This window comes from Cetorhinus maximus, chromosome 7 (assembly GCF_964194155.1).
Source record: "Cetorhinus maximus chromosome 7, sCetMax3.hap1.1, whole genome shotgun sequence".
Classification (NCBI taxonomy): Eukaryota; Metazoa; Chordata; class Chondrichthyes; order Lamniformes; family Cetorhinidae; genus Cetorhinus; species Cetorhinus maximus.
In genome coordinates, this window is record NC_135885.1 from 2,162,182 (window position 1) to 2,450,539 (window position 288,358).

Below are 288,358 nucleotides of genomic sequence, written 5' to 3' on the forward strand. Positions count from 1 at the left end.
TGTCAATGTGCATGCCTGTCCCCGGATCAACATGTGCTCATCCTTCCATAATCAATGGGAAACCCATGTTGGAAGCTTAAATCACTAAACAGTCAACAGTGGAATGGCTGCTTGGACACACATGGTGACCTCAGTGCAGGGCAATCTTACCTCCCCCAGGCACCCCAGCCTCACTGCCAGCAGTGGACCTAGGCACATGGCACCTCTCCAGCTCCATCGCCTCCTGCTCGTATCTGGTTATTATGGCCAACTGGGCCTGGCCTCCACCAGTCCACATCCGCTCTGCGTTATTGTGTGTGATTTTCTCCTGAAAAGGAGAGAGGAGCATTGACTGGTCCACCCTGTACCTGGATTGCCATTGCAGCCCTGCCACCCCCACCTGAGTGAAACATTGCAAGGCTCCAGGCTCCAGTGAATGGTGACCCTGCAGCTGCCGCTCACTCACACCAATCAATGCAGTAACTACACTCAGAGTTGGGGGGTGGTGGGGGCTGGGCAGGGGGGGGAAGCCTACCTGCTGTGTTAAGTGACCTTAGCCAACATGGTACTTGCCCCTCCCCAGCGCAAGAGGTCGTTGAAACGCTTGTGGCTCTGAACCCAGGTGCGTCGCACCACGTCACGGGAGTTCACGATCTCTGCCACCTCCTCCCGGGCACGTTTGGTCCTGTGGGGGAGCCTCCTCCTCCCCTCCCTGGGAACAAGGATCTCACGCCACCTCCTCGAGGAGGGCAGCAAGGCACTTGTCGGAAAAGCAAGGGGCACAGTGAACCTGCCCTGCTCACCAGCAGCGCTCTGGGGAGCCGTTCTGCTGGCCACGGTTCACAGCCTTTGCAAGGCTGCAGGAGCGTTCTTCAAACAGGCCACCGGCTCGCCATTGGACGCGGTGGTCATTGCAGCCCCGCCGCCCGCCCACTCCCGCTGTCCTCGGGAGCAGCGTTTCACGATGGGCGGGCCTTAATTGGCCGTCCCATGTAAAATGGCGGCGCAGGGCCAATCGCGGATGCCGATCGGTTCCGCGCCCACCTGAGCCCACTCCCAACTGGCCCACCCAACGGGGAGAAAATTGTCCCCTATGACTGAGCATCCACAGCCACCTGGGATGCAGAATTCCAAAGGTTCACCACTCCTTGAGTGAAGAAATTTCTCCTTAGCTCTGGTGTAAATGACCAATTCTTATTCTGAAATTGTGATCCTGTGTTCTAGATTCCCAGCCGGAGAGGAGGGAGAACATTTTCTCAGCATTTAACCTGTTAAGTCCCTGAAGAATTTTATATATTTCTATTAGATCACCTCTCATTCTTCCAAACTACAGGGAATATAGGCCTGGTCTACTCAATCTCTGCCCATCGAACAATCTCTGCATCCCAGGAACTAGTCTATTGAAACAAAAGTAAATCATGTATTTGCTGGAAATCTGCAAAAACCTCAGGGAACTTCTCCTGCGCACACCCATGTACATGCGCAAACTTCAGCGCTCGCCCTCCTCCCGCCCCCATCCTGACAGCGCTGAGCACTGAAGTGTGTCCAGCCAGCGTGAAATCAATGTCGGGGCCCAATCACAGGCAGTGGTCGGCTTTACAACTGCTCCCAGGCCCGCCCACCACGCCTGCCGACAAGGTAAAAATCCCCTGGCCCTTGAGTATTGAGCTGGCAAGTGGCGTTCACACACAGTACCAATTGTTGTTTTCCCCCTGATATTGGTATTCTTGCCAGTGTCCTGATGAGTGCAAGATGAAAAGCTTCGACATGTCTCTTTTTTCAGCGATATTCAGGTTTTAAGCAAGTAAAGGATGGTGGGGGGGGTAGAGCAAAAGAGAAGGTCTATAGTAAGATATAAAGCAGGAGAGATTAAATTATAAAAGGATCGGTAATGCAAGGCCCAAAGGACCAGTTTAGTGAACTTTTGTTGCACTTCCTCCAGGGCAATATTGTCGTTCCTTAGATCAGGAGACTAAACAGCACACAGTACTCCAGTGTGGCCTCCCCATGCCCTGTATATTTGTAGTAAAACTTCTTTATACTTTACATAGGATTACATAGGATATATGGCACAGAAACAGGCCATTCGGCCAACCAGTCAGTCCATGCTGGTTTTTATGCTCCACTAGAGCCTCCTCCCATCTTTTCTTTTAAATCTAACATCATAACCCTTTATTCCCTTCTCCCTCAAATGTTTGCCTAGCTTCCCCTTAAAATGCATCTATACTATCCCTTACAACTATTCCCTGTGGTAGTGAGTTCCACATTCTCACTGCTGTCTGGGTAATAGTGCTTCTGAATTGCCTATTGGATTTCTTGGTGACTATCTTATATTGATGGCCTCTAGTTATGCTCTTCCCCACAAGAGGAAACATTCTCTCTGATCAAAAGCCTTCACAATTTTAAAGTCCTCTATTAGTTCTCACCTCAGTCTTTTTTCACCCCCCCCCACCAAGAGAAAAGAGAGCCAGCCTGTCAATCCTTTCCTGATATGTATACTCTCACATTTCTGGTATCACCTCTGTAAATCTTCTCTACATCTTCTCCAATGCCTCTACCTTCCCTCCTATAACATGGCGACCACAACAACAAGCAGTACTCTGGGCATGGTCCTCCTATACTCTAATCCCTTTGTAACAAAAGCTAACATACTATTTTCCTTCCTAATAGCTTGCTGTACCTCCATGTTAACTTTCTATGATTCATGTACATGTACACCCAGGTCCTTCTGAATGCAAACATTTCCCAGACTCTCACCATTTAAAATATATTCTGCTTTGTTATTTTTCCCACCACTTTGCTACATTGTACTGTCTATCTGCCATGTTCTTGCCCACTCACCCAAACTGTCGATATCACTCTGCAGCCTCTTTGTGTCTTCCTCACAACCTACTTTCCCACCTCACTTTGTAACATCAGCAAACTTGGATATGTTAACTCAGTCCCCTCATCGAAGTCATTAATATAAATTGTAAATAGCCGAGGCCCAAGTGCTGATCCTCGCAGTACCCGTATAGTTAGAACCTGCAAACCAGAAAATGTCCCGTTTTATTCCGACTCTGTTTTCTGTCCATTAACAGATCCTCAGTCCATGCTAATATACTACCCCAATCCCATGAGTTCTAATTTCGTGTAATAACCTCGTGTGTGGCACCTTATTGAATGTTTCTTGAAAATCCAAATACACTACATCCATTGGCTCTGACTTATCCATCTTACTGTTCACATCCTAAAAAAACTCAAAACAAATCTATCAAAAACTATTTCCCTTTCACAAATCTGTGTTCACTCTGCTTAATCTTTTGATTCTCCAAGTGCCCAGTTACCACCTCCCTTCAGAATAGATTCTCTCATTGTTCCTACTGCTGATGTTAGGCCAACTTTCCTGTCATTCCCCATTTTCTCTCTTCCTCTTTCTTAAATAGCAGGATTATGTTTGCTACCTTTCAATCCTTGGGAACTGTTCTAGAATCTAAGGAATTCAGGAAGATCAAAACTAATGCACCCACTATCTCTGCAGCTACCCCTTTTACAACCACAGGTCCAGGGGATTAGTCACCACTTAGTCCCATGAGTTTCTCTAGTACTATTTTATTTGTACTGATTTCTTCAAGTTCCTCATTCAGGTTCGATCCTTGGTTGCCCATTATTAATCAGGAATCACTTGGAGAGTGACCAGGGGAAAAAAACAGATGAAACTTGGCTACTCTGAAAGTCTCTGTTGCCTGATTATTCTCCATGTGACTATATCCTGGTGCCAGGATAAAGAATTGTCATGGAATGGAAGCAGAATATTGAGGGGGGAGGGGAAGAAGTCTATGATGAAACCATTGACGTAGGAATAAAAAGATCTGAGGCCCTGTAGGCAGAGTTTCAGGAGCTAGGGAAGAGGCTAAAGAACACAGCTTCAAAAGTGGCACCTCCAAATTACTTCCATTGCCAGGTGCAAGTGAATATAGGAGCAGCAATATAAAGCAGGTTAATGTGTTGAAGAAGGGTCTTTAAATTCTTGGGGCATTTGGACCAGCTCTGGAGCAGAGTTGACCTGTACAAAATATCAATTTAGATGCTTGTTTAAATTACTTAAGATAAGTGACCTGGTAGGGAGGCATTAAATATTTCTGCCAAATTGATGGACCCCTGCTGCCACCTCCCACTACTCTGGAGGGTTATCGATCACACAGGGTAGGAGGCAAGTTATAGATAGAATGATAACCAGGAAGAATTATACTCCCATCAAATTGACATGCACTGGTGTTAAAAATAGAAACTAAAATGAACTTTGAGAAACATTTTTTTAAAAAAATATTGTGACATTTACACACAGCAGAAATCTCTGCACTACATCATCCATAAAATGGGTGTGAGAATTTGTGTCTGTCTCTTTGGATCTGCAGCCTGATCCAATATTCCCGAGGATTGATCTCTCTCTCATTCTCCCGACATGCAGCTCAGTTCAGAGAGAGGATGTTTATAGGGTTGTTGATGTTTATAGGGTTGTTTTTTGCACAATGCCCAGTGTGAGACGTGTCTCAGCAATAAGTCAGAAAGCACTGGAGCGAACCACTATCAGCAGCACACTGTGGAGACCTGATGAAAATACTGAGGAATACATTCTGCTTCCAAATATCAATGAACAGCTCTTTGGAATGAAGTTCGGAACTTCTGCAACACCATGTGTCGGAGTGCTGGATGTGTTATTTACAGATTCCGGAACGCGTGGTGACCATTCAAGGAAGCCCATTGCCACACTCCTGGCCAGTGAGAGTGCTGTGTGGTGACTAGCTGCTCCTGTTCTCCACATTCTCCAGTTGTCATTCCTCCTTGTCATCAAGTAAGAAGGGAGATGTGACAGTGTGCTCCTGAGCAATGGCCGCTAGTTCTTTCAGGAACTCGGAGAAGATAAGTGAGCAGTAAACAGCGTTCTTCACCCGCAGTGCCTCATTCTGCTTTTCCGCTGAACTCTTGAAAATGGAGCTCCCGGTAAGTGCGTGCAGGACCTGCCCCTCTCGGACGTGCTGCAGAGCTAACTGTGCTGCCTGGCGTGCCCTTGTGGGACTGTTGGTGTGACGTAGGATCAGCTCACCGAGGGAGGGTTTCCGACTCTTCACTGAAAAATTTAACAAACAGGTCCAATCAAATGCCCAATCGTTCTAACCGTGCTGTTACACACAGGACTACACAGTTCACTTGCAGACTCGCCGACTGAACACACCCACACTCGCCCATTGAAAGCACTTCCCGGTTAAACACTCCCGCACACTCCCCGGTTAAACACTCCCGCACACTCCCCGGTTAAACACTCCCGCGCACTCCCCGCTTAAACACTCCCGCACAGTCCCCGGTTAAACACTCCCGCACACTCACTGACTGAAAGCGCCTCCCACACACTCACTGACTGAAAGCGCCTCCCACACTCACTGACTGAAAGCGCCTCCCACACACTCACTGACTGAAAGCGCCTCCCACACTCACTGACTGAAAGCGCCTCCCACACACTCACTGACTGAAAGCGCCTCCCGCACTCTCACTGACTGAAAGCGCCTCCCGCACTCTCACTGACTGAAAGCGCCTCCCGCACTCTCACTGACTGAAAGCGCCTCCCGCACTCTCACTGACTGAAAGCGCCTCCCGCACTCTCACTGACTGAAAGCGCCTCCCGCACTCTCACTGACTGAAAGCGCCTCCCGCACTCTCACTGACTGAAAGCGCCTCCCGCACACTCACTGACTGAAAGCGCCTCCCGCACACTCACTGACTGAAAGCGCCTCCCGCACACTCACTGACTGAAAGCGCCTCCCGCACACTCACTGACTGAAAGCGCCTCCCGCACACTCACTGACTGAAAGCGCCTCCCGCACACTCACTGACTGAAAGCGCCTCCCGCACACTCACTGACTGAAAGCGCCTCCCGCACACTCAATGACTGAACACTCCCGCACACTTGCCGATTAAACACACCTGCACACTTGCTGACTGGATCTGTGATTCTGATTCACTGCAAACGGAGAACCAAGATGGAGAACTACCAAACAAGATGATTCTGGACAATGACACACTGAATGGGATTCGATTTCAATGAACACTCTGAACTAGAATAGGGGTACAATGTACCGGATTATCCAGGATTGGGTTACACTGACCTGGAAAGTTTAGAGATTTACCAGGTCTGGGCTCGGGAACACTGAACAGGAAGATCTCAGATTGGGATACACTGACCCAGATTATCCTGGATTGGGAGAGACTGAACAGGATGATCAGGAGACAGGTACACGGAATAAAAATACACATACTCTGAACAGGAACAAATGATCTAACTGTTTAACTGTCTTGTAGGGTGGGAACCGATAGTGTCGAATCCCGAATCCTGTCCCACCAACCAGGCATTCTTGATCCAGTTAGACCTGGGCTTATGGCATTAAGGAACAGGAAAGGAAGCAAAGTGAAGAGTAAGGTTTACCCAGATTCTCGGAGCGTCGCAGTGGAGGAACAGAGTTAGGGGATTCCGACCAATCGAGTTTCCCTCTAGCGATTAAATATTTCCTGGCCTTGCACAGCATCATAGGAAAGTCTTCCTGAGTGGCTGCGAACATTTCAATCTTGCTCTTCACTGACCCAAGTACCTGAGAGGCGAGAGGTCAAAGGTTGTGTCATGAAAAAGGCTTCAAACAATGGAATTGAAGTTTGTGAGTACAGAAAGTGTAGAGATGCCCGGTTAGCCTGATAAACTGCTACAGAGACCTCAGCACTGATACCCAGTCCAGGTTCTGTCGGCAATGGGGATGGGGCTACAATTCGCCTCAGTCCTCACAGGAGAAACAAGGCAGAAAATGTCAGCCAGGATTTGCAGTTCTAATCACTATCTTATGGTACCAACTTTGCGTCGGGCATGGGTCAGTGAGTAGGACTCTCACCTCAGAGTCAGAAAGTCATGGGTTTTAATCCCATTCCAAAGACTGGATCACAAAATCTAGGCTGACATCCTACTGCAGTACTGAGGGAGTGCTGCACTGTCAGAGGGTCAGCACTGAGGGAGCGCTGCACTGTCGGAGGGTCAGTACTGAGGGAGTGCTGCACTGTCGGAGGGTCAGTACTGAGGGAGCGCTGCACTGTCGGAGGGTCAGCACTGATGGAGCGCTGCACTGTCGGAGGATCAATACTGAGGGAACGCTGCACTTCAGAAGGACTGTATTTAGAGAGTGTTGCACTATCAGACATACTGTTTTTTGATGAGATGTTAAACCAAGGCCCCATCTGTAAATAAAACTTGTGTTGTCATTCAACAAGTAAAAGAGAGTTTGCTGCTGTCTTAGCCATCGGTCTGTGACTGTACTTCTTTGGTTGCAAACGCTTTGGACGTTCTGACATTGTGAAAAATGTTACAGAAATGCAAGTCTATCCATTAACACTTTATCCCAACTTAGAAAAAAATCCTAACTGCTTATTGAACTTGTTACCATTTATGGGATCTTGCTGGTAATTAATTGCATGCAAACCTTTTCAGAAGATGAATGAGATATTGAAGGAGGGCTATGTAAATACAATTCCTCCCCACACCCCAGCTTTCTTTCTTCACTGCATTAATACTAGTTACTCGTTGTCATTTTGGACAGTGTGTGGGTGACACTCTGACCTTTCAACCTGTGGACCCGGAATCAAGTCCAGCCTCCTACAAAATGGCTGATGAGCTCATTTTGCTTCATTCAGTTTAGCAAAGGATTCAATCTATTCTTAAAACTTTGCATTGTAAAACCCCAAACTCCACATAAAACTGAACTTTTGACAACTCCTTCAGTCCCCTCCCCTACACCCAGCCCAATGTTTTAGTACTGTTAGGAGCTGGAGTTCAAGCCAGTGTATTACACTGCACAGCCTGAGACCAAAGTCCACCTCTGCCTCTTGCTCACGCTGCCTGGTTTAGTTGTGGTTCCTTGATCTGATTTAGGAGCTACAATATGAGCCAAGTTTCAGGGGAGTGGCTGGAAGACAGGAGGGATGAGCCTTCACATCTTTCTCTAATGTTTAATAGCACGGTGTCAGAGTCAGAGACTGTGGTATAATCACGGTGATCACAACACACACACAAGGTGAGGGGGCCTGTTGGCTGGAATCAATGCTGACATTAGGTTGATGCCCAGGTTTCTGAACAATGGTACTATGTATCATTGCTGGATGCACAGGCTGTGGATCTGTGCCCACTATAAACTAGACTGAGATGGACAAATTCATATCACATTGGCTCAGGGAGCCAGCAGACAGGGGGAATGTTCAAATCATCACGGTCAGCTCCTGAAGTGGAATGACATGGAACAAAAAGCACAGAAACAGTCCATTCGGCCCAGCTGGTCTCTGCTGGCTTTAATGTTCCACATGAACCTCCTCTTACCCCTTTTCACCCCCCCACCCCCCCCCATCACTATATCCTTCTATTCCTTTCTCCCTCATGCATTTATCCAGCTTTCCCTTTAAATACACCTTTACAGTTTACCTTACCACTCCCTGTAGTAGCGAGTTCCACATCCTCCCCACTCTCTGGGTAAAGAAGTTTTTCCTGAATTCCCGATTGGATTTATTAGTGACTCTCTTATATTGATGCTCCCCTGACGACTGGAAACAACTTCTCTACATCTACTCGATTGAATACTTTCAGGAACTTAAATTACAATTAAAACTACCAAACCACGTCTTGGATCTAATACACTCAGTTGACAGACGTGTTAATCGGCCGGTTTGAGGTAGCTTTATAAATGAATGCTCAGTGTAGTGGGATCGTACCTGAATGAGAGACTTGACACTGGGTTGGAATACCATGTTGGTGTTGAGCAGGAAGGAGCGGAGGAGGGGTTGGGGGTAACAAGCTAGCTGTGCAATAATTCCAGTTAGTAAGAAATTGACGTAGAGCGAGTTCTGTAACATATTTTCCAGCTTGGCAAACAGAACAGCGATAAACGAACCTGGAGGGGAGAGACAGAGGGCCGTCAACATCCGAGAGAACAGACTAACTCACCAGAGACAGACAGAGAGGGAGGTCTTCAACATCTGAGAGACAGCTCACAACCTAACTCACCAGAGACTGACAGAGAGGGAGGTCTTCAACATCTGAGAGACAGCTCACAACCTAACTCATCACAGAGACAAAAAGAGACAGAGTCAGGAAGAGAGTCTGAGAGCAAGAGAGAGAGTTGGAAGGAGAACGGAAAAGCTAGACAGAGAGAGAAGGAAAGTCACAGAAAGAAAGAACACACGCCAAAAGGACAAAGACAAAAAGACATAGAGGGAGTTAGGGAGAGAGAGAGAGAGAGACAGAAAGCAGGAGCCAGGGACACAAAGAGAGAAAGACAGAGAAAAACAGAGAGAGAGAGAGACAGAGACCATCAACATCTAAGAGAGAGTACAGAAATAACACCACAGAGAGTGGCAGTAAGAGAAAAAGACAAAAAGAGGGACAGAAATACAGAGCGAGAGAGGTAGAAAGAGAGTTAGAGAGACAGAGATCATCGACATCCGAGAGAGCACAGACTCAGTCAACACGCAGAGAGAGACAGAGCGAGAGAGCAAGCTGGATACGGTACAGAGACAGAAAGACAATTTAATCAATACCTGAGATCTAACTCTTCAGAAATCACAGCCTGAAATAGAGAACTCTCAGGGGCTGGGGGTGTAGAGAGAAAGAGAGATCCGTGTGAGAAATACATGAAACATCTAGTGGCAGAAATTGAAAGAGACATACAGAGACAGAAGAGGGAAACGAGAGAAAACGAGAGAGTATGAGGTGAGTGAACGAGTAAGGGCCTTCTTAACTAAGCAACTCTCAAGATCAGGACTTACAGAGACAGGCAAAGACAGGAAGAGTGAGAGAAGAGGTGAAGGAAAGTGAGAGAGTGAGTGAGAGAGACAGAGTTAGGTTTGAGAAGAGTGCACCGGTTGGAATAAGTAACTGACCCTGTGTTTTAATTTAAAAGCAAAATATTGCGGATGCTAGAAATCTGAAATAAAAACAGAAATTGCTCGAAAAACTCAGCAGGTCTGACAGCATCTGTGGGGAGAGAAATCGAGTTAATGTTTTGAGTCCGTATGACTCTTCTTCAGAGCTTGAAGAGTCAATGCAGACTTGAAACGTTAACTTTGTTTCTCTCTCCATAGAAGCTGTTACACCTGCTGAGTTTTTCCAACATTTCCTGTTTTTATTTCTGTGTTTTTATTTGTTCTGGTCTCACACACACATGAATCTTTCACATAAAAGGGTGCTCTGGCCAATTTTGTGGGAATGTACTGACCAGCACACGGGCCCTGGGGGGGTGGGTGACAGGGTAAAACCTCCATCAGAGTGTGATTGGTGGAGTTCTGTGATGAGATATAACCTAAGTTTCCAGAATTCACCCAGCAGTGTGTATGTTTACTGCACTAATCATCTCCTCGGTAACCGCACACTCTTGAGCAGTTTAACATTAGAACTGGTGAAGGAACAGGAGGAGTCCATTCAGTCCCTCAAACCTGGTCTGCTATTAAATTGGACCATGGCTGATTTGCATCTTAACTCCATCATTGCTCCAAATCTCTTGATACCCTTAGCCAATAAAAATCTATCAATATAAAAACAAAATACTGCGGATGCTGGCTCACTGAAATAAAAACAGAAAATGCTGGAAATACTCAGCAGTCTATTGATAGAGGGACCGGGGGAGCCTGGATCATTCTCCTGGGAATAGAGGAGGTTATGGGGAGGTTTAGTCAAAGCATTTCATTTCAGTGTTTTGATACAACAAGTAGGGAGAAAGTGTTTCCAGTGGTAGGAGGGTCGGTAACCAGAGGGACACAGATTGAAGGGAATCGGGAAAAGAACCAGAGAGAGAGAGAGAGATGAGGAGATTTTCTTTTGACCCCGCGAGTTGTTGTGATCTGGAAGGCGCTGCCTGAAAGGGCGATGGAAGCAAACTCATTAATAACTTTCTAAAAGGAATTGGGTAAATAGTTGAAAGGGAAAATTTTCAGGGCTATGCGGAAGGAGCCGGCAGGAATGGGGCTAAAATTATCACTCTTTCAAAGTACCAGCACGATCATGATGGGCAGAATGGTCTCTTCCTGTGTTGTAAGATTCTAGGCACTGTCCAGTCTTTCATGCAGTGGGTCAGGGGAAAGGCTGTCTGGGCCACAGCCTGGACAACACAGTGACAGCAGAACTGTCACACTGACTGGGTGCTCAGAGGGGATGAATGTAGGAAATGGTAGACTGCTGGTGCAGACGGGGGAGACGGTGGCGTTATGGTAATGGAAATGGTAGACTGCTGGGGGAGACGGGGGAGACGGTGGCGTTATGGTAATGGAAATGGTAGACTGCTGGTGCAGACAGGGGAGACGGTGGCGTTATGGTAATGGAAATGGTAGGCCGCTGGGGGAGACGGTGGCGTTATGGTAATGGAAATGGTAGACTGCTGGGGGAGACGGGGGAGATGGTGGCGTTATGGTAATGGAAATGGTAGACTGCTGGTGCAGACAGGGGAGACGGTGGAGTAATTGTAATGGAAATGGTAGACTGCTGGTGCAGACAGGGGAGACGGTGGAGTAATGGTAATGGAAATGGTACACTGCGGGTGCAGACAGAGGAGACGGTGGAGTAATGGTAATGGTAGACTGCTGGGGGAGACGGTGGAGTAATGGTAATGGAAATGGTAGACTGCTGGGGGAGACGGTGGAGTAATGGTAATGGAAATGGTAGACTGCTGGGGGAGACGGTGGAGTAATGGTAATGGAAATGGTAGACTGCTGGGGGAGACGGTGGAGTAATGGTAATGGAAATGGTAGACTGCTGGTGCAGACGGGGGAGACGGTGGCGTTATGGTAATGGAATGGTAGACTGCTGGGGGAGACGGGGGAGTAATCGTAATGGAAATGGTAGACTGCTGGGGGAGACAGTGGCGTTATGGTAATGGAAATGGTAGACTGCAGTTGCAGACAGGGGAGACGGTGGAGTAATGGTAATGGAAATGGTAGACTGCTGGTGCAGACAGGGGAGACGGTGGAGTAATGGTAATGTCACTGGACTGTTACTGTCACTTCTCCCTGTTTGCTGTATCAAAACACCTCTATTAAATCTCTCCTTATCCTTCTCTGCTCTAGGGAGAATAATCCCAATTTATCCAGTCTCTCCACATTAACTGAAGTCCCTCATCCCTGGTACTATTCTAGTAAATCTCCTCGACACCCTCTCTAAGGCCCTGACATCCTTCCTAAAGTGTGGGGCCCAGAATTGGACAATTCTAGCTGGGGTTGAGCCAGTGATTTAACAAGGTTTAGCAATAAATTGCTTGCCTTGTCCTTGGCCATCACACTCCTACCTGTGAAAGGCTGACCCTGTGTTTGCCCGGCTCGCTCAGGGCTGACCATTAGCTGGGGCTCGGCTCTCACTGAAGCCCGACTCCCACAGGCTGCTGGCCAATTGTTGTGATGCAAGGAGGGACTCTCGTTCTCCTCATCTTCCTCATCCTCAGACTGCAGATCCCCTCCGTCTCTCATCCTCTCCTCCACGCGGCACCGGCCTCCCATCCGAGCCTCCATCTCCCGCAGCTCTTCTGTGAATTTCTCCACATTGAGTCCCTTCCCATTGGCCTCTGTTGGCGCCCGGTCTAGCAGCTCGTCTATCAGACGGTCAATGGATTCAGAGCCTGCTAGGGGCTGATGACTGATGGATGCACCCTCAGGCTTACTCTCAGGCACTGTTCTGTCTTCCACCGCAGCTGATCCCGGGAGTCGGCAATCTTCCTTTCCCAGATTCTCCGGAGCCTCTCCTGATGCCGACATTCCTTTCCTGTCCTTAGTCACTCGCTCCTCCATCTTCAGGCAGTTTCCCTCAGGCATGTCCCTCCGAACTTTCTTGACCATCAGGCAATTCTCACTGCGCTCCAAGACTCCGGGCAGCTTCTGAGCCGCGTTTTCCTCTCGACACCCGTTCAGCAAGGAGTTGCCATATTTACTGTCAGTCCAGTCTTCAGCCACCCATAGCTCACTGCCACCTCGCTCACTGTGGTTAATGGAGGAGGAAGAGGTGACCAGCTGGAGCTCTGGGTTGGTTGGCCCTGCTTCTCTCTGCAGGCTCCGTTTCTTGGTCTGGGGAGTGACGATGATGTTGCGTTTGTTGTACTTCACATCCCAGTCACCATTTTCTAGCCCATCATTCTTGGCAGGGGTGTCTGCTTTGATCCGGACTTGATTTTGAACATGGAAACTTTCCCGATGCTGTTCTAGACCGAAATGATCCATGTGTGGGTTGATGGCATTGGCGTCAAATGGAATGGGCAGAACGTTGCGAGGATCGGGCTCCTGTCCATCATAGGGTGCTGACCACTTGCCGCAGGCTCTGACACAGCGGTCGATGTGACGGCGAGCATCTCGTAGGTATTCCAGATAGTTAGAGTCCAGCTCAGACACATCCTCCCACCTGCTGTGGGCAGGGCTGCAGGCGGGAGATTCTGTCACCGGCCCTCCTGGCGATCGGGGTGGGTTGACTACGTCGGAGCCCGTGCTCTGTTGCCTCATGAATAGTGCAATGCGGGCAGGGGTCGAGGGCTTGGGCATTGCAGCGGTCACAGATGAGGTGTCGACACTTGGACTCCCGTGAGCTGCAGACACACAAGAAGATAGTGAGTATACAAAGATCCATGAAGCCACAGCATCCGGCTTTCCCAGTGTCTCTCACATCTGGCAATAGCAGGAGAGTTTAACAATAAATATAGAATTAGTAAATTGAAAAGAAAGAATAACTCACATTTCTATAGCACCTTTCACAACTTTAGGACCTCCAGAAGAACTTTACAAACATGTTTCAGAAAAATTCAATCTTGGGGATCTGGGTGTCACTAGGAAGCTAAACCCCATCTGCAGCCCTCATCCTTCTGGGTGGTGGAGTTCACAAGTTTGGTGAATGGGCTTAATCCCCATCACCAACATCCTGGGGGTCACCATTGACCAGAAACTGAACTGGACCAGCCACATAAATACTGTGGCTACAACAGCAGGTCAGAGGCTAAGAATCCTGCGATGAGTAACTCACCTCCTGACTCCCCAATGCCTGTCCACCATTTACAAGGGCACAAGTCAGGAGTGTGATGGAATACCCCCCAATTGCCTGGATGAATGCAGCTCCCACAACCCTCAAGAAGCTTGACACCGTCCAGGACAAAGCAATCGGCTTGATTGGCACCATATCCACAAACATTCACTTCCTCCACCACCGATGCACAGTAGCAGCAGTGTGTACCATCTACAAGATGCACTGCAGGAATTCACCAAGGCTCCTTAGACAGCACCTTCCAAACCCACAACCACTACCATCTAGAAGGACAAGGGCAGCAGATAGATGGGAACACCACCACCTGGAAGTTCCCCTCCAAGTCACTCACCACCCTGACTTGGAAATATATCACCATTCCTTCACTGTCAAAACCCTGGAACTCCCTTCCTAACAGCACTGTGGGTGTACCTACACCACATGAACTGCAGCGGTTCAAGAAGGCAGCTCAACACCACCTTCTCAAGGGCAACTAGGGATGGGCAATAAATGCTGGCCCAGCCAGCGAAGCCCACATTATAGGAAGAATGTGATTGCACTGGAGGGGGTGCAGAGGAGATTCACCAGGATGTTGCCTGGGATGAAGCATTTAAGTTATGAAGAGAGGTTGAATAGACTTGGGGTTGTTTTCGTTGGAGCAGAGAAGACTGAGGGGCGACTTGATCGAGGTGTACAAGATTATGAGGGGCATGGATAGGGTGGATAGGGAGCAGTTGTTCCCCTTAGTTGAAGGGTCAGTCACAAGGGGACATAAGTTCATGGTGAGGGGTAAGAGGTTTAGTGGGGATATGAGGAAAAACCTTTTTACCCAGAGGGTGGTGATGGTCTGGAATGCACTGCCTGGGAGGGTGGTGGAGGCGGGTTGCCTCACATCCTTTAAAAAGTACCTGGATGAGCACTTGGCACGTCATAACATTCAAGGCTATGGGCCAAGTGCTGGTAAATGGGATTAGGTAGGTCAGGTGTTTCTCACGTGTTAGCGCAGACTCGATGGGCCGAAGGGCCTCTTCTGCACTGTGATTCTGTGACATCAAATGTAAAAATGGGTGCCCAATTTTCATCCACTGACAATAGCAATGCAACTCAGGTTAACAGAAACTGCTTTTAGTATCAGCCAAACAAAGAGCTGTGAAGAGCAATGTCACCAGAAGGTAACAAAGCAAAGGACAGTGATTGAGCATTCCATCAAAGAGTCCGGACGTGAGGAACTCAGAGATAAAAACAAAAAACTACTGCGGATGCTGGAAATCCAAAACAAAAACAGAATTACCTGTAAAAACTCAGCAGGTCTGGCAGCATCGGCGGAGAGGGCCAAGGGCCCAAACACTCCTTTCAAGTGAAGCAGCATTTCACTTGCATTTCCCCTAACTTAGTATACTGCATTCGTTGCTCCCAATGCGGTCTCCTCTACATTGGAGAGACCAAACGCAAACTGGGCGACCGCTTTGCAGAACACCTGTGGTCTGTCCGCAAGAAAGACCCAAACCTCCCTGTCGCTTGCCATTTTAACACTCCACTCTGCTCTCTTGCCCACATGTCTGTCCTTGACTTGCTGCATTGTTCCAGTGAAGCCCAACGCAAACTGGAGGAACAGCACCTCATCTTCCGACTAGGCACTTTACAGCCTTCCGGACTGAATATTGAATTCAACAACTTTAGATCTTGAACTCCCTCCTCCATCCCCACCCACTTTCCATTTCTTCCCCCTCCCTTTTGTTTTTTCCAATAATTTATATAGATTTTTCTTTTCCCACATATTTCCATTATTTTTAAATCTATACCTGTAATGCCCTGTCAGTCTTTCCACCCCACCCCCACTAGAGCTGTACCTTGCGTGTCCTGCCATCCATTCTTAATTAGCACATTCTCTTAGATAATATCACCACCTTTTACACCTCTTTGTTCCTTTATCTGTGACATCTTTTGATTATCTGCTCCTATCACTGCTTGCTTGTCCCTACAACCACCACCCCCCCGCACCAAACTTCTCTCCCCCCCCACCCGCCCCCCCACCTTAGTCCTGTTGAAGGGTCATGAGGACTCGAAATGTCAACTCTTTTCTTCTCCGCCGATGCTTCCAGACCTGCTGAGTTTTTCCAGGTAATTCTGTTTTTGATGAGGAACTCAGAGTTGTCCATGTTTTGAAATTCCTGTAATACCATGTTTTGGCCACAAGATGGAGGACGGACATTACCTCAGTCACTCGGTCACTCAGTAGTGGCTGATAGTCACAGAATAAGCTTAAGTCTCTTCAGTACATGGGATTCTGAGATCTATCAGGCCGGGGGAGTTTTCCCCAGTGGACAGGGCTGATATTTATCCCCATAACTAACATGAGTGAAACAGATATCTGGTCATTATCATATTACTGTTTGGGAGACTTTGTTGTGACATCCTGAGGTGGTGAAAGGTGCTATAGAAATGCAAGTCTTTCCTCACTTCTTTAGTATACAAACATTGAGATGGCACTTCAGAGGTCCTTGCCCTGCTAAAATCCATTATGTGGGTAAGGAAGCACAACAGACCCATCAGTATAGTTGGAAAACTGGGACATGGGTCAAAATCATTGGAATCATTTAAGAAATGGTTGGATATTATGATTGGAGAGCTGAGCTGAGCTGCTGTGTACAAGTATATAAAAAGGAAGAGAGTAGCTAAAGTAAATAGTAAAAACAGAAACTGCTGGAAAAACTCAGCTGGTCTGGCAGCATCTGTGGAGAGACAAACACTTAACGTTTCGCGTCCAATACAACCTTTCTTCAGAATGGTTCCAAACCTGTTTTGAAGAAGAGTCATCCGGACTGGAAATGTTAACTCTGTTCGCTCTCCTCAGATGCTATCAGACCTGCTGAGTCTCAACAGCACTTTCTGTTTTTATTTCAGGTTTCCAGCATCTGCAGTATTTTGCTTTTATTTTAGCTAAAGTGTTGGTCTCCTAGAGGGTAAGACTGGGCAATTAATAACCAAAAACAAGGAAATGGCAGAGAATTTGAACAAGTATTTTGTATGTCTTCACAATAGATGACACAAAAAAGTCCCAGGAGTAGGAGAAAATTGAGAGGCAAAGGGGAGGGAACTTAAAACAATCACAACCACTAGAGAAAAAGTACAGGGAAAACTAATGGGACTAAAGGCAGACATGTTCCCTGAACCTGATGGACTTCATCCAATGGTCCTAAAGGAAGTGGCAGAAATAACAGATGCATTGGTTATAATCTTTAAAAATTCCTTAGATTCTGGGAGGGCCCCAGCAGATTGGAAAATTGCAAATGTAACAACTCTATCTAAGAAAAGAGGGAGACAGAGCAGGAAACTATAGGCCAAATCTAGCACCCGTCATGTGGAAAAAAAGTAGAATCTATTATTAAGGAGATAATAGCAGAACATTTAGAGAATCATAATCAGGAAGTGTCAACATGGTTTTGTGGAAATGAAATTGTGTTTGACAAATTTATTAGAGTTCTTTGAGGATATAACAAGCAAGGTGGATAAAAGGGGAACCAGTAGATGTGGTGTATTTGGATCTCCACAAGGAATTCAATAAGGTGTCATATCAAAGGTTATTACGTAAGTTAAGAGCTCATGGTGTAACATATGAATATGGATAGAGGGTTGGTTGGCTAACAGAAAGCAAAGAATAGTGATAAATGGGTCATTTTTGGATAGCAAGATGTAACCAGTGGAGTGCCACGGCGATCAGTGCTGGGGCCTCAACTATTTACAATCTATGTTAATGACTTGGATGAAGAGACTGACTGCATTGTAGTCAAATTTGCTGATGATACAAAATAGGTAGGAAAGCAAGTTGGGAGAAGGATACAAAGAGTCTGCAAAAGGAACTAGACAGGTTAAGTGAGTGGGCAAAAATATGTCAGGTGGAGTATAATATGGGAAAATGAGAACTTGTCCACTTTGGTAGGAAGAATAGAAAAGCAGAATATTATTTAAATGGAGAGAGACTGCAGAATACTGTGGTACAGAGGGATCTGGGTGTCCTAGAACATAAATCACAAAAAGTCCACATACAGGTACAGCAAGTGATTAAGAAAGAAAGGGAATGTTGGCTTTTATTGTAAGTGATGGCAATCACAACTAAAAGGGTGCAGTTTTGGACTCCTTACTTAAGGAGGGATCTACTTGCATTGGAAGCAGTTCAGTGAAGGTTCACTAGACTCATTCCTGGGATGAAAGTATTTGTTGTTTATGAAGAAAGGTTGGACAGGCTAGTCCTATACTATTGGAGTTTAGAAGAACAAGAGGAGATCTTATTGAAACTAATAAGATTCTGAGGGGACAAAAGCAGAATTATCTGGAAAAACTCAGCAGGTCTGGCAGCATCGGCGGAGAAGAACAAAGTTGACGTTTCGAGTCCTCATGACCCTTCAACAGAACGGAGTAAAATTAGGAGAGGGGTGAAATATAAGCTGGTTTAAGGTGGCGGGGGGGGGTGGAGAGAGAGAGAGAGAGAGAAGTGGAGGGGGGGGGTGGTTGTAGGGACAAGCAAGCAGTGATAGGAGCAGATAATCAAAAGATGTCACAGACAAAAGAAAGAGGTGTTGAAGGTAGTGATATTATCTAAAAGAATGTGCTAATTAAGAATGGATGGCAGGACACACAAGGTACAGATAGCTCTAGTGGGGGTGGGGTGGAAAGACAGGGCATTACAGGTATAGATTTAAAAATAATGGAAATAGGTGGGAAAAGAAAAATCTATATAAACTATTGGAAAAAAACACAAGGGAGGGGGAAGAAACGGAAAGTGGGTGGGGATGGAGGAGGAAGTTCAAGATCTAAAGTTGTTGAATTCAAAATTCAGTCCGGAAGGCTGTAAAGTGCCTAGTCGGGAGATGAGGTGCTATTCCTCCAGTTTGCGTTGAGCTGAATGTTCAGTGCTCAGCAAAGGACTTAGTTTCATACCCTTACGCCCTCATCTCAATGAATTTTGGGCTCGGCATGATGCTGAACTCTTCTTCCGCCGTCTTCGTCTCCGTGCTCACTTCTTTGGGCAGGAGTCCTCTCCCCGTTCAACGGATCCTTTTAGCCACCTCCAATATTCTCCCTCTACCTGGACCCCTCCCTCTGGATTCTTACCTTCTCTTGATCTTTTCATTGAGAACTGTCGGCGTGACATCAGTCGTCTCAATTTCTCTGCTCCTCTCACCCATTCTAATCTGTCTCTCTCTGAACTTACTGCACTCCGTTCTCTCAGGTCCAACCCTAACATTGTCATCAAACCTGCTGACAAGGGTGGTGCTGTTGTTGTCTGGCGCACTGACCTCTACCTCGCGGAGGCTGAGCGTCAACCCGCAGACACTTCCTCCTACCTTCCCTGGACCATGACCCCACCACTGAACATCAAGCCATTGTTTCCAGGACTGTCACTGACCTCATCTCCTCTGGAGATCTTCCTCCCACAGCTTCCAACCTGATAGTCCCCCAACCTCGGATGGCCTGCTTCTACCTCTTACCCAAAATCCACAAACAGGACTGTCCCGGCAGACCAATCGTGTCAGCCTGTTCCTGCCCCACAGAACTCATTTCTCGTTATCTTGACTCCCTTCTCTCTCCCCTTGTCCAGTCCCTTCCCACCTACATCCATGATTCCTCTGACACCTTACATCACATCAACAATTTCCAGTTCCCTGGCCCCAACCGCCTCCTCTTCACCATGGACGTCCAATCCCTCTTTACACCTCCATCCCCCACCGGGATGGTCTGAGGGCTCTTAGCTTCTTCCTCGAACAGAGGCCCCAACAATCCCCATCCACCACTATACTCCTCTGTCTGGCTGAACTTGTTCTCCCACTGAACAATTTCTCCTTTAACTCCTCTCACTTCCTCCAAATAAAAGGTGTGGCTATGGGTACCTGCATGGGCCCCAGCTATGCCTGTCTCTTTATGGGGTATGTGGAACATTCCTTGTTCCAGTCCTACTCCAGCCCCCTCCCAGAACTCTTTCTCCGGTACATCGATGATTGCTTCGGTGGTGCTTCATGCTCTCGTCGGGACCTGGAAAAATTTATTAATTTTGCTTCCAATCTCCACCCCTCCATCATTTTCACATGGTCCATCTCTGACACTTCCCTTCCCTTCCTTGACCTCTCTGTCTCAATTTCTGGTGATAGACTGTCCACCAATATCCATTACAAGCCTACCGACTCCCACAGCTATCTCGACTACAGCTCCTCACACCCCGCTTCCTGTAAGGACTCCATCCCATTCTCTCAGTTCCTTCGCCTCCGTCGCATCTGTTCTGATGATGCTACCTTCAAAAACAGTTCCTCTGACATGTCCTCCTTCTTCCTTAACCGAGGTTTTCCACCCACAGTCGTTGACAGGGCCCTCAACCGTGTCCGGCCCATCTCCCGCGCATCTGCCCTCACACCTTCTCCTCCCCCCCAGAAACATGATAGGGTCCCCCTTGTCCTCACTTATCACCCCACCAGCCTCCGCATTCAAAGGATCATCCTCCGCCATTTCCGCCAACTCCAGCATGATGCCACCACCAAACACATCTTCCCTTCACCCCCCCCGGCAGCATTCCGCAGGGATCGTTCCCTCCGGGACACCCTGGCCAACTCCTCCATCACCCCCTACTCCTCAACCCCCACCTACGGCACCTCCCCATGCATACGCAAAAGATGCAACACCTGCCCCTTCACTTCCTCTCTCCTCACCGTCCAAGGGCCCAAACACTCCTTTCAAGTGAAGCAGCATTTCACTTGCATTTCCCCCAACTTAGTCTACTGCATTCGTTGCTCCCAATGCGGTCTCCTCTACATTGGAGAGACCAAACGCAAACTGGGTGACTGCTTTGCAGAACACCTGCGGTCTGTCTGCAAGAAAGACCCAAACCTCCCTGTCGCTTGCCATTTTAACACTCCACCCTGCTCTCTTGCCCACATGTCTATCCTTGGCTTGCTGCATTGTTCCAGTGAAGCTCAACGCAAACTGGAGGAACAGCACCTCATCTTCCGACTAGGCACTTTACAGCCTTCCGGACTGAATATTGAATTCAACAACTTTAGATCTTGAACTCCCTCCTCCATCCCCACCCCCTTTCCGTTTCTTCCCCCTGCCTTTTGTTTTTCCAATAGTTTATATAGATTTTTCTTTTCCCACCTACTTCCATTATTTTTAAATCTATACCTTTCATGCCCTGTTAGTCTTATTTCACCCCACCCCCACTAGAGCTGTACCTTGAGTGTCCTGCCATCCATTCTTAATTAGCACATTCGATTAGATATCACCACCTTCAACACCTCTTTGTTCCTTTGTCTGAGACATCTTTTGATTATCTGCTCCTATCACTGCTTGCTTGTCCCTACAATCACCCCCCACACTTCTCTCCTCCCCCACCCCCCCCACCTTAAACCAGCTTATATTTCACCCCTCTCCTAATTTTACTCAGTTCTGTTGAAGGGTCATGAGGACTCGAAACATCAACTTTGTTCTTCTCCACCGATGCTGCCAGTCCTGCTGAGTTTTTCCAGGTATTTCTGTTTTTGTTTTGGATTTCCAGCATCCGCAGTTTTTTGTTTTTATTAAGATTCTGAGGGGGCTTGACAGGGTATATGCTGAGGATGTTTCCATTTAAGATGGAGATAAAGAGGAATTTCTTCTCTTAGAGGGTCGTTAGTCTGGGGAATTCTCTTCCCCAGAGAGCAGTGAAGGCTGGGTCATTGAATTTATTCAAGGCTGCGTTAGACAAGGGAGTTGAAGGTTATGGAGGACAGACAGGAAAGTAGAGTTAAGGCCACAATCTGATCAGCCATGATCTTATTGAATGGCAGAGCTGGGATATCTCATGTTCTTATAAACATGATGAGATGGGTCAGATAAGTATTCATCAATATATATCTGCCTTGCACAGGGGAGAAGACGGTCATTCAGCCCATCGTGTCTGTGCTGACTCTTTGCTGCTCTTTCCACTAGCCCTGTAAAGTTCTCCTTCACAAATATTTATCCAATTATTTTTTGAAACTTATTAGTGAAGCTATTTATTCAGCCATTTCAGGGAGTTTATTCCAGATCAAAACAACTCACTGTGTAAAGTGATTTCTTTTTACCTCCCTCCAGTTCTCTTGCCAATTATTGTAAATTTATGTCCTCTGATCACCAAACCGCCTAGCAATACCTTTTGTCACAGCAGCCCCCTCAATCCTCTTGGCTCCTTAGCTCCTGCATAATTGGGAATTGCCCAGTTGGACCACCCCCCCCCCCCCCCCCCACCCTGCTCCCCCACTCTCCTCCTTGTTTGGACTCCCCCCACCCCCCTCAGCCCTACTCCTTGTTACCTGTTGGGAATGGAAGCTCACCTTTAGACCAGACAGCATGCTCCTCTTCTCGCTCCACACCACCCAGGTTCTCTGGCTTACAGCACTCCGGGATCAAGGACAGGAACTTGTCTGCTGTCTTCCCATAGAAATCCTGATCCTTGACAGCACGCCGCTGACTCAGCATCACATGATTGCAAGGGATCAGATACCTGCCAGAATTGTGGGGAGGGCAGGTGTTTAAATTTGAGATTAACAAATGGCTTCTGGGTCCTACAGACTCCATCAGAGAGTCATATGGCCACTGGCATCATCCCGATACCATTCACATATTAACAACTCCGGTACGTCCCTCCATGGGCATGACCTGAACCCGACTGAGTTTACAAAACTCAACAGAGAGCCGGTCACAATATTCGGGTGTATTGCATCCTCTGAATTAGAATCAGAGAAACTTGCACCATTGATGGAGGTCATTCAGCCAATTATGCCTGTGCTGGCTCTTTGAAAGAACGTTCCAATTAGACCCCTCACCACTCCAATCAAACCCCCAGACTTCCCCATAGCCCTGCAATTTCTTTCTCCTTCAAATATTGATCCAAATCTCCATTGAAAGTTACCAGTGCCCCTGCCTCCACCACACTCTCAGGCAGTGCATTCCAAATCCTAACTACTCACTACCTAAAAAAGGATTTTCCTCTGGATCTTTTGTAAATCACCTTAAATCTGTGCCCTCTGATTATCAACATTTCAGCCACTGGGAAACTGTTTCTCCTTGTTTGCTCTATCCTCTACGCTCACGATTTCAAACAGCTCTCTCAAATCTCCTCTGAACCTTCTCTGCTCCAAGGAGAACAATCCCAGCTTCTCCAGTCTCTCCAAGTAACTGAAGTCCCTCATTCCTGGAACCATTCTAGTAAGTCTCCCCTATACCCTCTCCAAAACCTCACTTCTTTCCTAAAGTGTGGTACTTAGAATCGGGCACAATACTTCAGCTGGGCCAATCCAGTGTTTTATATGGTTTAGCCTAATTTCCTGATTTGTGTTTTCTATATTGCTATTTACACAGCCCAGGATTGAATATGCTTTATTAGCTATGTTGTTAACCTGCCAGGCTCCTTTGAGATTTGTGCACAATCACTCCCAGGTCTGTCTGTTCCTGCACCCACTTTTAAAGTTGAATTATTCAACTTGTATTGTCTCTCTGCATTCTTCCTACTAAAATGCATCACTTTTCAGTGTTGAATTTCATCTGTAATGTTTCCACTCGCTGCACCAGCCTCTCTCTGTTCCTCTTAAAATCTGTCACTATCTTCCTCACTGCTTCCAACTCTTCCAGGTCTTGCGTCATCCATAAATTTTCAAATTGTGCCCTGCCCCAAGACCATGTTATTACTGTTTTCATAAACAGCAATGATCCTGCTCCAGAATTCTTGGGGAGTTCTACTATATACCTCCCTCCAGCCCAAAAAACAGCAATTCATCATTCCTCTCAGCATTCTATCCCATCAGCCCTTTTATATCCTTCCCGCTGCTGCTGTCTCTTTATATCCCACAGGCTTCAATTTAACAAACAAGCTTAAATATGTGGCATTTTATCAGCTCCTTTTGACAGCCCCTTTACCCAACATCAATCACACTGCTCTCATCTACCATCTCTGTTACCGCGTCAACAAAAACTCAACAAAATTAGTCAAAGACAATTTGCCCTTAACAAATCTGTGCTGGCTCTCCTTTATTAGCCCGTGCTTGTCCAAGCAGCTCTTAACTTTCTCCTGAATTATTGTTTCTAAAAGCTTCTAAGAAAACCCCAGCTTCTCCAGTCTCTCTGCATCACCCCGGAACCATTCTAGTAAATTGTGAAGAATGAATGGAAGATGAAATCTGCAGTGACATTAAGAGAGATGAATAGAAAAAAAACATTATTAGTTTTCAGGGAGATTTTAATGATCCACTTCGCGATTGTGACAGCAAGGGAGTAACTTAAGGTGAAGGAACCCTTAGGAGGAAGTGACCACAATATGATAGAATTTGAGAGGAAAAAGCTGGAATCAGATGTAACGGTATTACAGTTGAATAAAGACAAATACAGAGGCATGAGGGAGGAGCTGGCCAGAATTGACTGGGAGATGAGCCTAGCAGGAAAGACAGTGGAACAGCAATGGCAGGAGTTTCTGGGAGTAATTTGGGAGACACAGCAAAAATTCATCCCTAGGAAGAAGCATACCAAAGGGAGGATGAGGCAACCATGGCTGACAAGGGAAGTCAGGGACAGCATAAAAGCTAAAGAGAAAGCATACAATGCGGCAAAGAGCAGTGGGAAACCAGGGGATTGGGAAGCCTACAAAGACCAACAGATGACAACTAAAAAAGAAATAAGGAGGGAGAAGATTAAATATGAGGGCAAACTAGCCAGTAATATAAAAGAAGATTGCAAGAGTTTTTTTAGATATATAAAGGGTAAGAGAGAGGCAAAAGTGGACATTGAGCCGCTGGAAAATGACGCTGGAGAATTAGTAGTGGGGAACAAAGAAATGGTGGAGGAACTGAACAGATACTTTGCGTCAGTCTTCACGGTGGAAGACACGAGTAACATCCCCAAAGTTCAAGAGAGTCAGGAGGCAGAGGTGAGTATGGTGGCCATTACCAAGGAGAAGGTGCTAGGAAAACTGAAAGGTCTGAAGGTGGATAAATCACCTGGACCAGATGGATTACACCCCAGAGTTCTGAAGGAGATAGCTGAAGAGATAGTGGAGGCGTTAGTGGTGATCTTTCAGGAATCACTGGAGTCAGGGAGGGTCCCAGAGGACTGGAAAATCGCTAATGTAACCCCCCTGTTTAAGAAGGGAGTGAGGCAAAAGACGGGAAATTACAGGCCGATTAGCCTGACCTTGGTCATTGGTAAGATTTTAGAGTCCATTATTAAGGATGAGATTTCAGAATACTTGGAAGTGCATGGTAAAATAGGGCAAAGTCAGCATGGTTTCATCAAGGGGAGGTCATGCCTGACAAATCTGTTAGAATTCTTTGAGGAGGTAACGAGTAGGTTAGACAAAGGAGAGCCAATGGAGGTTATCTACTTGGACTTCCAGAAGGCCTTTGACAAGGTGCCGCACAGGAGGCTGCTCAGTAAGATAAGAGCCCGTGGTGTTAGAGGCAAGGTACTAGCATGGATAGAAGATTGGCTGTCTGCCAGGAGGCAGAGAGTGGGGATAAGGGGGTCCTTCTCAGGATGGCGGCCGGTGACTAGTGGAGTTCTGCAGGGGTCAGTGTTGGGACCACAACTTTTCACTTTATACATTAATGATCTAGATAAAGGAACTGAGGGCATCCTGGCTAAGTTTGCAGATGATACAAAGATAAGTGGAGGGACAGGTAGGATTGAGGAGGCGGGGAGGCTGCAGAAGGATTTGGACAGGTTAGGAGAATGGGCAAAGAAGTGGCAGATGGAATACTACGTGGGGAAGTGTGAGGTCATGCACTTTGGTAGGAAGAATAGAGGCATAGACTATTTTCTAAATGGGGAGAGAATTCAGAAATCTGGAGTGCAAAGGGACTTGGGAGTCCTAGTTCAGGATTCTCTTAAGGTTAACTTGCAGGTTGAGTCGGTAGTTAGGAAGGCAAATGCAATGTTGGCATTTATTTCGAGAGCGCTAGAATATAAAAGCAGGGATGTGCTGCTGAGGCTTTATAAGGCTCTGGTCAGACCACATTTAGAATATTGTGAGCAATTTTAGGCCCCATATCTCAGGAATGATGTTCTGGCCCTGGAGAGGGTCCAGAGGAGGTTCACGAGAATGATCCCAGGAATGAAAGGCTTAACATATGAGGAACGTTTGAGGACTCTGGGTCTATACTTGATGGAGTTTAGAAGGATGAGGAGGGATCTGATTGAAACTTACAGAATACTGAGGGGCCTGGATAGAGTGGACGTGGGAAGATGTTTCCATTAGTAGGAGAGACTAGGACCCGAGGGCACAGCCTCAGAGTAAAGGGAAGACCTTTCAGAACAGAGATGAGGAGAAGAAACTTCTTTAGCCAGAGAGTGGTGAATCTATGGAATTCATTGCCACAGAAGGCTATGGAAGCCAGATCATTGAGTGTATTTAAGACCGAGATAGATAGGTTCTTGATTGGTAAGGGGATCAAAGGTTACGGGGAGAAGGCGGGAGAATGGGGTTGAGAAACTTATCAGCCATGATTGAATGGCGGAGCAGACTCGATGGGCCAAATGGCCTAATTTCTGCTCCGATGTCTTATGGTCTTATGGTCAAAAAGGAATAGAATTTCAACAATTTGTACGGGCTTCGGCCTTCAAGTCTACAAGGGTGGAGGTGTTGTTGAATCTAAATATGAGGAATGAAATCAATCCGCACGATGAGCTTAATGTGGGTGGGTTCTTGGGAGTAGTGAGCACAGTATAAGGGTTAAGATCCAACTAGAAAGGAAAGAAGTACAAAAATTAGAAGAACAGGTTGTATTAGGATGGGGTGTAGAAAAAGGAAGAGAGTTGGTTGGGCTGACATGGAAAGTGACATTGGACTGCTTGACAACAGTGGGATGGTATTAAAGAGATTGCAATCTGGCGTCCCAACAGCGCCAGCATCGAGTGGTGACCACTGTTGGGACTACAGGCAGTCCTCCAAGAGAGTCCGGATTGAAGGTAAGTCTAGGATATCGGTCGAGGGGAGTGAGGGAGTTGGGGGATGAGTCTGAGATTCCGAGGGAGGAGGTTTAAAGGGGGGATATGAAAAGGTGGGGTTGGGGGGTGCCTCCGATGGGCACAGGAGACCCCTGAAGGAGTCTACTCTCGATCATCAGTAAAGTGATGGAAGGGGTAATCAACAGTGCTATCAAGCAGCACTTGCTTAGCAATAGCCTGCTCACTGACGCCCAGTTTGGGTTCCACTACGGCCACTCAGCTCCTGACCTCATTACAGCCTTGGTTTGAACATGGACAAAAGATCCGAACTCCTGAGGTGAGGTGAGAGTGACTGCCCTTGACATCAAGGCAGCATTTGACTGAGTGTGGCATCAAGGAGCACTAACAAAATTGGAGTTAATGGGAATCAGGGGGAAAACTCTTCGCTGGTTGGAGTCATACCTAGCACAAAGGAAGATGGTTGTGGTTGTTGGAGGTCAGTCATCTCAGTTCCAGGGCATCACTGCAGGAGTTCCACAGCGTAGTGTCCTCGGTCCAACCATCTTCAGCTGCTTCATCAATGACCTTCCTTCCATCATAAGGTCAGAAGTGGGGATGTTCGCTGATGATTGCACAATGTTCATCACCATTCACGACTCCTCAGATACTGAAGCAGTCCATGTGCAAATGCAGCAAGACCTGGGCAATATCCAAGCTTGGGCTGATAAATGGCAAGTAATATTCACGCCATGCAAGTGTCAGGCAATGACCATCTCCAATGAGAATCTAGCCATTGCCCCTTGATGTTCAATAGCATTACCATCAACGAATCCCCCACTATCAACATCCTGGGGGTTACAATTAACCAGAAACTGAACTGGACTAGCTGTATAAATACTGTGGCTACAAGAACAGGTCAAAGGCTTGGAATCCTGTGACGAGTAAATCACCTCCTGACTCCCCAAAGCCTGTCCACCATCTATAAGGTACAAATCAGGAGCGTGATGGAATACTCTCCACTTGTCTGGATGAGTGCAGCTCCCACAACACTCAAGAAGCTTGACACCGTCCAGGACAAAGCAGCCCACTTGATTGGCATCACATCCACAAACATTCACTCCCTCCACTACCGACGCACAGTAGCAGCAGTGTGTGTACCATCTACAAGATGCACTGCAGGGATTCACCAAGGCTCCTTAGAGAGCACCTACCAAATCCATGACTGGTACCATCCAGAAGGACAAGGGCAGCAGACACATGGGAACACCACCACCTGGAAATTCCCCTCCAAGACACTCACTATCCTGACTTGGAAATATATCGCCGTTCACTGTCGCTGGATCAAAATGCTGGAACTCCCTCTCTAACAGCACTGTGGGTGTACCTACACCACATGGACTGCAGTGGTTCAAGAAGGCAGCTCACCACCACTTTCCCAAGGGCAACTAGGGATGGGCAATAAATGCTGGCCCAGCCAGCGACGCCCATATCCCATGAGTGAATGAAGAGAAAGGCAGACCGTGCGCTACATTTTACAAGTCCCGCCACCTTAAAACATGCCAACGGGGGATCGTAAAATTCCGCCCATAGAATTTACAATACAGAAAGACTGGGCCAAGTGCTCAGAACCACAGCTTCGCTTTTGGAAGAATATTGAAAAAAGTAAAGGAGAAAAAGAAAAAACAAGCTAAGAGCAGGATAGACAATACCAAGAGAGTGTGTGAGGTCCTATATTCAAAAAACAAGGAACACAGATTTAAGGTTTTGAGCAAGGGATGTAGGGGGAATGTGAGGAAGGAGCTTTTAAACACAGAGTATTAATGTCCCAGAACTCGCTGCCAATGAGGGTGTTGATGATGAAGGATTTGAAAAGAAAATTGGATGGGCACTTGAGGGACATAAACGTGCAGGGCTATGGGGATAGAGCAGGGGCACTGACTGGATTGCTCTACTGAAAGCTAGCATGGATTCGCTGGACAAAATGACCTTCTATGCTGTAAAGACTCCATGGTGGAATTGTCCAATCCCTTTGGTGGCAGGATTCATGGTGGGTAGTGGGGGGTTGGGGTGGGGGGGGAACGACAATATGGCAAGAAGGCGAAAAATCAGTTTCACGCCGTCATGAAACCAGTTTGTGATCATTTGCTTGTCTGTCAATGGTGGGCCTCATTTCCTGGCACCACACTTTAGGAAGCTAATTTCAATACCTAAGCATCTCATTATCAGCCCTGCTTGCCAGAATCTTCCCTCCACGTCAAACTTATCGCCCATAGAAACATAGAAAATAGGAGCAGGAGATTCGGCCCTTCGAGCCTGCTCCGCCATTCATTATGATCATGGCTGATCATCCAACTCAATAACCTGCTCCCACTTTCTCCCCATACCCTTTGATCCCTTTCGCCCCAAGAGCTACATCTAACTCCTTCTTGAAAACATACAATGTTTTGGTCTCCACTACTTTCTCTGGTAGTGAATTCCACAGGTTCACCACTCTCTGGGTGAAGAAATTTCTCCTCATCTCAGTCCTAAATGGTCTACCCCGTATCCTCAGACTGTGACCCCAGGTTCTGGACTCCCCCACCATCGGGAACATCCTTCCTGCATCTACCCTGTCTAGTCCTGTTAGAATTTTATAGGTTTCTATGAGATTCCCCCTCATTCTTCTGAACTCCGGCGAATATAATCCTAATCGACTCAATCTCTCCTCATATGTCAGTCCCGCCATCCCAGGAATTAGTCTGGTAAACCTTCGCTGCATTCCCTCTATAGCAAGAACATCCTTCTTCAGATAAGGAGACCAAAACTGCACACAATATTCCAGGTGTGGTCTCACCAAGGCCCTGTATAATTGCAGCAAGACATCCCTGCTCCTGTACTCGAATCCTCTGGCTATGAAGGCCAACATACCATTTGCTTTCTTTACCGCCTGCTGCATCTGCATGCTTACCTTCAGCGACTGGTATACAAGGACACCCAGGTCTCGTTGCACATTCCCCTCCCTCAATTTATAGCCATTCAGATAATAATCTGCCTTCCTGTTTTTGCTACCAAAGTGGATAACCTCACATTTATCCACATTATACTGCATCAGCCATGCATTTGCCCACTCACTCAGCTTGTCCAAATCACACTGAAGCATCTCTGCATCCCCCTCACAGCTCACCCTCCCACCCAGCTTTGTGCCATCTGCAAATTTGGAGATATTACATTTAATTCCCTCATCTAAATCATTAATATATATTGTGAATAACTGGGGTCCCAAAACCGACCACTGTGGTACCCCACTAGTCACTGCCTGCCATTCGGAAAAAGACCCGTTTATTCCTACTCTTTGTTTCCTGTCTGCCAACCAGTTTTCTATCCATCTCAATACACTGCCCCCAATCCCATGCGCTTTAATTTTACACGCTAATCTCTTATGTGGGACTTTGTCGAAAGCCTTCTGAAAAGAGCTTTAAAAGGCATGCACCTGACCACCTGAACTTCGAGGTGGAATTTGGAGGTGAGGCAGCACAGGCTGAAGGAAGGACACCAGCACATGCCTGGGGAGGGGAGGAGGTTGGGGAGGAGGGATGAGGGAAGCAGCCACACACTTGGAAAAGCTTGTCAAAAGTGAGAATTCTTCCACAGCTGAGACCATTCAGCTGCAGTCGGGCCTCTGAAGCTTTTCTTTTTTTATATATTCATTCATGGGATGTGGGCGTCGCTGGCTAGGCCAGCATTTATTGCCCATCCTTAATTTTAAGGCATTGCTGTGGGTCTGGAGTCACATGTAGGCCAGACCAGGTAAGGACAGCAGATTTCCTTCTTAAAGGACATTAGTGAACCAGATGGGTTTTTATGACAATTGGCAATGGTTTCATGGTCACCATTAGATTTTTAATTCCAGATTTTTTTAAAATTGAATTCAAACTCCAACATCTGCTGTGGCCTGGGTCCCCAGAGCAATACCCTGGGTCTCTGGATTACTGGTCCAGTGACAATACCACTACACCATCGCCACCTACCCACTCAAGCAACGGAAAAGCATGAGAGGGCCACCAAATGCATGAGAACGTTTCACCCCTCGGGCACAGGCTGTAAATTAATGTGCGTTTTAGGGGGCAGCAGAATAATTGGCCAACTGGGTAAGTTGTACAATCCCCTTGTGAAAGGCGGCCATGGCGCAGTCACTGGTGGAGACGCTCACAGCTCCTGCAATGTCTTTATTCAGGTTTGGACCACTCTCCTTCATGGTTCAAGCTAACAGTGCAGCCTTGCAGTGCGGGTTAGGAGAATGTCTGTGCCTGAGCTGAGAGCACAGCGGGCAGTCCAGTGGGCAAAGCTGCTGCCAATTGGTCAGGTGGAGTGGGCCGGAGGTGGATGGGGTTTCAGACGGCCAATGAGTGCACTACACACTGGCCACCCGTGTGGTGACCAGCACTCTCCTGCATAGGTGAAGAGGCCTACAGTCTTATCCAAGACCTAAGCTTATCCCGTGTCTCTCTCTTTGATTCTGCAGGAGGAGAACATCAGGATCATGGAGTCTGGTGATTTATGATCTGCCTCATGGCTGACAGGGAGCAGAGAAGAAGAGGAAGAGATCGGCGGAGGCTCCTGGCTTGGCAAAGGGAGGAGAATCTCCCTCAAGATGAAGGGGCAGCAGGATCTGCTGTACACGCAGCTGGAGTTCCACAGAGAGCCATCGCCCGTAGACACTTCACTAGACCCGGGTCTATAGACGGTGCCTGTCATTCCTGCCGATGGCTGAGAACCACTGTTACTGAAACTGCACATGTCCCGGGAACGGGTCAGTCACATCTGCCACCTGCTTCAGGATTTGATGCCACAGGGACATGGAGGGCATCCACTGCCAGTGGCCATGAAAGTGACCGTGGCGCTCAATTTTTACATCAATGGCTCCGTCCAGAGCTCCACAGTGACCTGTGCAGGATCTCACAAGCCTCCACACACAAGTGTACCCAGGAAGTCACGGACGCCATCTTCGACCGGGAGCAGGGTGGGGGGCGTGTGTGGGTGGGGGGCGCGCGGTGGGTGGGTGTGGTGCGGGGGTTGGTGGCGGGTGGGTGTGGTGCGGGGGTTGGTGGTGGGGGGGGTTGGTGGTGGGGGGGTTGGTGGTCCGGGGGTTGGTGGTGTGGGGGGTTGGTGGTGTGGGGGTTGGTGGTGTGGGGGTTGGTGGTGTGGGGGTTGGTGGTGTGGGGGTTGGTGGTGGGGGGGGTTGGTGGTGTGGGGGTTGGTGGTGGGAGGGTTGGTGGTGTGGGGGTTGGTGCTGTGGGGGTTGGCGGTGTGGGGGTTGGTGGTGGGGGGGGTTGGTGGTGTGGGGGTTGGTGGTGCGGGGGTTGGTGGTGTGGGGGTTGGTGGTGGGGGGGTTGGTGGTCCAGGGGTTGGTGGTGTGGGGGTTGGTGGTGGGGGGGTTGGTGGTGTGGGGGTTGGTGGTGGGGGGGTTGGTGGTGCGGGGGTTGGTGGTGGGGGGGTTGGTGGTGTGGGGGTTGGTGGTGTGGGGGTTGGTGGGGGGGGTTGGTGGTGGGGGGGGGGTTGGTGGTGGGGGGGTTGGTGGTGGGGGGGTTGGTGGTCCGGTGGCTGGTGGTGGTGGGGGGGTTGGTGGTGCGGGGGTTGGTGGTGGGGGGGTTGGTGGTATGGGGGTTGGTGGTGGTGCGGGGGTTGGTGGTGGGGGGGGTTTCATGGTGGGGGGGGTTGGTGGTGGGGGGGTTGGTGGTGGTGCGGGGGTGGGTGGTGCGGGGATTGGGTGGAGGGGGTTGGCGGTGGGGGGGTTGGTGGTGCGGGGGTGGGTGGTGCGGGGATACGGGGGTAAGGGGGTTGGTGGTGCGGGGTGGGTGGTGCAGGGGTAAGGGGGTAAGGTATGCAGCGCTTGGCGGTCAGGAAGCAAGAGCGCTGGGATTTGCACAGATCTCGGGTTTCCCACAGGTGCAGGGTGCCATCGACTGCTCTCGCATGGCACTCAGATCTCCGTCACAACAAGCGGTCAACTACGTCAACTGCAAGTTCTTCCACTCGCTGAATGTTCAGCTGCTGTGTGACCACCACAAACGCATCCTACAGGTCTGCACATGATTCCCAGGGAGCGTCCATGTCTCCTAGATCCTTAGCAGGTCTCAGATCCCTGATACCTTCCAGCATCCAGAGGCTGCAGGGCTGGTTCCTCGGGGACAAGGGGACGTGGTTGATGATGCCTGTGTGGTGGCCCCAAACTGCAGCAGAGCGACAGTACAACGAGGCTCATGCTGCAACTGGGACTTTGGTGGAGCAAACGATAGGAATTTTGAAAATGAGGTTCCAGGTCTTCGCCAGGTCCAGCTGAGGGAGCACTGTAATACAGTCCCCAGTGGGTGTCACGCATCACCGTAGCTTTCTGCTCACTGCACAATCTGGCACTGCCACGGGGGTAGGACCTGGCTGAGGCGGAGATGGAAGAGCTGCACGTCTCCTCCGATGATGGGGACGTCGAAGGGGATGATGGTGATGAGGTCCTCGAAGGTGAGGATGCCGGCGATGAGGCCATCACTCTGGCCAGACGAGGCAGGCGCACTCGGAATCCTAGCTGGAAGATTCGTGGACAATGATGACGAGGTGCAGTGAGGACAGTCCTCACAACCTCACCTTGCATCTGTGAACGTTTGACTCCTGTGTGGCTGATGGCAGTGCACGTACCCTCAGTGCTCAGGCTCATGTCAAGGAGACACAGTGGAGGGCCTAATAGTCACTAGATTCCAGGAGGATGATGACGATATGCAGTGAGGACACTCCACAGGTCTTCACATAGCCTCTGTGAATGTTTGACTCCTGTCTGACTGAGGGCAGCTCACTTGCGCTCTGTGATCAGGGTCATGTCATGGAGATGCAGCCTTGAAACTTGAAATGCACCTGATCCTTTGTCAGCCTTCAGCACCTGACCCTTTCAGGAGCACAGCGTCACCGGTCACAGGCGCTAAAGAGATGGGGGCCAGCCCCACCTCAAAGGTGCTGAGAGCACCCAGAGAGAATGATGGAACTCTGTGCCACCTGCCCACTACATTCTGGCAGCAATGACCAGCATTAGCGAGGCGCAAGCATCCCTGATGCATCCAGTGTCTTCACTTTTGTCTGAAGGTTACAGGCTGCACAGGGAAGAGGCCCTGGACTGAGACACTTGCCTTTATCTTGTAAAGAAAGCAAGATTTCTCATCTGATTGATATGAACACTGCTCAACATAACAAAGAGCCATAGACAAGGAGACATTCTTGGGAGTGTATTTACAATGATCAACATTATGTACAAGTGATTCACACCTAAGCTTATGTTGTGCCATTAAATCTTCTTGACCTTTCTAACCCTGCTGCTATGTCTTGGTGCTCCCACAGAGGAGATGGAGGCAGCCTGCTGACTGCTACACCCTGTCTGCGATGGCCTTGGCCAGCGTCCTCTGGAGGGCCAAGACTTGGTGGGCCCCGGCCTGCTTTCAGGGTCCTGCTGTGTGGCAGTGGCTCCCTCCTTGGCCTGTGGAGCTGGAGCTGCTGGGATCACAGGAAGGGGGGAGTTGGATGGGCCGGACACTCCTGGAGTCACCTGGGTGGATGGCCCCATGTTGTGCACCTGCTGATCCTCCTCCCTATGGGTGCCCGAGGGCCCCAGGCTGGCTCCATGAGGAGAAGGGGCAGCTGGAGTGAGATTCAGATGCCCCCATCCCCCTCTCGCGTTGACACTGAGGGATGCCTGCAAGTGTCTCAGTGATGGAGTGCAGCTCCTGCAGCAGCGCAGGATCAATGTCCTGGGCCAAGGTCTCCATGGCGGTTGCCATCCTGCCAGTGTTGACCTCGATGTGTTGGCAATGCCAGCGCTATCACCTCAGCCTGATGGTGGATGGACTCCTCCATTGTGCCTCACAATCTGAGGAGTGCAGCGGACATCCCTTCCTGATGTTCCTGAGCTTGTCTTTGCAGCTCCAGCAACTGTGACATGACCGAGTCGAGAGGGTCGTCACCTGACTCGGACTCAGCAACGTTCTGGCCTCCAGCATCCTCCGAGTGCCGGGGACCTGGGAAGTCCCTGCCTCTGCCTGCTGTGGATCAGACAGTGTGATGTGCTCACCAGATTGTGACCCTGAGGCTACTCTAGAACTAGGTCCCACCGAGGTGTGTCTCTCAGCGCTGGCGGAGGGTGTGGGTGACGCTGTGATGGGTCTTTAATGAGGATGTCATCAGATTCTTCTCTGAGGTGTCTTCAGGGTTGGAGTTGAGGACCCGGTTCATGGACCCTCTCGGCTGTTTCCCAGATGTGCCTGTGAAAGCAAGGAGAGAGAATTAGTGCCTGGCAGGGGACTGTGCAACAGGGGAACTCACTCTCAGCATGGGGTGTCTGATGGATGCTTCACTGCTGGATCCTCACTTGGTTAAGCCCCGCTGACCTCACCATCAGCACAGGAACGGTCCAGATTGTCACCGGCCATCTGGATGGCTCTATTTTCAAAGTCTGTGAGGACCTTGATGTCGGACATTCCTCCACCAGTCTGCAACCTCTTCCTCTTGTTGTGAGCCAGCTTGTCCTGCATGAATACAGATGGAGTGTAAGCAGGACGCCTGCCAGGCCAGATAATAAGGATGCCTGGCATGTGTAGGTGGTGAGTGGTGCTGTGGATGGGATGAGGACAAGATCCACAGGGCAGATGAAGGTGTGTGAGAGAGAGTGAATGGTGATGTCTCTTTAACTGGCAGTGAGTGGGATCCCTGTGGATGTGTGATAGGTTTGTGAGTGTGTGAGTTGACAGTGATGAGAAGAGTGACTTACCCTGCTGGATCGGAGGAGATCATTCATCCTCTTTCAGCACTGGGTGGCTGTCCTCTTCTGCAGGGTGTTGGCACTGAGCACCACTGCCACTTCCTCCCATGCTGGATTGGTGAGCTTGTTTGCTGGTCTTTGCCCAGAGCAGGAGTAGAGAATTTCGCAGTGGGCCCCCCACTGCATCCAGTGGGCGCTGGAGGGAGGCGTCACTAAATATAGGGGCAGCATGTTTCCTCCCTTTGGCAGCCATGACTTTGCAGCAGCTTCTGATCCCTTAGAGAAAGCCGGCTCTGTGCAGGGGCCCCCTTTAAACACGGTGCCCGGATTACTGAGGGCCTGGGGTGATGGTGGGATGGGCAGATCAGAGGCTGCCCACCAGTGATCCGGAGTGTTTCCCAGGAATGCATTATTAATGAGGCGGGACGTGCCAGGAAGTGGACGATGTGGCACGCAAACCCGCTATTGCGGCCGGAGGGTGAAACGTCTTTTTCCTGCCTGTTACTGCACTTATTGCAAATATGGGACGATTCCACCCTGTGATTTTACTCTATGACTCATTAAACAAACGGTAATTGTCATATTTACAAATTTGCTGATGACACCAAACTGGGCGGGAACATTATATTGTGAAGAGGATGCAGGGAGGCTTCAAAAGGACTTGGACAAGCTAAGTGAATGGGCTAGAACATGGTAGATAGAATATAATGTGAATAAGTGTGAAGTTATTCACTTTGGTAGAAAAAAAACCAACAAGGCAGCGTATTTCTTAAATGGTGAGAGGTTGAGAAACACAGATGTCGGAAAGGACCTGGGTGTTCTTCATGAGTCAACAAAATGTCACTAATGTCCTTTAGGGAAGGAAATCTGCTGTCCTTACCTGGTCTGGCCTACATGTGGCTCCAGACGCACAGCAATGTGATTGACTCTTACATGCACTCAAGGGCAATTAGGAATGGGCAATAAATACCGGCCTAGTCAGCGACGCCCACATCCCAAGGACAAATAAATAAAAAAATAGCTAGCACGCAGGTGCAGCAAGCAATTAGGAAGGCAAATGGCACATTGGCCTTCATCACAAGGGGATTTGAGTCCAGGAGTAAAGGTGTCTTTGTAGAGAGCCTCGGTGAGACCGCACCCAGAGTACTGTGTACAGTTTTGGTCTCCTTGTCTAAGGAAGGATATACTTACCATAGAGGGAGTGCAACATAGGTTTACCAGATTAATCCCTGGGATGGCAGGATTGTTTTATGAGGAGAGATTGAGGAGACTGGGCCTGTATTCTGTAGAGTTTCGAAGAATGAAATGCAATCTCATTGAAACTTACAAAGCTCTAACAGGGCTTGACAGGGTAGATATGGATAGGATGTTTCCCCTGGCTGGTGAGTCTAGAACCAGGGGACATAGTCTCAGAATAAGACAGGCCATTTAAGACTAAGATGAGGAGGAATTTCTTCATTCAGAGGGAGGTGACTCTTTGGAATTCTTTATCCCAGAGGGCTGGAGAAGCTCACTGAGCATGTTCAAAACAGAAATCGATAGATTTCTAGATACAAGGGATATGGAGATAGTGCGGGAAAGTGGTGTTGAGTGGATGATCAACCATGATCTAACTGAATGGCAGAGCTGGCCAAATGGCCTACTCCTGCTCCTGTGTTCCTGTATCATTAAACAGAGGATTGTTAATTAAAGTGGAACCCAAGGGGAAAGAATTGTCAAATCTGTAGATGATAAATGAATAGTGAAGATATTTACTAATTCTTCACTTTGCATTGGTCTTTATCAAAGAGAAGGATATTGGAGGGCTAATGAATCCTGAATTGGTTCAGACCAAGGGGCCAATTTTGTGGTGAATAAAAGTAACTCAATTAGAGAAGTTAGTAGAAGTTAAATAAGAAAAATGTCTGAGGCCAGTGGGTTCCAGCCTAGTATCCGGAGTGAGGCGTGGCAGGAAATTATCAACAATTGGGAATAATAGTTCAGACTGTGTGAATGTGGATGTGAGTCAGAGAACTGCAGAATGACCAGTCCAGGACTCATTTTCCAAAAAAGGAAACAGAGATAGTGCAGGAATAGTTTCTCTGTAACTAACCTTACAAATCAAGTTATTATGTTCAATATCTCAATCAAATAACCCTGTGACCTTCTAGATTAAAGAGAATGGTTTATTCAGCCTGTCTTCATAATTTGACAATTTAAGCCCTTGTATCGCTCCAATGAATTTGCGCTGCCTTCAGCCCCTGAACCCACAAAGTCATTATAACCTTCCTAACGTTCCGCTGAGGCGAGAGTCAGTGTCCTACCTACCTCCTGTGTTCTGTGACTGCACACTCCCAGTTACCTGAGAACAAGCTGAAGCATGATGTCTTCACAGCTGAGGGTCAGTAGAGTCCTGAAGAGACTGAGGGACACCATACAAAGCTGAGGAAAGATCAAGGGCACAGATACAAATGTGAGAGTAAACAGGGAGCAAGAGGAAAGCAGGCACCCTAAAACCCAACCTCCTGCTCACCCCCGACCAGGCCCCACTCACCCAAAACCCGGCCCCGCTCACCCAAAACCCAACCTCCCACTCACCCAAAACCCGGCCCCGCTCACCCAAAACCCAACCTCCCGCTCACCCAAAACCCAACCTCCCGCTCACCCAAAACCCAACCTCCCGCTCACCCCTGACCAGGCCCCGCTCACCCAAAACCCGGCCCCGCTCACCCAAAATCCAACCTCCCGCTCACCCAAAACCCAACCTCCCGCTCACCCAAAACCCAACCTCCCGCTCACCCCTGACCAGGCCCCGCTCACCCAAAACCCGGCCCCGCTCACCCAAAATCCAACCTCCCGCTCACCCAAAACCCAACCTCCCGCTCACCCCCGACCAGGCCCCGCTCACCTAAAACCCGACCCTGCTCACCCAAAACCCAACCTCCCGCTCACCCAAAACCCAACCCCAGTCACCTAAAACCCGACCCCGCTCTCCCCCAACCCAACACTACTCACCCAAAACCCAACCTCCCGGTCACCCAAAACCCAACCTCCCGCTCACCCCCGACCAGGCCCCGCTCACCTAAAACCCGACCCCGCTCGCCCTAAAACCCAACCTCCCACTCACCCCCGATCAGGCCCCACTCACCCAAAACCTAACCTCCCACTCACCCCAAACCCAACCTCCTGCTCACCCCCGACCAGGCCCCGCTCACCCAAAACCCAATCCCGCTCACCCCCAACCCACTCACATCAACCACAGCCCCACTCTTACCCAATCAAACCCAGTTCAATCCAGCCTCACACCCAACATCTAAAATCAGACCCTCCTACCCCGACACCCAGCATCCAAACCAGCCTCCCTTGCTATGTAGTGCAGGTAAATGGTATTTAATGTAATGTACAAATTTGTACATAAGCACACAAGCAGCAGATGAAAAGAATTGCAATAATTAACCATCAATGATATTTGCAATTGCTTCCTATAACCAAAATGATATGCTTCAAAATAGTTAGGAGTCCTTTCAATCAGGGTGTGTTGAGTCTAAGATGGGAGCTGCTAATGTGAATTTGATATTCTGGCTCACCTCCATAAAACAGAACCCAGTTCAGTGAAAGTGAACCAACTGCAAGATGAGAGACTACTGCAAATATAAGTCAGCCTAATCATCATCTAAGGGCTTCACGCCAAAAGTCAGGCCTGTCACAACAAGCTGGTGGCTTTGCAGAAACCACAATCTCTTTCTCAACAGATTGTTGAAACGCAACAAGTTATTTCCAGCCACTGGCTAGATGGAGGTTGAAAGAGTTGTGTGAAGAAGTTGAGCTAGGAGTCAATTGGAATTTCAGGTTTGGGAGGCCACCTCCATCATCGAGCGAGATGGAACATGTCAGCAGGTGTGGCAAAAACCAGTAAGGATTTGTGTGTCATTATCAGACTTTACCTCCAGGAGATTCATGTATTTGTCCCACCTGCAGGCTCTTAAAAAAAAGGGAAATCTTATTGAGAACAACATAAATTAAAAAAATCATGGGATGGAATTTTGTGCCTTCCCCCATGGAAAGTTTGGTGGTGAGGGGCATTTAATCAGGCAGGAGGATGGTGAGTGGGGATTCTGTCAACTCCCTACCTCCACCTCAATTAAATCCATGGACGACCTTCTGGCCCCACTGTCAATTAATGCTCACTTAAGGGCTTCTTCACCACTGCTGGTATCAACTGACCTTTGCTGCTGAATCCCCTCGTTTGTCTGAGAAGTTGTCCCACATTGCATTTGTATAGCAGGGTTCACAACATCAGGACTTTCCAAACAGCAGTACAGCCAGTGGACTATTTGTAGTCACTGTTATAATACTAGAAACACAGCAGCCAGTTTGCGCATAGCAAACTGCAATCCTCCTCCTCCTTCAAGAACCACAACCTTAGAGGGCATTGGGAACCATGGACTTCCATTGGATTGCTCCATGATTATGCTTGGCAAAGCACTGCAGTGGTTTGCCATTACCTTCGACAGTTGGCTGGCTAAAAACTCTCCCGCTCTTACCACTTCTCATCAGGTGTACTGGAAGGGTTTACAGGCTGTTAATCAACATGTTTGGCCACGTTATGAAGCACATTCCATGATCGTCAAGTTCTGAAGTAGGATTTGAATCTGGAGCTTTTGGCTCCGAGGTAAGGACACTACGACTGTGCCACAAGATCTCCCCAGCAAACTGTGATAATGATCAGAGAATCTGTTGTAGTGATGTTGGTTGAGGGATAAATATTAATCAGGATGCTGGGGAGCACAGTGACCATGGGATCGATTACATCCACCTAAGAAGACAGACAGGGCCTCGGTTTAACATCTCAGCTGAAATACTACACTTCTGACAGTGCACACTCCTGCATTAGAGTGTCAGCCTAGATTTGGGCTCAAGTCTCTGGAGTAGGACTTGAGCCCACAACCTTCCAACTGAAAATGCAAGTGTGTAACCCACTGCGCCATGGCTGAGTCCTGTCATACATAGCTGACACTCACTTGCTCGGCCCTGCCTTGGACAATAAGTTTTGGGGTGAGACAACAAGGTGTGATCTGCAAGCCCCTTGCACATGAGGTGATAATAAACCATGCAAGAGTACAACCAACTGGAGACCTACCCTAGAGTTGCTGCTGATGCGGCTGATCAAAGTGTCGAGGATCGTGATGTTTTCGTGCCTATGCAGGACGATGAAACATAGAAAGGTCTTGAGAAGTGCCACCTCGGTGATGCTGCGAAGGAAGAGGTCCAGGTAGGCCGTGCTGGCTATCATTTCCTCAATGGAAGTCTTTCAGAGATCGGAGCGAGTACACAGTCAGCCCAGAAAAACTTATTGCAACTAAAAACTCACTCTACCCAGTACAAATACACTGACACAGACGCTGGGACACAGAATGTATCAGAACGAATAGCCTGGATGTTGGATGGTGTCCAAATCTGCCTGGTGATTCGGATGTAACAGCCTCGCAAAACTGATCCATTGGCCTCTTTTAAGAAAGAAAGGCTTGTATTTTTGCATCTCTCACATCCTCAGGACATCCCAAAGAGCTTTAGAGCCAATGAACTATTTGAGGTATGGTGACTGTTGTAATGTAGGAAATGCTGAAGGCTGAGTTTATTTGTGCCACAACACTAGGGGGAGCACTTTCTGCACATGCTCAGTTGTAGTCTCAGGGTCTGTGTCAGAGTGCCAGCTGGCTGCATGAAAACAAACAAGTTAGCTTGACGCAAACTAACAATAAAGTTCAAGTTACCCATTTTTAGATTTATGCAATCCTTAAGTAATTGCAGGTTCTTATCCTTCGTCCACCTATCATTTATTTAACAACTGTTCCCTTCAGGCAATTCAGTAAGCGATGAAGATATATAATCAGGATTTTCAGTAAATGAGATTCTCAGCTTCCAATGGGGAGAATTGATTGTAATATTTAGTTTAAGGAGACATTTTTACAATCAATAAAAAAAAGGAGTTTGACTAAAATATTGAAGAAAAAATTCATTTCCCAATGTGGAACTCAAAATGATGACTTTGGGATTAAGACTCGCAATATCTACAGGGTGAACTACCCAAGTTGTGTAGAAATTCCTTGTACAAAATTTTAACACACTGGACCTAGTTTAAGGAGGCCACACTCACAACATCTCGTTGAGATTGCAATCCCATCACATATCGGGATTGTGATTGTTGTCTTGCTATGAGCTACAGTGGGATTGAGCTGAAAATGCCAGTGTGGAATTCCCGTTATAATGCCACTTTGTGGTATTACTGGCAACATACACACATCTAAGTACTGAACTTTAACAGTTGAATTCCCGTAGGAAATGCTGACACTGCAGCTTCCAATGCAGCATGAGGCTACATTAGTATTTCTTTTTGACAGATCCAAACCCCTGTCGCCGAGTGGAAAGGCATCAGGAGCAGTTGCATATCTCAGCAGCATGTGTGTGGGCCGAATGAGCATGTGCAGCTGTTCCTGACATCTTCCTGATCACTGGAAGGGGTTAGAGTGAATGTGGAAAGTCAATTTGTGCCCAGCATGCTCCCACAAACAGAAATGTGACAATGACTGAATAATCTGGGTGGAATTTTATGGCCCTGTCACAGTAGGGACGGGGCCATAAAATGCAGCAAGTCATTCAAAAGTCCATTGATTTTGGCAGGACTGTAAAATTTCGCCTTCTGTTTTGAGTCATGTTGTTTGAGGGACAAATATTGGACCCAGGATACTGGGGAAGACTCCCCTGCTCTTCCTCAAAATCCTACCATGGGATATTTTAGATCCACCTAAGAGGGCAGATAGGGTCTCAGTTTGACATTCACAATGTCAATTCCTGAACTAACATTCTCCTGAAGCACCCCTCAGTACTGATCTTCTGACAGTGCAGCGCTCCCTCAGTACGAACCCTATAACAGTGCAGTACTCCCTTAGTTCTGACCCTCTGACAATGCAGCACTCCCTCAGTACTGACCCACTGACAATGCAGCACTCCCTCAGTACTGACCATCTGACAGTGCAGCACTCCCTCAGTACTGACCCTCTGACAATGCAGCACTCCCTCAGTACTGACCCTCTGACAATGCAGCACTCCCTCAGTACTGACCCTCTGACAATGCAGTGCTCCGTCAGTACTGGCGCCAATGAAGGAGTGAGTAGTGACACTGGTGAGAGGGGAGGGTGGCAAGGTCAGGGTTGGGGTGGAGGAGATGAACAGGAGGCTGTGGGCTGGATGAGCGGTGCAGAGGTAGGAGAGGGTGGCAAGGCTGTGAAAGATTTCTAAATATGGAGGAGAATTTCAAATTCAGTGAGGGGGGACAGAGAGGCAGTCCAGATAGTCAAGGACTGGACTGGGCACAGAGCAGGAGGCAGATCTCAGACTTACCTTGTGGAGTGCAGTCCCCATTACCGGCACCAAGAAGCCATTGTGAACATAATCCACCAGCTGCTTCTGGACGAGAGGATGAGCAACCTGGAAAAAGCAGAAACCAAAGTCTGGTAAACAAGACAAAAATCACAGGGTCTAGATACGGATGCATAAGGCTCGTCCCAAATGGATTCTGAATTAAACTGTGTCACTCAGAAACTCAGGACATCCAAAAATGCTCAGAGCCAACATCACTCAGCTCTGAAGAAGAGCCATATTGGACTCGAAACACTAACTGTTTCTCTCTCCACAGATGCTGCCAGACCTGCTGAGGCAACAGTGCACTCTTGAACATAAAAGCAAAATACTGAAGAGGCTGGTAACCTGAAATAAAAACAGAAAATGCTGGAAATACTCAGCAGATGTGGCAGGCAGCATCTGTGGAGAGATAAACAGAGTTAATGTTTCAAGTCAATGACCCTTCACACGAAACCATTTTGAAGTATGGCGGAAAGACAGGGAAACAGTTTCCTATATGGAACACAGCAGGATCCCAGAAACAGTAACTGGGATAAATGACTGGATAATCTTTAAACAAAAACTTAGCAAGGACAATCGGCCCATTTAGTGCAAGCCTTTGTAGGAAACTACAGTAGCCACCACCAGTCTCCAATTTCCCCTTCAATGATTAATGAGTTTGTGTCCACTTTCCTTAACCAGAGCCCAAGTATCTGTTTCTCTTTATATAAACCCACCCCCACGCTGTTAGATTACAGCCTGTAACTCACCCCCGGGTATCTGTTATTCTACATATAAACCACCCAAAGCCCCTCGATTTGACTCCAGCCACTGACACATTCCCAGGTATCTGCTATTCTATAAACCACCTCAAACTCTTCAATTGGTTTCCAGTCTGTAATTCATTCCTGGGAATCTGTTATTCCACATCTAAAATACCCCCGAACCCCTCGATTAGATTTCAGTATGTAACTCACTCCCAGGTATCAGTTATTTCATATGTAACCCACCCAGGATCACAGATTCACAGAATTGTTACAGGACAGAAGGAGGTTATTCGGCCCATCGTATCTTCACTGGTTCTCCAAATGAGCAATTCCCTTAGTGCCATTCTCCTCATAATCCTGCATATTCTTCCTTTTCAGATAACAGTCTAATTCCCTTTCGAATGCTTCGATTGAACCTGCCTCCACACACTCTCAGGCAGTGCATTCCGAACCTTAACCACTCGCTGTGTGAAAAAGTTTTTCCTCAAATCACTATTGTTTCTTTTGCCAATTCCTTTAAATCTGTGCCCTCTCATTCTTGATCCTTCCACCAATGGGAACAGTTTCTCCCTCTCTACTCTGTCCAGGCCCCTCATGATTTTGAATACCTCTTATCAAATCTCCTCTCAGCCTTCTCTTCTCTAAGGAAAACAGTCCCAATTTCTCCAATCTATCTTCATTACTGAAATTCCTCATCCCTGAACCATTCTCGTGACTCTTTTCTGCACTCTAATGCCTTCACATCTTCCATAAGTGCGGAGCCCAGAACTGGACGCAATACTCCAGCTGTGGCCGAACCAAAGTCTTATACAAGTTCAACATAAGCTCTTTGTTCTTGGACTGTATGCCCCCATTAATAAAACCCAGGTTATTGGATGCTTTATTAACCACTCTCTTAATCTGTCCTCCCACCTTCAATTACTTCTGCACAAATACATCAAGGTCCCTCTGCTCCTGCACCCCTTTTAGAATTGTACCCCCTATTTTATATTGTCTTTCCATGTTCTTGCTACCAAAATGAATCACTTCACATATCTCCATGTTGAACTTCATCTGCCATCTGTCGGCCCATTCCACCAGCTTGTCTATGTCCTTTTGAAGTTCTACACTGTCCTCCTCATAGTTCACAATGCTTTCAAGTTTCATACCATCTGCCCTGTGCACCAAGGTCTAGGTCTTTAAAATATATCAAGAAAAGCAAAGGTCTCAACATTGACCCCCAGGGAACTCCACTACAAACCTTCCTCCACCTTGAAACATAGAAACACTGGGCAGAATTTTGCCCTCGATGGGCGGGCGGGCCCCACTGGCTCGGCAGTGGGCAGGCGGCCGAACTCCGCCGCCGAAACGGGGCCGGCCACCATTTTGAGTGGGCGGGCAATTAAGGCCCAGCCAGCGGGCTGCCCGACAGGAAGGGCTATGCACTTCCTGTGCGGGGGAGGGAGGGAATCCCCATCTGTCAAAGTGCGTCTTTCACACATGCGCGCACTTCTCCCTGAGGCAAAGTCCTGTCTCAGGGAGTTTACTGACAGGTAAGAAAAGTCAAAAAATAGAGAAATATTAAAATTATTAACATGTCCCCCTCACGTGACAATGTCACACAAGATGGGACATGTTAATAAGAAACACATAAAGTTTATTAAATTTTTTAAAAACGGACATGAAACTTCATCCCGCCAGTGGATGAAGTTTCATTAATAATCTGGAGCCCGTTGGGGCTCCTGGCCTGCCCACCAGCCTTAAGGTTGGCCAGGCAGGGTCTTTAATAAGGTTAATTAGGTCAACAGGCGGACAGCTGATTTCGCTGTCCGTCTGCCTTCGTGAATATTTAAAGGGACCAGGATGACGTTGGGGGTTCCTCCCAACGTCATCCCGCGTCATTTTCCCATCGGCGAGCGGGCCCCGCCCCCAAATCGCCGAGGGGAAAATCCTGGCCATAGAAAATAGGAGCAGGAATAGGCCATTCGGCCCTTCGAGCCTGCTCCGCCATTCATTATGATCATGACTGATCATCCAACTCAATAGCCTGCTCCCGCTTTCTCCTCATATCCTTTGATCCCTTTCGCCCCAAGAGCTATATCTAACTCCTTCTTGAAAACATACAATGTTTCAGCCACAACTACTTTCTGTGGTAGTGAATTCCACAGGCTCACCACTCTCTGGGTGAAGAAATTTCTCCTCATCTCAGTCCTAAATGGTCTACCCCATATCCTCAGACTGAACTCCCCCACCATCGGGAACATCCTTCCTGCATCTACCCTGTCTAGTCCTGTTAGAATTTTATAGCTTTCTATGAGATCCCCCCTCATTCCTCTGAACTCCAGTGAATATAATCCTAGCCGACTCAATCTCTCCTCATATGTCAGTCCCGCCATCCCAGGAATCAGTCGGGTAAACCTTCGCTGCACTCCCTCTATAGCAAGAACATCCTTCCTCAGATAAGGAGACCAAAACTGCACACAATATTCCAAGTGTAGTCTCACCAAGGCCCTCGTATAATTGCAGCAAGACATCCCTGTTCCTGTACTCGAACCCTCTGGCTATGTAGGCCAACATACCATTTGCCTTCTTTACCGCCTGCTGCACCTGCATGCTTACCTTCAGCAACTGGTATACGAGGATACCCAGGTCTCGTTGCACATTCCCCTCTCTCAATTTATAGCCATTCAGATAATAATCTGCCTTCCTGTTTTTGCTACCAAAGTGGATAATCTCACATTTATCCACATTACACTGCTTCTGCCATACATTTGCCCACTCACTCAGCTTGTCCAAATTACACATTTAGTTCCCTCATCTAAATCATTAATATATATTGTGAATAGCTGGGGTCCCAGCACCGATCCCTGCGGTACCCCACTAGTCACTGCCTGCCATTCAGAAAAAGATCCGTTTATTCCTACTCTTTGTTTCCTGTCTGCCAACCAGTTTTCTATCCATCTCAACACACTATCCCGAATCCCATGCGCTTTAATTTTACACGCCAATCTCTTATGTGGGACTTTGTCGAAAGCCTTCTGAAAGTCCAAATAAACCACATCCACTGGTTCTCCCTCATCAACTACAGTAGATTTGTCAAGCATGATCTCCCCTTTTGTAAATCCATGCTGACTCTGTTCGATTCTGAAAAACATCTATTAACCGCTACTCTCTGGTTCCCGTCACTCAGCCAATTTTGTATCCATGGTGCTACTGTCCTTTTTATTCCATGAGCTATAACATTGTTCACAAGTCTGTTGTGCGGCACTGTATCAAACGCCTTTTCGAAGTCCATGTACACCATATCAACAGCATTGTCCTCATCAACCCCTCTGTTACCTCTGTCAAAAAACTCCAGCAAGTTAGTTAAACATAACTTTCCCTGAACAAATCCATGCTGGATTTCCTTAATTAACCTGCGTTTGTCCATGTGACTATTCATTTTGTGCCAGGATATTGTTTCTAGAAGTTTCCTCACCATCAAAGTTAAACTGACTGGCCTATAGTTGCTGGGTTTATCTTTACACCCTTTTTTGAACAAGAGCATAACGTTTGCAATTCTCCAGTCCTCTGGCGCCAGCCCTCAGTCTAAGGAAGACTGGAAAATTCAGGCCAGAGCCTCCGCATTTTCCACTCATTTCCCTCAGTATCCTCAGGTGCATCTGATCCAGTCCTGGTGCCTTACACCCTATCCAATACCTGCTTCTTTTCAACGTTAAACCCGTTTAGTGTCTGAATTACCTCTTCTTTCTCCATGGCCTGAGTAACATCTTCTTCCTTGGCAAAGTATTCATTTAATACCTTAGTCATGCCCCTGCCTCCATGTGTAAATCCCCTTTTTGGACCCTAATCGGCCCTGCTCCTTCTTTGCCAACCTTTTACTATTTATATCCCTAGAGAAGACTTTGGGATTTCCTTTTATGTTAGCTGCCTGTCTCTTTTCATACTCCCTTTTTGCTTCTCTTATTTTTTTTGATTCGTTCATGGGATGTTGGCATCGCTGGCTAAGCCAACATTTATTGCCAATCCCTAATTGCCCTTGAGAAGGTGGTGGGGCGCTGCCTTCTGCAGCCCATATCTACTTTTTCAGCTCCGCTCTGAACCTTCCATATGCAGCCTGTTCTCAATTGTAATTTCTACCTGACACCTGTTATCAGCACATTTTTTCACCTTTGTCTTAATTTCTATCTCTTCTGGCATCCAGGGAGCTTTGGATTTGTTTGGCCTATCTTTCTTTTTCGGGGGAATATACCTCGACTGTGCCCAACTCTCTCCTTTGAAGGTAGCCCATTATTCAGCTACCCTTTTTCCTGCCAATCTTTGACTCCAATTAATTCGGCCCTGATCAGTTATTACCCCATTGAAGTTGGCGAACCCCTCGATTAGATTCCAGTCTGTAATTCATTCCCGGGTTTCTGTTATTCTATATATAAACCACACCGAGCCCCTTGATTAGATTCCAGCCCGTAACTCGCCCCCAGGTATCTGTTATTCTATATATAAATCACCCGAACCCCTTGATTAGTTTCCAGTCTGTAACTCACTACCAGGTCTTCATTCTTCAAAATTTTACATAAAAGCATCCTGAACCTCTTGCTCAGACTGTAACTGATACTGGATGGTCTGTATGGTAAACTCCCTTTCTTGATGAATATCGATATTGTTAACAGCCTGGAAGGGGAGCTGTGTACCTGAATGACAGCATTACAGAATTCCAGGGAGTTCATGAACATGGTGAGTGAGGAGACACCCATCCAGTCTTCACGCCGCAATGCGTGCCAATCATCGCCACGCACTTCGATCTTTCGAGGTAAAGATGAATAAAGTGCACTGAGACCCGTGGCCAGCACCTGTAGGAGCAAAGATCAAATAGTCAGACGGACAGCCCACAACAACATGACTCAGACAAAGACCATAAACTTCTCATGCACCCACCCTTCAAACCACCAACAGTGAGGGGGCACAGGAGATGTGTTACATACGGATAATAGATGTGGTCACACAGGACAGGTGGAGAAAGTAGGTATTAGGAGGACATAATGGTTTGTATTACAGAGGCAGTTACACGAGACAAGACATCCAGCCACCTGAGCTCCACATCCCGCAATACACCCAACTAAAATCTATCAATCTCAGTCTTCAAAGGTTCAAGTGCCACCAAGAATTCAGTCTTAGGAGGCAGGATGTGGGGAAGAGAGTTCCAGGGATCCAGGGATGGAATTTAATGCCCTCCCCCAAGGTGGGTTTGTGGCGGGGTGGGGGGTGGGGGGGAGTGGCGGCATTTAATCCCATCTCTGCCCTGATTAAGTCCAGGACAAGGCAACCCATGAACAGCCTTCCCATCCTGACCACCAACTGATGGCCTTAAGTGGTCAATTAATGTCCACTCATTGCCTGATCAAGGGATCCAACATTGGTAAGGGCTGCCCGCAGAGAGAATCACAGAATCACACAGTGCAGAAGAGGCCCTTCGGCCCATCGAGTCTGCACCGACACGTGAGAAACACCTGACCGACCTACCTAATCCCATTTACCAGCACTTGGCCCACATCCTTGAATGTTATGATGTGCCAAGTGCTCATCCAGGTACTTTTTAAAGGATGTGAGGCAACCTGCCTCCACCACCCTCCCAGGCAGCGCATTCCAGACCGTCACCACCCTCTGGGTAAAAAAGTTTTTCCTCACATCCCACTAAACCTCCTGCCCCTCACCTTGAACTTATGCCCCCTCGTGACTAACCCTTCAACTAAGGGGAACAGCTGCTCCCTATCCACCCTGTCCATGCCCCTCATAATCTTATACACCTCGATAAGGTCAACCCTCAGTCTTCTCTGCTCCAACGAAAACAACCCGAGTCTATTCAACCTCTCTTCATAACTTAAATGTTTCATCCCAGGCAACATCCTGGTGAATCTCCTCTGTACCCCCTCCAGTGCAATCACATCCTTCCTAAAATATGGCAACCAGAACTGCACACAGTACTCCAGCTGTGGCCTCACCAAGGTTCTATACAACTCCAACATGACCTCCCTACTTTTGTAATCTATGCCTTGATTCATAAAGGCAAGTGTCCCATATGCCTTTTTCACTACCCCACTAACGTGCCCCTCTGCCTTCAGAGATCTATGGACACACACGCCAAGGTCCCTTTGTTCCTCAGAACTTCCTAGTGCCATACCGTTCATTGAATACTTCCTTGTCAAATTACTCCTTCCAAAGTGTATCACCTCACACTTTTCAGGGTTAAATACCACCTGCCACTTATCTGCCCATTTGACCATCCCGTCTATATCTTCCTGTAGCCCAAGACACTCAACCTCACTGTTAACCACCCAGCCAATCTTTGTGTCATCTGCAAACTCGCTAATCCTGCCCCCCACATAGTCATCTATGTCGTTTATATAAATTACAAATAATAGGGAACCCAGCACAGATCCCTGTGGTACGCCACTGGACACTGGCTTCCAGTCACTAAAGCATCCTTCTGTCATCACCCTTTGCCTCCTACAACTAAGCCAATTTTGAATCCACCTTATCAAATTACATTGTATCCCATGTGCATTTGCCTTCTTTATAAGTCTCCCATCTGGGACCTTGTCAAAGGCTTTGCTGAAATCCATATAAACTACATCAACTGCACTACCCTCATCTACACACCTGGTCACCTCCTCAAAAAATTCAATCAATTTTGTTAGGCATGACCTCCCTCTGACAAAGCCATGCTGACTATACCTGATCAAACCTTGCCTCTCCAAGTGGAGATAGATACTATCCTTCAGAAATTTCTCCAATAGTTTCCCAACCACTGACGTGAGACCCACTGGCCTGTAGTTCCCTGGCTTATCTCTACAACCCTTCTTAAATAGCGCAACCACATTAGCTGTTCTCCAGTCCTCTGGCACCTCCCCCATGGCCAGAGAGGAATTAAAAATTCGGGTCAGAGCCCCTGCGATTTCCTCTCTTGCCTCCCTCAGCAGTCTGGGACAAAAATCATCTGGTCCTGGAGATTTGTCCACTTTTAAGCCTGCCAAAACCTCCAATACCTTGTTACTCCCTATATCAATTTGCTCAAGAACCTCGCAGTCTCTCTCCCCAAGTTCGATACCTTCATCCTCATTCTCTTGGGTGAAGACGGACGTGAAGTATTCATTCAACACTCTAGCGATGTCCTCTGGCTCCACCCATAGATTGCCCCCTTGGTCCCTTACGGGCCCTACTCTTTCCCTGGTTATCCTCTTCCCATTGATATACTTATAGAATTTCTTGGGATTTTCCCTACTTTTACCAGCCAGAGCTTTCTCATATCCCCTCTTTGCTCTCAGAATTGCTTTCTTAAGCTCCACCCTGCACTGTCTGTACTCCACTAATGCCTCCGCTGATTTGCTTCCCTTGTATCTGCTAAAAGCCTCTCTTTTCCTTCTCATTGTAACCTGAATATCTCTGGTCATCCATGGTTCTCTGGGCTTGTTGCTCCTTCCTATCACCCTGGAGGGAACATGTTGAGTCTGTACCCTCCCCATTTCCTTTTTGAACACCCCCCACTGCTCCTCTGTAGATTTCCCCACCAGTAACTGTTCCCAGTCTACCTTGGCCAGATCCTGCCTTATTTTACTAAAATCCACTCTCCCCCAATCCAAAACATTTTTTTGCAACTTGTCGATTTCTTTGTCCATAACAAACTTAAGCTGTACCATGTTGTGGTCGCCGTCACTAAAATGCTCGCCCACCAACACCTCAGCCACTTGTCTGGCTTCATTCCCCAGAATTAGGTCCAGCAATGCACCGTCCCTTGTTGGACCCTCTACATATTGACCTAAAAAGAGCCACACCGGCCATTGCTGCCAACCCCCGTGGCCCCCTCCCCAGTGACCCCCACCTCATGACCCCCATCCTGTCATCACTCACCTGTGGCCAAGGTCCCTCGGGCGATCCTGGGCCTCAGATGGGTGCATTACCGACAGCTGCCAACACTCCCCCGCTGGTGGAGCCAAGCAATGAAGAGCTACCAGCCCCTGGGGCAGGTGGGTGGGGAGAATTTACTCACCTGGGGTCCTTGATCCCAGGGAAGTTCCGCCACAGGCCAGTCAGAGCCTAAGAGGCACCTAATTTGGCCAGCCTTCCCAAAAGGAGGTGACATGGGGCTCTCACCAGCTCTCTATTCAACACTACCCCTGATTTCCACTCCCCTTTGTGTGAAGAAGTGCTTCCTGGAATCCCCTAAACAGCCTGGATTTAATTTTAAGCTTTTGCTACCTTATTACTCCTCTTTCCTCCTTTAAAACACTGCTTAAGATTCATATCACTCATTGGCCCTAGTATCTCCTATGTGGCTTCGTGTCAATTTTTGTGTTATAAAGCTCCTCTGAAGCACCTTGGACATTCTACTATGTATAAATAAAAGTTATTTTTGTTACTGCCATTATGGACCCCACCCCCCCCCGCCCCACCAAACAGAGGAAACAGGTTCTCTGTCAAATCCTATCAAGACCCTTTATCTTGTTGGAATTATATCTACAAGAGCTATATTTTCTTTTAAAATTTGGAAGGACATTGCATTATTTGGACACTTGGGATCTGACCTGGATTTTTTTTTTAAAAAAGGTCATATGTTCATCTCGGACTGGAGCAAGCTTGCCTTGTCTAAGAAATCACATGACATCAGCTAAATGACCAGCATGGCAATTGTGGAGGAGAGCTATTTGTCTATTTGAATTGCAATCACTTTAATTGATGGGAAAAAGTTATTTTCAAGGCAAAGGCCTGGTGATTTACAGGAAATCACCTGATGGAGGAGCTTTATGTTTTGAACTAATTGCTTTGAACTAAGTTAGGAATGAACTGAAAAGGGGAAAAGCTTTTCAGCTCACGCTCTCCTTGCCTTGCTTGAAATACAGTGTGGTTATCAGTATCCAGCTAGGTATCCTCATCTCAGGAGAACTTGTCTGTTTTTGGAAATCCGAGAGGCTGAGATGAGAAGGATTGATTCGGTTCTATTCTCCCCACAGCTGAAGCTCCATTGGTGAGAACCTCCACATGTCTACTGGGATAGCGATCCATCCTCGCAGGAGGGAGCACCAGATGGACAGCGTCAAAGCCCTGCGAACTTTATCCTTTTTTACAAAGTTTTTCCTTCAACCACCCATCTCTGCAGAGACCCTATTGGTTTGCCCTTTGTTTTTGTGTGTGTGTGGACAGAATTTTCTGCCCTCCAGGCAGGCGGGCCCGACCCAATCTCTGGCGGGCGGGGAGCTATGCGCTTCCTGTGAGGGCAGGGGGGATTCCCCAAATGTGAGAGTGTGCTCTTCCGTGCATGCGCACATCTCCCTGAGGCTAAATGCTGCCTCAGGGAGATCGCTGACAGTTCTAAAAACACTAAAAATATTTTTTTAAATCCTTAACATGTCCCCCTCATGTGGCGTTGTCACATGAGATGGGACATGTTCATAGTTTACACTAAAATTTTATTAAACTTTTAAAACCCTACATGAAGCCTCATCCCGCCGCTGGATGAGGTTTCATGTTTTCTCTAGTTGCCGCCGGGGCTCCTGGTCGACCCACCAACCTTAAGGTTGGACGGGCAGGTCCTTTAATTGTTTCAACGATCCTGTCAATGGCCTCAATTGGCCATTGACAGGTCTGTGGGCCCACAGCTGATTTTGCTGCACCCCCGTCTTCCTGAAAATTTAAATGGGGCGGGATGACGTCGGGGGTTCCGCCTGACATCATCTCGCGTCATTTTACACGTCGGCGAGCGGGCCCCGCCCCCTGCTCGCTGATGGCAAAATTCAGCCCTGTGTGTTCATGTGTACACTGGGGAATTTTAAAAGCGATAGATAGTTACATTTCAAGATTACAAATTGTGCGTTAACCAGTTCTGTTTTAAAAAGCTTGTTTTATAATAAATCAATTATTCTGAGTTTATTGAAAGAAACCTGATTAAAGTCTCTTTTATTCTGGGTCTAACAATAGTGAAGGTAAACACTTGGTCATTTTGGCAAGCCAATTAAACATTTACACTAATGGTGGAATAGTGGGGCTGGATAAATTGCACACTCCTCTCATCTCAGCCGCAACAATCTAGATTTCTAGACTTTAACGGCCTCAAGGGGATGGGGAGAGAGTGGGCGGACAACGTTAAGATAGAGGATCAGCCATGAGCATATTGAATGGCATAGCAGGCTCAAAGGGCCGAATGAACTACTCCTACTTCTATTTTCCATGTTTCTAAATACCTCACTCAGAACACCCTTCAACTTCTAAACTCAAGAGAATACAAGAGCCTAGACCAATCGAGCTGAATGACCTTTATCTGCTGTAGATTCCATATAATTCTACTTATCCTATCCTCATAATTTTAATCGGTTTCGCCTTTTTGATTACTTCTTGTACCTGTGCATTTTTAAATTCTCACTCTCGATTTCAAATCCCTCCATGTCCTCTCCACTCCCTATCTCTATAATCTCCTCCAGCCCCACAATACTCGGAGATATCTGCGCTCCTCTAATTATGGCCTCTTGCTCATTTACAATTTTAACTGCTCCACCATTGGCGGCTGTGCCTTCAGCTGCCTGGGGCCTTGAGCTCTGGAATTCCCTCTCTAAACCTTTCCACCCCTCTGTTCCTTTAAGATGCTCCTTAAAACATAACTCCTTGAGCAAGCTGCTGGTCTTTTGTCGTATTATCTTATGTGGCTCATATCAGATTTAGTCTCAAAATGCTCCTGTGAAGCACCCTGGGATGTTTTACTATGTCAAAGGTGCTATATAAATACAGGTTGTTGTTGCACACTGGCTTAGCGATTTGTGTGTCTGGACATCAAAATCCCTTTGCTCCTTCACAATAGTGGGTTCTGTGGATTAGGTTTTAAGATCCATCAAAAAACATCCTGAGGAATGAGCTGAGTATCAGCTCAGTGTAAACTGATTGCGATAAAAGGGTGATGGGTCAACAACTAAAGAAAGACTTGCATTTCTGTAGCACCTTTCTGAATCCTTCAGGACTTGCAAAAGTATTTTAAAGCCAATTGTGATGTGGCAAATGCCTCGGTCAGTTTGAGCAGAACCAGATCCCACAAGATCTTTTACATCAAGCAGTGGGCAGAGGGAAATGGGTGAGATACTGGATGGTGCCAGGCTTGTGGCATATGGGGCACCAGCACACGTTGCAATCCAATTTAAAAGCAGCCTCAGTAAACTCTCCACTGAGTTATGATCAGGCTGGAACAGCTCTGCTATTGGGAAGTGGATGTGTTTGTCTCTCTCGAGAGAAGGGAACCCACTGTGTTGGCCTGTTTCAGTAGCCGCCCAGGAGATTCCAATCATTCCAATCCACTCCCAACAACAGAGACACAGGTCACTGCTCCGGTCAGCACCAGGATAAGCAGTGCCTGCACAGTCTATAATCAGACACTCAGCTAAAAGACATTAAAGACTCGGATCCGCCCCTCACCAGCAATAGGGTCATTACATTAAAGACTGTACAGAGCAGCAAGATTGTTGCCTCAACGTTTAAATAAATGTGTTCCACCACCGACCTACCCCCCACACCCCAAGAGGACAAAATGGGGTCAGAGAGGTCAAGAAAAACCCCAGGATGCATCCGACTTGGTTCTTATTTACTATTACTTCACTTTGATGACTCTGGGTTGAAAGGGCAGAGGGGGAAAGTGGCATGAGCCAAGCTCACTTTCCAGTAAATAGCTGGAAAGTATGTGTGCTTGTACATTGGGTAAAGACAGGTTGGGCTGGGCTGCTGTGCATCAGCTGGGCAAGTTGCAGAGTCCGATGGGAGCAGCAATTGCTGGACAGAGTGAAGAATCGGCAGTTCATGGGATAGCAAACGGAGAAGGAACCCAGAGTGCTAGCCTGAGAGCAGTAACCTCCCACCATTACCCCCAACTCCCACCCCAACAACACCCCAACCCTCACTCCACACAGGCAGTAGTGCCCCTCACCCCCTCCACCCCACTTTTAGCCCCAACTCCCACCCCAACACCCCCCCCCTTACCCCAACCCTCACTCCACACAGGCAGTAACGCCCCTCACCCCCTCCATCCCACCTTTAGCCCCAACTCCCACCCCAACCCCTCCCTCCACCACAGGTATGCACTCACTGGGCAGAAGTAGGAGTTTTCTGCAATATATCTCCCCACAGTGTCATTCTCCGCGGAGATGGCCATAATGAGGAGCAGTGCGTCTCGCGCTTGCTGTCCAATCAGACCATCGCGGTGGATAAAGGGAACGAGAATGGAGAAGATGAGGAGATTGGCAGGGCCCTGGTTGGTCTGGGTGTGAAAGAAGAGTTCCAGGATGGAGGGTTCCTTGGCCAGTGACACACAGATCTGGTTGAGTAGCAACACCAGGTTGTTTTCCACCACAGGGGAGCGAGGTTCAACACACATGCTCAGCAATCTCATCAATGGGTTGAGAATGGCCTTGTGACGCAGCAGAGGCTGATGGGACTGACTGACCAGCAGCTCGTACAGCTTCAGCTGCTCGATTTTTTTGTCATCGTTGAACTGCCAGCGCAGGTTCCAGCTCAGCAGCCTGTCCAGGATTCCCTCCAAGATCACCAGCTCCAGGATGGGACCGATCCCTGTATCCTCCTGGGGCCTCTCTTCTGCCAACAGGTACATCATTTGATCGGTGTAATTGCGGACTGCGCTTGCTTCATCCACTGTTCGTGAGTCCTGCCGCTCCAGAATCCGACTCACCTGTAACACAACCCAATACAAATCACTGCTTCAGCCTCAGCTAGAACAGGAGGCCATTCAGCCCCTTGAGCCTGCTCTCCCATTCAATTAGGCCATGGCTGATCTCTATCCTTCTTAGTTCTGGAACCCTTAATACCCTTACCCAACAAAAATCTTGAGATAAAGGCTAATGTTCCATTAGGCTTTTAATTATTTTTTACACCTATCCATTAGCTTTTAGTGGATCCTATATCTCTCTCCCACTCCCTAATTACTAGTTTTTCACCATTTGGAAAGTAATGTGTCCAATTCTGGGCACCACACTTTAGGAAGGATGTCGCGGGCACTGAGTATATTTACTAGAAAGGTACCGGGTGAGGGGCTTCAGTTAATGTGGAGAGAGTGGAAAGCTGGGATTGTTCTCCTTAGAGCAGAGAAGGTTAAGGGGGAGATTTAACAGAAGTGTTCAAAATAATGAGCAGTAAAAAAGGAGGAAGTGTTTCCAGTGGCAGGAGGGTCGGTAACCATAGGGATACAGGTTGAGGACGACTGGTAAAAGAACCAAAGGGGGAAGATGAATATCTTTTGAATGCAGTGAGTTACCTGGAAAGGGAAGGAAATTCAATAGCAACATTCAAAAGGGATTATCTGAAAACGAGAAATTTACATGACTATGGGGAAAGCACAGGGGAAGTGAGATATTTATAAAAATCTTCCCTCAGGAAATGAGCAAATAGAATCTATGATGAGGGAGAGTGTTCATGCACTGTAGGAGGTTAAATGGGTCCGTGGTGTGCCCAATAGGATAGAATGGGTTGGGTAGAGTATTTCCTTTTACTTATTCATGGGATGTGGCCATCACTGCCAAGGCCAGCATTTGTTGCCCATCCCTAATTGCCCTTGAGGGCAGTTAAGAGTCAATCACATTGCTATGGATCTGCCAGACCAAGTAAGGATGGCAGATTTCCTTCCCTAAAGGACATTAAGTATTGCTGAAAAAAGAGACATGTCGAAGCTTTTCATCTTGCACTCATCAGGACACTTTGCAAGAATACCAACCAATACAAGGGGAAAACAGCAATTTATACTGTGCATTTTCCATGGCAACGCCTCTACCAATCAGAGTCCACTTACCAACCAATCAACACCCCCCTCTCATACAGTATAAATTGTTGGTTTATATCCTTATCCTTATATTGGGATTCTTGTGAAATGTCCTGATGAGTGCTAGATGAAAAGCTTTAACATGTCTCTTTTTTCAGCAATACTCAAGTTCTGTACAACCAAATGACTATTTATAAAAGGACATTCGTGAACCAGATGGGCTTTTACAATTGATGATAGTTTCATGGTCACCATTACTAAGACTAGCTTTCAATTCCAGATTTATTAATGGAATTTAAATTCCACCAGCTACCGCGATGGGATTTGAACCCATGTCCACCAGAGCATTAGCCTGGCTCTCTGGATTACTAGTCCAATGACATTACCACCATGTCACCATCTCCCACCAGGCTACATCAGTGAAATGTCCTAGATCAGCACCTCTTATTCCAGCAATGAAATCACCAATAAGTGTCTGCCATGGGGTTGCTGTGAATTCCAAAACTCAGTTCACATGGGGACACCTGCAGACAGGTGGAGGTATTGGGCTACATGTGAACCCACCTCATTACACCCATCCAGTCCCAAAGTCTGTGGCCCTGAATAGTTTCCTGTACCTGCAGTAGGTACACTGTGGCCCTGAATACTTTCCAGTACTGCAGTAGGTACACTGTGACCCTGAATAGTTTCCTGTGCTGCAGTAGGTACACTGTGGCACTGAATAGTTTCCTGTACTGCAGTAGGTACACTGTGGCACTGAATAGTTTCCTGTACTGCAGCAGGTACACTGTGGCCCTGAATAGTTTCCTGTACTGCAGTAGGTACACTGTGGCCCTGAATAGTTTCCTGTACTGCAGTAGGTACACTGTGGCCCTGAATAGTTTCCTGTACTGCAGCAGGTACACTGTGGCACTGAATAGTTTCCTGTACTGCAGTAGGTACACTGAGGCACTGATAGTTTCCTATACTGCAGCAGGTACACTGTGGCCCTGAATAGTTTCCTGTACCTGCAGAAGGTACACTGTGGCACTGAATAGTTTCCTGTACTGCAGTAGGTACACTGTGGCCCTGAATAGTATCCTGTACTGCAGTAGGTACACTGTGGCCCTGAATAGTTTCCTGTACCGGCAGAAGGTACACTGTGGCCCTGAATAGTTTCCTGTACTGCAGTAGGTACACTGTGGCCCTGAATAGTTTCCGGTACTGCAGCAGGTACACTGTGGCACTGAATAGTTTCCTGTACTGCAGCAGGTACACTGTGGCCCTGAATAGTTTCCTGTACTGCAGTAGGTACACTGTGGCCCTGAATAGTTTCCTGTACCTGCAGAAGGTACACTGTGGCACTGAATAGTTTCCTGTACTGCAGCAGGTACACTGTGGCACTGAATAGTTTCCTGTACTGCAGCAGGTACACTGTGGCCCTGAATAGTTTCCTGTACCTGCAGTAGGTACACTGTGGCACTGAATAGTTTCCTGTACTGCAGCAGGTACACTGTGGCACTGAATAGTTTCCTGTACCTGCAGCAGGTACACTGTGGCCCTGAATAGTTTCCTGTACTGCAGCAGGTACACTGTGGCCCTGAATAGTTTCCTGTACTGCAGTAGGTACACTGTGGCACTGAATAGTTTCCTGTACTGCAGTAGGTACACTGTGGCCCTGAATACTTTCCAGTACTGCAGTAGGTACACTGTGACCCTGAATAGTTTCCTGTGCTGCAGTAGGTACACTGTGGCACTGAATAGTTTCCTGTACTGCAGTAGGTACACTGTGGCACTGAATAGTTTCCTGTACTGCAGCAGGTACACTGTGGCCCTGAATAGTTTCCTGTACTGCAGTAGGTACACTGTGGCCCTGAATAGTTTCCTGTACTGCAGTAGGTACACTGTGGCCCTGAATAGTTTCCTGTACTGCAGCAGGTACACTGTGGCCCTGAATAGTTTCCTGTACTGCAGTAGGTACACTGAGGCACTGATAGTTTCCTATACTGCAGCAGGTACACTGTGGCCCTGAATAGTTTCCTGTACCTGCAGAAGGTACACTGTGGCACTGAATAGTTTCCTGTACTGCAGCAGGTACACTGTGGCACTGAATAGTTTCCTGTACTGCAGTAGGTACACTGTGGCCCTGAATAGTATCCTGTACTGCAGTAGGTACACTGTGGCCCTGAATAGTTTCCTGTACCGGCAGAAGGTACACTGTGGCCCTGAATAGTTTCCTGTACTGCAGTAGGTACACTGTGGCCCTGAATAGTTTCCGGTACTGCAGCAGGTACACTGTGGCACTGAATAGTTTCCTGTACTGCAGCAGGTACACTGTGGCCCTGAATAGTTTCCTGTACTGCAGTAGGTACACTGTGGCCCTGAATAGTTTCCTGTACCTGCAGAAGGTACACTGTGGCACTGAATAGTTTCCTGTACTGCAGCAGGTACACTGTGGCACTGAATAGTTTCCTGTACTGCAGCAGGTACACTGTGGCCCTGAATAGTTTCCTGTACCTGCAGTAGGTACACTGTGGCACTGAATAGTTTCCTGTACTGCAGCAGGTACACTGTGGCACTGAATAGTTTCCTGTACCTGCAGCAGGTACACTGTGGCCCTGAATAGTTTCCTGTACTGCAGCAGGTACACTGTGGCCCTGAATAGTTTCCTGTACTGCAGTAGGTACACTGTGGCACTGAATAGTTTCCTGTACTGCAGTAGGTACACTGTGGCCCTGAATAGTTTCCTGTACTGCAGTAGGTACACTGTGGCCCTGAATAGTTTCCTGTACGGCAGTAGGTAGACTGTGGCACTGAATAGTTTCCTGTACTGCAGTAGGTACACTGTGGCCCTGAATAGTTTCCTGTACGGCAGTAGGTACACTGTGGCACTGAATAGTTTCCTGTACTGCAGCAGGTACACTGTGGCCCTGAATAGTTTCCTGTACCTGCAGTAGGTACACTGTGGCCCTGAATAGTTTCCTGTACTGCAGTAGGTACACTGTGGCACTGAATAGTTTCCTGTACTGCAGTAGGTACACTGTGACCCTGAATAGTTTCCTGTACCTGCAGCAGGTACACTGTGGCCCTGAATAGTTTCCTGTACTGCAGTAGGTACACTGTGGCACTGAATAGTTTCCTGTACTGCAGTAGGTACACTGTGACCCTGAACAGTTTCCTGTACCTGCAGCAGGTACACTGTGGCACTGAATAGTTTCCTGTACTGCAGCAGGTACACTGTGGCACTGAATAGTTTCCTGTACTGCAGCAGGTACACTGTGGCACTGAATAGTTTCCTGTACTGCAGCAGGTACACTGTGGCCCTGAATAGTTTCCTGTACTGCAGCAGGTACACTGTGGCACTGAATAGTTTCCTGTACTGCAGTAGGTACACTGTGGCCCTGAATAGTTTCCTGTACTGCAGTAGGTACACTGTGGCCCTGAATAGTTTCCTGTACTGCAGCAGGTACACTGTGGCACTGAATAGTTTCCTGTACTGCAGCAGGTACACTGTGGCCCTGAATAGTTTCCTGTACCTGCAGCAGGTACACTGTGGCACTGAATAGTTTCCTGTACTGCAGCAGGTACACTGTGGCACTGAATAGTTTCCTGTACTGCAGTAGGTACACTGTGGCACTGAATAGTTTCCTGTACCTGCAGCAGGTACACTGTGGCACTGAATAGTTTCCTGTACTGCAGCAGGTACACTGTGGCACTGAATAGTTTCCTGTACTGCAGCAGGTACACTGTGACCCTGAATAGTTTCCTGTACTGCAGCAGGTACACTGTGGCCCTGAATAGTTTCCTGTACTGCAGCAGGTACACTGTGGCACTGAATAGTTTCCTGTACTGCAGCAGGTACACTGTGGCCCTGAATAGTTTCCTGTACTGCAGCAGGTACACTGTGGCCCTGAATAGTTTCCTGTACCTGCAGCAGGTACACTGTGGCGCTGAATAGTTTCCTGTACCTGCAGCAGGTACACTGTGGCACTGAATAGTTTCCTGTACCTGCAGTAGGTACACTGTGGCCCTGAATAGTTTCCTGTACCTGCAGCAGGTACACTGTGGCACTGAATAGTTTCCTGTACCTGCAACAGGTACACTGTGGCACTGAATAGTTTCCTGTACCTGCAGCAGGTACACTGTGGCCCTGAATAGTTTCCTGTACCTGCAGCAGGCACACTGTGGCCCTGAATAGTTTCCTGTACCTGCAGCAGGTACACTGTGGCACTGAATAGTTTCCTGTACCTGCAGCAGGTACACTGTGATCCTGAATAGTTTCCTGTACTGCAGCAGGTACACTGTGGCCCTGAATAGTTTCCTGTACCTGCAGCAGGTACACTGTGGCACTGAATAGTTTCCTGTACCTGCAGTAGGTACACTGTGGCACTGAATAGTTTCCTGTACTGCAGTAGGTACACTGTGGCCCTGAATAGTTTCCTGTACCTGCAGCAGGTACACTGTGGCACTGAATAGTTTCCTGAACCTGCAGTAGGTACACTGTGGCACTGAATAGTTTCCTGTAGCTGCAGTAGGTACACTGTGGCCCTGAATAGTTTCCTGTACCTGCAGCAGGTACACTGTGGCACTGAATAGTTTCCTGTACCTGCAGCAGGTACACTGTGGCACTGAATAGTTTCCTGTACTGCAGCAGGTACACTGTGGCACTGAATAGTTTCCTGTACTGCAGCAGGTACACTGTGGCACTGAATAGTTTCCTGTACTGCAGCAGGTACACTGTGGCACTGAATAGTTTCCTGTACTGCAGTAGGTACACTGTGGCCCTGAATAGTTTCCTGTACTGCAGTAGGTACACTGTGGCCCTGAATAGTTTCCTGTACCTGCAGCAGGTACACTGTGATCCTGAATAGTTTCCTGTACTGCAGCAGGTACACTGTGGCCCTGAATAGTTTCCTGTACCTGCAGCAGGTACACTGTGGCACTGAATAGTTTCCTGTACCTGCAGTAGGTACACTGTGGCACTGAATAGTTTCCTGTACTGCAGTAGGTACACTGTGGCCCTGAATAGTTTCCTGTACCTGCAGCAGGTACACTGTGGCACTGAATAGTTTCCTGAACCTGCAGTAGGTACACTGTGGCACTGAATAGTTTCCTGTAGCTGCAGTAGGTACACTGTGGCCCTGAATAGTTTCCTGTACCTGCAGCAGGTACACTGTGGCCCTGAATAGTTTCCTGTACCTGCAGCAGGTACACTGTGGCACTGAATAGTTTCCTGTACCTGCAGCAGGTACACTGTGGCACTGAATAGTTTCCTGTACCTGCAGCAGGTACACTGTGGCACTGAATAGTTTCCTGTACCTGCAGCAGGTACACTGTGGCACTGAATAGTTTCCTGTACTGCAGCAGGTACACTGTGGCACTGAATAGTTTCCTGTACTGCAGCAGGTACACTGTGGCACTGAATAGTTTCCTGTACTGCAGCAGGTACACTGTGGCCCTGAATAGTTTCCTGTACTGCAGCAGGTACACTGTGGCACTGAATAGTTTCCTGTACTGCAGTAGGTAGACTGTGGCCCTGAATAGTTTCCTGTACTGCAGTAGGTACACTGTGGCCCTGAATAGTTTCCTGTACCTGCAGCAGGTACACTGTGGCACTGAATAGTTTCCTGTACTGTAGCAGGTACACTGTGGCCCTGAATAGTTTCCTGTACCTGCAGCAGGTACACTGTGGCACTGAATAGTTTCCTGTACTGCAGCAGGTACACTGTGGCACTGAATAGTTTCCTGTACTGCAGTAGGTACACTGTGGCACTGAATAGTTTCCTGTACCTGCAGCAGGTACACTGTGGCCCTGAATAGTTTCCTGTACTGCAGCAGGTACACTGTGGCACTGAATAGTTTCCTGTACTGCAGCAGGTACACTGTGACCCTGAATAGTTTCCTGTACTGCAGCAGGTACACTGTGGCCCTGAAGAGTTTCCTGTACTGCAGCAGGTACACTGTGGCACTGAATAGTTTCCTGTACTGCAGCAGGTACACTGTGGCCCTGAATAGTTTCCTGTACTGCAGCAGGTACACTGTGGCCCTGAATAGTTTCCTGTACTGCAGCAGGTACACTGTGGCCCTGAATAGTTTCCTGTACTGCAGCAGGTACACTGTGGCACTGAATAGTTTCCTGTACTGCAGCAGGTACACTGTGGCACTGAATAGTTTCCTGTACTGCAGCAGGTACACTGTGGCACTGAATATTTTCCTGTACCTGCAGCAGGTACACTGTGGCCCTGAATAGTTTCCTGTACTGCAGCAGGTACACTGTGGCACTGAATACTTTCCTGTACTGCAGCAGGTACACTGTGGCACTGAATAGTTTCCTGTACTGCAGCAGGTACACTGTGGCCCTGAATAGTTTCCTGTACTGCAGCAGGTACACTGTGGCCCTGAATAGTTTCCTGTACTGCAGCAGGTACACTGTGGCCCTGAATAGTTTCCTATACTGCAGCAGGTACACTGTGGCCCTGAATAGTTTCCTGTACTGCAGTAGGTACACTGTGGCCCTGAATAGTTTCCTGTACCTGCAGCAGGTACACTGTGGCACTGAATAGTTTCCTGTACCTGCAGCAGGTACACTGTGGCACTGAATAGTTTCCTGTACCTGCAGCAGGTACACTGTGGCACTGAATAGTTTCCTGTACCTGCAGCAGGTACACTGTGGCACTGAATAGTTTCCTGTACCTGCAGCAGGTACACTGTGGCCCTGAATAGTTTCCTGTACTGCAGCAGGTACACTGTGGCCCTGAATAGTTTCCTGTACTGCAGCAGGTACACTGTGGCCCTGAATAGTTTCCTGTACCTGCAGCAGGTACACTGTGGCCCTGAATAGTTTCCTGTACTGCAGCAGGTACACTGTGGCCGTGAATAGTTTCCTGTACCTGCAGCAGGTACACTGTGGCCCTGAATAGTTTCCTGTACTGCAGCAGGTACACTGTGACCCTGAATAGTTTCCTGTACTGCAGCAGGTACACTGTGGCACTGAATAGTTTCCTGTACCTGCAGCAGGTACACTGTGGCCCTGAATAGTTTCCTGTACTGCAGCAGGTACACTGTGGCCCTGAATAGTTTCCTGTACTGCAGCAGGTACACTGTGGCCCTGAATAGTTTCCTGTACTGCAGCAGGTACACTGTGACCCTGAATAGTTTCCTGTACCTGCAGTAGGTACACTGTGGCACTGAATAGTTTCCTGTACCTGCAGTAGGTACACTGTGGCCCTGAATAGTTTCCTGTACCTGCAGCAGGTACACTGTGGCCCTGAATAGTTTCCTGTACCTGCAGCAGGTACACTGTGGCGCTGAATAGTTTCCTGTACCTGCAGCAGGTACACTGTGGCACTGAATAGTTTCCTGTACCTGCAGTAGGTACACCGTGGCCCTGAATAGTTTCCTGTACCTGCAGTAGGTACACTGTGGCACTGAATAGTTTCCTGTACCTGCAGCAGGTACACTGTGGCACTGAATAGTTTCCTGTACCTGCAGCAGGTACACTGTGGCCCTGAATAGTTTCCTGTACCTGCAGCAGGTACACTGTGGCCCTGAATAGTTTCCTGTACCTGCAGCAGGTACACTGTGGCACTGAATAGTTTCCTGTACCTGCAGCAGGTACACTGTGATCCTGAATAGTTTCCTGTACTGCAGCAGGTACACTGTGGCCCTGAATAGTTTCCTGTACCTGCAGCAGGTACATTGTGGCACTGAATAGTTTCCTGTACTGCAGCAGGTACACTGTGGCACTGAATAGTTTCCTGTACCTGCAGTAGGTACACTGTGGCACTGAATAGTTTCCTGTACTGCAGTAGGTAAACTGTGGCCCTGAATAGTTTCCTGTACCTGCAGCAGGCACACTGTGGCACTGAATAGTTTCCTGTACCTGCAGTAGGTACACTGTGGCACTGAATAGTTTCCTGTACCTGCAGTAGGTACACTGTGGCCCTGAATAGTTTCCTGTACCTGCAGCAGGTACACTGTGGCCCTGAATAGTTTCCTGTACCTGCAGCAGGTACACTGTGGCACTGAATAGTTTCCTGTACCTGCAGCAGGTACACTGTGGCACTGAATAGTTTCCTGTACCTGCAGCAGGTACACTGTGGCACTGAATAGTTTCCTGTACCTGCAGCAGGTACACTGTGGCCCTGAATAGTTTCCTGTACCTGCAGCAGGTACACTGTGACCCTGAATAGTTTCCTGTACTGCAGCAGGTACACTGTGGCCCTGAATAGTTTCCTGTACTGCAGCAGGTACACTGTGGCCCTGAATAGTTTCCTGTACCTGCAGCAGGTACACTGTGGCACTGAATAGTTTCCTGTACCTGCAGTAGGTACACTGTGGCCCTGAATAGTTTCCTGTACCTGCAGCAGGTACACTGTGACCCTGAATAGTTTCCTGTACCTGCAGCAGGTACACTGTGACCCTGAATAGTTTCCTGTACCTGCAGCAGGTACACTGTGGCACTGAATAGTTTCCTGTACCTGCAGCAGGTACACTGTGGCCCTGAATAGTTTCCTGTACCTGCAGCAGGTACACTGTGACCCTGAATAGTTTCCTGTACCTGCAGCAGGTACACTGTGGCACTGAATAGTTTCCTGTACCTGCAGCAGGTACACTGTGGCCCTGAATAGTTTCCTGTACCTGCAGCAGGTACACTGTGACCCTGAATAGTTTCCTGTACCTGCAGCAGGTACACTGTGGCCCTGAATAGTTTCCTGTACTGCAGCAGGTACACTGTGGCCCTGAATAGTTTCCTGTACCTGCAGCAGGTACACTGTGGCCCTGAATAGTTTCCTGTACCTGCAGCAGGTACACTGTGGCCCTGAATAGTTTCCTGTACCTGCAGCAGGTACACTGTGGCCCTGAATAGTTTCCTGTACCTGCAGCAGGTACACTGTGGCCCTGAATAGTTTCCGGTACCTGCAGTAGGTACACTGTGGCCCTGAATAGTTTCCTGTACCTGCAGCAGGTACACTGTGGCCCTGAATAGTTTCCTGTACCTGCAGCAGGTGCACTGGCAGCTTTTTGCAGTGAAGGCCCAAAAGTTTTTTTTAAAGTGGAGTCAAGTATATCCAGTTCGAGTGCGACCCACTGACTCAAGATTGTACAAGTGCAATAAGGTGACACTGCTCATCGAGGACGGCAGCCGTGGAGGTTAAGGGGTATACAAAGTCCCCACCCTGCGCATTATCCTTCACTAAATATGTCCATGCAGATATCAGACTTGCATCAGCGTGCAATTCTCATTATCCAAATGAGCTGTGGTTGGGCTCTGCTATCTGGGATTACTCAATGAGTACTGAGTCACAGGAAGTCTCTCTGCTATAGAATCCCACTTCACAGGCGTGTCTTTGGAACAAATTTCAAGTCAGAAAGATCAGCACCATTCCTGATTTTAAAAAATTTGTTCAACTGTAAAGGGGGCCAGTGATTAGGAAAAATTCAAGGAGGAATAGATTTACAGGCTGGAGAGGTGCAAACTCAATGGCAACCTAGGTATCTAGTGCCTAATTAAAGAACCCATACACACCAAAGTGTTACAACTGCACAAACCCAATCTAACTGCTTCCTCACAGACCAACCAAATCCACCCAGGACACATGACACCAACCCGATGCACGCCAACACAATCTAAGATAAATGTGCAGTCTCAAAGGGCCGAATGACCTACTCTTGCTCCTATTTCCTATGTTTCCATGTGATGGAAAGAAAGTTGGAGCCTCTACCATCACTGTCCATAGCTCCAGATGACAATATGCATGTAATAGTGTTAGGTTGTCACAGCAACTGGCAGTCCAAGTGAACTATGCCACGTCTAGCATGGCCCTTGTGCTGCTCTTACCTGTGTCCAGTGATTTTTAAACACCATGAAGCAGGTTTCGGGGTCGGCGGTGACTGGGGACTGGGGGCCTGCAGCCCGACTTGCCCTGTTGCCGGCTCCTCGGGGGTTCAGCTTACTAAGCCAGCTCATCCTTTCCCGACACTCTGGAGGTTGGATGCTGAGGGAGGGGTAGGGGTGGGATGGGTGTGAAGGGTGGAAGAGGGTGGGTGGGTAGGGGGTGGGGGAGGATAAGGGGTTAGGCTGGGCAATGCACAGGGGGTTATAACTCTTTCTGGGGCGGTGTGTGTTCACACTATCTAGTCAGTTTTCTCCTAGCAGCCAGTATCATCCTGTCTGGAGGCGTTTCTCCTCCATGGTGCCTCAGTCAGAGTGATTTACTGTAAAAAACAGAAACGAAACCTTTAATTCACAAGCAGTCAGACATTCTGTGGTCATACAAATTCCGCAGAGCTCATGGAACTGCCCTACGATTACATCCCTCCAATGGATATATGTTCAAATCAACTGACATTAACACATTGATCCAAAGACTGATCAGGAAACTGACATTTCAATTGATTGTTTTGTACCCAGTATAGGTGAAGCAATTAATCCCCTGCAAATACTGACTCACTGCCCGGGGACCCCCTGTAAATACTCACTCACTGCCCAGGGACCCCCTGTAAATACTGACTCACTGCCCGGGGACCCCTTGTAAATACTGACTCACTGCCCGAGGACCCCCTGTAAATACTCACTCACTGCCCGGGGACCCCCTGTAAATACTCACTCACTGCCCGGGGACCCCTTGTAAATACTGACTCACTGCCCGAGGACCCCCTGTAAATACTCACTCACTGCCCGGGGACCCCCTGTAAATACTCACTCACTGCCCGGGGACCCCCTGTAAATACTCACTCACCGTCCGGGGACCCCCTGTAAATACTCACTCACTGCCCGGGGACCCCTGTAAATACTCACTCACTCCCCGGGGACCCCCTGTAAATACTGACTCACTGCCCGGGGACCCCTGTAAATACTGACACACTCCCCGGGGACCCCCTGTAAATACTGACACACTCCCCGGGGACCCCCTGTAAATACTCACTCACTGCCCGGGGACCCCCTGTAAATACTCACTCACTGCCCAGGGACCCCCTGTAAATACTCACTCACTGCCTGGGGACCCCCTGTAAATATTCACTCACTGCCTGGGGAGCCCCTGTAAATACTCACTCACTGCCTGGGGAGCCCCTGTAAATACTCACTGCCTGGGGACCCCCTGTAAATACTCACTCACTGCCTGGGGACCCCCTGTAAATACTCACTCACTGTCCGAGGACCCCCTGTAAATACTGACACACTCCCTGGGAACTCCCTGTAAATACTGACACACATATTCCCTGTGAACTCCCTGTAAATACTGACACACATATTCCCTGTGAACTCCCTGTAAATACTGACATGCACACTGACATACACAGATACACTCAGACACACACGTAGGTATATATCATACATGCACTCACCCACAGACATACACACTCACGCACAGACACACACACACACAGACACACATGGCAGTCACCCATACACACAGCAAGCACACATGCGCACACACACACACACTTCCCCACCCTCGCGATGTGTGCTGTAAACACTTAAGTCTCAGTGTCAGTATAGGCCCCAGGCACAGCTGAGGTGTTGCTTGAATGAAGATCAGATTACTTGCACAGTAATCTAATGTCACCCTGACAGGAAGCAGGCCAGCTCACGGCCCACTCCACACAATGCACCCTTTGGTGCTGTAAGACATTCGGCAAAGAAATAAAGAGAGCGATCTGCAACAGCAGCCAAGGCGAATGATCAGGAGCAGCAAACATCACCATCGCAGCCAGACAATCTGAATGGTGAGGCAGGCAGCTGGATTAATCAGCACACACAGCATTCCTCAGTCAAAGCTGGGGCTACACACACACACACTCCTCTCTTCTCCAGTCTGCTCTCTCCCTCCGTAACCATTTCCTCCTGAGATTACAGCAGCAATTATCCCACCTTCCCTTTCTTCTCAGCTCTGGTACCAATCAACGACCCCGGGACCGCAGGCATTCCACACACTACTCGAATCAGCGGAGAGCCTCCTCCTAATGCAGATAGAACCTGGATTCAATAAATAATTCCCCATTGTGCGAGAGCATTTCCTGAACATAATGTCTTTTCTAAACATATATATCTGTAAAAGCCCTACTTGCGTCCTACCTGAAAGAGATTTGATTTCATGCTATTTAGGGTGTGCCTTGAAGTGTTACACACTGTAATTTCACTCCTGAATCTTCCAATTCACTGACACACTTACAGTGAAGGGCATGCAGAATAAATCATATGTTTCTTGTCAGGAATTTCTGAATAGATGAATCGGGCGGTGGGGGAAAGGCAGATCTTTGAAGCTCATTTTCTACTACAACAGTTCTTTTTTACATCACAGAAACAGGCTATTTAGCCCAAACCACTCCAGCCGAGTGTTTACACTCCTCTCAGCCTATCAGCATATGCTTCTGTGCTCTCCTCTTTCAAGTGTTTATCTAGCTTCCCCTTAAATGCATCCATTCTATTCATGTCAATGACATTCTGTGAGAGCAAATTCCACTTTCTCACCGCTCTCTGGGTAAAGAACTTTCTCCTAAATTTCCAGTTGGGTTTATTAGTGATCATCTTATACTGATGGCCCTGGTTTTGGACTCCACACATAGAGTGCGCCCCACACTGAACAATGAAGCAAAGATCAATTAAAACTACAAAGTGCCTCATATCGCCGCTCCCTCCTCCCCTTCACTGGGGTACAGGTCCCACACACACTGACTCTCACTGGGGTACAGGTTCCACACACACTGACTCTCACTGGGGTACGGGTTCCACACACACTGACTCTCACTGGAGTACGGGTTCCACACACACTGACTCTCACTGGGGTACGGGTCCCACACACACTGACTCTCACTGGGGTACGGGTCCCACACACACTGACTCTCACTGGGGTACGGGTCCCACACACAGTGATTCTCACTGGGATATGGGTCCCACACACACTGACTCTCACTGGGGTACGGGTCCCACACACACTGACTCTCACTGGGGTACGGGTCCCACACACACTGACTCTCACTGGAGTACGGGTCCCACACACACTGACTCTCACTGGGGTACGGGTCCCACACGCAGTGATTCTCACTAGGATACGGGTCCCACACACACTGACTCTCACTGGGGTACGGGTCCCACACCCACTGACTCTCAATGGGGTACGGGTCCCACACACACTGACTCTCACTGGGGTACGGGTCCCACACACACTGACTCTCACTGGAGTACGGGTCCCACACACACTGATTCTCACTGGGGTACAGGTTCCACACACACTGACTCTCACTGGGATACGGGTCCCACACACACTGACTCTCACTGGGGCACGGGTCCCACACACACTGACTCTCACTGGGGTACGGGTTCCACACACACTGACTCTCACTGGGGTACGGGTCCCACACACACTGACTCTCACTGGGGTACGGGTCCCACACACACTGACTCTCACTGGGGTACGGGTCCCACGCACACTGACTCTCACTGGGATACGGGTCCCACACCCACTGACTCTCACTGGGGTACGGGTCCCACACACACTGACTCTCACTGGGGTACGGGTCCCACACACACTGACTCTCACTGGGTACGGGTCCCACACACACTGACTCTCACTGGGGTACGGGTCCCACACACACTGACTGTCACTAGCATTTCATGGGTAGTGCCTTGGCAAGTTGTGCTCTATTCTCCGTGTAACTCCACAGAGTCTCTGCTGTTTATTCAGGGTAAGGGTCATTCACTGTGTAATTGTTACTGTTTAATGTGCAGATTAAAGGCTGATGAGCGAAGATAGGAACAGTATAATTTGTAAGATGATGTGAGAATACCCTGGGGAAGCAGTGCGGCTGTTCAGCATCAGCCTGCTTCTGCAGATTGAAAGGAAGTGAGAGGGAATGATAGCTTTCCTTGCAAACCGAGCTGAGAATGTCTCGGAGGAAAACAGCAGGAAAACTCAGGCTGGAATAAAGGGCGGAGCACTTCAGGAACTGTAACAAGACAAACTCCGTATGACTCAATTCGTCCTCTAGGTTTGGGGGTTTAAGCAGGGACTCTGTAGCAGAGAAGAGGGGTTGGGGTACAATGGTGGGGGTTAATGGGGGTATCACAGTGGGGGGCACAGCAGGAGGGCCGTGGTGGTAACAGGGCAACAAGTGGAGGTATCGGCGGGCAGGCACTGGGCGGTACCGTGTGAAGGAACCACCATAGTTTCAGGTAGAGCTTTGGCCTCATGTACTAAGCAGGATCCACCCCACCCTGGCCACCCTACAATTCGCATTGCTGAATCTTGCAGGGGGTCTGAGGATGACTGACATAGATTTCCATTGAATCTATAGCACAGAAACAGGCCACTCGGCCCCACTGGTCTCTGCTGGCTTTCATGTTCCACATGAGCCTCGTCCCAACTCTTCTCCATCTCACCCTATCACCGTATCCTTCTACTCCTTTCTCCCTCATGTATCTATACCATTCACCTCAACCACTGCCTGTGGCAGTCAGTTCCACATTCTCAACGCTCACTGGGTAAAAAAGTTTCTCCTGAATTCCCAATTGGACTTATTTGCGATTGTCTTGTGTCTTATGTCCTCGATCCTGATCTCCCCAACAAGTAAAAGCATCTTCTCTGTGTCGACCCTATCAAACTCTTTCATACTTTGATAGGTCTCTATCTGGTCAGCCCTAAGCCTTCTCTTTTTCCAGAGAGAAAATCCCAGGCCTGTTCAATCTTTCCTGATTGGTATAATTCCTCAGTTCCAGTATCTTGGCATCTACAAAAGATTAACATAACTTCTCTGGTTGGCATGGGGGGGGCGGCATGGATAAGAGCCTTTGAAGTTATCTTTCAAAAGGATCCCGAATACAGACATTGGTCATGACGCCTCCGAAGTGTCCATGAGAAGCTGGCCCGACTCTTTGAAAGTTGCAGGGGGCTAGGGGAAGCCCACCCCCCGCAATGGAGCTGGTCAGTTAGTGTGTGCAGGGTGTGGCACACAGCTCGCATCCTTCTCCCATGCTAGGGAAAATTGGCGGGGGGGGCGCTGGGAGTGGGGATGAACATCCCAGAATCGAGTATTTTTAAAGGCCCATGGAGCCTCCCCAAATTCGCAAAAATCCGGCCCAACAGCCCTGACCAGCTGGGTCACCCAAACCTAAGCAAACCCAGCAGATCCAGAAGTTGTCTCTTCAATCATGGAGACAAGAGCCTTTCCACAGCTGTTGGGTCCATTGCACCATGCAGTGTAAACAGAGCAGGGACTGAACTGGCACCATGCAGTGTAAACAGAGCAGGGACTGAACTGGCACCATGCAGTGTAAACAGAGCAGGGACTGAACTGGCACCATGCAGTGTAAACAGAGCAGGGACTGAACTGGCACCATGCAGTGTAAACAGAGCAGGGACTGAACTGGCACCATGCAGTGTAAACAGAGCAGGGACTGAACTGGCACCATGCAGTGTTAACAGAGCACTGGCTGAACTGGCACCATGCAGTGTAAACAGAGCAGAGACTGAGCGGACACCATGCAGTGTAAACAGAGCACTGGCTGAACTAGCACCATGCAGTGTAAACAGAGCACTGACTTAACAGGCACCGTGCAGTGTAAACAGAGCAGGGACTGAACTGGCACCATGCAGTGTAAACAGAGCAGGGACTGAACTGGCACCAAGCAGTGTAAACAGAGCAGGGACTGAACTGGCACCATGCAGTGTAAACAGAGCAGGGACTGAACTGGCACCGTGCAGTGTAAACAGAGCAGGGACTAAACTGGCACCATGCAGTGTAAACAGAGCAGGGACTAAACTGGCACCATGCAGTGTAAACAGAGCAGGGACTAAACTGGCACCATGCAGTGTAAACAGAGCAGGGACTAAACTGGCACCATGCAGTGTAAACAGAGCAGGGAATAAACTGGCACCATGCAGTGTAAACAGAGGAGGGACAGAGCGGACACCATGCAGTGTAAACAGAGCAGGGACTGAACTGGCACCATGCAGTGTAAACAGAGCAGGGACTGAACTGGCACCATGCAGTGTAAACAGAGCACTGGCTGAACTGGCACCATGCAGTGTAAACAGAGCAGGGACTGAGCGGACACCATGCAGTGTAAACAGAGCAGGGACTGAACTGGCACCATGCAGTGTAAACAGAGCAAGGACTAAACTGGCACCATGCAGTGTAAACAGAGCAGGGGCTTAACTGGCACCATGCAGTGTAAACAGAGCAGGGACTGAACTGGCACCATGCAGTGTAAACAGAGCAGGTACTGAACTGGCACCATGCAGTGTAAACAGAGCACTGGCTGAACTGGCATCATGCAGTGTAAACAGAGCACTGGCTGAACTGGCACCATGCAGTGTAAACAGAGCACTGGCTGAACTGGCACCATGCAGTGTAAACAGAGCAGGGACTGAACTGGCACCATGCAGTGTAAACAGGGCAGGGACTGAGCGGACACCATGCAGTATAAACAGAGCACTGACTGAACTGGCACCATGCAGTGTAAACAGAGGAGGGACTGAGCGGACACCATGCAGTGTAAACAGAGCAGGGACTGAGCGGACACCATGCAGTGTAAACAGAGCAGGGACTGAACTGGCACCATGCAGTGTAAACAGAGCACTGACTGAACTGGCAGCATGCAGTGTTAACAGAGCAGGGACTGAACTGGCACCATGCAGTGTAAACAGAGCACTGGCTGAACTAGCACCATGCAGTGTAAACAGAGCAGGGACTGAACTGGCAGCATGCAGTGTAAACAGAGCACTGGCTGAACTGGCACCATGCAGTGTAAACAGAGCAGGGACTGAACTGGCACCATGCAGTGTAAACAGAGCAGGGACTGAACTGGCACCATGCAGTGTAAACAGAGCAGAGACTGAACTGGCACCATGCATTGTAAACAGAGCAGGGACTGAACTGGCACCATGCAGTGTAAACAGAGCACTGGCTGAACTGGCACCATGCAGTGTAAACAGAGCACTGGCTGAACTAGCACCATGCAGTGTAAACAGAGCACTGGCTGAACTGGCACCATGCAGTGTAAACAGAGCAGGGACTGAACTGGCACCATGCAGTGTAAACAGAGCAGGGACTGAGCGGACAGCATGCAGTGTAAACAGAGCAGGGACTGAACTGGCACCATGCAGTGTTAACAGAGCAGGGACTGAACTGGCACCATGCAGTGTAAACAGAGCAGGAGCTGAACTGGCACCATGCAGTGTAAACAGAGCAGGGACTGAACTGGCACCATGCAGTGTAAACAGAGCAAGAACTGAACTGGCACCATGCAGTGTAAACAGAGCAAGGACTGAACTAGCACCATGCAGTGTAAACAGAGCAGCGACTGAGCGGACAGCATGCAGTGTAAACAGAGCAGTAGCTGAACTGGCACCATGCAGTGTAAACAGAGCAGAGACTGAACTGGCACCATGCAGTGTAAACAGAGCACTGGCCGAACAGGCACCATGCAGTGTAAACAGAGCAGGGACTGAACTGGCACCATGCAGTGTAAACAGAGCACTGGCCGAACTGGCACCATGCAGTGTAAACAGAGCAGGGACTGAGCGGACACCATGCAGTGTAAACAGAGCACTGGCCGAACTGGCACCATGCAGTGTAAACAGAGCAGGGACTGAACTGGCACCATGCAGTGTAAACAGAGCAGGGACTGAGCGGACACCATGCAGTGTAAACAGAGCACTGACTGAACTGGCACCACGCAGTGTAAACAGAGCAGGGACTGAGCGGACACCATGCAGTGTAAACAGAGCACTGACTAAGCGGACACCATGCAGTGTAAACAGAGCACTCACTGAACTGGCACCATGCAGTGCAAACAGAGCAGGGACTGAACTGACCCTGGGCCATGTGGTAGATGACTGTTTAGCACTGGTGACTTGGAAGTCAAATGACTTCCTCTTCCTCCACTGCCCGTAAAGATGCATCTTCTGATAGGCTTTTCTTTGTTGTCGCGAACGTCGCCATGGGTCACTGGGTAGCTTTCTCTCGGAGTCAGAAAGTAGTGGCTCAAGCCTCACTCTCCAGAGCTTCAGCACAAAATCTAGGCTGGCATCCCAGTGCAACACTGAGGGAGTGCTGCACTGTCAGAGGGTCAGTACTGAGGGAGTGCTGCACTGTCAGAGGGTCAGTACTGAGGGAGCACTGCACTGTCAGGATCAGTACTGAGGGAATGCTGCACTGTCAGAGGGTCAGTACTGAGGGAGCACTGGACTGTCAGAGGGTCAGTATTGAGGGAGCGCTGCACTCAGAGGGTCAGTACTGAGGGAGTGCTGCACTGTCAGAGGGTCAGTACTGAGGGAGTGCTGCACTGTCAGAGGGTCAGTACTGAGGGAGTGCTGCACTGTCAGAGGGTCAGTACTGAGGGAGTGCTGCACTGTCAGAGGGTCAGTACTGAGGGAGTGCTGGACTATCAGGGGCACTGTCTTTCGGATGAGATTTTAAAACACGGCCACATTTGCCCTCCAAGGGAAGCATTTTCCTTAATATTCTGGACAATCTGGACTGACATGTAAAACACAGCTTAGTTAACTTTGAAAAAGAGTCATACGGACTCAAAACATTGTTTCTCTCTCCATAGATACTGCCAGGCCTGATGAGTTTTTCCAGGACTTTGTTTTTATTTCAGGTTTCCAGCATCCGCAGTATTTTGCTTATACTTAGACATTTATCTCATTTCTATTTCTGGGCTCACTGTGTGCAATTTAACTCCCACACTTCATATATTACAACAATGATTACACTTCAAAAAGTGTTTTACATTCTGTAAAACATTTCGGAACATTTTGAGATCAGGAAAGGGTGTTCTTACCTTCCCTGAACAGCATAAGTACACCAGTTGGATTTTTACAAAATGTTTTACATTTTTACATTTACATTTGCTTCTACTGACGCTAAAGCTATACAGTGGGGTTCCCCATGGGGTCAGTGCTAGAATCTCCATCCTAGATGAGACATGTTTGTGTAGGGCACAATTTCAAAATTTGCAGATCTCACAAAACTTGGAAGCAAAGCGAACTGTGAGGAGGGTAGTGATGGACTCAAATAACATAGACTGGTGGAATGGGCGGACATGTGGGAGGTGCAATTTAAAGCAGAAAGGTGTGAAGTGATCCATGTTGTTAGGAAGAATGAAGAGGTACAACATTAGATAAGAGATATAATTCTAAAGGGGATGCAGGAACAGTGTGTCCTGGGGCATGCAGCATGTGCACAAACCATCAAAGAGGTAAGTGGTTAAAAAGACATCTGGAATGCTGGGCTTTATAAATACAGACAGGAGTATAAAAGTAAGGGAGTTATGGTGGACCTTTTAAAAACATCAGTTTAGTCTCAGATGGAGTATTGTGTCCAAGTCTGGACACTACACTTTAGGGAGGATATAAAGGCTTTAGCGGCACTGCACTAAAGACTTATGAGAATGATTCAATGGGATGAGGGACTTCAGTTATGTGGATAGATTGGAGAAGCTGGGGCTACTCTCTTAAAGAGAAGGTTGAGAAGAGATTGGATGCAAGTGTTCAAAATCATGAGGGGTCTGGACAGAGTGGATAGGGAGAAACTGTTCCCATTGGGGGGAGGGTCAAAAGCAGAGGATGCCAATTTAAGGTGAATGGCAAAAGAACCAAAGATGACATTAGGTAAAACTTTTTTACACAGTGAATGGTTAGGAACTGGAAGGCATTGCCTGAGAGTGTGGTGGAGGAAGATTTAATCATGGCTTTCAAAAGGGGATTAGGAATTTTCTAAAGAAAAAATTTACAGGGCTACAGGAAAAAGCGGGAGAACAAGACTAGCTGATTTGCTTTTGTAGGGAGCCTGCATGGACACAATGGGTTGAATGGTCTCCTTTTAGGCTTTAACCATTCTATGATTCTATAATGGTCATGGTGGGATTTGAATTTCATGCTTTCTGGATTATTAGTTTAAGCCTCTATATTGCTAGACCAAAAATATATCCCCTGCGCTACTCCAGCCTACTCTGCCAGTTTTCCTGAAACATTGAAAATGTTACCATGTCAAAAACACATCAGCACAAAGCAAAGAAACTCTGCTAGACCTTTATAAGTCACTGGTTCGGCCTCAGCTGAAGTACTGCAGATGTAACATAGCTAGGTTTCAAAAATGCCTTCGACAAGGTTCCATGTAATAGAATATTGCTGAAAAAGAGATTAAAGTAAGATGAAAAACTTGGGCAACACTCATCAGGCCAAACACAAGAATATCAAATTTCAAAGACTCACAACAATTTATACTACAGGAGAAAAGAGTGCTGATTGATTGGCAAGTTGACTCTGTTTGGTTGAGGCATTGCCATGAAGAAAGCAACTGGGAGCTATAGGCACCCCAACTCCTGGGCAATTCAAAAAAGGCACAAGGCTTGAACATATTCCTTTTGTTTGCAGAGAACTGGTCCCTGTGTATGAATGTATGTTGCTTCTAGCAAGCGTAAATGAACCACGCTATGAACTCGACTGATTATCTTCAATTGGTCGCTAGTGTAGCTATTAGCGCACTCAGGATTGTTCAGCAAGTCCTGTCTAATCATGAAATCACATCTAACAGGAGACATTTTGGGTTTCGCAAGCTTGGGCTGGTTGAGTATGGTCTGTACCCTGCTTATTATGAACAAGCCTTGATTCAATCAGCAATCACTGGGGCATACGGCCTACGCACCTATCATCGCACCAGCACCGAAACTCATACACAACATTGCTCAATTGTGTATTAGCAGTACATCTCTTTGTATTGACAGCAGTATCCTGTTAGTGGAAAATACCAGTCGTGTTGTCACTGCATAGCAGCAGCATAAAGTGGCTAACTTAACCTGTTGTTGAAATTTTTGAGATACTTTGCCTTTCCAGGGTAATTTGAGGTAGACCATAAAATAATGAGTAAGATCCAAGCATGCAGTGTGGGAGGAGAGTGGCAGCATGAACTGCTAGCTGGATTCAATGCAGAGAGCAGACAGTGGGAGTACAGGTTAGTTATTCAGAGAGGCAGAAGGTGGGAAGTGGATTCCACAAGGATCAGTGCTGGGATCACTGCTATTCACAATTTACATTTAACAGTTTGGACTTTGGAAACAAAAACACAATTTCTAATTTGTGGATGACACCAGATTTAGGGGATAGTCAATATTGAGGAGGATGGCAACAAGAAGACATTACTAAACTTGCAGAATGAGCAGATAATTGATAAAAGAATTTCAACTTGTGAGGTATTACATTTTGGTCAGAACAATAAAGAGGTTACATACACCTTGGAAAATAAAAATCTAAATGGAGTACAGGAGCAAAAGGATCATAGAAACATAGAAAATAGGAGCAGGAGTAGGCCATTTGGCCCTTCGAGCCTGCTCCGCCATTCAATATGATCATGACTGATCCTCTGTCTCAACGCCGTACTCCCGCTCTCTCCCCAAACCCCTTGATGCCTTTAGAGTTCATAAATCTATTTCCTTCTTAAATATATTCAGTGACTTGGCCCCCACAGCCTCTGTGGTAGAGAATTCCACAGGTTCACCACCCTCTGAGTGAAGAAGTTTCTCCTCATCTCAGTCCTAAATGGTCTACCCCGTATCCTGAGACTGTGACCCCTTGTTCTAGACCCCCCCAGCCAGAGGAAACATCATCCCTGTATCCAGCCTGCCCAGCCCTGTCAGAATTTTATATGTTTCAATGTGATCCCCTCTCATGCTTCTAAACTCCAGTGAATACTGGCCTAGTCAGCCTAATCTCTCCTCATACGACAATCCTGCCATCCCAGGTTTGGTGAACCTTCGCTGCACTCCCTCTATGGCAGGTGTATTCTTTCTTAGGTAAGGAAACCAAAACTGCACACAATACTCCAGGTGTGGTCTCACCAAGGCCCTGTACAGCTGCAGTAAGACATCCTTGCTCCTGTACTCAGGTCCTCTCGTGATGAAGGCCAATACACTATTTGCCTTCTTAACTGCTTGATGCACCTGAATGTTTGCTTTCAGTGACTGGTGTACAAGGACACCCAGGTCCCTTTTTACACCAACATTTCCCAATCTATCACCATTTAAATAATACTCTGTCATTCTGTTTTTCCTACCAAAGTGGATAACTTCACACTTATCCACGTTATACTGCATTTGTCATGTATTTACCCACTAAGTCAGCCCAAATCACCTTGAAGGATCTGGTGCTACAAAGGCAAATCACTAAAAGCAGCGAGACAGGTTAATAAGGCTATAAAGAAAAAGCAAACCTAGCACTGGAGCTCATTTCTACTGGAATAGAATTGAAAAGCAGAGATGTTCTGTTAAACTTTTATGGAACCTTGATTAGACCACACCTGGAGGGCTCTGTACAGTTTTGGTTGCTGTATTAAAAAAAGATATAGAAGTATTGGAGAGGGTGCAAAATAGATTCACAAGGATGATAACAGAACTGAGGAATTATGACTCTCGGGATCAGGCTGGATCTCCTGTTCTTGAAAAGAGATCTTCAAAATTATGAGAAGATTTGATAGACACACAGAGATTGTTTCCAGCTGTGGGGAAAAGCAAAACTAGAGGACATCAAAATCAGATAATCACCAAAAAAATCTAGCAGGAGCTTCTCAACCTCCTCAGGTATGTTGTAACCTACAGAACGAGCTAGTGCCTTGAGGGCTGTACATGTAAATAGCCCACAGGATACTGGCTCAGGAACACAGCTAATACAGGTGTGATGCAAAACAGCACAACACAAAACAGTACGCAGCTCAGACAACAGCAATCGCACAGCAGGCTCTGGAAGATTCCAGCCAACAGGCTGTTTAGAGAGATACAACATCAAGTCATGTTCATGTACCACCTTGACTGTAGAAGAAAAAAGTCCCAAGGCACTCTACAGAGGTGCAATCGGACCAAAATAGACAAAAAGGATTATTTGTGACAAAAGTTGGTGAAAGAGGTAAGTTTTGAGAAACATCTAAAAAGAGGAGAGAGAGAGATAGAGAGGTGTACAGGGGTTTAAGGAAGAAGTTGCAGAGCCTAGAGCCCAGGCAGCCAAAGGCACAGCCGCCAATGGTGGACAATTAAAATCGGGACTACTCAAGAGGCTGGAATTAGAGAAACGCAGATAGTTCTGAGAGTTGCATCACTGGAGGAGATTACAGAGATAGGGAGGGACAAGAACATGGAAGGATTTGTACACAAGGATGAAAATTTTAAATTGGATTTGGTGTAGAGAGAGAGAGAGGTTTATAATGGGAGCTGGGAGAGTTAAGGAGATTTTAAGTGATAGAGTGAAGAGTAGAACACAGGGGGTGGAATCTCTGATCTCGGCAGGTGTCTCACGCACTGACTGAAAAGGTGACAAGACACCCACACTGACTCTGAGGAGGGTGGCCCCCAGTATCATAGAAACTAGGAGTAGCCATTTGGCCCTTCGAGCCTGCTCCGCCATTCAATGTGATCATGCCTAATCCTCTATTTCAAAGCCGTACTCCCGCTTTCTTTCCATACCCCCTGATGCCCCTAATACCCAAAAATTTATCAATTTGTCTTGAATTTACTCAGTGACCCGGCCTCCACAGCCTCTGTGGTAGAGAATTCCACTGGTTCACCACCCTCTGAGTGAAGAAATTTATCCTTATCTCAGTCCTAAATGGCCTCCCCGGTATCCTGAGACTGTGGCCCCTGGTTCCAGACCCCCCCAACCAGGGGAAACATCCTCCCTGCACCCAGTCTGTCTAGCCCTGTTAGAATTTTATACGTTTCAATCAAATCCTTCCTCATTCTTCTAAACTCTAGTGAATACAGGCCCAGTTGAATCAATCTCTCCTCATACGCCAGTCCTGCCATCCCTGATATCAGCCAGCCTAGTGAACCTTCACAGCACTCCCTCTATGGCAAGTATATCCTTCCTTAGGTAAGGAGACCAAAACTGCACACAATACTCCAGGTGTGGTCTCACCAAGGCTCTGTATAACTGCAGTAAGACATCCCTACTTCTGAACTCAAATCCTCTCGCAATGAAGGCCAACATACCATTTGCCTTCCTAATTGTTTGCTGCACCTGCCTATTTACTTTAATTAACTGGTGTACAAGGACACCCAGATCCCTTTGTACATCCACATTTCCCAATATATCACCATTTAAATAATACTCTGCCTTTCCGCATTTCATAATGAAGTGTATAACTTTGGCATTTATCCACGTTATACTGCATCTGCCATGTGTTTGCCCCCACACACAACTTGTCTAAATCACCCTGAAGCCTCCTTGCATCCTCCTCACAACCCCACCCAGTTTTGTGTCGTCAACAAATCTTCTGCCCATCAGGTGGTTAAGTGGACAGCAGCAGGCTCTCCTCCCAACTAAGGACCCCAGAAGATGACGTACTGCCTGCCAAGAGCTGCTGGCCATCAGAGGCCGGCAGCTCTTGCACTCAGAGAAGGCCGTTGCTGATACCGGAATAACACCGCTCCCCTCCCCCCAACCACTGGAGCTCCAGGGTCACAAAGCAACCCAGGATAAAGGTAACTGCTTTTGTGGGGGGTACTAATGGGGTGGGGGTCGTGGGAGGGGTGGAGGGGCCATAGGGATTGGAGGCAAGGACAGGGAGAAGCGGTGAGTGGCCACCTCTCTGCCCCATGTCCATGCCCTCAATCATACACAGGTTAGTGCAGATCGAGGGTTCCCCCTCCCTCTCCAGCTGGCATGCAGGCTGCACAGTTTTACCAGTCATGCAGCCTGCACAGTTTTACCAGTCATGCAGCCTGCACAGTTTTACCAGTCATGCAGCCTGCACAGTTTTACCAGTCATGCAGCCTGCACAGTTTTACCAGTCATGCAGCCTGCACAGTTTTACCAGTCATGCAGCCTGCACAGTTTTACCAGTCATGCAGCCTGCACAGTTTTACCAGTCATGCAGCCTGCACAGTTTTACCAGTCATGCAGGCTGCACAGTTTTACCAGACATGCAGGCTGCATGTCGACAGGCCTGCCTGGAGCTGAGAAGATTCCAACAGAGGCGGGAAGAGGCCCTTAACTGGTTGTTAACTGACCACTTGAGGGACTCAAACGGAGGTGGGTTGGGCAGGTCGACCAAGGGCCTACCCACCCCGAATTTACTTCTGGTGGAGATGGGAAGGCATCAAGTATTGGTCCCAATTCAACCCACCAAATTCTCAGGCCCTCCTGCCTCCTTACTTGCCTCCGGCGGGGGCAGCAGATTCTGGCCAGGGTCAGAGGGAAGGACCCCGTGCCTGGGTGGGGTTTATTCTGAATGTTACACAGGTTTTGTTATGCAGATTAAACCAAACTCACAAGCATTCAGCTGGAACAGTCAGTAAAAGCCACCCCGGAATTGGAATCTGACTGCAAAATCCCACAAAATGGAGCTTGAGAAAGACAACCAAATGCTGAGAATATATAGTAACTCAGTGAAATAGATTCTTCATTCCACCTGAACTAACAATCTGCCATTGTCATTTCAGATGTTTACAATCCAGCTGAGTATTTCACTAAATTATGTGCGTACATCACGTCTCCTGTAACACAGCACTGTGTGGAAAAGAAACAGACTGACCTTGAAAACAGTCCCAGCATTAGTGATAAGCAACACGGTGTCTCAGCAAATTCTTTACAAGTTCCCGTAGTTAATCAGGGAGCTCCATATATGCCTGACCTGTGCAATTACCGAGCCAAATGGCAGCAATTTACAGCACTTCCTGCATCAGGTAGCACACAGGTTGGTGTAAAAGTCCACTCCCTCTGATCACAAGACTTTGCTCACCAAGGTAAGGGCGGGAACACTTTCTGCTAAAGGGCTCAAGTGCCAGCATCAAACAAACCAGGGCAGGTACAGCACGGGGTTAGATACAGAGTAAAGCTCCCTCTACACCGACACCATCAAACACTCCCAGGGCAGGTACAGCACGGGGTTAGATACAGAGTAAAGCTCCCTCTACACTGTCCCCATCAAACACGCGAGGACAGTGTAGAGGGAGCTTTACAGTGTATCTAGCACTTGAGCCCTTTACCACGAGTGGCTCGGCTGTGCAGGTGAGGACGAAGAAGAGTGAGCAATAGTGATAGGGGATTCGTTGGTTCGGGGAGCAGACAGGCGTTTCTGTGGCTGTAGACATGGCTCCAGGATGGGATGTTGCCTCTCTGGTACCAGGGTCAAGGATGTCACAGAGCAGCTGCAGGACATTCTTCTGGGGGAGGGTAAACAGCCAGAGGTCGTGGTCCACATTGGTACCAATGACTTAGGTAGGAAGGGGGATGTGGTCCTGCAATCAGAATTTAGGGAGCTAGGTAGAAAACTAGCAAACAGGACCTTTAATGTAATAATCTCCAGATTACTCCCAGTGCCATGTGCCAGTGAGTACAGAAATAGGAGGATAAAGCAGATGAATGTATGGCTGGAAAGATGGTGCAGGAGGGAGGGCTTTAGATTCCTGGGACACTGGGACTGGCTCTGGGGGAGATGGCACCTGTACAAGCCGGATGGGTTGCACTTGAACAGAGCTGGGACTGAGTTCCTTATGGGGCTTTTGCTGGTGCTGTTGGGAGGACTTTAAACTAACACAGCAGGGGTGTGGGAACCAAGAGAAAATATTAGAGAATAATACCAAGGTGCACAAAATGCTGAGAGGGACAGATAGCACTAGTATAGAGAATAGTAAGATAATAGATGAATTCGGGGTAAGGGAGAAAGTAACAAATTCTAAATCAGGGTTACTGTGCATGTGTGTGAATACACGGAGTATAGTGAATAAGATTGGGGAGTTACAGGCGCAGATTGCCATGTGGAAATATGATGTTGTGTCGATAACAGAGACCTGGCTCAAGGAAGGACAGAACCGGGTGTTAAATATTCCCAGGTACAAGGTGTTCAGAAAAGATAGGAAAGGCGGGGTGGCGGTATTGGTTAAGGAGAGCATTGCAGTGCTGGAGAAAGAGAATGTCCCAGAGAGTTCAAGGACAGAATCAATTTGGCTCAAACTAAGGAACAAAAAGGGTGCAATTACATTGCTCAGTGTAGTCTATAGACCGGCAACTAGTGAGAAGGATGTTGAGGAACAAATCTTAGAGAATATTGGAGAAGCGAAGAGGGATTATGAGAAAAGACTGGCAGCCAACATAAAGGGGAATCCCAAAGTCTTCTATAGGCATATAAATAGTAAAAGGGTGGTAAAAGGAGGAGTAGGGCCGATTAGGGGCCTAAAAGGGAATTTACACATGGACGAAGGGGCCATGGCTGAGGTGTTAAATGACTACTTTGCCTCTGTCTTTACCAAGGAGTTAGATGCTACTCAGGCCATGGTGACAGACGAGGAAGCTCTGTCACTAGAAAGGTTCAAATTTGACAAGGAGAAAGTGTTGAATAGACTATTGGTACTTAAAGTCGACAAGGCACAGGGACCGGATGAGATGCTTCCAAGGATATTGAAGGAAGTGAGAGTGGCCATAATTTTTCAGTCTTCCCTAGACTCAGGGGTGGTGCCAGAGGACTGGAGAATTGCAAACATTATGCCCTTGTTCAAAATAGGTTGTAAGGATAAGCCCAGCAATTACAGACCAGTCAGTTTAACTTCAGTGGTGGGCAGGATTTTAGAAACAATAATTCAGGATAGAATTAGTAGTCACATGGAAAAATATGGGTTGATAAGGAAGAGCCAGCATGGATTTCTAAAGAGGAAATCATGTTTAACTAATTTGCTAGAGTTTTTGAAGAGGTAACAGAAAAGGTCGATGAGGGTAATGCTGTTGATGTGGTGCACATGGACTTTCAAAAGACATTTGACACAGTGCCACACAACAGACTTGTGAAAAAAGTTATTGCTCATGGAATAAAAGGGACAGTAGCAACATGGATACAAAATTAGCTGAAAAATAGGAAGCAGAGAGTAATGGTCAATGGATATTTTTCAGGTTGGAGGAAGGTTTGTGGTGGAGTTCCCCAGGGGTCGGTATTGGGACCCTTGCTTTTCCTCATATATATTAATGATCTAGATCTTGGTGTGCATGTTTGAGTATGATACAAAGCTTGGGAGTGTTGTGAACTGCGAGAAGGACGGTGTGGAACTTCAAGAGGACATGGAGAAGTTGGTGGAGTGGGCAGATAGGTGGCAGATGAAGTTCAATGTGGAGAAGTGTGAGGTGATCCATTTTGGTAGGAAGAACATGGACAGACAATATAAAATAAGGGGGGAAATTCTGAAGGGGGTGCAGGAGCAGAAAGACCTGGGGGTATATGTGTATAGATCATTGAAGGTGGCAGGACAGGTGGAGAGAGCAGTTAATAAAGCATATAATATCCTGGGCTTTATTAATAGGGGCAGAGAGTACAAGGGCAGGGAATTTATGCGGAATTCATTTATATAAGACACTCGTTAGATCTCAGCTGGAGTATTGTGTACAGTTCTGGGCACCATATTATAGGAAGGATATGAACACGTTGGAGAGAGTGCAGAAGAGGTTCACAAGAATAGTTCCAGGGATGAGAAACTTCAGTTACGAAGATAGATTGGAGAGGTTGGGACTGTTGTCCTTAGAGAGAAGGTGGCTAAGAGGAGATTTGATAGAGATGTTCAAAATCACAAGGGGGCTGGACAGAGTAGATAGGGAGAAGCTGTTCCCACTCGTAAATGGATCAAGAACAAGAGGGTACAGATTTAAAGTGATTTGCAAAAGAAGCAAATGTGACGTGAGAAAAAACTTTTTCACACAGCGAGTGGTTCGGGTCTGGAATGCACGGCCTGGAAGTGTGGTGGAGGCAGGTTCAATCGGAGCATTCAAGAGGGCATTACATGATTATTTGAAAAGAAACAACGTGCAGGGGTACAGGGTAATGGCACTCAGTAATAATGCTCATTTGGAGAGCATGTGCAAACATGATGGGCCGAATGGCCTCCTTCTGTTTGTTAAAATTCTGTGATTCTGTGACAGATACAGCACGGGGTTGGATAGCGTAAAAGCTCCCTCTACACCGTCCCCATCAAACATTCCCAGGACAGGTACAGCACAGGGTTAGATACAGAGTAAAGCTCCCTCAACACTGTCCCCATCAAACGCTCCCAGGACAGGTACAGCACGGGGTTAGATACAGAGTAAAGCTCCCTCTACACTGTCCCATCAAACATTCATATTCACAGTCACAGAATCACACAGTGCAGAAAAGACCCTTCGGCCCATCAACTCTGCACCGACACGGAAGAAACACCTGACATACCTACCTAATCCCATTTATCAGCACTTGGCCCATTGCCTTGAATGTTATAACGTGCCACATGCTCATCCAAGTACTTTTTCAAGGATGTGAGGCAACCCGCCTCCACTACCTTCCCAGGCAGTGCATTCCAGACCTTCACCACCCTCTGGGTAAAAAGGTTTTTTCCTCACATCCCCCCTAAACCTCCTGCCCCTCACCTTGAACTTGTGTCCCCTCGTGACTGACCCTTCAACTAAGGGGAACAGCTGTTCCCTATCCACCCTGTCCATGTCCCTCATAATCTTGTACACCTCGATCAGGTCGCCGCTCAGTCTTCTCTGCTCCAACAGAAACAACCCAAGTCTACCTAGCCTCTCTTCATAACTTAAATGTTTCATCCCAGGCAACATCCTGGTGAATCTCCTCTGCACCCCCTCCAGTGCAATCATATCTTTCCTATAATGTGGCGACCAGAACTGCACACAGTACTCCAGTTGTGGCCTCACCAAGGTTCTATACAACTCCAATATAACCTCCCTACTTTTGTAATCTATGCCTCGATTGATAAAGGCAAGTGTCCCATATGCTTTTTTCACTGTCCCACTAACATGCCCCTCCGCCTTCAGAGATCTATGGACACACACACCAAGGTCCCTTTGTTCCTCAGAACTTCCTAGTGCCATGCCATTCATTGAATACTTCCTTGTCAGATTACTCCTTCCAAAGTGTATCACCTCACACTTTTCAGGGTTAAATTCCATCTGCCACTTATCTGCCCATTTGACCATCCCGTCTATATTTTCCTGTAGCCCAAGACACTAAACCTCACTGTTAGCCACCCGGCCAATCTTTGTGTCATCCGCAAACTTACTAACCCTACCCCTAACATAGTCATCTATGTCATTTATATAAATTACAAATAATAGGGGACCCAGCACAGATCCCTGTGGTACGCCACTGGACACTGGCTTCCAGTCACTAAAGCAGCCTTCTGACATCACCCTCTGTCTTCTACAACTAAGCCAATTTTGAATCCATCTTATCAAATTACCCTGTATCCCATGTGCATTTGCCTTCTTTATAAGTCTCCCATGTGAGACTTTGTCAAAGGCTTTGCTGAAATCCATATAAACTGCGTCAACTGCACTACTCTCATCAACACACCTGGTCACCTCCTCAAAAAATTCAATCAAATTTGTTAGGCATGACCTCCCTCTGACAAAGCCATGCTGACTATACCTGATCAAACCTTGCCTCTCCAAGTGGAGATAGATACTATCCTTCAGAAATTTCTCCAATAGTTTCCCAACCACTGACGTGAGACTCACTGGTCTGTCGTTCCCTGGCTTATCTCTACAACCCTTCTTAAATAGCGCAACCACATTAGCTGCTCTCCAGTCCTTTGGCACCTCCCCCGTGGCCAGAGAGGAATTAAAAATTTGGGTCAGAGCCCCTGTGATCTCCTCCCTTGCCTCCCTCAGCAGTCTGGGACACAAATCATCCGGACCTGGTGATTTGTCCACTTTTAAGCCTGCCAACACCTCCAATACCTTGTCACTCCCTATATTAATTTGCTCAAGAACCTCGCAGTCTCTCTCCCTGAGTTCCATACCTTCATCCTCATTCTCTTGGGTGAAGACGGGTGTGAAGTATTCATTCAACACTCTAGCAATGTCCTCTGGATCCACCCATAGATTGCCCCCTTGGTCCCTAATGGGCCTTGCTCTTTCCCTGGTTATCCTCTTCCCATTTATATACTTATAGAATATCTTGGGATTTTCCCTACTTTTACCAGCCAGAGCTTTCTCATATCCCCTCTTTGCTCTCCTAATTGCTTTCTTAAGCTCCACCCTGCACTTTCTGTACTCCACTAATGCCTCCGCTGATTTGCTCCCCTATTACCTGCTAAAAGCCTCTCTTATCCTTCTCATCGTATCCTGAATATCTCTGGTCATCCATGGTTCTCTGGGCTTGTTACTCCTTCCTATCACCCTAGAGGGAACATGTTGAGTCTGTACCCTCCCCATTTCCTTTTTGAACAGCCTACACTGTTCCTCTGTAGATTTCCCCACCAGTAGCTGTTCCCTGTCTACCTTGGCCAGATCCTGCCTTATTTTACTAAAATCCACTCTCCCCCATTCCAAAACATTTTTCTGCAACTTGTCTGTTTCTTTGTCCATAACAAACTTAAACTGTACCATGATGTGGTCGCTGTCACTAAAATGCTCGCCCACCACCACCTCAGCCACCTGTCCAGCTTCATTCCCCAGAATTAGGTCCAGCAATGCACCGTCCCTTGTTGGACCCTCTATACATTAACCTAAAAATTTCTCCTGCACACATTTCAAGAAATCCACTCCATCCAAGCCCTTGACACTTTGTCTATCCCAATTAATGTTGGGAAAGTTGAAATCACCTAATATAATTACCCTATTGTTATTGATTTTACACACCTCTGCAAATTGTGCACATATTTGCTCCTCAATTTCCCGCTGACTATCTGGGGGTCTATAATAAACACCTAATAATGTGGCTGCCCCTTTTTTATTCCTAAGCCCTATCCACAAAGCTTCATTCGATGCCCCCTCCAAGATATCATCTCTCCTTACTGCAGTAACTGACTCTTAACTAATAATACAACGCCTCCTCCTCTTTTACCCCTCCCCTGTCTCGCCTGAAGATTCCATATCCCGGAATGTTGAGCTGCCAATCCTGCCCCTCCCTCAACCATGTCTCAGTGATGGCTACTATATCACAATTCCACGTGTCAATCCTCACCCTTAACTCATCCGTTTTACCTGTAATAATCCTGGCATTAAAGTACAGGCCATCCAGACTTGCCTTACTCCCTTGAAACATAATGCAGCTGTACTCCCTCTGACCTGATTGTTTTACTGTACTATGACATGTCCCTATTCTGCTAACATTCTGTGTCCCCTCCCCCTGCCGAATTAGTTTAAACTCCTCCCAGCAGCACTAGCAAACCTGCCCGCAAGGATATTAGTCCTCCTCTGGTTCAGATGTAGACCGTCCCGCTTGTACAGGTCCCACCTTCCCCAGAAACGATCCCAGTGATCCAAGAATCTAAAACACTCCCTCCTGCATCAACTCTTAAGCCATGTATTCCTCTGTGCCATCTTCCTATTTCTGAGCTCGCTAGCACGTGACACTGGCAGTAATCCAGAGATTACAACCCGAGAGGTCCTGCTTTTCAGTCTACTGCCTAACTCCCTGAATTCTTGATGCAAGACCTCATCCCTCTTTCTACCTATGTCGTTGGTACCAACATGTACCATGACCTCTGCCTAATCACCCTCCCCCTTCAGGATGCCCTGCAGCTGTTCAGTGACATCCTGTACCCTGGCACCAGGGAGGCAACATACCATCCTGGAGTCACATTGACGGCCACAGTAGCGCCTATCTGTTCCCCTGACTATAGAATCCCCTATTACTATTACTCTTCCTCCCTTCCTCCCCTCCTGTACAGACAGGCTGCTTATGGCGCCAGAAGCTTGGCTCTGTCGGCACTCCCTGAAGGAACCAGCGCCCTCATCATCCTCCAAAATGGAATACCGATTTGCGAGCGGGACCCCAGAGGACTCCTGAACTACCTGCCTGTTTCTCTTGGACTGCCTGGTGGTCACCCATTCCCTTCCTTCCTCAAGTCCCTTCAGCTGCAGTGTGACCACCTCTTTAAACGTGCTACCCACGATGCTCTCAGACTCGCGGATGCTCCACAGTGTCCCCAGCTGCCGTTCCAGCTCTGAAACCCGAGCTTCCAGGAGCTGCAGCTGGACACACTTCCTGCACACATGCTGGTCCCAGGCACTGGAAATGTTCCCGGCTTCCCACATGGAGCACGAGGAGCACACCATGGCTTTGAGTTCTCTTGCCATGACTTATCCCTTTAATTAAACCTTTTAATTCAACAGGTCATGAAACAGCTACTGCTCAAACAGTTCACTTGATGCGAATTTTAGGGCCTTGATGAGTACAAATGCAGTGTCACAGCTACTTGTGCAACTACATCCGCAGTGAGTACATTACAACAGTGACTGCACTTTAAAAGTATTTCAGTGGCTGGAAAGAAGTTGTGAAAGGTGCAACAGAAATGCAATTTTTAACTTAGTTTTGCAATTGCAAATCTAGGAGTTCTTTCGGCATGAATGTATTGTCACCTTCCAAATCTGTGCCCATTTTTCCCCACAATGAATCCCTTCAATCAGATTTCTGCTCCTGCTACAGGACAAAGTCACAACTAACATCCTATGTGACTGGTGCAGTATTCCGTCCTTTCTGCAGCTGTTGACACAGTTGACCACACCACCCTCCTCTAACACCCTTCTACTGTTGTCCAGCTGAATGGGTATGCCTCGCCTGGTTCCATTCCTATCTAGCCAATTGTAGCCAGAGAATGGCCTACAATGATCTCTCTTCCCATTCCCTCACCATTACCTCTGGTGTTCCCCAGAGATCTATCCTCGCGCCCCCCTCCTATTTCTCTTTACATGCAGCGTCTCAGCGACATCATCCGAAAGTATATCAGCTCCCACAGGTACAATGACGATATCCAACTCCACCTCATCATACCTGTCTCAACCCCTGCACTTTGTCTGATTTTGTCACACTGCTTGTCCAACCATCCAGTACTGGATGAACAGAAATTCTCTCTAATTAACGACTGGGAAGACTGCAGCCATTGTCCCTTCCACAAACTCTGTTCCCCAGCCACCAATTCCATCCCTCTCGCTGGCAACTATCTGAAGCTAAACCAGACCGTTCACAACCTCGGCAACCAATTTGACCCTGAGATGAGCTTCTGACCCTCTATCTGTTCCAGCACCAAAATCATCAATATCTACCTCCGTGACACTGCCTGTCTCCACCTCTATCTCAGTTCATCTATTGTTATGCCTTTGTTACCTCGAAATTCAACTATGTCAATACTCTTCTGTCCAATTCCCCTCTTGCACCCTCCATAAACTTCAGCTCATCAAAACTTTCCTGTCCGTTTCCGAACTCACATCAATTCTTGTTCATCCATCGCCTTCGCGTCTGCTCAAATACATTAGCTCTCAGTCCAGCAAAGCCTGAATTTAAAATTCTCATCCTTGTTTTCATATCTCTCCGTGGCCTCGCCCCATTCTCCATCTCTGGAACTTCCTCCAGCCTTACAACTCACCAAGATTTCTCCTACAATTCAGCACATCCCTCATGTTCATTGTGGCCGTACCTTCAGCTGCCTGGGCCCTAAGCTCTGAAAGTTCCCTTCCTAAACATCGTTTCTCTTTTAAGTTACTCCTTCAAACTTGCTCTTTGACCAAGTTTTGGTCACCTGCTATCTCTTTACATGGCTCGGTGTTAAATTTTGTCCTTTATACTCCGGTGAAGCACTTAGGGATGTTTTATTATATTAATGGTGCTATAAAAATGCAGATTGATGTTGTCTATCTAAAAATTAGGCAGGATAAAGAATACCACCATCTGAGGAAGATTTTTTCATCAGGGTGAATATGCAAATTGCTGCCACGTTGAAGGGAATGCTCAATGTTTGCAGTAGAGAGACAGATCAGGCCTCATGCTGCAGGCGGAGATGGAGTTGCTGTGAAAAAAAGGACATCAAAGCAATCTGGGCATAGGAGGTTTCGGAGCTAGGGTGGCTGGACAGAGAAAAAAAATAGTTGCCCGAGAGGACTGATAGCCCTGAATTTGAAACCTTCCTACTTGTCTTTGTGGAACCAGGTGAAATAACCATTTGATGCAGAGGAGGAAGTGGAGTGTGTGGACACAGCAGGAGAGGAGCGGAACTATAGTGTGTGGGTCTTGTACTCCAGCAGGAGAGATAGGGAACTGGAGTGTGTGGGCCTTGTACTCCAGCAGGAGAGATAGGGAACTGGAGTGTGTGGGCCTTGTACTCCAGCAGGAGAGATAGGGAACTGGAGTGTGTGGACACTACTCCAGCAGGAGAGATAGGGAACTGGAGTGTGTGGACATTGTACTCCAGCAGGAGAGATAGGGAACTATAGTGTGTGGACACTACTCCAGCAGGAGAGATAGGGAACTGGAGTGTGTGGGCCTTGTACTCCAGCAGGAGAGATAGGGAACTGGAGTGTGTGGACACTGCACTCCAGCAGGAGAGATAGGGAACTGGAGTGTGTGGACACTACTCCAGCAGGAGAGATAGGGAACTGGAGTGTGTGGGCCCTGTACTCCAGCAGGAGAGATAGGGAACTGGAGTGTGTGGACACTACTCCAGCAGGAGAGATAGGGAACTGGAGTGTGTGGACACTACTCCAGCAGGAGAGATAGGGAACTGGAGTGTGTGGACACTAGTCCAGCAGGAGAGATAGGGAACTGGAGTGTGTGGACATTGCACTCCAGCAGGAGAGATAGGGAACTGGAGTGTGTGGACACTGCACTCCAGCAGGAGAGATAGGGAACTGGAGTGTATGGACAGTACTCCAGCAGGAGAGATAGGGAACTGGAGTGTGTGGACACTACTCCAGCAGGAGAGATAGGGAACTGGAGTGTGTGGGCCCTGTACTCCAGCAGGAGAGATAGGGAACTGGAGTGTGTGGACACTACTCCAGCAGGAGATAGGGAACTGGAGTGTGTGGACACTACTCCAGCAGGAGAGATAGGGAACTGGAGTGTGTGGGCCCTGTACTCCAGCAGGAGAGATAGGGAACTGGAGTGTGTGGACACTACTCCAGCAGGAGAGATAGGGAACTGGAGTGTGTGGACATTGCACTCCAGCAGGAGAGATAGGGAACTATAGTGTGTGGACACTACTCCAGCAGGAGAGATAGGGAACTGGAGTGTGTGGGCCCTGTACTCCAGCAGGAGAGAGAGGGAACTGGAGTGTGTGGGCCCTGTACTCCAGCAGGAGAGATAGGGAACTGGAGTGTGTGGACCCTGTACTTCAGCAGGAAAGATAGGGAACTGGAGTGAGTGGACACTGCACTCCAGCAGGAGAGATAGGGGACTGGAGTGTGTGGGCCCTGTACTCCAACTCCTGCAGCAGTGGAGGGCAAGTGGGACAATTGAACCTGAATTCAGGCTGAAGAAATTAAGTCAGGACAAGTTACTGCGAGTCCATTTGGAACGCCACTGATAGGGGGCACGGGGTTAAAGCTTTAATGGAGTCATCCAACTCGCCTCATAATTTTCTCGGTCTAATCAGCAGTCTGTACATGCATCCAGATCCATTACACATACCCACTGAAACACATTTAAGAGAAAGCTGCACCCATCCTCCCCCACATAGTCAGCATGATAGATGTGGAGTAAATGAATTACCAGCACAAGCTCCAAGCTCAGCACATTGTAAAGCCACTCAAAGTACTCCAGTAAGTGAAGCAGCCACTGACAACCTTAAATTAAACACAGAGGCATCTGCTACCAATTGGCATTTCCTCCGGTAAGATGCAATCACAATATCATGGGGAATTCAAACCATCAATCTCAGGAGACACCTTGGTCTGAATAAAAAGGCTTCACTCTGTTCTGCATTACATTGGCCTGGTTGTTATAGTGTCCGCCATGGCTCAGATGTCCAGAGCCTTGGTCAGGCCACCCCGCTGGAGTAACTGTTCAGTTCTGGACATCACATCTCAAGGGGATATTGGCCTTGGAGGAAGTGCAGCAGAAATTCACCGAAGGGTTAAATTACGAGAACAGGTTTCATAGAATTTAAAACATTGAATCAGGCTATTCAGCCCAAATGGTCTATGCAAGTACTTAGACTCCACATTCTCACCACTCTGAGTAAAGAAGTTTCTCCTGAATTCCCTATTGGATTTATTAGTGACTGACTATCTTATATTGATTGTCTCTAGTTTTGTTTCCCCCCTACAAATGTCTACCCTATTGGACCCTTTCATAGAAGCTAAGGTAACACAACACGTGTCAGTTCCCTTGGGCACAGGTCAGGAATGGTGTCCGCAATGACTGCTCACAGTTTCTCCAGTGGCTGGGCTACTGTTAAGTTGCAGAGGTTCTGGGATTCATTGGGTGTTCATCATCCAAACATTGTCCTAACTGGCAGCTCACTGATAGCAACTCATTTGGTTGAAAAACGACTGGAGAATTGTGTCTAATGCCAGGCGCCACACATCAATAAGGATGTCCAGGTCTTGGAGAGGGTGCCGAGGGGATTTATTAGGACAGGACCAGGGATGAGGGACTTCAGGTAATGTGGAGAGACTGCAGAAGCTCTGAAGAAGAGTCATGTGGACTCGAAATGTTAACTCCATTTCTCTCTCCACAGATGCTGCCAGACCTGCTGAGTTTTTCCAGCATTTTCTATTTTTATTACTGCAGAAGCTGGGATTGTTCTCCTCAGAGCAGAGAAGGGGAGATTTAATAGAGGTGTTCAAAATCATGAAGGGTTTTGATAAAGTAAATAAAGAAAAACTGTTCCCAGTGGCAGGAGAGCCAGTAGCCAGAGGGACACAGATTTAAGATAATTGGCAAAAGAATTTATTTTTACATAGTGAGTTGTTGTGATCTGGAAGACACTGCCTGAAAGGCTGGTGGAAGCAGATTCAATAGGAACTTTCAAAATAGAAGGGGGTAAATACCTAAAGAGGAAACGTTTGCAGGGATACAGGGAAAGAGCAGGGAGAGTGGGATTAATCAGTTAGCTCTTTCAAAGAGTCAGAACAGACACAAGCAGCCGAATGACCTCCTTGTGGTGTATTATTCTATGATAATGTGGATAAGTATCCAAGTGGGAATGTGGTCGGGGGGGTGAGAGGGATAGGCAGACACCGGGATAAATAATTACATCAATGGACATGATCCTCAAGGTTATTGCTATGCAGTTTTATAGAGGAACAGAGGGAATTACCATATACAATCCCCAAGTGCCAGTAACAATCTTATTATCCCACATAATAACAGTGGAATTTGACTTATTAAGTTAGCAAGAGCCACCGCCTTTGATGGTTTTTGCACAGGCCGAATGTTTTCTATGAAGACAACTGTTCAGGGAGATGAGTGGAGGGAAGCATTTTAATTCCATGCTGTATGACTCTGGGATTGTAACTTTGAGGTTTCTTCAGTGGAGGAGAGTGGTGGGGGCGGAGAAGTATCAGGAACAGAGAGGAGTGAGGCGAGGTGGAGGTCATGGGGGGGAGCAGGGGGAAACAGGAAGAGATGGGGTAGCAGTGGGGAGGGGGGCAGCAGGGAGGGAGTAACGGAAATGGGGGAGTGTTGAGGCAGGTGGGGGCAGCAAGGGAAATGGGGGAGGCAGGTGGAGTGGCGAGTAGCAACTCAGGGTTTTAATGTGTGGTGGAGGGGGGAGAAAACAGGAAGTGTTGAATGGTTAATAACAGTTTTAAAGGGGAGGAGAGTGGGATGAGGGAGGTCAAATGGTGACCTACAGTTTTAATATGGAACTGGAGCAGCCACTCCTCCTCCTGTTTCTAGCCCCACAATAGTATGAACATTTCAAGCTTACCTGTTGGGGTTGGGGGGGGCTGGTGACAGCCTGCTGCAGCCCCTGCCCAAGAACACTGATCACAGCACACACAGCTCCTCAGGCAGTGGCCAACTGGGAACAAACATCCTGAAACTGGCATTCAGGGGCCCGCTCCTCACCATGGGACTAACCCCGTGGTTCAGGTATGGCAGGCAACCCCCTCCCAACAACATGGTGGGTCCTGCAGTACCTGCTCACATCTCTCAAAAACATCAGAAGTTACAACGGTAAATGCAGCAACCATTTTGTGCACAGTAAGATGCCACAGGAGCAAGGAGAATCTGTGTGTGGAGGAGTTGGATGCTGTCAAATGTGCCTGGCCAATTCCCTTCTCCTGGGATGTTCAACAGCCACCTGAACCAAGCTGGTCAAAGTGATTAAGAGGGAGAGCAGAAAGTTCCCTCTCATTGCAGCCCTGCTCCTATCAAACCAGCACCCAGCAAGCTTCAAACGTCTGGTTACAAACTAACAGCACATGGGAGATGGCTTAATGGAGTAGGTTAAACACACTGCTGCACACCACGAGTGACCATCCGTCCAGCCTGTCTGGAGGGGACCCACAATCTTCCTATTCCTCTTCATTGTTCCACTGCTCACATTGTGCTAACAAGGAGGGAGGTCTAGACTCAATCAATAGCCAGGATTACAGCCTCTCAAAATCTTTCAGCCGATCAGCACCAGAAGCAAAAGCAACTGAAATATGCAGAAAACACACAGAGGTTACAACCTGGAGACAGGCCATTAGGCCCAACTAGTCCATGTTGGTATTCACTGTCCATGCGAGCAAACATCCTGATCATTCTTTTGAACATTGACACAGTTTCTGTCACTAACCTGGAACAGAATTCCACTAGTCACAATGCTCTGTGTGAAGAGGTTTCACCTGCTCTCTGTTCTAAATCTCTTACATTTCATCTTGTATCTACAATCACTCGATCCTGACTGCCCAATTACTGGAAACTAATCTGCTTCTACCCTGTCCTGTCTTTTTGTGCTTTTAGAATAGTTAGTTCAAATCCACTTGGCATTTTAATTGATTCTCTATGGCACCATGAGGAATAGGAAGGGTTAACCCTTAGTCATAATTTCCTGTTAAACCAAGAGGAACATAGGGAGAAACTGGGAAAAGGTCAGTTCCGCACTGTGGCTGAACGGCCTATTTGAAGTGCAATGACTAAGGTAATGTATGAAATGCAGCAGCCACAGAGAGATCCCACAATGTGATCATGATCAAATAATCTGGTTTTAGTGATGGGGGATAAATATTAATCAGGATACTAGGAGGAACTCCCCACTGTTTTTGAAAATGGCTGCAGGATATGGTGAAAGGGGAGGTGACTGAAAAACTGGATGGGCAAAAAGTTGATAAAGAGGTATTAGAAAGGCACTCTGTACTTAAAGTTACGGAGTCACTGGGGCCTAGATGTATCCGAGGTCACAGACGGACGTGAGAGTGGAAATTGCGGAGACACTGGCCATAATTTTCCAACCCTCCTTAGACTCAGGGATGATGTCACGGCACTGGAGAATTGCAAATGTTACACTCTCGTTTTATAATGCGTGTAAAGATGAGCCCAGCAGACCAGTCAGTTTAACTGCGGTGATGGGAAGCTTTTAGAAACAATAATCTGGAACAAAATTAACAGTCACTTGGACAAGTGCGGATTAATTAAGGGAAGTTAGCAGAGATTTGTGTACAAGAATGGTTCCAGGGCTGAGGAACTTCAGTTATGTGGTATTGCTGGCTGGGCCAGCATTTATTGCCTATCCCTAATTGCCCTCGAGAAGGTGGTAGCGAGCCACCTTCTTGAACCACTGAATTCCCAAGGGGTTGGTAATAGAACAACTGCTTTTCCTGATCTATATCAATGACCTAGACTTGGGTATACAGGGCACAAATTCAAATTTGCAAATTACACAAAAATTGGAAATATTGCGAACTGCAGGGAGGATAGTGATAGACTTCAAGAGGACACAGACAAGCTGCTAGAATGGGTGGGACATGTGTCAGGTGTAACTTAATGCAGAGTGTGTGGAGTGATGTAATTTAGTAGGAAGAACGAAGCAATATAAAATAAAGGAAACAACTCTAATGGGGGAACAGGAGCAGAGGGATCCTGGGGGTAAAAATGCACAAATCATTGAAGGTGGTAGGACAGGTTGAGAAAGCGGTTAATAAAGCATACAGTATCCTGGGCTTTATAAATGGAGGCACAGGGTACAAAAACAAGGAGATTACAGTGAATATTTATAAAACACTGGTTCAGCCTCAGCTGGAGTATTGCGTCCAGTTCTGGGCACCGCACTTTAGGAAGGATGTGAAGGTGTTGAAGAGACTATAGAAAAGATTCACAAGAATGGTTCCAGCGATGAGGGACTTCAGTTATGTTTCTTAGATTGGAGAAGCTGAGATTGTTCTGCTTAGGGAAGACTGGGAGGGGATTTGATAGAGGTTTTCAAAATCATGAGGGGTCTGGACAGAGTAATAGTGAGAAACTGTTCAAATTGGCAAAAGGATCAAGAACCATAGGGCACAGATTTTAAAAAGTGATTAGCAAAAGATCCAGAGGTGACATAAGGAAAATCTTTCTTTACACAGTGAGTGGTTAGGATCTGGAATGCACTGCCTGAGGGAGTTGAGGCAGGTTAATCACAGCTTTTAAAAGGAAATTGGATAATTATCTGAAGAGCAGGGCTAGAGGAAAAAAATATAGGAGTGGCTCTAGGTCAGTTGGTCTTGCAGAGAGCGGGCACGGACACGTTGGGCTGAATAACCTCATTGTGTGCTGTAACTGTTCTATGATTTTATGATTATTTTACATCTGAGAGGGCTTAACATCTTATCCAATGAAGATACCTTTGACAGTGACACGGAGCCCTGAGTGCTGCACTGGGAGTGTCAGCCTGGATTCTGCGCTCAAGTCTCTGGAGTAGAACATGAACCAGCAGTCTTCTGACTCAGAGACAAGAATGTTTACTCACTGACACACAGCTAACAGTTTACATGTGGCAAGTTACAAATGACACACTGTAGAACAGGTCTGGACAAACAGGAGTTTTGACTGAAAGATGCAATAACATCAGCCCTCATGTGAGATTCGGGGCACTATTCCCAAGGAGCTATTTAAGTTTGGGATTTCCGAACGCAATCTGGTTGCTTGGAAACAAAAGGCAATAATAAAAACAATTTGCCCATCGCAGTTTGAATTTATTCCATGCTACCTGACACTGATGTGCTATCAGCTACACAAACTGTTCAATCATTTCCCAAAAGACAACAGTTGCCTGCAGAAGGCGGAGTCAGTGAGTGAGCAAATAGTCAGCAGGCACACTGATATAATGTTATACCGACTCCCTCTTCCACCTGCGTGAAATCATTCCAACCTGAGGCCATGAAAAGGTCTACACAACCCAATATCAAAAGCTCTCCAATTCATGGCTACAAACTACCCTTTTCCAAGATAGACATGCACGTTTCAGTACAGTACCCCAGTGTTATACAGTGACAGACCCGTCCTCAACAGTACGGTACCCCAGTGTTAAGCAGTGACAAACGCGTCCCCACCAGTACTGTGCCCCAATGTTATACAGTGACAGACGCGTCCCCACCAGTACGGTACCCCAGTGTTATACAGTGACAGACCCGTCCTCAACAGTGCCGTACCCCAGTGTTAAGCAGTGACAGACGCGTCCCCACCAGTACTGTAACCCAGTGTTATACAGTGACAGACCTGTTCCCACCAGTACTGTACCCCAGTGTTATACAGTGACAGACCCATCCCCACCAGTACTGTACCCCAGTGTTATACAGTGACAGACCTGTCCCCACCAGTACTGTACCCCAGTGTTATACAGTGACAGACCTGTCCCCACCAGTACAGTACCCCAGTGTTATACAGTGACAGATCTGTCCCCACCAGTACTGTAACCCAGTGTTATACAGTGACAGACCTGTCCCCACCAGTACAGTACCCCAGTGCTATACAGTGACAGACCCGTCCCCAACAGTACGGTGCCCCAGTGTTATGCAGTGACAGACGCGTCCCCACCAGTACTGTACCCCAGTGTTATACAGTGACAGACCCGTCCCCACCAGTGCTGTACCCCAGTGTTATACAGTGACAGACCTGTGCCCCAGTGTTATACAGTGACAGACCCGTCCCCACCAGTACTGTGCCCCAGTGTTATACAATGACAGACCCGACCCCACCAGTACTGTACCCCAGTGTTATACAGTGACAGACCCGTCCCCACCAGTACTGTACCCCAGTGTTATACAGTGACAGACCCGTCCTCACCAGTACTGTACCCCAGTGATATACAGTGACAGACCCGTCCTCACCAGTACTGTACCCCAGTGTTATACAGTGACAGACCCGTCCCCACCAGTACTGTACCCCAGTGTTATACAGTGACAGACCCGTCCCCACCAGTACTGTACCCCAGTGTTATACAGTGACAGACCTGTCCACACCAGTACGGTACCCCAGTGTTATACAGTGACAGACCTGTCCCCACCAGTACTGTACCCCAGTGTTATACAGTGACAGACCCGTCCTCACCAGTACTGTACCCCAGTGATATACAGTGACAGACCCGTCCTCACCAGTACTGTACCCCAGTGATATACAGTGACAGACCTGTCCCCACCAGTACTGTACCAGTGTTATACAGTGACAGACCCGTCCCCACCAGTACGGTACCCCAGTGTTATACAGTGACAGACCCGTCCCCACCAGTACGGTACCCCAGTGTTATACAGTGACAGACCCGTCCCCAACAGTACGGTACCCCAGTGTTATACAGTGACAGACCCGTCCCCACCAGTACTGTACCCCAGTGTTATACAGTGACAGATCTGTCCCCACCAGTACTGTAACCCAGTGTTATACAGTTAGAGACCTGTCCCCACCAGTACTGTAACCCAGTGTTATATAGTGACAGACCTGTCCCCACCAGTACGGTACCCCAGTGTTATACAGTGACAGACCTGTCCCCAACAGTACGGTACCCCAGTGTTATACAGTGACAGACCCGTCCCCACCAGTACTGTACCCCAGTGTTATACAGTGACAGACCTGTCCCCACCAGTACTGTAACCCAGTGTTATACAGTTAGAGACCTGTCCCCACCAGTACTGTAACCCAGTGTTATACAGTGACAGACCTGTCCCCACCAGTACTGTAACCCAGTGTTATACAGTGACAGACCTGTCCCCACCAGCACTGTAACCCAGTGTTATACAGTGATAGACCTGTTCCCACCAGTACGGTACCCCAGTGTTATACAGTGACAGACCCGTCCCCACCAATACTGTACCCCAGTGTTATACAGTGACAGACCTGTCCCCACCAGTACTGTACCCCAGTGTTATACAGTGACAGCCCTGTCCCCACCAGTACTGTACCCCAGTGTTATACAGTGACAGCCCTGTCCCCACCAGTACTGTAACCCAGTGTTATACAGTGACAGACCCGTCCCCATCAGTGCTGTACCCCAGTGTTATACAGTGACAGACCTGTGCCCCAGTGTTATACAGTGACAGACCCGTCCCCACCAGTACTGTACCCCAGTGTTATACAGTGACAGACCCGTCCCCACCAGTGCAGTACCCCAGTGTTATACAGTGACAGACCTGTGCCCCAGTGTTATACAGTGACAGACCCGTCCCCACCAGTACTGTGCCCCAGTGTCATACAATGACAGACCCGACCCCACCAGTACTGTACCCCAGTGTTATACAGTGACAGACCCGTCCCCACCAGTACTGTAACCCAGTGTTATACAGTGACAGACCCATCCCCACCAGTACTGTACCCCAGTGTTCTACAGTGACAGACCCGTCCCCACCAGTACTGTACCCCAGTGTTATACAGTGACAGACCTGTCCCCGCCAGTACTGTAACCCAGTGTTATACAGTGACAGACCTGTCCCCACCAGTACTGTAACCCAGTGTTATACAGTGATAGACCTGTCCCCACCAGTTCTGTAACCCAGTGTTATACAGTGACAGACCTGTCCCCACCAGTACTGTAACCCAGTGTTATACAGTGACAGACCTGTCCCCACCAGTACTGTAACCCAGTGTTATACAGTGACAGACCTGTCCCCACCAGTACGGTACCCCAGTGTTATACAGTGACAGACCCGTCCCCACCAATACTGTACCCCAGTGTTATACAGTGACAGACCCGTCCCCACCAGTACTGTACCCCAGTGTTGTACAGTGACAGCCCTGTCTCCACCAGTACTGTACCCCAGTGTTATACAGTGACAGACCTGTCCCCACCAGTACGGTACCCCAGTGTTATACAGTGACAGACCCGTCCCCACCAGTACTGTAACCCAGTGTTATACAGTGATAGACCTGTCCCCACCAGTACGGTACCCCAGTGTTATACAGTGACAGACCTGTCCCCACCAGTACTGTAACCCAGTGTTATACAGTGACTGACCTGTCCCCACCAGTACTGTACCCCAGTGTTATACAGTGACAGACCTGTCCCCACCAGTACTGTAACCCAGTGTGATACAGTGACAGACCTGTCCCCACCAGTACTGTACCCCAGTGTTATACAGTGACAGACCTGTCCCCACCAGTATGGTACCCCAGTGTTATACAGTGACAGACCTGTCCCCACCAGTACTGTACCCCAGTGTTATACAGTGACAGACCTGTCCCCACCAGTACGGTACCCCAGTGTTATACAGTGACAGACCTGTCCCCACCAGTACGGTACCCCAGTGTTATACAGTGACAGACCCGTCCCCACCAGTACGGTACCCCAGTGTTATACAGTGACAGACCTGTCCCCACCAGTACGGTACCTCTTGATGTAAACATTCTGTTGAGAGCCAGCCTGAGTTTGGAAGAACAGAATGTCTAATTGTGCTGCTGGCTGTGTTTCGCAGTCCAGTACGGAAATACCTCTCACCCACCAGTTCACATAACTGCAATACCAGTGCTGTACTCTTACACAAGTCAGCAGGATTCTTCTCCCAGTTCAGTATTTCAATCGCGAGCTTGAAATAGCCTCTATTTTAATATTGGAAATGTTGTTTATTCCTGATCCCATTCCCTTTTCCAACTTACTCCCTCTTCCCTTGCTAACATTTGCTAACAGGATCAGGTTATAGCAACTAAATGGATTTATATCATTCGTATTGCATTAACTCACAGAATCAGAGGGCATTCGGCCCATCCTGCATGTTCTGGCTCTTTGAAAAAGCTGTCCAGTTAGTCAGCCTCCCCTTGCTCTTTCCTCATTGCAGTGAAAACATTTTACCCTCAAAGTTTCATCAAATTCCAAAAGTTAATATTGAATCTGTTCCTGTTGCTCTTTCAGGAACCACATTCCAGATAGCGACAACTCAATGTGTAAACATTCTCTCATCTTCCCCTATGGCTCTTTTATCAATTGTATTCAATCTGTGTCCCTCTGGTTACTGACTCTCCTGCCACTGGAAACAGTTAGTCCTTATTTACTTCACCAAGACCATTCATCACTTTGAACATCTCTATTAAACCTCCACTTCTCAACCCCAACTTCTCCAGTCTCTCCACATTGACTGAAGTCCTTCATCCCTGGTACCTTTCTAGTAAATCACCCTCTCCAAGACCTTGACATTGAAGTGTGGTGCCCAGAATTGGACACAATACTCCAGCTGAGACCTAGCCATTGTTTTATAAAGGTTCACCATAACATCATTGCTTTTATACTCGACGCCCCTATTGAAATGTATCAAAGCACTTTGCAGTGAATTAGCTTGAAACATAGTCATTGTTATCTAGGCAAATAGGTCAGTCATTTCATAGAAAGCAGATGCCCCAAACAGCAACGAACAAGTTGATCTGTTTAAGCAGGGATTGGTTGAAGGAGAAAAAGAAAAGACTTACATTTCTAAAGTACCTTTAACAAATTCAGCTCGGCCATAGCACTTTAGAGCCAATTAAGTAATTTTTGAAATCTAGTCACTGTTGTAATGCAGGAACTGCAGCAGCCAATTTATGCACAGCAAGATTCCACAAACAGCAATGCGATAAAGATATCTGTTGTAGTGATGTTAGTTGATGGATAAATATTGGGCTAGGGTACAGGGGAGAAACCCACCCCCAATGTTTTGCTTTAAACTAACGCCATGAGATCTTTTAAATCTACCTGAGGGAGCAAATGGAGCCTCAGTTTAAATGTCTCATCCAAAAGACCGCATCTCCTACAGGACTGTGCACCCTCGGTGCACCTACTGGGAACGTCAGTCTGGATTATGGGCTCAAGTCTCTGGCAGTGGGACTCGAACCCACAACCTTCTGACTGAACTGAGTGAGCAGCCAATGGGTTTTTGGGCAGGAGAGTAGACAAATCAGCTGCTCTTTAAACTGTGCTGTGGTATGATCTAGACAATGATGCCCATGACAGCATACATGCCCTCAGTTCTGCATGGGAGTCAAATAGGCACATCCCCAGAGTGCAGCTTGAACCCACCACCTGCTGACCTTGGAGAGGAGAGCAATACCGACTGAGTCAGTGATTACTTGGTACAGTCAAAACTCTGTGACAACAAGATACACAGGTATGAAGACTGACAAGAACGGGTGCTCACAGCGTCAGGCACCGAGCAAACTCACCCACTGACAGCCCTTGCTCAAAGTCTCATGAGACTTTCGTAAACATAGACTGCAAATGCAGTGAACGCACAGCTGAGGCAAGTGTCATCAACCCAAAATAATCAGCAATAAACAACCTTCAAAGAGCAGGCAGAATTCAGCTGGCAATCCTGTCATCAGCTCCTGAACGTTCACTGCCTAGCAAGGATTGCCAGAGGTCAATGTGTTATATTCTGATACAAGGCAGTCCTCACCTGAAACACTCATCTGTCTGACTCCCCTCCTGCGTAGTTCTAGCAGCTTCTCTGTTCCCTGCCTGTGTCTGCACTTGGCAGCTCTGAAGGCATTTCCTGCACAGCCCAACCTGACTGATCATGAATTTTGTAGCAGGTGCAATCAATATTTCAGAGAGGTTTCTGTCTTGCCCCTCCCAGCTCACTGTCATTGAAGAGCGAGTCTGGCCTGCACAGACTCAAAGAGGCCGATCAGCAGAGGGAGTGTCAGGATGCTACACACAGGCTCAGAACATGACATCATGTTAATCGCACTGAACCACAAACTGGTGTTACACTGGGGAACTGCTTGGGTTGTGTGCAAAAACGCACTTGGCCTGAACTGAACTAACTCAAAACCAACACAAACAAACTGGGTTGGTATCTGACATTATAGATTCTCACAGATTCTCATTGCTAGCACCCCACCACAGCGTTCTGAGGTAAATTGTCACGGGTCTAAGGCTCATTTCAGAGACTGGAGCATTGACAGGTTGATATTTTAGTGCTGCTTTGCGGGAGCACCGCACTGTCTAAGGGTCAGTACTAAGTGAGGGCTGCTGCACTGTCAGAGGGTCAGTACTGAGAAAGCACCGCACTATCGGAGGGTCAGTACTGAGGGAGCGCTGCACTGTCGTAGGGTCAGTACTGAAGGAATGCTGCACTGTCAGAGGGTCAGTACTGAGGGAGTGCCGCACTGTCAGAGGGTCAGTACTGAAGGAATGCTGCACTGTCAGAGGGTCAGTACTGAGGGAGTGCTGCACTGTCAGAGGGTCAGTACTGAGGGAACGCTGCACTGTCAGAGGGTCAGTGCTGAGAAAGCACCGCACTGTCGGAGGGTCAGTACTGAGGGAGCGCCACACTGTCAGAGGGTCAGTACTGAGGGAGCGCCACACTGTCAGAGGGTCAGTGCTGAGGTAGTGCTGCACTGTCGGAGGATCAGTACTGAGGGAGTGCTGCACTGTCAGAGGGTCAGTACTGAGGGAGTGCTGCACTGTCAGAGGGTCAGTACTGAAGGAGCACTGCACTGTCAGAGGGTCAGTACTGAGGGAGTGCTGCACTGTCAGAGGGTCAGTACTGAGGGAGCACTGCACTGTCAGAGGGTCAGTATTGAGGTAGTGCTGCACTGTTGGAGGGTCAGTACTGAGAGAGCGCCGCAATGTCATGTGGTAAAATCTGAGGGAGTGCTGCACTGGCATGTGGTCAATACTGAGGGAGTGCTGCACTGTCAGGGGGTCAGTACTGAGGGAGGGCTGCACTGTCGGAGGGTAAGTACTGAAGAAGTGTCGCACTGTTGAAATTGTTTGATTGAAACTTACAGAATATTGAAAGGCCTGGATAGAGTGGACGTGGGGAAGATGTTTCCATTAGTAGGAGAGACTAGGACCCGAGGGCACAGCCTCAGAGTAAAGGGAAGACCTTTTAGAACAGAGATGGGGAGAAACTTCTTTAGCCAGAGAGTGGTGAGTCTATGGAATTCATTGCCACAGAAGGCTGTGGAGGCCAGGTCATTGAGTGTCTTTAAGACCGAGATAGATAGGTTCTTGATTGGTAAGGGGATCAAAGGTTACGGGGAGAAGGCAGGAGAATGGGGTTGAGAAACTTATCAGCCATGATTGAATGGCGGAGCAGACTCGATGGGCCGAATGGCCTAATTTCTGCTCCTATGTCTTATGGTCATATGTTGCTGAATCTGTACAAAGGGACTGCTGCACTATCGAAGGGTCAGTACTGAGGGAGCGCCACAATGTCATGTGGTCAAATCTGAGGGAGTGCTGCACTGTCATGTGGTCAATACTGAGGCAATGCTGCACTGTCAGAGGGTCAGTACTAAGGGAGTGCTGCACTGTCAGGTGGTCAGTACTGAGGGAGTGCTACACTGTCAGAGGGTCAGTACAGAGGGAGTGCTGCACTGTCAGAGGGTCAGTACTGAGGGAGTGCTGCACTGTCAGAGGGTCAGTACTGAGGGAGTGCTGCACTGTCAGGTGGTCAGTACAGAGGGAGTGCTGCACTGTCAGAGGGTCAGTACTGAGGGAGTGCTGCACTGTCAGGTGGTCAGTACAGAGGGAGTGCTGCACTGTCAGAGTGTCAATATGGAGGGTGTACTACACTGTCTGGAAAACCGGTTTTGCATTTTGGATACTGGTGAGGCTGATGGTTCCTCAGAGGAATGAACGACAAGCCAGGTCCATGGCACCACGGGTGGCTCAGCTGCACACTCCTGGAGGAAGAACAGTGGAAGAGCAATAGTTTCTTTTTATTCATTTATGGTTGTGGGCATCACTGGCTGGGCCAGCATTTATTGCCCATCCCGAATTGCCCTTGAGAAGGTGGTGGTGAGCTGCCTTCTTGAACCGCTGCAGTGATAGGGGATTCATTAGTTAGGGGAACAGGCAAGCATTTCTGCGGCCGTAGTGTGACTCCGCGGTGGGATGTTGCCTCCCTGGTGCCAGGGTCCAGGATGTCCGAGAGCGGCTACAGGACATTCTTTTGGGGGAGGGTGAACAGCCAGAGGTCGTGGTCTACATTGGTACCAACAACATAGGTAGGAAATGGGATGAGGTTCTGAAAGCAGATTTTAGGGAGTTAGGAAGGAGATTAAAAAGCAGGGCATCAAAAGCAGTAATCTCAGGATTACTCCCAGTGCCATGTGGTCAGCACAGGAACTGGAGGATTAAGTGATTGAACGTGTGGCTGGAGAATTGGTGTGGGAGGAAGGGCATCAGATTCCTGAAGCACTAGGACTGGTTCTATATAAAACGGATGGGTTGCACCTAAGCAGGTCCAGGATTAACATCCTCGCAGGGAGATTTGCTAGTGTTGTTGGGGAGGGTTTAAACTAGATTGGCAGGGGGTTGGGAACCTGAGAGATTGGAGCTCAGGTTGGAGGGAGGCAAAACTGGTAAAAGGCAGTAGAAAAGTAGTAAGTGAAATTAGAAGGCAGAAGAAACAAAGGCAAGCATCAAATAGGATCAGAATGCAGAATAATGTTAAAAAGACAAAGTTAAGGGCACTCTATCTGAATGCATGCAGCATTTGTAACAAGATAGATGATTTAAACGCACAAATAGAGGTAAATGAGTATGATTTAATTGCTGTTACGGAGACGTGGTTACAGGGTGACCCAGGATGGGAACTGAATATTCAAGAATATTCATCATTTAGGAAACATAGGCAAAAAGGAAAAGGAGGTGGACAGCGCTGTTAATAAGTACATTAGTGAAACAGGTCCTGAGATCGAAGGGTCAAGACATAGAGTCAGTTTGGGTGGAGGCAAGAAACAGCAAGGGGCAGCAAACATTGGTAGTTGTTGTTTATAGGTCAACGAACTGCTAATAAATCAGGAAATTAGAGCTGTATGTAACATGGGTAATACAGTAATAATGGGCAGCTTCAATTTACATATAAACTGGATAAATCAAATTAGCACTAATTCTGTGGAGGATGAAATCCTGGAGTGTGTACAAGATGGGTTTCTTGAGCAGTACATTGAAGAACCAACTCAGAATCGGGCTATTTTAGATTAAGTATTACGTGATGAGAAAGGACTAATTAATAACGCTGTAAACGGACCGTTAGGAAATAGTGACCATAATATGCCAGAACTTTACATTAATTTTAAAAGTGAGATAGTTCATTCTGAACTAGTGTTTTAAATCTGAACAAAGGAAACTATGAAGGTATGAAGGACAAGTTGGCTATGGTGGATTGGGAAACTACACTAAAAGATATGACAGTAGACAGGTATTGGCTAGTAATTAGAGAAGTATTACATGGTCTACAACAAATATACATTCCTCTAAGACACAAAAATCCAACAGGAAAGGTTCATCAACCATGTCTAACAAAAGAAGTTAAAGGTTAGATTAGATCAAAGGAAGTGGCTGAGAAGTTTGCCAGAAAAAGTAGTAAACCTGAGGATTGGGAGCAATTTACAACCCAGCAAATGAGGACCAAGGAACTGATAAAGAAAGGGAAAAGAGAATATGAATGCAAACTAGCGAGTAACATAAAGGCAGACGGTAAAAGCTTCTTTAGGTATGTGAAAAGGAAAAGATTAGCAAGGACAAATGTGGGTCCATTACAGGCGGAGACAGAGGAATTTATAATGGAGAATAGGGAAATGACAGAGAAACAAAACAATTGCTTTGTGTCTATCTTCACAGAGGATCAGAAATACTAGGGAGCCAGGGGACTTGTGAAAATGAGGAACTGAAAGAAATTAGTATTAATAAAGAGGTAGTGCTCAAAAAATTAATTGGATTGAAGGTTGATAAATCCCATGGGCCAGATGATCTACATCCCAGAGTGTTGAATGAGGTGGCTATAGAGATAGTGGATGCATTGGTGGTTATCTTTCAAAATTCTAGATTCCGGAAAGGTTCCTGCAGAATGGAAAATAGCAAATGTAACCCCACTATTTAAGGAGGGAGGGAGAGAGAAAACACAGTACTACAGACCTGTTAGTTTGACATTAGTAATAGGGAAAATGTTAGATCTATTATAAAGGATGTGATAACTGGACATTTTGTAAATAATGCTATGATTGGGCAGAGTCAACATGGATTTGTGAAAGGGAAATCGTGTTTGACAAACCTGTTGGGAGCTTGTTGAGGATTTTACTTGTAGTATAGATAAAGGGGAACCAGTGGATGTGGTGTATTTGGATCTTCAGAAGGCTTTTGATAAGGGCCCACACAGGAGGTTACTAAACAAAATTACAGCACATGGGATTGGCACAGATTGAGAATTGGTTAACAGACAGAAAACAGAGAAAGGAATAAACGGAACATTGTCAGGTTGGCAGGCTGTTACTAGTGGGGTACCACAAGGATCAGTGCTTGGGCCGCAGCTGTTCACGCTCTATACAAATGGTTTGCATGTAGGGACCAAGTGTAAGATTTCCAAAGTTGCTGATGACACAAAATTAGGCGGGAATGTGAGACGTGAGGAGGATGCAAGGAGGCTTCGGGGGGATTTGGACAGGCTAAGTGAATGCGCAAGAGCATGACAGATGAAATATAATGTGAATAAGTCTGAAGTTATCCATTTGAGTAGAAAAAGTAGAAAGGCAGAGTATTTCTTAAATGGTGAGATATTTGGAAGTGTTGGTGTCCAAAGAGACGTGGGTGTCCTTGTTCATGAGTCACTAAAAGCTAGCATCCAGGTGCAGCAAGCAATTAGGAAGGCAAATGGTATGTTGGTCTTCATCACAAGGGGATTTGAGTACAGGAGTAAAGATGTCTTGCTGCAGTTGTATAGAGCCTTGGTGAGACCTCACCCGGAGTATTGTGCAGAGTTTTGGTCTCCTTATGGAAGGAGGAATATACTTGTCATAGAGGGAGTGCAACAGGGGTTCACCAGACTGATTCCTGGGATGGCGGGACTGTTTTATGACAGATTGAGGAGACTAGGCCTGTATTCTCTAGAGTTTGAAGAATGAGAGGTGATCTCATTGAAACTTACAAAATTCTTACAGGGCTCACTAGGGTAGATGTGGATAGGATGTTTCCCCAGGCTGGTGAGTCTAGGGCCAGGGGACACAGTCTCAGAATAAGGGGCAGGCCATGTAAAACTGAGATGAGGAGGAATTTCTTCACTCAGAGGATGGTGAATCTTTGGAATTCTCTATCCCAGAGAGCTGAGGAAGCTCAGTCATTGAGTATATTAAAGACAGAAATCAACAGATTTCTAGATACTAATGACAAGGGGTATAGGAATAGCGTGGGACAGTGGTCTTGAGCTGGATGATCAGCCATGATCTAATTGAATGGTGGGGCTGGCTCGATGGGCCAAATGACTCCACTCCTGCTCCAATATTCCTGTCAGAGGGTCAGTACTGAGGGAGTGCTGCACTGTTGGAGGGTCAGTACTGAGGGAGTGCTGCACTGTCAGAGGGTCAGCACTGAGGGAGTGCTGCACTGTCGGAGGGTCAGTACTGAGGGAGTGCTGCACTGTTGGAGGGTCAGTACTGAGGGAGTTCTGCACTGTCAGAGGGTCAGTACTGAGGGAGCGCTGCACTGTCAGAGGGTCAGTACTAAGGGAGTGCTGCACTGTCAGAGGGTCAGCACTGAGGGAGTGCTGCACTGTCGGAGGGTCAGTACTGAGGGAGTGCTGCACTGTCGGAGGGTCAGTACTGAGGGAGTGCTGCACTGTCGGAGGTTCAGTACTGAGGGAGTGCTGCACTGTCAGAGGGTCAGTACTGAGGGAGTGCTGCACTGTCTGAGCGTCAGTACTGAGGGAGCGCCGCACTGTCAGAGGGTCAGTACTGAGGGAGTGCTGCACTGTCAGAGGGTCAGTACTGAGGGAGTGCTGCACTGTCAGAGGGTCAGTACTGAGGGAGTGCTGCACTGTCAGAGGGTCAGTACTGAGGGAGTGCTGCACTGTCAGAGGGTCAGTACTGAGGGAGCGTTGCACTGTCAGAGGGTCAGTACTGAGGGAGTGCTGTACTGTCAGAGGGTCAGTACTGAGGGAGTGCTGCACTGTCAGAGGGTCAGTACTGAGAGAGTGCTGCACTGTCGGAGGTTCAGTACTGAGGGAGTGCTGCACTGTCAGAGGGTCAGTACTGAGGGAGTGCTGCACTGTCGGAGGTTCAGTACTGAGGGAGTGCTGCACTGTCAGAGGGTCAGTACTGAGGGAGTGCTGCACTGTCAGAGGGTCAGTACTGAGGGAGCGCTGCACTGTCAGAGGGTCAGTACTGAGGGAGCGCTGCACTGTCAGAGGGTTAGTTTTTCTGATGAAATGTTAAATTACATTACACTCACTACAGTTTAAAAGTGAAATACTGTCTTGTGCCTTCTTTCTGCTCGGCCTCCAACTTTCAAAGGCTCCCTTACGTGTCACTGTCCAAAACTGGACACAGGGCTCAGGGTGGTTCTGGCCAGAACTGGACACAGTGCAGGTGGGTCTGACCTGAACTGGACACAAGGCTGAAGGCAGGTCTGACCTGAACTGGACACATTGCTGAAGATGGGTCCGACCTGAACTGGACACAAAGCTGAAGGTGGGTCTGACCTGAACTGGACACAGTGCTGAAGGTGCGACTAATGCAAGTCCTGTACAGTTTGATCACAACATTCTCAGACTATACTGTTGGACCATTTAGATGGTCCAGTGGATAAGTGTATAAGTCCATGAACAGCACTTTGCTGAAACTTTCAAGAACAATGTTTTTCTTTCCTGATCACCAAGAAATTAATGAGCCCTATAATCACTACTCGCTCTGAGGTTTGAGCCTATATTTCTGTTCCCAGGTAGGGCTGCTCAATAACTTAATTGAAAGCTATCAGAATTCAAAACTTGAATTTTGGCAAATTTCCCAGAGCTGATTTTGGTAAAACTCAACACTACTCACTGTTTTTGGTTGGATAAAAAAGTAGAGGAGCTCTCAATACTTCCTCTTTTGCTCAGGTCATCACTGACATGCCTCAATGTGCCACTCTCTATCTCCCACACTGCAATGTGCAGGGAGCCTCACTCCCACACTGCAATGTGTCACTCTCTCTCTCACTGCAATGTGCAACTTTCTCTCTCTCACACTGCAATGTGCCACTCTCTCTCCCACACTGCAATGTGTCTCTCTCTCTCTCACACTGCAATGTGCCACTCCCTCTCTCTCTCACACTGCAATGTACCACTCCCTCTCTCTCACACTGCATTGTGCCACTCCCTCTCTCTCACACTGCAATGTACCACTCCCTCTCTCTCACACTGCACTGTGCCACTCCCTCTCTCTCACACTGCAATGTACCACTCCCTCTCTCTCACACTGCAATGTACCACTCCCTCTCTCTCACACAGCAATGTGGCACTCTCTCTCTCAGACTGCATTGTGCGACTCTCTCTCTCCCACACTGCAATGTGGCACTCTCTCTCTCTCTCCCACACTGCAATGTGCCACTCTCTCTCCTCCACATTGCAATGTGCCACTCTCTCTCTCACATTGCAATGTGCCACTCTCTCTCTCACATTGCAATGTGCCACTCTCTCTCTCCCACACTGCATTGTGCCACTCTCTCTCTCTCACACTGCATTGTGCCACTCTCTCTCTCTCTCTCCCAAACTGCATTGTGCCACTCTCTCTCTCTCACATTGCAATGTGCCACTCTCTCTCTCTCCCACACTGCATTGTGCCACTCTCTCTCTCCCGCACTGCAATGTGCCACTCCCTCTCCCCCACATTGCAATGTGCCACTCTCTCTCTCACATTGCAATGTGCCACTCTCTCTCTCTCCCACACTGCATTGTGCCACTCTCTCTCTCCCACACTGCATTGTGCCACTCTCTCTCTCTTTCACACTGCAATGTGCCACTCTCTCTCTCACATTGCAATGTGCCACTCTCTCTCTCTCTCACACTGCAATGTGCCACTCTCTCTCTCTCACACTGCAATGTGCCACTCTCTCTCTCTCCCACACTGCATTGTGCCACTCTCTCTCTCTCACACTGCAATGTGCCACTCTCTCTCTCACATTGCAATATGCCACTCTCTCTCTCTCACACTGCAATGTGCCACTCTCTCTCTCTCCCACACTGCAATGTGCCACTCCCTCTCTCTCACACTGCAATGTGCCACTCCCTCTCTCTCACACTGCAATGTGCCACTCTCTCTCTATCACACTGCAACGTGCCACTCTCTCTCTCTCACACTGCATTGTGCCACTCTCTCTCTCTCACACTGCAATGTGCCACTCTCTCTCTCTCACACTGCAATGTGCCACTCTCTCTCCCACACTGCATTGTGCCACTCTCTCTCTTTCACACTGTAATGTGCCACTCCCTCTCTCTCACACTGCAATGTGCCACTCTCTCTCTCTCCCACACTGCATTGTGCCACTCTCTCTCTCTCACACTGTAATGTGCCACTCTCTCTCTCCCAAACTGCAATGTGCCACTCTCTCTCTCTCTCACACTGCAATGTGCCACTCTCTCTCTCACACTGTAATGTGCCACACTCTCTCTCTCCCAAACTGCAATGTGCCACTCTCTCTCTCTCTCTCTCACACTGCAATGTGCCACTCTCTCTCTCTCCCACACTGCAATGTGCCACTCTCTCTCTCTCCCACACTGCAATGTGCCTCTCTCTCTCTCCCACACTGCAATGTGCCACTCTCTCTCTCACACTGTAATGTGCCTCTCTCTCTCTCACACTGCAATGTGCCACTCTCTCTCTCCCAAACTGCAATGTGCCACTCTCTCTCTCCCACACTGCAATGTGGCACTCTCTCTCCCACACTGCAATGTGCCACTCCCTCTCCCCCACATTGCAATGTGCCACTCTCTCTCTCACATTGCAATGTGCCACTCTCTCTCTCTCCCACACTGCATTGTGCCACTCTCTCTCTCCCACACTGCATTGTGCCACTCTCTCTCTCTCACACTGCAATGTGCCACTCTCTCTCTCACATTGCAATGTGCCACTCTCTCTCTCTCCCACACTGCATTGTGCCACTCTCTCTCTCTCTCACACACTGCATTGTGCCACTCTCTCTCTCTCACACTGCAATGTGCCACTCTCTCTCTCACATTGCAATGTGCCACTCTCTCTCTCCCACACTGCAATGTGCCACTCTCTCTCTCTCACATTGCAATGTGCCACTCTCTCTCTCTCTCACACACTGCATTGTGCCACTCTCTCTCTCTCACACTGCAATGTGCCACTCACTCTCTCACATTGCAATGTGCCACTCTCTCTCTCCCACACTGCAATGTGCCACTCTCTCTCTCTCACACTGCAATGTGCCACTCTCTCTCTCTCCCACACTGCATTGTGCCACTCTCTCTCTCTCACACTGCAATGTGCCACTCTCTCTCTCACATTGCAATGTGCCACTCTCTCTCTCTCACACTGCAATGTGCCACTCTCTCTCTCTCACACTGCAATGTGCCACTCCCTCTCTCTCACACTGCAATGTGCCACTCTCTCTCTCTCACACTGCAATGTGCCACTCTCTCTCTCTCACACTGCATTGTGCCACTCTCTCTCTCTCACACTGCAATGTGCCACTCTCTCTCTCTCACACTGCAATGTGCCACTCTCTCTCTCTCACACTGCAATGTGCCACTCTCTCTCTCACACACTGCAATGTGCCACTCTCTCTCTCTCACACTGCATTGTGCCACTCTCTCTCTCTCACACTGCAATGTGCCACTCTCTCTCTCTCACACTGCAATGTGCCACTCTCTCTCTCTCCCACACTGCATTGTGCCACTCTCTCTCTCTCTCACACACTGCATTGTGCCACTCTCTCTCTCTCACACTGCAATGTGCCACTCTCTCTCTCACATTGCAATGTGCCACTCTCTCTCTCCCACACTGCAATGTGCCACTCTCTCTCTCTCACATTGCAATGTGCCACTCTCTCTCTCTCTCACACACTGCATTGTGCCACTCTCTCTCTCTCACACTGCAATGTGCCACTCTCTCTCTCACATTGCAATGTGCCACTCTCTCTCTCCCACACTGCAATGTGCCACTCTCTCTCTCTCACACTGCAATGTGCCACTCTCTCTCTCTCCCACACTGCATTGTGCCACTCTCTCTCTCTCACACTGCAATGTGCCACTCTCTCTCTCACATTGCAATGTGCCACTCTCTCTCTCTCACACTGCAATGTGCCACTCCCTCTCTCTCACACTGCAATGTGCCACTCCCTCTCTCTCACACTGCAATGTGCCACTCTCTCTCTCTCACACTGCAATGTGCCACTCTCTCTCTCTCACACTGCATTGTGCCACTCTCTCTCTCCCACACTGCAATGTGCCACTCTCTCTCTCTCACACTGCAATGTGCCACTCTCTCTCTCTCACACTGCAATGTGCCACTCTCTCTCTCACACTGTAATGTGCCACTCTCTCTCTCTCACACTGCATTGTGCCACTCTCTCTCTCTCACATTGCAATGTGCCACTCTCTCTCTCTCACACTGCAATGTGCCACTCTCTCTCTCTCCCACACTGCATTGTGCCACTCTCTCTCTCTCACACTGTAATGTGCCACTCCCTCTCTCTCACTGCAATGTGCCACTCTCTCTCTCTCCCACACTGCATTGTGCCACTCTCTCTCTCTCACACTGTAATGTGCCACTCTCTCTCTCTCCCAAACTGCAATGTGCCACTCTCTCTCTCTCACACTGCAATGTGCCACTCTCTCTCTCACACTGTAATGTGCCACTCTCTCTCTCTCCCAAACTGCAATGTGCCACTCTCTCTCTCTCTCTCACACTGCAATGTGCCACTCTCTCTCTCTCCCACACTGCAATGTGCCACTCTCTCTCTCTCCCACACTGCAATGTGCCTCTCTCTCTCTCCCACACTGCAATGTGCCACTCTCTCTCTCTCCCACACTGCAATGTGTCACTCTCTCTCTCCCACACTGCAATGTGCCACTCTCTCTCTCCCAAACTGCAATGTGCTACTCTCTCTCCCAAACTGCAATGTGCCTCTCTCTCTCTCCCACACTGCAATGTGCCACTCTCTCTCTCACACTGCAATGTGCCACTCTCTCTCTCACACTGCAATGTGCCTCTCTCTCTCACACTGCAATGTGCCACTCTCTCTCTCTTGCACTGCAATGTGCCACGCTCTCTCTCTCTCACACTGCAATGTGCCTCTCTCTCTCACACTGCAATGTGCCACTCTCTCTCTCGCACTGCAATGTGCCACGCTCTCTCTCTCACACAGCAATGTGCCTCTCTCTCACACTGTAATGTGCCTCTCTCTCTCTCTCACACACTGCAATGTGCCACTCTCTCTCTCCCACACTGTAATGTGCCTCTCTCTCTCTCTCACACTGCAATGTGCCACTCTCTCTCTCTCACACTGCAATGTGCCACTCTCTCTCTCCCACACTGCAATGTGGCACTCTCTCTCTCACACTGTAATGTGCCTCTCTCTCTCTCCCACACTGTAATGTGCCACGCTCTCTCTCCCGCAATGCAATGTGCCACTCTCTCTCTCACACTGCATTGTGCCACTCTCTCTCTCGCAATGCAATGTGCCACTCTCTCTCTCCCCCACACTGCATTGTGCCACTCTCTCTCTCCCACACTGCAATGTGCCACTCTCTCTCCCACACTGCAATGTGCCACTCCCTCTCCCCCACATTGCAATGTGCCACTCTCTCTCTCACATTGCAATGTGCCACTCTCTCTCTCTCCCACACTGCATTGTGCCACTCTCTCTCTCCCACACTGCATTGTGCCACTCTCTCTCTCTCTCACACTGCAATGTGCCACTCTCTCTCTCACATTGCAATGTGCCACTCTCTCTCTCTCCCACACTGCATTGTGCCACTCTCTCTCTCTCTCACACACTGCATTGTGCCACTCTCTCTCTCTCACACTGCAATGTGCCACTCTCTCTCTCACATTGCAATGTGCCACTCTCTCTCTCCCACACTGCAATGTGCCACTCTCTCTCTCTCACATTGCAATGTGCCACTCTCTCTCTCTCTCACACACTGCATTGTGCCACTCTCTCTCTCTCACACTGCAATGTGCCACTCTCTCTCTCACATTGCAATGTGCCACTCTCTCTCTCCCACACTGCAATGTGCCACTCTCTCTCTCTCACACTGCAATGTGCCACTCTCTCTCTCTCCCACACTGCATTGTGCCACTCTCTCTCTCTCACACTGCAATGTGCCACTCTCTCTCTCACATTGCAATGTGCCACTCTCTCTCTCTCACACTGCAATGTGCCACTCTCTCTCTCTCACACTGCAATGTGCCACTCCCTCTCTCTCACACTGCAATGTGCCACTCTCTCTCTCTCACACTGCAATGTGCCACTCTCTCTCTCTCACACTGCATTGTGCCACTCTCTCTCTCTCACACTGCAATGTGCCACTCTCTCTCTCTCACACTGCAATGTGCCACTCTCTCTCTCTCACACTGCAATGTGCCACTCTCTCTCTCTCACACTGCAATGTGCCACTCTCTCTCTCTCACACTGCATTGTGCCACTCTCTCTCTCACACTGCAATGTGCCACTCTCTCTCTCTCACACTGCAATGTGCCACTCTCTCTCTCTCCCACACTGCATTGTGCCACTCTCTCTCTCTCTCACACACTGCATTGTGCCACTCTCTCTCTCTCACACTGCAATGTGCCACTCTCTCTCTCACATTGCAATGTGCCACTCTCTCTCCCACACTGCAATGTGCCACTCTCTCTCTCTCACATTGCAATGTGCCACTCTCTCTCTCTCTCACACACTGCATTGTGCCACTCTCTCTCTCTCACACTGCAATGTGCCACTCTCTCTCTCACATTGCAATGTGCCACTCTCTCTCTCCCACACTGCAATGTGCCACTCTCTCTCTCTCACACTGCAATGTGCCACTCTCTCTCTCTCCCACACTGCATTGTGCCACTCTCTCTCTCTCACACTGCAATGTGCCATTCTCTCTCTCACATTGCAATGTGCCACTCTCTCTCTCTCACACTGCAATGTGCCACTCCCTCTCTCTCACACTGCAATGTGCCACTCCCTCTCTCTCACACTGCAATGTGCCACTCTCTCTCTCTCACACTGCAATGTGCCACTCTCTCTCTCTCACACTGCATTGTGCCACTCTCTCTCTCCCACACTGCAATGTGCCACTCTCTCTCTCTCACACTGCAATGTGCCACTCTCTCTCTCTCACACTGCAATGTGCCACTCTCTCTCTCACACTGTTATGCCACTCTCTCTCTCTCACACTGCATTGTGCCACTCTCTCTCTCTCACATTGCAATGTGCCACTCTCTCTCTCTCACACTGCAATGTGCCACTCTCTCTCTCTCCCACACTGCATTGTGCCACTCTCTCTCTCTCACACTGTAATGTGCCACTCCCTCTCTCTCACTGCAATGTGCCACTCTCTCTCTCTCCCACACTGCATTGTGCCACTCTCTCTCTCTCACACTGTAATGTGCCACTCTCTCTCTCTCCCAAACTGCAATGTGCCACTCTCTCTCTCTCTCTCACACTGCAATGTGCCACTCTCTCTCTCACACTGTAATGTGCTACTCTCTCTCTCTCCCAAACTGCAATGTGCCACTCTCTCTCTCTCTCTCACACTGCAATGTGCCACTCTCTCTCTCTCTCACACTGCAATGTGCCACTCTCTCTCTCTCCCACACTGCAATGTGCCTCTCTCTCTCTCCCACACTGCAATGTGCCACTCTCTCTCTCTCCCACACTGCAATGTGCCACTCTCTCTCTCCCACACTGCAATGTGCCACTCTCTCTCTCCCAAACTGCAATGTGCTACTCTCTCTCCCAAACTGCAATGTGCCTCTCTCTCTCTCCCACACTGCAATGTGCCACTCTCTCTCTCACACTGCAATGTGCCACTCTCTCTCTCACACTGCAATGTGCCTCTCTCTCTCACACTGCAATGTGCCACTCTCTCTCTCTTGCACTGCAATGTGCCACGCTCTCTCTCTCTCACACTGCAATGTGCCTCTCTCTCTCACACTGCAATGTGCCACTCTCTCTCTCGCACTGCAATGTGCCACGCTCTCTCTCTCACACAGCAATGTGCCTCTCTCTCACACTGTAATGTGCCTCTCTCTCTCTCTCACACACTGCAATGTGCCACTCTCTCTCTCCCATACTGTAATGTGCCTCTCTCTCTCTCTCACACTGCAATGTGCCACTCTCTCTCTCTCACACTGCAATGTGCCACTCTCTCTCTCCCACACTGCAATGTGGCACTTTCTCTCTCACACTGTAATGTGCCTCTCTCTCTCTCCCACACTGTAATGTGCCACGCTCTCTCTCCCGCAATGCAATGTGCCACTCTCTCTCTCACACTGCATTGTGCCACTCTCTCTCTCGCAATGCAATTTGCCACTCTCTCTCTCTCCCGCAATGCAATGTGCCACTCTCTCTCTCCCACGCACTGCAATGTGCCACTCTCTCTCTCCCACGCACTGCAATGTGCCACTCTCTCTCTCTCACACTTCAATGTGCCACTCTCTCTCTCACACTTCAATGTGCCACTCTCTCTCTCCCACATGGCAATGTGCCACTCTCTCTCTCTCGTACTGCAATGTGCCACTCTCTCTCTCTCACACTGCATTGTGCCACTCTCTCTCTCTCTCTCTCGCACACTGTAATGTGTTACTCGCTCTCTCCCACACACAGCAATGTGCCTCTCTCTCTCCCACACTGCAATGTGTCACTCTCTGTCTCACTGCAATGTGTCACTCTCTCTCTCACACATTGCAATGTTCCACTCTCTCTCTCTCCCACACACTGCAATGTGTTTCTCTCTCCCACACTGCAATGTGTCACTCTCTCTCTCTCACACATTGCAATGTTCCACTCTCTCTCTCTCCCACACACTGCAATGTGTTTCTCTCTCTCTCACACTGCAATGTGGCACTCTCTCTCTCTCACTGCAATGTACCACTCTCTCTCTCTCACACACATGCACACACACAGACACACACAAAAACATGCACACACACAGACACACACAGAAACATGCACACACACAGACACATGCACACACAAAGACACATGTACACACTCAAACACATCCACATACTCAGACACAAGAGACAGAGAGAGGAATTACCTTTTAAAGTTGCTTCCTTTAGTTTCTTGTCTAGGGTTCTGATAAACTGCCCAGGTACAATAGCAGTATTCCTTTGGACTGCATACAGAGTTACGATATAAATGAATTTCAGGGAACAGTAAATGCTGGAGTTGCTGACACACTGGGTGTGGATTTTAACTGGTCATCTACAGGAGGGGACAATTAACAGTGATTTTACTGTCCTGTAATCAGATACTCCAACAATCTCCAATCCTGTGGAATTGGATATATATATAAATAGATAGATAGATAGAAACAGCCCTGGGTCCTACTGATTAATTGATGGTCCCTGGCCCAATGCAACAGCTCACCTCCACCAGTGATGTTTACTTTAGGTCCCTACAGCCAATAACACAAAGTGGGAAGAAGAAAAAGCAGCCAGCATCAGGCCATGGGCTAGAAACTCAGCTGCAGAGGGTTCTTAAACCCCATCTGTGTGAGAGACACAGGGCAGGGCAGCATTGTGAAATAACCCAGGCATCAGTAGACATGTCAGTAGGGAAGATTTCTACACAACTGCACAGGGCATTGGTGAGACACAGCTGCAGTATTGTGTACAGTTTTGGTCTCCTTACTTAAGGAGGGATATACTCGCATTGGAAGTAGTTCAGAGAAGGTTCACTCGGTTGGATTCCTGGGATGAAGGGGTTGTCCTGTGAGGAAAGATTAAGCAGGTTGGGCCTATACTCACTGGAGTTTAGAAGAATGATCTTATTAAACATATACGATTCTGGGGGAGCTTGACAGGGTAACTGCTGACAGGATGTTTCCTCTCCTGGGAAAATCTAGAATGAGAGGCATAGTTTAAAAGTAAGGGGTCTCCCATTTAAGGTGGAGATGAGGAGAAATTTCTTCCCTTAGAGGGTCGTTAGTCTTGGAATTCTCTTCCCCAGAGAGGAGTGGAAGCTGGGTCAGTGAATATATTCAAGGTTGAGTTAGATTTATGATTGACAGGAGTGTCAAGGATTATGGGCGGCAGGAAGGAAAGTGGAGTTAAGGCCACAGTTAGATCAACCATGATCCTATCGAATGGTGGAGTAGGCTTGAGGGGCCGAATGGCCTACTCCTGCTCCTATTTCTTATGATCAACTCATATTCACTAGATTACAGTGCAATGCATCAGTACAGTCACTCCCTCACTTCCAACTCCGCCTGAGAACCAATCTCCTGGCTATCCTACTACAAAAGGCTTCACAGCTCCATGAGAATCATTTGTTTCCAAAGTCCTTCACTCCAACTAAAGTATCAACTCAACTAAGAGACATCAGGCCTGCATCGACACAGGGACTGAGTTATAAATTCAATTTTTATAATTATGGCTTTTAATGGCATCTGTATCTAATCTTTGCCTGAGTTTGAGTGAGACAAGTGATTGAGATTTTGCCTTCAAACACCAGGGCCAAATGCGTGATAATAAATAGCCTTCCTTCTTTTTAAAATCACCAAGAAGCCTGTTGCTGGAATTTATTTTAAACAAGGGAAAGTCACTCTGAGGATAGGGAAATATACACACCTTACACACAAACATCCTGATTACAGACTGGAGAGGACCACACAAATTCTGTCTGCAACAGAAGTTAAACTTGTGCAAATTCTTACAAATAAATCTCAGGAACTAGGTGCCAAGTGACTCAGAGGGTAAACGCCCACATGCTGAGCTGAAAGAAAAATCCCTGCTTGGTTCCCACTCTGGTCCTTCACTGGGGAAAGTCCCGATCCTTTGGCACTCGATGGACAGAAAGTTCCTAAGGCAGGTTCGATACAATCGTTGTGCCACAGAGGCCGTTTAATCTTCAAGGGAAAGGGTTTGAAAGTTTTTGCCCAGATTTAATGCATTCACAACTCAATCACTCATGCACTACATGGCTGATTGTCTCCTGTGAATAGTTTCAAATCAAACCATGACCTCGGTGGTGAAGTCGGAAGCTGGGAACAAGTACAGTACTTTGGTTGCATTAGATGACTTTCAGCTATGATGATTCAGCTGTTTCTGGTTTTTCAGATATTTCTCTGTTGGATTTGTTTTGTTCAGTCCCTGAAAATAGTTTCAGTCACATGAAAGAGTTAAAGCTTCTGGGGTCCAGACCACCATGATCCAATAGCAGCTGACAATGATTATCCACTCTTACCTCTGTCCCAACTTGAGCTCAAATAGTCCACTTTGCTCAACATAGCACGGGGAGACTAACAGTCTAGAGATCCCATATTCCTCATTGTCAGTTCATCCTTACGCAATGAGATGTGTGAACTTCACAGGAAGCTGCCAGATTGCCTTTGTGATCCAAGCACCTCCCTCCAATTGGTTTCCATACTGTACTTCATTCTCTCCCCCCTCATCATATACGTCAACCAGGAATCACAAACCAATCTTGGGAACAAGTTTGAAACACACTACTTTCACATCTGGAAACAACTGAAACAGCCTAAAACCCTGACCACATTTTCAACACACCCTGCACATCACTCCAGGGCCAGTCCAAACACGACAATACCCTCGCAGCAATTGGGAGGCAACTCGGTAAACTCAACGCGGACGGGGAGGTGGATGCCACAGTAATTCTGCACGTTCAGACAGAGCCTTGCTGAGATAACCAGACAGTTGAACAGTAGCCTACCCACAACTCATACTCCAGAAGAATGAGCATAAAATCTAGGCTGATACTCCCAGTGCAGCACTGAGGAAGCACTGCACAATCGGAGGGTCAGTACTGAGGGAGTGCTGCACTGTCAGAGGGTCAGTATTGAGGGAGTGCTGCACTGTCCGAGCGTCAGTACTGAGGGAGTGCTGCACTGTCAGAGCGTCAGTACTGAGGGAGTGCTGCACTATCGGAGGGTCGGTACTGAGGGAGTGCTGCACTGTCAGAGCGTCAGTACTGAGGGAGTGCTGCACTGTCGGAGGATCAGTACTGAGGGAGTGCTGCACTGTCAGAGGGTCAGTACTGAGGGAGTGCTGCACTGTCCGAGCATCAGTACTGAGGGAGTGCTGCACTATCGGAGGGTCAGTACAGAGGGAGTGCTGCAACGTCAGGGGTTCAGTGTTGAGGGAGTGCTGCACTGTCGGAGTGTCAGTACTGAGGGAGTGCTGCACAATCGGAGGGTCAGTACTGAGGGAGTGCTGCAATATCGGAGGGTCAGTACTGAAGGAGTGCTGCACAATCGGAGGGTCAGTACTGAGGGAGTGCTGCAATATCAGAGGGTCAGTACTGAGGGAGTGCTGCACTATCGGAGGGTCGGTACTGAGGGAGTGCTGCACTGTCAGAGGGTCAGTACTGAGGGAGTGCTGCACTGTCAGAGGATCAGTACTGAGCAAGCGCTGCACTGTCACAGGGTCAGTACTGAGGGAGTGCTGCACTGTCACAGGGTCAGTACTGAGGGACTGCTGCACTGTCAGAGGGTCAGTACTGAGGGAGAGCCGCATTGTCGGAGGGTCAGGACTGAGGGCGTGCTGCACTGTCACAGGGTCAGTACTGAGGGAGTGCTGCACTGTCGGAGGGTCAGTACTGAGGGAGTGCTGCACTGTCAGAGGGTCAGCACTGAAGGAGTGCTGTGCACTGTCTGAGGCTCAGTATTGAGGGAGTGCTGCACTGTCAGAGGTTCAGTATTGAGGGAGCGCTGCACAGTCACAGAGTCAGCACTGAGGGAGTGCTGTGCACTGTTGGAGGTTCAGTACTGAGGGATTGCTTCACTGTCAAAGGGTCTGCACTGAGGGAGTGCTGCACTGTCAGAGGGTCAGTACTGAGGGAGTGCTATACTGTTGGAGGGTCAGTACTGAGTGAGCGCTGCACTGTCGGAGGGTCAGTACTGCAGGAGTGCAGCACTGTCGGAGGGTCAGTACTGAGTGAGTGCTGCACTGTCGGAGGGTCAGTACAGAGGGAGTGCTGCAACGTCAGAGGTTCAGTGTTGAGGGAGTGCTGCACTGTCAGAGGGTCAGTACTGAGGGAGTGTTGTGCACTGTCTGAGGCTCAGTATTGAGGGAGTGCTGCAATTGCGGAGGGTCAGTACTGAGGGACTGCTGCACTGTCCGAGGGTCAGTACTGCGTGGGTGCTATGCTGTCGGAGGGTCAGTACTGAGGGAATGCTGCACTCTCAGAGGGTCAGTACTGAGGGAGTGCTGTGCACTGTCAGAGGGTTAGTATTGAGGGAGTGCTGCACTGTCAGAGGGTCAGCACTGAGGCACTGTCAGAGGGTCAGCGCTGAGGGAGCACTGCACTGTCAGGATCTCTTCTTCTATCCATAGGATCACTCACTGGGATCTCTATCCTCAGGATAACTCACCGGGATCTCTCCCCCTACCCAAGATCATTCACCAGTATCTCACTCTCTCTCCCCAGAATCACTCACAGGAATCTCTCTATCCAGAAATACTCACCAGCATCTCCCACCCTGTGATCACTCACTGGGATCTCTCTGCCAGGGATCTCTCTCAGTCCCCAGGATCGCCCACCAGGATCTCTCTCTCTCCCCAGGATCGCTCACAGGGAACCCTCACCCTGGGATCAATCGCCAGGATCTCTCTCTCCCCAGCATCCCTCAGTGGAATCTTTCCTTCACCCCCAGATCACTCACTGTGATCTCTCTCTCTCCCCCTGGGATCGCTCACTGAGATCTCTCCCCTTCCCCAGGATCAGTCACCAGGACCTTTCTTCTCCTCAGGATCACTCACCAGGATCTCTCTCTCCCTGGGCTCACTCACTGGGGTATCTCTCTCTCTCAGGATCACTCACCAGGATCTCTCTCTCCCTGGGCTCACTCACTGGGGTATCTCTCTCTCCCAGGATCACTCATCAGGATCTCTCTCTCCCCTTGAACATTCACCAGGATCTCTCTCTCTCCCTGGGATTGTTCACCAAGATTTCTTTCTCCCCAGGATCACTCACCAGGATCATTCTCTCTCTCTCCCTGGGCTCACTTACTGGGATCCCTCTCTCTCCCAGGTTCACTCACCAGGGTCTCTCTCTCCCCTGAACACCCATCAGGATCTCTCTCTCCCTGGGATAGCTCACCAGGATCTCTCCCCTTCCCCAGGATCACTCACCAGGATCTCTCTCTCTCTCTCTCTCCCCTCTTTCTCCCTGGGCTCACTCACTGGGATCTCTCTCTCTCCCAGGATCACTCACTAGGATTTCTCTCTTCCCCTGAACACTCACCAGGATTTCTCTCTCTCTCTCCGTGGGATCATTCACCAGGATATCTTTCTCCCCAGGATAACACACTAGGATCTCTCTCTCCCCTAAACACCCATCGGGATCTCTCTCTCTCTCTCCCTGGGTTAGCTCACCAGGATCTCTCCCCTTCCCCAGGAACACTCATCAGGATCTCTCTCTCTCCCCGGGATCTCTCTCTCCCCTCTCTCTCCCTGGGCTCACTCACTGGGATCTTTCTCTCTCCCAGGATCACTCACTAGGATTTCTCTCTTCCCCTGAACACTCACCAGGATCTCTCTCTCTCCCCACTTTCTCCCTGGGCTCACTCACTGGGACCTCTCTCTCTCCCAGGATCACTCACTAGGATTTCTCTCTTCCCCTGAACACTCACCAGGATCTCTCTCTCTCTCTCCGTGGGATCATTCACCAGGATATCTTTCTCCCCAGGATAACTCACCAGGATCTCTCTCTCCCCTAAACACCCATCGGGATCTCTCTCTCTCCCTGGGATAGCTCACCAGGATCTCTCCCCTTCCCCAGGAACACTCATCAGGATCTCTCTCTCCCCTCTCTCTCCTTGGGCTCACTCACTGGGATCTTTCTCTCTCCGAGGATCACTCACCAGGATCTCTCTCTCCCCTTGAACACTCGCCAGGATCTCTCTCTCTCTCCCTGGGCTCAATCATCGGGATCTCTCTCTCTCTCATGCGAAGTAGGAGCAGGAGTAGGTCACTCAGCCCCTCGAGCCTACTCCGGCATTCAATCGGATCATGGCTGATATTATTGTAACATCAACTCCACATTCTCACCTACCCCAGAAACCCTTTCACCCCCTTGTTTATCAGAATCTATCTACCTCTGCCTTAAAAATATTCAAAGAGTCTGCTTCCACTGCCTTTTGAGGAAGGGAGTTCCCAAGACTCACTACCCTCTGAGAGGTGTCTGTATTAAATGGGCGACTCCTTATTTTTAAACAGTGACTGTACTGGGGTGCTGCTTTGTGTGCATTACAGTGTTTAAGTTGGGGTTTGGTGAGTGAGGGACTTCAATGACGAGGGAAGGAGATGATCCTTTCATTTTCTACCTTTCCTCAGCCTCCAGTTCTGGTTCTTACTTTGCTACAGAGGAAGTCCATAAAGCAGCGTGAGTTCAGAGAACGAGAGCCCATCAAGTAGCGGAGAGACAGAGAGAGAGAGAGAGAGAGCCAGGAGTTTAAAATATAAAAGTGACATCACAGGAGTCCTATAGGTTGATTGGTTGGGAAGTATAGGCTTTCTGGACCCAGCACAGAGGAGACGATTGTATTATATTGAGTTATATTATATTATACCATACTATAGTAAACACCATAAATAAAGTTTAAGGTATGTCAATGTAGCTCGGCCATGTGGGATGTGCATCCTGCTGATGTGGGAAGTCGTGCAGGTACAAAGTGCCTCGATGACAACATCTGCAGGAAGTGTCACCAGCTGCAGAAACGTGAGCTCCGGTTTGTGGAACTTGAGCGGCAGCTGGAGTCACTGTGGTGCATCCACAAGGCTGAGGGTTACGTGAATAGCAGGTTAGAGAGGTGGTCACACTGCAGCTAAGAGGTACACAGGCAGAGAGGCAATAGGTGACCGACAGAGTATCTAAGAGATATAGGCAGGTAGTGCAGGAATCTCCTGAGGCTATTTCCCGCTCTAACCGCTTTCCCATTTTGGATACTGGTGAGCAAGATGGTTCCTCAAAGGGCTGTAGCAAGCTGGGTCAAAATCCTGGAACTCCCTTCCTAACAGCACTGTGGGTGTACCTACACCACGTGGACTGCAGGGGTTCAAAAAGGCTGCTCACCACCACCTTCTCAAGAGCAACTAGGGACGGGCAATAAATGCTGGCCCAACCAGTAAAGCCCACATCCCGTGAATGAATAAAAAGAGCCAAGTTCGTGGCAGCACAGGTGTCTCAGCTGCACAGGAGGGTAGGAGGAAGAGCGCAAGTGCTTTAGTGGTTGGGGATTCCATAGTTCAGGAAACAGACGGGCGTTTCTGCAGCCGTAGACGTGACTCCAGGATGGTATGTTGCCTCCCTGGTGCCAAGGTCAAGGGTGTCACAGAGCGGCTGCAGGACATTCCTTTGGGAGAGGGTGAACAGCCAGAGATCGTGGTCCATGTTAGGACCAATGGCATAGGTAGGAAAAGGGCTGAGGTCCTGAAAGTAGATTTTAGGGAGTTCAGAAGGGAATTGAAAAGCAGGACCTCAAAAGCAGTAACCTCAGGATTACTCCCAGTGCCATGTGCTAGTGATCATAAGAATAGGAAGACTGAACAGGTCAACACATGGCTGGAGAAATGGAGTAGCAGAGAGGGCTTTAGATTTCTGAGGCATTGGGACCAGTTCTGGGGCAGGTGGGACCTGTACAAGGATGGGTTACACCTGAACAGGACTGGGACTAATGTCCTCGCGGGGAGGCTTGCTAGGGCGATCAGGGAGGGTTTAAACGAGGTTGGCAGGGGGATGGGAACCTGAGGGAAAATTCAGAGTGCAGAGGAGAAAAACTGGCAGTGGGAAGTAATGAAGTATTAACTGATAAGGAGGATATATCAGAGAGTAAATTGAATACTTGGAGAGTTTGATAGAATTAGCGTAGGCAATAGTAAGTCATTAGATGGGGTCAGAGCAAGGGGGAAGTGAAAAAAGCCTAAATCAGGATTAATTGTCATGTATGTGAATGCATGGAGTGTGCTTAATAAGGTTGGTGAACTACAGGCACAGGTTGAGAAATGGAATTATGATATTATTACCATGGCAGAGACCTGGTTCAAAGAAGGGCAGGACTGGGCAATAAATATTCCCGGGTACAAGGTGTTTAGGAGAGACAGGAAAGGAAGAAAAGGAACGGGGGGAGAGGCAGTATTGATTAAAGATGGCATTGCAGTACTGGAGAGAGAATGTTCCAGAGGGGTCAAGGACAGAATCTGTCTGGCTGGAGGTAAAGAATTAAAAAGGTGAAATAACATTGTTCAGTGTAGTATATAGACCATCAACTAATAGAATCTGCAAAGAAATTACAGACAGGTGCAAGAATTATAGAGTAATTATAATGGGCGACTTCAGTTATCCAAATATTGACTGGGATAAGAATAGTGCAAAGGGACAAGAGGGGCGAGAGTTCCTGGAATGTGTTCAGGATAATTTTCTGCAGCAGTATGTTTCCAGTCCAATAAGAGGGCAGGCACTGATGGTCCTGGTTCTGGTGAATGAGTTGGACAAAGTGGATCAAATATCAGTGGGAGAGCATTTATAGCGGACAGTGACCATTGTATTATAAGGTTTAGGTTGGCCATGGGAAAGGACAAGGAACAATCCAGAGCAGGGAGACTTAATTGGGGGAAAGCCAACTTTGATGGGATGAGAATGCATCTGAGTTGAGTGAGTTGGAATCAAATGTTGGCAGAAAAGACAGTGGCTGAACAATGGGCTACCTTCAACGAAAAAGTATTGCAGGCAATGTCAAGGTATATTCCCTTGAAAGGGAAAGGTAGGACAAATAAATCCAGAGCACCCTGGATGATAAGAGAGATAGAGGTGAAGATGAAAAGGAAGAATTGCAAGTGATGTCACCCCGGGATCACTCACTGGGATCTCTCTCTCCCTGTGTTCTCTCTCTCTCGCTCTCTCTCAGGAATCACTCACCAGGATATCTCTCTCCCTGGGATCACACACTGGGACCCTTCTCTCCCCAGAATAACTCACTGGGATCTCTCTCCCTGGGATCACTCACCAGGATCTCTCTCTCCCCGGCATCACTCACCAGGATCTCTCCCTCACCCCTTGGGATCACTCACTGGGATCTTTCTCTCTGCCCGGGATTACTCACCAGGATCTCTGTCTCTCTCTCTCCCAGGATCACACACTGGGATCTCTCTCTCTTTCTCGGGATCACTCACCAGGATCTCTCTCTCCCTCCACAGGGTCAATCACCATGATCTCTCTCCCAGGCTCACTTGCCAGGATCTCCCTCTCTCACCCCAGGGTCAATCACCATGATCTCTCTCCCAGGCTCATTCACCTGGATCTCTCCCTGGGATCACTCACTGGGATCTCTCTCTCTACCCAGGATCACTCATCTGGGTCTCTCTCTCTCTGGGATCACTCACCGCGATCTCTATCTCTCATTCAAACTAGCAGGAGTAGGCCACTCGGCCCCTCGAGCCTGCTGCACCATTCAATAAGATACTAGCTGTTCTGATTGTCACCTCAACCCCACATTCATGCCTACCCCCGATAACCTTTCACCCCGTTGTTAATCAAGAATCTATCTAGCTCTGCCTTAAAAATATTCTAAGATCCTGTTTCCACTGCTTTTTGAGGAAGAGAGTTCCAAAGACACATGACACACAAGAGAAAAAAATTCTCCTCATCGCCGTCTTAAATGGGTGACCCTTTATTTTTAAATAGTGACCCCTAGTTCTAGGTTCTCCCACAAGCAGAAACATCCTTTCCACATTCACTCTGTCAAGACTGCTCAGGATTTCAAGGGCAGAATTTTACCTCCCACGGGCGGGCACGTGCCCGGCCTGATTGGGCGTAAAATCACACAAGACAATGTTGGGCAAGCGTCCTGACGTCATCGCGCACTTGAGTGATATTTCGCTCGGCGGACACATGCAGATGTCAGGACCTCGCCCACCGACAATTAAGAGGATAATTAAGCCCATTAATGGCGCAATTGTCTGCGATTTTACGTGGCCCATGCGACCTTACAGTTGGCAGACAGGCGAATTGGCCAGGTGGACTTTACATTTGTCATGAAGCCTCATCCAAGGGCGGGATGAAATCTCCATTAGGAACTAAAATAAAAAAAAATATCTGGGAACAGCATTTTTATGAAGTGTGCTTTCAGGTGCTGGATTGTGATGCATGGACATTTTTTTGCTGAATTTTAGTGCTTCATTTCATTATTTGCAGGTCTGCAGCTCCCTGAGGCAGCAGTCTGCCTTTAGAGAGCTCTCTCCAACCCTCGCCCATGCCCGCAGTGATGTCTTTGCCCCCACCCCGGCAGTGCTGAGCATTTCAGCGCGCGTTTCACGCTGACTGAGCGGGTTTAAAAACGGCACAGGCAGCTCCTTGAAGGCTGCCAAGGAAGGACATATTTGCAGCATTGTGATCAGCGAAGTTATGGCCTCAAGTGCAGCTTGATCCCTGGGATCACGCATCAGAATCTCCCTCTCTCTCCCCGGGATCACTCAGGGGATTTCTCTCGCTCGGATCACCTGCCAGGATTTCTCTCTCTCCTGGGACCGCTCATCGTGATCTCTCCTACCTCATGATCACTCACCAGGGTCTCTCTCACTCGCTGGGATCTCTCTCTCTCACTGGGATCACTCACCAGGACCTCTCCTCTCTCTCCCAGAATCACTAACTGGGATCTCACTCTCTCATACAAATTAGGAGCAGGATTAGGCCACCCAGCCGCTCGAGCCTGCTCTGCCACTCAATAAGATCATGGCTGATCTGACTGTAATCTCAACTCCACATTCCTACCTACCCCTGATAACATTTCACCTCCTTGCTTATCAAGAATCTATCTACTTCTGCTTCCACTACCATCTGAGGAAGAGAGTTCCAAAGCCTCACAACCCTCTGAGAGAAAATAATTCTCTTCATCTCTATCTTAAATGGTCGACCCCATATTTTTAAACAGTGATTCCTAGTTCTAGATTCTCCCACAAGTGGAAATATCCTTTCCAAATCCACCCTGTCAAGACCCCTCAGGATCTTACACGTTTCAATCAAATCGCTTCTTACTCTTCTAAACTCCAGTGGGTACAGTCGTAGCCTGTCCAACCTCTCCCCATATGACAACCCGCCCCAATCCAGGTATTAGTCTGGTAATCCTTCTCTGAACCGCTTCTAACACATTTACATTCTTCCTTAAATAAGGAGGCTAAAACAATACACAGTACTCCAGACATCACTGACCGAGATCTCTCCCTTCCCCCAGGACCACTCACCAGAATCTCTCTCTCTCCCTCGGAATCACTCATTGGGATCTATCTCTCTCACGGACAGCTCAACGGAATCTCTCTCTTAGGGATCACTCAACAGGATCTCTCCCTCCAGTATCATTCACCAGGATTTCTCTCTCAAGGATCACTCACCGGGATTTCTCTCTCTCTCTCTCTCTCTCTCTCTCTCTCAGGGATTACTCACAGGGACCTCTCTCTCTCTCTGTCAGGGATCACTCACTGGGATCTCTCTCTCAGGGATCACTCAATAGGATCTCACTCTCATGGGTCATTCACCGGGATATCTCTATTTCTCCGTCTCTCTGGGATCACTCACTAGGATCTCTACTCACTCAGAGATCACTCATCAGAAGCTCTCTCTCTCTCAAGGATCGCTCACCAGGATCTCTCTCTCAGGGATCGCTCACCAGGATCACTCCTCTCTCTCTCAGGGATCACTCACTGGGGTCTCTCTCAGGGATCTCATACTGGGATCTCTCTCTTTCAGGGATCACCCACTGGGATCTTCCTCTCTGTGATTGCTCACTGGGATCTCTCCCTCTCAGGGATCATTCACTGGGATCTCCATCTCTCTCAGGGATCATACACTGGAAACTCTCTCACTGGGATCTCTCTGAAGGATCACTCACCAGGATCACTCAGAGGGATCACTAACTGGGATCTCTCTCTATCTCAGGGATCACTCACTGGGACCCATCTCTCTCATGGATAGTTCAACAGGATCTCTCTCTTAGGGATCACTCACCGGGATCTCTCTCTCCCTCAGGGATCACTCACCGGGGTCTCTCTCTCTCAGGGAGCACTCACCGGGATCTCTCTCTCCATCAGAGATCAGTTACCGGGATCGCTCTCTCAGGATTCACTCACCGGGATCTCTCTCTTCCTCAGGGATCACTCACCGGGATCTCACTCGCTCTCAGGGATCACTCACCACGATTCTCTCTCTCAGGGATCACTAACCAGGATCTCTCTCTCCCTTAGGCATCACACACCGGGATCTCCCTCTCCCTCAGGGATCACTCGCCGGGATCTCTCTCTCCCTCAGGGATCACTCACCGGGATCTCTCTCACAGTGATCACTCACTGGGATCTCTCTTTCAGGGATCACTCACCGGGATCTTTCTCTCCCTCAGGGATCACTCACCAGCATATCACTCTCCCTCAGGGATCACTCACCGGGATCTCTCTCTCTCTCAGGGATCACTCACTGGGATCTCTCTCTCCCTCAGGGATCACTCACCGGAATCTCTCTCTCTCAGGATCACTCACCAGGATCTTTCCCTTCCTCAGGGATCATTCACCGGGATATCTCCCTCCCTCAGGGATGACTCACCGAGATCTCTCCCTCAGGGATCACTCACCGGGATCTCTCTCTCCCTCAGGGATCACTCACTGGGATCTCTCTCCCTCAGGGATCACTCACCGGGATCTCTCTCCCTCAGGGATCATCACCGGGATCTCTCCGCCTCAGGGATCACTCACCGGAAATTCTCTCCCTAAGGGATCGCTCACCGGGATCTCTCTCTCCCTCAGGCATCACTCACCGGGATCTCTCTCTCTCACGGAGCACTCACCAGGATCTCTCTCACTCAGGGAGCACTCACCAGGATCTCTCTCTCTCAGGGATCACACACCGGGATATCTCTCAAGGTATCACTCACCGGGATCTCTCTCTCTCTCTCTCAGGGATCACACACTAGGATCGCTCTCTCTCAGGGATCACTCACCAGGATCTCTCTCTCAGGGATCACTCACCGGGATCTCTCTCTCTCAGGGATCACTCACCTGGATCTCTCTCAGGGATCACTCACCGGGATCTCTCCCTCATGGAGCACTCACCAAAATCTCTCTCTCTCTCAGGGATTACTCACCGGGATCTCTCTCTATCTCACAGGGATCACTCACCAGGATCTCTCTCTCTCAGGGATCACTCACCTGGATCTCTCTCAGGGAGCACTCTCCGGGATCTCCTCTCAGGGATCACTCACCGCAATCTCTCTCTCTCAGGGATCACTCACCGGGATCTCTCTCTATCTCACAGGGATCACTCACCAGGATCTCTCTCTCTCAGGGATCACTCACCTGGATCTCTCTCAGGGAGCACTCTCCGGGATCTCTCCCTCACTCAGAGATCACTCACCGGGATGTCTTTCTCAGGGATCACTCAAAGTGATCTCTTTCTCTCTGTCAGGGATCACTCACCGGGATCTCTCTCCCTTAGGGATCACTCACTGGGATCTCTCCGCCTCAGGATTCACTCACCGGAATTTCTCTCCCTCAGGGATCTCTCATCGGGATCTCTCTCTCCCTCAGGCATCACTCACCGGGATCTCTCTCTCGCAGGGATCAGTCACCAGGATCTCTCTCACTCAGGGAGCACTCACTGGGATCTCTCTCTCTCTCAGAGATCACACACCGGGATATCTCTCAGGGTGTCACTCACCGGGATCTCTCTCTCTCTCTCTCTCTCTCTCAGGGATCACACACTGGGATCGCTCTCTCTCAGGGATCACTCACCAGGATCTCTCTCTCAGGGATCACTCACCGGGATCTCTCTCTCTCAGGGATCACTCACCGGGATCTCTCTCAGGGATCACTCACCGGGATCTCTCTCTCAGGGAGCACTCACCAAAATCTCTCTCTATCTCAGGGATTACTCACCGAGATCTCTCTCTATCGCACAGGGATCACTCACCAGGATCTCTCTCTCTCAGGGATCACTCACCTGGATCTCTCTCAGGGAGCACTCTCCGGGATCTCTCTCAGGGATCACTCACCGAAATCTCTCTCGGGATCTCTCTCTATCTCTCTGGGATAACTCACCGGGATATCTCTCTCCCTCAGGGATCACTCACCAGCATATCACTCTCCCTCAGGGATCACTCACCGGGATCTCTCTCAGGGATCACTCACTGGGATCTCTCTCTCCCTCAGGGATCACTCACCGGGATCTCTCTCTCTCAGGGATCACTCACCAGGATCTTTCCCTCTCTCAGGGATCACTCACCTGGATCTCTCTCAGGGAGCACTCTCCGGGATCTCTCTCTCAGGGATCACTCACCGAAATCTCTCTCTCTCAGGGATCACTCACCGGGATCTCTCTCTATCTCTCTGGGATCACTCACAGGGATCTCTCTCTTACACAGAGATCACTCACCGGGATCTCTTTCTCAGGGATCACTCAAAGGGATCTCTTTCTCTCTCTCAGGGATCACCCACCGGGATCTCTCTCCCTCAGGGATCACTCACCGGGATCTCTCCACCTCAGGGATCACTCACCGGAATTTCTCTCCCTCAGGGATCGCTCACCGGGATCTCTCTCTCCCTCAGGCAGCACTCACCGGGATCTCTCTCTCGCAGGGATCACTCACCAGGATCTCTCTCACTCAGGGAGCACTCACTGGGATCTCTCTCTCTCAGGGATCACTCACCAGGATCTCTCTCTCAGGGATCACTCACTGGGATCTCTCTCTCTCAGGGATCACTCACAGGGATCTCTCTCAGGGATCACTCACCGGGATCTCTCTCTCAGGGATCACTCACCAAAATCTCTCTCTATATCAGGGATTACTCACCGGGATCTCTCTCTATCTCACAGGGATCACTCACCAGGATCTCTCTCCCTCAGGGATCACTCACCGGGATCTCTCTCTACCTCAGGCATCACTCACCGGGATCTCTCTCTCGCAGGGATCACTCACCGGGATCTCTCTCACTCAGGGAGCACTCACTGGGATCTCTCTCTCTCTCTCTCTCAGGGATCACACACTGGGATCTCTCTCTCTCAGGGATCACTCACCAGGATCTCTCTCTCAGGGAGCACTCACCAAAATCTCTCTCTATCTCAGGGATTACTCACCGGGATCTTTCTCTATCTCACAGGGATCACTCACCAGGATCTCTCTCTCTCAGGGATCACTCACCTGGATCTCTCTCAGGGAGCACTCTCCGGGATATCTCTCTCTCAGGGAGCACTCACCGAAATCTCTCTCGGGATCTCTCTCTATCTCTCTGGGATCACTCACCGTGATCTCTCTCTCACTCAGAGATCACTCACCGGCTTCTCTTTCTCAGGGATCACTCAAAGGGATCTCTTTCTCTCTCTCAGGGATCACTCAAAGGGATCTCTTTCTCTCTCTCAGGGATCGCTCACCGGGATATATCTCTCTCTCAAAGCTCACTCACCGGGATCTCTCTCTCTCAGGGATCACCCACCGGGATTTCTCTCTCTCTCTCTCTCTCAGGGATTACTCACAGGGACCTCTCTCTCTCTGTCAGGGATCACTCACTGGGATCTCTCTCTCAGGGATCACTCAATAGGATCTCACTCTCATGGGTCATTCACCGGGATATCTCTATTTCTCCCTCTCTCTGGGATCACTCACTAGGATCTCTACTCTCTCAGGGATCACTCATCAGAACCTCTCTCTCTCTCAGGGATCGCTCACCAGGATCTCTCTCTCAGGGATCGCTCACCAGGATCACTCCTCTCTCTCTCAGGGATCACTCACTGGGGTCTCTCTCAGGGATCTCATACTGGGATCTCTCTCTTTCAGGGATCACCCACTGGGATCTTCCTCTCTGTAATTGCTCACTGGGCTCTCTCCCTCTCAGGGATCATTCACTGGGATCTCCATCTCTCTCAGGGATCATACACTGGAAACTCTCTCACTGGGATCTCTCTGAAGGATCACTCACCAGGATCACTCACCGGGATCTCTCTCTATCTCAGGGACCACTCACTGGAACCTATCTCTCTCATGGATAGTTCAACAGGATCTCTCTCTTAGGGATCACTCACCGGGATCTCTCTCTCCCTCAGGGATCACTCACCGGGGTCTCTCTCAGGGATCACTCACCGGGATCTCTCTCTCAGGGAGCACTCACCAAAATCTCTCTCTATCTCAGGGATTACTCACCGGGATCTCTCTCTATATCACAGGGATCACTCACCAGGATCTCTCTCCCTCAGGGATCACTCACCGGGATCTCTCTCTCCCTCATGCATCACACACCGGGATCTCCCTCTCCCTCAGGGATCACTCACCGGGATCTCTCTCACTCAGGGAGCACTCACCGGGATCTGTCTCTCACAGGGATCACTCACCAGGATCTCTCTCACTCAAGAAGCACTCACTGGGATCTCTCTCTCTCTCTCAGGGATCACACACTGGGATCTCTCTCTCTCAGGGATCACTCACCAGGATCTCTCTCTCAGGGATCACTCACCGGGATCTCTCTCTCTCGGGTCTCTCACCGGGATCTCTCTCTCAGGGAGCACTCACCAAAATCTCTCTCTATCTCAGGGATTACTCACCGGGATCTCTCTCTATCTCACAGGGATCACTCACCAGGATCTCTCTCTCTCTCAGGGATCACTCACCTGGATCTCTCTCAGGGAGCACTCTCCGGGATATCTCTCTCTCAGGGAGCACTCTCGGAAATCTCTCTCGGGATCTCTCTCTATCTCTCTGGGATCACTCACCGTGATCTCTCTCTCACTCAGAGATAACTCACCGGCTTCTCTTTCTCAGGGATCACTCAAAGGGATCTCTTTCTCTCTCTCAGGGATCACTCACCGGGATATATCTCTCTCTCAAAGCTCACTCACCGGGATCTCTCTCTCTCAGGGATCACCCACCGGGATTTCTCTCTCTCTCTCTCTCTCAGGGATTACTCACAGGGACCTCTCTCTCTCTGTCAGGGATCACTCACTGGGATCTCTCTCTCAGGGATCACTCAATAGGATCTCACTCTCATGGGTCATTCACCGGGATATCTCTATTTCTCCCTCTCTCTGGGATCACTCACTAGGATCTCTACTCTCTCAGGGATCACTCATCAGAACCTCTCTCTCTCTCAGGGATCGCTCACCAGGATCTCTCTCTCAGGGATCGCTCACCAGGATCACTCCTCTCTCTCTCAGGGATCACTCACTGGGGTCTCTCTCAGGGATCTCATACTGGGATCTCTCTCTTTCAGGGATCACCCACTGGGATCTTCCTCTCTGTAATTGCTCACTGGGCTCTCTCCCTCTCAGGGATCATTCACTGGGATCTCCATCTCTCTCAGGGATCATACACTGGAAACTCTCTCACTGGGATCTCTCTGAAGGATCACTCACCAGGATCACTCACTGGGATCTCTCTCTATCTCAGGGACCACTCACTGGAACCTATCTCTCTCATGGATAGTTCAACAGGATCTCTCTCTTAGGGATCACTCACCGGGATCTCTCTCTCCCTCAGGGATCACTCACCGGGGTCTCTCTCTCTCAGGGAGCACTCACCGGGATCTCTCTCTCCATCAGAGATCAGTTACCGGGATCGCTCTCTCAGGATTCACTCACCGGGATCTCTCTCTTCCTCAGGGATCACTCACCGGGATCTCACTCGCTCTCAGGGATCACTCACCGCGATTCTCTCTCTCAGGGATCACTAACCAGGATCTCTCTCTCCCTTAGGCATCACACACCGGGATCTCCCTCTCCCTCAGGGATAACTCACCGGGATCTCTCTCTCCCTCAGGGATCACTCACCGGGATCTCTCTCACAGGGATCACTCACTGGGATCTCTCTATCAGGGATCACTCACCGGGATCTCTCTCTCCCTCAGGGATCACTCACCGGCATATCACTCTCCCTCAGGGATCACTCACCGGGTTCTCTCTCAGGGATCACTCACTGGGATCCCTCTCTCCCTCAGGGATCACTCACCGGGATCTCTCTCTCTCAGGGAGCACTCACCAGGATCTCTCTCTCTCAGGGATCACACACCGTGATATCTCTCAGGGTATCACTCACCGGGATCTCTCTCTCTCTCTCTCAGGGATCACACACTGGGATCTCTCTCTCTCAGGGATCACTAACCAGGATCTCTCTCTCAGGGATCACTCACCAGGATCTCTCTCTCAGGGATCACTCACCGGGATCTCTCTCTCTCAGGGATCACACACCGGGATCTCTCTCGGGGATCACTCACCGAGATCTCTCTCTCATGGAGCACTCACCAAAATCTCTCTCTCTCTCTCAGGGATTACTCACCGGGATCTCTCTCTCTATCTCACAGGATTCACTCACCAGGATCTCTCTCTCTCTCAGGGATCACTCACCTGGATCTCTCTCAGGGAGCACTCTCCGGGATCTCTCTCTCAGGGATCACTCACCGAAATCTCTCTCGGGATCTCTCTCTATCTCTCTGGGATCACTCACCGGGATCTCTCTCTCACTCAGAGATCACTCACCGGGATCTCTTTCTCAGGGATCACTCAAATGGATCTCTTTCTCTCTCAGGGATCACTCACCTGGATCTCTCTCAGAGAGCACTCTCCGGGATCTCTCTCTCAGGGATCACTCACCGAAATATCTCTTAGGATCTCTCTCTATCTCTCAGGGATCAGTCACTGGGATCTCTCTCTCACTCAGGGATCACTCATCGGGATCTATCTCCCTCTCAGGGATCACTCACCGGGATGTCTATCTCAGCAATCACTGACTGGGATCTCTCTCTCCCTCAGGGAGCACTCACTGGGATCTCTATCTCTCTCAGGGAGCACTCATTGGGATCTCTATCTAACTCAGGGATCACTCACAGGGATCTCTCTCTCCCTCAGCGATCACTCACCGGCATATCACTCTCCCTAGGGATCACTCACCAGGATCTCTCTCTCTCAGGGAGGGCTCACCAGGATCTCTCTCTCTCTTAGGGATCACTCACCTGGATCCTTCTCTCTCAGGGATCACTCACCGGGATCTCTCTCTCAAAGATCATTCAACTGGATCTTTCTCTCCATCAGGGATCACTTACCGGGATCTCTCTCTCCCCCCACGGATCACTCACCGGGATCTCTCTTTCACTCAGGGATCACTCACCGGGATCTCTCTCTCCCTCAGGGATAACTCACCGGGGTCTCTCTCTCTCTCTCAGGGAGCATTCGCCGGGATCTCTCGCTCCCTCAAACATCACTCACCGGGATCTCTCTCTCGCTCAGGGAACACTCACCGGGATATCACTCCCTCTCACGGGTCACTCACCGGGATCTCTACCCCTCTCAGGGATCAGTCACTGGGATCTCTCTCTCCCTCGGGGATCACTCACCGGGATCTCTCTCCCTCTCAGGGATCACTCACCGGGATCTCTCTCTCTCAGGGATCACTCAACGGGTTCTCTCTCTCTCTCAGGGATCACTCACCAGGATCTCTCGGTCTCTCTCAGGGATCACTCTCTCCCTCAACCATCACTCACCGGGATCTCTCTCTCTGAAGGATCACTCACCGGGGTCTCTCTCTCTCAGGGATCACTCAATGGGATCTCTCTCTCTCTCTCAGGGATCACTCACCAGGATCTCTCGCAGGGAGCACTCTCTGGGATCTCTCTCTCAGGGATCACTCACCGAAATCTCTCTCTCTCAAGGAACACTCACCGGGATATCAGTCTCTCTCATGGGTCACTCACCGGGATCTCTACCCCTCTCAGGGATCAGTCACTGGGATCTCTCTCTCCCTCAGGGATCACTCACCAGGATCCCTCTCCCTCTCAGGGATCACTCAACAGGATCTCTCTCTCCCTCAACCATCACTCACCGGGATCTCTCTCTCTCAGGGATCACTCACTGGGGACTCTCTCTCCATCAGGGATCACTCACCGGTGTCTCCATCTTTCTCAGGGAGCATTCACCGGGATCTCTTGCTCCCTCAAGCATCACTCACCGGGATCTCTCTCTCGCTCAGAGATCACTTACTGGGATATCACTCTCTCTCATGGGTCACTCACCGGGATCTCTACCCCTCTCAGGGATCACTCACCGGGATCTCTCTCTATCTCTCTGGGATCACTCACCGGGATATCTCTCTCCCTCAGAGATCACTCACCAGGATCTCTCTTTCTCAGGGATCACTCACAGGGATCTCTTTCTCTCTCTCAGTGATCACCCACCGGAACCTCTCTCGCTCTCTCTTTCTAACTCTCAGGGATCGCTTACCAGGATCTATTCCTCTCAGGGTTCACCCACCGGGATCTGTCTCTCTCAGGGATCACCCACCGGGATCTCGCTCTCTCAGGGAGCACTCACTGGGATCTCTGTCTCCCTGAGGGATCACTCACCGGGATCTCTCTCTCTCAGGGATCACCCACCGGGATCTCACTCTCTCAGGGATCAGTCACCGGAAGCTCTCTCTCAGGATTCACTCACCGGGATCTCTCTCTTCCTCAGGGATCACTCACCGGGATCTCACTCTCTCTCTGGGATCAATCACCGTGATTCTCTCTCTCAGGGATCACTAACCGGGATCTCTCTCTAGCCTCAGGGACCACTCACCGGGATCTCTCTCTCTTAGAGGGCTCACTGGGATCTCTCTCTCAGGGATCACTCACCAGGATCTCTCTCTCTCAGAGATCACTCACCGGGACCTCTCTCTCAGGGATGACTCACCGGGATCTCTCTCCCTCTCAGGGATCAGTCACCAGGATCTCTCTACCTCAGGCATCACTCACCGGGATCTCTCTCTCGCAGGGATCACTCACTGGGATCTCTATCACTCAGGGAGCACTCACTGGGATCTCTCTCTCTCTCAGGGATCACACACTGGGATCTCTCTCTCTCAGGGATCACTCACCAGGATCTCTCTCTCAGGGAGCACTCACCAAAATCTCTCTCTATCTCAGGGATTACTCACCGGGATCTTTCTCTATCTCACAGGGATCACTCACCAGGATCTCTCTCTCTCAGGGATCACTCACCTGGATCTCTCTCAGGGAGCACTCTCCGGGATATCTCTCTCTCAGGGAGCACTCACCGAAATCTCTCTCGGGATCTCTCTCTATCTCTCTGGGATCACTCACCGTGATCTCTCTCTCACTCAGAGATCACTCACCGGCTTCTCTTTCTCAGGGATCACTCAAAGGGATCTCTTTCTCTCTCTCAGGGATCACTCACCGGGATATATCTCTCTCTCAAAGCTCACTCACCGGGATCTCTCTCTCTCAGGGATCACCCACCGGGATTTCTCTCTCTCTCTCTCTCTCAGGGATTACTCACAGGGACCTCTCTCTCTCTGTCAGGGATCACTCACTGGGATCTCTCTCTCAGGGATCACTCAATAGGATCTCACTCTCATGGGTCATTCACCGGGATATCTCTATTTCTCCCTCTCTCTGGGATCACTCACTAGGATCTCTACTCTCTCAGGGATCACTCATCAGAACCTCTCTCTCTCTCAGGGATCGCTCACCAGGATCTCTCTCTCAGGGATCGCTCACCAGGATCACTCCTCTCTCTCTCAGGGATCACTCACTGGGGTCTCTCTCAGGGATCTCATACTGGGATCTCTCTCTTTCAGGGATCACCCACTGGGATCTTCCTCTCTGTAATTGCTCACTGGGCTCTCTCCCTCTCAGGGATCATTCACTGGGATCTCCATCTCTCTCAGGGATCATACACTGGAAACTCTCTCACTGGGATCTCTCTGAAGGATCACTCACCAGGATCACTCACCGGGATCTCTCTCTATCTCAGGGACCACTCACTGGAACCTATCTCTCTCATGGATAGTTCAACAGGATCTCTCTCTTAGGGATCACTCACCGGGATCTCTCTCTCCCTCAGGGATCACTCACCGGGGTCTCTCTCTCTCAGGGAGCACTCACCGGGATCTCTCTCTCCATCAGAGATCAGTTACCGGGATCGCTCTCTCAGGATTCACTCACCGGGATCTCTCTCTTCCTCAGGGATCACTCACCGGGATCTCACTCGTTCTCAGGGATCACTCACCGCGATTCTCTCTCTCAGGGATCACTAACCAGGATCTCTCTCTCTCTTAGGCATCACACACCGGGATCTCCCTCTCCCTCAGGGATAACTCACCGGGATCTCTCTCTCCCTCAGGGATCACTCACCGGGATCTCTCTCACAGGGATCACTCACTGGGATCTCTCTATCAGGGATCACTCACCGGGATCTCTCTCTCCCTCAGGGATCACTCACCGGCATATCACTCTCCCTCAGGGATCACTCACCGGGTTCTCTCTCAGGGATCACTCACTGGGATCTCTCTCTCCCTCAGGGATCACTCACCGGGATCTCTCTCTCTCAGGGAGCACTCACCAGGATCTCTCTCTCTCAGGGATCACTAACCAGGATCTCTCTCAGGGATCACTCACCGGGATCTCTCTCTCTCAGGGATCACTCACCGGGATCTCTCTCTCTCTCAGGGATCACTCACCGGGATCTCTCTCAGGGATCACTCACCGAGATCTCTCTCTCATGGAGCACTCACCAAAATCTCTCTCTCTCTCTCTCTCTCAGGGTTTACTCACCGGGATCTCTCTCTCTGTCTCACAGGATTCACTCACCAGGATCTCTCTCTCTCTCAGGGATCACTCACCTGGATCTCTCTCAGGGATCACTCACCGAAATCTCTCTCGGGATCTCTCTATATCTCTCTGGGATCACTCACCGGGATCTCTCTCTCACTCAGAGATCACTCACCGGGATCTCTTTCTCAGGGATCACTCAAATGGATCTCTTTCTCTCTCAGGGATCACTCACCTGGATCTCTCTCAGAGAGCACTCTCCGGGATCTCTTTCTCAGGGATCACTCACCGAAATATCTCTCAGGATCTCTCTCTATCTCTCAGGGATCAGTCACTGGGATCTCTCTCTCACTCAGGGATCACTCATCGAGATCTATCTCCCTCTCAGGGATCACTCACCGGGATGTCTATCTCAGCAATCACTGACTGGGATCTCTCTCTCCCTCAGGGAGCACTCACTGGGATCTCTATCTCCCTCAGGGAGCACTCACTGGGATCTCTATCTCCCTCAGGGAGCACTCATTGGGATCTCTATCTAACTCAGGGATCACTCACAGGGATCTCTCTCTCCCTCAGCGATCACTCACCGGCATATCACTCTCCCTAGGGATCACTCACCAGGATCTCTCTCTCTCAGGGAGGGCTCACCAGGATCTCTCTCTCTCAGGGATCACTCACCTGGATCCTTCTCTCTCAGGGATCACTCACCGGGATCTCTCTCTCAAAGATCATTCAACTGGATCTTTCTCTCCATCAGGGATCACTTACCGGGATCTCTCTCTCCCCCCACGGATCACTCACCGGGATCTCTCTTTCACTCAGGGATCACTCACCGGGATCTCTCTCTCCCTCAGGGATAACTCACCGGGGTCTCTCTCTCTCTCTCAGGGAGCATTCGCCGGGATCTCCCGCTCCCTCAAACATCACTCACCGGGATCTCTCTCTCGCTCAGGGAACACTCACCGGGATATCACTCCCTCTCACGGGTCACTCACCGGGATCTCTACTCCTCTCAGGGATCAGTCACTGGGATCTCTCTCTCCCTCGGGGATCACTCACCGGGATCTCTCTCCCTCTCAGGGATCACTCACCGGGATCTCTCTCTCTCAGGGATCACTCAACGGGTTCTCTCTCTCTCTCACTCAGGGATCACTCACCAGGATCTCTCGGTCTCTCTCAGGGATCACTCACCAGGATCTCTCTCTCCCTCAACCATCACTCACCGGGATCTCTCTCTCTCTGAAGGATCACTCACCGGGGTCTCTCCCTCTCAGGGATCACTCAACGGGATCTCTCTCTCTCTCTCAGGGATCACTCACCAGGATCTCTCGCAGGGAGCACTCTCTGGGATCTCTCTCTCAGGGATCACTCACCGAAATCTCTCTCTCTCAAGGAACACTCACCGGGATATCAGTCTCTCTCATGGGTCACTCACCGGGATCTCTACCCCTCTCAGGGATCAGTCACTGGGATCTCTCTCTCCCTCAGGGATCACTCACCAGGATCCCTCTCCCTCTCAGGGATCACTCACCGGGATATCAGTCTCTCTCATGGGTCACTCAACGGGTTCTCTCTCGCTCTCAGGGATCATTCACCAGGATCTCTCGGTCTCTCTCAGGGATCACTCACCAGGATCTCTCTCTCCCTCAACCATCACTCACCGGGATCTCTCTCTCTCAGGGATCACTCACTGGGGACTCTCTCTCCATCAGGGATCACTCACCGGTGTCTCCATCTTTCTCAGGGAGCATTCACCGGGATCTCTTGCTCCCTCAAGCATCACTCACCGGGATCTCTCTCTCGCTCAGAGATCACTTACTGGGATATCACTCTCTCTCATGGGTCACTCACTGGGATCTCTACCCCTCGCAGGGATCACTCACCGGGATCTCTCTCTATCTCTCTGGGATCACTCATCGGGATCTCTCTCTCCCTCAGAGATCACTCACCAGGATCTCTCTTTCTCAGGGATCACTCACAGGGATCTCTTTCTCTCTCTCAGTGATCACCCACCGGAACCTCTCTCTCTCTCTCTCTTTCTAACTCTCAGGGATCGCTTACCAGGATCTATTCCTCTCAGGGTTCACCCACCGGGATCTGTCTCTCTCAGGGATCACCCACCGGGATCTCGCTCTCTCAGGGAGCACTCACTGGGATCTCTGTCTCCCTGAGGGATCACTCACCGGGATCTCTCTCTCTCAGGGATCACCCATCGGGATCTCACTCTCTCAGGGATCAGTCACCGGAAGCTCTCTCTCAGGATTCACTCACCGGGATCTCTCTCTTCCTCAGGGATCACTCACTGGGATCTCACTCTCTCTCTGGGATCAATCACCGCGATTCTCTCTCTCAGGGATCACTAACCGGGATCTCTCTCTAGCCTCAGGGACCACTCACCGGGATCTCTCTCTCTTAGAGGGCTCACCGGGACCTCTCTCTCAGGGATGACTCACCGGGATCTCTCTCCCTCTCAGGGATCAGTCACCAGGATCTCTCTCTCAGGGATCACTCACCGGGATCTCTCTCTCGCTCAGTGATCACTCGTCGGGATCTCTCTCTCTCAGGGATCACTCACAGGGATCTCTTACTCTCTCAGGGATCACTCACCGGGATCTCTCTCTCTCAGGGATCACTCACCGGGATCTCTCTCTCTCAGGGATCACTCACCGGGATATCTCTCTCTCTCTCAGGGATCACCCACCGAGATCTTGCTCTCTCAGGGATCGCTCACAGGGATCTCTCTCTCAGGATTCACTCAACGGGATATCTCTCTTCATCAGGGATCACTCACCGGGATCTCACTCTCTCTCAGGGATCACTCACCGCGATTCTCTCTCTCAGGGATCACTGACTGGGATCTCTCTCTCCCTCAGGGAGCACTCACTGGGATCGCTATCTAACTCAGGGATCACTCACAGGGATCTCTCTCTCCCTCAGCGATCACTCACCGGCATATCACTCTCCCTCAGGGATCACTCACCAGGATCCCTCTCTCTCAGGGAGGGCTTACCGGTATCTCTCTCTCTCTCAGGGATCACTCACCGGGAACTCTCCCTCTAAGGGATCACTTACCAGGATCTCTCTTTCACTCAGGGATCACTCACTGTGATCTCTCTCTCCCTCACGGATCACTCACCGGGGTCTCTCTCTCTCTCAGGGAGCATTCGCCAGGATCTCTCGCTCCCTCAAGCATCGTTCACTGGGATCTCTCTCTCGCTCAGGGAACACTCACCGGGATATCACTCTCTCTCATGGGTCACTCACCGGGATCTCTACCCCTCTCAGGGATCAGTCACTGGGATCTCTCTCTCCCTCAGGGATCACTCACTGGGATCTCTCTCTCTCAGGGATCACCCACCGGGATCTCGCTCTCTCAGGGAGCACTCACTGGGATCTCTGTCTCCCTGAGGGATCACTCACCGGGATCTCTCTCTCCCTCAGGGATCACTAACCGGGGTCTCTCTCTCTCTCAGGGAGCATTCGCCGGGATCTCTCGCTCCCTCAAACATCACTCACCGGGATCTCTCTCTCGCTCAGGGAACACTCATCAGGATCTCTCTTTCTCAGGGATCACTCACAGGGATCTCTTTCTCTCTCTCAGTGATCACCCACCGGAACCTCTCTCTCTCTCTTTCTAACTCTCAGGGATCGCTTACCAGGATCTATTTCTCTCAGGGTTCACCCACCGGGACCTCGCTCTCTCAGGGAGCACTCATTGGGATCTCTGTCTCCCTGAGGGATCACTCACCGGGATCTCTCTCTCTCAGGGATCACCCACCGGGATCTCGCTCTCTCTCTGGGATCAATCACCGCGATTCTCTCTCTCAGGGATCACTAACCGGGATCTCTCTCTAGCCTCAGGGACCACTCACCGGGATCTCCCTCTCCCTCAGGGAGCACTCACTGGGATCTCTATCTCTCTCAGGGATCACTCACAGGGATCTCTCTCTCCCTCAGGGATTACTCACCGGCATATCACTCTCCCTCAGGGATCACTCACCAGGATCTCTCTCTCTTAGAGGGCTCACCGGGATCTCTCTCTCAGGGATCACTCACCAGGATCTCCCTCTCTCTCAGAGATCACTCACCGGGACCTCTCTCTCAGGGATGACTCACCGGGATCTCTCTCCCTCTCAGGGATCAGTCACCAGGATCTCTCTCTCAGGGATCACTCACCGGGATCTCTCTCTCGCTCAGTGATCACTCGTCAGGATCTCTCTCTCTCAGGGATCACCCACAGGTATCTCTTTCTCTCTCTCAGGGATCACTCACCGGGATCTCCCCCTCTCAGGGATGACTCACTGGGATCTCTCTCCCTCTCAGGGATCAGTCACCAGGATCTCTCTCTCTCAGGGATCACTCACCGGGATCTCTCTTTCGCTCAGGGATCACTCGCCGGGATCTCTCTCTCTCAGAATTCACTCACAGGGATCTCTTACTCTCTCTCAGGGCTCACTCACCGGGATCTCTCTCTCTCAGGGATCACCCACCGAGATCTCGCTCTCTCAGGGATCGCTCACAGGGATCTCTCTCTCAGGATTCACTCACCGGGATATCTCTCTTCATCAGGGATCACTCACCGGGATCTCACTCTCTCTCAGGCATCACTCAACGCGATTCTCTCTCAGGGATCACTCACTGGGATCGCTATCTAACTCAGGGATCACTCACAGGGATCTCTCTCTCCCTCAGCGATCACTCACCGGCATATCACTCTCCCTCAGGGATCACTCACCAGGATCTCTCTCTCTCAGGGAGGGCTCACCGGGATCTCGCTCTCTCTCTCAGGGATCACTCACCGGGAACTCTCCCTCTCAGGGATCACTTACCAGGATCTCTCTCTCAAAGATCACTCAACTGGATCTATCTCTCCATCAGGGATCACTTAGCAGGATCTCTCCCTCCCTCACGGATCACTCACCGGGATCTCTCTTTCACTCAGGGATCACTCACTGTGATCTCTCTCTCCCTCACGGATCACTCAACGGGGTCTCTCTCTCTCTCAGGGAGCATTCGCCGGGATCTCTCGCTCCCTCAAGCATCGTTCACTGGGATCTCTCTCTCGCTCAGGGAACACTCACCGGGATATCACTCTCTCTCATGAGTCACTCACCGGGATCTCTACCCCTCTCAGGGATCAGTCACTGGGATCTCTCTCTCCCTCAGGGATCACTCACCGGCATATCACTCTCCCTCAGGGATCACTCACCAGGATCTCTCTCTCTTAGAGGGCTCACCGGGATCTCTCTCTCAGGGATCACTCACCAGGATCTCTCTCTCTCAGAGATCACTCACCGGGACCTCTCTCTCTCACTGGCATATCACTCTCTCTCAGGGATCACCCACCGGGATCTCGCTCTCTCAGGGAGCACTTACTGGGATCTCTGTCTCCCTGAGGGATCACTCACCGGGATCTCTCTCTCCCTCAGGGATCACTCACCGGGGTCTCTCTCTCTCTCAGGGAGCATTCGCCGGGATCTCTCGCTCCCTCAAACATCACTCACCGGGATCTCTCTCTTGCTCATGGAACACTCATCAGGATCTCTCTTTCTCAGGGATCACTCACAGGGATCTATTTCTCTCTCTCAGTGATCACCCACCGGAACCTCTCTCTCTCTCTTTCTAACTCTCAGGGATCGCTTACCAGGATCTATTTCTCTCAGGGTTCACCCACCGGGATCTGTCACTCTCAGGGATCACCCACCAGGATCTCGCTCTCTCAGGGAGCACTCACTGGGATCTCTGTCTCCCTTAGGGATCACTCACCGGAATCTCTCTCTCAGGATTCACTCACCGGGATCTCTCTCTTCATCAGGGATCACTCACCGGGATCTCAGTCTCTCTCTGGGATCAGTCACCGCGATTCTCTCTCTCAGGGATCACTAACCGGGATCTCTCTCTAGCCGCAGGGACCACACACCGGGATCTCCCTCTCCCTCAGGGAGCACTGACTGGGATCTCTACCTCTCTCAGGGATCACTCACAGGGATCTCTCTCTCCCTCAGGGATCACTCACCGGCATATCACTCTCCCTCAGGGATCACTCACCAGGATCTCTCTCTCTTAGAGGGCTCACCGGGATCTCTCTCTCTCAGGGATCACTCACCAGGATCTCTCTCTCAGAGATCACTCACCGGGACCTCTCTCTCAGGGATGTCTCACCGGGATCTCTCTCCCTCTCAGGGATCAGTCACCAGGATCTCTCTCAGGGATCACTCACCGGGATCTCTCGCTCGCTCAGTGATCACTCGTCGGGATCTCTCTCTCAGGGGTCACCCACAGGGATCTCTTTCTCTCTCTCAGGGATCACCCACCGGGATCTCTCCCTCTCAGGGATGACTCACTGGGATCTCTCTCCCTCTCAGGGATCAGTCACCAGGATCTCTCTCTCTCAGGGATCACTCACCGGGATCTCTCTTTCGCTCAGGGATCACTCGCCGGGATCTCTCTCTCTCTCAGGGATCACTCACAGGGATCTCTTACTCTCTCTCAGGGATCACTCACCGGGATCTCTCTCTCTCAGGGGTCACTCACCGGGATCTCTCTCTCTCAGGGCTCACTCACCGGGATCTTTCTCTCTCTCTCAGGGATCACCCACCGAGATCTCACTCTCTCAGGGATCGCTCACAGGGATCTCTCTCTCAGGATTCACTCACCGGGATATCTCTCTTCATCAGGGATCACTCACCGGGATCTCACTCTCTCTCCGGGATCACTCACCGCGATTCTCTCTCAGGGATCACTCACTGGGATCGCTATCTAACTCAGGGATCACTCACAGGGATCTCTCTCTCCCTCAGCGATCACTCACCGGCATATCACTCTCCCTCAGGGATCACTCACCAGGATCTCTCTCTCTCAGGGAGGGCTCACCGGGATCTCTCTCTCTCTCTCAGGGATCACTCACCGGGATCTCTCCCTCTCAGGGATCACTTACCAGGATCTCTCTCTCAAAGATCACTCAACTGGATCTATCTCTCCATCAGGGATCACTTACCGGGATCTCCCCCTCCCTCACGGATCACTCACCAGGATCTCTCTTTCACTCAGGGATCACTCACTGTGATCTCTCTCTCCCTCACGGATCACTCACCGGGGTCTCTCTCTCTCTCTCAGGGAGCATTCGCCGGGATCTCTCGCTCCCTCAAGCATCGTTCACCGGGATCTCTCTCTCGCTCAGGGAACACTCACCGGGATATCACTCTCTCTCATGGGTCACTCACCGGGATCTCTAACCCTCTCAGGGATCAGTCACTGGGATCTCTCTCTCCCTCAGGGATCACTCACTGGGATCTCTCTTTCTCAGGGATCACCCACCGGGATCTCGCTCTCTCAGGGAGCACTCACTGGGATCTCTGTCTCCCTGAGGGATCACTCACCGGGATCTCTCTCTCCCTCAGGGATCACTCACCGGGGTCGCTCTCTCTCTCGGGGAGCATTCGCCGGGATCTCTCGCTCCCTCAAACATCACTCACCGGGATCTCTCTCTCGCTCAGGGAACACTCACCGGGATATCACTCCCTCTCATGGGTCACTCACCGGGATCTCTACCCCTCTCAGGGATCAGTCACTGGGATCTCTCTCTCCCTCGGGGATCACTCACCGGGATCTCTCTCCCTCTCAGGGATCACTCACCGGGATCTCTCTCCCTCTCAGGGATCACTCAACGGGTTCTCTCTCTCTCTCTCTCAGGGATCACTCACCAGGATCTCTCGGTCTCTCTCAGGGATCACTCACCGGGATCTCTCTCTCCCTCAACCATCACTCACCGGGATCTCTCTCTCTGAAGGATCACTCACCGGGGTCTCTCTCTCTCTCTCAGGGATCACTCAATGGGTTCTCTCTCTCTCTCAGGGATCACTCACCAGGATCTCTCGCAGGGAGCACTCTCGGGGATCTCTCTCTCAGGGGTCACTCACCGAAATCTCTCTCTCTCAGGGAACACTCACCGGGATATCAGTCTCTCTCATGGGTCACTCACCGGGATCTCTACCCCTCTCAGGGATCAGTCACTGGGATCTCTCTCTCCCTCAGGGATCACTCACCAGGATCTCTCTCCCTCTCAGGGATCACTTACCGGGATCTCTCTCTCTCAGGGATCACTCAACAGGTTCTCTCTCTCTCTCAGGGATCACTCACCAGGATCTCTCGGCCTCTCTCAGGGATCACTCACCAGGATCTCTCTCTCCCTCAACCATCACTCACCGGGATCTCTCTCTCTCAAGGATCACTCACCGGTGTCTCCCTCTTTCTCAGGGAGCATTCACCGGGATCTATCGCTCCCTCAAGCATCACTCACCAGGATCGCTCTCTCGCTCAGAGATCACTTACTGGGATATCACTCTCTCTCATGGGTCACTCACCAGGATCTCTACCCCTCTCAGGGATCACTCACCGGGATCTCTCTCTATCTCTCTGGGATCACTCACTGGGATCTCTCTCTCCCTCAGAGATCACTCACCAGGATCTCTCTTTCTCAGGGATCACTCACAAGGATCTCTTTCTCTCTCTCAGTGATCACCCACCGGAACCTCTCTCTCTCTCTCTTTCTAACTCTCAGGGATCGCTTACCAGGATCTATTTCTCTCAGGGTTCACCCACCGGGATCTGTCTCTCTCAGGGATCACCCACCGGGATCTCGCTCTCTCAGGGAGCACTCACTGGGATCTCTGTCTCCCTGAGGGATCACTCACCGGGATCTCTCTCTCTCAGGGAACACCCACCGGGATCTCGCTCTCTCAGGGATCACTCACCGGAATCTCTCTCTTAGGATTCACTCACCAGGATCGCTCTCTTCCTCGGGGATCACTCACCGGGATCTCACTCTCTCTCTGGGATCAATCACCGCGATTCTCTCTCTCAGGGATCACTAACCGGGATCTCTCTCTAGCCTCAGGGATCACTCACCGGGATCTCCCTCTCCATCAGGGAGCACTCACTGGGATCTCTATCTCTCTCAGGGATCACTCACAGGGATCTCTCTCTCCTTCAGGGATCACGCACCGGCATATCACTCTCCTTCAGGGATCACTCACCAGGATCTCTCTCTCTCGGAGGGCTCACCGGGATCTCTCTCTCTCAGGGATCACTCACCGGGATCACTCTCTCTCAGGGATCACTCACCGGGACCTCTCTCTCAGGGATGACTCACCGGGATCTCTCTCCCTCTCAGGGATCAGTCACCAGGATCTCTCTCTCAGGGATCACTCACCGGGATCTCTCTCTCGCTCAGTGATCACTCGTCGGGATCTCTCTCTCTCTCAGGGATCACCCACAGGGATCTCTTTCTCTCTCTCAGGGATCACTCACCGGGATCTCTCCCTCTCAGGAATGACTCACTGGGATCTCTCTCCCTCTCAGGGATCAGTCACCAGGATCTCTCTCTCTCTCAGGGATCACTCACCGGGATCTCTCTTTCGCTCAGGGATCACTCGCCGGGATCTCTCTCTCAGGGATCACTCACAGGGATCTCTTACTCTCTCAGGGATCGCTCACCGGGATCTCTCTCTCTCAGGGATCACTCTCCGGGCTCCCTCTCCCTCATGAATCGCTCACCGGGATCTCAATCCCTCAGGGATCACTCACCGGGATTTCTCTCCCTCAGGGATCACTCCTGGGATCTATGCTACTCAGGGATCACTTACCGGAATCTCTCTCCCTCAGGGATCAATCACCGGGATCTCTCCCTGCCTCACATATCACTGACCGGGATCTCTCTCTCCCTCAGCGATCACTCACCGGGATCTATTTTTCCCGCAGGGATCACACACCGGGATCGCTCTCCCTCAGGGATCACTCACCGGGATCTCTCTCCCTCAGGGATCACACACCGGGATCGCTCTCCCTCAGGGATCACACACCGGGATCTCTCTCCCTCAGGGATCACTCACCGGGATCTCTCTCCCTCAGGGATCACTCACCGGGATCTCCCTCTCCCTCAGGGATCACTCACCGGGATCTCTCTCCCTCAGGGATCACTCACCGGGATCTCCCTCTCCCTCAGGGATCACTCACCGGGATCTCTCTCCCTCAGGGATCACTCACCGGGATCTCTCCCTCCCTCAGGGATCACTCACCGGGATCTCCCTCTCCCTCAGGGATCACTCACCGGGATCTCTCTCCCTCAGGGATCACTCACCGGGATCTCCCTCTCCCTCAGGGATCACTCACCGGGATCTCTCTCCCTCAGGGATCACACACCGGGATCTCTCTCCCTCAGGGATCACTCACCGGGATCTCCCTCTCCCTCAGGGATCACTCACCGGGATCTCTCCCTCCCTCAGGGACTCACTCATCGGGATCTCTCTCTCTCCCTCATGAATCGCTCACCGGGATCTCGCTCCCTCAGGGATCACTCACTGGGATCTCCCTCTCCCTCAGGGATCACTTACCGGGATCTGTCTCTGTTTCTGTTTTTCTCTCTCGGTCCCGCCGCCATTTACAGCCCATGACGTCATCACGCATCTGGCGCATGCGCCTCTTCCGCCAATTGCGCCTCCTCCGGTCGAGAGAAACACTGCAGGAACCCCGAGTGGATTCCACTCCCCTGAGTGGATCGCTGTGACCCCCGATTGGATTCCACTCCCCCGAGTGGATCGCGATGACCCCGAGTGGATTCCACTCCCTGAGTAGATCGCGGTGACCCCGAGTGGATCCCACTCATATGAGTGGATCGTGGTGACCCTGAGTGGATACCACTGGCCCTCAGTTGATCCCACTTCCCCCAGCAGATTGCACCGTCCATCAATGTATCCTCTTAGCTCAAGGTCAAAACCGAGCGGGCGCCGCTGGGGTTGAGTCGATCCCAATGACCCCGAACGGACCTCACTGTCCCAAGCAGATCTTTCTGTCTCCGAGTGGATCCCACTTGCCCGGAGATGATACCTTTTGCCCAGAGTGGATCCCACTGTACAAAAAGTGCATTTCCCTGACCCTGAGTGGATCCCACTGGCCCGGAGTGAATCCTCCTGATCCAGGTGCGTCCTATTGGTCCAGATTACAAACATACAAATTCGTGCAGGCGTCGGCCATTCAGCCCCTCGAGCCTGCTCTCCCATTCGATAAGATCGTAGATGATCTGATTGTGTCCTCAACACCCTGAATTTTCTTGGACCAGGTCTCACTTGCCCACTGAGGATCCACTGAACAATCCCACTAACCCTTTGAGTGTTCACATGGCCCAGTGAATCCCTGAGTGGGCCCCACTTTCAAGACTGGATCTCACTGACATAGTGTGGATCAGTAAACCCACCCTGAGTGGGTCTCACTGACTCAGAGTATATTGCACTGGTCTGGAGTAAAACAGATGTACCCCTGACACAGGGTGGTTCTCACTAGCCTAGAGTGGAACAATGGTCTCACTGGCCCAATGTGAGTTCCACTGACCTAGAATGGATTCCACTGATCCAGAGCGGCACTGTTATCCCACTGGCCTGATTTGGATCTCACTGCCCTAGAGTGGAGCCATGATCCCACTGGTCCAGGGTGCAGCTGTTATTTCACTGGCTCGGAATTGATTGCACTGGCCTGGAGTGGAACAGTGAGCCAATGATCCACATGGATCCCAGTGGACCAGAATGGGGTGGTGGTCTCACCAGCTCAGAGTCAATTCTGGTACCCCAAAGGTGGATCCCACTAACCAAGAGTGGATCCCATTGACGTGGTGTGAAGCAATGATCCCACAAACACAGAGTTGATCCCACTGGCCCAGTTTCAAACCTTTGCCTTAATCTCTGCTACCATGTTATATTCTGGAAAGCTAGGTGGTGAAGGATAGAACTGGAACCAAACTTTATACACTTATATAAGCATTTATTAGAGCACTACAGCACAGAAAACAGGCCATTCGGCACTTCTAGCCTGTGCCGAAACATTATTCCGCTAGTCCCATTGACCTGCACCTAGTCCATAACCCTCCAGACCTCTCCCATCCATGTATCTATCTAAGTTATTCTTAAAACTTAAGAGTGAGCCCGCATTTACCACGTCAGATGGTAGCTCGTTCCACACTCTCTCCACTCTCTGAGTGAAGAAGTTCCCCCTAATGTTCCCCTAAATCTTTCCCCTTTCACCCTAAAGCCATGTCCTCTCGTGTTTATTTCTCCTAATCTAAGTGGAAAGAGCCTACTCGCATTTACTCTGTCTATACCCCTCACAATTTTGTAAACTTCTATCAAATCTCCCCTCATTCTTCTACGCTCCAAGGAATAAAGTCCTAACCTGTTTAATCTTTCCCTGTAACTCAACTCCTTAAGACCCGGCAACATCCTAGTAAATCTTCTCTGCACTCTCTCAATCTTACTGATATCCTTCCTGTAGTTAGACAACCAGAACTGCACACAATACTCCAAGGTTGGCCTCACCAATGTCTTATACAACCTCACCATAACATCCCAACTCCTATACTCAATATAAAAACAAAAAGCTAAAAGCTACTGCGGATGCTGGAAATCCAAAACAAAAACAGAATTACCTGGAAAAACTCAGCAGGTCTGGCAGCATTGGTGGAGAAGAAATCAGTTAACGTTTCGAGTCTTCATGACCCTTCGGCAGAACTGAAGCATAGTTAGGAGAAAGGTGAAATATAAGCTGGTTTAAGGTGGGGGAGCGGGGGGAGAGAGAAGTTGAGGGTGTGGTGATTGTGGAGATAAGCAAGCAGTGATAGGAGCAGATAATCAATACTTAGAGTCACACAATCCTATACTCAATACTTTGATTTATGAAGGCCAGTATGCCAAAAGCTTTCTTTACAACCCTGTCTACCTGTGACGCCACTTTCAGGGAATTAAGTATCTGAACTCCCAGATCCCTTTGTTCCTCCGCACTCCTCAGTGCCCTGCCATTTACTGTGTATGTCCTACCTTGGTTTGACCTTCCAAAATGTAACACCTCACACTTTTCTGCATTAAATTCCATCTGCCATTTTCTGGCCCATTTTTCCAGTTGGTTCAGATCTCTCTGCAAGCTTTGAAAGCCTTCCTCACTGTCCATAACGCCTCCAATCTTAGTGTCATCAGCAAACTTGCTGATCCAATTCACCACATTATCATCCAAATCATTGATATAGACAACAAACAACAATGGTCCCAGTACAGATCCCTGAGGCACACCACTAGTCACAGACCTCCAGTCTGAGAAGCAATCATCCACTACCACTCTCTGTCTTCTCCCATACAGCCAATTTCGAATCCAGTTTACAACCTCTCCATGGATACCAAGAATCTGAACCTTCTGAACTAACCTCCCATGTGGGACCTTGTCAAAGGCCTTACTAAAGTCCATGTAGACAACATCCACAGCCTTTCTACTTTCATCTCATACTCAGTGAGAGTCATACTCATCTACTTTCCTGGTACCCTCCTCGAAAAACTCTACAAGGTTCGTTAAACACGACCTACCACGCACAAAGCCATACTGACTATCTTTAATCAGCCCTTGGCTGTCCAAATAATTATATATCCGATAATAATTACAGAGATACACATTACAAACATGCACCTCCTTACAGAACAGTCACCATTTCAGTCTGTTCATTTTTAAATGAGCACGAGTGAATTGTAAGTTAATGTCCACCACCTGCATGCAATCAAACACAATTAATATATAATTATTACAAAGCACTGGGGCAACAACGAGGAGTTGCCATCATGCTTATGACAGTTTAAGACCACATGCAACAGATATGTTGGTTGTAATCTTCCAAAATTCCCAAGATTCTTGAAAGATCCCTTTGGACTGAAAGCCGCAAATGTGGCAACACTCTTCAAGAAATGATGGAGACAGAAAGCAGGAAATGATAGGCCTGTTAGCCTATGGCTTGTGATTGGGAAAATGCTGCAATCCATTGTCAAACACAATGACAAATTTATTAAAGTTCTTTGAGGATGTAACAAAGAGGGTGGATAAAGGTGAACCAGTAGATGTTGTGTATTTGGATTTCCAAAAGGAATTCAAGAAGTTGCCACCTAAAAGGTGTCTACACACGATAAGAGCTCATGGTATTGTGACGAAATATTAGCAGGGATGGAGGGTTGGCTAACTAACAGGAAGCAGTGAGTCTGATAAATGTTTTATTTTCAGGATGAAAAACTGTAACTAAGGGAGGATTGGCCACAAGGAACAGTACTCAAGTATTAACTTTAAACATCAGATCATGATCTTATTGAATGACAAAGTTGGTTTACTCCTGTTCATATTTCTTGTGTTCTTATGTTTGGTGCACTCCCAAAAGGTTTTGGGTCCCTCACACACTGACTCTCACTGGGGTATGGGTTCCACACACACTGACTCTCACGAGGTTTTGGGTCCCTCACACACTGACTTTCACTGGGGTATGGGTTCCACACACGCTGACCCTCACTGGGGTATGGGTTCCACACACACTGACTCTCACTAGGTTTTGGGTCCCTCGCACACTGACTCTCACTGCGGTATGGTTTCCACACACACTGACTCTCACTGGGGTACGGGGTCCCACACACACTGACTCTCACTGGGGTACGGGTCACACACACTAACTTTCACTGGGGTATGGGGCCCACACACACTGACTCTCACTAGGGTATGGGTTCCACACACACTGATTCTCACTGGGGTACGGGTCCCACACACACTGACTCTCACTGGGGTACGGGTCCCACACACACTGACTTTCGGTGGGATACAGGTCCCACACACACTGACTCTCACTGGGGTACGGGTTCCACACACACTGACTCTCACTGGGGTACGGGTCCCACACTCACTGACTCTCACTGGGTTACAGGTTTCCACACTCACTGACTCTCACTGGGATACGGGTCCCACACACACTGACTCTCACTGGGTACGGGTCCCACACACACTGACTCTCACTTGGGTACGGGTCCCACATGCACTGACTCTCACTGGGGTAAGGGTCCCACACACACTGACTCTCAGTGGGATACAGGTCCCACACACACTGACTCTCACTGGGGTGCAGATTTCCACATTCACTGACTCTCACTGGGGTACGGGTCCCACACACACTGACTCTCACTGGGGTACAGGTCCCACACACACTGACTCTCACTGGGGTACGGGTCCCACACGCACTGACTCTTACTGGGGTACGGGTCCCACACCCACTGACTCTCACTGGGGTACGGGTCCCACACACACTGACTCTCAGTGGGATACAGGTCCCACACACACTGACTCTCACTGGGGTACGGGTCCCACACACACTGACTCTCACTGGGGTACGGGTCCCACACACACTGACTCTCACTGGGGTGCAGATTTCCACATTTACTGACTCTCACTGGGGTACGGGTCCCACACACACTGACTCTCACTGGGGTACGGGTCCCACACACACTGACTCCCACTGGGGTACGGGTTCCACACACAATGACTCTCACTGGGGTACGGGTCCCACACACACTGACTCTCACTGGGGTACTGGTCCCACACACACTGACTCTCACTGGGATATGGGTTCCACACACACTGACTCTCACTGGGGTACGGGTTTCACACACACTGACTCTCACTGGGATATGGGTTCCACACACACTGACTCTCACGAGGTTTTGGGTCCCTCACACACTGACTTTCGCTGGGGTATGGGTTCCACACACGCTGACCCTCACTGGGGTATGGGTTCCACACACACTGACTCTCACTAGGTTTTGGGTCCCACACACACTGACTCTCACTGGGGTACGGGTCCCACACACAATGACTCTCACTGGGGTATGGGTCCCACACACACTGACTCTCACTGGGGTACGGGTCCCACACACACTGACTCTCACTGGAGTACGGGTTCCACACACAATGACTCTCACTGGAGTACGGGTCCCACACACACTGCCTCTCACTGGGGTACGGGTCCCACACACACTGATTCTCATTGGGGTACAGGTTCCACACATACTGACTCTCACTGGAGTACGGGTCCCACACACACTGCCTCTCACTGGGGTACGGGTCCCACACACACTGACTCTCACTGGGGTACAGGTTCCACACGCACTGACTCTCACTGGGGTACGGGTCCCACACACACTGACTCTCACTGGGGTATGGGTTCCACACACACTGATTCTCATTGGGGTACAGGTTCCACACACACTGACTCTCACTGGGGTACAGGTTCCACACACACTGACTCTCACTGGGGTACGGGTCCCACACCCACTGACTCTCACTGGGGCACGGGTCCCACACACACTGACTATCACTGGGGTACCGGTCCCACACGCACTGACTCTCACAGGGGTACGGGTCCCACACACACTGACTCTCACTGGGGTACGGGTCCCACACCCACTGACTCTCACTGGGGTACGGGTCCCACACCCACTGACTCTCACTGGGGCACGGGTCCCACACACACTGACTATCACTGGGGTACGGGTCCCACACACACTGACTCTCACTGGGGTACGGGTCCCATACACACTGACTCTCAGTGGGATACAGGTCCCACACCCACTGACTCTCACTGGGGTGCAGATTTCCACATTCACTGACTCTCACTGGGGTACGGGTCTCACACACACTGACTCTCACTGGGGTACGGGTTCCACACACAATGACTCTCACTGGGGTATGGGTCCCACACACACTGACTCTCACTGGAGTACGGGTTCCACACACAATGACTCTCACTGGAGTACGGGTCCCACACACACTGCCTCTCACTGGGGTACGGGTCCCACACACACTGACTCTCACTGGGGTACCGGTCCCACACGCACTGACTCTCACAGGGGTATGGGTCCCACAAACACTGACTCTCACTGGGGTATGGGTCCCACACACACTGACTCTCACTGGGGTACGGGTCCCACACGCACTGACTCTCACTGGGGTACGGGTCCCACACGCACTGACTCTCACTGGGGTACGGGTCCCACACACACTGACTCTCAGTGGGATACAGGTCCCACACACACTAACTCTCACTGGGGTGCAGGTCCCACACACACTGACTCTCACTGGGGTACGGGTCCCACACGCACTGACTCTCAGTGGGATACGGTTTCCACACACACTGACTCTCATTGGGGTACAGGTTCCACACACACTGACTCTCACTGGGGTATGGGTACCACACACACTGACTCTCATTGGGGTACTGGTTCCACACACAGTGACTCTCACTGGGGTACAGGTCCCACACACACTGACTCTCACTGGGATACGGGTCCCACACCCACTGACTCTCACTGGGGTACGGGTCCCACACCCACTGTCTCTCACTGTGGCACGGGTCCCACACACACTGACTCTCACTGGGGTACGGGTCCCAAACACACTGACTCTCAGTGGGGTATGGGTACCACACACACTGACTCTCATTGGGGTACAGGTTCCACACACACTGACTCTCACTGGGGTATGGGTTCCACACACACTGACTCTCAATGAGGTACGAGTCTCACACACACTGACTCTCACTGGGGTACGGGTCCCACACACACTGACTCTCACTGGGGTACGAGTCCCACACCCACTGACTCTCACTGGGGTACGGGTCCCACACCCACTGACTCTCACTGGGGCACGGGTCCCATACACACTGACTATCACTGGGGTACGGGTCCCACACCCACTGACTCTCACTGGGGTACGTGTCCCACACCCACTGACTCTCACTGGGGTACAGGTCCCACACACACTGACTCTCACTGGGGCACGGGTCCCACACACACTGACTCTCACTGGGGTACGGGTCCCACACCCACTGACTCTCACTGGGGTACGGGTCCCACACACACTGACTCTCACTGGGGTACGGGTCCCACACACACTGACTCTCACTGGGGTACGGGTCCCACACACACTGACTCTCACTGGGGTACGGGTCCCACACACACTGACTCTCACTGGGGTACGGGTCCCACACCCACTGACTCTCACTGGGGTACGGGTCCCACACCCACTGACTCTCACTGGGGCACGGGTCCCATACACACTGACTATCACTGGGGTACGGGTCCCACACCCACTGACTCTCACTGGGGTACGTGTCCCACACCCACTGACTCTCACTGGGGTACAGGTCCCACACACACTGACTCTCACTGGGGCACGGGTCCCACACACACTGACTCTCACTGGGGTACGGGTCCCACACCCACTGACTCTCACTGGGGTACGGGTCCCACACACACTGACTCTCACTGGGGTACGGGTCCCACACACACTGACTCTCACTGGGGTACGGGTCCCACACACACTGACTCTCACTGGGGTACGGGTCCCACACACACTGACTCTCACTGGGGTACGGGTCCCACACACACTGACTCTCACTGGGGTACGGGTCCCACACACACTGACTCTCACTGGGGCACGGGTCCCATACACACTGACTATCACTGGGGTACGGGTCCCACACCCACTGAATCTCACTGGGGTACGGGTCCCACACCCACTGACTCTCACTGGGGCACGGGTCCCATACACACTGACTCTCACTGGGGTACGGGTCCCACACCCACTGACTCTCACTGGGGTACGGGTCCCACACCCACTGACTCTCACTGGGGTACGGGTCCCATACACACTGACTCTCACTGGGGTATGGGTCCAACACACACTGACCCTCACTGTGGTACGTGTTTGAAGTGTGCTAACTTTTACTTCACATTATCTCCAAAACGTTGCCCAAATTGGCATTTTATATGCATCAGCTTCATCAAGGATTGTCACTATAGCCCCCCAGACACATGCAGTGAGGGGCAATGTGGATAAATCTGGGCTCCCAGTATCTGTTCAAAGTGGGCTGCTGTGTGGGTTTATCACACAATGCAGTGGATTAGCCCAATACCGTGGTCAAGGGCCATCTGACAATTTTTTTTCTTTATCCACTCATGAGACGTGGGTATTGCCGGAAGGTCAGCATTCGTTGACCATGTTGCTGTGGGTCTGGAGTCATATGTAGGCCAGACCAGGTAAGGATGGTAGATTTCCTTCCCTAAAGGGCCATATGTTAATTGATGGTGGTTTCATGTTCATCATTACTGAGATTAGATTTTTAATTCCAGGTTTATTAATTGAATTTAAATTCCCCCAGCCGCAATGGTTGGATTTGAACCCATGTCCCCAGGATGTTAGCCTGGGCCTCTGGATTACTAGTCCAGTGACATTCTCACTGTGCCACCACCTCCCCCTGATTGCCTCATCATCAGGCACAGTTCCCTGTTAGATCTACAATATGATCGTACGTACAAAGATACGATTTAGGAGTAGGGGCAGGCCACTCAGCCCCTTGAGCCTGTTCCGCCAATCACCCCTAATTCTAGGCTCTCTCACAAGAGGAAACATCCTCTCCACATCCACCCTGTCAAAGACCCTTCAAGGTCTTAAAGGTTTCAGTCAAGTTGCCTCTTACTCTTCTAAATTCCAGTGGATACAAGCCTAACCCGCCCAACCTCTCCTCATAGGACAACTTGCTCAATCCTGATCTTAGTCTAGTAAACCTTCCCTGAACTGATTCAAACACATCTTTTTCTTAAATAAGGAAACCAGTACTGTACACAAGTACAGACTTTAGCAGACAGCTGATGGTGGGATGGAGATGGGAGCTGAGCTGATCTTTAGTCGTGTCTACCAAACGGAATTGAGACCAGTCCCAGGTATCAGCATCACGATGGAGATCATCAAAATGGGAAATGTTCACTCTCCTCCTCTCACTTCCCTTCGCCTTCCCTCCCCTCCCCTCCCCTCCCCTCCCATTCCCTCCCCTCCCCTCCCCTCCCCTCATCTCCTCTCCTCTCTTCTCCTCTCCCCTCCTCTCCTTTCCCCTCTCTTTTACTGCTAGTCCCTCCCCTCCACCCTCCTTTACTTCCCCTTCCTACCTCACCCTCCATTGACATTCCATCTTCCCCCCCTTCCTCCTCTTTTCTCCTCCTGTCTCTCCACCTCCATTCCTCCAGTTTTTTTTATTTTATCTTTCTCCTCCTGTTCTCCTTTCAATCTCTCCCTTTCTGTTTCATTGACCCTCTTTCTGCCTTGCTCACTTCCTCTCTCTCTCTCTCTCTCCCTCTCTCCCTCTCCCTTGGGTACCAGGTCACTGATTGTTGAGTGGTGTCAGTTAAATTGCACTGATTGCTGCCCCTGGGTATTATGTTAGTGATACCTGAAGCCACTTTTCCAGGTATACTCTCTGATCTGAGACCAAGCACTGGTTGCTAAGATTCATTATGCAGCTGGTGTCTCTTGGGGCCTCGGCGAGTCTCGATGACAGGCTTGTGAGAAAGAATATTTGGAACAAATGCACTTTCAACCACCGAAGAGAGTGGAAATCATAGAGAGAGGCTGAAGTCACAGCACAACAACGCCATGCAGCACTGGGCTAGACAGATCCAACAGCTCACAGTGCAGACTAAATGCACAAATGGCCTGGTCAATACATGGGTCAGCACGAGTGAGAGGCAGCAGGGAGCTGATGGTGACACACAGAGGTGAGTCAGTATGGGTGAATGGTGATTGTTTAAATGTACCAGGTTCAGTGCAATCTCCTTGTTAGGGATAACACTAAATGCAAAACTCGCCTGTGTTTCTCAGTACCTGCCCATGCATGGGAGCTTTTCTCACCCAGTATCACTCTCCTCTCTCAGACATGAGGTAGGTGATTCAAACCTGCATTCCAGATGCTTGAGCCTCATGATTGAGGCAAACACTCCTGGGCAGCACGAGGATGTCGGAGGCTCAGTGCTGAGGGAGTGCTGCACTGTCAGAGGGTCAGTGCTGAGGGAATGCTGCACTGTCAGAGGGTCAGTACTGAGGGAGTGCTGCACTGTCAGAGGGTCAGTACTGAGGGAGTGCTGCACTGTCGGAGGGTCAGTACTGAGGGAGTGCAGCACTGTCAGAGGGTCAGTACTGAGGGAGTGCTGCATAGTCAGAGGGTCAGTACTGAGGGAGTGCTGCACTGTCAGAGGGTCAGTACTGAGGGAGTGCTGCACTGTCGGAGGGTCAGTACTGAGGGAGTGCTGCACTGTCAGAGGGTCAGTACTGAGGGAGTGCAGCACTGTCAGAGGGTCAGTACTGAGGGAGTGCTGCACTGTCGGAGGGTCAGTACTGAGGGAGTGCTGCACTGTCAGAGGGTCAGTACTGAGGGAGTGCTGCACTGTCAGAGGGTCAGTACTGATGGAACACTGCTCTATTAGAGAAGAGCGGGCAAGAGGAGGACCCTAAGATGGGCAGTCAGTCCGGTCTGTGTCTCCAGAATGGACCAACCACATTCTGAGAAAATCAAGTGTGATGTGATAGGAAAACACGGAGTTGATTGCCTTAAGGTTCTTCCAGCCTGTGTGGACACGAGCAGGGACTTACCTGGGAGTCGGAGAGGCAGCGGCCTGTGTGGAGCCAGTGTGGAGTGGAGGGTATATAGCAGGGCAAAGGCTTGAGGCCTACACCTACCTGGGAGTTGGAGAGGCACACTAGTCACCTGCTGGGATCAAAGTGCACTGAGTTTGAAGGTAGAGTGAAAAACAACTGACATCACAGCAAAGTCATAGGTTGATTGGTCAGTACCTATTGTAAAGGTCTTGTGCAAACAGTAATTAAATTAGTTCACTACTTTTAGGAAAGGTGTCTAAAGAGCTGGATTATAGAAAAACATAAAAGTTTTACATAAGCCCTAGGTACCTTATGGGAACAGGAGGAGGAGTAGGCTAGTGAGTAAAGTTGAATAATTCTATTTTCTACGTTCCAGTCCCCGGTTTACAGTAACCTTTTTTTTTATTCGTTCATAGGGTGTGGGCTTCGCTGGCTGGGCCAGCATTTATTGCCCATCCCTAGTTGCCCTTGAGGAGGTGGTTGTGAGCTGCCTTCTTGAGCTGCTGCAGTCCATGTGATGTAGGTACACCCACAGTGCTGTTAGGGAGGGAGTTCCAGATTTTGATCCAGTGACAGTGAAGGAACAGTGATATATTTCCAAGTCAGGATGGTGAGTGGCTTAGAGAGGAACTTGCAGATGGTGGTGTTCCCATCTATATGCAGCCCTTGTCCTTCTAGATAGAAGCAGTCGTGGGTTTAGAAGGTGCTGTCTAAGGAGCCTTGGTGAATTCCTGCAGTGCATCTTGTAGATGGTACACACTGCTGCTACTGTGCGTCGGTGGTGGAGGGAGTGAATGTTTGTGGATGTGGTGCCAATCAAGCGGGCTGCTTTGTGCTAGACGGTGTTGAGCTTCTTGAGTGTTGTGGGAGCTGCACTCATCCAGGCAAGTGGAGAGGATTCCTTTACACTCCTGACTTGTGCCTTGAAGATGGTGGACACCCTTTGGGGAGTCAGGAGGTGAGTTAGTCATCGCAGGATTCCTAATCTCTGACCTGCTCTTGTAGCCACAGTATTTATATGGCTAGTCCAGTTCAGTTTCTAGTCAATTGTAACCCCCAGGATGTTGATAGTGGGGGATTCAGTGATGGTAATGCCATTGCCATTGATGCCAAGGGGAGAAGCTTAGATTCTCCCTCTTTGGAGGTGGTTATTGTCTGACACTTGTGTGGCATGAATGTTTCTTGCCACTTGTCAGCCCAAGCCTGGATATTGTACAGGTCTTGCTGCATTTGGACATGGACTGCTTCAGTATCTGAGGAGTCGCGAATGGTGCTGAACATTGTGCAATCATCAGCGAACATCCCCACTTCTGACCTTATGATGGAAGGAAGGTCATTGATGAAGCAGCTGAAGATCTTTGGGCCGAGGACACTACCCTGAGGAACTCCTGCAGTGATGTCCTGGAGCTGAGATGACTGACCTCCAACAACCACAACCATCTTCCTTTGTGCTCGGTATGACTCCAACCAGTGCAGAGAGTTTTCTCCCCAATTCCCATTGACTCCAGTTTTGCTAGTGCTCCTTGATGCCACACTCGGTCAAATGCTGCCTTGGTGTCAAGGGCAGTTAATCTCACCTCACCACAAATAGTACAAAAGGAAGTTTAAGGTATGGCAGGGCAGGTCAGCCGCTTGGAACCTCAATCCTGTGGGATGTGAGGAACTGTGTACCCTACACATGGCCTCGAAGAACAGATGTGCAGTAAGTGTTACCAGCTGCAGAAACTCGAAGCTGTGGGTTTTGGAATTCGAGGGACAGCTGGAGTTACTGTGGTGCATCCATGAAGCTGAGGACTACATGGATAGCTCCTTTAAGGAAATGGTCATATCGCAGGTTAGGAGTTTGCAAGCTGAGGGGGAATGGGGACCACCAGACAGTCTAGGAGTAGCATGCAGGTAGGCTGGGAGCCCCCTGAGTTTATCTGGCTTGCTTGCTGATTTTCCATTTTGGATACTGCTGATGGTGATGCTTCCTCAGAGGAGTGCAGAAAGAGCCAAGTCCTTGGCACCTTAGGTGGCTCAGCTGCACAGGAGGGGAGGGAGAAGAGTGGAAGAGCTATAGTGATAGGGGGTTCATTGGTTAGAGGAGCAGACAGGTGTTTCTGTGGCCGTAGACGTGACTCCAGGATGCGATGTTGCCTCCCTGGTGCCTGGGTCAAGAATGTCACAGAGCAGCTGTAGACATTCTTCTGGGGGAGGGTGAACAGCCAGAGGTGGTGGTCCACATTGGGACCAATGATCTTGGTAGGAACAGGGCTGAGGTCCTGAATGCAGCTTTTAGGGAGTTAGGAAGGGAATTAAAAAGCAGGAGGTTATAACCCCAGGATCACTCCGAGTGCTACATGCTAGTGAGTACAGAAATGGGAAGATGAAGAAAATGAACACGTGGCTGGAGAAATGGAGTAGGAGGGAGGGCTTTAGATTTCTGAGGCATTGGGACTGGTCTTGGGGCAGGTGGGACCTGTACAAGCAGCACAGGTTACACCTTAACAGGACTGGGGCTAATGTCCTCAAGGGGAGATTTGCTAGTGCTGTTGGGGAGAGTTTAAACTAGCTTGTTAGGGTGCTGGGAACCTGAGGGGGAATTCATTTAAGGAGGGAAACATAGCTGAGAATGGGAAGTAGAAACATAGGGCAGAATTTTCTGCTCCAGTAATAAGTCCCACGGTGGGAGCAGGAAGTCGGACGTACTTTTGCTATTGAGCAGGCAGGTGATTACACACAACCATGTGCCCCCCACCTCATTGTCTATACATGCACACGGTTCACGTAGAGTCTCGGGGTGGGGCAGTCAGGAAGTCAGATGCCCCACCTTCTTGTCCGGGCGCCATGTTTAAAAGTCACCCGGACAGGCCTTCACTGACACCATTCGGACCCATGCAGGGAGACAGGAACTTCCAGCCCCACGATTAGCAAAGCCCCCTGGAGAATCTCCTCCAGGTCTTGAGGAAAGATGGCATGTCCTCTTTCCAAGGGATAGCAGGAGGACCCTCTCACCTGACCATGGTGGCCTGGGAGGAGGCTGCCAGGGTCGTCAGTGCTCCAAAGGAGGACTGGCCTGCAGTGTCAGAAACAGGTCAATCATCTAACCCACTCCGTTAGGGCAAGTGAACCTTCTACTCACTCCAAACTCATCACCGCTCATTCTGGGATGTGGGAGTCACTGTCTAGGCCAACACTTTTGTTGCCCCTCCCTAAATGCCCTTGAGAAGGCAGTGGGGTACTGCTTTGGTGAACCGCTGCAGCCTATGTGCTGTGCTGCTGGAGAGGCAGATGCAGGGTTATGATGCAGCCACAGGGAAGGGACAGCCATGGAGTGTGGAGTGCTGCTGTTCCCATACACCTGCTGCCCCTGCCATTTACCTGGTCAAGGTCGTGGGTTTGAAAGGCAATATCAAAGGATCCTTGGTCAGTTCCTGCAGTGCATCTTGTCGATGGTACACACTGCTGCTACTGGGTGTCACTGGTGGAGGGAGTGAATGTTGAAGGTGGTGGATGGGGTGCCAATCAAGGGGGCTGCTTTGTCCTGGAAACTGTCTAGCTTAAGCCTTTCTGGATCTGCATTCATACGAATATTCGAAATAGGAGCAGGAACAGGCTGTTCAGATTCAGCCCCTCGAGCCTGCTCTGCCATTCAATAAGATCCTGGCTGATCTGTTTATGTTTCAAATTCCCATCTACCCCTGATAACCTTTGATTCCCTTGCCTAACAAGAATCTATGTACCGCTGCCTTAAAAATATTCAATGACCCCACCTCCACCACCTTCTGAGGCAGAGATTTCCAAAGCCACACAACCCTCTGAGAGAAAAACATTCTCCTCATCTCTGTCCTAAAAGGGCGACCCCTAATTTTAAAACAGTGCCCCCTAGTTCTGGACTCACCTACAAGAGGAAACATCCTTTCCACATCCACCTTGTCAAGACCATTCAGGATCTTGTAAACTTCAATCAAATCACTCCTCACTCTTCTAAACTCCAGTGGAAACAAGCCCAGTCTGTCCAACCTTTCCTCATAAGACAACCCACTCATTCCAGGTATCAATCTAGTAAACCTCCTCTGAACCGCCTCCAATGCATTTACATCCTTCCTTAAATAAGGAGACCAAAACTGCACACAGTATTCGAGATGCGATCTCCCCAATGCCCTGTATAACTGAAGCATAACATCCTCACTTATATCATCTGTGGAGAGAGAAACAAAGTTAACGTTTCAAGTCTGTATGACCCATCTCCAGCTCTGAAGAAGAGTCATACGGACTCGAAACGTTAACTTTGTTTCTCTCTCCACAGATGCTGTCAGACCTGCTGAGGTTTTCCAGCATTTTCTGTTTTTGTTTCAGATTTCCAGCATCTGCAGTATTCTGCTTTTATCCTTACTTTTATGTTCAATCCCTCTCGTAATAAAGGATAACATTCCATTAGCCGCTTTAATTACTGGCTGTACCTACACACTAACTTTTTGCGACTCATGCAAGAAACTGGAGAGTTTTCCATCAGGCTCCTGACTTGGGCCTGTACATGGTGGTCAGGCTGTGGGGTGTCAGGAGGTCAGTTAGTGGCTGCAGGATTGGCAGTCTGTGATCTGCTCTTTCACCAAACTTACTCACAGTCCACCCAACTATTTTTATGCAGGAGAAGACCATCCACAACAGGAAGGAGAGAGAGGAAGTGGGAGGTGGGATGCGACCCCTCACTGCATTTGAGCAGGTAGGATAGAGACTGTGCCTGTGTCAAGGGCGAGGTCAGCCTCTCCCAAGAATCCAGTGAGGAAATGTGCATTATTCCAGAGCTTCGGAAATCCCAGGTGATCGATGTGGGCAATGTTTGAGCCAGCCCAGGCTCATTCTCTCCTTTCTCCATCCCAGGAGCCAGCACGAAGAGGGGGAGGCCAATGTCCCCCTCAGAGGACAGCCCCAGCCCCCAGACCACCTCAGAGGACAGCCCCAGCCCCCAGGCCACCTCAGAGGACAGCCCCAGCCCCCAGACCACCTCAGAGGGCAGCCCCAGCCCCCAGACCACCTCAGAGGGCAGCCCCAGCCCCCAGACCACCTCAGAGGACAGCCCCAGCCCCCAGGCCACCTCAGAGGGCAGCCCCAGCCCCCAGACCCCCTCAGAGGGCAGCCCCAGCCCCCAGACCTCTTCAGAGGACAGCCCCAGCCCCCAGACCACCTCAGAGGGCAGCCCCAGCCCCCAGACCACCTCAGAGGATAACCCCAGCCCCCAAACCACCTCAGAGGAAGACAACAACAACTTCACACCTGTACAGCCATCACAGTGTCCCCTGCACCCTCCACCAACACACAGGCTCAAACCTCAGTGGGTCATAGATCTAGTTTAGGCTTTGGGATCACACTCTGGTGATCACCTCACACACACAAATCCACAGCAGGTGGAGGCAGTGACAGCCAAGGTTTCTGGCACTTGCAGGACTGCTGGAGAACGGGCACCTGCTCGGTCTGAGACCAATGACAAGTCTCTGGAAGCAACCATAGAAAATATGGTGGAGATTCAGAGAGACGCCAGGGAACATCAGTCAGAGATGTAAAAGGCCCTCAACAGAGTGGTACGAGAGATTGAGGAGTCCGTCCACGTGCTCTCTGGTGCACTGGCTCCAGCATGTGAGCACATGGAGGTCTCCATGGGGAGGATGGCAGATGCCATGGAGGTCCAGGTCCAGCGGTTTCTGCTGGATATACGCTCAGACCTGCACACCATCACTGTAACCATGACTGTGTCCCAGCAGTGGCTACGCGAGAGGGGAATGGGGCATTTCGACCTCCCCCATGTGCCCCTTCTCCTCAAGGAGCCAAGGAGGGGCCCTTAGGCACTCAAAAGCAGGAGGTGCTATTCAGCTAGCACACTCCAAGCATGTCCAGCCTCTCCAAATCCCGTCTGCCTGTGGCCCCCATTAACTCCAGCTGCTCAGGCATAGGAGAGTGCACCTGCCCCACAACAGGGATCCTTAGCAGGTTTGGGCTGTCCAGGCCTTGGGCTATCAGAGGACACCCATCAAATCATCTCAGGAAACAGGGCATATCAGTCAGCAGGCTGCCTCCACTTCAGCTCCGGATGCCAGGGCTGTGCCCAGGAGTAGCGGTGGAGTGAGGAAAATTACGAAGTTCTCAATGCAAGCTCATGGCACGGGTGTACAATCATTGTAATCACTTGTAAATACCTGTTCACTTGCACAGTTTGGAAGTCTCTTGGATTCCTTCTTGCTACTAGTTGCTTCAGTGGTCGTGTACACTCCATCCCTTCCAACTGAAGAACATCCTGCGGGACAAAGGATGGGCATTCCTCCCCCCCCATACCAGCCTGCGCATGGAGGCATCACTCTAACCTGGGCGATGAGAGCCATGTGTGAGAAGCCGCCCACTCACACTATTCCACTTGCCTCCACTGCCCTCGAGACTCTAGTGAGAGACTTTTGTCTTGTCATGGTAGGAAGACTAACCACATGAGTCCTTGTCTGGCAGATCCATTCCCCCAGGAGGATGGGGGTTTGCAGTTGTGAGTTGGCTACCATTCACCAACATGCCCCGTGTAGGCATCCACCTCCCTCCCGCCCTTCACCCCGAGCTCTGACTGGAGCCGATGGCCAATGGATCAGAGTGAATGGCAGTTCTGCACCTTGCTGGGATCTCAATGTCCTGAGAACCCCATGGGCCAGACCTGCTGCCGTGTGGCCTTCACCAGACGGTGAGGATGTCAAAATAACACAGCCCCCTACAGTCTCCACATGATTATTAGTCTGTCCCTTCAGTTGTCCAGTTGTTCTGACCTTCAGCCCCACCCACCCGAGAAGACCCTCCTCCCACCTCGAGGTTTTGCAGTTGGGCATCGAGGGTGTTGCCTCGCTGCTGAGCTGTCTTCCTGTCGTGATGGTTCATGTCAGTTTTCAAACTCTCTCCACCACCTTTTACCTTCCCCCATCACCCCCCAACTTCCCCACATCACCATCGACCTCCCCCAGTCTCACCTTCACCCTCCCCTCTGCAACCCTTCAGCTTCCCCCCATCACCCTGGACCCTTTAACCATTGACCTGGAGATACCTTCCCTCCCTGACAAGCCCACACCAGTCACAGTGCCCATGCACACCCTGATCCTGCCCACTCCCATTGCCCCTGCCACCATTCCGGAACCCCCTCAATGACCCTCTCACTGAGAACTCCACCCACATACCCGCACCCTGATCCACCCACCCTACCACATACCCACACCCTGACCCACCCACCCTGCCACATATCCACACCCTGACCCACCCACCCTACCACATACCCACACCCTGACCCACCCACCCTGCCACATATCCACACCCTGATCCACACACCCTACCACATACCCACACTCTGACCGACCCACCTTACCACATACCCACACTCTGACCCACTTGCCCTACTACATATCCACACCCTGACCCACCCACCCTACCACATACCCACACCCTGACCCACCCACCCTGCCACATATCCACACCCTGATCCACACACCCTACCACATACCCACACTCTGACCGACCCACCTTACCACATACCCACACTCTGACCCACTTGCCCTACTATATACCCACACCCTGACCCACCAACCCTACCACATACCCACACCCTGACCCACCCACCCTGCCACATATCCACACCCTGACCCACCCATCCTACCACATACCCACACCCTGATCCACACATCCTACCACATACCCACACCCTGACCCACCCGCCCTACCACATACCCACACCCTGACCCACCCACCCTACCACATACCCACACCCTGACCCGCCCACCCTACCACATACCCACACCCTGACCCACCCACCCTACCACATACCCACACCCTGACCCACCCACCCTACCACATACCCACACCCTGACCCACTCACCCTACTGCTTCCCACTTCCCCCTCTTACTGTCACTGTCCCTTCCTTCCATCAACACCCTCAGTTCTACCCCAGGACTCCACTATTGACTCCACTGACCCCCACCGATAAGAAAAAACCTCTTCCCTGTTCACTCCCCCCTTTTCCCTGATCACACACCCACCCTTCCCTTTGATCCTTCAAACCCCACCTACCCTCAGTGCCTTCACCCCAACCCCTTTCTAGGAGCCTTCAACGCTCCCACCTCTATAAGTACCATTGCCTGCGCTGGTCACCAGTGGTGTAGGTAACGTTGACTGACCGGTACGGCCTGTCAGTCTCCCTTGCCCGGTCCATGCCATGTTTATCAACTTGGGTAAATGAGCGACACAAATACCCGCAGGAGGGGGCATAGGTTTGACGGTGGCGCTAGATTCCAGTCTGTTGCCCCGTTAATGAGCATTCATGAGATGCAAAATACGTTCCCGATTTTCACCAGCGGGAAAGGTGACCCACATGAACCCACCATAAAAATCAGGTAAGGAGGATTCCCACCTGATTTCCCAAAGTCAGGAACCTGATTTTTTGCCCCTGCCACATACCCTGCTCCTGTCTGCCACATACCCAACTCTTGGTGGGAGGGGAAGGTTCCGCCCATAGTCAAGGAAAGTGGAAGGCTAACATCAAATAGAGTCAAAATACAGAATAATGTTAAAAAGGCAGAATGAAAGTGAGGTAGCGGGCGGGATCCACACCACGTTTCCTGCTGGGCAGGGATGGTGGGAGATTGCAGGCGTGTGTCTCTCCAAACCACGTGGCCGATTGGGAACTGATTTGCCCGCTCCGCCATCACCTAATGGGGTCAAAGGTCTGGGTGCCATATTTAAGTGCGACCCTCACCCTCTCCAGCCCAGCTCGGAGAAAAAGATGTCCGGAAATGGCTGTGGCAAAGAGGAAAGCTGCTTTGAAGTTCAACAATGAGGCCCTCATAAGTGGTGTGCAGCAACATCGGGATATCCTTTACCACAGGATAGAGTCCAGGAAGCCCACCAGCCTCACCTCACCAGCCTGGGAGGCCATCGCGAGGGGGGTGAGCACATCGGGTAACCAATCTAGAAAAGCCATCCAGTGTAGGAAGAAGTCAACCTTCTCCTCAGTCCAATCTCACATCTCACAATGACATCATGCACTCAGAGGATTACACTGCCCCGGGGTCTCATGCAGTATTAATGGCGACACATCAGCACTGATTGTCTGACAGACACTTTAACATCACCAGCATCTCACCTATCCTGCTGCACAAACTCCATCCTCAGCCCTTACAGGGGAGGGCTCAGCACACACAGCGGGCAGGCATGCTTCCCAACCTCTCCTCCATCTCCTCTCATCACATTACATCCTTTTGTCTTCATCCAGGCCAAGCTGTCGCACAACAAGAGGGAGCGATCCCAGACCGGAGGAGGGAGGGCTGAGATTGTGGAGCTAGTGAAATTTGAGGAGGATGTTGCCGAGTTGGTGGGTGAGGACAGGGACCGATCCTGTGGGGAAGATTGGCTTCTCCCAGTGAGCCAGTCCTGATGAGGCCAGTCTGGATGAGGCCAGTCTGGATGAGGCCATGCCGGATGAGGCCAATCCGGATGGGGCCAGTCCGGATGAGGCCAGTCCGGATGAGGCCAGTCCGGATGAGGTCAGTCCGGATGAGGCCAGTCCGGATGAGGCCAGTCCGGATGAACCTTCCATTGGGTCATCACATCCTGACATTCACAGTGAGTGACTCACAAAGTTACATTCAGTCTGTTCCTGAGCTAAATCTACCTGCTCTCTCTTACAGGCAGCAGCAGGTCCACACACACCTCTGGATCCAACATAAGCCCCAGCCCCCAGGCCATCTCAGGTGATGAAGCTGAAGGTCCATTCGAGGAAGGCCCATCAATGCATTCACCTGTACCCTCCACTAGAGCAGAGACACACACCCCTGGTGGGTCATCGATCTAGATTAGGCTCGGGGTCACATTCTGAGGAACGCCTCACGGACACATCTCCACAGCAGCCGGAGGCAGTGACAGTCCAGGTCTCTGGCATTCAGGGGACTGCTGGAGATCAGGAACCTGCAGAGTTCAAGTCAGATGATGCGCCTGTGGAGGCAACCATGTCAAACATGCTGGAGGTGCAACAACAGGCAGCAGAAAATCAGACAGAATGCGAGAGGCAGTCAGCAGACGAGAGTGAAGGATGGAGGAGTCCGTCCGCTTTCTCTCTGATGTTGTGGCTGAGACATGCCAGTGTCTCGAAGTCTCCATGGGAAGGGCAGTATCCACCTTGGAGACCTTGGTCCAGCAGACCTTGCCGGATTTGCGCTCAGACCTGCACTCCATCGCTACAGGCATTGGTGGGGTCTATCAGTGGCTAGGTGAGAGGGGTGGGGCACCTCGACCTCCCTCCAGGTACCCCTTCTCCTCAGGGAGTCAGGCAGGGGCGCTCAGGCACCCACAGGGAGGGGGAGCATCAGCCGGACACCCCAGGGCCATCCACCCAGGTGACTCCAAGAGTGTCCAGTCGATCCCAATCCCCTCTGCCTGTGACCCCCATCATCTCCAGCTGTACAGGCTGAGGAGGGTGCACCTGCCCCACAGCAGGACACCCAAAGTAGGCCAGGGCCCTCCAGTTCCTGACCCTCTAGAGGATGCCCGCCAAAGTCATCAAAGACAACAGGGCGTAGCAGTCAGCAGGCGGCCTCCATCTCTGCTGTGGGTGTCGGTGATTCACCTAGATTTAGCAGTAGCGTTAGAAGATTACGAAGCTTTGAAATCACTTCTGGGTCACAGATGTTCGATCACTGTCAGTATAAAATGCACCTTTGTAAATACATTTCCTGTTCATGAGAATGCTGTAGTCATTTGAAAGCATCTTGCATATGCATCTATGTGACCTCTTATTATGAGGGTGACCCAGGCTCCTAATCAGTGTTCGCCTGCCTTTGTGAGCCTCACATTATGTGATGTGTAGCTGAGTCATGATAGTTACTCTACCCTTGTGTTAATTCAGGGAGATTTGTGAAACTCTTTTCTAGGGTGTCTGCAAAATGCGTTAGCAACCACACTCTTTACAAGACAGCATGGAGTTAGGCCTCCCTTGCCTTGGAGGAGTATCTGTAACTGTGTCTCTGATGGAGATGGCTGCCTTCACTGTTACTGCCAAAGCAGAAGACCTGCAACCATGAAGTTCTCTCCAACCGTGTGTGCATCTCAGTGTCAGCAAAAACCTTCCCAGAAAGATGGCCACAGCTGCATCAAGGCTTTTGACACAGTGTTCGCACTGTTATGATGACTATTGCTTCCCAGACAGCAGCGATGGAGGGGTCGCTGCTGAGCTTTCCAATGAGCAGAGTCGAGTGAATCATGAGGGTTGAAGGTGCAGGGCCGAATGCTGAGATTGCCCACGGTGTCACTGGTTGTAAAGGCCTTTCAGTCAGTAAAGGACGGAAGGAATGTGGATGTGTCCCATTGCATGTACCGTAATCCTCCTGGAATCGTGTGGCTGTCAGTGGCTCATGGACATGTCTTCCACATTGTGCCACTGCGAGGGCATCCTCACGTGGAAACTGACCCTCATCTCCATCTTGAGGTTCCTGCCCTTCCTGCACTTCATTGTCCAAGGAGCTCTCAGTGTCCTCCATGTCCCTCTGGCAAGGGATCCCCCCCCGCTTTGAAGAACCAGGTTGTGAAGGGCACAACACACCACAATGATGCGGGACACCCTCTGTGGAGAGTACTGACGATCCCCTCCTGAACGGTCCAAACATCGGAAGCATATCTTCAGGATGCTGATGGTCTGCTCGATGATACCTTATGTTCCTCGTTGTATCTCTCCTCCAAGTGACTCAGGAGACGACGCATGGGTGTCATTGTTTGAGTGGGTAGCCCTTATCCCCAAGCAGCCAACTCTGTAACCGCTGAGGCCCTTTGAATTTGTGAGGCACCTGGGAGTGACTCAGGGTGTATGAGTCATGGCAACTCCCAGGGTACCTGGCATGGACGTGTATAATGTGCTTCTGATGATCGCACACCAGTTGAAGGTTCAGGCAGTGGAACCCTTTCCTGTTAATGAACATCAGGGGTTGCTGCCCTGGAGATCTCAATGCCACATGTGTGCAATCGATCGTACCCTGTACTGCAGGGAAGCCTGAGATTTCCGCAAACCCCCAAAATCTAGCAGCCTGGCTAACTTCATCGAGTGTGAACTTCGCATCATGATGAGCCTCACTGTAGACGGCATCTGTCATCTCCTTGATACATTTATGTGCTGAGGACTGTGAGATGCTGCATAGGCTCCCTGGAATGATCCGCAGGCAAATAAATTGAACGTGGTGGTGACCTTCAGGGGCACTGGATGGAGATATCGTCCCAGGCCATGGGGTGTTAGATCCTCCTGCAGAATGTGGCAGATGTGATCCACCACATCTCTGGACAAGCGAAGATGGGCGCGGCAATGTCTGTCGCTCATCTCTAGATAGGAAAGGCGTCTTCAGTAGACCCTTGGTCATGTGAGTCACTTCTGTGGAATGGATCTAGCCTCCCCATCCTCTGGTTGTCACTGGGGCTCCCCTGGACCAAGGGCCTCAGGCAGGGCCTCCTCTCAAAGCTGGGCTAGGTGGTGCCAGACCCTTCTCCTCCTCCTCAGCCAGGTCAGTGCCATGAATAACACAGCATTGACAACAGGCTCCATCATTCAATCCTCCTTCTCCCTGGGGAATGATAGATGCAAGAGATTAATGAACACTGGGCAGATATAGTAGACTTCCCACTCACACACAGAAAGGCAATGTCATGCTCGAGAGCTGTGTCTGCTCTAACAGTTTCTCGCTGACTAGGTCTTACAGCTGAGACACACACTCACATATCTGGGTGCACACGATGCCAATCCTGACACTTTACATCTCAATCCCACAGAACTTGTGAGAGCTTTAGACACTTGATGAAATGTGTGGCCTTAGCAAAGGAACTCCTGCAATCTATTATCACATCTGCTGATCAACCTTAACTTACACTCCAGCAATGACAGGATGCCCTTTGGCCCATGATCCATGCCAGTTGGATGAAGGACATGAGAGGCTTTTGTTGATGATCTGACACATATGGAGGAGCTGTGCTTCCCAGACGCTTGCCCTCATTAACATTCTCACGTTGATGCTTAAATGGAGCGATTGCTTTGTAAAGCCACTGACTCCCGCCATCTCTCTTTAAAGCGTTAAAAATGGCAATGGCTCCAATGGACCCTTCTCAAGGAGATCTCCCACTTTTCTCTCCTCTCTGACTCCATTTCAATGTTTGGAGGGCAGCAGGTTGAGGCTGCCCCATAAAATGGGCCCCTGAGTGGAGCCCTGGGCTCCTCCCACACTGACTCCGACCCCTCCCATCCAGATTCTTTTCCAGTTTCGATTCCTGACTGTTCCATTACTTCGATTTGACAAGATGGTGGTGCTCGGATTTCACTATGAGCCCTCCGTGAGTGTCACTGTCCCTCCAATCTACCTGGAACCCCACAACGTGCAGGGAGAGCTCCTTCCCATTGCTCTCCAGCCTCCCCCAGTAATCCCGGATCCCATCATCATTGTAGTTGATGGTCCAACCCCCCCACCCAAATCCATAACTGTAGATGTCCCAGTGCCGCTGTGGACCTGACCCCTCCCCATCTCGAGGCTGTGCACACAGTCACGCACAAAAGAGACCACCTCACCCCAGGAAAGTTTTGAATACCCCCTCTGTATGACGTATTCCCTCCTTTACAGGCTGCAGAAGCCTCCCCTATCCCTGACCATACCGTCTGCAGCCCAGTACCAGACCAGGGACTAGGACTGTCTTTCTCTTTTCTCTCCCATTCCTTCCTGATTGCTGACAGCACAGTGTCCCTCCTCCCTCACCCTGCCTTCCCTGAGTCTCTCTGCAACCCCTCCCTCATGTGCAATCCCTTCCTCTCCCCACCTCCATGAGACTCTGTGCCAGTCCTTCACGCTGGGCTCCAGCTTCCCCACCCTCAGTCTCCCCTGTGCCTGCCATCATTTCCCCCCCTCACTCCCCGAACCCCACATTCGCCACTGTGTCTCTTCCCTCCTTCCCCCACTCCCCAAACCCCACATTCGCCCTGTGTCTCTTCCCTCCTTCCCCCACTCCCCCACCACCAGCACCCCCTCAGTTGCAATGCTGGTCTCTGTCTGGGTTGCTGGCCTGCCTGAGCTCCCAGATGACACTGTCCCGGGGACTGGAGGCAGCCAGTGAGGGGAGCAAGTCTTACCCTCCCCCCGCAGCGTAGAGTCTCACCGGCTTTGCTGAGAACCCCCCGGAGCGACCCTGCTACAGATCGGCCTGGAATGTTGCACTCACCTCAAAGTCAGGAGTGAAGTGAGGGCCACAACTGGACACCTCTTATCTCCAAACGTCTTTCAGTCCGGCCTAATTCCCCACTGGGTTGGGAGGGGGATACGTGATTCCGGTGAGTAGTGTTTTTAATGAGCATTCATGATATGGTAATATATGCAAATGGAATTCCCCACATGGATCACCGGGAAACCCAATCAGCCATGGAGCTGGTGAGGGGAAAATTCCCAACCCATTTCCCGCTGGTGAGATTCTGATTTTTGGCCTCTCTCCAAATTTTCCGGCCCCTTCGGCCGGGGAACCCACCGCAGGCTGGAGGGGGAAATTCCACCCTTAACGGGGAAGAGGGAAAAGGCAGTGAAGCTAAATAATTACTTTGTGTCTTCACGTAGGAAGATACAAAAAAAACCACCCAGAAATAATAAAGAATCAAGCGACTAGCGAGGAAGAGAAACTGAATGAAATTATCATTGGTTATAAAGCACTACTGGAGAAATGAATCAGACTGAAAGTCGATAAATCCTCTGAACCTGATGATCTACATCCCAGAGTGTTGAATGAGGTGGCTGTAGAGATAGTAGATGCATTGGTGGTTATCTTTCAAAATTCGATAGATTTTGGAATGGTTTCTGCAGATTGGAAGGTGGTAAATGTAACCCCACTGTTTAAGGAGAGAGCGAGAAAATGGAGAACTACAGACCTGTTAGCTTGACGTCAGTAGGAGGGAAAATGCTAGAATCTATAATAAAGGATGTGATAACAGGACACTTGGGGCAGAATTTTGCCCTTGATGGGTGGGCGGGCCCCATCGGCTCGGTGGGCGGGCAGGCAGCCGATCACCGCCGCCAAAACGGGCCCCGCCGCCATTTTAAGTGGGCGGGCCAGTTAAGGCCCACCTAGCGGGAAGCGCTATGTGCTCCCTGCGCGGGCAGTGGGGGGATTCCCCAACTGCGAGAGTGCGCTCATTCACGCATGTGCACGACAGAGCGCACATCTCCCTGAGACTAAGTGCTGCCTCAGGGAGATCGCTGAAAGGCTGTGAAAGATTAAAAATAGAACAATCTGAAAATCATTAACATGTCCCCCTCATGTGAAAATGTCACACGAGATGGGACATGTTAATGAAATAAACAAAACCTTTATTAAACGTTTTTAAAACCGCTATCAAACCTCATCCTGTCACTGGATGAGGTTTGTAAAAATATCACCTACCCACCTGCCCGTTGGGCCCGTGCGCTGAGCCGAAGTTCGCACGGGCCCCTCAAAATCGTCGACGATTGGCAAGTTAAGGGCCATAACGAGGCCTTTAATTAATGGTGGGCGCGGGTCCCACTGCATAGCGTGTCCGCCGACCGAACTATCGCTATGCCGTGCACTGACGTCGGGGCGCTCGCATGACATCAGCGCGTGACATTTTAAACGCTAGCATGCGGACTCCGCCACCCACACACCAGCCAGAAGATTCTGCCCTTGGTGAGATTGGTGATTGGGCAGTCAACATGGACTTATGAAAGGGAAATCGTGTTTGACAAACATGTAGGAGTTTTTTGAGGATGTAACTAGTAGGATAGATAAGGGAGAACCAGTGGATGTGGTGTAATTGGATTTTCAGAAGGTTTTTGATAAGGTCCCACACAGGAGGTTAGTAAACAAAATTAGAGCACATGGGATTGGGGGTAATATACTGTCATGGATTGAGAATTAATGGACAGAAAACAGAGAGTAGGAATAAATGGGTCATTCTCAGGATGGCAGGCTGTGACTGGTGGTGTACCGCCAGGATCAGAGCCAGGGGCACAGCTGTTCACCATCTATATCAATTTTAGCTGGGGACCAAATGTAAAATTCTCAAGTTTGCTGATAACACAAAACTAGGTGGGGATGTGAGTTGTGAGGAAGATATAAAGAGGCTTCAAGGGGATTTGGACAGACTTAGTGAGTGGGAAAGAAAATGCAGATAGAATATAATGTGGTTATCTGTGAGATTATCCACTTTCGTAGGAAGGATCAGGGGCGCAGACTATTTTTTAAATGGTGAGAGGTTGGGAAGTGTTGATGTCCAAGGGGACCTGGGTGTCCTTGTTCATGAGTCACTGAAAGCTAAGATGCAGGTGCAGCAAACAATTAGGAAGGCAAATGGTATGTTGGTCTTCATCACAAGAGGATTTGAGTACAGGAGTAAAGGTGCCTTGCTGCAATTGTTTAGAGCCTTGGTGAGATCGCACTTGGAGTACTGTGTACAGTTTTGGCCGTCTTTTCTAAGGAAGGATATACTTGCCATAGATGGAGTGCAGTGGAGGTTCACCAGACTTATTCCGGGGATGGCAGGACTGTCTTTGAGGAGAGCTTGAGGAGACTGGGTCTATATTCTCTTATAGAGTTTAGAAGAATGAGAGGCGATCTCATTGGAACTTACAAAATTTTTAAGGCGAGTTATGATTCCAGCTGAGGTTACCCCTGGACAAGCCTGATCCCAGAGTGGAACCCAGCTTGATAGATCCTAACTTTCATTTTTTGTTTAAGTATGTGGAGAATAGCTACTGAACAGAGTCACAGGAGTCAGCTGATGAACTTTTAACAAAAGAATAAAACATTTATTCAACAAGAAAGGATGAAGTATATTACAATACTCATTCAACCACAACTATACCTTTACAGATATATACAGATTTGTAAGGATAACACAAGTTACAAAAGCTATCTTATACTCTAATGTACACAGTAAGTACACAGTCCATGTAAACCTATGGCACCCTGAGGTCAGGCACACCACACTCTGAAACCAAGTGACAAATGCCATCTCACCAGATGCTACAGGTCTCTCCACAACTCCCCCCAGATGCTTGTTACACCGTGAGCTAACCGGTCTCACTGAATTCCATCCTTCACATGAGGGTTTCCAATCTCCACTCTCTAAGACCTTGCCTTGGAATCTTCTCCTAAACTGACGCTTTCTCTCAGGTGCTTTCCACAAAGATTCAACTCCAGGGTTTCGAACTCTCCTTCTGATGTTCCCCTTCCATAGTTCATCACATGCATTCAGGCTGTCTTCCACACACTCTGTCTCTCTGACTGAGCTGTCAACAGTATACCACTGCTTCACATGCTCATAGCAAAGAGTTATAGACCTTCAGCCGTCGCTTTGGACCTTCTTGCCTCTTGCAAACTGCTCTCACTTTAAATCTGCATTCTGCAGCATTTGTCTCTTTAAACCTGAAGCTTGGAGCCTTTCTCTCTACCCATCACTCAACTTTACTAACAGGACCTTTTCCCAGGTTCCTGTCCTTCTTTTGTCTAGAAGGTCTTCTTTGGACTTTCCCCTCTTCCACTCATCTAAGTTTTGGGGTTTTTCTTTAGTTTGGGACTGGCTATCTGTCCCCTTTGCTCCAGTCTCTCCTCGCAGCAGCTTTCAGAACCAACTGCCCTCAAACAGCTTCCAAAACAACTGCTGATGCTCTTCTTCTGTGTGTGTGTCTGTGGGAGGGGCCTGCCTCTCTGGCCCCTTGTTGCTTGGCAACCGTCCAATCTTTGTACCCTTATATGTTTGCTTTTACTTTAGGGGTCGTAAAACTCCTCATTAGAAATGCAGGCAGCCTTTTAAAGAGAAGCTAAAACTCCATTTGACCTTTCTTAACACATAGATACAGAAATACAAATCAAACTTAAACTTTAAAGCTAAAACTCACTCTTAACACCCACAAATACAAATATAATTTACTTAAGCTACCTCTATTTCCTAACAAGGGGCTTGAAAGGGTAGATGTAGAAAGGATGTTTCCCCTGGCTGGGGGTCAAGAACCAATAAGAGATAGGCCGTTTAGGACTGAGATGAGGAGGAATTTCTTCACTCAGAGGGTGGTGAATCTTTGGAATTCTCTATCCCAGAGAGCTGAGGAAGCTCGATCAATGAGTATGTTCATGACAGAGATAAATAGACTTCTGGAGACTAATGACATTAAGGGATATAGAGATAATGCGGGAGAGTGGCATTGAGATAGATGATCAACCATGATCTAGTTGAATAGTAGAGCAGGTTCGAGGGGCTGAATGGCCTATTCCTGCTCCCATGTTTCTATTTCAGAAGTCAGTTCAGGGTCAAGCACATGGCTTTGGGTTGTTAGGCCAGACTGGGTAAGGATGGCAGATTTCCTTCCCTTGAGGCCATTAGTCAGTCAGATGGGTTTTTACAACAAGCTGGTGTTTTATAAGCTTGATTAATGAGATTAGCATTTCATTGCAGATTTATTAATTAATTGAATTTAATACATTGGCTTTAATTTTTCAAAATTCCCTAGATTCAGGAAAGGTCCCATCAGATTGGAAAATAGAAAATGTAATTCCTTTATTCAAGAAAGGAAGGAGACAAAGGCAGGAAACTACAGACCGGTTAGCTTAACATCTGTCAGAGGGAAAATGCTGGAATCTATTATTAAGGAGGTTATAGTGGGGCTCTTCAGGCTGAGTCAACATGGTTTTGTGAAAGGGAAATTAATTTAACTAATTTATTGGTGTTCTTTGAGGGAGCAACAAGCAACATTCCTAAAGGGGAATCTGTGGATGTGCTGCACTTAGATTTCCAGAAGGCATTTGACAAGGTGCCACATCAAAGGTTACTATGGTCATGGTGTAGGGGGTGACATATTATCAAGGACAGAGGATTGGTTAGTTAACAGGAAACACAGAGTAGAGATAAATGGGTCTTTTTTGGGTTGGCAAGATGTGAAGTGTGGTGTGCCACAGGGATCAGTGCTGGGCCCTCAACTCTTTACAATGTATATTAATGACTTGGATGAAGTGACTGAATGTATGGTTGCTAAACTTGCTGATGACACAAAGATAGGTAGGAAAGTGAGTTGTGAAGAGGACATAAGGAGTCTGCAAAAGGATAACAATAGGTTAAATGAGTGGGGGAAAATTGGCAGATAGAGCATGTGGGAAAATGTGAATTGTCCACTTTGGAAGGAAGAGTAAAAAAGCAGCATATTATTTAAACGGAGAGAGATTGCAGAACTCTGAGGTACAGAGGGATCTGGGTGTCCTGGTATATGATTCACAAAAAGTTAGTGTGCAGGTACAGCAAGTGATTAGGAAGGCAAATGGAATATTGGTGTTTATTGCAAAGGGAATGGAGTATAAAAGTAGGGATGTTTTGTTACAGTTGTACAGGGTGTTTGTGAGACCACACCTGGAGTACTGTGTACGGTTTTGGCCTCCTTATTTTAGAAAGGATAGAAGCATTAGAAACAGTTCAGAGAACTTTCACACGACTAATACCTGGGATAAGGGAGTTACCTTATGAGGAAAGGTTGGAAAAGTTGGGCCTGAATCCATTTGAGTTGAGAAGAATGAGAGGTGATCTTATTGAAACATATAAGACCCTGAGGGGACTTGACAGGGTGGATGCTGAGAGGATGTTTCCCCTCGTGGGAGAGACTAGAACCAGGTTTAAAAATACGGAGTCTCACATTTAAGACTGAGATGAGGAGAAATCCTTTCTCTCAGAGGATCGTGAGTCTTTGGAACTCTCTTCCCCAGAGAGCGGTGGAGACAGGGTCATTGAATATTTTTAAGGCAGAGGCAGATAGATTCTTGACTAACAAGGGAGTCAAAGGTTATCGAGGATAGGCAGGAAAGTGGAGTTGAGGCCACAATCAGATCAGCCATGATCGTATTGAATGGCTCGAGGGACCGAGTGGCCTAATCCTACTCCTGCTCCTAATTCATTTGTTCACAAGTTCCCCAGCTGTGTGGTGGGTTTTGAATTCATGGCAGAATTTTACGCCCCGAGAGTGAAATCACACGAGATGATGTCAGATAGGAATCCCGATGTCATCGCACATGAGAGCGATCTCCAGGTCAGTGGGTGCATGTGGGTGTTGGAGCTGTGCCCGCCAACAATTAAGAGGCCACTTATGGCCACTAAAAAGGCAAATGATCCCGATTTTCCGTTGCCCGTGTGATTTCATGCTCGCCACACGGGCAAAACAGGCAGGTGGGCAGCCCACTTTTAACAAAACCTCATCCACAGGCGGGATATAAAGGGTCAGCAGCATTGCCAGTGTGAGTAGTGAGGAGTTTAGGAGATGGTTTGCTGCTGGTTGCTTATTGGTATTTGGCAGCTTCATCTCTGTTCTGAGCTTCAGTCTCAGCATTTCCAGGTTTCATTCCAGGAATCATTGGTGTCTCCAAGGCCCCCGGAGAATTCAGACCGTGTGGATCCTTCCAGGTATCAGACAGCCCTCCCTCACCCTGGGAATGGGGATTGTGGTCTCTGCTGGAGGCATCTCCTCTGAGGAGGAAGAGAGGGGCAGAAGGGAGAGGAGGCCGGGTGTCCCAATGCAGCTTCCAGGAGAGGGTCCTGTGGGAGGAGAGGCGCAGGCACAAGGGGGGCAGGGCCAGCAGGTAGCCCAGGGTGGAAGGGGCCACAGAAGATGCCACTATCCTGCTGCCAGGGTTTACAGGCAGCGATGCAGCTACCCCAATATGTCCGAGGTGCAATGCCGAAGGAGGCTCCGCCTCTCATTGGAGTCAGTGACCTGCATTTGTCAGATGATTGGGCCTGAGATCAGCTCTGACTGTGAGGGTGGACACCCCATGCCAGTGGCTCTGAAGGTCACAGTGGTCCTCAACGTCTACGCCCCTGACTCTTTCCAGGGGTCAGTGGGCGATCTTTGTGGAGTGTCCCAATCAACTGTCCACAGCTGGTGACAGATGCTCTGTTCAGGTGGGTAATGACATTTATTCATTTCTGTACAGATGAAGCCAGCCAGGCTGAGTGAGCCAGAGGCTTTGCAGCGATTTCTGGGTTCCCTCGCGTCCAGGGTGCAATCGACTGCACACCTGTGGCCATCAAGAGATAAAACAACGAGAGTTTAGGAGATTAAACAGCGAGAGTTCAGGAGATAAAACAGCAAGTGTTCAGGGGATGAAACAGCGAGAGTTCCTGAGATAAAACAGCGAGAGTTCAGGAGATAAAATAGCAAGAGCTCAGGGGATGAAACAGCAAGAGTTCAGGATTTAAAGCAGCGCGAATGGAGAGACAGTCAGGAGATTGAGAACAGCGGAGCACAGAAAAATAAATTCCTGAACAAGTACAGGGAAAGTAAGAATTTATAGGCACAGGAGAGGGAGCTAATTTGTGAGTAAGGGCAAAGAATTTCTACTTTCTACTAATCTGCAGTTTATAGTTAATTGTACAAGAGTAAGGTCAAAGTAAGTTAAAGTGAGTAAAAGTAACTAAAGTTTAAGTAAAAAAGTGATTTAAAAGTTTAAGGTTAAGGCATGACAGGACAGTTCAGCCAAGTGGAATGCCCATCCTGTAGCATGTGGGAAGTTGTGGTCACTTCTCGTGTCCCAGACCACCCCATGTGCAGGAAGTGTCACCGGCTGCACAAACTTCAGCTCCACGTTTCAGAGCTTGAGCAGCAGCTGGAGTCACTGAGCTGCATCCGAGAGGCAGAGAACTATGTGGATAGCACGTTCAGAGAGGTGGTCACACCACGTTAGGGGCAAGCAGGCAGGTAGGGAATGGGTGACCACCAGGCAGTCCAAGAGAAACAGGCAGGTAGTGCAGGAGTCCCCAGAGGTCCCGCTCACTAACTGGTTTTCCATTCTGGATATCGGTGAGGGTGATGGGTCCTTGGAGGAGCGCAGCAAGAGACAAACCCGTGGCACCACGGGTGGCCCAGCTGTACAGGAGGGGAGGATGAAGGGTGGAGGGGCAGCACTGACAGGGGATTCGTTGGTTCGGGGAGCAGACAGGCGTTACTGTAGCCGTCAATGTGACTCCAGGATGGGATGTTGCCTCCCTGGTGCCAGGGTCAAGGATGTCACAGAGCGGCTGCAGGACATTCTTGTGGGGGAGGGTGAACAGCCAGAGGTTGTGGTCCACATTGGGACTAACAACATAGGTAGAAGGGGAATGTGGTGCTACAATCAGGATTTCGGGAGCTAGGTAAAAAATTAGCAAACAGGACCTTTAATGTAGTAATCTCCAGATTACTCCCAGTGCCACGTGCCAGTGAGGACAGAAATAGGAGGATAAGGCAGATGAATGTGTGGCTGGAAAGATGGTGCAGGAGGGAGGGCTTTAGATTCCTGGGACACTGGGACTGGCTCTGGGGGAGATGGCACCTGTACAAGTCGGACGGGTTGTACCTGAACAGAGCTGAGACCGAGTTCCTTATGGGGCTTTTGCTGGTGCTGTTGGGAGGGCTTTAAACTAACTCAGCAGAGGTGTGGGAACCAGGAGAGAATTTTAGAAAGTAATACCAGGGTACACGGAATTCTGAGAGAGGCTGATAGCACTAAAATAGAGAATAGTAAGCTAATAGATGGAGTCGGAGTAAGGGAGCAAGTAATGAAGTCTAAATCAGGGTTACACTGCATGTGTGTGAATGTACGGAGTATAGTTAATAAAACTGGGGAGTTACAGGTACAGATTGTCTTATGGGATTATGGTGTTGTGGTGATAACCGAGACTTGGTTTAAGGAAGGGCAGACCTGGGTGTTAAATATTCCTGGTTACAAAATGTTCAGAAAAGATAGGAAAGGGATAAAAAGGGGAGGGGTGGCATTTTTGGTTAAGGAGAGTATTGCAATACTGGAGAAAGAGGATGTGTCAGAGGATTCAAGGACAGAATCGATTTGGCTAGAACTAAGGAATAAGGGTACAATTACATTACTTGCTGTAATATATAGACCACCAGCTAGTGGGAAGGATATAGAGGAACAAATCTGCAAGGAAATTACAGAGGTGTACACATCGTAGAGTAGTTATAATGGGGGACTTTAATTACCCGTATATAGACTGGGATAGTGGTGGTGTAAGGGGCAGTGAGGGACAAGCGTTCCTAGATTGTGTTCAGGAGAATTTCCTACAGCAATGTGTGTTCAGTCCAACAAGAAAGGAGGCACTGCTAGACCTGGTTCTTGGGAATGAGGTGGGCCAAGTAGATCAAGAATCAGTGGGGGAACATTTAGGGGACAGTATCATAATGTTTAGGATGATGGTGGAAAATGACATTGGTCAATCCAGAGTAAGAATAATCCACCGGCAGAGAGCAGACTTCAATGAGGCAAGAACGGAGCTGGACCGGACAGACTGGAACCAAAGGTTGGCGGGAAAAACAGTAGCTGAGCAATGGGCTACCTTCAAAGAGGAGATGGTTTGGGCACAGTCAAGGTCAAACAAATCCACAGCTACCTGGATGACAAAGGAGTTAGAAATTGAGTAAAAGAAGCAAAAGTGTGCTTATGACAGGTGTGAGGGAGCAAATATAACTGAGAACCAAGCTGAATACAGAAGGTTCAGAGGGATGTGAAAAAGCAAATACGAGAAGCCAAGAAGGATTATGAAAAAAGACTGGCAGCTAACAGAAAAGGAAATCTCAAGGTATTATGTATAGGAGAGGTGGTGGCATAGCCATATTGTCACTGGACTAGTCGTCTAGAGACCCAGGGTAATTCTCTGGGGGCCTGGGTTCGAATCCCACATCGGCAGATGGTGAAATTTGAATTCAGCAACAATCTGGAATTAAAAGTCTGATGATGACCATGGAACCATTGCTGATTGTCAGAAAAATCCATCTGGTTCACTAATGCCCTTTAGGGAAGGAAATTTGCTGAGCTTACCTGGTCTGGCCTACATGTGACTCCAGACCCACAGCAATGTGGTTGACTCTTAAATGCCCTCTGAACAAGGACAGTTAGGAATGGGTAATAAATGCTGAACAAGCCAGTGGCATCCACATCCCATGAACAAATAAAAAAAAGTGGTAAAAGGAGGAGTAGGGACCAAAAAGGGAATTTACACACAGAGGCATGGCTGAGGTGTTAAATGAATATTTTGCATCTGTCTTTCTCTACTCAGTCACTAGAAGGGTTTAAAATTGATGAGGAGGAGATATTGGATAAGCTGTCGGTACTTAAAGTTGATAAGGCACTGGGACCGGATGAGATGCATCCAAGAATATTGAAGGAAGTGAGAGTGGAAATTGCAGAGGCACTGGCAATAATCTTTCAATCTCCCCTGGATTCAGGGGAGGTGCCGGAGGACTGGAGAATTGCAAACATTACACCCTTATTCAAAAAAGGTTGTAAAGGTCTGCCCTGTAATTACAGACCAGTCAGTTTAACTTCAGTGGTGGGGAAACTTCCAGAAACAATTATTCGGGATTAATAGTCACATGGAAAAATGTGGATTGATTCAGAAGAGTCAGCATGGATTTGTTAAAGGAAAATTGTGTCTAACTTGCTGGAGTTTTTTGAAGCGGTAACAGAGATGGTTGATAAGGGCAAGGCTGTTGATGTGGTGTATATGGACTTCCAAAAGGCGTTCGATACAGTGCCACACAACAGACTTGAGGAAAGGGACAGTAGCAACATGGATACAAAATTGGCTGAGGGACAGGAAACAGAGTAATGGTTGATGGATATTTTTCGGGTTGGAAGAATGTTTGTAGTGGAGTTCCCCAGGGGTCGGTATTGGGATCCTTGCTTTTCCTGATATATATAAATGATATAGATCTTGGTGTGCAGGGGACAGTTTTAAAGTTTGAGGACAACACACAAAACTTGGGAGAATTGTAAACTGTGAGGAGGACAGTGTAAAACTTCAAAAGGATATTGACACCTTGGTGGAGTGGGCAGATAGGTGGCAGATGAAGTTCAATGCAGAGAAGTGTGAGGTGATACACTTTGGTACAAAGAGCATGGAGAGACAGTATAAAATAAAGGATACTATTCTAAAGGGAGTGCAGGAGCAGAGTCCTGGGTGTATATGTACATAAGTCATTAAAGGTGGAAGGACTGGTAGAGGGAGCTGTTTCCAAAGCATACAGCATTCTAGACTTCATTAATAGGGGCATAGAGTACAATAACAGGGAGGTTATGCTGAATTTATATAAGACACTGGTTAGACCTCAGCTGGAGTATTGTGTACAGTTCTGGGCACCATATTATAGGAAGGATGTGAACGCTTTGGAGAGAGTGCAGAAGAGGTTTACGAGAATGATTCCAGGGATGAGACACTTCAGTTATGAGGAAAGATTGGAAAAGTTGGGACTGTCCTTGGAGGGGAGAATGCTAAGAGGAGACTTGATAGAAGTTTTCAAAATCATGAGGGGGCTGGACAGAGTAGATAGGGAGAAACTGTTCCTGCTCATAAACAGACCGAGAACCAGAGGGCAGAGTTTTAAAGTGTTTTGCAAAAGAAGCAAATGTGAGGTGAGAAGAAACTTTTTTACACAGTGATTAGTTAGCCTTTGAAATGCACTGCCGGGAAGTGTGGTGGAGGCAGGTTCAATTGAGGCATTCAAGAGGGCATTGGATGATTATCTAAAATGAAACAATGTGTAGGGTTACGGGGAAAATGGCAGGAGAATGGCACTAAGTTAAAATGCTCAGAGAGCCGATGCAGACATGATGGGCTGAATGGCCTCCTTCTACACCTTAAGAATTCTGTGATCCTGTGATTTTGTGATCCAGGCACCAGTGGGTGAGCCCGGTGCCTTTGTCAACAGGAAGGGATTCCACTCCATGAACATGCAGATAGTGTGTGACCACAGGGTGCAGATTCTACAAGTCTAGGCAAGGTACCCTGGCAGCTCCCACGACGCTTATATCCTGAGACACTCCCAGGTGCTGAGGCTCTTCAGTGCTCCAGCCCGACTGGATGGATGGCTGCTGGGTGATAAGGGCTATCTGTTGTAAAGGTGGCTCATGACGCCTCCCAAGAACAGAGGCAGAGCAGCGTTATAATAGGAGTCATGACTCCACAAGGGCGGTGACAGAGAGAACCATAGGTCTTCTGAAGATGCACTTCTGAAGCCTGGACCATTCAGGGGATGCACAACAATATCCCCCAGAGCGGGTGTCACTGATAGTGGTTGCATGCTGCATTCTCCACAATCTGACACTGACAAGGGGAGACCCACTGGAGGAAGAGGATCTTGATGCAGCTCCACAGGCCACAGAGGATGGATCCAGTAGTGAGTGTGAAGAGGAGCACGGTGAGGGGAATGCTGAGGGTGTGGAGGCAGATCTCGGTAACCTCCGGGGAGGCAGGGACACCAGGGATGTCCTGATCCAACGCTGCTTCAGCTAGGCTGCCAAAGATCTGCTGTGACCTCAGGCCAGGGCTGCTGCCTCCATCCCAGGTGACTGAAATGACACTTTCATTTAAACCCAGAGTCCGCTCAGTGCCTGTGCAATAAAACTTAGAGCCTCTCACGTCCAGTATTACACACTGGTGTACCCTGCATCAAAAAATACAATGAAGCACACTCAGGCCATTATGACAAAAGCAAAATTTATATCATTTTGACGCTCAAAATAATGAACGTAACCATATCTGGTGTTAATGGTCACACCAGTAAACATATAAACAAAACACGGCAGAACAGAAGATCACCCGTGACCGGTCCCTCTTGTGCTCACGGTGCCTTAAACATACGTTTACAAGTGTTGCGTCTTGGTACCTGCCCCCTCGCTGGCACTGGCATTGGAGGCAGCTGCTGGCTCTGCTGTCCTGTTGGCCTTGATGACCTTGGTCGTTGTCTGGCCAGTGGAGCCAGTGCTGGCCCCGCCTTGGAGGGAGCGACCAGTGCCATGGCTGGCATCTCCCCAGTCACTGCACCCTCATCAGATGCCACAGTCACTGGCAGAGGATCGGAGAAGCTGCTACCATCATCCAGAGCGTCCTGAGAGAAGCCCACAGAGACGACAGGCAGCTTGTGCACCAACGTGAGGTCACTCTGGACTTCCCTGCTCACCACTGATGGACGGGCACCTAGCTGGGATACTGGGTGCCTCAGCCATCTCCCACACTGGCACTGACCACTTGAGGTCAGTTAAAAGCAAATACTGCGGATGCTGGAAATCTGAAACAAAATCAGAAAATGCTGGAAAAACTCAGCAGGTCTGACAGCGTCTGTGGAGAGAAAAAAACAGAGTTAATGTTTCGAGTCCGTATGACTCTTCTTCAGAGCTAAAGCGAAGTAGAAATGTGATGAAAGTTATGCTGTTTAAGGGTGGGTGGGGCAGGTGAAGCTGGATAGAAGGTCAGCGATAGCTAGAGGCAAAGGAGAGATTGACAAAGATATCATAAACAAAAGCACAAAGGAGGTGTTAATGGTATTGACAAGGGCTAAAGGAGGTATTGATAGTGACATTGAGATAAGAAAGCAGAATGTGATAATAACAGGACAAAGGTAACCACTCTGGAAAGAACAACATGAACAAGTGACAAAACAAAAACAGAATTACCTGGAAAAACTCAGCAGGTCTGGCAGCATCGGTGGAGAAGAAAAGAGTCAACGTTTCGAGTCTTCATGACCCGATGCTGCCAGACCTGCTGAGTTTTTCCAGGTAATTCTGTTCTTGTTTTGGATTTCCAGCATCCGCAGTAGCTTTTAGCTTTTTGTTTTTATGAACAAGTGACAGGTGGCCCTTGTGGGGGTGGGGAAAAAAGATCGAAAATAGGATATAAGGTGGGGATAAAACAATGAATAAAAATGAAAATAAATAAAAATAAAAATAAGTGGATAAAAATAAAAATTAAAAATGAAAAAAATCAAAATTAAAAAATGAAGATGAATATTGAAAAAAAGGGATAAAAAAGGGGGTGAGGTCAGTGCCTGTGTGAGGGCTGCAGGTCCGAGCACAACCCCAGGAACCCCTCATCCTGTCCCTGGAGCTGCCTCTCCATGAGAGTCACCACTCTGTCAATGGAGGAGGCAGTGTGCTCGGCCATGAGGGTCAGCTCAGTCTCACGCTCCACATGGACTCCTCCATCACAGGGACCATAACACACAGACCCTCATGGATCTCCCCAGACCCTCATGGATCTCCCCAGATCCTCACCTATCTCCCCAGACCCTCATCTATCTCCCCAGACCCTCATCTATCTCCCCAGACCCTCATCTATCTCCCCAGACCCCCATCTATCTCCCCAGATCCTCCTGCACATCCCACTGGACATCCAGCAACTGCCGCCTAATGGACGACTCCAGAGGTATCAAGCCTGGCTCTTCGGGGCCCTGCGACTGGGGGCGTGTTGGAGAATCTAAGGGAGAACAACGACATGTCATTATTTACAGTGATCACACTGTCACTGTGAGTGCCAGGCACCCTGGTGAGACCATGGAGATCTGCATCATGGTGCCATCGTCTTTCAATGATCAATGGGGACTCCAGGTTTGAGGCTCCCATTAATGAAGAGACTGCACTAGAATGTCTGCACAATCCGACACTCTCACCTCTGTGCACTGCACTCTTACCTTCCTCAGAGACCCTGCCTCTCCGTGACCGGCTGACCGAGGTGGGTAGCGCCTCTCCAGCTCCAAAGCCTCCATTTCAAACCTCCTCAGGATTAGGAGGTTTGGGGGTCTCTGCCAGTCCGTGGCCTCTTGATGTTGTTCTGGTTCCTCTTCTCCTGAAAGGACAGAGGAGCATTGATGAGTCCGCCCTCTACCTGCAGCGCCATTGCAGCCTGGCCAACCCCAGCTGAGGAACACCTCACAGGGCACATCTGAGTTGTGGCCCTCGAACTGCAAGGCACTCAGCCCAAGCAGCCAGGGCTCACCCCCTTGGCCAACTCCAGTGTCATTGACAGTTAGCACTCAGACTCTAACACCCCTGAGCTCCATGGGGGGATGGGCAGCCCTGATCATATTGAATGGCGGGGCAGGCTTGAGGGGCTGAATTGCCTACTCCTGCTCCTAGTTCTTATGTTCTTAACACTTCTCCACACTGATCCATGCCAACACAGCACTCACCCTTGCCGAGCACAGCAGCTGGTTGAACCTTTTGGGGCTCTGCACCCATGTGCACCTCACGACATCATGGCCACTGACCTCAGCTGCCACCTTCTCCCAGACTTTTCCGGTCTGGTGCAGGGGCTCCTCCTCCCACTATCCCTGGGAACGAGGGCATCTCACCCGACACCCACCTCCTCCGCAAGGATGCACGGCACTGGTATGAAAATCGGGGGTGGCCAAGTGCCCACCCGAGCTGCCCTATGCCTGGCACCTCCAGCCTCTGTTGAGGCTATAGCTCCAGTCTCCAGACCGCTGAATATGATTCTCCCCCGGCTGTCTCAGGAAGCTGTCTCTGCCCATTTTAACCCGCCCACTGGGTCTCCATTGGACCCGACGGCTGACAGACCCCCACCCCACCCTTCCTGGCCCTTCCCGGCCATTGGGAAGACGTGTTTCATGCTGGGTGGGACTTAGTTGGCCAGCCAGCGTGAAATCAGGGTCATGGGCCGATCGCGGGCAGGGGGCATGTTTCCTGACTGCTCCTGGGCCCACCAATCACGCGTGCCTGCCTAGGGCAAAATTCAGGCCCATGTCTCTGTAACTTTCATCTGGATTGTTTTTTATTCTTTCATGGGATGTGGGCTGGCTAGGCCAGAATTTATTGCCTGTCCCTAATTGCCCTTGTTCAGAGGGCAGTTAAGAGTTAACTACATTGCTGTGGGTCTGGAGTCACATGTAGGCCAGACCGGGTAAGGACAGCAGATTTCCTTCCCTAAAGGACATTAGTGAACCAGATGGGTGTTTACAACAATTGACGATGGTTTCCTGGTCATCATCAGACTTTTAATTCCAGATTTTTACTGAATTCAAATTTCACCATCTGCTGTGATGGGATTTAAACCCCAGAGTATTACCCTTGGTCTCTGGAGTGCTAGTCAAGTGACAATACCACGAATTGTAACATTACTGCTCTGTTACCACCCCCTTGTTGATGAATCACACTGACGGATGTGAACATGTCACTGCGTTGTTGTGCTATCCTGGTAATTGTTTTCACTGCCCCCACAGAGCTCACTCACGGTGGATCCTGGACCCTATGGGGGATTGGTACTTTCGATGGCTCATTGTGTCCACCATCCCGGTCCTGTACAACTGGATCATCCTGGTCAGCAGGTGAGAGTCACTGCACTTTTCAACAGGAGGGAAGACAAGCTGCAGTTAGGTCCTAGCTGCAATATTGTCCTAATTTGGGTGTGGCACTTTAGGTTGGAGGTCAAGGCCGTGGGGAGGGGGGTTTATAGCAATGATACCATGGATGAGGGAGCTCAGTTCTGTGGAGAGTCTGGGGGAGCTGTGGTTGGCTTCTCTCCTTAGAGCAGAGAAGGGGAGCCTTAAAGGAAGCCTTTAAATTGATGAGGTGTTGGAGAAACTGTTTCCAGTAGCAAGAGGGTAAGTAACCAAAGGACACGGATTGGAGAGAATTGGTCAGAGGGAGGTGAGGAGAATTTTTTTACCCAGTGATTGTAGTGACCTGGCAGGTGCTGCCTGAAAGAGAAAATAAAAACTTTGAAAAAAGGAATTGGATAAAAAACTTGAAGGTGAAAGATTTCTGTGGGATTAATTGGATAGTTGAGAATCATAGAATCATAAAACAGTTACAGCACAGAAGGAGGCCATTCAGCCCATCGTGTCCGTGCCCGCTCTCTGCAAGACCAACTGACCTAGAGCCACTCCTATATTTTTTTCCCTGTATCCCTGCTCTTCAGATAATTATCCAATTTCCTTTTAAAAGCAGTGATTGAACCTGCCTCAACTCCCTCAGGCAGTGCATTCCAGATCCTAACCACTCACTGTGTAAAGAAAGATTTTCCTTATGTCACCTCTGGATCTTTTGCTAATCACTTTTTAAAATCTGTGCCCTCTGGTTCTCGATCTTTCCACCAATGGGAACAGTTTCTCCCTATCACTCTGTCCAGACCCCTCATAATTTTGAACACCTCTATCAAATCTCCTCTCAGCCTTCTCTTCTCCAAGGAGAACAGTCCCAACTTCTCCAATCTATCCTCATACCTGAAGTTCCTCATCCCTGGAACCATTCTCGTGAATCTTTTCTTCATTCTTCACATCCTTCCTAAAGTGTGGCACCCAGAACTTGACACAATACTCCAGCTGAGGCTGAATCAGTGTTTTATACAAGTTTATCATAACTTCTTTGCTTTTGTGCTCTATGCCCCTATTAATAAATCCCAGGATACTGAATGCTTTATTAACCACTGTCTCAACCTGTCCCGTGATATTCAACGATTTATGTTCATATACACCCAGGTCCCTCTGCTGTTGCACCCCCTTTTGGGATTGTACCCTGTATTTTATATTGTCTCTCGGTGTTCTTCCTTCTAAATGGATCAATTCATACTTCTCTGCATTAAGTTTCATCTACCAATTGGCCACCCATTCCACCAGCCTGTCTGTGTCCTCTTGCTGTCTCTCACTAACCTCCTCACTGTTCACAATATTCCCAAGTTTTCTGTCATCAGCAAATTTTGAAATTACACCCTGCACACCAGAGTCTAGTATATATCAAGAGAAGAAGGGGTTCTAGTACAGGGGAACTCCACTATAAACCTTCCTGCAGTCCGAGAAACAACCATTCACCAGCACTCTCTGTTTGCCCTCACTTGGCCAACTTTGTATCCATGCTGCCACTGACCCTTTTATTCCATGTGCTTCAACTCTGCTGACAAGCCTGTTGTGTGGCACTTTATCAAACACCTTTTGGAAGCCCATGTACACCACATCAACCACATTCCCCTCATCAACTTATCAAAAATCTCACACAAATTAGAGGAACATGATTTGCCCTTAACAAATCCATGCTGGATTTCCTTATCAATCATATTCCTCCACAAAATAACACGAAGTGTAGTTTGATGGCGTACCACTTTGGCAGGGTACTTAGTTAACTCAGGGAGTTTGGTGAGTGAGGAAATTCAGATCAGAAGAGGTGCTGGTCTGGTAATTTACAAAACAAGGGATAGTCTGAGAGAAGGAGCAGGAGACCCGAGAGCTGCAGATCAGAAGCATTAATTTTAAGGAAGTAGGTAGGTGATTGGTTGGTGAGTTTTGAGGTTTATTTTTTTCTCTTACTAGGGCAATAGTGTAAACAAAGTCCAGGGAAGTATAAGCACTGTACTAAATTTATAACTTAACTAGTTAAACTACTTAGTATAACTACAAATAATCATTATATAAGAACTTTAATTAATTAATGAAATAAGGCTAGTCTGAGAGTTGCAGAGCAGGGTGTGTATCCGGACTGTAGAATGTGAGAGTTTGTGGGTGGTGAGACTGGCCTGAGCAGATCTCTGCAGGAACTGTCTCCATCTTGAATGAGTTCAATGAGCTGCCGTGTGGATTGGAGAGACTCTGACACATAGGGAGGGGGAAGAGTTTCCAGACAGTTTTATCCACAATACCTTATCCAGTCACATCCCAGGGGAAAAAGCAGGGTCAGAGAAAGGAGGGTGTAACTGGTAGGGAGTCAGGTAGCAGGGATTTAGGAGAGGTTGAGAAAAGGGTCCTGCAGACACTGGTCCTGTTCAGCAGGTACGATGCACTTGCTACCTGTGAGGACAAGGAGAGACTGCCGGGAGGACATGCACAATACAGACCGAGGCACCATGGCTCAGGAGGTTGTCCAAGGGTTAGGGCAGGAGAAGGGCAGAGTACAAACGTGGTAGAAATAATGAACTCTATAGTTAGGTAGATTATGTCTGAAACTTACCCAAAACCAAAACTGGTTACCAATACCTCCTAACCAGAAAGGACCTAGTCACCAGATTCCCTGAGGACATCCCCCTCCGGGACATCACAGCAAAGGCCATGATCGAAGGGCTGACCCAACTCTTCACCTGCTTAAAACCAAAATACCGCGGATGCTGGAAATCTGAAATAAAAACAGAAAATGTCCGAAAATCTCAGCAGCCTGACAGCACCTGTGGAGAGAGAAACAGAGTTAACATTCTGAGTCCGAGTGACTCTTCTTCAGAGCTAAGGAGAAGTAGAAATGTGATGGATTTTATCTTTGAGTTTTTCCAGCATTTTCTGTTTTTGTTTCAGATTTCCAGCATTCGCAGTATTTTGCTTTTTTCTTTTGTCTGTGGTCTCTGTGCTGCAAATCTTTATTTTCTCTATCCCTCTTTTACTTTATGAACGCAAAGGAGGCAAAGTTACTACCCTCCTCCTGCGGTTTGAGTTTGTGCCAATAAACTAACCCTTTGAGTTCATCCTTTCTCCAGTTTGCTGTGGGGTTATTAATTGGATTGCACCAAAACCGAGGGGTTGGGAAACATGTCACCACTGACAGGGGGAAGCAAATCAAAACACCTTTCCGTTTATGGATGGGTGACGAGAGGATGTTTAAATTAACCCCTTCCTGTCGGTAACAGAAATCCGGAGCTCAAATCCAGGAACATCCATTTGAAGTTGTCTAGAATCCAAGTTAAGACACGAGCCAAATCTGAGATAACAGAGCCAACTGGAAACCAAAAAAGGAAAAACTCGGTGGCTGGAACAGATTTTAAAGCACAGTCACTAACCACAGCAAATTCCTTTTCCCCTAACACTAAGTAAATGGCAACATTTTAAAAAATTCATTCACAGGATGTGGGCTTCGCTGGTTGGGCCAGCATTTATTGCCCATCCCTTGTTGCCATCCTTCTAGATGGCAGTGGTCGTGGGTTTGGAAGGTGCTGGGTCTAAGGAGCCCAGATGTGGGTCAAGCAAGAAAATTTGAACGGTGAAACATTAGCCCCCTTAGCACAGAGCAACTGGAAGCTGTAGCTCGGGAGGTACAATTAAAATTACCCAGTAAACTGGAGAGAAGTGAACTGATGCAGTTGTTGGTAGAACATTTGGATCTCAAGTTACTGATAGAAAAGTTGGATGTAGGGCTCAACTATGACTCCAAATCCCCTCCCCTGGCCAAATTTGAGCAGGAAAAGCTCAGAATACAGCTAGAATTTAAGGGAGAGGGAAAGAGAAGTACAGGAGTTAGGCTTGGAATTAAAAAGCAGGATCTCAAGGCTTATGACCTGCAGATCACTGCTTGAACCATGTGCAAGTTGGCATAGGAGCAGAGAGATCAGAAGATTCCACATGTGACTAAAGGGCTGGTGTGGGAAGAGGGGCTTCTTTTCATGGGATACTGGCAGCAGTTCTGGGACAGGAAGGAACTGCACTTGGGATAGGCTCCACTTGAACCCTGATTAGACCCATGTCCTGCAGGAAAGAGTAAACAGGAAGTTGGCAAAAGCTTTAAACAAGTAAGATGTGGGGAGGGATCTACAAGCAATGTAAGCAATCTAAATGTAAACAAAAGAGGGCAGGGGAAGTTAGGGAAGGATAAAGTAAGGGAGAACATTGATAGCAAAGGAATAAATAGAGCTATAGAATGGAGTCTAAAAAGATGGGTAAACAATTAAGTAAGAGAAAATCCAATTACAAATGAGTTAAAGTGTGTGGACAGAAATCCACACGGTGTCCATAATAAAATGGGGGCTGGAAGCAATCATGAGTTGGGAGGAGCTAAACATCGTAAGGATTACTGAGACATGGCTACAGAAAGATCAGTTTTGGGAACCAAACATCGCAGGTTAAACATATTTAGAAAAGATTATAGAGGGAAAAGGGGAGGCAGGTTAGCTGTACTTATCTGGGAAACTTAATGGCAGCAGCAACAAGGGATGCAGCTATTAACAAGACAGACATTGAATCCATATGGATAGAAATACAAGACAATAAAGGATCAATCACATTGATTGGTGTTGTCTACAAACCACTTAACAGTGGAAGTGAGGTGGAGGAAGAAATATGCAGGCAGATTAGAAAATTGACTAAATGACACAGAATAATAATCATGGGGGATTTTTACTACCCTGATATTAATTGAACAGAAGAGGAAGGTAAAGGGGATAAAAGAATAAATTATCCACAATCTGTACAGGACTCCTTTCTAACCCAATATATAACAAGCCCAACAGGGAAATATCACTATTGAACCTAGTAATAGGGAATGAATCAGAGCAGATAAAACAAGTAAGGGAACATTCAGGCAATAGTGACCATAATATAATATATTCTAAGATGATGATAGAGAAGGACATAAGTATGATGACGATCAGGTTAACAGATTGGTGAAAAGTTGACTTCGAAAGCCTGAGAACAGAACTTGGGAAGATAAAATGGTCAAAATAAAACAACGATGTTGAACAACAATGGGAAATATTTAAAACTGTGGTCAGAGTGCAGGGATAATATGTTCTGCTAAATGGAAAGGACAAACTAAATACTAGCGAGACTCCAGGGATGAATAAAGACAAGGGAATAATTTAGGGTTAGGAAAGAGGCAAACATTATGGGCAGAATTTTTGGGTCAGCGGGTGGGTGCGGTGGGTGGACCCGGAAGCGGCCAGGAAATGGCCCGCCAACCGCGATTGGCCCCCGGCTGCGATTTCATGCTGGCTGGCCAATTAACAGTCAGCCAGCTCGAAAAGCGCACTGATAGGCTCAGCGCTGCCGGGGTGGGGGCGGGAGGAGAGCTGGCGCTGATGTAAGCGCGGGCACCGGGGAGGGTGGACCGAAAGCTCCCTGAAGGCAGAGCGCTGCCTCAGGCAGCTGGAGAGTTTAAAACCAATAAATAAAGATTTTAAAATGCAGAAACAAATGTCCACACATCGGACTCACTCACCTGAACATGTAGATTATAAAAATTCCGCCCAAATATTTTTATTTTTTTTAGATGATATCGGAAACCTCATCCCACCTTTGGATTAGGTTTCCTCAGAAATGCAAAAGCCGCCTGGCCGATTCACCCACCTGCCAACTGTCAGGTTGGGCAAGCAATGAAAAATCGCAGTCAATTGCTACTTTAATGGCTTTAATAGGCCCCTTAATTGCTGGCAGGCGCACTACCGGCTCTCACACACGCCCGCCAACTGAAATATCAGGTGACTGCGCGGTGACGTCGGGCAAGTGATGACGTTATTGTGCAGTATTTTACACCCGATTGGGTCGGGCATGCACCCGCCCACAGGATGTAAAAGTCTGCCCTAAGTGCACAGTCAGCAGAGGATTGATTGCATGATCAGAGGGAATAAAAAGACATTGGGGGAGAAGTCAAAAATAATTAGGAAGGAAAAGAGGAATCATGAAATTAAATTATCAATGAACATAAAACAAGGTAGTGAAATGTTTAACAGATGCATCAATGAAAACAGGAAGACTGTGATGGGAATCGGACCACCAAGGGGTAGACAGGATACTACCACAGGGAGGAATATTCAATTATTATTTTGTTTCGGTGTTTACCAGCGAGCTAGAGCAGGTGGACATGACATTGATGATGAGAAGATCAATGAGCATTTTCAATAAAAGGGGGATGTATTAAATCAACAAAATAAACCCAAAGAGAACAAAACAGTTGTTGTGGATGGATTACATCCAAGTGTTTTAAAAGAGTCTAGGGATGAGATAGCAGCGGCCTGACTGAACAAAACCAGACTCATAGATAGGAGGGTCAGTGTCCAATTAGATAATAAAATATTGACTTTAGGACAGAAAGCAGTGAGCCATGGAAAATGGTTACTTTTCATACTGGACGATGGTAGACAGTGCTGTTCCCCAAGGGTCAGTGCTAGGACCATTGTATTTTTTGATATGTATAAATGATTTGATATTGGAATACAGAGTAAAATTTAAAAATTTGTCGATGGGACCAAACTTGGAGGAATGGCAAACAGTGAGGATGAAACCAATCGACTGCAACAAGACATAGATAGTCTATCAGAATGGGCAGATAAATAGCAGAGGGAATTTAATATAGAGATGTGTGAGGGATAGGGAGGTTAAGAAGATGTAGTTGCATAGTCTGGGCATGGGTGTTAATCACTTGTACCCTATGTTCACTATTATCCCAAGAATGTCCCAAGAGACTCCCAAGAATATCTCCTTGCCTTTGGCTCCTTGTTCACAACCATCTTCCTTTGTGCTAGGTATGACTCCAACCAGTGGAGAGTTTTCCCCCTGATTCCCATTGACTCCAGTTTTGCTAGGGCTCCTTGATGCCACACTCAGTCAAATGCTGCCTTGATGTCAAGGGCAGTCACTCTCACCCCACCTCGGGAGTTCAGCTCTTTTGACCATGTTTGAACCAAGGCTGTAATGAGGTCAGGAGCTGAGTGGCCCTGGCGGAACCCAAACTAGGCATCAGTGAGCAGGTTATTGCTAAGCAAGTGCCACTTGATAGCACTGTTGAAGACCCCTTCCATTACTTTACTGATGATCGAGAGTAGACTGATGGGGCGCTAATTGGATGGGTTGGATTTGTCCTGCTTTTTGTGTACAGGACATACCTGGGCAATTTTCCACATAGCCGGGTAGATGCCAGTGTTGTAGCTGTACTGGAACAGCTTGGCTAGGGGCGCGGCAAGTTCTGGAGCACAAGTCTTCAGTACTATTGCCAGAACATTGTCAGGGCCCATAGCCTTTGCAGTATCCTGTGCCTTCAGCTGTTTCTTAATATCTCATGGAGTGAATCGAATTGGCTGAAGACTGGCATCTGTGATGCTGGGGACCTCCGGAGGAGGCCGAGATGGATCATCCACTCGGCACTTCTGGTTGAAGATTGTAGCAAATGCTTCAGCCTTATCTTTGCATTGATGTGCTGGGCTCCTCCATCATTGAGGATGGGGATATTTGTAGAACGTCCTCCTCCAGTGAGTTGTTTAATTGTCCACCACCATTCGCAACTGGATGTGGCAGGACTGCAGAGCTTAGATCTGATCCATTGGTTGTGGGATCACTTAGCTCTGTCCATCACTTGCTGCTTATGCTGTTTGGCACACAAGTAGTCCTGTGTTATACCTTCACCAGGTTGACACCTCATTTTTAGGTGTGCCTGGTGCTGCTCCTGGCATGCCCTCCGTCACTCTTCATTGAACCAGAGTTGATCCCCTGGCTTGATGGTAATGGTAGAGTGGGGGATATGCCGGGACATGAGGTTACAGATTGTGTTCGAGTACAATTCTGTTGCTGCTGATGGCCCACAGTGCCTCATGGATGCCCAGTCTTGAGTTGCTAGATCTGTTCAAAACCTATCCCATTTAGCACGGTGGTAGTGCCACAAAACATGATGGAGGGTATCCTCAATGTGAAGGTGGGACTTCATCTCCACAACGACTGTGTGGTGGTCACTCCTACCGATACTGTCATGGACAGATGCATCTGCGGCAGGCAGGTTGGTGAGGATGAGGTCATGTATGTTTTTCCCTCTTGTTGGTTCCCTCACCACCTGCTGCAGACCCAGTCTAGCAGTTGTGTCCTTTAGGACTCGGCCAGCTCGGTCAGTAGTGGTGCTACCGAGCCACTCTTGGTGATGGACATTAAAGTCCCCCACCCAGAGTATATTCTGTGCCCTTGCCACCTTCCGTGCTTCCTCCAAGTGGCGTTCAACATGGAGGGGCACTGATTCATCAGCTGAGGGAGGGTGGTACGAGGTAATCAGCAGGAGGTTTCCTTGCCCATGTTTGACCTGAGGCCATGAGACTTCATGGGGTCCGGAGTCGATGTTGAGGACTCCCAGGGTAACTCCCTCCTGACTGTATACCACTGTGCCGCTACCTCTGCTGGGTCTGTCCTGCCGGTGGGACAGGACATACCCAGGGATGGTGATGGTGGAGTCTGGGACATTATCTGTAAGATATGATCCTGTGAAGATGACTATGTCAGGCTGTTGCTTGACTAGTCTGTGAGACAGCTCTCCCAATTTTGGCACTAGCCCCCAGATATTAGTAAGGGGGACTTTGCAGGGTTGACAGGACTGCGATTGCTGGTGTCGTTTCCAGTGCCTAGGTCGATGCCGGGTGGTCCGTTCAGTTTCATTCCTTTTTTTGAGACTTTGTAGTGATTTGTTACAACTGAGTGGCTTGTTAGGGCATTTCAGAGGGCAGTTAAGAGTCAACCACATTGCTTGGCAAAGTGGGAGAAGTGGTCTCAGGCAAGGGAAGAGGCTGCAGGGTGAGGGCTGCACTGGTGAAGGAGGGTATCCCAGGGTGGGTGTGGGGGCACATGTTGATCTGTGAAAGTTGCCTCAAGATGGTGAGGGCTGAGGAGACAGTCTCCAGAGGAGATGAGGCCAGATGGAGATGTGAGGGTGTGTGTGAGAGAGTGAGTGGTGATGTCCCTTGAGCTGGCAGTGAGTGAGATGCCAGTGAGTGTGTGATGGGTTTGTGAGTGTGAGTTTAGAGCGATGAGATGGTTGCCTTACCCTGGCAGCACAGATGAGATCATTCACCCTCTTTCTGCACTGGATGGCCAACCTCTTCTGTGCAGCATTGGCACTGACCACCACTGCCATCGCCTACCAAACCGGAGGGGTAATGTAGCTGCCCCTCCTGCGGCCAGAGTGGGGGGTAGAGGACATCACAGCGCAGCCTCCACAGTGACCAAAACAGTCTTCTTGCCTTTTGGGTCCATGTCTTCTTTACTGCAGTCCTGGGCTGGAAGCGCTGAGCGCGGCTGCACGTTAAACGCGGTGCCTGGCGCGATGAAGCGGCGAGGTGATGGTGAGGTGATGGTGTGGCAGGCGAATTGGAGCCTACCCGCCTTGGAAACGGCTTGTATCCCGGGAATGCATAAGTAATACGGTGGGTTTGGGACGATACAGTGTGAAAACCCACCATTGTTGCCAATTTGCCTGCCCACTACTGCCCACTAGTGCAAATCTGGGACAATTCCACCTATTCTCTCTTGTTGGAGATGGTCATTACCTGACACTTGTGTGGCATGAATGTTACTTGCCACTTGTCAGCCCAAGCCTGGATATTGTTGTGGGTTTGGAGTCACATGTAGTCCAGACTAGGTAAGGACGGCAGATTTCCTTCCCTAAAGGACATTAGTGAACCAGATGGGTTTTTATGACAATCGACAATGGTTCCATGGTCATCATTAGATTCCAGGTTTTTAGTGAATACAAATTTCATTGAACCCAGTTCCCCAGAGTATTACTCCGGGTCTCTGGGTTACTAGTCTGGTGTAAACACCACTATGCCACTGCGTCCCCTAAATGTGTGATGAGAAGGGATGGAGCAGAGCTTGGGAAACATGCCCCCTGTGTGTGGTGAGCCCTCCTCAGGAGGTGCTGAGGAAAGGGTGCGAACAGCCTGATGGATGGGGTGGTGGTGATGTGAAAGTTTCCATGAGACAATCCATGGTGATAAGTGTCTCACATTAATGGTTGTATGGGATCCCTGAAGACAGTAGCCCTTTGAGTAGATAATGCCATGATGAGAGTTTCACATTGGAGGGAATTGAAACATGGTTTACCCTGGCGGAGCGGTTGAGATCATTCATCCTCCTCCTGCACTGGGTCTTATTATGGGTGCGCTGGCCAGTCGCACTGACCTCCCCTGCGATGGCCTCCCAGGTTGGAGAGTTGGTGTTCTTCTTGGAGGGGTCCCCAGGGTAAAACACATCCCAATGCTGCTGCACTCCTCGGGTCAAGGCTGTGAGGCTGTGGGGCAGAAGCTTGCCAGGCATCTGTGGTTCTCCTGGAGACAGCCGGGCTGGAGAGGGTAAGATGTGTGCGTTTGGGGCCCTTTAAATATGGCACGTGGACCTTTCAGCCCCTCGGGTAATGGCCCAGTGGACCAGCCAGCGCCCGGTGATTCGGGGAGATACTCACCTGGGCATAATTAATGGGCTTCTCATTGTGGAATTGGGCGCAATTTCCCAGCATTCCGAGCAGCGAATCTGCCCACCACTGCACTTTGTTTCAAAATGGAAAATCCCTCCCGAAAAGCAGGGAAGTTAATGCTGAATCTGTATCGAACCTTGGTCAGACCCACACTTGGAGAACTGTGTGTAGCCCTGGTCACCATATTATAAAAGGAATATCGAGACATGGAGAGGGTGCAGAGAAGATTTACAAACCCGAGATGTGTGGGTACAAATATCGGGAAAGGATTGACAGGCTGGGTCTCCTCTCTTGAAAAAAGAAGACTGAGGGGTGACCTTATAGAGGTCTTTAAAATGATGAAAGGTTTTGATCAAGTTGACACAGAGAGAATGTTTCCTCTTGTGGGGAAGAGCAGAACGAGAGGCTGTCAGTATAAGATAGTCACCCAAAAAATCCAATAGGGAATCCAGAAGAAACTTCCTTACCCAGAGAGAATGGTGAGAACGTGGAACTCACTACCACAGGGAGTAGTTATAAGGAATAGTTTGGCATTTTAAGGGGAAGCTAGACAAACAGTTGAGGAAGGAGGGAATAGAGGGTTATGATGGGGGGAGGCTTGGCTGGAGTAGAAACACTGGCATGAACTCGTTGGGCTGAATAGCCTGTTTCTGTGTCATACACCCTGTGCCCAAAAGACTATTAAGTTTGTTCCAAATGATCATTTCAAGAAGCTTCCCCACCGCTAATTTTAAACTGACTGGCCAGTGGTTGTTATCTTTACTCCTTTTGAACAAGGGTGTAACGTTTGCAATTCTCCAGTCCTCTGGCCTCAGCCCTGAGTCTAAGGAAGACTTAAAGGTTCTGGCCAGTGCCTCAGCAATTTCCATTCTCACCTCCCTCAGTATCCTCAGATGCATCTCATCTGGTGACTTCTCAACTTTAAGTACAGGCAGCCTATCTAATGCCCCCTCATTATCAACTTTTAGCCTGTCCAATGTCTCAACCACTTCCCCTTTCGCTCTGATTTGGGCAGAATCATTCTCTTTGCTCATCATTGGCTGCCCCTCGATTCGAGGATGATGTTTACTCAGGCTTGCGAGTTTCTGCCATGGGTGGTCATGTGACTGATGCCGCCGATTCTCCACCCACAGATCTTTGGGAACATGTCCCCTGAGGCAGTGGGATCCGGAGTGCAGGGTTTATTTCCTTTTCTTTCCTTCTCTGCTGCCGCTCTGCCTCATCATTAAGACGTTGGGACTCAAAGCGGGATACAGTTTGATGGACAAGTTGTGGCCATTTTAAATGATTGGTAGCAAGCCCCTCCCAGTCATTCCTTGGTAAAGAAAGATGCAAAGTACTCATTTAGTTCCTCAGCCAAGCCCTTTCCCAATCCCATTCTTGGCCTCTAATTAACTTCCCTTCATCCTCCCCTGTTTTTTTTCTATTTCTAGGCCAATAGAAGAGTTTTGGATTCCCTTTTATGTAGCTGCCAGTCGCTTCTTATACTCGCTCATGTCTTCAATTATTTGTTTTTTCGCTTTCCTTCTGAACTCACTATATTCAGCCTGGTTTTCTGTTGTATTATCCACCTGAAGCTCATCAGAAAACTATGGATTTATTTGTCCTACCTTTCTTCTTTGTGGGAATATTTGGGGAGGTGGTGGCATCGCGGTATTGTCACTGGACTAATATTCCAGATAAACCCAGGGTAATGCTCTGGGGGCTGGGGTTCGAATCCCACCACAGCAGGTGGTGAAATTTGAATTCAGTAAAAATCTGGAATTAAAAGTCTGATGGTGACCAGGAAACCATTGTCGATTGTTGTAAAAACCCATCTGATGCCCTTTAGGGAAGGAAATCTGCTGTCCTTACCTGGCCTGGCCTACATGTGACTCCAGACCCACAGCAATGTGGTTGACTCTTAATTGCCCTCTGAACAAGGGTAATTAGGGATGGGCAGTAAATGCTGGCCTGGTCTGCACCTGTGAGTGAGTAAAACAAATACATACTTTGACTGTCCCTGAGCCATTTCCTCTTCAATGGCAGCCAATTTCTTCCGTTGTAATTTACCTGCCAATATTCAATTCCAACTTACCCAGGCCAGGTACATTCTTGCACTATTGATGCTGGCCCTCCCCCAATTAATTAATTTTACTCTGGATTGCTTCATAACCTTATGATACAGTGATCACTGTCCCCTAAGTGTTCTCTCACTGACACTTGATCCACTTGGGCCCACACCATTTCCCAGAACCAACTTTCTCCGAATGGAATCTTCAGCATTGGAAAAATACCTGAAGGTCGGCACTATTTCCCGATCCTGGCCCGACTCTGCCTATCAGGGCGCACACCTGGGAGATTCCTGGGGCCGGCCAATTAAAAGGGCAATTCCAGATCAGCCAAGCAATGAAGAAGGTGATGGGAGGGGAACTGGGGGACCTGGTTCCTCAGGCACCAGGGCCACCACAGGGCCTGTAGTCCTTGAAGGTCGGCAGCCCCACCAGCTGAGGTCAGCACTGTCGCTGTCGGAGGGGGGAATGGGAAGACTCCTCAACCTTGAGGTGCCCCCTGAAGGGGTATTCGATTGAGGTGAAATCCTTTTATAGGATGGATGGCTGATATAGCTGTGGTTCCGGTGACAGGGTAAGTGTATGAGGCCTTGTGGACACCACTCACTCCACCAGGCAAGCTGCTGGCAAGTTGCCTACTGGTGCCTGCTGAACTTGTGCCTCATTGGGTGGAGGGGGGGTGGGGGGGGCGGGGATGGGCTGTCCACCGTCGGACAGGTCGCCTGTCCCACTGAGGATCCTCATCTGATCACCTGGAGCCTGCTGACACTTACATGTCTGAAATTCCTCCCAGTCAATCTTGCCCCAATCCGACCAGGAGAATTCCGCCCTTTTAAAACTTATGTAAGATGTTGAGCATAGTTTGGTTGTTCTTAAGATATTTGTATTCTTGGGAAGTTCAACATTAAGTATTTATTAACTACGGGAAACTATATACATAGGCACCATAAAGGTCCAAGCTTGGAGCTGTCTCCATGCTTGCTTCTACACACGGCTCTGTCCAATACTGCACTGACCCCGAGGTGCGGGTCATGTGATCTCTTACATCACTCTGTGCGTGACACTGTACTCAGTCCCATGTTCACCCTTTATGTGTCAGACCCTATACTACAAGAACTGGCACTAGATAGAAACAAATTAAAGTGTGGGTAATGTGAAGAAGGGATGGGCAGAGAGAGGGAAAGAGATAGATAGACAGAGAGAGTGGGAAAGTGATAGTGACAGAGAGATAGAAAGTGATAGAGAATGACAGAGAGGAAGAGAGGGAGACAGAGAAAGAAAGGGATAGTGACATAGAGACAGAAAGTGATAGAAAGTGACAGAGAGAGAGAGAGAGAGAGAGAAGTCTCATATCAAGCGGGTATAATAAGTGACTTCAATGATCACAACCAAAACATTGGTGAATATTTTTCAGGTAGTTCAGATAGAGAATTGAGGGAGAGGTTACCTATGGTGTGGGATCTGGATGAATGAAACACTTGGTCTCTTTTTGACAAAAGCTTGTTATTTGGCTTGTTCAGTACTCACTCTGATTGGTCGTCAGGTGCAGCTTTATTGATCTTCAGTACAATTACCTGGCTGTGTGGCTTACTCTGGATTACCTATCAGATCTCATCTACCTGCTCAATATGGCCATCAGGTTTAACACAGGTGAGTCCGCCCACACCTCTCCACATTTTTTTTGAATGGGATAAGGGAGCTGGGACTACCCTGGGAATGGGTGGGTCAGTGGGTCAAATACTGACCATTGCAACTCAGTCCCCAGCAGTGCAGCTGAGGGGCAACTCTCTATTTCAACAACAACTTGTATTATATAGCACCTTAACACAGTAAGCTCACAGGGGCATCAGATAACAATTGACATCAAGACACGGAGGGAGATGTTAGGAACAAGTAACTAAAAGCTTGGTCAAGGAGGAAAGTTTTAAGGATTATCTTAAAGGAGGAAGTGGGGGTGTGGTGAGTTAGAGAGTTTAGAGAGAGAGTTTCAGAACATAGGGCCCAGGAGGCCAAAGTCACAGCCGCCAGTGTTTGGGTTTCGAAATGCAATCATAACTACGTGTCATATCTGGCTTGCTGTAGTCATGTGACCTCTGCCATGAGGGATCTCCTGCAGGTAGTCATCTTACATTCAGTTCAATAAAGATGCTACACTAGAAAGACAGTAGTCTTTGAGCTTGTAACATGGTGTCAGGATTGGAAATGAGATAGAGTTTTGAAAAGAGGAATGTTGAAATGTTCCAAGCTGCTAAAAGCTGCTGAAAAAAAAAAAGCACAGACAAGGAAAAGCTAACGCAACCTGAAAGCTGCAAGTAAAATACTGGGTTAGACAAATATGACAGTGAATTTTACACTCCCAGCTCCTGTTGAAACGAAAGGCGATGCGTGGATGAACTGACAGTTTTTCCACTTGCAATGGCAAAACTACGAGATTGCAACAGAGTTAATTAACAAGCTGGAGCCAATATGAGTAGCAACATTTTTAACACTGCTGGGGAGCAACTGTGACAAATTGTATTCCACCCAACCTCTCTCTGAAGAACAAAATAAAAGATGGCAGAGACCTTGAAAACATTGCAGGCACTCTTTGAACCCCAAGTGAATGTAACTTATGAACAATATGTGTTCAACATTAGGGCTCATGGTGAAAAAAAGTCCATTGATCAGTATGTGACTGCAGTAACACTACTTGCAGAATCATGCGAATTCAGCCAACTGAAAGATGATCTCATTAAAGATAGAATCATCTTAGGGATAAGAGATCCTGTAGTGAGAGCAAGTCTACTGGGAGAGGAGAAACTTACTCTTCAGAAAGTGATAGAAGTTTGCAGAAGCCCAGAGGTTGTAAAATGTCAGCTGGGCCACAAGAATAGCAGAACGGACCAGGAGATACATTACACTGACAGACATTCCCGACTGAAAGAGCAGAACATTCCGGACAAAGGGCAGGATGCAAATACTGCGGAGGACAGTATACAAAGGAAAAGAAGGGTTGTCCAGTGTGGGGAAAGCAGTGTTTTAACTACAAGAAGCAGAATCATTTCACACACAAGTGTTTGGCTAGAAAGAAGGAAAACAACCCGATACAGATGGTCACTGGAGAGGTATCAGTGGAAGATTCTGATGAAGCTCTATACACCACACTACAGGCTGGTTCCGTCAAGTTAAAGGCAAAATGCTGGAAATCTGAAGCAAAAACAAAAAGTGCTGGAAAAACTCAGCAGGTCTGACAGCGTCTGTGGGCAGCTTTTATCCAGCTTCACCTGTCCCCCCCCCCGACCTCCCCCCCCCACTTAAACAGTATATATTTCACCATATTTTTACTTCTCTTTAGTTCTGAAGAAGAGTCGTACGGACTCGAAATGTTAACTCTGTCTTTCTCCCCACAGATGTTCTTCCAGCACTTTTTGTTCTTGTTTTGGTTCCGTCCTATAGATCAGAAATAGTTTGTGATGTTACAACGATGACGGCAGAGGGAGAGTATCCAGTGAACGTGGAGTGTCAGATAGACACTGGTGCGTCATGCAACATTACGCGGATATACGCAGTGAAAGCTCCCGGAGGCACAGAGCGGCTTCAGGGAGCTGAAGATTTTAAAACAAAAAACTTAGCAATGTTAAAAACAAGTCCCCTCAGTCACATGGGCAGCGAGATGTTATAAATGAAATTTAAATTTTTTTATTTAATTTTTAATAGCTGTTGGAAACCTCATCTCATCTGTGGATGAGGTTTCCTAAAAAATCCAAAGGCCACTTGGCATTCTCACCTGCCCGCCAACCATAAGGTTAGATGGGCAGCGAAAAATTACATTCAATTATAATGTTAATGGCCTTGCTCGGCCTGTTAATTATCGGTGAGCCCGCTGCCAACCCCCACACTCGCCCGCTGCCAACCCCCACACTCGCCCGCTGCCAACCCCCACACTCGCCCGCTACCAAACCCCACACTCGCCCGCTGCCAACCCCCACACTCGCCCGCTGCCAATCCCCACACTCGCCCGCTGCCAACCCCCACACTCGCCCGCTGCCAACCCCCACACTCGCCCGCTGCCAATCCCCACACTCGCCCTCTGCCAACCCCCGCACTCGCCCGCTGCCAACCCCCGCACTCGCCCGCTGCCAACCCCCGCACTCGCCCACTGCCAACCCCCACACTCGCCCGCTGCCAACCCCCACACTCGCCCGCTGCCAACCCCCACACTCGCCCGCTGCCAACCCCCACACTCGTCCGCTGCCAACCCCCACACTCGCCCGCTGCCAACCCCCACACTCGCCCGCTGCCAATCCCCACACTCGTCCGCTGCCAACCTCTACACTCGCCTGCTGCCAACCCCCACACTCGCCCGCTGCCAACCCCCACACTCGCCCGCTGCCAACACCCACACTCGCCTGCTGCCAACCCCCACACTCGCCCACTGCCAATCCCCACACTCGCCCGCTGCCAACCCCCACACTCGCCCACTGCCAACCCCCGCACTCGCCCGCTGCCAACCCCCACACTCGCCTGCTGCCAATCCCCACACTCGCCCGCTGCCAATCCCCACACTCGCCCGCTGCCAACCCCACACTCGCCCGCTGCCAATCCCCACACTCGCCCGCTGTCAATCCCCGCACTTGCCCGCTGAACAAAACATCGTGCGAGTGTGTGGTGACGTCGGGACGCTCGCCCAACATCATTGCGCATCATTTTACACTCGAGTGGGTCGGGCGCTCAGCTCAGATTTCTGCCCTTAAGAGTTCCAGATCATAGACAGTACACAACAGCCGCTCATCTCCACCGGAACAAGTATAAATCTGGGACTGGTAACTCTGAACGTGCCAACAGAGATTTACAAGGTGTCACAGCTCACAAATCCACTGTCTGCTGAACAGATCCTAGAGGAGCACAAATATGTTGTTTCCAGAGTTGGGACATCTTCCTGGTGGATATCATCTCGAAGTAGATGAGAATGCGAAACCAATTCAGCATCTGCCATGAAGAGTTCCAGCTGCCCTCACATCCAGCCTAAAAAACAAGATAGAAGAGCTGGAAAAGAAGGGAGGAATCAAGAAAGTGACAACTCCCCCAGACTGGATTAGCAGCCTGGTAACTGTGAAACAACCAGGGAAGCTGTGAATATGCTTCAACCCAAAGGATCTAAATAAAACTCTGAAGAGATCTCACTGCCCCGTGCCAATCATCAGAGGAACTTTGCTGCAACTTGCTAAGGCAAAGATCTTTCTGACCCTAGATGTGAAGGATGGTTACTGACAAGTGAAGCTGGATGAAAACAGCAGCTTTCTAACGATATTCTGGACGCCATTCAGGAGATACAGAGAGTTGCACAAGACGTTTGACATTTCCACAGCCCCAGAAGATTATCAACACAGACAGGATGAGGCAGTCAGTGATCCTCCTGGAGTGGAAGCCACTGCAAACTGCCAATTTGTATGCCTCTTCCTTGGATCTAATACTATCTCTAATTTCCCTTGTAAGCTTCCCTTGTTTGGCCACTTTTCCTGTTTTAGTTTTGCGCCAGACAGGAATAAACAATTGTTGCAGTTCACCCATGCGCTCTTTGAATGTTTGCCATTGCCTATCCACGGCCATCCCTTTAAGTAACGTTTCCCAATCCATCATAGCCAACTCGCACCACATACCATCGTAGTTTCCTTTATTAAGATTCAGGGTCTGAGTCTCAGAATCAACTACGTCACTCTCCATCTTGATGAAGATATCACCTGACGTGACATACAAGCAAGGGAAACAGATGCACATGACTGACATGCTATCGAGAGCAACACTCCCCATGAGGAAAGTTGAGGATGCTACAACAGAATGTGAAATCTTCCAGATTCAACATGAAACAGCAGCTCGACATGATCTGGAAGTCATCAACCCAGCAGAGACATTGAATCTGACAGACAAGCATCTTGTGCAAATCAAGCAAACTACACAAGATACAACTCTCCAAGCGCTACAAGAAGTAATGATGAAAGGATGGCCTGAGAGCATCAAGGACACACCAGTGGTCACAGAGCCTATTGGGCACACCAAGACGAACTGACTGCCCAAGATGGCAGCTTGTACAAAGGGAATAGAGTCATCATTCCCTAAGGAGATGAGAGGAGAGATGCTGAAGCACATCCATGCAAGCCATCGAGGAACTGAATCAAGACAAGAGAAAGATGAGAGAAGTGCTTTACTGGACAAATATGAGCAATGAAATTAAAGACCACATCGGCCAGTGCGGTGCTTGTAACGAGTACCAAGCTAAAGAAGCTGGAGAGTCACTGATGATGCATAACATCCCAGAATGACCCATCCCATGGGTGAAGCTGCGAGTAGACCTCTTCACTATAGCAGGAACTGATTATCTTGTCACTGTGGCCCACTATTCTGACTACTTGGTGTTAGACCAGCTGACTTTGATGATGACAGCATAGTTCAGTCTTTACAACATTCCACACATTGTGATAAGTGGCAATGGTCCTCAGTACATGAGCAAAGGATTCAGTCACTTCAGAAAGGATTGGGAATGTTAGGAAATAGAGATAGCTCAAAGTAAGTCATATGTGTATTTGGAGATGTTAGAAATAAGCTATATCTTTAAGTTTAAGTTAATTTGTTTTTCTGTATTTGTGGGTTAAAAGGTGAAACCTGGGATCTAGTTTCATTTTCAAATGGAGACCGAAGGTCTAAGGCTATGTTTGTGTACCTGCATTTCTAATGAGTTTTATGACCTTTGAAATAGAGAGCCGTGTTATCAAGGGGGTAGTGGTTTAGAGAATTAAAACAAAGTTAAAAAACGCGGTGCTGTTGCCTAGCAACCAGAGGCCCCACGGAGACAGAGAAAACTAGAAAAGGAGTTTCAGTTCAGTTGAAGCCAGGATTCCAGAGAGACTGGACAGCAGAAGGATGGATAGCAAGACCCAAACTAAAGTTGAAGCCAATTGTCAGGTCAAGCTGGGCACAGGAGAAGAAACTGCAGGAGCAGGTTCCAGAAACCAAAGAAGAAAGTCCCCAAATCCAGGGGAGTGGAACAGGAAATGTCCTGAGAGGGCAGTCTAGTGAAAGGACAGGAATCTGGAAAAGGCCCTGTTCTGTGGAAGTGAAAGTGAGGAGCAGAGAAGAAGGCTCCAAGCTTCAAGCTTAAAGAGAGGAAAGCTGCAGGACGCAGACTTAAAGCAAACACAGCTCGCGAGAAGCCAGAAGGTCCAAGCAGACAGCTGAAGATCTTTAACTCTTTACTACGGGCAGGTGAAGCCGTGATGTTCTGTTGGCACAGCTGAGCATTTAAGAGAGAGTGTTTGGAAGGAAGTTTGAATGCACATGGTAATCCAGGGGAGAAGAACATCGGAAGGAGAGTTCGAAACCTGGAGATGGACCCTTGTGGAAGGCGCCCAAGAGAAAGTGTTGTTTGGAAGAAGATTACAATGCGAGTTCCTCAAGAGTGAAAATTGGAAACTCTCATGTGAAGGACGGAGTTGAGTGAGACTGGTTGGCTCACAGTGTGACAAGCGTCTGGGGGGAGTTGAGGAGGGATACATAGCATCTGTCTGGGGTGGTATCTGTCACTTGGTTTCAGAGTGTGGTGCGTCTGACCACAGGTCGCCTATTGGTTGACATGGACTCTGAATGTTAGAGTATAAGATAGCTTTAGTAACTTGTGTTATCCTTACAAATCTGTATATATCTGTAAAGGTTTAGCTGTGGGAGAAGGAGTATTGTAATATAGTTCATCTTTTCTTGTTTAATAAATGTTTTATTCTTTTGTTAAAAGTTCATCAGCCGACTCCTGTGACTCTGTTCAGTAGCCACTCTCCATGTGTCTAAACAAAAAATAAAACTTAGGATCTATCAGGCTAGGTTCCACCCTGGGATTTGCATTGTCCAGTAGTAACATCAGTTGGGATTATAACAGGAAATTCAACATCTTGCATCACCTCCGCACTATTCCCAGTTGAATAGAAAGGCAGAGGCGGCAGTGAAAACCTTGAAAGGAATCATCAAGAAATCGAACAAATCAAGCGCAGATGTATACAGAACAATCCCCGAATGGATAAACACACTGACTAAAGGCATGGAAAGTAGTCCAGTCCAAAGACTAATGTCACGCCACATACAAACTACTATTCCAATAGCAAAGAAAGCTACTGAAGCTGGAATAGTAACAGGCATGAGTGAAAAAAATCAAGATGAAAAGGCAGAAAGCCGAATTTGATTCTGACAAGACTGTCAAACAATTGCCAGAGTTAAACATTGGAGAGCCAGTCAGGGTACAAACCTTCAAAACTGTCAACAGGATTCAACCCAAGGGGCAACTTGGGACATTCGTAGAGCAGTTGTCACTCGATCGTACACGGTGGAAGTGAAGAACCAAAGATACTGGTGCACCCGCAGGCATCTACAAGGAACTCGAAAAGCTGTTCCTTCACCGCAGGCAGCCAATCAGGAAGATAGGATCTTACCAGCTGAACAGAGTACAGAATGACCATCACTCCCAGGGATCCACTGGTCCCCAACAACAGAAATGGAACAACAGCAATAACTACTGCAGCAACAAAGATGCCATGGGAATAACGTTCCCCAGACAGGAAACATCAGCCAGACAAACAGCCAATGACAACACACATGCATACAATTAAAATCCCTGCATGATTTAACAACTATGTGTGCGATGCATGTGCAGCGACTGACTAGAATAATGAACAGTTTGTTAATGCATGAGAACAGTTGTTATATAGTGGGTAACTTGGGTAACTCACAGTTACACATGATGGCGCATGCAAATTTGTCTTTGTTTGTTAAGAAAAGGAGGATGTTTGGGTTTTGAGATGCAATCATTACTGCATGTCCTATCTGGCTTGCTGTGATGGACTCCCTGCTGACAGCCATGTTACATTCAGTTCCGTAAAGACACTACACTAGAAAGATTGGAGTCTTCGAGCCCATAACAGCCAATGGTGGAACAATTAAAATTAATGATGCACAGGAGACCAGAATTAGGTAATCAGCGAGATCTCAGAGGATTCTAGGATTGGAAGAGATTACAGAGATGGTGGGGGGAGGTGTGGGTGAGGCCATGGAGGGATTTTAAAACAAGGATGAGATTTTTAAAATCAAGATTGCTTAATTTATGGCTAAAGTAGGTCAGTGAGCACAGGGGTGATGGGTAAACGTGACTTGGTGCGCGTTAGGATATGGGGTAGCAGAGCTTTGGATGAGCTGAAGTTTACAAAGGGTGGATGATGTCAGGAAGCATTTGGGATGAAGCTGAGGGTGGTGTTTTAAAGGTTTATATATATGTTCACGTTTGGGGGTAGGTGGGAATGTGGAGTTGAGGACACAATCAGATCAGCCATGATATTATTGGATGCTGGAACAGGCTCGAGGGGGCCGAATGGCCTACTCCTGCTCCTAATTTGTATGTTTGTATAGTCGCATGATCAGATGTATGTTCACTTTGCTCAGTGTTGGAGTGAGTCTGCAATTCCTCTTGTGCAGGGTATCTGGAACAGGGAGTACTGGTTACAGATCGCTGGCACATTGCTGGAAAATACGCTCAGAGTGCCGGCTTCAAGCTGGACCTGCTCTCTCTCGTGCCCACTGACCTTCTCTACATCCACTTCAGTATCCAGAGCCCAGCCATCAGATTCAACAGGCTGCTCCAGGTGCACTGTCTCTCTGAATTTCTCCATCGCCTGGAGACACGGGCTTCTTACCCCAATGCTTTCCGGGTGATCTGTATCATGGTCTTTATGGTGGTCAGCATTCATTGGAATGCATGTGCCTACTTCACCCTATCCAGACACATTGGGTTTGGACGAGACCCTTGGGTGTACCCCAATATTTCGGACCCCGACAATGCACGTTTAGGCCGCCAGTATCTCTACAGTTTCTACTACTCCACCTTGATCCTCAGCACCATTGGGAACACTCCAGCCCCTGTCCGAGAGGAAGAATACTTGTTTGTGATGGCAGATATCCTAATTGCTGTACTGGTTTTTGCGAGTATTGTGGGGAACATGGAATCCATTGTATCCAACCTGGACAAGGCAGTTCGCAGTGTCTTCCCTGACCACCAGCTGCTGAATGACTACCTCAGGTCTCAGCGTGTGGACCCAAAGCTGCATGAACGAGTGGCCAAATGGTCACAACACCTGCGCCTCTACAAGAAGATGACCAATGAGAGGGAGATCCTGCAGATGCTCCCGGACAGTCTGCGAGCTGAGGTGGCGGTCAGTGTCCATCTCCAGACCCTGAGGAAGGTCCAGCTTTTCCAATCCTGCGAGCTTGGCTTCTTGAAGCAGCTGGTGCTGAAACTGCAGCCACACGTCTTCAGCCCTGGAGATTATGTGTGTCGTAAGGGTGACGTAGGCAGGGAGATGTACATCATACAGGACGGTCGTCTCGCAGTGGTCGCTGGTGATGGGGTGACACAGTTGGCCATCCTTGAGGTTGGGAACTATTTCGGAGAAATCAGCATCCTCAACATTGCAGGTAACACTCTGCAGAACCTGTCTCCCACCTTCCTGAGTCACAATGTCATGTATTCAAGGCCCACTCCAAAGTACTGAATATTATAGAATAATATAGAGAAAGCCCATGTGGACTATTGAGCTTCTGTCTCTCTCCCTTTTTGAATAATGGAGTTACATTCACTATTTTCCAATCTAATGGAACCTTCCCCAAATCTAGAGAGTTTTACAAAATTAAAAACAACGCATTAACTATCTCACTAGCCACTTCTTTCAAGCCCCTAGGATGAAGTCCATCAGGAAACGGGAACTTGTCAGTCCCACAGCTCCAACAATTTACTCAGTACCACTTCTCTGCTGATTGTAATTTTCTTGAGTTCCTCCCTCCCTTCCATTTCCTGATTTACAGCTGTTTCTGGGATGTTACTTATATCCTCTATAGTGAAGACTGATGCAAAATATCTGTTCAATTCATCTGTTATCACCTTATTTTCCATTATTAATTCCCCAGACTCACCTTCCATAGGACCAACACTCACTTTGTTAACCCTTTTCTTTTTTTAAATACCGACAGAAAATCTTACAATCTGTCTTTATATTTCTAGCTTTCTCTTGTAATCTAATTTTTCTCTCCTTATTAATCTTTTGGTTATTCTTTTCTGTTTTTTATATTCTGTCCAATCATCTGACCTGTCCACCTTTGCACAATTATATGCTTTTTATTTAAATTTGATGCTCTCTCTAACTTTTTTTAGTTAACTACGGATGGTGGGCCCTCCCCTTGGAATTTTTCTGTCTCGTTGGAATGTATCTATTTTGTGTATTCTGAAATATCCCTTTAAATGTCTGCCACTGCATCTCTATTGATCTATTTTAACCTAATTTGCAAATTCACATTATCTAGTTCTGCTTCCATGACCTCATAATTGCCTTTATTTAAGTTTAAAATACTAGTCTTGGACCCACCCTTCTCTTCCTCAAAGTGAATGTAAAATTCAATCATATTATGATCACTGCCACCAAGGGCTGCCTTCACTCTGAGGTTATTAATTAATTCTATCTTGTTGCACAATACCAGGTCTAGTACAGCCTGCACCCTGGTTGGCTCCAGAACGTGCAGTTCTAAAAACTATTCTGAAAACATTCCATGAACTTCTCACATAGGCTACCTTTGCCCATCTGATTTTTCCAGTCTGTAAGTAGATTAAAATTACCCATGATTATCACTGTACCTTTCTGAGAAGCTCCAATTATTTCTTCCTTTATACTCTGTCCTACCATGTGGTTACTGTTAGAGGGCATGTATACCGCTCCCACAAGTTGCTTCTTGCCTTTATCATTTTTCATCTTTATCCAAACTGCTTCTACATCCTGGGTTCCTGAACCTAGGTCACCCCTTTCTATTGTGTTAATACCATCACAAATCCACCTTTTCCTCACTCCCTGTCCTTCCTAAATATCATGTATCCTTCAACATTCAGGTCCCAATCTATCCCATCCTGTAGCCATGTCTCTGTAATAGCTATCAGATTGTACCTATTTATTTCCATTTGTACCATCAGTTCATCTGCTTTGTTTCGAATGCCAAGTGCATTCAGATACAGAACCTAGATTTATCCTTTTATTATTTTGTAACCTCTGGCCTTATCTGCTGATTTACTCTTAGATTTGTAATCTCTGTCCCTTCCTGTCACAGCCTGTTTATCATTTCCCATATTAATACCTGTCTCTGTTGCCTTGTCTCTACTCTTTGGTTCACCACATCTTCCCAAATTTGATCCTTTGCCCCCACTATTCAGTTTAAAACCCTCTCTACTTCCCTAGCTCGCGAGGACACCAGCCCCAGCACGGTTCAGGTGTAGACCGTCCCAACGGTACAGATCCCACTTTCCCCGGTACTGGTGCCAGTGCCCCACAAACTGGAACCCACTTCTCCCACACCAGTCTTTGAGCCACACTTTCATTTCTCTAATCTGATTTGTCCTGTGCCAATTTGCACGTGGCTCAGGTAATAATCCAAAGATTATTACCTTTGAGGCTTTGCTTCTTAATGTAGTGTCTAGCTCTTTATTTGACTATTCAGAACCTTTTTCCTTGTCCTGCCTATGTCGTTGGTACCTACATGGACCATGATGACTGCATCCTCCCCCTTCCAGTCCAAGTTCCTCTCCAGCCCTTAACAGACCCTGGCACCGAGCAGGCAACATAGCCGTCAGGACTCTCATTCTTTGCTGCAGAGAATGAGAGTCTCACTATACTGTCCCCCTACTGCCACTACATTCCTTTTTGCTCCCCACCCACTTGAATGGCTTCCTGTGCCACGGTGCCATGGTCAGTTAGGTCATCCACCCTGCAGCCCCGACTCTTATTCAAACAAGCTGAGAGAATATCAAACCTGTCGGACAATTGCAAGGCACTCCTGCCCTCTGGGTCCCCTTTCCTGCCTCACCCTCAGTCACACCCACCTGTCCCTGACCACTGACCAAATCAGAAGACCCTATACTAAGCAGTGTGACCGCCTCCAGGTACAAAACACCCAGGTAACTTTCCCCCCTCCCTCACAGTGTCTGCAGCTCGGCCTCCAGCTCAATGACCCTGAGCCAAAGCTCCTTGAGCCGCAAACACTCACAGCAGATGTGTTTTCCCTGGATCACACTGGTTCCCAGGAAATTCCCACATGCTGCAACTATAACACAAAGCTTGTCCTGCCATCCTTAATGTGAATTAATGAACTACTTAATTGTTTTATTCAATTAATTTTTCTCCTTTTTTATATATTTATTAACCTTACTGCCAGTTTGGATACTATTTTAAACCTCAGGAATAGAACAGCATTATGAACCCCAGCTGAGGTCACCCTCGGACAGTCCCGATCCCAGGGTGGAACCCAGCTTGACAGATCCTAACTTTATTTGTTTGTTTACATACGTGGAGAGTAGCTACTGAACAGAGTCACAGGAGTCAGCTGATGAACTTTTAACAACAGAATAAAACATTTATTAAACAAGAAAGGATGAACTATATTACAATACTCCTTCACCCACAACTATACCTTTACAGATATATACAGATTTGTAAGGATAACACAAGTTACAAAAGCTATCTTATACTCTAATGTACATAGTAAGTACACAGTCCATGTAAATCTATGGCACCCTGTGGTCAGACACAACACACTCTGAAACCAAGTGACAGATGCCGCTCCAAACAGATGCTCTGAATCCCTCCTCAGCTCCTCCCAGATGTTTGTCTCACCGTGAGCCCACCAGTCTCACCGAGCTCCATCTTTCACACGAGGGCTTCCAATCTCCATTTTCCAAGAACTCACTTTGGGATTTTCTCCCAAACTGAAGCTTTCTCTCAGACGCCTTCAAAAGGGTTCGCCTCCAGGATTTCAAACTCTCCTTCTGATGTTCCTCTCCCCTGGGTCACCACATGTATTCAAACTGTCTTACACACACTCTCTCTCACTGACTCAGCCGTCAACAGTACACCACTGCTTCACATGGACATAGTAAAGATTTACAGGCCTTCAGCCATCTCTTTGGACCTTCTGACTTCTCACAAGCCGTTCTCATTTTAAATCTGCTTCCTGTAGCTTTCTCCCTTTAAGCTTGAAGCTTGGAACCTTTCTCTGCCCCTCACTCTTAACTTCACTTAACAGGACCTTTTCCAGGTTCCTGTCCTTCTTTTGACTACAAGGTCTGCTTGGGACTTTCTCCTGTTCCAATCTCCTGGATTTTGAGACTTTCTTCTTTAGTTTGGAACCTGCTATCTGTCCCTTTTCATATCCTGCCTGTCCTGGCACCTTCTCCCAACTGCACTCAAACTGCTGTTTTTTGCATGTGTGTGTGTATGTGTGTATGTGTGTGTGAGAAATATCTCTCTAGACCCCTGTTGCTAGGCAACAGCACAGTTTTTTCTACTCTTGTGTTTGTTTAACTTCTCCCAAAAAATCGTAAAACTCATTAGAAATGTAGGTATATAAATAGCTTTCGACCTGCTGTCTCCCCCGAAAATGAAACTAGATCCCAGATTTCACCTTTTAAAGTGAAATAAAACTCAACTGGACCTTTTCTTAACTCACAAATACTGAAATATAAATCAAATTTAAACTTTAAAGCTAAAACACATTCCTAAGATGCACAAATACCAATATAACTCACTTGAACTGTTTCTATGACCTAACACCAGACCCTCTGGAACAATAAAACGTTTCACAACTGTAAATGCTCCTTTACAATGGCCTTAACATCTGCCTCACACAAATTTAACACCATAAACCTCTAACAATATCTTATTACACACTATACAAATACATTTTCCATCTCATTTCACAATTACACGTTATTACAACTATAAAAATGTTCTTAAACAGAGTCAATAAATGTAATAAGATTAGCAGAGTTTGCACATCATAGTATTAGCATAACTCAACTTTTATGATTCTTTTTCCTCCTATTCTCAGTCTTTAACTCAGCAAAGAATGTTTCATTTAAGTCCATGGCCCAATCATCCTTTTCATTTGCTGCAAGGTGTAATTCCATCTTCAAGCTCATTTTCTGAACCCAAATGTGGTAAATTCTCATTTCGATTTAACATAGACAGAATTGCATGTTTGTAAGTGAACATCTCATTTCTTCTCTGGTCAAAGTCTCTTTTTGCCATTTCAAGGATGTTGTTGAGATGCTTTTTAAGTTCACATAAAAACATTTCGTATTCCTGCTTGGTTTCATCTTTAAACCTTTTACAATCTTGTTGCTTCTCCCAATCCCATTTTAAACAGATCTTTTCCGGTATTTTTTGAGCAATGTCAACTATTTTCTCCCTGTGGAGTTTCATAGCTCATTCTAACCCTTCAATTTTTTGACGTAACCCATGAACTGTATCATTCCACTCCTTTGCAGGTTTTGGATGGTCATTTGCAAACTGTCCACCTCCCTGGATTCCAACTGCTGTATTTTCTGTATTTAACCAGCAAGCAGGTGATAAGCAGTGTCTCTGGCCATTGACCTGGGAGAGTCATTTTGTATTTTCAGCCCTTTCTGTTGACAATTCTTCATTTTCAATTCTGCAGGCACTTTGGTTGCTTTTGTTCTGTGCTTTACTGAGGTTGATTTCTGGGGAATTCCCATCTGTCCCTTCTCTTCCCTGACTACTTGCCTTCCTTTCACCTTCCCACCTTCTATCCTTCTCGGGTTTATGGGAATGATGGAAAAGGGGTTTAGATTTATGGACCAGTTCATAATCGCCAGCCTTCTCTGCTGCCTGTCCAGCTGTTTTAACCCTCTGATCTTCAACATGGCTTCTATCTATAGGAGGAAGTGAATCTTTAAATTCTTCCAAGAGAATTATTTCCCTAAGGGCTTCATACATTGTGTCTACCTTTAATGCCCGTATCCAATGGTCAAAATTACATTGCTTTACCCTCTCAAGTTCAATATAGATCTGCTCAGGCTGTTTCCTTATATTCTGAAATTTCTGCTTGCTTGCCTCAGGGACTAACTTATATGCACTCAGAATAGCCTTTTCACTGCATCATAATCCACCGATACCTCTTCCAACAGCAAAGCATAAACAGCGTGAGCTCTACCTACCAACCTACTCTGTAAGAGTAATGTCCAGATTTCTTTCAGCCGCTTCATTTGCTTAGCCACCTTTTCAGATGAAATAAAGAACTCCTCTACATCCCTTTCCTCAAACTTTGGAAAGGCTTGCACAAACTTAAACACCTCACCACTGGGTTTTGAGTTGAAGGTTTTTTCATCCTCAGAATCTTCCTCAGCACCTGAGGCCTCTTTTTTAAGGCCAGGCTTTTAAAGCCGGTATTCCCTTTCTAATTCCTTCCCTCTTTCCTCCATTGATAACCTCTCCCTCTGGAAGTCGAGTTTTCACATTTCCAATTCTCTTTGAAATACTCTTTTTCCTTTTCTTTTTCCTTCTGCCTCCAGCCTTTTCATTCCCAATTCTCTTTCCTTCTCTTTCTCTTTCCTTTTCCTCTATTTCAAATTTTTTCATTTGCAACTGAATTTTAGTCAAGCCAACTGACTCACCTGCTGGAGAACGCGATCTCTCTATTTCCCTTTCAGTTTAAATTCTGTGCTATTATCCCAACTATATTTGCTTTCCTCACCCCTTCAGGTAATCCTAACTCCAGATTATCCACCAAATCCATTAGCTTTCTCTTACTTTATTTCTGTAAACCAGTCAGGTTTACATTTTCCATCTGTAAGAAGTCTTAGTAACCTCCAAAGCCTTTTCAAATTCCAACCCGTTTAATGTACCTCACAGCAACTCCAATTCCTACGTCCAGTACCTCTGTACCTCCACATATTCGTTAAAAGGATTCACAGATATCCCACCAATGTTCAAGGATTTCCAACCCCACAAGAGATCCCAACTTATTACGATAATCCCAGACCAGTTATTATTCCGCATCCAATCATCCACTGTCCATGTTTCTAATCCCGCAATAGCCCCCACTTTGTTACGTTCCCAGCTGAGGCCATCCATGGACAAGCCAGATCCCTGAGTGGAATCCAGCTTGATGGATCCTAACTTTTATTTGTTTGTTTATATATGTGGAGAGTGGCTACTGAACAGAGTCACAGGAGTCAGCTGATGAACTTTTAACAAAAGAATAAAACATTTATTAAACAAGAAAAGGTGAACTATATTACAATACTTCATCACCCACAACTATACCTTTACAGATATATACAGATTTGTAAGGATAACACAAGTTACAAAAGTTGCCTTATACTCTAATGTTCACAGTAAGTACACAGTCCATGTAAACTAATAGGTGACCTGTGGTCAGACACACCACACTCTGAAACCAATGACAGATGCCACCTTAACCAGATGCTATGGATCCCTCCTCAGCTCCCCCCAGTCTCACTGAACTCCGTCTTTCACACAAGGGTTTCCAATCTCCACTTTCCAAGAACTCGCTTTGGAATTTTCTCTCAAACTGACGTTTTCTCTCAGACGCCTTCTGCAAGGGTTCACCCCCAATGTTTCAAACTCTCCTCCTGAGATTCCTCTCCCCTGGGTCACCACATGCGTTCAAGCTGTCTTCCACACACTCTGTCTCTCGGACTCAGCTGTCAACAGTACACCACTGCTTCACATGGCCATAGCAAAGAGTTACAGACCTTCATCCATCTCTTTGGACCTTCTGACTTCTCACAAGCCTTTATCTCGCGTTGACCCTGCTTCATGCAGCTTGGAGCTTTAAGCTTGAAGCTTGGAGCTTTTCTCTGCCCCTCACTCTTAACTTCACTTAACAGGATCTTTTCCAGGTTCCTGTCCTTCCTAAAGCCCAGAAACACAAATATATCTTACTTAAACTGTCTCTATTTCCCAACAATAGACCTTAACCACATACCAGATACTCACCAAAGGTCTATCCTTGTAGTAGAGTAAGAAACAATTCGTGTAGGGTGAAAAGGTAAAAGAAGCCCCTCATTCCCCTCCTCACCAAACTCCCTCACTCACCAAACTCTCAGCACTCCTGTTCAAAGTTGCACTCCAGTGCTCAGAGGGTTGTGAGTCTTTGGAAATCTCTTCCACAAAAGGTGCTGGAAGCAGAGTCTCTGAATATTTTTAAGGCAGAGTTAGATAGATTCTTGGGAGGCAAGGGAGCGAAAGGGTAATGGGGGTAGAGAGAAATGTACAATTGAGCTTACAATCAATGAGCCAATGATCTTATTGAATGGTGGAGCAGGCTCAAGGGTCAACTGGCCCACTCCTGCTCCTAATTCGTATGTTCGTATGTTTGTAGCTAGTGCCAGCGATGTTAAAGCTCCATCCAATTAGTCCCACGGCCTCCAGTAAACTTTTTCTCATTCAAGTATTTATCCAATTCCCTTTTGAAAACTACCATCCTTTCAGACACCTTGTTCCAGGTCACAGCAACTCAATGTGTAAAAATAATTCTTCTCAAGTGCCAGTTGTTTCGGGGGGGGTGGGGTGTTCTCGCATCTCTGTCTGTTGGTTACTGACATTCCTGCCCTGGGAACATTGAGAACAGAATCTATCAATTCCAGTGGAGTACTGGGGGAGTGCAGCACTGTCAGAGGGTCAGTACTGAGGGAGTGCTGCACTGTCAGAGGGTCAATACTGAGGGAGTGCTGCACTGTCAGAGGGTCAGTACTGAGGGAGTGCTGCACTGTCAGAGGGTCAGTACTGAGGGAGTGCTGCACTGTCACAGGGTCAGTACTGAGGGAGTGCCGCACTGTCAGAGGGTCAATACTGAGGGAGTGCTGCACTGTCAGAGGGTCAGTATTGAGGGAGTGCTGCACTGTCAGAGGGTCAGTACTGAGGGAGTGCTGCACTGTCAGAGGGTCAGTACTGAGGGAGTGCTGCACTGTCAGAGGGTCAGTACTGAGGGAGTGCTGCACTGTCAGAGGGTCAGTACTGAGGGAGTGCTGCACTGTCAGAGGGTCAGTACTGAGGGAGTGCTGCACTGTCAGAGGGTCAGTACTGAGGGAGTGCTGCACTGTCAGAGGGTCAGTACTGAGGGAGTGCTGCACTGTCAGAGGGTCAGTACTGAGGGAGTGCTGCACTGTCAGAGGGTCAGTACTGAGGGAGTGCTGCACTGTCAGAGGGTCAGTACTGAGGGAGTGCTGCACTGTCAGAGGGTCAGTACTGAGGGAGTGCTGCACTGTCAGAGGGTCAGTACTGAGGGAGTGCTGCACTGTCAGAGGGTCAGTACTGAGGGAGCGCTGCACTGTTAGAGGGTCAGTACTGAGGGAGTGCTGCACTGTCAGAGGGTCAGTACTGAGAGAGTGCTGCACTGTCGGAGGGTCAGTACTGGGGGAGTGCTGCACTGTCAGAGGGTCAGTACTGGGGGAGTGCAGCACTGTCAGAGGGTCAGTACTGGGGGAGTGCAGCACTGCCAGACGATCAGTACTGAGGGAGTGCTGCACTGTCACAGGGTCAGTACTGAGGGAGTGCAGCACTGTTGGAGGGTCAGTACTGAGGGAGTGCTGCACTGTCAGAGGGTCAGTACTGAGGGAGTGCTGCACTGTCAGAGGGTCAGTACTGACGAAATGCTGCACTGTCAGAGGGTCAGTACTGAGGGAGTGCTGCACTGTCAGAGGGTCAGTACTGAGGGAGTGCTGCACTGTCAGAGGGTCAATACTGAGGGAGTGCTGCACTGTCAGAGGGTCAATACTGAGGGAGTGCCGCACTGTCAGAGGGTCAGTACTGAGGGAGTGCAGCACTGCCAGACGATCAGTACTGGGGGAGTGCTGCACTGTCAGAGGGGCAGTACTGAGGGAGTGCCGCACTGTCAGAGGGTCAATACTGAGGGAGTGCTGCACTGTCAGAGGGTCAGTACTGAGGGAGTGCTGCACTGTCATAGGGTCAGTACTGAGGGAGTGCAGCACTGTCAGAGGGTCAGTACTGAGGGAGTGCTGCACTGTCAGAGGGTCAGTACTGAGGGAGTGCTGCACTGTCAGAGGGTCAGTACTGACGAAATACTGCACTGTCAGAGGGTCAGTACTGAGGGAGTGCTGCACTGTCAGAGGGTCAGTACTGAGGGAGTGCTGCACTGTCAGAGGGTCAATACTGAGGGAGTGCCGCACTGTCAGAGGGTCAGTACTGAGGGAGTGCAGCACTGCCAGACGATCAGTACTGGGGGAGTGCTGCACTGTCAGAGGGGCAGTACTGAGGGAGTGCCGCACTGTCAGAGGGTCAATACTGAGGGAGTGCTGCACTGTCAGAGGGTCAGTACTGAGGGAGTGCTGCACTGTAGCAGGGTCAGTACTGAGGGAGTGCAGCACTGTCAGAGGGTCAGTACTGAGGGAGTGCTGCACTGTCAGAGGGTCAGTACTGAGGGAGTGCTGCACTGTCAGAGGGTCAGTACTGACGAAATGCTGCACTGTCAGAGGGTCAGTACTGAGGGAGTGCTGCACTGTCAGAGGGGCAGTACTGAGGGAGTGCCGCACTGTCAGAGGGTCAATACTGAGGGAGTTCTGCACTGTCAGAGGGTCAGTATTGAGGGAGTGCTGCACTGTCAGAGGGTCAGTACTGAGGGAGTGCTGCACTGTCAGAGGGTCAGTACTGAGGGAGCGCTGCACTGTCAGAGGGTCAGTACTGAGGGAGTGCTGCACTGTCAGAGGGTCAGTACTGAGGGAGTGCTGCACTGTCGGAGGGTCAGTACTGGGGGAGTGCTGCACTGTCAGAGGATCAGTACTGGGGGAGTGCAGCACTGTCAGAGGGTCAGTACTGAGGGAGTGCCGCACTGTCAGAGGGTCAGTACTGGGGGAGTGCAGCACTGTCAGAGGGTCAGTACTGAGGGAGTGCAGCACTGTCAGAGGGTCAGTACTGAGGGAGCACTGCACTGTCAGAGGGCCAGTACTGAGGGAGTGCTGCACTGCCAGAGGGTTAGTACTGAGGGAATGCTGCACTGTCAGATGGTCAGTACTGAGGGAGTTCTGCACTGTCAGAGGATCAGTGCTGAGGGAGTGCCGCACTGTCAGAGAGTCAGTATTGAGAAAGTGCCACACTGTCGGAGGGTCAGTATTGAGGGAGTGCCGCACTGTCAGAGGGTCTCTACTGAGAGAGTGCTGCACTGTCAGAGGGTCAGTACTGAGGGAATGCTGCACTGTCAGAGGGTCAATACTGAGGGAGTGCCGCACTGTCAGAGGGTCAGTACTGAGGGAGTGCAGCACTGCCAGACGATCAGTACTGGGGGAGTGCTGCACTGTCAGAGGGGCAGTACTGAGGGAGTGCCGCACTGTCAGAGGGTCAATACTGAGGGAGTGCTGCACTGTCAGAGGGTCAGTACTGAGGGAGTGCTGCACTGTAGCAGGGTCAGTACTGAGGGAGTGCAGCACTGTCAGAGGGTCAGTACTGAGGGAGTGCTGCACTGTCAGAGGGTCAGTACTGAGGGAGTGCTGCACTGTCAGAGGGTCAGTACTGACGAAATGCTGCACTGTCAGAGGGTCAGTACTGAGGGAGTGCTGCACTGTCAGAGGGGCAGTACTGAGGGAGTGCCGCACTGTCAGAGGGTCAATACTGAGGGAGTTCTGCACTGTCAGAGGGTCAGTATTGAGGGAGTGCTGCACTGTCAGAGGGTCAGTACTGAGGGAGTGCTGCACTGTCAGAGGGTCAGTACTGAGGGAGCGCTGCACTGTCAGAGGGTCAGTACTGAGGGAGTGCTGCACTGTCAGAGGGTCAGTACTGAGGGAGTGCTGCACTGTCGGAGGGTCAGTACTGGGGGAGTGCTGCACTGTCAGAGGATCAGTACTGGGGGAGTGCAGCACTGTCAGAGGGTCAGTACTGAGGGAGTGCCGCACTGTCAGAGGGTCAGTACTGGGGGAGTGCAGCACTGTCAGAGGGTCAGTACTGAGGGAGTGCAGCACTGTCAGAGGGTCAGTACTGAGGGAGCACTGCACTGTCAGAGGGCCAGTACTGAGGGAGTGCTGCACTGCCAGAGGGTTAGTACTGAGGGAATGCTGCACTGTCAGATGGTCAGTACTGAGGGAGTTCTGCACTGTCAGAGGATCAGTGCTGAGGGAGTGCCGCACTGTCAGAGAGTCAGTATTGAGAAAGTGCCGCACTGTCGGAGGGTCAGTATTGAGGGAGTGCCGCACTGTCAGAGGGTCTCTACTGAGAGAGTGCTGCACTGTCAGAGGGTCAGTACTGAGGGAATGCTGCACTGTCAGAGGCTCAGTACTGAGGGAGCACTGCATTGTCAGAGGGTCAGTACTGAGGGAGGGCTGCAATATCTGAGGGTCAGTACTGAGGGAATGCTGCACTGTCAGAGGGTCAGTACTGAGGGAGGGCTGCACTGTTAGAGGGTCAGTATTGAGTGAATGCCACGATGTTGAAGGGGAGTACTGAGGGAGTGCTGCACCTTCTGAGGGTCAGTACTGAAAGAGTGCTGCGCTGTCGGAAGGTCAGTACTGAGGGAATGCTGCACTGTCAGAGGGTCAGTACTGAGCAAGTGCTGCACTATCTGACGGCCAGTACTGAGGGAGTGCTGCACTGTTGGAGGATAAGTACTGAGGGATTGCCGCACTGTCAGAGGGTCAGTACTGAGGGAGCAGCACTGTCGGAGGGTTAGTACTGACCTTCTGACAATGCAGCACTCTCTTAGTACTAACCCTCTGACAGTGCAGCTCCCTTAGTACTGACCCTCTGACAGTGCAGCACTCCCTCAGTACTGACCCTCTGACCGTGCCGCTCCCTTAGTACTGACCCTCTGACAGTGCAGCACTCCCTCAGTACTGACCCTCTGACAGTGCAGCTCCCTCAGTACTGACCCTCCAACAGTGTAGCAGCCCCTCGGTACTTATCCTCTACTAAGGGAGCTGCACTGTCACAGGGTCAATACTGAGGGAGTGTTGCCCTGTCAGAGGATCAGTGCTGAGGGAGTGCTGCACTGTCAGAGGGTCAGTACTGAGGGAGTGCTGCACTGTCGGAGGGTCAGTACTGAGGGAGTGCTGCACTGTCGGAGGGTCAGTACTGAGGGAGTGCTGCACTGCCAGTGGGTCAGTACTGAGGGAGAGCTGCACTGTCAGAGGGTCAGTACTGAGGGACTGCTGCACTGTCGGAGGGTCAGTACTGAGGGAGTGCTGCACTGTCAGAGGGTCAGTACTGAGGGAGTGCTGCACTGTTGGAGGGTCAGTACTGAGGGATTGCTGCACTGTCGGAGGGTCAGTACCGAGGGAGTGCTACACTGTCGGAGGGTCAGTACTGAGGGAGTTCTGGACCTTTGGAGGATCTATACTGAGGGGGCCCTTGTCTCTCTTGACCATTCAGGAGACTCACAGTGGGTCAAGTTCATGCTTGGTTTGCTTATTTTATATTTTGTCTTGTTCGACTTTGAAGGCAGTAAATCTGGAAACCGGAGGACGGCGAATATTCGGAGTGTTGGATACTCAGATTTGTTTGCCCTTGGGAAGGATGATCTCTCCGAGGTGCTGATGGATTTTCCAGAGGCCAGAGATGTCCTGGAAGCAAAGGGCCGTGGCATGCTGCTGAAGATCGGGATGTTGGATGAGGCTGTAGCCCATACTGAATTGGAGAAGGGGGACTTGGCGAGGAACGTGGAGAGGCTGGAGACTGCCCTGGACTCAATGCAAACCAGATTTGCTCGTCTGATCGCGGAGCTCGAGTCCAGTGTCAGAAAGATCAACTTTCGCCTCAATTACCTTGAAAATGAGTTGAGTGGGTGGGTGACCGTTGATGAGGACTCAGAGCTTGAAGGGGAAACTGAGGGTCCCAGGCTGACCCAGGCCCAGACCGAGACCCAAGGCCAAACTGGAATAAAGATCAGAACCCAGTCCCAGTCCCATTAATAAGGCCCGGTCCCAGGCTCAGTTGCAGTTCCATACTCAGGCCCAGCCCCAGGCCCAGACCCAGTTCATACTCAGGCCCAGCCCCAGGCCCAGGCCCAGTTCCATACTCAGGCCCAGGCCGAGCCCCAGGCCCAGTTCCCTACTCAGACCCTGCCCCAGGCCCAGGCCCAGTTCCATACTCAGGCCCTGCCCCAGGCCCAGGCCCAGTTCCATACTCAGGCCCAGCCCCAGGCCCAGGCCCAGTTCACACTCAGGCCCAGCCCCAGACCCAGTTCACACTCAGGCCCAGCCCGAGGCCCAGGCCCAGTTCCATACTCAGGCCCAGGCCGAGCCCCAGGCCCAGGCCCAGCCCCAGGCCCCAGGCCCAGGCCCAGTTCATACTCAGGCTCAGGCCCAGGCCCAGTTCACACTCAGGCCCAGCCCCAGGCCCCAGGCCCAGGCCCAGGCTGAATTCTGTACTGAGCCCCACGCCCAGTGAAAGGCGAATTGGATATTTCTTCTGTTTCATGTTTCATACAGCAGCTGCAAAAATAAATCACATATCAATATCCAGACTAAGCCTCTGGTTTAATCACGTTGAAATCAAATATGCTGTGGGTCGGAAAGCGGCCAATAGGAAACCACAGCAAGTTTTGTAACCAGACATCATACTGGGTGTAGATTTTATTTGGAAATCCCCCATAAACACAGAAACCCATTGGTTATCGAGGGCAGTCGATGATTTAGGGTCATTGTTTTAGTTCCTCCGTGGCAATAAAAAGTTTGTTTGTGTCTGTGACACTTTCCTCTACTGTGGAACTATTATAGACACCAGGATTGTGTCAGTATTTACAGGGGGTCCCGGGGAGTGTGTCAGTATTTACAGTGGGTCCCCGGGGAGTGTGTCAGTATTTACAGGGGGTCCCCGGGGAGTGTGTCAGTATTTACAGGGGGTCCCCGGGGAGTGTGTCGGTATTTACAGGGGGTCCCCGGGGAGTGTGTCGGTATTTACAGGGGGTCCCCGGGGAGTGTGTCAGTATTTACAGGGGGTCCCCGGGGAGTGAGTCAGTATTTACAGGGGGTCCCCGGGGAGTGTGTCAGTATTTACAGGGGGTCCCGGGGAGTGTGTCAGTATTTACAGGGGGTCCCCGGGGAGTGTGTCAGTATTTACAGGGGGGTCCCCGGGGAGTGTGTCAGTATTTACAGGGGGTCCCCGGGGAGTGTGTCAGTATTTACAGGGGGTCCCCGGGGAGTGTGTCAGTATTTACAGGGGGTCCCCAGGGAGTGTGTCAGTATTTACAGGGGGTCCCCGGGGAGTGTGTCAGTATTTACAGGGGGTCCCCGGGGAGTGTGTCAGTATTTTCCAGGGCTCCCCACCTGCCGTGTGTGTTAGTGTTTATATTAAGTTGTAGTTCTCTGTCTGGACACCAGGAGTCACCATTTCTTCAGGTTTGGGAAGTGAGTGAGCGGCAACTGGAAGAATCTGACCTTCACTTACAGATTAACCAGCGTCGCGTTTCCCTCTCCACCTCTCTCTGTCTCCCTCGCTGCATCTCTCTCGTTTGCCTCTCAAGGACACCCAGGTCTCTTTGGACACCAACACTTCCAAACATCTCACCATTTAAGAAATACTCTGCCTTTCTACTTTTTCTACTCAAATGGATAACTTCAGACTTATTCACATTATATTTCATCTGTCATGCTCTTGCGCATTCACTTAGCCTGTCCAAATCCCCCCGAAGCCTCCTTGCATCCTCCTCACGTCTCACATTCCCGCCTAGTTTTGTGTCATCAGCAACTTTGTCCCAGGTGTACCGGGTGTACCGGGTGTACCGGGTATACTGAGTGTGCCGGGGTACCGGGTGTACCGGGTATACCGGGTGTACCGGGTGTACCGGGTATACTGGGTGTACCGGGTGTACCGGGTGTACCGGGTATACCGGGTGTACCGGGTGTACCGGGTATACCGGGTGTACCGGGTATACCGGGTGTACCGGGTGTACCGGGTATACTGGGTGTACCGGGTGTACCGGGTATACTGAGTGTGCCGGGGTACCGGGTGTACCGGGTATACCGGGTGTACCGGGTGTACCGGGTATACTGAGTGTGCCGGGGTACCGGGTGTACCGGGTATACCGGGTATACTGGGTGTACCGGGTGTACCGGGTATACTGAGTGTGCCGGGGTACCGGGTGTACCGGGTATACCGGGTGTACCGGGTGTACCGGGTATACTGAGTGTGCCGGGGTACCGGGTGTACCGGGTATACCGGGTGTACCGGGTGTACCGGGTGTACCGGGTATACTGAGTGTGCCGGGGTACCGGGTGTACCGGGTATACCGGGTGGTGAATGTCAGAGAGTTTCTGCTGGTTTCTGTTGACCATTTCAATCTGGTTCCTTGCATTTTTCTGGAGCGATTATTTTGATTATTTATTCTGCCCCATGTCGATGTTTTACTGAATTCATTTCATTATTTTATCACCTGGGATGACAGCAGAATTCTGTGATATATGAAGCTGGTAAAGGAATGTGAGGTGGACAGTCGGCTGGGGGTTTGGAGTTTGTGTGTTTAGACATGAGGCTTCATTGCTGTAAACAATCACTGTCACAACCCCCATAAATACTCTTTAAATCCTGCCACCTCTCCCCTCACTCCACATACCGACACCTCTCTGTTTATCTCCGTCTGCCTCCTGCTTTTCTCTCAATGTCCAGCTTTCTCTTTTTCATTCCTTTCTCTCGGCCTGTTTCTCTTTTTCTGTTTCTCTCTTTTCTCTCCCTGTCTCTGTCTCTCTCCCTCTCTCCCTCTCTCCCTCTCTCTGTCTGTCTCCCTCTCTCAGTCTCTCTCTCCCTCTCTCCCTCTCTCTGTCTCTCTCCCTCTCTCCCTCTCTCTGTCTCTCTCCCTCTCTCTGTCTGTCTTTCTCTCTCTGTCTCTCTCTCTTTCTCTGTCTCTCTCCCTCTCTCCCTCTCTCTGTCTGTCTCTCTCTCTCTGTCTCTCTCTCCCTCTCTGTCTCTCTCCCTCTCTCTGTCTCTCTCCCTCTCTCTGTCTCTCTCCCTCTCTCTGTCTGTCTCTCTCTCTCTCTCTCTGTCTCTCTCTCTCTCTCTCTGTCTCTCTCCCTCTCTCTGTCTCTCTCCCTCTCTCCCTCTCTCTGTCTCTCTCCCTCTCTCTGTCTCTCTCCCTCTCTCCCTCTCTCTGTCTCTCTCTCTCTCTCTCTGTCTCTCTCTCTCTCTCTGTCTCTCTCCCTCTCTCTGTCTCTCTCCCTCTCTCCCTCTCTCTGTCTCTCTCCCTCTCTCTGTCTGTGTCTCTCTGTCTCTCTCTCTCTCTCTGTCTCTCTCTCTCTCTCTGTCTCTCTCTCTCTCTCTGTCTCTCTCCCTCTCTCCCTCTCTCTGTCTCTCTCCCTCTCTCTGTCTCTCTCCCTCTCTCCCTCTCTCTGTCTCTCCCCCTCTCTCCGTCTCTCTCCCTCTCTTTGTCTCTTTGTATTTTTCTGTTTTTCTGTCTTTTTTTCTCTATTTCTCTGTCTCCCCCTCTCTCCCATTTTTTCTCTCTCTCTGCCTTCCACACTCTCTCTCTCTGTCTCCCACTCTCTCTCACTCTCTCTGTCCCTCTGTCTCCCATTTTCTCTCTCTCTCCCTCTCTCTCTCTGTCTCCCTCTCTCCATTTTTCACTGTCTTTCTCTGTTTCTCTCTCTCTCTAGCTCAGCAGTGCCTGTCTTGTTAACCCTCTCTCATGTCAGATAGGAATGACTCGGTCTGAGCTGGACAGAACATTCCGCCATATTCCGGGCGTCCGTGTCCAGAAGCAGCTTTGGGTCGTCTCATTCGTGGGTAAGGAGCTAAACACGGGTCCAGCTACCCACGGCTGACCCGCTCTGTGCCCCGATGGTGCTGAGCGACACTCCCACCACCCCCCAGGCCGGATTGGTGACTCTGGTGGACGTCCTGCGGTCAGAGCGGGGGTTAGGGGACATCATGGTGACCATCCACTGTGTCCAGCAGGCGCCCCAGAGAGACACCCACTAAATTTGGGGGCTTCTGTCACCTTCGCGTTGGGGTCCGTCTGTCTCCTGGAGCAATCCCGCTCCCTAAACACGGAGTCGGCCGCACGTTAAATATGGCGGCTGGAGAGAGGAAACACTGAGGTCATCGCCTGGCAGGCGAATCCGTGTCCACCCACCAGTGATCGGCATGATCCCCGCGAATACATAATTAATGAGGCGGGAGGCGCTGGGGAGAGGACAATACAATAAGACAGAGGAGCAGAAATTAGGCCATTCGGACAGGAGAACGGTCATTGTGGCCGGGGGGGGGAGGGGGTGAAGCATCTTTTGTCCCACCCGCTATCGGACGATTCCGCTCTGCCAGTGAGTCCGTCCAGGGTCCACTCAGGGGTCATCACTGAAACCCCTGGGCAGAGTGAGGCCGACATTGCTAATGTCAATGAAACAAGACTCCTCACGGTTTGCAGCCCCTCCTGTGTGAGGGACTGAGACTCACTATTGAACAAGGAATATTTCATTCCATTCCTGCTTTCCAGAGAGAAGCAGGTAGAGGGAACGTGAGGCTTCCCTCAGGTGACAGGATTCGCTACAGGGCTCGGTGCCAATAACTGTAAACCCCTCAAACCAACACTGCCCAATGGGTTCACACACTCAGCATCAGTTAGCATCTGACCATAGACATAGTGTTCCACAGGGCACTTCCCAGTATCCGGATGTTCCACAGGGCACTTCCCAGTATCCGGATGTTCCACAGGGCACTTCCCAGTATCCGGGCATTCCACAGGGCACTTCCCAGTATCCGGGCATTCCACAGGGCACTTCCCAGTATCCGGGAGTTCCACAGGGCAATGCCCAGTATCCGGGAGTTCCACAGGGCAATGCCCAGTATCCGGGCAGCAGTCATGATGCTGTCACCCTGTGGAGTTACCCTGTACCCGCTGTGATATGAGCTCCAGGGGGTGACAGAGCCTATCCACTGATAGCGTGGCTGACGTCTCCACACACACGGTTACAACAGGTAAAGCCACACTATAGCTCACACTCTGACAGGTTGTATATACGCAGACAACGACCCTGCTGCCTTGGACTAGCTCAGGAGGAATCCCCGCACCACTCAGAGATTTGGGCTGAATGATCACCTTCCTGATCAAACAGCCCGAGTCCCAGGTCAGAAACTGAGTAGCGGGACCATGAGGAGGAGGAGTGGAGGAGGAATAAAAGGAGGTAGAGCAGGAGGGGGAAGAAGAGGAGGGGGAGTAAGAGAACTTAAAGTCACCAAGGCCCCGGGACCGGAGGAGATGCATCCAAGGATATTGAAGGAAGTGAGAGTGGCCATAATTTTTCAGTGCTCCCTAGACTCAGGGGAGGTGCCAGAGGACTGGGGAATTGCAAACATTATGCCCTTGTTCAAAATAGGTTGTAAGGATAAGCCCAGCGATTACAGACCAGTCAGTTTAACTTCAGTGGTGGGGAATCTCCTAGAAACAATTACTCGCAATAGAATTAGTAGTCACATGGAAAAATATGGGTTGATAAGGAAGAGGCAGCCAGTAAAGGGGAAATCGTGTTTAACTAACTTGCTGGAGTATTTTGAAGAGGTAACAGAAAAGGTCGATGAGGGTAATGCTGTTGATGTGGTGCACATGGACTTTCAATAGACATTTGACACAGTGCCACACAACAGACTTGTGAGAAAAGTTATTGCTCATGGAATAAAAGGGACAGTAGCAACGTGGATACAAAATTGGCTGAAAAATAGGAAGCAGAGAGTAATGGTCAATGGATATTTTTCAGGTTGGAGGAAGGTTCACACTGGAGTTCCCCAGGGGTCGGTATTGGGACCCTTGCTTTTCCTCATATATATTAATGATCTAGATCTTGGTGTGCAGGGGAGAATTTCAAAGTTTGAGGATGGTATGAAGCTTGGGAGTGTTATAGACTGCGAGGAGGATGGTGTGGAACTTCAAAATCACAGAATCTCACAGAGCAGATGAGGCCCTTCGGCCCATCGAGTCTGCACCGACACGTGAGAAACACCTGACCTGCATACCTAATCCCATTTACCAGCACTTGGCCCATAGCCTTGAATGTTATGATGTGCCAAGTGCTCATCCTGGTACTTTTTAAAGGATGTGAGGCAACCCGGTCCACCACCCTCCCAGACAGTGCATTCCAGACCCTCACCACCCTCTGGGTAAAAAAACTTTTCCTCACATCCCCCCTAAACCTCCTGCCCCTCACCTTGAACTTATGCCCCCTTGTGACTGACCCTTCAACTAAGGGTTACAGCTGCACCCTGTCCACCCTGTCCATGCCCCTCATAATCTTATACACCTCGATCAGGTCACCCCTCAGTCTTCTCTGCTCCAACGAAAACAACCCAAGTCTATCCAACCTCTCTTCATAACTTAAATGTTTCATCCCAGGCAACATCCTGGTGAATCTCCTCTGCACCCCCTCCAGTGCAATCACATCCTTCCTATAATGTGGCGACCAGAACTGCACACAGTACTCCAGTTGTGGCCTCACCAATGTTCTATACAACTCCAACATGAACTCCCTACTTTTGTAATCTATGCCTCGATTGATAAAAGCAAGTGTCCCATATGCCTTTTTCACCACCCCACTAATGTGCCCCGCCGCCTTCAGAGATCTATGGACACACACGTCAAGGTCCCTTTGTTCCTCAGAACTTCCTAGTGCCATGCCATTCATTGAATACTTCCTTGTCAAATTACTCCTTCCAAAGTGTATCATCTCACACTTTTCAGGGTTAAATCCCATCTGCCACTTATCTGCCCATTTGACCATCCCGTCTATATCTTCCTGTAGCCCAAGACACTCAACCTCACTGTTAACCACCTTGCCAATCTTTGTGTCATCCGCAAACTTACTAATCCTACCCCCAACATAGTCATCTAAGTAGTTTATATAAATGACGAATAATAGGGGACCCAGAACAGATCCCTGTGGTACGCCACTGGACACTGTCTTCCAGTCACTAAAGTATCCTTCTGTCATCACCCTCTGTCTCCTACAACTAAGCCAATTTTTAATCCACCTTATCAAATTACCCTGTATCCCATGTGCATTTGCCTTCTTTATAAGTCTCCCATGTGGGACCTTGTCAAAGGCTTTGCTGAAATCCATATAAACTACATCAACTGCACTACCCTCATCTACACACCTGGTCACCTCCTCAAAACATTCAATCAAATTTGTTAGGCTTGACCTCATTCTGATAAATCCATGCTGACTATCTCTGATCAAACCTTGCCTCTCCAAGTGGAGATAGATACTCTCCTTCAGAAGTTTCTCCAAGAGTTTCCCAACCACTGACGTGAGACTCACTGGCCTGTAGTTCCCTGTCTTATCTCTACAACCCTTCTTAAATAGCAGAACCACATTAGCTGTTCTCCAGTCCTCTGGCACCTCTCCCGTGGCCAGAGAGGAATTAAAAATTTGGGTCAGAACCCCTGCAATCTCCTCCCTTGCCTCCCTCAGCAGTCTGGGACACAAATCAGCCGGACCTGGAGATTTGTCCACTTTTAAGCCTGCCAACATCTCCAATACCTTGTCACTCCCTATATCAATTTGCTTAAGAACCTCGCAGTCTCTCTCCCCGAGTTTGATACCTTCATCCTCATTCTCTTGGGTGAAGATGGTCGTGAAGTATTCATTCAACACTCTACCAATGTCCTCTGGCTCCACCCATAGATTGCCCCCTTGGTCCCTATTGGGCCCTACTCTTTCCCTGGTTATCCTCTTCCCATTGATATCCTTATAGAATAACTTGGGATTTTCCCGACTTTTACCAGCCAGAGCTTTCTCATATCCCCTCTTTGCTCTCCTAATTGCTTTCTTAAGCTCCACCCTGCACTGTCTGTACTCCACTAATGCCTCTGCTGATTTGCTCCCCTTGTACCTGCTAAAAGTCTCTCTTTTCCTTCTCATCCTGAATATCTCTGGTCATCCATGGTTCTCTGGGCTTGTTACTCCTTCCTATCACCCTAGAGGGAACATGTTGAGTCTGTACCCTCCCCATTTCCTTTTTGAACACCCCCCCACTGTTCCTCTGTAGATTTCCCCACAAGTAACTAAGGACATGGACAAGTTGGCGGAGTGGGCAGATAGTTGGCAGATGAAGTTCAATGCGGAGAAGTGTGAGGTGATGCATTTTGGTAGGAAGAACATGGACTGACAATATAAAATAAGGGGTGGAATTTTGAAGGGGGTGCAGGAGCAGAAAGACCTGGGTATATATGTGCATAGACCATTGAAGGTGGCAGGACAGATGGAGAGAGCAGTTAATAAAGCATATAGTATCCTGGGCTTTATTAATAGGGGCAGAGAGTACAAGGGCAGGGAGGTTATGCTGAATTTATATAAGACACTCATTAGACCTCAGCTGGAGTATTGTGTACAGTTCTGGGCACCATATTATAGGATGGATGTGAACACGTTGGAGAGAGCGCAGAAGAGGTTTACAAGAATAGTTCCAGGGATGAGAAACTTCAGTTACGAAGATAGATTGGAGAGGTTGGGACTGTTGTCCTTGGAGAGAAGGCAGCTAAGAGGAGATTTGATAGAGATGTTCAAAATCATGAGGGGGCTGGACAGAGTAGATAGGGAGAAACTGTTCCCACTCGTAAATGGATCAAGAACAAGAGGGCACAGGTTCAAAGTGATTTGCAAAAGAAGCAAATGTGATGTGAGAAAAAGCTTTCACACAGCGAGTGGTTCGGGTCTGGAATGCACTGCCTGGAAGTGTGGTGGAGGCAGGTTCAATCGAGGCATTCAAGTGGACATTAGATGATTATTTGAATAGAAACAATGTGCAGGGTTACAGGGAAAAGGCAGGGCAATGGTACTAGATCATAATGCTCATTTAGAGAGCCGGTGTAGACATGATGGGCTGAATGGCCTCCTCCTGGCCATTAAAATTCTGTGATTCTGTGAAGGGATGGAGGAAGAGGGGAGGAAGGGGGATGAGGAGGTGAAGGAGAAATAGGAGGAAGAGGAAGAGGAGGAGCATGAGGAGGTGGAAGAGGAAGAGGAGGAGGATGAAGACAGGGATGAAGAGGAGGAGGAGGACTAGGGGGAAGAGGAAGAGGAGAAGGATGTGAAGGAAGACAAAGAGGAAGTGGAGTAGGAGGTGGAGGTGGAGTAGGAGGTGGAGGATGAGGAGGGGGAGTGGGATGAGTAAGAGGATGTGGAAGAGATGGGGAAGAGGAAGCAATGAAAAGAAAGAGGAGGAGGAGGAAGAGGAGGGGGTGAGGTGATGGAGGAGGAGGATGAGGAGATGGAGGAGAAAGAGGAGGAGGAGGAAGAGGAGGGGGTGAGGTGATGGAGGAGGAGGATGAGGAGATGGAGGAGAAAGAGGAAGAGGAGGAGGATGTGGAGGAGGGAGGAGTTCTTTATCATAGCGCCTCATCAGCACAGTCCCTTGTCATAGTCGCTCACCCTTCCAGCTGCCAGTGACCAGCTCTCAATCACAATGCAAAGATAAAAGCAAACACAAGGTATACAGTCCACTGCAAACTTATAAATTAAATCCTGCCACATGGTTTACAAAAATAAATCAACTATTTCCCCTTGTGAATTGCCTTCCTGCCATTGCCTGTCCTACACAATCCCGCTCCGGTGTCGGCATTGCCGCTGGAGGGAGGCTGCAGGACACCCTTGAGCAGCTCTGGGCCTGGGAGACCAGGCTTCATTCTGGCCTCACTTGTCATGGACAGCAGCAGGCTTGGCTGGCATGGCAACAGCACTGGCAGAGTGGCAGCGGTAGGAGCTCAAATGTTTTCATCCCAAGTCCATATCCAAGTGTTTTCTCAATGTTATGAAGATTTCTGCCTCTCCCACTCTTTCAGGCAGAGAGTTCTAGCCCTCACCATCCTCTGGGTGAAAACAATTACTCTGTTAAGGGAAACAGGTCTTTCCTGTCTGCCCTACTGTGGCCCCTCATAATTTTACACACCTCAATTAAATCTCCCTCAGCCTCCGCTGGTACAAAGAAATCAACCCCAGCCTACCCAATCTTTCCTCATGGCTAAAATTCTCCACACCTGGCAACATCCCGATAAATCTCTGCTGCAATCTCTCTAGTGTGATTGGCAGCTTTTGTTTTAGTTGTGTCACTATCACAGACTAATGTCCGTATTCTCCCAACATTTCTCTGGGTAGCGCTATCTAAACCAGACATGACCTGTTGCAATGGCCGCACTGATCATGAAGGCTTACACATGGAAATAACCTAACGATGGGTTTTGAAGATTTCCAGTGATGGAGCTGGGACTATCACATCCTTTCCTGTAATGCGCTGACCAGAACTGGACACAGGCTCTAGCTGTGGCCTAACTAGTGTTTTATCCAGCCAGCACAACCCCCCTGCTCTTATATTCTGTGCCTCTGCTAATAAAGGAAAGGATTCCATTTCCCTTCCTAACCACCTTCTCGACCTGTGCTGCTGCCTTCAGGGACCTGTGGACATCCACTCCAAGGTCCCTCACTTCCTCTACATCTTTCAGATTCTTCCCATTTACTGTGTAATCCTTTGCCTTGTTTGACCTCCCCAAATGCATCACCTCACACTTCTCTGGGTTGAATTCCATTTGCCACTTTTCTGCCCACCTGACCAGTCCATTGATACCTTCCTCCAGCCTACAGTTTCCCTCCTCACTATCAACCACCCGGCCAAACTTTGTGTCGTCTATGAATTTCTTAATGATGCTCCTACATTTAAGTCTAGATAATTAATGTATGTTCCTAACAACAGGATATCCAGTACTGAGCCCTGTGGACCCCCATTGAAAACCACCTCTTGGTCATGAAGACACCTATCCACCATTAGACTTTGTTTCCCATCACTAAGTCCATTTTGAATCTAATTTGTCATTTTCCCTTCAACCCCAGGGGCTTTTACTTTGTATGACCAGCCTGCCCATGTGGACCTTGTCAAAAGCTTTGCTAAAATCCACATAAGCCACATCAACCACACTGCCCTCATCGACCATACTTATCACCTTCTTGAAAAATTTAATCAAGTTAGTCAGAAATGACCTTCCCTTAACAAATCCATGCAGACTGTCCCTTTCTAAATGACAGTTTATACTGTCAGAATGTTTCCAACGATTCCCCCACCACTAAGGTTAGGCTGACTGGTCAGTATTAACTCAGTCTATCCCTTCCACCCTTTTTTAATTAATGGTACAACGTTAGCAACTCTCCAGCTCTCTGGCACCACCTCTGTGGCCAGAGAGGATTGGGTGTAACCTGTCACACCATCTTCCTCCGATCTAATTCTATCTTCACCTCAGTGAGACTTCCCCAGGTTGATTCTACTCTGACCAGTCCGGTCATATCCAGAACATATTGATGAACTGATGAACATCTCTTGGTTGAACAGGTTCTCTCTATTTGGCTTAGATGAGAGTCCTTGATGCTGACGCTAAATTCAGAACTGCCCCTTCTCTTGATGGGCTGTATATTGACCCATAACTTTTCAAAAGAGATGAATTCCTCAAACAACCAACAGAAATAACCAAAGGACAAAATTTCAAGTTTTAAAACTTTTACTGAAAGAAACAAACTCAAATCAACAGAAATCAAACACTAATAAACAAACAATTAATAGACCAAACTAAAGAAAAGTCCTTTCACACTAACTACCTAATGCAATTGAGTTATGTCTTACAGCTCTATTCACTGTGCACCACCCTCTGGTACATGTGCAGCATTATAAGAACAAGTCCAGTGTTAATCCCACCTCTCCAGCAGGCTCACGTCCCCCTGCCTCGCTCGGTCTAAACTTCCAGTGCCCTTCGACACTTGTTCCCACTCAGCCTGAGCTTTCCAGATCCAACTTTCATCAGCAAGGTCCAGTTTGGCAACTCTTTTGTCCCCCAAACCTGGTTCCAATGTCAAAGGAACCTAAAGCCCTCCCTCCTGCACCATCTCTCCAGCCACACATTCATTTTCTCTATCCTCCTGTTTCTGCATTCTCCAGCACCTGGCGCTGGGTGTAATCCAGAGTTGACTACCTTTGAGGTCCTGCTCTCCAAATCCCTTAAACGCTGTCTGCAGGATTACACCCCTCTTTCTACCTATGTCATTGGTACTGATGTGCATTACAATTGCTGCCTGTTCACCCTCCCCTCTCTGAGTGCTCTGAAGCCACTCAGTGATACCCCTGACCCTGGAACCAGCAAGGTAACACACCATCCAGTTAGTTCCTGCTACTCCAGCTGTACACCACTCTGGCTGTACGCCACTCCAGCTGTACACCACTCTGGCTGTACTTCAGTCCAGCTGTACACCACTCCAGCTCTCCACCACCCCAGTGTCCAACATTCCGGCTGTACACAATTCCACTGTACACCACTCTGGCAGTACACCATTCCGGCTGTACATCAGTTCAGCCGTACACCACTTCAGTTGTAGACCATTCCAGTTGTCCACCATTCCGGCAGTACACCACTCCGGCTCTACACCACTCCGGCTCTACACCACTCCGGCAGTACACCATTCCGGCTCTACACCACTCCGGCTCTACACCACTCTGGCTCTACACCACTCCAGCAGTACACCACTCCGGCTCTACACCACTCCGGCAGTACACCACTCCGGCTCTACACCACTCCGGCAGTACACCACTCCGGCTCTACACCACTCCGGCTCTACACCACTCCGGCAGTACACCATTCCGGCTCTACACCACTCCGGCTCTACACCACTCCGGCTCTACACCACTCCGGCTCTACACCACTCCGGCAGTACACCACTCCGGCAGTACACCATTCCGGCTCTACACCACTCCGGCTCTACACCATTCTGGCTGTACACCATTCCACTGTACACCACTCCGGTTGTACACCATTCCGGGTGTCCACCATTCCGGCTGTATACCGCTCCGACTGTACACTACTCCAGCTGTACACCATTCCACTGTACACCACTCTGGTTGTACACCATTCCGGGTGTCCACCATTCCGGCTGTATACCGCTCCGACTGTACACCACTCCGACTGTACACTCCGGCTGTACCAACAATCTCTTGCTATAACAAGAAAGGAATTTCATTTATTAATTCAATGTACACAAGGTGACAGGTTGCAGTGAGTGTGTAAATGAACAGGCTGCAGTGAGTGTGTAAATGAACAGGCTGCAGTGTGTGTAAATGAACAGGCGGCAGTGAAGGTGTAAATGAACAGCATTAATGAATTTGGAAGGTGCTGTCGAAGGAGCCTTGGCGATTTCCTGCAGTGTATCTTGTAGATGGTACACACACTGCTGCTACTGTGCGTCGGTGGTGGAGGGAGTGAATGTTTGTGGATGTGGTGCTAAACAAGTGGGCTGCTTTCTTCTGGATGGTGTCGAGCTTCTTGAGTGTTGTGGGAGCTGCACTCACCCAGGCAAGTGGGGAATATTCCATCCCACTCCTTGTAACTGCATCCACATACAGAGCCTGATTAATAAACAGATCACAAAAAAGTGATTTCTAAAGAGAGCCTTTAAAGTAGTAACATTCCTAAGGTACTTTGCAAGAGTGATTCTGTAACAAAATTTGACATTGAATCATGTAAGGGGATGTTAAGGCAGATGATCAAAGGCTTGGCTAATCAGGTAGGTTTTAGGAAGTGTTTTAAAGGAGGCGCGAGAGGTGGGGAGGTTTAGGGAGGGAATTATAGGGAGGGCCTGGGTAACTGAAGAGGCTCAAATGGCCAGAATCTGAGGAGTGCAGAGATTCCGGAGGGTTACAGAGGTGGCAGACAGATAGATTTATAGAAATAGAGAATAGAGAAGAATGAAATGAAGAAACAGAGAAAGAGAGAGCGAGAGAGCACCATAAAGGACTGAGAAGTGGAGAGATTGTGCTGGGGAGTTGGAGAGAGAGAAAGAGAGAGAGAGAGAGAGTCGGAGGTGCTGGTGGTGCTGAGGTTAATTTCTTTGGCCTTTTCCCGGTGCCAGCCTGAAATCTATTTTTCTTTCTGTTTAAACATTCTTCAAACTGTGCTGATTTAAAACGACAGTTTACTCTGCAATATTGAAACATTTCCACTTCCATAAGGAAAACACAGGATGTGCTTTGAGCTTAATCCAACAATTCTGGAAGGAACTTTTCAACACATGATCGTTTTAAGATTAATCCGAAGTGCAGGTCTCAGGGAGAGTTGTGGCTGTGTTGGTGAGGGGGTGGAGGACACTGTGGTCACTGAGATTGTGTTGGATCCTGGTCATTAGGTTGGTTGGGCTTAATGGATCCAGGTTACACACTTGTTTCAGGATGGCCGAGTAGGTACGGTAGACAGAGTAGATCAGCAGACAGTCCTTAGGTAGAGCACATTCTGTTTATTTGCAAAGGAACTCAGCAGCTACACCTGTGCGCTGTCAACCCAAACCCTGTCTCTCCATTACAGACTCTAACTAAAGACTATTGACCACTGAGGTAGCTACTCTGCTATTGGATACTAAGATCATGTGATCTTCCATTATAACATTCTTCTTAAAGGTATATTACACATCAGATTACCACAGAGAGGGTGGTAGGTTGTGGCTGGGATGGTGTCTGATCACTTGTAGAGAGACAACTTCACTGGACAATGGTCAGCTGGTGTGTGTGGGTTGTTTTGATCTCTCAGAGGGAATCAACCTCAGCATTTATATGTGAGGCAGGATTATCCCCTCAGTCAGTCCCAGAGTACCCTCAGAGGAAAGTTTTCCAAACACATGCAGAGAGAGAGAGACAGAGACAGAGAGAGACAGAGAGAGAGAAAGGGAGAGAGACAGAGAGAGACAGAGAGACAGAGAGAGACAGAGAGAGACAGAGACAGAGAGAGAGACAGAGACAGAGACAGAGAGAGAGACAGAGAGACAGAGAGAGAGAAACAGAGAGACAGAGAGAGAGAGAGAGAGAGACAGAGAGAGAGAAACAGAGAGAGACAGAGAGAGAGAAACAGAGAGAGACACAGAGAGAGAAACAGAGAGAGACAGAGAGAGAGAGAGACAGAGAGAGAGACAGAGAGAGAGACAGAGAGAGAGAGACAGAGAGAGACAGAGAGAGAGAAACAGAGAGAGACAGAGAGAGAGAAACAGAGAGAGACACAGAGAGAGAAACAGAGAGAGACAGAGAGAGAGAGAGACAGAGAGAGAGACAGAGAGAGAGACAGAGAGAGAGAGACAGAGAGAGACAGGGAGAGAGAAAGGGAGAGAGACAAAAAGGGAGAGAGACAGACAGAGAGAGTGAGAGAGACGGAGAGGGACACACAGAAATAGAAGGAGAGCAGGAGGGAGAGGGTTAGAGAATGACTGCTCGATCCTTTTGAGTGAAACAATGAGAGAATGGTTACTCGATCCCCTTGAGCAGGACGAGAGAATGATCGCTCGATCCCCTTGAACATCCAGGTGGGAGGGAAGGAACGTGGATACCGATGGGTTGGACAGTGACCTTTGTTGCTGGATTAATGACCCAGGGAGCATGAGTACAAATCACATTGTGGGCAGTTTAAAGTCAGTTTAAAAATTCTGGAAATAAGAGATTCTCTGAGTCACTATGGTAATGAAACTCTTCACTTCTGGCCCCTGTCAATGATCAGCTGTCGATCTTGCTGGTTTCTCATGAATGGCTGAACACCACCACATCTCCCAGTCACTGATGTCCTGTTTATGAGTGCTGGGTTTAGACAGATGTGGCCTCACAGCAACACTGGGTTTACCTCCATCACTAGATTCCCCCAGGGTGGGGTATTCCTGGTTCCACCCATGTGGCTGTTAGGGCACTCAGTGACTGGCCAGTGAGGGCCCTCAGCAGGAAGGGCTTTCACTCCCTCAATGTTTAATGGATCTGTGACCACAACAAGAGCTTTCCCCAGGTGTGCGTCGCTTTCCTGATAGCTTCCCTCACTCCTTCATCTTCCGACAGTCCAGGTTGCTGCAGCTTCTCATTCCTACACCCAAACTATGTGGCCTAGATTTTTGTTATGATGGAGAGGCTCTCTGTCATGTTAAAAATCATGGAAATTGTTGGAGGGACTAAATCCCAATCCTAAACATGGCAAGTTCCATCATTGTGGGGTGGGTTTGGAGGCCGCGTTTCACACGAGTGATTCACAGAGACAACTGACCTTTAAATCCCAGCGTGTGGACCCCACCGAACAGACCAGGGCAAGGGGGTCTGTTTTTGTGATAACCAGGGTACCCCTTGGAGAGAGGAGGTACCCCTGTAGTGTTAGAACGTAGTTTGTACTTAGTGGCCCAGAAGTCCCACCATCTTCCTGTGACCCAAGGGGAGTGGGGGATGGAGCTGTTGGTCTGGTGGGGCAATAGGTTGTTGCTCCCACTGACTGATGCACCCAGGTGCAAGGAAGAATGAATGTGCAGAACACTTCACCCAAGGGAGCAGAGAGGGTGGGAGTGGCACCTCCTCACTCGGAGACAGGAGAAGCCAGTCTAGATGAGCAGCTGGAGTGTAGAGGGAAGGCGGGAGGCCAGGAGGGAGAGGCTGAAGCTAGAGCAGCAGGAAGGAGGAGGAGGAGGAGGAGAGGGAGGAGAGGGAGGACAACCAGGTTCTACCCTGTGGGCAGCGTTTACAGACCGAGGACATCACATCTCAACATGGTGGAAAAGCAGCACCGGAGAAGACTCTGGTTGAGCCATGATGTTATCACATGGCCCACTGGAGCCACAATCCACACCCCCCACCCCATGCCCTGCCAGTGCTTGTGAACATAACTGTCACACTGAACTCCGATGCCCCAGGCTCTTTCCAGGGCTCAGCAGGAGACCGGGCCCCGGTATACTCCAGTCAGCAGGGCACAGGTACATTAAGGGAGTGATTCATGCCCTGTTCACTCAAGTCATGGGGGGGGGCCCAGGGTGTACATTAGTTTCCATATGGCTCTTGAGTCTCAGTGTGGGCACACCCAGACTGACAAGTGGCATTAGGGGCAAGTGGAGGGGATAATGAACATGGCAATGCTGTTCGTCCACTCTCTGAGTCTATCCAGCTTCCTAAATCACTGCATCACGTTGTGATGGCAAAGGCATTGGCATCTCTGTGGCTGAGTCTTGTGGATCCACTCAGTGGGTGACTTCAGCACACTCAGGCGTCAAGGACAATTCACCCATAGGGAGAGACCACAATGGGCCATCCGTTCTAGGATAAGCTAACATTTGGACAATGTTTGCAGTTTTGACACTCACTGGATAACTCAATAACATCTCCTCCCATTAAGGCTCCAGATGTGCAGCATTCAGGAAGTAACACTCAGACCAACAGCTCCGAGTTGGCACTTTATATACGCACCTGAGTTGCCCAACAGGTGACCAGCCCACCTCTGACCCCTCACCCCTCACCACTTCTGGGGTCGTCCAACCCAACTGCGATTCCAGCCCCGCCCCTTGACCAAATGGATGGCCATTTTTAACGGGCAGGTGGGCAGGGCTGGGAATACCCCCATCTCCACACTCCCTCCCCTTGGTGAGTGGGTCAATAGCCAGAGGTCAGAGATTTAAAATCATCGGGTAAAGGCCTCGAGGGCCGAGGAGGAGAAATGTTTTCACTCAGAGAGTTGTTGGGGTCAGAAACATTCGAGCTGGGAGGTGGAGGAAGCTGATTCCATCAATAATTTAAAATGGAGCCGGACAGGAGCCCGAGGATGAGGAACTGGGAATGTGGGTCCACAGCAATGTGGTTGACCTTTAACTGCCCCCTGCAATACCCTGCAAGCCACTCAGTTCAGGGGCAATTAGGAAGGTGCAACAAATACTGACTTTGCCAACAACACCCATAAAAAGGAAAAAAAGTTGTTTCCGCTCATGTTAACAATGCTCACTGAACAGGAGCAAGGCTCTGGGAGCAGTGGCATCGATTTAGAGATATCTGAATCTGCGAGGAGATAAGTATAAATTTGGGCTCTGACTGCCCTTCAGGAGACTGCACTGTGATGAGATTGCTGTTCCACTATCGATTTACCACCGTGCTTCCCCTGAAAAAAGCATTTGCATTTCTATAGTACCTTTCATCACCCGTCTCAGAGTGCTTTACAGCCAACAAAATATTGATGTGATGTAGGTAATGAGGCAGCGAGTTTATACAGTGTAAGATCCCACAAACAGCTGTTTGACAATGTCGACATAATCTGTTTATGTGATACTATTGAGAGATTAAATGTAGGTCAGGGCACAGGGGGATCTCCCCTAGTTTTCTTCGAAATACTGACATAGGAACATTTATATCCACCTGCCAGGTCCAGATGAGATCTTGGTTTAATATCTCATCCAAAGGATGGCACTCCCTCAGTACTGACCCTCTGACAGTGCAGCACTCCCTCAGTACTGACCCTCCAACAGTGCAGCACTCCCTCAGTACTGACCCTCTTACAGTGCAGCACTCCCTCAGTACTGACCCTCTGACAGTGCAGCGCTCCCTCAGTACTGACCCTTTGACAGTGCAGCGCTCCCTCAGTACTGACCCTCTGACAGTGCAGCGCTCCCTCAGTACTGACCCTCCAACAGTGCAGCACCCCCTCAGTACTGACCCTCTGACAGTGCAGCACTCCCTCAGTACTGACCCTCCGACAGTGCAGCACTCCCTCAGCACTGACCCTCCAACAGTGCAGCACTCCCTCAGTACTGACCCTCTGACAGTGCAGCACTCCCTCAGTACTGACTCTCTGACAGTGCAGCACTCCCTCAGTACTGACCCTCTGACAGTGCAGCACTCCCTCAGTACTGACCCTCTGACAATGCAGCACTCCCTCAGTACTGACCCTCTGACAGTGCAGTGCTCCCTCAGTACTGCCCCTCTGATAGTGCAGCACTCCCTCAGCACTGACCCTCCGACAGTGCAGCACTCCCTCAGCACTGACCCTCCGACAGTGCAGCACCCTCTCAGCACTGACCCTCCAACAGTGCAGCACTCCCTCAGTACTGACCCTCTGACAGTGCAGCACTCCCTCAGTACTGACCCTCTGACAGTGCAGCACTCCCTCAGTACTGACCCTCTGACAGTGCAGCACTCCCTCAGTACTGACCCTCCGACAATGCAGCACTCCCTCAGTACTGACCGTCTGACAATGCAGCACTCCCTCAGTACTGACCCTCTGACAATGCAGCACTCCCTGAGTACTGACCCTCTGATAGTGCAGCACTCCCTCAGTACTGAACCTCTGACAGTGCAGCACTCCCTCAGTACTGACCCTCTGACAGTGCAGCACCCCCTCAGCACTGACCCTCTGACAGTGCAGCACTCCTCAGTACTGACCCTCCAACAGTGCAACACTCCCTCAGTACTGACCCTCCGACAGTGCAGCACTCCCTCAGCACTGACCCTCCAACAGTGCAACACTCCCTGAGTACTGACCCTCCGACAGTGCAGCACTCCCTCAGCACTGACCCTCTGACAGTGCAGCACTCCCTCAGTACTGACCCTCCGACAGCGCAGCACCCCCTCAGCACTGACCCTCTGACAGTGCAGCACTCCTCAGTACTGACGCTCTGACAGTGCAGCACTCCTCAGTACTGACGCTCTGACAGTGCAGCACTCCTCAGTACTGACCCTCTGACAGTGCAGCACCCCCTCAGTACTGACCCTCTGACAGTGCAGCACTCCTCAGTACTGACGCTCTGACAGTGCAGCACTCCACAGTACTGACGCTCTGACAGTGCAGTGCTCCCTCAGTACTGACCCTCCAAAAACATGAAACATCACTCCAGCCCTCACTCCTCACAGTTCCACCTCCCCAGCCCAATCCTTGCCAACCTATGCTACCTCGTGCCCCTTGCCGCCCCATTACCCCTCACGTCCTCCATTGCAACATAAGCCTTTCTGCCCACATCCCCCATGACCCTTTCTAGCCCCAGTGTCAACTTCGTGTCAACTCTTGCCAACACATGTCCCCCACCCACCACCCTTTGCCCTTACAGCTACCGTGCCAACTCACCTGGCATCCAGCACAGGTGGAGCTCAGGACCCATGCAGCGATGAGTTAAAGCAACGTTCTATGAAATAAAGTTCTGAGTGTCTATTGCAGAGTTCACTATATTGAAAAAAAACACTCAGTCATAAAAATTCATTGACTGCATTTACATTCCTCCAACTAACTGCACAATCCTTTATAACAACAAGGATGGGAATTCATAGTCCCAATTCAAAGAGTCTATAACTACTTGTAGCTGTCAATAACACTGTGAAATGGCAGGAACCCAACTGTGATAATGGATGGTTGTGAAGTCAGTCATGTAGAAATAGTCCAGTAATGGAAACCCTCAGGCTTCTGTCAATAGACAGAGTGAAATAGCAAGCAACGATTATTTTTTAACACTCCAGACATTTCTTTTCAAAGATTCGAAAAGCAGGGCTGCTAAATGCCTTGTCAGGTTTGCCCGTCCCCTTTGACAGATGCTTCTGGTAGTTTTGACAGCTGATTTTGAAAGGTCTATTCGCAGTTCCACTGAGTTTACGCACTTTTTACACACATTTAAACCTACATTTAACAATTTCAAAAGGCACCTGACCTCCCCCAAAGGTGTCCCAGGACCATCCCCAAAGGGGTACTTTACCTCTCCAACCAGCTACCCAAATGAATCCACAAAGTTCGGGTCTAAGTTTTGAGTTTCACCAAAAAAATTTTGGGCTACTGAAATTTGACTCCATTGGAGAAGGCGGAGGATTTAAGCGGTCAGTTGTCTCTGTAAAATGTGCGTGCATAGAATATGCCCCGCCCCCATTCCCACCTCCATTCCTGCCCCCCTCCCAACAAAAACCAGAAAGTGCCGTGTTGGGGGTGGAGCTTACGATTCCCGGCCACTCCTGCCATGTTTTCCATGACAGGGAGGCTCTCCATCGTGGTGAATGTCTGGGCCCGTGACGCCCAGGGAGTGGTGAGAATGTGGAACTCGCTACCACCGGGAGTGTTCCAGGTGAATGGATTTAGAAGCTGGATGAAGACATGAGAGTGAAAGGACTTGGAGGGTGTGAGGATCATATGGGATGGAGATGGAGTGGGAGGTGGCTCATTGGAGTATAAATACCAGCTGGGGCTCTTTGTCCTGTTTCTACATTGTAGGTTCAGGGATAACATACACATCCCGGCAGCTGATAGTGAGATCCTAGGTGAGGGGGTCCTTTAAGGAACCAAAACGAGAACGTTTACTTCATTAGGAGCAGGATAAGCATATTCAATTGTGCAGATATCAACCATCTCTCTGAGATAAATCTAATCGAATCTATGCTGCGGTTTAGGTTATCAACACATAATTCCCGTCTGCTAGTCTTTGTCTATAAACGAATGATCTTGTTGCTATTCAGCAGCCATTGGAGTTGGACCTGAAGTGAAAGAGACCAATTTAAAATAAATTACACACCTCTCCTTTTAAGGAATTGAAAAGCTGCTAAGTGAGTCTGAGGCATTGATTAAGTGTCATACTGGAAAGTGAGCTGTTTAATTCCCATCCATTCCCGGAATGAAGGAGGTAGGGATCAAGATGGGAATCTTTGCAAGCAAAATAAATTGTCAGACGCTCCTCTCTGCATTCAGGGCGCTAAGCCATTCAATAAAACATTGGGACTATAGCCTGAGAAACACTAAGCAGAACAAAATCACCAAGACATTGAAAACTGATTGAAAAGCCTCTCAGTCTCACTCGGGTTCAACAAGAACCATCAGGTCCTGCAATAAATAAATATGACTTTTGTTAATGGCTCTGCCTTTCCTTTCACTGTGAGAATATATCAGTGTCCAGGTGAATAGCTCTCTTAGGGGGGCAGCTTATACCCAAAGTGCAAGACTACAGCAATTGAGAAAAATATATAGCAAGGGCTGGAATTTACACGGCGCCTGTCAGGGCCAAATCCATTTCAGCTCTCATCCCCTGGGTTTGCTGCCCTACACAGCTTCCCAGTCCAGAAGCACATCAAATTTAAAATTCTCATCCTTGTTTTCAAATCCCTCCATGCCCTCGTTCCCTCCCTATCGCTGTAATCTCCTCCAGCCCCACAACCCTCTGAGACATCTGCGCTCCTCCAATTCTGGCCTCTGCAGCATCCCCGATTTTAATCACTCCAACATTGGCGGCCATGCCTTCAGTTGCCTGGGGCCAAGCTCTGGAATCCCCTCCCTAAACCTCTTTGCCTCTCTACCTCGTGATCCACCTTTAAGACGTTCCTTAAAACTGCCCTCTCTGTCCGAGCTTTTAATCATCGGCCCTGATACCTCCTTCTGTGGTATTACTTTGTTTTACGATGCTCCTGAAGTTGAGATGGAAATACGAGGTTTTGTCATGTAGGGAACACAACAACCACTTTGAGCACAGCAAACTCCCACAAAGAGCAATTGGTAATGACCAGTTGGGATAACCTGTTTTAGTGTTTCTGGTTGAGGGATACCAGGGGGAGCTCCCCTACTCTTCTTCACAAATCATGCCCATGGGACCTGAGAAAGGGCCTGGGACTAAAAACCAGCCAGTCACAGGGGCAGACATGGGCCTAAGCTTGATAGCGTTGTCTCACTGTCTCACTGTCTAAAACCCATCCCGACTCCAATCATTGTGCATAAGACTGAGCTGAGGTTCTCTGATCTCCCACACACTTTCTCTGCTCATTCACACTGACGTTGTCTTCAGGATGTAAAGCTCAAACAGCTATAATGAATTAAATCAGAGCTGATGGTATTTACATTAGGGCCGGGAGTGTATGAACTGACTATTTCTAATAAAAGCAGTGTCCTCAATCTGAACAGGGTAATGAAATTACCAGATAATTCAATCTGAACCAAGATTTCAGATTGATAGAAGATATACAAAGTGAGTTCTGGAAAAGACTCACAAAGGGATATAGATAGGTTGAGTGAGTGGGCAAAGATCTGGCAAATGGAGTATAATGTGGGAAAATGTGAAATTGTTCATTTTGGCAGGAAGAGTATAAAGGAAACATATTATCTAAATGGTGAGAGATTGCAGGGCCCTGAGATTCAGAGGGATCTGGGTGTCCCAGTGCATGAATCACAAAAGGTTAGTATGCAGGTACAGCAGGTAATTAGGAAAACTAATAGAATGTTATCGTTTATTGTGAGGGGAATTGAATACATGGTTAGGGAGGTTATGCTTCAGTTGTACAGGGCACTGGTGAGACCACATCTGGAGTATTGTGTTCAGTACTGGTCTCCTTATCTAAGGAAGGATGTAAATGTGTTAGACACGGTTCAAAGAAGGTTTGCCAGACTAATACCTGGAATGGGCAGGTTGTCTTATGAGGAAAGGTTGGACAGGTTAGGCTTGTATCCACTGGAGTTTAGAAGAGTAAGAGGCAACTTGATCAAAACCTTTAAGATCCTGAGGGGTCTTGACAGGGTGGATGTGGAGAGGATGTTTCCTCTTGTGGGAGAATCTAGAATTAGGGGTCACTGTTTAAAAATAAAGGGTCACCCATTTAAAACAGAGATGAGAATTTTTTTCTCTCAGAGGGTTGAGTGTCTTTGGAACTCTCTTCCTCAAAAGGCGGTGGAAGCAGATCTTTCAATATTTTGAGGCAGAGGTGGATAGATTCTTGATTAACAAGGGGGTGAAAGGTTATCAGGGGTAGACAGGGATGTGGGGTTTAGGTTACGATCAGATCAGCCATGATCGTATTGAATGGTGGAGCAGGCTCGAGGGGCCGAATGGTCTATTCCTGCTCCTAATTCGTATGCTCGTATGTAGGACCCCCTCAATCAGGAGCCGGGAAAATGTACCATGGATAATTTATTCCCTGTCAGTTCAGGATATTAGCTTTGAAATTGTGCAGTTTGACCGATCCCCAACCCCAAATCAACCCTGAGCACTAGCCGGAAAGGTGTTAGCTGAGACAGTTCAGTGCTCGGGTAAGGAGCTGGTATACAGCTCTGGTCTGGCCCCATCTGGAGTAACTGTGTTCAGTTCACAGAATCAAAGAATCACAGAATCACACAGTGCAGAAAAGACCCTTCGGCCCATCGAGTCTGCACCGACATGTGAGAAACACCTGACCTACCTACCTAATCCCATTTACCAGCACTTGGCCCATAGCCTTGAATGTTATGACGTGCCAAGTGCTCATCCAGGTACTTTTTAAAGGATGTGAGGCAACCCGCCTCCACCACCCTCCCAGGCAGCGCATTCCAGACTGTCACCACCCTCTGGGTAAAAAAGTTTTTCGTCACATCCCCTCTAAACCCCCTGCCCCTCACCTTGAACTTATGTCCCCTCATGACTGACCCTTCAACTAAGGGTTACAGCTGCTCCCTATCCACCCTGTCCATGCCCCTCATAATCTTGTACACCTCGATCAGGTCACCCCTCAGTCTTCTCTGCTCCAATGAAAACAACCCAAGTCTATCCAACCTCTCTTCGTAACTTAAATGTTCCATCCCAGGCAACATCCTGGTGAATCTCCTCTGCACCCCCTCCAGTGTAATCACATCCTTCCTATAATGTGGCGACCAGAACTGTACACAGTACTCCAGCTGTGGCCTCACCAAGGTTCTATACAACTCCAACATGAACTCCCTACTTTTGTAATCTATGCTTCGATTGATAAAAGCAAGTGTCCCATATGCCTTTTTTACCACCCCACTAACATGCCCCTCCGCCTTCAGAGATCTATGGACACACGCGTCAAGGTCCCTTTGTTCCTCAGAACTTCCTAGTGTCATGCCGTTCATTGAATACTTCCTTGTCAAATTACTCCTTCCAAAGTGTATCACCTCACACTTTTCAGGGTTAAATTCCATCTGCCACTTATCTGCCCATTTGACCATCCAGTCTATATCTTCCTGTAGCACAAGACACTCAACCTCACTGTTAACCACCCGGCCAATCTTTGTGTCATCCGCAAACTTACTAATCCTACCCCCCACATAGTCATCTATGTCGTTTATATAAATGATGAATAATAGGGGACCGAGCACAGATTCCTGTGGTACGCCACTGGACACTGGCTTCCAGTCACTAAAGCATCCTTCTGTCATCATCCTCTGCCTCCTATAACTAAGTCAATTTTGAATCCACCTTATCAAATTACCCTGTATCCCATGTGCATTTGCCTTCTTTATAAGTCTCCATGTGGGTCCTTGTCAAAGCCTTTGCTGAAATCCATATAAACTACATCAACTGCACTGCCCTCATCTACACACCTGGGGCATGCACTTTAGTAAGGATACAGTGACCTTGGAGGGGGTACAGCACAGATCCACCGGAATGATTCTGGGGATAAAAGGGTTAAATCCTATCAGGTTGTGCACAGGTGCTGGGAATCTGAAATAAAAACAGAAAATGCTGGAAAAACTCAGCAGGTGTGACAGCGTCTGTGGAGAGAGAAACAGGGTTAATGTTTCGAGCCCGTGTTCAGAGCTGAAGAAGAGTCACACGGACTCGAAACGTTAACTCTGTTTCTCTCTCTCCACATTTTCTGTCACGCCCGCTGAGTTTTTCCAGCATTTTCAGTTTTTATTTTAAATTGCACACAAGGATTGTAACCCTTTGAGTTTAATAGATCAAGGGGTGATCTAATCGAGGTGTTTAAAATGATTAAAGGGTTTGACAGGGTCGATAGAGAGAAACCATTTCCTCTGGTGTGGGGGAGAGTCCAGAACAAGGGGCAGAACCTTAAAATCCGAGCTAGGCCGGTCAGGGGGATGTCAGGAAGCGTTTCCTCACACAGAGGGGAGCGGAAATCTGGAACTCTCTCTCCCTAAAACACTGCGGTCAATTATAGCTTTCAAGACTGAGATGGATAGGGTTTCTCTTGAGTAAGGGGTATAAAGAGCTATGGAGCAAAGGGGTAAATAGAACAGATCAGCCATGACCTCATTGACCATGCACAGCGTAAGGATTTAGGGATACAAGTTCACAACAGAGTAATGACAGCCCATCAGGCCCTTTGTGATTGGAGGATTGGTTATGTCTGGTTAGATTATAAGAAGTGCACATATGAAGGTTTAGCTGTGTGTCAGGTATTTGAAGGGTGGGTGGGTGTTTTGGGGGGTTGTTGATTGAAGGGTGGGATCATGTTTTGAGGTGGGGTAGTTGAGAGTCTGAAGAATGGGATGGGTGTTTTGGGGGTGTAGCTGAGAGTTTGAAGGTGGAGTATGTGTTTTGAGGAGGGTAGTTGAGTGTTTGAAGGGTGGGGTGAGGATTTTAGGGGGGTAGTTGAGAGTTTGAAGGGTGCGTGGGTGTTTTGAGGAGGGTAGTTGAGTGTTTGAAGGGTGGGTGAGTGTTTTGAGGGGGTAGTTGAGAGTTTGAAGGGTGGGGTGCGTGTTTTGAGGGGGTAGTTGAGTGTTTGAAGGGTGGGTGATTGTTTTGAGGAGGGTAGTTGAGAGTTTGAAGAGTGGGTGAGTGTTTTGAGGGGGTAGTTGAGCGTTTGAAGGGTGGTGTGGGTGTTTTGAGGGGACATTTGAGCGTTTGAAGGGTGGTGTGGGTGTTTTGAGGAGGGTAGTTGAGTGTTTGAAGGGTGGGTGAGTGTTTTGAGGGGGTAGTTGAGAGTTTGAAGGGTGGGTGAGTGTTTTGAGGGGGTAGTTGAGAGTTTGAAGGGTGGGTGAGTGTTTTGAGGGGGTAGTTGAGTGTTTGAAGGGTGGTGTGGGTGTTTTGAGGAGGGTAGTTGAGTGTTTGAAGGGTGGTGTGGGTGTTTTGAGGAGGGTAGTTGAGTGTTTGAAGGGTGGTGTGGGTGTTTTGAGGAGGGTAGTTGAGTGTTTGAAGGGTGTTTGAGGATTAGATGGGTATTTTTTGAGTTCGATTCTTACAGTGTCTGAATCTTTCCCGGTTGGCGCTGTCACTGTACATTTAAGAGTTGATCAGGGCCAGTGCCCCAGTGGAGACTTGGTGATACTTACAAAGTGGGAGTTTGGGAATGAATCCACTGTATAGTGTTGAATTGTGACAAACAAACAAGTGTTTGCCAAGAAATGTTTTGCTTGGATGAGGTTTTCTATAAATTGCTGATGAAGCAATCTAATGTTTATGAACTCACTCCATTTATCATTCATTCAAAATGTAATGAATACAAAGAGGCAGATTGGGTGACTGAGGTTAAGTCCTCATACAGCAGTGACTGGAATCTCAGTAATGGACAGCCCCTGGGTGAATTTCCAATGCCCATTAGTGGCTTTTACTCATTGGCCTGATGTTTGAGTTTGGGTTTGTTTATATGTTCGGGTCCCGAGGTTTGTATAAATTGGATAAAGGGGAAGGGGCTTTATCTGATGGAATTCTATACATTGGGAAACTGAGAGCATGTATGGAGCATTGGGATTTTACAAGAGGCAGATGCCAATCCCACACTGTACTCCATCACTGTCTGCCCATGATGTCCTGTGTGCAAGGTTTGAACAACACACTGGGCATTCCCTGTGCATCAAACTCCAAAAGAGATATTCACAAACCTTTTCAGGGGATTTAAAATTCAGATTCCTCCCCTCTACTGCTCATGGTAGCTCTTGTTGCAAGGAGATCTAATCACACCCTCCTCTCACTCCCCATAACTTTTAATAATGCACCCTCCCCTCACTCCCTGTACCTTTTCATATCCCACTCTCCCCTTCACTCCCCACATTCTTTAATACCCCACCCAGTCTAATCCCACTCTCCCCCTCACTCCCCACACCCTTTAATATCCCCACCCAGTCTAATCCCACTCTCCCCCTCACTCCCCACATTCTTTAATACCCCACCCAGTCTAATCCCACTCTCCCCCTCACTCCCCACATTCTTTAATACCCCACCCAGTCTAACCCCACTCTCCCCCTCACTCCCCACACCCTTTAATATCCCACCCAGTCTAATCCCATTCTCCCCCTCACTCCCCGCACCCTTTAATATCCCACCCAGTCTAATCCCACTCTCCCCCTCACTCCCCACACCCTTTAATACCCCACCCAGTCTAATCCCACTCTCCCCCTCACTCCCCGCACCCTTTAATACCCCACCCAGTCTAATCCCACTCTCCCCTTCACTCCCCACATTCTTTAATATCCCACCCAGTCTAATCCCACTCTCCCCCTCACTCCCCGCACCCTTTAATACCCCACCCAGTCTAATCTCACTCACCCCCTCACTCCGCACACCCTGTAGTATTTTACAAGCTTCTTATAATTTCCTTATGAAGCAATTTATGATCTTTGTTTCAGGACCAGTCAGTGATAGAGAGTTTTCACTCTGCTCCACCCTCTCCGTAAAGACATCTTTTCTACTCAAATCTTTCATTCTTTCTGTAACTTTGTGAAATGTGTGCCCTCTTGTAACCTATTCAATACGGTGACCCCCTCAGCAGCCCTGCTAATGTTACAGTCAATCGGAGGGAATTCCTCTCCTTCAACACCTCATCTGTGCACTAATCCCAGCTGGAACCCGAGACCTGTGCCAATGATGGATTTCCTGATCTATCCACCTCACAACTCACCGTTTTCTCAGGTCCAACCCTAACATTGTCATCAAACCCGCTGACAAGGGTGGTACTGTTGTTGTCTGGCGCATTGACCTCTACCTCGCGGAGGCTGAGCGTCAACTCGCAGACACTTCCTCCTACCTCCCCCTGGACCATGACCCCACCACTGAACATCAAGCCATTGTTTCCAGGACTGTTACTGACCTCATCTCCTCTGGAGATCTTCCTCCCACAGCTTCCAACCTGATAGTGGCCCAACCTCGGACGGCCCGCTTCTACCTCCTACCCAAAATCCAAAAACAGGACTGTCCCAGCAGACCGATCGTGTCAGCCTGTTCCTGCCCCACGGAACTCATTTCTCGTTATCTTGACTCCCTTCTCTCTCCCCTTGTCCAGTCCCTTCCCACCTACATCCGTGATTCCTCTGACACCACATCACGTCACATCAACAATTTCCAGTTCCCTGGCCCCAACCACCTCCTCTTCACCATGGACGTCCAATCCCTCTACACCTCCATCCCCCACCGGGATGGTCTGAGGGCCCTTAGCTTCTTCCTCGAACAGAGGCCCGAACAATCCCCATCCACCACTACTCTCCTCCATCTGGCTGAACTTGTTCTCACACTGAACAATTTCTCCTTTAACTCCTCTCACTTCCTCCAAATAAAAGGTGTGGCTATGGGTACCCGCATGGGCCCCAGCTATGCCTGTCTCTTTATGGGGTATGTGGAACATTCCTTGTTCCAGTCCTACTCCGGCCCCCTCCCACAACTCTTTCTCCGGTACATCGATGATTACTTCGGTGCGGCTTCATGCTCTCATCGGGACCTGGAAAAATTTATTAATTTTGCTTCCAATCTCCACCCCTCCATCATTTTCACATGGTCCATCTCTGACACTTCTCTTCCCTTCCTTGACCTCTCTGTCTCAATTTCTGATGATAGACTGTCCACCAATATCCATTACAAGCCTACCGACTCCCACAGCTACCTCGACTACAGCTCCTCACACCCCGCTTCCTGTAAAGACTCCATCCCATTCTCTCAGTTCCTTCACCTCCGTCGCATCTGTTCTGATGATGCCACTTTCAAAAACAGCTCCTCTGACATGTCCTCCTTCTTCCTTAACTGAGGTTTTCCACCCACGGTGGTTGACAGGGCCCTCAACCGTGTCCGGCCCATCTCCCGCGCATCCACCCTCACGCCTTCTCCTCCCTCCCATAAACATGATAGGGTCCCCCTTGTCCTCACTTATCACCCCACCAGCCTCCGCATTCAAAGGATCATCCTCCGCCATTTCCGCCAACTCCAGAATGATGCCACCACCAAACACATCTTCCCTTCACCCTCCCCCCGGCGGCATTCCGTAGGGATCGTTCCATCCGTGACACCCTGGTCCACTCCTCCATCACCCCCTACTCCTCAACCCCCACCTACGGCACCTCCCCATGCAAACGCAAAATATGCAACACCTGCCCCTTCACTTCCTCTCTCCTCACCGTCCAAGGGCCCAAACACTCCTTTCAAGTGAAGCAGCATTTCACTTGCATTTCCCCCAACTTAGTCTACTGCATTCGCTGCTCCCAATGCGGTTTCCTCTACATTGGAGAGACCAAACGCAGACTGGGTGACCGCTTTGCAGAACACCTTCGGTCTGTCCGCAAGCATGACCCAGACCTTCCTGTCGCTTGCCATTTTAACACTCCACCCTGTTCTCTTGTCCACATGTCTGTCCTTGGCTTGCTGCATTGTTCCAGTGAAGCTCAACGCAAACTGGAGGAACAGCACCTCATCTTCCGACTAGGTACTTTACAGCCTTCCGGACTGAATATTGAGTTCAACAACTTTAGATCTTGAACTCCCTCCTCCATCCCCACCCCCTTTCCGTTTCTTCCCCGTCCCTTTTGTTTCTTCCAATAATTTATATAGATTTTTCTTTTCCCACCTATTTCCATTATTTTTAAATGTATTCCACCCATGGTTTATTTCACCCCACCCCCACTAGAGCTATCTGTACCTTGCTTGTCCTGCTCTCCACTCTTAAATAGCACATTCTTTTGGATAATATCACCACCTTCAACACCTCTTTGTTCCTTTGTCTGTGACATCTTTGGTTGTCTCCACCTATCACTGCTTGCTTGTCCCTACAACCCCTCCCCCCTTCTCCCCCCACTCCTTAAACCAGCTTATATTTCACCCCTTTCCTGTTTCTACTTAGTTCTGTTGAAGGGTCATGAGGACTCGAAAGGTTAACTGTGCTCTCCTCCGCCGATGCTGCCAGACCTGCTGAGTTTTTCCAGGTATTTCTGTTTCTGATTTTGTTTTGGATTTCCAGCATCCGCAGTTTTTTGTTTTTAACTCACTGAAGCTCTGTCTTTGTATCGACCATGGGACTAGCTCATTAAGGTAATGTGCTGCAGACATCCATCACACACAGCAGTTCCGACATACTGCCTGGAAGCAAAACAAGGAAATGAAATGGAGTCTGTATTCTTCAGACTGCTTTTTGTACGGGTGCAATTTTAACCCTTCCTGCTTGAGGTTAGTTAAACTTCCCTGGGAGACTTATACACTCACCAGGTGAAACGTTAAACTGAGGTGCATTCTTGCCTCTCCAATAACAATGAAGGTCTCACAGTGCTGTTTTGTCGAAGGCTAGGGCAGATCCAAATCACTCACCATCCTGATTTGGAAATATATCGCCGTTCCTTCACTGTCGCTGGGTCAAAATCCTGGAACTCCCTCCCTAACAGCACTGTGGGTGTACCTACACCACAGGGACTGCAGCGGTTCAAGAAGGCAGCTCACCCCCACCTTCTCAAGGGCAATTAGGGATGGGCAATAAATGCTGGGCCAGCCAGCGACACTCACATCCCATGAATGAATAAAAAAAAGAATCTCCTGGGTGTCCTGTTGCCAGTATTTATTCCACTAACATCACTAAGACAGATGATCTGGTTGCTCCATTGCTGTTTTTGGGATCTGGCTGTGTGAAAATTGCTGGCTTCTTTTATTCTTACACAGGATGTGGGCATTGCTGGCTGAGTGACTTGGAGGGGAACTTCCAGGTGGTGGTGTTCCAATCTATCTGCTGCCCCTGTCCTTCTACATGGTAGTGGTCATGGGTTTGGAAGGTGCTGTCGACGGAGCCTTGGTGAATTTCTGCAGTGTATCTTGTAGATGGTACACACTGCTGCTACTGTGCGTCGGTGGTGGAGGGAGTTTGTGGATGGGGTGCCAATCAAGCGGGCTGCTTTGTCCTGAATTGTGTCAAGCTCCTTGAGTGTTGTTGGAGCTGCACTCATCCAGGCAAGTGGGGAGTATTCCATCACACTCCTGACTTGTGCCTTGTAGATGGTGGACAGGCTTTGGGGAGTCAAGAGGTGAGTTACCCGTTGCAGGATTCCCAGCCTCTGACCTGTTCTTGTAGCCACAGTATTTATGTGGCTAGTCCAGTTCAGTTTCTGGTCAATTGTAACTCCCAGGATGTTGATAGTGGGGGATTCAGTGATGGTAATACCATTGAACATCAAGGGGCAATGGTTAGATTTTCTCTGGTTGGAGATGGTCATTACCTGACACTTGTGTGGCGCAAATGTTACTTGCCACTTGTCAGCCCAAGCCTGGACATTGTCCAGGTCTTGCTGCATTTGGACATGGACTGCTTCAGTATCTGAGGAGTTATGAATGGTGCTGAACATTGTGAAATCATCAGCGAACATCCCCACTTCTGACCTTATGATGAATGGAAGGTCATTGATGTAGCAGCTGAAGATGGTTGGGCCGAGGACACTACCCTGGGGAACTCCTGCAGTGATGTCCTGGAGCTGAGATGACTGACCTCCAACAACCACAACCAGCTTTCTTTGTGCTCGGTATGACTCCAACCAGCGGAGAGTTTTCCCCCTGATACTCATTGACTCCAGTTTTGCTAGGGCTCCTTGATGCCACACTCAGTCAAATGCTGCCTTGATGTCAAGGGCAGTCACTCTCACCTCAGCTCGGGAGTTCAGATCTTTTGTCCATGTTTGAGCCAAGGCTGTAATGAGGTCAGGAGCTGAGTGGCCCTGGCAGAACCCAAACTGGGTGTCAGTGAGCAGGTTATTGCTAAGCAAGTGCTGCTTGATAGCGCTGTTGATGACCCCTTCCATTACTTTACTGATGATGGAGAGTAGACTGATGGGGCGGTAATTTGTCAGGTTGGATTTGTCCTGCTTTTTGTGCACAGGACATACCTGGGCAATTTTCTACATAGCCGGGTAGATGCCAGTGTTGTAACTGTACTGGAACAGCTTGGCTAGGGGCGCGGCAAGTTCTGGAGCACAATCTTCAGTGCCATTGCTGGAATTTTGTCAGGGCCCATAGCCTTTGCCTTCAGCTATTTCTTGAATCAAATTGACTGAAGACTGGCATCTGTGATACTTATTACAAGAGGATTTGAAGATAGGAGTAAAGATGTCTTACTGCTATAATGTAGAGTGTTGGTGAGACCACACCTGGAGTATTGTATACAGCTTTGGTCTCCTTGCCTGAGGAAAGATATACTTGCCATCGACGCAGAGCAATGAAGGTTCACCAGGCTGAATCCTCAGATGGAGGGATTGTCCTATGAAGAAAGGTTAAATAGACTGGGCCTTTATTCTCTGGGGTTTAGAAGAATGAGGGATGATCTTATTGAAACTTACAAAATTCTTACAGGGTTCAACAGGTTAGATGCAAGAAGGATATTTGCCCTGTCTGGTGGGGGGGGTCTAGAACCAGGGCACACACTCCCAGAATAAGGGGCAGGCCACTTAGGACAGAGATGAGCGTGAATTTCTTCATTCAGAGGGTGGTGAAGCTTTGAAATTCTCTACCCCAGAGGCTGTGGAGGCTCAGCCATTGAATATTGTTTGGGTTTTCAAATGCAATCATGGCCACATGTCCTATCTGGCTTGCCATAGTCATGTGACCTCTGCCCTGAGGGACTCCCTGCAGGCAGTCATCTTACATTCAGTTCAATAAAGTCACTACATTAGAAAGCCTTTAGTCTTTGAGCTCGTAACATGGTTTTTTTTTTAATTCATTCACGGGATATGGGCTTCGTTGGCTAGACCAGCATTCATTGCCCATCCCTAGTTGCCCTTGAGAAGGTGGTGGGTGAGCTGCCTTCTTGAACCGCTGCAGTACGTGTGGTGTAGGTACACCCACAGCGCTGTTAGGGAGGGAGTTCCAGGATTTTGACCTAGCGACAGTGAAGGAACGGCGATATATTTCCAAGTCAAGATGGTGAGTGGCTTGGAGAGGAACTTGCAGGTGGTGGTGTTCCCATGTGTCTGCTGCCCTTGTCCTTCTAGATGGTAGTGGTTGTGGGTTTGGAAGGTGCTGTCTAAGGAGCCTTGGTGAATTCCTGCAGTGTATCTTGTAGATGGTACACACTGCTGCTACTGTGCGTCGGTGGTGGAGGGAGTGAATGATTGTGGATGTGATACCAATCAAGGAGCTGTTTTGTCCTGTATAGTGTCAAGCTTCTTGAGTGTTGTGGGAGCTGCACTCATCCAGGCAAATGGGAAGTATTCCATTACACTCCTGACTTGTGCCTTGTAGATGGTGGACAGGCTTAGGGGAGTCAGGAGGTGAGTTCTCACTGCAGGATTCCCAGCCTCTGACCTGCTCTTGTAGCCACAGTATTTATATGGCTGGTCCAGTTCAGCTTCTGGTGAATGGTAACCCCCAGGATGTTGATAGTGGGAGATTCAGTGATGGTAATGCAGACGACAATGATGATGTGACATTCTCTGTGGACTGTATTGCAGGGCTCCACCAGACTGGTCCAGGCACTGGAATCTTCAGCATCCCGATGGTCTGCTCCACCGAGTTGTGAGCTGCTGCATGAGCCTCACTATCCCGTCTCTCTGCTGCAGTCTGAGGCCGCCACACGGGTGTCATCAGCCACGGCCTCTGTGGGTAGCCCTTGTCCCCGAGGAGCCATCCCTGCAGCCTCTGTGGACCCTGGAAGACTGCAGGGATCTGCGAGTGACTCAGGATGTAGGCGTCGTGCACACTCCCTGGAAACTGTGCGTGTACCTGCAGGATGTGTTTGTGGTGGTCACACACCAGCTGCATGTTCAGTGAGTGGAGACCCTTGTGGTTGATGAAGTCACCGAGTGTAGCGATGGAGACCTGAGCGCCACGAGTGCAGTCAATCACACCCTGCACCTGTGGGAATCCCGGGATCAGGGAGAATCCAAAGGCCCTTGTATCCTGACTGTCCCGGTCCCGGGTGAAATGCACAAAGTTGTTGCCATGGAGACGATGGAATCCGTGACCTCATGGATGTATTTGTGGGTGGCGGATTGTGAAATCCCACAGGGGTCGCATGTGGAGCCCTGAAAGGAGCCACTGGTGTAGAAATTGAGCACCGAGGTCACTTTCACAGCCACTGGCAGTGGATACCCTCCATGTCCCCTTGGCGACAAGTCCTGCAGTAAGTGGCAGATGTGAGTCACCAGGTCCCTAGACATGTGCAGTCTTCAGCGACCCTGGTTCTCAGTCATCTGCAGGAATGACAGGCGGTATCTATAGACCCTGGGTGTCACTAGGCGCTGACCAGCCACGGCTCACTGTCGCTCCTGGGCAGAGTGTGTCGCTGTGGCTGCCCCTGATCTGTCTCAGTTGCAGAGACATGGTCAGTTTATGCAGGTGTCCCTAATGCGCTGCCACTTCCCTCACTTACCCTGCCCCCCAACTGTGCGCGGGATGCAGCGCCAGGGCAGCACTTGCCCCCCACCTCAGCAGTTGCCTCCGGAACCAGGCATCAGATGTTCCCAGTACCCCCCCCTCCCAAGTGCACGTCTCCTGCTTTCACATCCTGCTTTCCTGCCGATGTGGGCGGACGATATGGTGGGTTCCAAGAGCCTGGCGGGATGGCCTTTTAATTATATGCTAATGTATTATAATTAGCTCCCTGCTGACCGATGGTGGGAAATGCGGCCCCGCCGTTGGTGGTCTGAGCGGAAGATCATGACCTGCCCTCACACCATTGTGAAGCCAGTCCAGCCATATCTCCCACACATTCCGCAGCAGGCTGGGAAAATTCCACCCAACCTCATTAAAGATAGAATTGTCTTCGGGATAAGAGATTTGACAGTGGGAGGAAATCTACTGGGAGAGGAGAAACTTACTCTTCAGAAAGTGATCGCAGTTTACAGAAACCCAGAGGTTGTAAAACATCAGTAGAACACATGAATAGCAGAACAGACCAGGAGATACATTACACTAAGAGACATTCCCGGCTGAAAGAGCAGAACATTCCGGACAAAGGGCAGGATGCAAATGCTGCGGAGGACAGTATACATAGAAACATAGAAACTAGGAGCAGGAGTAGGCCATTCGGCCCTTCGAGCCTGCTCCGCCATTCATTATGATCATGGCTGATCATCCAACTCAATAACCTGCTCTCGCTTTCTCCCCATAACCTTTGATCCCTTTCGCCCCAAGAGCTATATCTAACTCCTTCTTGAAAACATACAATGTTTTGGCCTCAACTACTTTCTGTTGTAGCGAATTCCACAGGCTCATCACTCTCTGGGTGAAGAAATTTCTCCTCATCTCAGTCCTAAATGGTCTACCCCATATCCTCAGACTGTGACCCCTGGTTCTGGACTCCCCCACCATCGGGAACATCCTTCCTGCATCTACCCTGTCTAGTCCTGTTAGAATTTTATGGGTTTCTATGAGATCCCCCCTCATTCTTCTGAACTCCAGTGAATATAATCCTAATCGACTCAATCTCTCCTCATATGTCAGTCCCGCCATCCCAGGAATCAGTCTGATAAACCTTCGCTGCACTCCCTCTATAGCAAGTACATCCTTCCTCAGATAAGGAGACCAAAACTGCACACAGTATTCCAGGTGTGGTCTCACCAAGGCCCTGTACAATTGCAGCAAGACATCCCTGTTCCTGTACTCGAATCCTCTCGCTATGAAGGCCAACATACCATTTGCCTTCTTTACCGCCTGCTGCACCTGCATGCTTACGAGGACACCCAGGTCTCATTGCACATTCCCCTCTCTCAATTTATAGCCACTCAGATAATAATCTGCCTTCCTGTTTTTGCTACCAAAGTGGATAACCTCACATTTATCCACATTATACTGCATCTGCCATGCATTTGCCCACTCACACAGCTTGTCCAAATCACACTGAAGCATCTCTGCATCCTCCTCACAGCTCACCCTCCCACCCAGCTTTGTGTCATCTGCAACTCTGGAGATATTACATTTAGTTCCCTCATCTAAATCATTAATATATATTGTGAATAACTGGGATCCCAGCACCGATCCCTGCAGTACCCCACTAGTCACTGCCTGCCATTCGGTAAAAGACCCGTTTATTCCTACTCTTTGTTTCCTGTCTGCCAACCAACTTTTTATCCATCTGAATACACTACCCCCAATCCCATGCACTTTAATTTTACACGCTAATCTCTTATGTGGGACTTTGTCGAAAGCCTTCTGAAAGTCCGAATAAACCACATCCACTGGCTCCCCTTCATCAACTCTACTAGTTACATCCTCGAAAAATTCCAGTAGATTTGTCAAGCATGATTTCCCTTTCATAAATCCATGCTGATTCTGTCCGATTCTGCCACTGTTTTCCAAGTGCTCAGTTATTAAATCTTTTATAATGGATTCTAGAATTTTCCCCACTACGCAGGTCAGGCTGACTGGTCTATAATTCCCTGTTTTCTCTCTACCTCCCTTTTTAAATAGTGGGGTTACATTAGCTACCCTCCAATCTGTAGGAACTGTTCCAGAGTCTATAGAATCTCGGAAGATGACCACCAATGCATCCACTATTTCTAGGGCCACTTCCTTAAGTGCTCTGGGATGTAGATTATCATCAGGCCCTGGGGATTTGTCAGCCTTCAATCCCATCAATTTCTCCAACACCATTTCCTTACTAATACTGATTTCTTTCAGTTCCTCCCTCTCACTAAACCCTGTGTTCCCCAACATTTCTGGTATGTTATTAGTGTCCTCCTTTGTGAAGACAGAACCAAAGTATGTATTTAGTTGGTCAGCCATTTTTTTGTTCCCCATTATAAATTCCCCTGTTTCTGACAGTAAGGGACCTACATTTATCTTCACCGATCTTTTTCTCTTCGCATACCTATAGAAACTTTTACAGTCAGTTTTTATGTTCCCTGCAAGCTTACTCTCGTACTCTATTTTCCCCTTCTTAATCAATCCCTTGGTCCTCCTTTGCTGAATTCTAAACTGCTCCCAATCCTCAGGTCTGTTGTTTTTTCTGGCCAATTTGTATGACTCATTCTTGGATCTAATACTATCTCTAATTTCCTTTGTAAGCCATGGTTTGGCCACCTTTCCTGTTTTACTTCTGTGCCAGGCAGGAATAAACAATTGTTGCAGTTCACCCATGCGCTTTTTGAATGTTTGCCATTGCCTATCCACCGTCATCCCTTTAAATAACATTTCCCAATCCATCATAGTCAACTCGCGCCTCATACCATCGTAGTTTCCTTTATTAAGATTCAGGACCCAAGTCTCAGAATCAACTACTTCACTCTCCATCTTGATGAAGAATTCTATCATATTATGGTCACTCATCCTCAAGGGGCCTCGCACAACTAGATTGCCAATTATTCCTTTCTCATTACACAATACCCAGTCTAGAATGGCCTGTTCTCTAGTTGGTTCCTCAACGTATTGGCCCAGAAAACCATCCCGTATACACTCCAGGAATTCCTCCTCTACGGTATTGTTACTAATATGATTTGCCCAATCTATATGCAGATTAAAGTTACCCATAATTACAGATGTTCCTTAATTGCATGCGTCTCTAATTTCCTGTTTAATGCCATTCCCAACATCACCACTACAGTTTGGGGGTCTATATATAAACCCCACTAATGTTTTTGCCCCTTGGTGTTTCTCAGCTTTACCCATACAGATTCCACATCGTCGGAGCTAATATCTTTCCTCACTATTGCGTTACTTTCCTCTTTAACCAGCAATGCAACTCCACCGCCTTTTCCTTTTTGTCTGTACTTCCTAAATACTGAATACCCCTGGATGTTCAGTTCCCATCCCTGGTCACCCTGCAGCCATGTCTCCGTAATCCCGACTATATCAAACCTGTTTACATCTATTTGTACGGTTAATTCATCCACTTTATTGCGAATGCTCCTCGTGTTAAGGCACAAAGCCTTAAGGCTTGTCTTTTTAACATTACTTGTCTCGTTCCCACTATTTTTCACTGAGGTCCTGTTTGATTCTTGCCCTTGATTTCTCTGCCTGTCACTTAGCTTATTCCCCTTTCTGTCTTTTGTTCTTGTCCTTGATTCTCCCTCCTCTGACTCCTTGCATAGGTTCCCATCCCCCTGCCATTTTAGTTTAAACCCTCCCCAACCACTCTAGCAAATATTCCCCCCAGAACATCAGTCCTGGTCCTGCCCAGGTGTAACCCGTCCAATTTGTACTGGTCTCACCTCCCCCAGAACCGGTCTCAATGTCCCAGGAATCTGAAACCACCCCCCTCCCACCATCTCTTCAGCCACGTATTCATCTGATATATCCTGCTATTTCTACTCTGACTAGCACGTGGCACTGGTAGATCACTACCTTTGAGGTCTCACTTTTCAACTTACTTCCTAACTCCCTAAATTTTGCTTTTAGGACCTCATCCCTTTTTTTACCCATGTGGTTTGTACCAATGTGCACCACGATCACTGGCTGTTCACCCTCCCCCTTCAGAATGTCCTGTAGCCGCTCTGAGACATCCTTGACCCTAGCACCAGGGAGGCAACACACCATCCTGGAGTCTCGTTTGCGGCCACAGAAATACCTATCTATTCCCCTCACAATTGAATCCCCGATAACTATTGCATTCCCACACTTTTTACTCCTCCCTGTGCAGCAGAGCCAACCGCGGTGCAATGAATTTGGCTGTTGCTGCTTTCTCCTGAGAGGCCATTCTCCCCAACAGTATCCAAAGTGGTATATCTGTTTTGCAGGGGAATAGCCACAGGATATTCCTGCACTGCCTGCCTAGCCCTCTTACTCTGCCTGGTGGTCACCCATTCCCTTCCTGCCTGTGGACTCTTAGCCTGCAGTGTGACCACCTCCCTGTACGTGCTACCCACGATCCTCTCTTCCTTGCAGATACTCCACAGTTTCCCCAGCTGCTGCTCCAGCTCCAAAGCCCAGGCTTCCAGGAGCTGCAGCTGGAGACATTTCCCGCACACATGCTGGTCCCATGCACTGGAAATGTTCCCGGCTTCCCTCATACAGCAGGAGGAGCACACCGTGGTTTTGAGCTCTCCTGCCATGACTTACCCCTTTAAATTAAATTAAACCTTTTGGAAGATACTTAATATCAAATAATATCAATTATTCTAGGGCCCTTCTTCCCTGCTCCTCGTTGTTACCGAATATAGCCCTTACAAATGATGAACCATGAAATAAGACCTTAAAAACTATAAGTGATAAAAGTAGTAAATACTTACCCGACTATATTCACAGTACTCAAAGGATCACCTCGTTCCCTCCTCACCGAACTCCCTCAGTCACCAAACTCCAACTTAAGCACTCTACTGCAGCCTAAAGCAGTACTCCAGTGCAGACAAAGTCAGCATTGTAGGATGGTCTGTTTTTATACTCTCTGAATCTAGCCTCTGAGTAAAAGAAGGATTGTCCAGTGTGGGGAAAGCAATGTTTTAACTGCAAGAAGCCAAATCATTTCACACACAAGTGTTTGGCTAGAAAGAAGGAAAACAAACCGATACAGATGGCCACTGGAGAGATATCAGTGGAAGATTCTGATGAAGCTCTATACACCGTACTACAGGTTGGTTCCGTCAAGTCTATAGATGAGAAATGGTTTGTGACTGTTACAATGACGACTGCAGAGGGAGAGCATCAAGTGAACATAAAATGTCAGATGGACACTGGTGCATCATCTTGGTGCAACATCACAACCTTTACAGACCTGTGTGAAGTGGCTCAACATGGCGATCTGAAAGTGAAGCCCTCAAAAGTAAGGTTAAGACTATCTGATGTCACAATACCCATACTGAGAGGGCAAATTAGTCTGAGGGTCCAATGCAAAGGCAAGAAGGAAGATCTAGAGTTCCAGATCATAGAAAGTACACAACAGCCGCTCATCTCCACCGGAACAAGTATAAATCTGGGACTGGTAACTCTGAACGTGCCAACAGAGATTTACAAGGTGTCACAGCTCACAAATCCACTGTCTGCTGAACAGATCCTAGAGGAGCACAAATATGTTGTTTCCAGAGTTGGGACATCTTCCTGGTGGATATCATCTCGAAGTAGATGAGAATGCGAAACCAATTCAGCATCTGCCGGGAAGAGTTCCAGCTGACCTCAAGTCCAGCCTAAAAAACAAGATAGAAGAGCTGGAAAAGAAGGGAGGAATCAAGAAAGTGACAACTCCCCCAGACTGGATTAGCAGCCTGGTAACAGTGACACAACCAGGGAAGCTGTGAATATGCTTCAACCCAAAGGATCTAAATAAAACTCTGAAGAGATCTCACTGCCCCGTGCCAACCATCAGAGGAACTTTGCTGCAACTTGCTGAGGCAAAGATCTTTCTGACCCTAGATGTGAAGGATGGTTACTGACAAGTGAAGCTGGATGAAAACAGCAGCTTTCTAACGATATTCTGGACGCCACTCGGGAGATACAGAGAGTTGCACAAGACGTTTGACATTTCCACAGCCCCAGAAGGTTATCAACACAGACAGGATGAGGCAGTCAGTGATCCTCCTGGAGTGGAAGCCACAGTGGATGATCTGCTGGTCTATGGATGTGGAGACACAATGGAAGGAGCCATAACTGACCATGATCAGAATTTAATCCAACTGCTGGAGAGAGCTCACCAGAGGAACCTGAAGCTGAACAAGAAAAAATTGCAACTGAAGATGCCTGAAGTCAAGTACAAAGGTCATGTACTGACAGCAAAAGGTCTTCACCTGGATCCTGACAAGGTGAGAGCTGTAACAGCGATACAGTGACTAACTGATGTGAAATCAGTGCAAGAATTTGTTGGGTTTGTGAGATATTGAGTAAAACTGTTGCCTAGTTTCTCAGGGTGTGAACCATTGTGCCAGCTCACTGCCAAGGATGTGCTGTGGTATTGGGACACAGAACAAGAACCAGTTTCACTAAAATCAAAGGACTAGTGATGACAGCGCCAGTGCTGAAACACTGTGATGTCAATGATGAAGTCACCTTGCAGAGCGACGCCAGAGAGATGGGTCTGGGCGCAGCCCGAATGCAGCAGGACAACCAGACACACTGACATCCAGGACACTAACGCAAACAGAACGACGCTACACTCAGATCGAGAAAGAGGGTCTGGATATTGTTCTTGCCTGTTTGGGAGAGAGAAAGTAACAGTGGAGTCTGACCACAATCCACTTCAAAGCATTTTCTCAAACCGCTACTTTCTGCTGCCAACTATCTACAAAGAATATTACTTTGTTTACAGAGATGTCACCTGACGTGACATACAAGCGAGGGAAACAGATGCACATGACTGACATGCTATCGAGAGCAGCACTCCCCATGAAGAAAGTTGAGGATGCTACAACAGAATGTGAAATCTTCCAGATTCAACATGAAACAGCAGCTCGACATGACCTGGAAGTCATCATCCCATCAGAGACATTGAATCTGACAGACATGCATCAAGTAAACTACACAAGATACAACTCTCCAAGCGCTACAAGAAGTAATGATGAAAGGATGGCCTGAGAGCATCAAGGACACACCAGTGGTCACAGAGCCTATTGGGCACACCGAGACGAACTGACAGCCCAAGATGGCAGCTTGTACAAAGGGAATAGAGTCATCATTCCCTAAGGAGATGAGAGGAGAGATGCTGAAGCACATTCATGCAAGCCATCGAGGAACTGAATCAAGACAAGAGAAAGATGAGAGAAGTGCTCTACTGGACAAACATGAGCAATGAAATTAAAGACCACATCGGCCAGTGCGGTGCTTGTAACGAGTACCAAGCCAAAGAAGCTGGAGAGTCACTGATGATGCATAACATCCCAGAACGACCCATCCCATGGGTGGAGCTGTGAGTAGACCTCTTCACTATAGCAGGAACTGATTATTCACTGTTACCACTATTCTGACAGCTGGGAGTTAGACCTGCTGACTTCAACAGGAGAGATATTAGAATGTCTGAAAGCACACTTCAGTCATTACAGCATTCCACACATTGTAATAAGTGACCCTCAGTTCACAACTGAAGAATTCAGCTGCTTCACAAAGGGTCGGGAAATTCAACACCACCCATCATCTCTGCGCTATCCACTGTCGAATGGAAAGGTTGAGGCAGCTGTGACATTGCCAAAGGAATCATTGAGAAATCGAGCAAATTGAGCCCAGCTGTATACCAGGCTAGGCAGTGGGGAAACACACCCACTGGAGGCATGGAAAGTCTAAAGACTAATGTCATGTGGCTGAATAGCCTACTCCTGCTCCTATTTCTTATGTTCTGCTCAGTTGACTCTGCCTGTGGGCAGTCTTTTCACTAACATCTGGGGGCTGGTGCCAAAATTGGGAGAGCTGTCTCACAGACTAGTCAAGCAACAGCCAGACATAGTCATCCTCACAGAATCATACCTTACAGATAATGTCCCAGACACCACCATCACCAACCCTGGGTATGTCCTGTCCCACCAGCAGGACAGACCCAGTAGAGGTAGCGGCACAGTGGTATACAGTCGGGAGGGAGTTGCCCTGGGAGTCCTCAACATCGACTCCGGACCCCATGAAGTCTCATGGCATCAGGTCAAACATGGGCAAGGAAACCTCCTGCTGATTACCACGTACCGCCCTCCCTCAGCTGATGAATCAGTGCCCCTCCATGTTGAACACCAGTTGAAGAAAATACCAGTGATATTAGCTATAGCCTGCAACAGGACACAGATGGGTGAGCAGCATAGACAGACAAGTGGCAGATGGAATTTAACAAATAGAAGTGGGAAGTGATGCATTTTGGCCGAAGGGATAGCGAGAGGCAATATAGATTTAATGACACGTTTCTAAAGAGTGACCAGGGACAGAGGGACTGGTGGGTTCATCTACCTCAATCTTTGAAGGTGGGGGGTGGGGGCAAGGCTGAAGGAAGTAGACAAGCACATGCCTGGGGAGGGGAGGGGGTTGGGGAGGAGGGGTGAGGGTAACAGCCACACACTCGGAGAGTCTTGTCAATAGTGAGTATTCTCCCACAGCTGAGACCGTTCAGCTGCAGCTCCATTGAGAGGCTTGGAGTTGGGCCTCTGAATCTTTTCTGTCCATTCAAGAAGCACAAAAGCATGAAAGGCCCCCAAACACTCCAGAACCTTTCACTACTCGGGCACAGGCTGTAAATTAATGTGTGTTTTAGGGGGCAACAGAATAATTGCTGACTGGGTAAGTTGTACAATCCCCTTGTGAAAGGGGCCATGGCGCAGTCACTGGTGGAGACGCTCACAGCCCCTGCAATGTCTTTATTCAGGTTTGGACCACTCTCCCTCATGGTTCAAGCTAACAGGGCAGCCTTGCAGTGCGGGTTAGGAGAATGTCTGTGCCTGAGCTGAGAGCACAGCGGGCAGTCCAATGGGCAAAGCTGCTGCCAATCGGTCAGGTGGAGTGGGGCGGAGGTGGGTGGGGTTTCAGACGGCCAATGAGCGCACTACACACTGGCCAGACAAGTGGTGACCAGCACCCTCCTGTATGCGTGATGGGGCCTTCAGGCTTATCCAAGAGAGGTTCTTAGGACACATGTGCTAATCCACGCGTCTCTCTCTTTGATTCTGCAGGAGGAGAACATCAGGATCATGGAGTCTGGTGATTTATGATCTGCCTCATGGCTGACAGGGAGCAGAGAAGAAAAGGAAGAGATCGGCGGAGGCTCCTGGCTTGGCAAAGGGAGGAGAATCTCCCTCAAGATGAAGGGGCAGCAGGATCTGCTGTACACGCAGCTGGAGTTCCACAGAGAGCCATCGCCCGTAGACACTTCACTAGACCCGGGTCTATAGACGGTGCCTGTCATTCCTGCCGATGGCTGAGAACCACTGTTACTGAAACTGCACATGTCCCGGGAACGGGTCAGTCACATCTGCCACCTGCTTCAGGATTTGATGCCACAGGGACATGGAGGGCATCCACTGCCAGTGGCCATGAAAGTGACCGTGGCGCTCAATTTTTACATCAATGGCTCCGTCCAGAGCTCCACAGTGACCTGTGCAGGATCTCACAAGCCTCCACACACAAGTGTACCCAGGAAGTCACGGACGCCATCTTCGACCGGGAGCAGGGTGGGGGGCGTGTGTGGGTGGGGGGCGCGCGGTGGGTGGGTGTGGTGCAGGGGTTGGTGGTGCGGGAGTTGGTGGTGTGGGGGTTGGTGGTGCGGGGGTTGGTGGTGGGGGGGGTTGGTGGTGCGGGGGTTGGTGGTGTGGGGGTTGGTGGTGGGGTGGGTTGGTGGTCCGGGGGTTGGTGGTGCGGGGGTTGGCGGTGTGGGTGTTGGTGGTGTGGGGGTTGGTGGTGGGGGGGTTGGTGGTGGGGGGTTGGTGGTGTGGGGGTTGGTGGTGGGGGGGTTGGTGGTGTGGGAGTTGGTGGTGTGGGGGTTGGTGGTGGGGGGGGTTGGTGGTGTGGGGGTTGGTGGTGCGGGAGTTGGTGGTGTGGGGGTTGGTGGTGGGGGGGTTGGTGGTGGGGGGTTGGTGGTGGGGGGTTGGTGGTGTGGGGGTTGATGGTGGGGGGGTTGGTGGTGTGGGAGTTGGTGGTGTGGGGGTTGGTGGTGGGGGGGTTGGTGGTGGGGGGTTGGTGGTGTGGGGGTTGGTGGTGGTGCGGGGGTTGGTGGTACGGGGGTAGGGGGCTATTGGGGTACGGGGTAAGGAGGTAAGGGGATATGGGGGTAAGGGGGTACGGGGGTAAGGGTGTACAGGGGTAAGAGGGTACAGGGTTGGTGGTGCGGGGGGGTAAGGGGGTACGGGGATATGGGGGTAAGGGGGTATGGGGGTAAGGGGGTATGGGGTAAGGGGGTACGGGGTAAGGGTGTATGGGGGTATGGGGGTAAGAGAGTACGGGGGTAAGGGGGTATGGGTGTAAGGGGGTACAGGGGTAAGGGGCTATGGGGGTAAGGGGGTTGGTGGTGAGGGGGTACAGGGGTAAGGGGGTATGGGGTAAGGGGGTAAGGGGGTACGGGGTACAGGGGTAAGGGGGTAAGGGGGTACGTGGTAAGGGGGTGTGAGGGTACGGGGGTTGGTGGTGCAGGGGTAAGGGGGTAAGGTATGCAGCGCTTGGCGGTCAGGAAGCAAGAGCGCTGGGATTTGCACAGATCTCGGGTTTCCCACAGGTGCAGGGTGCCATCGACTGCTCTCGCATGGCACTCAGATCTCCGTCACAACAAGCGGTCAACTACGTCAACTGCAAGTTCTTCCACTCGCTGAATGTTCAGCTGCTGTGTGACCACCACAAACGCATCCTACAGGTCTGCACATGATTCCCAGGGAGCGTCCATGTCTCCTAGATCCTTAGCAGGTCTCAGATCCCTGATACCTTCCAGCATCCAGAGGCTGCAGGGCTGGTTCCTCGGGGACAAGGGGACGTGGTTGATGATGCCTGTGTGGTGGCCCCAAACTGCAGCAGAGCGACAGTACAACGAGGCTCATGCTGCAACTGGGACTTTGGTGGAGCAAACGATAGGAATTTTGAAAATGAGGTTCCAGGTCTTCGCCAGGTCCAGCTGAGGGAGCACTGTAATACAGTCCCCAGTGGGTGTCACGCATCACCGTAGCTTTCTGCTCACTGCACAATCTGGCACTGCCACGGGGGTAGGACCTGGCTGAGGCGGAGATGGAAGAGCTGCACGTCTCCTCCGATGATGGGGACGTCGAAGGGGATGATGGTGATGAGGTCCTCGAAGGTGAGGATGCCGGCGATGAGGCCATCACTCTGGCCAGACGAGGCAGGCATGATTGGGAGGCCCTAATAGTTGCAAGATTCATGGAGGATGATGATGACCTGCAGTGAGGACACTCCATAGATCTTCACATAGCCTCTGAGAATGTCTGACTCCTGCCTAGCCGAGGGCAGTTTACTTGCCCTCTGTGATCAGGGTCATGTCATAGAGACACAGCCATGAAATTTTAAAAGCCTTTGTCCACCTTTAGCACCTGACCCGTTCAGGAGCACAGCATCACTGGTCACAGGCGCTAAAGAGATGGGGGCCAGCCCCACCTTAAAGGTGCTGAGAGCACCCAGAGAGAATGAGGGAACTCTGTGACACCTGCCCACTACATTCTGGCAGCAATGACCAGCACCATCGAGGTGCAGGCATCACTAATGTGTCCAGTGAGTGTGAAGCCGGACCATCACTTTGGTCTGAAGGTTACACACTGCACAGAGAAAGGGCCCTGAACTGAGGCACCTGCCTTTATCTTGTGCAGGAACCAAGCTCTGCACTGGAGTGCTGTGTGTGGCTGCCGTCGAGTACTTCAGTGGGAGTTTGGTGACTGAGGGAGTTCAGGGAGGAGGTGCTCCTTTCTTTTTCTACCTTTCCTCAGAAAGAAGAGTGGTGGCCTTGGTAAGTAGGATCTGGTGAGTAAATTAGAAAAGTGTAATATTTTTAAACAAATTGCTATACTTGGATTTAACTGAGAAGCACCAGGAATGAGGGAAATTTAGGGCCAAAATAATAAAATAATATAAATATTCAAAGAAGAATAAAGTTAATGTAAGGGAAGTAGGATTAAGACATGGCAGGGCAGCTCAGTCGAGTGGAATGCATGTCCTGTAATATGTGGGAAGTCATGGTCATGACCACATGTGCAGGAAGTGCTGCCAGCTGAAGAAACTTGAGCTCCGGGTTTCAGAGCTCGAGCGGCGGTTGGATTAATTGTGGCGCATCCGCGAGGGTGAGAGCTACGTGGATAGCACATTCAGAGAGGTGGTCACACCGCAGCTTAAGGGCCTGAAGATGGAGAGGGAATGGGTGACCACCAGGCAGCCCAAGAGAAGTAAGCAGATAGTGCAGGAGTCCCCTGGGGTCCTGCTCACAAATCAGTTTTCCATTTTGGGAGCTGGTGAGGGCGTTGGTTCCTCGGAGGAGTACAGTCAGAACCAAGTTTCTGATACCACGAGTGGCTCGGCTGTGCAGGTGAGAATGAAGAAGAAAGAGCGAGCAATAGTGATAGGGGATTCGTTGGTTCGGGGAGTAGACAGGTGTTTCTGTGGCTCTAGACATGGCTCCAGGATGGGATGTTGCCTCTCTGGTACCAGGGTCAAGGATGTCACAGAGCGGCTGCAGGACATTCTTCTGGGGGAGGGTAAACAGCCAGAGGTCGTGGTCCACATTGGTACCAATGACTTAGATAGGAAGGGGGATGTGGTCCTGCAATCAGAATTTAGGGAGCTAGGTAGAAAGTTAGCAAACAGGACCTTTAATGTAGTAATCTCCAGATTACTCCCAGTGCCACGTGCCAGTGAGTACAGAAATAGGAGGATAAAGCAGATGAATGTGTGGCTGGAAAGATGGTGCAGGAGGGAGGGCTTTAGGTTCCTGGGACACTGGGACTGGTTCTGGGGGAGATGGCACCTGTACAAGCCGGACAGGCTGTACCTGAACAGAGCTGGGACTGAGTTCCTTATGGGGCTTTTGCTGGTGCTGTTGGGAGGACTTTAAACTAACACAGCAGGGGTGTGGGAACCAAGAGAAAATATTAGAGAATAATACCAAGGTGCACAAGATGCTGAGAGGGACAGATAGCACTAGTATAGAGAATAGTAAGATAATAGGTGAATTCGGGGTAAGGGAGAAAGTAACAAATTCTAAATCAGAGTTACTGTGCATGTGTGTGAATACACGGAGTATAGTGAATAAGATTGGGGAGTTACAGGCGCAGATTGCCATGTGGAAATATGATGTTGTGGTGATAACAGAGACCTGGCTCAAGGAAGGGCAGAACTGGGTGTTAAATATTCCCAGGTAGAAGGTGTTCAGAAGAGATAGGAAAGGAGGAGGGGTGTCGGTGTTGGTTAAGGAGAGCATTGCAGTGCTGGAGAAAGAGGATGTCCCAGAGGGCTCAAGGACAGAATCAATTTGGCTCAAACTAAGGAACAAAAAGGGGAGAATTACATTGCTCGGTGTAGACTATCGACCACCAACTAGTGAGAAGGATGTTGAGGAACAAATCTTCAGGGAAATTATAGAGAGATGCAAACATTATAGAGTAGTTATAATGGGGGACTTCAATTACCTGAATGTAGACTGGGACAGTGGTAGTGTAAAGGGTGGAGAGGGGCAGAAGTTCCTAGATTGTGTTCCGGAGAATTTTCTACAGCAGTATGTGTCCAATCCAACAAGAAAAGATGCACTGTTGGACCTGACTCCTGGAAATGAGGTGGGCCAAGTAGATCAAGTGTCAGTGGGGGAACATTTCGGAGACAGTGATCATTGTATTGTACAATGGGAAGCTGTGGAGGTGATGCTATCACCAGTGACCAGGCCGCCAAGAAGGCCATCGCGGGAGCAGCTGCTTCCATGGTCACCGCTGCTCCCATGGCCCCATCTCCGCTCTGCCTCCTGACCAGGGCCATGGAGCTACATCCACCCCAAGATGACTGTAGAGGCATGTGTGAAGGTTTTGGCCGGGGTTGTTGACCTCTTGGCCATTGTTGCAGCCTCGCGCATGTATAGGAAGGCAGTGATCTTCCTGAGGTCCGAGCGGGTGCTGCACCTTGTCCTGGCCAAGGGGCTCACCGTGGGTGGGACTTATCTGGTGGTGGATCCTCTTGAGGCCACCACGGAGAGGCTGGTTTTACCCAACAGCCCCTCCGTGCACTCCTCCCGGGCCGGGTCAACAAAGACCTGGTGCCGGAAGGAGTACAGGTGGCGGAGACTGGGCACCCTGAGCCCGAGCGGGATCAGCGCCACCCCGGACCTGACCTCCCCCAGCTGGTGAAGGTGGGGGAGGAGAAGCTCACTGGGAATGATGGGCGTTGGATAAAATGGTGCCTGCCCGTGCTCCCAGGCCAGTGTGTGCCTCAGTGCCACGTGCTGGGCCCGGCATTGTTCAGGCGTGGACCCCCAGGTCCCGCAACGATGGTGGGCAGGGAGATCCACAGCGACTTCACGTTGGTGCAGCAGCTGCCTGGCGTCTCTGCGGGCTCCTCTCAGGGCGCTCTGGATGAGGGCAGCTGCTCCTCTGCCCCTCTGCCAGTGACCGTGGCATCCGGTGAGGCTGCGATGACTGGGGAGATGCCAACTGTGGAACTGGCAGCTCCCTCCCAGGCGGGGCCAGCACTGGCTCCACTGGCCAGAGGACGACCGCCAAGGTCATCAAGCCCAACAGGACACAGTAAGCAGCTGCCTCCAATGCCAGCACCAGCGATGGGAGGGGCACCAAGATGTAGCACTCACAAATGTAAGTTTAAGGCATCATGAGCACAAGAGGGACTGGTCACAGGTGATCTTCTGTTGTGCAGTGTTTTGTTTATTTTAACTGGTCTGTTGTTGAAGACCAGAGAAGGTTCTGTTAATTTGTTATGTCAACATGAGATAAATTTTCTTTTGTCATAATGGCCTGAGTATGCTTCAGCGTTTTCATTTAATGTGGTGCAGGGTACACCAGTGTGTAATACTGGACGTGAGAGGCTCTAAGCTTTATTGCACAGGCACTGAGTGGACTCTGGGTTTAAATGAAAGGGTCATTTCAGGCACCCGGGATGGAGGCAGCAGCCCTGGCCTGAGGTCACAGCAGATCTTTGGCAGCCTAGCTGAAGGAGCGTTGGATCAGGACATCCCTGGTGTCCCTGCCTCCCCGGAGGTTACCGAGATCTGCCTCCACACCCTCAGCATTCCCCTCACCGTGCTCCTCTTCACACTCACTACTGGATCCATCCTCTGTGGCCCTTGGAGCTGCATCAAGACCCTCTTCCTCCAGTGGGTCTCCCCTTGTCAGTGCCAGATTGTGGAGAGTGCAGCATGCAAACCACTATCAGTGACACCCGCTCTGGGGGATATTGTAGTGCATCCCCTGAATGGTCCAGGCATCAGAAGCGCGTCTTCAGAAGACCTATGGTTCTCTCTATCACTGCCCTCGTGGAGGCGTGGCCCCTATTATAACGCTGCTCTGTCTCTGTTCTTGGGAGGCGTCATGAGCCACCTTTACAACAGATAGCCCTTATCACCCAACAACCATCCATCCAGTCGGGCTGGAGCACTGAAGAGCCTCAGCACCTGGGAGTGTCTGAGGATGTAGGCGTCATGGGAGCTGCCAGGGTACCTTGCCCAGACTTGTAGAATCTGCACCCTGTGGTCACACACTATCTGCACGTTCATGGAGTGGAAGCCCTTCCTGTTGATGAAGGCACCGGACTCACCTGCTGGCGCCTTGATGGCCACATGTGTACAGTCTATAGCACCCTGGACACGGGGGAAGCCAGCAATGGCCGTGAAGCCTCTGGCTCACTCAGCCTGGCTGGCTTCATCCATACGGTAAAGAATAAAGGTCAATACCTGTCTGAACAGAGCTTCTGTCACCAGCTGTGGACAGCTGATTGGGAGACTCCACACAGATCCCCCACTGACCCCTGGAAAGAGCCGGAGGCAGAGAGGTTGAGGGTCACTGTGACCTTCAGAGCCACTGACATGGGGTGTCCACCCACACAATTGGAGCTGATCTCAGGCCCGATCATCGGTCACAGTCTCCCTGGAGAGGCGGAGCCTCCTTCGGCATTGCACCTCGGACATATTGAGGTAGCTGCATCGCTGCCTGTAAACCCTGGCAGCAGGATAGTGGCGTCTTCTGCAGCCTCTTCCACCCTGGGCTACCTGCTGGCCCTGCACCCCTTGTGCCTGCGCCTCTCCTCCCACAGGTCTCTCCTCTGGAAGCTGCATTGGGACACCCGGCCTCCTCTCCCTTCTGCCCCTCTCTTCCTCCTCAGAGGAGGGCCCTCCAGCAGAGACCACAATCCCCATTCCCAGGGTGAGGGAAGGCTGTCTGATACCTGGAAGGATCCACACGGTCTGAATTCTCCAGAGGCCTTGGAGACACCAATGATTCCTGGAATGAAACCTGGAAATGCTGAGACTGAAGCTCAGAACAGAGATGAAGCTGCCAAATACCAAAAAGCAACCAGCAGCAAACTATCTCCTAAACTCCTCACTACTCACACTGGCAATGCTGCTGACCCTTTATATCCTGCCCGTGGAGGAGGTTTTTGAATTTCTCGGCTGCCCGTTTTGCCCGTTGTGCCCGTTTTGCCCGTTTTGCCCGTGTGATGAGTGTGAAATCGCACAAGCAACAGAAAATTGCCATCAGTTGGCTTCATAATGGCCTTAAATGGTCTGTTAATTAATGGTGGGCGCGGCTCCGATACCCACTTGCGCCCAGTGACTGAAATATTGTACGACGATGTTGGGACACTCGCCCGGTGTCATCGCGCGCTATTTTACACCCAGTCTTGCTGGGCACATGCCCACCCACAGGATGTAAAACTCTGCCCTGGACACAGGACTGGCTGAGGGACAGGAAACAGAAAGGTGGTTAATGGATGTTTTTCAGGCTGGAGGAAGGTTTGTAGTGGAGTTCCCCAGGGGAACCCTTGCTTTTCCTGGTATATATTAATCACCCGGCCCTTGGTGTACAGAGAATAATTTCAAAACTTGCAGATGATACGAAATTTGGAATCATTGTGAACTGTGAGGAGGATAGTGTCGAACATGAAAACAACATAGACAAGCTGGTGGAGTTGGTGGACAAGTGACAGGTGAAATTCAATGCGGAGAAATGTGAACTGATTCATTTTGGTAGGAAGAACATGGAGAGACAATATAAAACAAAGGGTACAATTCTAAAGGGGGTGCAGGGGCAGAGGGAGCTGGGGGTATATGTGCATAAATCCATTGAAGGTGTCAGTACAGGTGGAGAGAGTGGTTAATAAAGCATATAGTATCCTGGGCTTTATTAACAGGGGCACAGAGTACAAGAGCAGGGAGGTTATGTTGAACTTGTATAAAACACTGGTTCAGCCTCAGCTGGAGTATTGTGTCCAGTTCTGGGATCCAGACTTTAGGAAGGATTGGAGGAAGTGCAGAAAAGATTCACGAGAATGGTTCCAGGGATGAGGGACTTCAGTTACATGGATTGATTGGAGAAGTTGGGGCTGTTTTCCTTGGAGAAGAGAAGGTTGAGAGGAGATTTGACAGAAGTGTTCAAAATCATGAGGGGCCCAGACAGAGTAGAGAGGGAGAAACTGTTCCCATTGGTGGAAGGATCGAGAACCAGAGGGCCCAGATTTAAGGTAATTGGCAAAAAGCAATGGAGACACGAGGAGAAACTTTTTCACACAGCGAGTGGTTAGGATCTGAAATACCCTGCCTGAGAGTGTATTGGAGGCAGGGTCAACTGAGGCTTTCAAAAGGGAATTGGATTATTATCAGAAAAAGAAAAATTTGCAGGACTAGGGGGAGAGGACAGGGTAGTGGCACTAGGTGAACTGTTCCTTCAGAGGACCAGCACAGACATGATGGGCTGAATAGCCTCCTTCTGCGCTACAACCATTCTATGACTTTCTGATTCCTCTCCTTTGACTTCAATGCAGAATAAAGTCATGCTGGGTGTAAAATGAGCATCTGTCACATCACACCCTGGCTTAGTCCGAGGCAGGCAACTGAGACCTACAGCCCTCTCTTTGCTTGGGTTTATAACCAGGTCTCTGAGATGAAAAGACAGTGTTTAATGTTTAAATCAGATGGTTTACATACCACTTCAGCTCAAAAATTAAATCTAAAAATAAATATCCTTGTCATACTGATGATAAAGGAGTTAGCTTTTAAAAGGGCCTGATTGTTCAGCGTGACTATGATTTCTGTGAGGTTCCATGTGAAAGGGCTGAGAGATTTTTTTAAACGCACCAATTTATGTCTATTCTCAACTTAAATTTGTTCAACGTGATTGTGTGTCTATTAAATTGCAGAGAGCAGTCATACAATTCCAGAAAGCTGGGATAGATTGTGTGTGTATAAGAGCTGTCTTTGCAAAGCAATGGAGCTTCACCTAAATTCAGCTTTCCTGTCTGACTGGGTGGGGGGGGGTTCACTGTCTGACCTCTCACCCTCAGGTGCCCCGGGGTCAAATCCAGGCCCAGTTAGAGTGGGGAGAGCGGGAAAAATGTTTCCCTTGGGGAGAGTCGATGGGGTAAGAGGGGGACGCAAACTAAAATGGACATTTGTGTCGCCTCTCAGGACTTTGTCAACACCTCTAAATGTTTTTCCAGGCCTGAATCACTGAATAAAAGCAACCAGGCCCAGGGTCAGATCTCGACCCCTTTGGAAGGGGATTCCCATCTCTTTAGCGTCCCCGATTTGAATTGTTCCATCAGTGCCGACCTTGCCTTCAGCTGCCTGGGATCTGATCTGAATTTCCCTCCCTAAGCCCCTCTGCCTCTCTCTCCTCCTTAAAACTCCTCCCTTTGACACAGCTTTTCCACACCAATCCTGACAGCTCTCTGTGATGGCAAAATACTGATTAATAAATGTCATACACGGTTTAATCGTGGAAAATGAGTCATCTTCAAGAACTAAGAACATTTTGGAAGAGTTTGTATTTTTTAAAAGACCTCAAAGGGTTAATGCGAGGACTCTGGTGGCTGCTGTTCCTGGAAAAGACGGCATTTTTACAGGAAAAGGTAGTAAAGCAGTTTTAAAGGAGCTGGAAACCTCTTGACCCCAGTGGACGGTTTACAAAAGGGTCACATGGTGGTTTGAAAAAAAACAATGTCCTGAAAAGTGTTGAAAAGCTGGTCGGCTGTTTAGCTTTGGGGGGAAATAAGAAGGACCAGCTGCTTGTGTAATGAAGACAGCAGCTCCTGATGTTCCAGACCCTCCAAAACAAAAAGTGAATGGAAGTTGCTCCGAAGTTGACCTACTTTCTGAAATTGACTGACTGCAAGTTTTCCTCGAAATCCGCCTGGAAAATAGTGCAAGAGTCATCGATTGTTCCCCAGACCAGTGCTGAGGGACCAGCCGTATAATCCGGACACCATTTCAAGGACTCCACCATCTACCCTTTTCCCTTAACCATCAACTTTTAACCTTATGGCAGAATTCCTCAATATTTTTTGTGTGCGTGGGCGCATTAGGGTATTTAGAATAATTATTTTACTCTCATATTTCATACCCTATGTTAATAAGTTTTGCCTCTACTTGACAAGTCTGATTTTATAATAAACGAATAATTTTGTTGTTTATTGTGGAAACCTGGGCATTGAGTGGTCATTCTGAGATTCATAGGCAAAGCACAGATCTGGCCGGATAGTTAGCTGGAGAAATCATTTAAATATATATTGTGACCTGTGGAGTAGTGGAACTAGAGACAGACAGTGCATCCTCCCATCTCGGTCGTGACACAACCAAACCAAAGTAAAACACTGAGGATGCTGGAAATCCAAAATAAAAAAAAAGTGCCAGAAATACTCAGCAGGTCTGGCAGCATCTGTGGAGAGAGAAACAGTTAACGTTTCAGATCGATGAGCCTTCCATGATCCTGGAAAGCACCAGTTGGGGCATTTTGCACTGTGAAAGGTGCTATATATAATGTAAGTTTTTGTTATGGCTGTCAAAAAGAGTTCGAATTGTGTTTGATTAGTGTGTGAAAGTAAGAAATAGGCAAAAAGAGGCAGACATAAAAATGTAAGAACTAGGAGTAGGAGTAGGCCATTCGGCCCCTCAGGCCTATTCCACCATTCAATTGGATCATGTCTGATCTGGTTGTGGCCTTAACTCCGTCTCCCTGTCTGCCCCCCATAACCCTCGACTCCCTTACAAATCAAAAATCTGACTAACTTGGCCTTGAATAAATTCAATCAGCTTCCCCTGCTTCCTGGGGGAGAGAATTCCACAGACTAACTGTAGTGTAATGGGTTAATGCAACGGATATGCTAATGAGTGATAGCGATGTAGATGGTGATGTGTCACTGACATCAGCAGACATGTACTAGAGTCTTGCACTGTACTCACGAGAGGCATTCCAACTCTGTGACCTGTTTATACAGTGTTGATAAACCAGCTTAAAGCAAGTATCTGAGTAAGACTACAGTCTGTCTGGGGAAGATAGGTCACACATACCAGAAACCAGGAATCATGCCAAGAACATGCCAATCAGGGGGGGGCAGCACGAAACATGGGGAACAGCGGTGGTGACACCAATCTAGCCAGAAATTGATGCCATCGGCGGGACCACAGAGAGTGACGAGAAGCCGGGTATCAGCTCCTACCCACAGCTCTACAGGAAGAGGTGGCAAACTGGAGAGAGGTAACAATGCCCGTCCCCAGTGGGCAGTCACTGCCCCTCACCCACCCGTTTGAATGTTTTGAGGGTCTACAGAGAGGCCAGTGTTGGGCTTTATGAAAGAGATACTTCCTCTGATGTTGAGCAACATTGAGCCTTCATACTAATAAACACCGAGTCAGTTTGTTTCTTTATGCTGTGGGTCTGGTAGCCGATGACATTCCCCTGGGGCAGGGAGTGGCAGCATCCTCTGCAGGCACTGACACTGCTCCCCAAGCCTCCACCACAGAACCTCGCTTTAGGTCAAGTGGATCAGCACGCGAGGCAGGTGGGACTCACAGAAATAAACCGGACTAGAATTTGGCATGACCCCGAGGCTCTGGGTGACTCCCGTTAACTGGGTAGATCCACGGGCAGTGGCCCGCCCACACAAAAGCCCCCCCAAAACAGGGAAGAGGGTGGGAAACCCCCACAGCAGCAACCATTTTGAGATGTTTACGTTGTGGTGCAAAGATACAACTCAGACACCAAGGCTGTCCAGCAGGGGCTGCAGAATGTTTCCGTGGGAAGACAGGACATTTCAAACATTTCTGCAAATCCAGCAACTTTCACCGAGGGAGAAGACAAGAGAATATTCAGGAATCACACTCCATCCGGGAAATTGCAAACCAAAACAAAGACGAAATTAGAGTTTCTAGAAGTAAGCTTTTTTCGTTCATGGGATGTGGGTGTCGCTGGCTAGATCAGCATTTATTTCCCATCCCTAATTACCCTGGAGAAGGTGGTGTTGCCTTCTTGAGTCGCTGCAGTCCGTGTGGTGTAGGTACACCCACAGTGCTGTTAGGGAGGGAGTTCCAGGATTTTGACCCAGCGACAGTGAAGGAACAGCGGTATATTTCCAAATCAGGATAGTGAGTGACTTGGAGGGGAACTTGCAGGTGGTGATGTTCCCATCTATCTGCTGCTCTTGTCCTTCTAGGTGGTAGTGGTTTGGAAGGTGCTGTCTAATGAGCCTTGGTGAATTCCTGCAGTGCATCTTGTAGATGGTACACACACTGCTGCTACTGTGCATCGGTGGTGGAGGGAGTGAATGTTTGTGGATGGGGTGCCAATCAAGCGGGGCTGCTTTGTCCTGGATGGTGTCCGGCTTCTTGAGTGTTGTGGGAGCCACACTCACCCAGGTCTTATTCAGGATTATTGCTCAGTTACAGTGCAAGTTAAAGGCTTTGACACCAGCTTTAAGATTTACACTGGAGTTGGTGTTCAGCTACCAGCTGATGATCTGGACGGGCTTCAGTCAAAACCCCTTCACCCATCAGATATTCTATTTCAAGGCCCAGAGAGCACCAACCTTCCAGCAGGAGGTGGGTTAATTGTTCCCCTTCATTACAAGGAGGGGGACAGATCTTTGATTCTCTCTATGTTGTTCACAATCAACAAACATCCATATTGAGTGGAGATGATGGCATATGTGGGAATCCTGGAAAAATCGGATGATGACCAACTTTTGACCAGCCCCATGCCTTTCATGGAACAATTATCAACATTTTATGCAGAACCAGTGGAACTTCAGACCACAG

At 49.0% G+C, this 288,358-nt stretch overlaps 2 protein-coding genes across 12 annotated transcripts; one reads left to right on the top strand and one right to left on the bottom strand.

Moving 5' to 3' along the window:
* Nucleotides 1-4,263: 4,263 nt before the first annotated feature.
* On the bottom strand, nucleotides 4,264-122,979 carry fhip1b (FHF complex subunit HOOK interacting protein 1B). Of its 11 annotated transcripts, none has more exons than XM_078544930.1 (12): nucleotides 122,875-122,979; nucleotides 67,477-67,853; nucleotides 55,974-56,573; nucleotides 48,553-48,711; nucleotides 43,116-43,202; nucleotides 40,855-41,022; nucleotides 38,077-38,156; nucleotides 22,363-22,532; nucleotides 12,315-13,595; nucleotides 8,755-8,933; nucleotides 6,440-6,602; nucleotides 4,264-5,089 (listed from the first exon to the last, which is right to left on the bottom strand). In XM_078544930.1, the coding sequence occupies exons 2-12, from the start codon at nucleotides 67,603-67,605 to the stop codon at nucleotides 4,794-4,796; spliced, it is 3,312 nt and encodes a 1,103-aa protein (XP_078401056.1). In that variant the 5' UTR covers nucleotides 67,606-67,853; nucleotides 122,875-122,979; the 3' UTR covers nucleotides 4,264-4,793. The 11 variants fall into 11 exon arrangements, with proteins under 11 accessions (XP_078401056.1, XP_078401053.1, XP_078401051.1 ...); XM_078544927.1 differs by lacking the exon at nucleotides 122,875-122,979 and adding an exon at nucleotides 120,725-120,881; XM_078544925.1 differs by lacking the exon at nucleotides 122,875-122,979 and adding an exon at nucleotides 105,137-105,290.
* Nucleotides 122,980-127,274: 4,295 nt separating this feature from the next.
* Nucleotides 127,275-231,093, top strand: cnga4 (cyclic nucleotide gated channel subunit alpha 4). The gene is made up of 5 exons (XM_078546100.1): nucleotides 127,275-127,378; nucleotides 194,583-194,687; nucleotides 208,861-208,967; nucleotides 216,804-217,799; nucleotides 230,624-231,093. Exons 1-5 carry the CDS (start codon nucleotides 127,275-127,277, stop codon nucleotides 231,091-231,093), a joined length of 1,782 nt encoding a protein of 593 aa, XP_078402226.1.
* Nucleotides 231,094-288,358: the final 57,265 nt, after the last annotated feature.

Bases quoted from the DNA above. Each gene is read 5' to 3' on its own strand.
- fhip1b (XM_078544930.1), bottom strand. From the start codon at position 67,605: ATGAGCTGGCTTAGTAAGCTGAACCCCCGAGGAGCCGGCAACAGGGCA. The intron at 22,533-38,076 runs GTAACTGGGAGT...CAATTCTGGCAG, and splicing joins ATGCTTCAGCTTGTTCTCAG to GTATCTGATCCCTTGCAATC. The intron at 13,596-22,362 runs GTGAGCTTCCAT...GTGTGTCTGCAG, and splicing joins GCATGCTGTCTGGTCTAAAG to CTCACGGGAGTCCAAGTGTC.
- cnga4 (XM_078546100.1), top strand. From the start codon at position 127,275: ATGTGGGATGTGCATCCTGCTGATGTGGGAAGTCGTGCAGGTACAAAG. The intron at 127,379-194,582 runs GTTTGTGGAACT...CTGCCCCCACAG, and splicing joins CTGCAGAAACGTGAGCTCCG to AGCTCACTCACGGTGGATCC. The intron at 217,800-230,623 runs GTAACACTCTGC...TCGACTTTGAAG, and splicing joins CAGCATCCTCAACATTGCAG to GCAGTAAATCTGGAAACCGG.